Below are 241,061 nucleotides of genomic sequence, written 5' to 3' on the forward strand. Positions count from 1 at the left end.
GAAAACATGAAATAGACATATATGTAATCTCCCTGAATTTATTATAATGGTACCCCAAAATTGGCCCTCGTGGACATCAGCTCATTCATTCTGAAAATTTTAAATAACAAGAAAGCATCAGGCATCCTCCTGCTCTTCCTGAATGAACTGTATTTCAGAGTCCCAAAATAGTAGGGGAGGGAAACTTTCTTTTAGCACAGTCCAGCTAATACATGAGGATGAATGAGAGAATCCGAAAATTATTTGGCACCCCTCAATGGAATGATAGATTCACGCGACGATCATCAGAAATGGGTAAAACCAAGAGGCGAGGGTTTGGCGGGGAACTTGAAAATGGAGGGGCCAAGCCGCGAAGTCCCGGCCCCGCCAATCGATCTTAGTGCCAGGAAGTACCAGCGCCACCTGCGATGGATTCTTGCCAAGACAAGTTGAGCATGAACCTGATGGGGCCTCTAAATCAAACCTACAGTTTACAGGAAATATGGCAGATAAGGAAAACTTAGAAGCAGCAGAAGCAACCAACCAACTCCAGCATGTGGGGCATTCTACGAGACAAACGACCCAGTTCGTTCAATAAATAAGCGGTATAAAAGGTGAGCGGAGAGGAGGGTAATTGGTTTTAAAGACTTAAGAGCCATAATAACCCATGCAACGCAAGGACCCTGTTTGCATCCTAAATCAAACAAATCAAGTCTAACCAACTTTCTTTTTAGACAACCAAGAAAATAAAACTCAATTTTTGCCAATCCAAAGAATAAAAAATGCTCTTATTTTTGAATTTACATTTTCTGGATTCCTAGTAAGGTTTTCATAGATTTATTGGCCATTTGAATTACTTCTCTTTGAATTACGTATTCATATCCTTTGCAAATTTTTTCTGTGTTGTTTATCTTTTTAAAAACTTTTTTGTAGGCCGGGTGCGGTGGTTAACGTCTGTAATTCCGGCAGTTTGGGAGGCTGAGGCGGGCGACCTGAGGTCGGGAGTTCGAGACCAGCTTGACCAACATGGAGAAACCCCTGTCTCCACTAAAAATACAAAATGAGGCCAGGCGTGGTGGCTCACACTTGTAATCCCAGCACTTTGGGAGGCCGAGGCGGGTGGATCACAAGGTCAGGAGATCGAGACCATCCTGGCTAATATGCTGAAACCACGTCTCTACTAAAAATACAAAAAATTAGCCGGGCGTGGTGGCAGGCGCCTGTAGTCCTAGCTACTCAGGATGCTGAGGCAGGAGAATGGCGTGAACCAGGAAGGCAGAGGTTGCAGTGAGCCGAGATCGTGCCACTGCACTCCAGCCTGGGCAACAGAGTGAGACTCTGTCTCAAAACAAAATAAAACAAATATATATATATATAAAATGAGCCAGGTATGGTGGCGCCTGCTTGTAATCCCAGCTACTCGGGAGGCTGAGGCAGGAGAATCGCCTGAACCTGGGAGATGGAGGTTGCAGTGAGCCGAGACTGAGCCACTGCACTCCAGCCTGGGCGACAAGAGTGAAACTCTATCTCAAAAACAAAACAAAAAAAACAACTTTTTTTACGCCGGGTGTAGTGGCGCGTGCCTGTTTTGGGAGGCCAAGGCAGGAGGATTGCTTGAACACAGGAGTTCGAGACCAGCCTGGCCAACATAGTGAGACCTATCTCTACAAAAAATAACAATAAACTTTTAAATTAAGGTATAATATACAGAAAAATACACAATCATATAAATTTTTATGAATTTTCACAAGCTGAATACACAAGGTAACCATCACCCAGATGGAGAAATGAAACATTACCAGTTTCCCCCAAAGCCTCCCTTTGTCCCCTCCCATTCACTAGGCTCTTCTTAAAATTTAGGGGATTCATGTGTTTGAAGTTTATGTAAGTGGAACCACACAGTACGACTCTGGGGGTTGGCTTCTTTTGTTCAACTTTATTTTTTATTTATTTTTTATTTTCTGAGACGGAGTCTTTATTGCCCAGCTGGAGTAGCAGTGGCATGATCTTGGCTTACTGCAACCTCTGCCTCCAGGTTCAAGCGATTCTCCTGCCTCAGACTTCCGTATAGCTGGGACTATAGGCATGTGCCACCACACCTGGCTAATGTTTGTATTTTTAGTGGAGACGGGTTTCGCCATGTTGGCTAGGCTGGTCTCAAACTTCTGACCTCAGGTGATCCGCCTGCCTTGGCCTCCCAAAGTGCTGGGATTACAGGCATGAGCCACCACGTCTGGCTTTTGTTCAACTTTATATTTGTGAGATCCATCCATTCTGTTATGTACCTGCCTTCTTCTTGCTGTCTAGGATGGTCTATACCATCTGGAAGGTAATTCATTGATATATTACATTTTAGAAGGAAATACAGGCAAGTGTACTAATACCTACTTAACATTTTTTAAACGTTTCCTAAACTTTTAATTTATTTAAATAAACACATTTAAAAAAGAAACTTTAGATCACTGTCATCCTAAGCAACAAAATCCATAAAAACACAGATTTGAGCCTGGGTGCGGTGGCTCAGGTCCGTAATCTCATCGTTTTGAGAGGCCAAGGTGGGGGGATCACTTGATGTCAGGAGTTTGAGACCATCCTGGCCAACATGGTGAAATCCCATCTCTACTAAAAATACAAAAATTAGATGGGCATGGTGGTGGGTGCCTGTAATCCCAGCTACTTGGAAGGCTGAGACAGGAGAATCGCTTGAACTCGAGAGGTGGAGGCTGCAGTGAGCCGAGATTGTTCCACTACACTCCAGCGTGGGCGTCAGAGGGAGACCTCTGTCTCAAAAGAACAAAAACAAGAAAACAAACCAAAAACCCCACAGATTTGATACACTAATTATGATTTTTTAAAATGTCGTTAAGGCCTTCATGGTGGCTTATGCCTGTAATTCCAGCACTTTGGGAGGACAAGTGGATCCCTGGAGCCCAGGATTTTGAGACCAGTCTAGGCAACATAGGAAGACACCATCTCTATAAAAAATAGAAAAATTAGCCGGTTGTGGTGGTGTATCCCTGTAGTCCTAACTACTCAGGAGGCTGAGGTGGGAGGAGAGGTCAAGGTTGCAGTGAGTAGTGCTTGTACCACTGCACTCTGGCCTGGGCCACAGGGCGAGATCTTATCTCTTAAAAAAAAAAAAGAGAGACCTTATCTCAAAAATAATAATAACAATAATGCATTGTTTCCCAGTGTGTTACAATATGATGTCTAATAGACAACTTTAATGTTTTGTTTTTTTTTTTGAGACAGAGTCTAGCTCTGTTGCCCAGTGCAATCTCGGCTCACTGCCAACCTCCACCTCCTGGGTTCAATCAGTTCTCTGCCTCAGCCTCCCAAGTAGCTGGGATTACAGACGCCTGCCACCACGCCTAGCTAATTTTTTTTTTTTTTTTTTGTATTTTTAGTAGAGACGGCCGGGGCGGGGGGGGGGGGGGGGGGGAGGTTCACCATCTTGGCCAGGCTGGTCTTGAACTCCTGACCTCGTGATCTATTCGCCTCGGCCTCCCAAAGTGCTGAGATTACAGGCGTGAGCCACCGCGCCCGTAGAGGCCTCCTTTTAGATCTTCCATCTGTCCCTGGGATGGAAATATTTGGTGCCTTTTTAAAACTACACGACTAATATGATTCTTGTAGGAATATCAGAAAATGCAGATGCGCAAACCAGGGTTGGGGGGAAGAAGTTTGGAGTATTGGGGGCGGGGTATATTTTAAAAAGTGGCAAAACACTTCCACTCCCAAGCAGCCAAATTAGTATCAGTAGATATAATTCATATTTCAATCCAGACTACCGCAAGTGAGAACAGCCCCGGACTTAAATTTGGGCCTGGGCGGGGACCTCAGGCCCCGCCCACTTCTCTAAATAGCCCCGCCCCATGCCCGGCCCGGCTCCGCCTCTTCTCTCGCATGATTTCCAACCCTGCCACTCATCGGCCAAGTCAGTTACAGCTCTCGCGATAACGTAACCCGGAAGTCTCACGGCCGGAGTTGGTGGTCCGGGAACCCACGTGGGCTGAGTTTCGGGTTGCTTTGGTGGTCCGGCCCGCTGGAGCGCTCACCCGGGCTTAGTCGCCATGGGGAAGCTGCGCCGGCGGTACAACATCAAGGGGCGCCAGCAGGCGGGTCCCGGCCCCTCGAAGGGCTCCCCCGAGCCGCCCCCCGTGCGGCTGGAACTAGAGGGTAAGACAACCCCGGACGGGGGCTGGATTTCGGGGATTTCCCAGGGCGGCCTGTGCCCTGCCTTCAGGACTCTGGGGTGGGGATCCCAGAGGGATCCCAGAGGGGTGGGATGGATCATCTGGAATGGGGGGAATGGGTCCCCCCATTCCAGATGATCCAAAGGAGAGGGGCTTAGTGACAGCCTAGTTTTAACAGTGTGTGGGGAATACCCGTGGTTTCTCTCGCCCTCAAATAGTAACATGGAGAATTTGGCAAAAAAAGTAAGAGTAGTTCCTTCGCTTCCCATGACTTCGATTATAATCTCTTTATAATCTTCAGCGACCCCCAAATGTGTATTTTCAGCCCAGTCTTGTCTGCTCAGCTCCTGGCTGGCTGACATTTCTCTCAGACCCCTTTTTAGTAGTAGCCCTTATTACATGCCAGGCACTATTCTCGGCACTAGAGACATAACAGAAAGGTCGATTTTTAGAAAATCCCTGAGTTTACCTGCTGTATAGGAGGAGACAGGCAAAGAATAAACAAATAGAAAATTCTGTGGATACCGTGAGCAGATTAAACAGAAGAGGTCATTGGGTGGGTTGCAGCATCCCATAGAGTTGCTGGAGAAGACATCACTCTGTTAGAGTCAAGATCTGAAGGAGGCCTGAGTGACTGCCTGGAGATGAGAGAAAAAACAGGGGGCCAGGGCAGGTCAGGCCTGGACTGGGGTCTTGGTGAGGACTGGGGCTTTTTCTCTGTGGGAGAGGGCAGCCATGAGGGCAGAGGAGGACAGATGAGGGCTTATGTTTTAATAGCATCACTTTGGCTGCTGTGTTGAGAAAAACCAGTAGAGGTCAAAGGTAGAACCAGGATGAGGAGGAGGTGGAGGTGATGCTTGGACCAGGGGGCAGCAGTAGGAAGGTGAGAAATGGGTGGATTCAAGATGTGTTTTTTTTTTTTTTTGAGACGGAGTCTCGCTCTGTCACCCAGGCTGGAGTGCAGTGGCCGGATCTCAGCTCACTGCAAGCTCCGCCTCCCGGGTTTACGCCATTCTCCTGCCTCAGCCTCCCGAGTAGCTGGGACTACAAGCGCCTGCCACCTCGCCCGGCTAGTTTTTTATATTTTTTAGTAGAGACGGGGTTTCACCGGGTTAGCCAGGATGATCTCGATCTCCTGACCTTGTGATCCGCCCGTCTCGGCCTCCCAAAGTGCTGGGATTACAGGCTTGAGCCACCGCGCCCGGCCTCAAGATGTGTTTTGAAGGCCAAGCAGGCAGTATCTGCTGGCTGACAGGGCTTGTGGACAAAAACAATGGCGGTGACAAAGAATGACTCCCAGGGGTTGAGTGGGTAGCTTGTGGGGAGGACCAAGAGCTCAGCTTTGGATGTGAGTAGTTTGGGGCCTGCTAGATATCCAGGCAGGGAGAGTAGGCGGGCAGCTGTTGACTCAGATACTCAAGAGATGCAAGTTCAGGTGGAGGTATCCATTTTGGAATCAGACGTGTATATAGATACTTATTTAGTCAGAAGACTGAGGGTATGAGTCCAGCCCTGGAGGAGAGGGAAATAAGGAGGCTGCAAGGGAGGTGGAGTGGCCCGGAAGGTGTGTGATGAGCTGCCAGAGTGTGATTGCCCTGGCACCAGGGAGGAGGACTCTCCCTGTGGATCAGGTGCTGCTTCGGAATCGGGGAAGGGCGGAAGAACCACTGGATTTAACACCGGAAGGGCATTGAACACCTCAGTAGGGGTGCTTTTGGAGGAGGCTTGTGGTGAAGCAATTGTGTGGGTTCAAGGATGTCCTGTAGGCCCCTGAAACTAAACATGTTCCAAAATTGAACTCATCCAGCCACTTGTGTTAAGACCCCAAGGGCCAGGCTGATTTGGCCATTAAGAAAGATTCTAGAAACAGAAGGAGGGGTCACCAGGGGTGCTGGAGGAGTCTGCTTCCTTCCACCACCAATCAGCATTCTCTTCCACACATTTGTTGGACCTGGAAGGCAGTGAGGGTATAGGGAAGAATGTCAGAGTGGGAATCTGATAGTCTGAGTTCAGTCCTTGGAAGTTGCACAGATAGGCCGGGCATGGTGGCTCACACCTATAATCCCAGCGTGTTGAGAGGCCAAGGCAGGCAGATCACTTGAGGTCAGGAGGTTGAGACCAACCTGACTGACAGTGAAATCCCGTCTCTACTAAAATACAAAAACTAGCCAGGCATGTTGGTGGGCACCCGTAGTCCCAGCTACTCGGGAGGCTGAGGCAGGAGAATGGCTTGAACCCAGAGACAGAGGTTGCAGTGAACCAAGATCGCGCCACTGTACTCTAGCCTGGGTGAGAGAGTGAGACTCCATCTCAAAAAAAACAGAAGTTCCACAGACAGGCTGGGAGTTGAGGCAGATCCCCTAACATCTCTGTGCCTTCGTTTTCACGTCTGCAGAATGGGACCAGTAGCACACGTTTAAGCATCCTTAATCCAAAATACTCCAGAATTCTAAAGTTTTTGAGTGTCAACATGACATTTAAAGGAAATGCTCATTGGAGCTTCCAGATTTCAAATTTTTAGATTAGGGATGCTCAACCAGTAAATAGAATACAGATATTCCTAAATCTAAAACACATCTGGTCCCTACATTTCTGGGAAGGGATATTTAACCTGTGGTAGCTGTCCTACCTCCTATCAGAGTTTTGGGGGTGGTAATTTGGGAAAATATGTTGGTGACCGAAACGAGAATGCTTTGAAAAGTAAAGAAAGGTTACAGAGGCGGGGTGTGTCCCGGGACAGGGGACAACTGTTATAATGGCAGTGACAATTCAGGATGGCACCTCAAAGACAGCTGTAGACACTGGACTGACACTTGGAACTGGACCATCTGAGCAGAGGGGCTGAGGTCTCAGACCCAGAGATTTGGGGAAAGTTGTTTCTCACATCAGAACAGGACATTTCCATGTATCCCTGCCTTTCTCAGGGCCTAGAGGAATCTCATAAGAACATGACTCAGATTGCCTTCTTTTATTTATTTATTTATTTATTATTTATTTATGATGGCGTCTTGCTCTCTCGCCAGGCTAGAGTGCAGTGGCGTAATCTCTTGACTTCAGGTGATCTGCCTGCCTCGGCCTCTCAAAGTGCTGGGATTACAGGCGTGAGCCACCGCACCCAGCCCACTGTACTTAATTAGGGTCACAAAACCTGTCCTCTTTGTAACATAAAGACATAGAAACCAAACAGTTAATCAAAGAATCAGATCCTCCCCACACAGGAACACCAGAGAGCAAACCCCAGCATCAGACGTCAGGCAGACACGGGTATTTGCTAAGTTTTGTCCTACCTAAGATTCTGCAATTGGTGGAGTTGAAGAGTGATATGATAACTGAATTTTTCTAAATTTGTCTAGATTGTATACGTTCAAACTATTATGTTTAGAAATAGATATGATGGAAACGTAGCCTAGTCCACTATACACTCTTTCTTTCTTTTTTTTTTTCTTTTGAAATAGAGCCTTATTCTGTCGCCCAGGCTGGAGTACAGTGGCGTGATCTCTGCCCACCGCAACCTCCACCTCCCGGGTTCAAGCAGTTCTCATGCCTCAGCCTCCCGTGTAGCTAGGATTATAGGTGCATGCTATCACACCTGTCTAGTTTTTGTATTTTTTGTAGAGACGGGGTTTTGCCATGTTGGCCAGGCTGGTCCCCAGCTCCTGGCCTCACTTCTCAAAGTGTTGGGATTGCAGGCGTGTGCCATCGTGCCCAGCCCCACTGTACACTCTTAAGAGAGTATCAGGCCGGGCATGATGGCTCACGCCTGTAATCCCAGCACTTTGGGAGGCTGAGGTGGGTGGATCACTTGAGGTCAGGAGTTCGAGACCGCCTGGCTAACATGGTAAAACCCAATCTCTACTAAAAATACAAAAATTAGCTGAGCGTGGTGGTACATGCCTGTAATCTCACCTGCTCAGGAGGCTGAGGCAAGAAAATTGCTGGAACCTGGGAGGCAGAGGTTGCAGTGAGCTGAGATCGCACCACTGCACCCTAGTCTGGGGCACAAAGCGAGACTCTTTCTCAAAAAACAAAAAGATAACATCATAGTATTGTTTTTCTTTTTTTTTTGGGAGAGCATTTTTTTTTTTTTTTTGAGACAGTCTTGCTCTGTCGTCCAGGCTGGAGTGCAGTGGTGTGATCTCGGCTCACTGCAACCTCCACCTCCCAGATTCAAGAGATTCTCCTGCCTCAGCCTCCCAAATAGCTGGGATTACAGGTGCCCACCACCACGCCTGGCTAATTTTATATTTTTAGTAGAGACAGGGTTTCGCCATGTAGGCCAGGCTGGTCTGGAACTCATGACCTCAAGTGAGCCACCTGCCTCAGCCTCCTGAAGTGCTGGGATTACAGGTATAAGCCCCTGCGCCCGGCCTTGAGAACATCATAGTATTGTTATGAAAATAGATTTGACCTCACAGACTCCCCTGTTCCTCTGTCCAGGCTCTGGAGGCCCCCATGCGGGTCAGGGGGACTGTGGGAGGCAGGACCAGAGCCACCTCAAGGAGAATGGGGCCTTAATAATTGTTTGCGCTCTTTCAGACAAGGACACTTTGAAGGGAGTTGATGCAAGCAACGCGCTCGTTCTACCGGGGAAGAAGAAAAGGAAGACCAAAGCCCCTCCGCTGTCGAAGAAGGAGAAGAAGCCTCTGACCAAGAAGGAAAGGAAAGTGCTGCAGAAAATCTTAGAACAGAAGGAGAAAAAGAGCCAGGTACGCCCCACTCAGACAGGGTCTGCACGTGGCTACCCAGAAGAGAGATGGGGGGTCTCTCTCCTCCTGAGGGGGTGTCTGTGGCGCAACTGATAGAACTTTCTGGAATGAGGAAAATTCCAGTGCATGGTCCAGTACAGTAGCCACTAACCACATATTGCTGTTGAGCACTTGAAATGCAGCTACTATGGCAGAGGAACTGAACTGGACTATTCTGGAGAATGTCCAACTGTTTTCCTTAATTGTTTTTTCTTCTTTTTTTAAAAATTTACATTTAATTTTTTTTCCTTTTTTGTTTTGTTCCCCCACCCCCCACACCTTTTCTGGCTCTACCAAACCTTAAATTTTTATTTTATTTTATTTTATTTTATTTTATTTTATTTTGAGATGGAGTCTTGGTCTGTTGCCCAGGCTGGAGTGCAGTGGTGCGATCTTGGCTCACTGCAAGCTCCGCCTCCTGGGTTCAAGCGATTCTCCTGTCTCAGCCTCCTGTGTAGCTGAGATTACAGGCGCATGCCACCATATCAGGCTTTTTTTTTTTTGTATTTTTAGTAGAGACGTGGTTTCAGCTTATTAGCCAGGATGGTCTGGATCTCCTGACCTCGTGATCCGCCGCCTTGGCCTCCCAAAGTGTTGGGATTACAGGCATGAGCCACCGCTCCCGGCCAACCTTAAATTTTTCATAGAGGAAAAAAGTTTGTCATGGGAAATTCAAACATATGCAAGAGTAAAGAGAACAGTATGATGAACTCCCATGTGCCCATCGCCAGCTCCAACATTGATCAGCCCCTGGTCAATCTTGGATTATCTCCACTGCTGGTCACTTTCCCACCCCTGGGTCATTTTGAAGCAAATCCCACGTACAATGAATCTGTGCTAGTTTCCTGGGGATGTCATACAAATGACCACAAACTGAGGGGCTTAGGACAGTATAAATTTGTTCCTTCCCAGCTCGGGAGGCCAAAAGTCCGAGATTAAGGCATCGTCAGGGCTGTGCTCCTCACTGGGCTCAGGGGAGGGTAGTTCCTGGCCTCTTCCCGCTCCTGGCAGCTCCAGGCATTCCCTTGGCTTGTGGCTGCGTCACTCCAATCTCTGCCTCCGTGTTCCCTCAGCCTTTCCTCCGTGTGTCTCTTCGAAGGGTGCTTCTCATTGGATTTAGGTCGCACTCAGATACTCAGGATCATCTCGTCTCGAGATCCTTCACGTAGTTAACGTAATTACATCTACAAAACCTTTTTTCCAAATAGGGTCATGTTCGCAAGTTCCAGGATACAAACGCATCTTTGAGGGAGGCCGCCATTTAACCCAGTATACATAGCATTTTATCCATAAATATTTCAATTTGTATCTCTATAAGTAGAGACTTTTAAAAATGACCAGAATACCATTAGCACTTCTAATCTTTTTTTTTTTTTTTTCTGAGATGGAGTCTCTCTCTCTGTCATCCAGGCTGGAGTATAGTGGCACAATCTCGGCTCACTGCAAGCTCCGCCTCCCGGGTTCACGCCATTCTCCTGCCTCAGCCTCCCGAGTAGCTGGGACTACAGGCGCCCGCCACCACACCCAGCTAATTTTTTGTATTTTTAGCAGAGACATGGTTTCACCGTGTTAGCCAGGATGGTCTCGATCTCCTGACCTCGTGATCCACCCTCCTTGGCCTCCCAAAGTGCTGGAATTACAGGCGTGAGCCACCGTGCCCGGCCAACCTAATTTTTTATTTTAATATCAAACATCTAGCAAATGGTTAAATTTCCTGTTGTTTCATGGATACTCCTCACCCATCTCTTGTTTTTTTTCCCATTATAGTTTATTTGTTGTTTGTCTTACGGAATTTCCTACCTTCTGGATTTTAAATATTTTATTTTATTTTATTATTATTTTTTAAGACAGAGTTTCACTCTTGTTGCCCAGGCTGCAGTGCAATGGCGCGATCTCGGCTCACCGCGACCTCCGCCTCCCAGGTTCAAGGGATTCTCCTACCTCAGCCTCCCGAGTAGCTGGGATTACAGACAAGCGCCACCATACCCAGCTAATTTTGTACTTTTAGTAGAGACGGGGTTTATCCACGTTGGTCAGGCTGGTCTTAAACTCCCAACCTCAAGTGATCCACCTGCCTCAGCCTCCCAGAGTGCTGGAATTATAGGTGTAAGCCACTACACCCAGCCTTAAAATTTTATTTTAAACATGCTCCTCTGCCGTCTGAGTTTTTTGTACGTTAGTATTTGGATCTGTAGCAGTGACTCTCATCTGGGACAGTTTAGCGCCCCCCACCAGCCCCGGGGACATTTGGCATTGTCTTGAGACATTTTGGGCTGTGACAACTTGGGAGTGCTGCTGGCATCTGGCAGGTGGAGCCATGGGGTGCTGTTAACAGCCTACAATGCACAGAAAAACAAAAACTTACTTGGCCTAACTGTCAATAGTGCTGAGATTGAGGAACCCTGACCTGGAGGCTTCATGAGAATCAAGTTTGACTTTTGGTGAGGCCACTGCACGCGGGAGCTGTGTCTTTGTATCAGGAGGCTTGAGGGTCTCTCTCCGGCAGCCGTGAATGGGCAGTCCCCGGAGCCTTAGTAGGGGGAAGACTCACTCACCTGTGAGCGTGTTCTTTTTTTTTTTTGGAGACAAGGTCTTGCTCTGTCGCCCAGGCTGGAGTGCAGTGGTATGATCTTAGCTCACTGCAACCTCTGCCTCCCAGGTTCAAGCGATTGTCCTGCCTCAGCCTCCCGGTTACCTAGTACCACAAGCATGCGCCATCACGCCTGGCTAATTTTTGTATTTTTTTTTTTTTTTTTTGAGACAGAGTCTCGCTCTGTCGCCCGGGCTGGAGTGCAGTGGCCGGATCTCAGCTCACTGCAAGCTCCGCCTCCCGGGTTTACGCCATTCTCCTGCCTCAGCCTCCGGAGTAGCTGGGACTACAGGCGCCCGCCACCTCGCCCGGCTAGATTTTTGTATTTTTTAATAGAGACGGGGTTTCACCGTGTTAGCCAGGATGGTCTCGATCTCCTGACCTCGTGATCCGCCCGTCTCGGCCTCCCAAAGTGCTGGGATTACAGGCTTGAGCCACTGCGCCCGGCCTAATTTTTGTATTTTTAGTAGAGTCATGGTTTCACCATGTTGGTCAGGTTGGTCTTGAACTCCTGACCTCAGGTGATCTGCCTGCCTCGGCCTCCTAAAGTGCTGAGTTTGCAGGCATGAGCCACTGTGCCTGGTCGGCATGTCCTTTTTAAATCCTATTTAGGATGCTTTCCCACTGTGCTATGCCTTGCTCTGTGTGTGTGTGGTGTGTGTGTGTGTAATACACACATAGAAGTGTGTATAAAACCTATATATACAATTACAAGAACAATAAAGGAAAAACTCATGAAACCCTCACCCAACTGAAAGAAGCCAACTGGGTACATCCCCTGCACACAGCATTGCTCAGGGTAGCTCAGGGACCAGTTCACATCAGACACACAAAGCCGCCTCCTTCCTCAGAGCTGCTAGGGAGCATTGCTGTACCTGACCGAGCTGTGCTTTATTCGTCTCCTGTTGATGGGCATCTGGTGGGCCATAATCTTCTACTGTGATACCCTGCTGCAAAGAACCTCATTTATACAACCCCAGATTCTGTAAAAGGGGTTAAAAAAGCCATGCCAAGCTTGCTGTGTCTGTTGATGGAAGAACACCATGCAGCAGTAGAATTACAATTTGACCTCTGATTTTGAAGACTCCAGTTGTTAATGATGCTGAAATTTTATTAGAGTCTCACCTCCCTTCTTAGGAGAGGGTCATGATGGCAAATACATAACCTACTCGTTTCCTTTCCCAGAGAGCAGAGATGCTACAGAAGCTGAGTGAAGTCCAGGCTTCGGAAGCCGAGATGAGACTCTTTTATACCACCTCCAAGCTGGGCACTGGGGACCGCATGTACCACACCAAACAGTGAGTTGGCCAGTCCTTTCCTAACCCTGCCCTCCCTCCAGGGCCCCCTAGGGAGGGTGCACAGGTGATGGGGTCCTCTGGGGGTGGAGCATTTGAGAAAATACCTTTATAGTGGCCTGAGTGGCTGATAATTGATTGTCATCCTAAATGCCTCTAGTGGGTAAAGGCCATAGATGCTGCTAAACCTTCTGCGACACACAGGACAGCAAAGTTTCTTGTTCCAGTGATGTCGGTGTTTTCCTGCAGTGTAGAGTTCCATGTTACAGCTCCTCCAGCTTTTGTACAGCTGATTAAGCCAGAAATTGCCATTAGGTGGTCGAGGGCTGGATTTGGCCCATCAGTGAGTTTTGTTCGGTTTGTATTGTGTGGTTTTTGTTTTTGTTTTTTGTTTTTTTTTTTTTTGAGACAGAGTTTCGCTCTTGTTGCCCAGGCTGGAGAGCAATGGCACGATCTCAGCTCACCGCAACCTCCGCCTCCCAGGTTCAAGCGATTCTTCTGCCTCAGCCTCCCGAATAGCTGGGATTACAGGCATGTGCCACCACACCCGGCTAATTTTGTATTTTTAGTAGAGACGGGGTTTCTCCATGTTGGCCAGGCTGGTCTCAAACTCCCAACCTCGGGTGATCTGCCCGCCTTGGCCTCCCAAAGTGCTGGGATTACAGGCGTGAGCCACCGTGCTGGCCGGTTTGTGTCGTGTTTTAAGGCATGAGTGCTGTTTGCCAATATGTTAGCTTCCCGGTGCTGCCATAACAAATTACTGCAAACAACGGTGGCTTAGAACAACCAAGCCGGAAGGGCGCCGTGGCTCACACCTGTAATCCTAGCACTTTGGGAGGCCAAGGCAGGCGGATCACCTGAGGTCAGGAGTTTGAGACCAGCATGGCCAACATGGTGAAACCCCGTCACCACTAAAAATACAAAAATTAGCTGGTCATGGTGGCTCATACCTGTGGTCCCAGCTACTCTGGCAGCTGAGGTGGGAGGATCACCTGAGCCTGGGAGGTGGAAGCGACAGCGAGCCGTGATTGCACCACTGCACTCTGTCCCGGGTGACAAGGCGAATTCATGTTCCCACCTGGTCTTGACTACTTGGACGATCCGGCCACACCAGCAGTGTCCCCACCAAGCTGCTGACCCTTAAATGGCCCGTGTGCCCCTCCCACCGAGTCCCACCAGGCTCTGCGGTCTCACTCAGCCTGTGCTGCTCGTTTACATGAGGCCTGGCCTGTGCCTGTGAGCACTGTTCAGTTAGTGACTGTTTATCGAGTGCAGACTGTCCCAGGCTCTCTGCTAGGCTCTGGGGATAGAGCAGTGCACAGAAATAAAGTCCTTTCTCTTAGGGAGCTTCCTAGTGTCATGGGGGGAGGTGTAATCGTGGGAAGTCATCAGGTGAGTGCATCTGTGTCCCATGCTGGGAAGCACTGAACAGAAAATAAAGCAGGGAAGAGCGAGGTGGAGGGAGAAGGGAGAGCTGTGGGGTCTATGTGTGGTCAGGGAGTCTCCCTGACAGCTGGCGCTTAAGCAGAGGCTTAAGTGGAGTGAGAGGAGCTATCTGTGGGAAGGGCATTTCAGGGAGTGGAACAGCAGGTGCAAAGGCCCTGAGGCAGAGAGGTGTGTGGCCCTGGAGTCCTGACCTCTGGGGATTGAGGTGGGGCCTCTGTGTCTGAAATCTTTGCTGTCTCAACAGGAAGCCTGACGAGGTGGTAGCCCCGGGCCAGGAGAAGATCAGCAGCCTCAGTGGTGCCCACCGGAAGCGTCGCCGCCAGCCCTCAGCTGAGGAGGAGGAGGAGGAAGAGGAGTCGGAGGAGTCGGAGCTGGAGGGGGAGTCAGAGCTGGATGAGGACCCGGCTGTTGAGCTGGCTGAGGCTGGTGCGGGGACCACCGTGGCACCTCTGCCGCCAACTCCAGCACCCAGCAGTCAGCCCGCGCCAGCTGGGATGCCTGTTCCTCCTCCAGCTGCAGTACCCCCACCCAGGGCCCTGGCCAAGCCTGCTGTCTTCATCCCTGTGAACCGCTCCCCGGAAATGCAGGTTTGCTACCCTGTGCAGAGGTTTGATCTCAGCTGACTACAACCTCCGCCTCCGAGGTTCAAGTGATCCTCCTGCCTCACCCTCCCAAGGAGCCTGGGACTATGGGCACGCGCTACTGTGCTTGGCTAACTTTGTATTTTTTTGTAGAGACAGGGTTTTGCCATGTTGCACAGGCTGGTCTTGAACTCCCATGCTCAGGCAGTCTGCCCACTTTGGCCTCCTAACGGGCTAGGATTACAGGCATGAGCACCACGCCCGACCTTCACCACTGTTTTAAACGTTCTTGTCCCTCTCCTATGAGCGCATGTGCAGAAGTTTCTCTTGAGCAGTATTTGCAGATGACGTCATAGCCATCTTTGGGTCATGAATTGAGTAGCTTTTAATCTTTTCTTTTCTTTTCTTTTTTTTTTTTTGAGACAGTGTCTTGTTCTGTCTGCCAGGCTGGAGTGCAGTGATGTGATCATAGTTCACTGCAGCCTCTACCTCGTGGGCTCAAGCAGTCCTCCCACCTCAGCCTCCTGAGTAGCTAGCACTACAGATATGTGCCATCATGCCTGGCTAACTTTTTTATTTTTATTTTTTTGTAGAGACAGAGTCTGGCTATGTTGCCCAGTCTGGTCTTGAATTTCTGGCCTCAAGCGATCCTCTGCCTTGGCCTCTCAAGTCGCTGGGATTACAGATGTGAGCCATCATGCCTGGCCTCATATTTAAAAAAAAAAAAAAACAAATGGAGGCCAGGCGCAATGGCCCACACCTGTAATCCCAGTACTTTGAGGCCGAGGCAGGTGGATCACCTAAGGTCAGGAGTTTGACACCAGCCTGGCCAACGTGGTGAAACCCTGTCTACTAAAAATACAAAAATTAGCCCGGCATGGTGGTGGATGCCTGTAATCCCAGCTACTCGGGAGGCTGAGGCAGGAGAATCACTTGAACCCGGGAGGTGGAGGTTGCAGTGAGCCAAGATCACACTATTGCACTCTACCCTGGGCAACAAGAGTGAAACTCCATCTCAAAAAGTAAATAAATACAACAAGTGGAATAGAATAGAATAGAAATAGAATAAAATTAAGAATATGAGCTTGTTGGCCAGGCATGGTGGCTCACACCTGTAATCCCAGCACTTTGGAAGGTGGAAGCGGGCAGATCACCTGAGGTCAGGAGTTCAAGACCAGCCTGGCCAACATGGTGAAACCCCATCTCTACTAAAACTACAAAAATTAGCCGGGCATGGTGGCATGTGCCTGTAATCCCAACTACTCAGGAGGCTGAGGCAGGAGAATCACTTGAACCTGGGAGGCAGAGGTTGCAGTGAGCTGAGATCGCGCCACTGCATACGCATTAGGGTGAGCCATATTTCACAGAACTGTTCCTTCCATATACGATACACATATGTGTCTGTTTGCATACTGAGTCATGATATAAAATGTATTTCTTTTCATGAGTCATAGGAAAAAATGTAGCAAGCACCTGATCTGGAATATGTGCCTAGGAGAGGAACTGCAGGGCCACACATCCTTGACTTTGAGAAAATTTGCACCAGATTGTTTATCAAAGTGACCGTGCCATTAATTGAGACTCCCGCCAGCGACAGCTGAGGGTTCCCATATCTCTGAGAGACTGCTCTGCCCCAACCAAGCTGTGTCTGGTTCACACCATTCTCCTGCCTCAGCCTCCCGAGTAGCTGGGATTACAGGCACCCACCACCATGCCCGGCAAATTTTTTTATATTTTTAGTAGAAACGGGGTTTCACCACGTTAGCCAGGATGGTTTCTATCTCCTGACCTCGTGATCTGCCCGCTTCAGCCTCCCAAAGTGCTGGGATTACAGGTGTGAGCCACCGCGCCCGGCCAGGAGACAGGGTTTCACCACGTTGGTCAGGCCAGTCTCGAAGGATATGATGATGTCAGGCCTGGTATCCCGAAGGATGCGGTCCCTGTCTCTGTCTCTGCTGGACCATGGCTCCTGGTCCCCTCCCCAGCTGTCAAGGCCTCCTTCCCCAGCAAGCACATCTGTTCAGCACCCACGTGTCAGCTGCCACCTTCCTGGAGGTCACATCAGTGTCTGTAGTCTTGCTGCTGCCTAAGTGCTGACTTGCTCTCCTTCCAGGAAGAACGGCTGAAGCTCCCAATTCTCTCTGAAGAACAAGTGATCATGGAGGCTGTGGCCGAGCACCCCATTGTCATCGTGTGTGGTGAGACTGGCAGCGGGAAGACCACACAGGTGCCTCAGTTTCTCTATGAAGCAGGCTACAGCAGGTAGGGGTTGGACACAGCGTTCTCTCTAGGTCCCTCAGTGACACTGAAGATGCCCCGAAAGGTTGATAAGAGCCTGGGCTCCCTGGGATCTGATCCTGGATCTGCCCTGTGCATGCTGTGTGATTTCAGACAAGCTACTTAACCTCTCTGGGCCCCAGCTGTGAGATGGGAATAATGGCACCTACTTCACAAGGTTGTCATGTGGATTAAGTGAGTGAACTTGCGTAGCACACTTCATCCCTGGCACATAGAGCTATGTGCTTACTATTTTCTTTTTTCCTTTTTTTTTTTGAGACAGTGTCTCACTGTGTCACCCAGGCTGGAGTACAGTGGCACGATCTCAGCTCACTGCAAGCTCCGCCTTCTGGGTTCACACCATTCTCCTGCCTCAGCCTCCCGAGTAGCTGTGATTACAGGTGCCCACCACCACGCCCGGCTAATTTTTTTGTATTTTTAGTAGAGATGGGGTTTCACCACGTTAGCCAGGATGGTCTCGATCTCCTGACCTCGTGATCCGCCCACGTCAGCCTCCCAAAGTGCTGGAATTACAGGCATGAACCACTGTGCCCGACCAAGAGACGGGGTTTCACCATGTTGGTCAGGCTGGTCTCGAACTCTTGACCTCAGGTGATCCACCCACCTTGGCCTCCGAAAGTGCTGAGATTACAGGCGTGAGCCACTGCGCCCGGCCTGTGCTTACTGTTTTCACTGTGTAGCCTCCTGTGGGCACTTTTGACCCATGTATGTTGGGGTCCCCAAGATCATGTGCACGTTCGATAATTGGGGACTTCTGGGACTCAGCTTGTTATCCTGTGCATGGCTATAGTATGTTACAGCAAAGGACGCGATTGGCAGAGGGCAGTGGCACCTGTGGTATTCGGGGGAAGCCCAGCTCCAGCTTCCAGAGTCCCCTCCCGGCGGACTCACACGGGATGCACTGAATTCTCCAGTAGCCACCTGTGGCCACACAGGAACTACCCTCCACCAGGGAGGCTTGTTAGAGATTCAAGGTTCACGGCTATTATTGGCCAGGCAGCCTAAGCCCGCCCTGCCTGGCAGGAACAAAATCCTAGATGCCTGGAAGGAAAGCAGGTGTCCGGCATAAACCACCCTGTTTGCACAAACAGCCTGGGCACGGTGGGCCCGCACTTACAGGGAATGGAGGGAGCTCTCCTGTTGTCCAGGTTCAGGCACCCAGCGAGGGCCAGCCCTGTCAGCAGCCTTTCAAGGGAGAGCAGCCCCAGGCCTGTGGCATTAACATTCCCACAGAGCTGGGACCAGCCACCCATCGGCTTGGCGGGTTCCTGTGTCTGGAGGAGCTTGTGCTTGACTGGGGCAAACAGAACTCCCAGCCTGGTTCCCCCAGGCCCCGTTCCTTCTAGCGGCTGCCTGGTGTCCACTGCACCGTGAATGCTGAACCGTTTTCTGTGTGTTGTTGGCATATGGGCTGTTCCCTTGGCTGTTAAAAGTAGTGCAACCTGGCCTTGTTTCCCATGGCCCCTGGGCGAGCGCCAGGTCAGTGTGGCGAATCTTGCTGTGGAACTGCATGAGGCTTTGGGATGAGCAGGTGGGGCCACGCACTGTTGATGGCCATGTTCTTCCTCCCCCAGTGAAGACAGCATCATCGGTGTCACAGAGCCCCGCCGAGTGGCCGCCGTGGCCATGTCCCAGCGAGTGGCCAAGGAGATGAATCTGTCCCAGCGGTGAGGGCTCTACTTCCTGGGGGGAGCTATGGGGTGGTCCAGACCTCCAGGGAAGCCCAGGAGGAGGTGAGCGGCGTCTGTGCTGAGGGTGCTGGGTGGAGTGTCACCTCTGCATGTAGCACTGGGAATCATTGTGGGAGACAGCTTTCCAGGACCTGCCTTCAAGCTAAGCAGGCAGCCTCCTGTGGGCACTTTTGACCCATGTATGTTGGGGTCCCCAAGATCATGTGCACGTTCGATAATTGGGGACTTCTGGGACTCAGCTTGTTATCCTGTGCATGGCTATAGTATGTTACAGCAAAGGACGCGATTGGCAGGCAGACCTAAGCAGGCAGCCTTCAAGCAGGCCCTTGGCTTACATCCTGCACAGTGTGCAGAGGGGACAGAGTGGCCCATCCAGGGGCTCGAGAACAGAGCAGGGGGCCAGATGCAGGCAGTCACGGAGCTAGTACCTAGCATTGCCGGGTTAATGTAAAACTCAAGGTTCTAAAGTACAAAATTTTGGCTGAGTACGGTGACTCACACCTGTAATCCCAGCACTTTGGGAGGCCGAGGCGGGCAGATCACCTGAGGTCGGGAGTTTGAGACCAGCCTGACCAACATGGAGAAACCCTGTCTCTACTGAAAATACAAAATGAGCCAGGCATGGTGGCACATGCCTGTAATCCCAGCTACTCGGGAGGTTGAGGCAGGAGAATGACTTGAACCTGGGAGGCAGAGGTTGCCGTGAGCCAAGATTGCATCATTGCACCCCAGCATGGGCGAAAAGAGTGAAATTTTATCTCAAAAAGAAAAGAAAAAAAAATCCGGCAGTAAGTCTATAGGACTTTCTTTGGAAAGCCACGTTGAACGGGCAGATACAGCACTTGCTTTGCAATGGCTGGGAGCATGTGTTTATAATGCAGATGCCCGTGTCTAACATGTCCAACATGGCCTAAAATCCAGAAGGCACAAAAGGGCACAGAGTGAGAGCCTGCCTCATCTGCCCTCATCAGATGTTACTAGGCAGCATCTAGTATGCCAGGCCTATCCTGAGCTCTCAGGATGTGGTGGTGGGCTGGACAGAGCCACGGCCCCCAGGTCAGCACGCTAGTCGGGGGTGGGCCGGACAGAGCCACCGGCCCCCAGGTCAGCACGCCAGTCGGGGGACTTGGTGTCTTTGTCGGTTAGGCTGGGAGGACACTAAGGCAGGCATGGAGTACTGGGGGCCCCTTCTCACCCAGTGCCCTGCCTCCTCCCCAGGAGCAGCCACCACTGCCCATCTCCTGCACATCCTCCTGGACAATTCTGTGCATAGTCAGCATGCGTCTAGAAAAAGCTGCCTCATCCTCTTTTTAACTTGTTAAATATTATGAAAATGTGAGAACTGGGCATGGTGGCTCATGCCTGTAATCCCAGGACTTTGGGAGGCCTTGGCGGGCAGATCACCAGAAGTTGGGAGTTCGTGGCTAGCCTGACAAACATGAAGAAAACCTGTCTCTACTAAAAATACAAAAAAATTAGCCAGATGTGGTGGCGCACACCAGTAATCCCAGCTATTCGGGAGGCTGAGGCAGAAGAATCGCTTGAACCTGGGAGGCAGAGGTTGCCGTGAGCCAAGATCACGCCATTGCACTCTAGCCTGGGCAACAAGAGTGAGACTCCATCTCAAAAAAAAAATTGGGGGCATATGCATAAGTAAAAAGGATAGTATAATAAGCCCCCAGGTACCCAAGACCTCGTTATAATAATTGTCAACTCCTGCCCTACCCTGTTGGGTCTGTACTCTCCTCCCGGCCCCCTCCCCACCACTGTTTAGAAGCAAATCATAGATACTTTATCCTCAATATTTTGCTGTACAGATCTGAGAGATAAGGACTAATTTTTTTTTTTTTTTTTTGAGATGGAGTCTCACTCTGTCACCTAGGCTAGAGTTCAGTGGTGTGATCTTGGCTCACTGCAACCTTTGCCTCCAGGGTTCAAACGATTCTCCTGCCTCAGCCTCGCGAATAGCTGGAATTGCAGGTGCCCAGCTAATTTTTGTGATTAGTAGAGACGGGGTTTCACCATATTGGCCAGGCTGGTCTTGAACTCCTGACCTCAGTTCATCCACCCATCTCGGCCTCCCAAAGTGCTGGGATTACAGGCGTGAGCCATCTTTTGTTTTTTTTTGAGATGGCTCTGTTGTCCAGGCTGCAGTGCAGTGGTGCCATCTTGGCTCACTGCAGCCTCAACCTCTTGGGCACAAGTAATTCTCCCACCTTAGCCTCCTGAGTAGCTGGGACTACAGGTGCATACCACCACACCAGGCTAATTTTTGAATTAAGACAAGGACTTTTTGTGAAACACACACAGCTACAGTACCCCTATGATAGCTGCCAAGTCTGTATAGTCTCCAGAACACACTCCAGCCCATGTGCAGGTCTCCCCGGCGTCTCCTGGTGTAGTCGCCATCCGAGGAGGGCTCTGGCCAAGGTGTTTGGGGCCTGGCTCCTCAGTTGCCCTCAACAGCTCCTTCCCTTCCCTTCAGAAACCAGGATTCTGGAGGGGGAGAGTGGACTGGGGAGATGTCTGGGTCTTGTTTCGGGTTGCTGGTGGGCCCTGCCCTCAAGCCGCCTGCCTGCTCCATGACCTGCCTTGTAGTGGCCCCGTGGTGACAGCCCCAGCCAGGCGTGGCTCTGCCCTAAACCGAACTCTGCCCACACAGGGTCGTCTCCTACCAGATCCGGTATGAAGGAAACGTGACAGAGGAGACCAGAATCAAGTTCATGACAGATGGTGTGCTGCTCAAAGAAATCCAGAAGGTTGGTTGCAGATCCTGGCTCACAGAGCAAGGCCAGTGGGCATGGGGGCGGGGTGCTAGGCATAGCACTCCCATGGTGCTGCTGTGTGACTTTGGGTGAAGTTACTGAACCTCTCCAAGCTCAGTTTCTTGATGAGGATGTTAGTGCATTCCTCAGAGAATCATTTTGAAGTGGAAGTTGTAGAGTGCATGCTAACAGCTTAGCACAGTGGCCCGTACCTAGAAGGTACTCATGAAATGTGAACTTGTATTTTTATTATAACTGACTCACAGAGTTCACACCTTGCCCAGGGTGTACTGAAAGCCTGTGGTGTGCAGGCTCTGCCCTGTGGTGGGCCCAGACACAGCCCCTTCTTGGGAGCTTCGAGTCCAGTTGCGTTTGGTGAGGGGCAGCACCAGACTCGGAGTGGGGTGCCAGCCTCAGGCTGGGGGACAGGGAGCCGTTGGGCCTTGCGCTTGAGAAGGGGTGCGTCTTCACGGTCCCTGGCCACAGAAGCTGCGTCCCAAGTTCTTTCCGTTTGTAAATCGGAACCCGAGCTGCTGCCTCCCATCAGCGCACTTGGGCCTTGGGGAAGGGCCCCACGCTTCCTAGGGAGCCGCCATTTGATCAAGCGGACGGCACGCACGTCTGGAGAGCCTGCAGGGCCCGGGTGGGGCGCTGCTGTGTGGGGAAGAAGCTGTGCTCCATGCTGGCTGTGACATCCCCTTGGGCAGGGCCAGTCTCTCGGGGATGGCAAAGGTGATTCCAGCCCTCCTGGCTTGGAGGCCACTGGGGTGTCAGTGGATGCAGTTTGGGTCTGGATGGCCCCTGTCTGTGTGGCACCTGCTGTCCAACTGCCCACGGCCCCACCCCCCATCTCATATCCATTTCCCACCTGCCCTCTCGCCCTGCGGGCATCTGAGTTGAGCAGCTCACCTCTGAAGAAGAGCAGCTGCCTTTCCTCTCACACTGTCTCTTCAAGTGGGAGTTCTGAGACGTGAAGCAGCCCTTGGGGCTCAGGCCAGGAGGGCGGGCCTCACCCCTGGACCTCCCCCCAGGACTTCCTGCTGCTGCGGTACAAGGTGGTGATCATCGACGAGGCCCACGAGAGGAGCGTGTACACGGATATCCTCATCGGCCTCCTGTCCCGCATTGTGACTCTCCGGGCCAAGGTAGCGCAGGAGGCGGGTGCTGGGGAGCCCCAAGCCCTGGGCCCCCCCAGCTCTGTCAGAGGCTTGGGCTCCCTTCACTTGTTCCCCGTTGTACCCTGGGCCACTGCCATGAGCAGGTGCCCCAAGGACAAGGTCCTCTTGGGCCTAGGTCTAGGCCCTGTGCCAGGGCCGTGAATCTTGGAACAGCCCCTGTATGATCCCTTCCCCACCGCCCCTGGCACCAGCCTCATAAACTGGTGTCCTTCTCCGCACCCAAAGCAAGAGGCTCAGGTGAAATGTTGATGCCTGGCCAGGTGCAATGGGGCCAGGTGATGAGGCCTCTGGGCCTCTGGGATCAGCAGAGCGGATGGGCCTGCCCGGCCAAGGGTCAGACTCCCGGAACTCTGAGAGGGGCTCCCCGGAGCCTCTTTCTCCATCTCCCTGCCCCAACCTGACATGGGCCTGCTGAGTGAAGGGTGCCACCCTGGGGCTGGGCTCCATGCAGTAGGCCTGTCCCACCCTCCCGGCCAGGAGAGAGGCTTGCTCTCCACATGTGCCACGAGCCTGGCCACGTTCAAGGCCCTGATAATCGACAGTGAACAAGATACCATCTTGTTCTAACAGTTCCTGCCCTCCTGGGGCTTCCACTCAGCAAGGGTGGCAGACAGGACGCAGACTCAGAGTATGTGAGCCAGTGACGGACAAAACCGGGGGCAGTGGAGGGAGGATGTGGGGCTAGTGAGGGTTTCACCCGAAAGGTGACCTCTGAGCTTGAGTGGAGAACTGAGTGAGGGAGGGAGCGAGCAGTGTGCGTCGCAGAGCGAGGAGAAGTCTGACTGGAGGAGAGCAGTGCAAAGGTCCTGAGGCGGGCATCTGTCTGGTGCCTTTTTTCTTTTGGTAACAAGCTTTTTTGGGCTGTGATTCACATTTCATATCATTCATCCATTCAAATGTACAATTCAATGGTTTTTAGTCCATTCACAGAGTGTGCAGCTATCACCACAGTTTTACGTTTCATCACTCATCAATCCCAAAAGAAGCCCTAGGCTGGGCGCGGTGGCTCACGCCTGTAATCCCAGCACTTTGGGAGGCTGAGGTGGGTGGATCACTTGAGGTCAGGCGTTTGAGATCAGCCTGGCAAACATGGTGAAACCCTGTCTCTACTAAAAACACAAAAATTAGGCCTGGTGGTGGGCGCCTGTAATCCCAGCTACTCGGGAGGCTGAGGCAGGAGAATCACTTAATCCTAGCGGGTAGAGCTTGCAGTGAGCCGAGATCGCGCCACTGCACTCCAGCCTGGGTGACAGAGCAAGACTTCATCTGAAAAACAGAAACAAAAAGAAACCCTGTGCCTTTTACGGTTTTTTGTGGTGGTGGTTTTTGTTTTGTTTTATTTTTTTGAGGCAGGGTCTCGTTGTCACCGAGGCTGGAGCGCAGTGGTGCAATCACAGCTCACTGCAACCCCGACCTTCTGGGCTTAAGGAATCCTTTTGCCCCAGCCTCCCAAGAAGCTGGACCATGGTCACTCTGTGTGTAACCATTTGCAAATGATTTCCCACAGTGGCTGCAGAGTTCCATGGTACTTCCCCACCAGCAGTGTCAGAGCTTCCAGCTTCTCCACATCCTGCCAACACTTGTCATTTTCCATTTTTATTATTCTAGACATCCCTGTGGGTGGAAAGTGATATCTCACTGTGGTCTTGGTTTGTGTCATTAGGGAGTCTAGAGCAGCCAAGCAGCAAGGGTGAGGTGGAGTCAGGAAGGCACGGGGGTAGGGCAGAGAGGAACGGTCACTGTGGGGCAAGAGAGGGGCCTGTGCTGGGTGCCATGCCTCCCACAGAGGTGCTCTGGCCACTCCTTAGCCTCTGGGTTTGGGGTTTCCTAGCAGCAAAGGCAGCAAGGGCTTGAAGCAGAGCTCACCATGAGGCCATCAGGCATTGCTGAGCGGCCTGGGGACCAGGGAGCTCCCTCCCACCCCCACAGACCTCCGAGAATCAGGCAGCTCCTCCCTGAGCCCCCAGAACAGACACCTGGTGAATCTTGGTGTCAGGTGGGAGCTGGGTTGGGTGGGCCCCAGTCTCAGCCCACTTGCCTCATATTCCACCATCAAAGCCTAACTCTGAAAGACACCCTGGAACAAGCCACCGCCCTGGGAGCAGCATGTCCCGCTACTGACTCACTTTCTCCAAGGAGCCTTTGGCATCCAGAAAGGGGCAGAGAGTGGGGGCTGGAAACGGGGGGGCAGCAGGGCACCCTCATGCCGATTTCCCAGGCTTCAGACCCACCTGTAGTCTTGGGGCCGCAGTCACCAAGCCTGTCCTCCCGCAGAGGAACCTGCCACTCAAGCTGCTCATCATGTCGGCCACGCTGCGTGTGGAGGACTTCACCCAGAACCCGCGGCTCTTCGCCAAGCCGCCCCCGGTCATCAAGGTAACACAGGGTCCCAGGTGCTCTGTGAGCTTGGACGGCACAAGGACGCCCTGGTGTCGGGAGCCTCCTGAGAGACCTCACTTGGTCACGTGGGGTATTGACAGCAGCTTGGAGGGGGTGTTGGAAACCTTGATTCAGAGTGATGGGGAAAGGGAAGGCAGCCCTGGGCCGAAGCTCGCCCCCACACCGCGCCTTCCTGGGCGCCCCACAGGTGGAATCCAGGCAGTTCCCAGTGACTGTGCATTTCAACAAGCGGACACCACTGGAAGACTACAGCGGCGAGTGCTTCCGGAAGATTTGCAAGATCCACCGGATGCTGCCCGCAGGTGAGGCCCTGGCCAGGTCAGGGGAAAGGAGCCGCCCTTCCTAAACCCTCGCTGAAGGGACAAGTGTGGGAGGGCCCATCTCTGAGTGGCTCAGAAAAGTCCCTTGTCCCTGCTAGGCCTCGGCTTCCTCACTTCCTCCAGAGTGTTCACAACACCTGTCCTGCCTTATTCCACTCAAAATACTATGAGGCTTCAGCAGCTGCCCGATGGTGGAGTTTGCCATCTGTCCCCATCTGATAAGCAGAAAAACCCACAGGGCCCAGGCTGGTGCTGGCAGGTGACCATAGACACTGCAGGGGAACAGGCACATCCCCTCGAGAGTCACGGATACCCTTCACAGTTCTGCCTTGTCCCCATCACACCCGCTCCGTTACTCACCTCATGTTACTGAAGTGGACGTGACCTTTCTGTGTGAATAGATTGTGATCACTTCTAGCCAGAGACTTTTTTTTGAGACAGAGTTTTACTTTTGTTGCCCAGGCGGGAGTGCAGTGGCAAATCTCGGCACACTGCAACCTCCGCCTCCTGGATTCAAGCGATTCTCCTGCCTCAGCCTCCCAAGTAGTTGGGATTACAGGTGCACACTGCCACGCCCGGCTAATTTTTTGTATTTTAGTAGAGATGGGGTTTCATCATGTTCACCAGGCTGGTCTCGAACTCCTGACCTCAGGTGATCTGCCTGCCTCAGCCTCCCAAAGTGCTGGAATTACAGGCGTGAGCCACCGCGCCCAGCCTAATCAGAGACTCTTGTGTGCCAAATTCGGGCTCAAGGCTGACTTTCTTCATGTTAGGGAGGCAAGGAGCCTGGGGGTGTTTCCCACCAAGCTTGAACTCCTCCTTCAAGGAAGCTGAGGTCACCGCTTCATGATACTCTGTCCTTGCTCTGCTTACAGCCTCTCGGGGCTCCCATCCATTCTCTGGGAGACTGGGGCTGGCGGGAGGCGAGGCGGAAGCTCGGGCAGTGAGCCTTCCTGCAGCCTTGGGTCTCAGGGCAGCCACGGCGCTGTCACAAGTGTGGTGTACAGGTTTTCACTTGAGCATGTGTCTCAGGGCTTTTGGGTCTGTGCCTGGGAGTGGCGCTGCTGGGCTGTGTGGTTGCTGTGTTTGTTGAACTCCCTGGCAACAGCTCTTTCAGTCTGGGGGTGCTGCCTCCTGCTCGTCTATGTCTGTGTACCCCTGTCCTCCCGCATTATCACTTGAGCCCTGCCTCTCAGAGCAGGGCCTGGCAGGTGCCCATTGCTAAGCAAATGTTTGTGAGTGACTGATGGATAACAGAGGGGCCCGTTCTTTCCGCAGGCGGCATCCTGGTGTTCCTGACAGGGCAGGCTGAGGTGCACGTGCTGTGCCGCAGGCTCAGGAAGGCTTTCCCACCCTCCAGAGCCCGGCCACAAGGTAAAGAGGACGCCCCAACCCGCGCTCTGCCCTGAGCAGCTGGGCTTGGCCTCACACTCCCTGGCTGGGGTGCAGCTCCCGCCTCTGAGCTTCCCTCTGGGAGCATCAGCACCTTTGCCGTCCCCCACCTCACCCCCGAATAAATGGCCATGCCTTGAACAACAAAGAGCAGTGTGCTAGCGACCATGCGGGCCACACACGCCTTTCTCTCCAACCTGCCCCTTTTCCAGAAAAGGATGATGATCAGAAAGACTCAGCGGAGGAAATGCGGAAGTTTAAGAAGTCGCGGGCCAGGGCCAAGAAGGCGCGGACCGAGGTACGTGGGGGGCTGGCAGGGACTCCTGGAGAGTAAGGCTGCGTTGTCCAGGATAGCAGCCACCAGCCCCATGTGGCTGCTTAGGTTTAAGTGTAAGTGGAATAAAATGAAATTAAAAATCCAGTTCCCGGTCAGGCACAGTGGCTCATGCCTGTAATTCCAGCACTTTGGGAGGCCAAGGTGGGAGGATCGTTTAAGGCCTAGAGTTTGAGACCAGCCTGGGCAACATGGTGAGACCCTGTCTCTACAAAAACATTTTTAAAATTAATCCAGTGTGGTGGCACATGCCTGTGGGCCCAGCTGCTCAGAGGCTGAGGCAGGAGAACCATCTGAGCCCAGGAGGTCAAGGCTGCAGTGAGCCGTGATGGCCCCACTGCACTCCAGCCTGGGCAACAGAGTGAGACTCTGTCTCTGAAAAGGAAAAGAAGGCCAGGCATGGTGGCTATGCCTGTAATCCCAGCACTTTGGGAGATTTCAGATCACCCGAGGTCAGGAGTTCAAGTCCAGCTCGACCAACATGGCAAAACCCCATCTCTACTAAAAATACAAAATTAGCCAGGCATGGTGGTATGCGCCTGTACTCCCAGCTACACTGGGATGGCTGGGCTGGGAGGTGCTTTCCTCTAGCCTCTGCATGAAGGCACCGTGAGTCTTGTGGTCCGTGACAGTAGCGTAAGCACTCAGCCGTCTCCAACTTGCCTGTTGCACTACTGATGTGTCAGGCAGTGATCCAAGTACTTCACATGTGTTCACACAACCCTCCCACCAGCCTGAGAGACAAGGTCTGTGATAGTCCCCATTGTTTAGGTGGGGAAACTCAGACAGGAAGAGATAGTTATGTGGCCTGCCCCGGGTCACACGACCCGTGGGTGTGAACCGGGTCTTCCACATGAGGGCATCTGTCTTCCTGCACATGCCTCATCCTCACACCCAGGGTCCCTGCAGCCCGGGTGTCTATGTGTTTGCCGTAGGTGCTGCCCCAGATCAACTTGGATCATTACTCGGTGTTGCCGGCAGGTGAAGGCGATGAGGACAGGGAGGCAGAAGTGGACGAGGAAGAGGGGGCCCTGGACTCCGACCTTGATCTGGACTTGGGGGATGGCGGGCAAGATGGAGGTGTGTTCCTAGCCCCGCTTCCTGCTCACGTTCATTAGCTCTGCCCTAAGGCTGTGCCCAGAGCCCTTGTGGGCCCCGTGGGGGCTGGGGTTCTAGCAGCTTTGTCCTCGATGCTTCCTGAGTTCTTTGAAACTGCCCGGCACGAGGAGGCCTGGAACATTTGTCATGCTGAATGTAGTGGGGCCTGCCAACCCCTTTGCTGACAGGTGCAGGTCTCCAGGGCCCCGGAGTGTTGCCCAGCTCCGTGTGCTCGCAGGGGCCCCTGAATGTAGATGGACCCAGTGCCCTGCTGTGCCCAGCCAGGGGCTGAGTGGGGCAGCAGAGGGTACCCCAGTACTGGCTCAGCCTGAGCCTATCACAGTGCTGCCAGGACACGAGGAGCAGAGTCAGGCCCCCAGGATCCATGCCAGGGGTTTGGAGGAGGAGACTGTGCAGCACAGCAGGGGTTCAGATCCGGCTCAGGGCTGTAGAGACTAGAGAGCCCCTGGGAACCTCTCAGCAGTCCCCCCAGGTTTGGCCTGGCTGGTCCCAAGGGGAGCCACCTCAGCAGGGCAAAGAAAGGAGCTCTGGTGGAGCAGCCTACGGGTGCAGGGCAGCTGTGGTTGGCTCCTGCCTGTGAGCATCTGTCCTGGCCCGGGTGCCAGTAACCTCTGCTTTCCCTCCAGGTGAGCAGCCGGACGCCTCCCTCCCACTCCACGTGCTCCCGCTGTACTCTCTGCTGGCCCCAGAAAAGCAAGCACAGGTAACCGTGCTGGGCCGGTGCCCAGCTTTTGGGGCACTTTTAAGGACATTGCAGTGAGGTTAGTCAAGCCCTTGGTCCTCTCCATCTGCTGTTTGACCAGCATCCCCAGAGTTTTGAGGAATATTGAGGTAGTTTTGGAGAACAGGGAACACTCCTGCAAGGCACTGGGTCCCAGATGGGATGGCTTGCCCTTGCTACCTCTCCAGCACACTAGCCTGGCTGGTTTTGTCCTTGGACCTCCATTCTATGATTTCTTTCCCGATTCTGGTGTTTTCCTGCCATCCCCTCCCTGAATCCTAGGTCTTTAAGCCTCCACCAGAGGGGTCTCGGTTGTGTGTTGTGGCCACCAACGTTGCCGAGACGTCTCTTACCATCCCTGGCATCAAGTACGTGGTGGACTGTGGGAAGGTCAAGAAGCGTTACTACGACCGCGTCACCGGCGTGTCCTCCTTCCGTGTCACCTGGGTCTCCCAGGCATCAGCTGACCAGCGAGCGGGCAGAGCGGGACGGACAGAGCCCGGCCACTGCTACAGGTGGGTTACCCAGGCTCCTCCTCAGGGACGTTGGTGCCGCCTTGCAATAGCCACTGAGGAACAAGGGAAGGACACTGACCCCACCTCCATCTGTAGCGCATCCCATGTCCTGCCGGGCCCCCGTGACTTTGGGGTGCTCCCCAGCCCTGTTGCTGGCTTTCAGATACTCACAGTATTTCTTTTTTTTTTTTTCTTTTTTTTGAGATGAAGTTTCACTCGTCACCCAGACTGGAGTGCAATGGCGCGATCGCGGCTCACTGCAACCTCCACCTCCTAGGTTCAAGCAATTCTCCTGCCTCAGCCTCCTGAGTAGCTGGGACTACAGGTGCCCACCACTCCCAGCTAATTTTTGTATTTTAATTTTATTTATTTATTTAAATTTTTGTATTTTTAGTAGAGACAAGGTTTCAGCATGTTGGCCAGACTGGTCTCGAACTCCTGACCTCAGGTGATCCACCCACCTCTGCCTCCCAAAGTGTTGGGATTACAGACGTGAGCCACCGCGCCCGGCCTACTTGCACTCTTTCTTTTTTTTTCTTTTTTTTATTTTTTCAAGACGGAGTCTCGCTCTGTCGCCCAGGCTGGAGTACAGTAGCGCAATCTCAGCTCACTGCAAGCTCCACCTCCCAGGTTCATGCCATTCTCCTGCCTCAGCCTCCCAAGTAGCTGGGACTACAGGCGCCCGCCACCACGCCCGGCTAATTTTTTATTTTAATTTTTTTTTTTGTATTTTTAGTAGAGATGGGGTTTCACTGTGTTAGCCAGGATGCTCTCGATCTCCTGACCTCGTGATCCGCCCATCTTGGCCTCCCAAAGTGCTGGGATTACAGGCGTGAGCCGCCATGCCCGGCCCACTGTTTCTTTATTCTGCTACTGTGGTCAGGGCCAGCTCTTGAGTGCTGTTTGTTTTGTTAACAGCTTGATCAGGATATAATTCACATACCATAAAGTGCATAATTTTATTTTATTTTATTTTATTTATTTTTTTTTTTTGAGACGGAGTCTTGCTCTGTCGCCCAGGCTGGAGTGCAGTGGCCGGATCTCAGCTCACTGCAACCTCCGCCTCCCGGGTTCACGCCATTCTCCCGCCTCAGCCTCCTGAGTAGCTGGGACCACAGGCGCCCGCCACCTCGCCCGGCTAATTTTTTGTATTTTTAGTAGAGACGGGGTTTCGCCGTGTTAGCCAGGATGGTCTCGATCTCCTGACCTCGTGATCCGCCCGTCTCGGCCTCCCAAAGTGCTGGGATTACAGGCTTGAGCCACCGCGCCCGGCCCAAAGTGCATAATTTTAAAGCGTACAATCCAGGAGTTTTTAGGACAGTCACAGAGTTCTGCCACCATCACCACAATCAATGTCAGAACTTCCCGTCAACCCAAAAAGAAACCCCGTGGCCATTGCGGTCACCCCCCATTCTTCCCCGCCCCAGCCTGTGGCAAGCACCAGTCCACTAGTTTGTGTCTCTAGGGATGTGCCTGTTGAGGACAGTTCAGATAAATGCAATAAAGTCATACAGGGTGTCGCCCCTCGTGTCTGGCCTCTGCCGCTCAGCACGGTAAGTTTTCGAGGCTCACCGCGGGTGGCCGGTGTCAGCACCCCGCTCCTGGCCATGGCTGAGTGATATCGCACCATACGGATGTGCCAAGCTTTGTTTGTCGGTTCATCAGCTGGTGGATGTTTGGTTGTTTTCACCTCGTGGCTATTGTGGATAGTGCTGCTCTGAACACTCAGGTACAAGGATGTGCCTGACTCCGTTTTCATTGCTCTTGCAGTGGAACCTAAGAGAACCGCTGTGCCGTACGGTAACTCTGGGTTTAACTTACCGAGGAACCACCAAACTGTTTTCCACAGCAGCTGCCCCATTTTACATGCCTACCAGCAGTGAATGAGGGTTTCAGTTTCTTCACATCCTCACCAACACTTTTTAATTTTTTTTTGAGATGGAGTCTTGCTCTGTCACCCAGGCTGGAGTGCAGTGGTGCAATCTCAGCTCACTGCCACCTCCGCCTCCCAGGTTCAAGCAGTTCTCCTGCCTCAGCCTCCCAAGTAGCTGGAGTGATAGGCATGCATCACCATTTCCATACAATTTTTTGGTTTGTTTGTTTTGTTTTTGAGACTGAGTCTCGCTGTTGTCAGCCTGGGCTAGAGTGCAATGGCTCAATCTCAGCTCACTGCAACCTCTGCCTCCAGGGTTCCAGCAATTCTCCTTCCCCAGCCTCCCAAGTAGCTGAGATTACAGGTACCTACCACCACGCCCAGCTAGTTTTTGTATTTTTAGTAGAGATGGGATTTTACCCTATTGGCCAGGCTGGTCTCGAACTCCTGACCTCAGGTGATCCACCTGCCTCAGCCTCCCAAAGTGCTGGGATTACAGGCATGAGCCATGGTGCCTGGCCAATTTTTTAGATTTTTGGTAGAGACAGGGTTTCACCATGTTGGCCAGGTTGGTCTCGAACACCTACCTCGGCCTCCCAAAGTGCTGGGATTATAGGCATGAACCACCGCACCTGGCCAGCACCAACACTTATTTTTAATATTTTTGTTTTGCTGGGGTTTTTTCTGAGAGACAAGGTCTCGCTCTGTTGCTCAAGCTGGAGTTCAGTGGCACAAGTATAGCTCACTGCAGTCTCTGCCTTCTGGACTCAAGCATTCTTCCCGCCTCAGCTTGCCACGTAGCTGGGAGTAGAGGCACGTGGCACTGTGCCTGGCTTCAGGTGTTTTGTTTTGTTTTGTTTTAATGTGTGACTATGTCACACAGCCCTGCCGAGGTCCTGAGAACATGTGCCCCGACCTCCCCCACCCCCACTTTTATTTATATGAAAGCTTCAGTATTTTTGAGCCTAGCTCTCCTAGTGGGTGTGAAGTGGTATCACAGTGTGGATTTGGTTTGTTTCCCTAATGGTGGCCTCTTTTCATATGCTTACCGGCCCGTCATGCATCTTCCTAGGGAACTGCCTATTCAGATCTTTCACTCGTTTTTTAATTAGGTTATTTGTCCTTTTGTTGTTGATCTGTAAGAGTTCTTTAGGTCAGGCCCTGTGGCTCCCAGCACTTTGGGAGGCCAAGACGGGCAGATCCCAAGGTCAGGAGTTCAAGACCACCCTGGCCAACGTAGTGAAACCCTGTCTCTACTAAAAATAAAAAAATTAGCTGGGCATGGTGGCATGCACTTGTAATCCCAGCTACTTGGGAGGCTGAGGCAAGAGAATCACTTGAACCTGGGAGGCAGAGGTTGCAGTGAGCCAAGATCACGCCCCTGCACTTCAGCTTGGGCGACAGAGCAAGACTTTGTCTCAAAAAAAAAAAAAAAAAAAAGGCCAGGCACGGTGGCTCAAGCCTGTCATCCCAGCACTTTGGGAGGCCAAGACGGGTGGATCACGAGGTCAGGAGATCGAGACCATCCTGGCTAACACGGTGAAACCCCGTCTCTACTAAAAAATACAAAAATCTAGCCGGGCGAGGTGGCGGGCGCCTGTAGTCCCAGCTACTCGGGAGGCTGAGGCAGGAGAATGACGTAAACCCGGGAGGCGGAGCTTGCAGTAAGCTGAGATCCGGCCACTGCACTCTAGCCTGGGCGACAGAGGGGGACTCCGTCTCAAAAAAAAAACACAGAAGTTCTTTGTATAACCTAGATATTAGATCCTAGTCAGATGTGTCATTGACAAATATTTTCTCCTAATCCATGTGCTGTAATTTGTGTGTGTGTGTGCACGCGCGCGTGTATGCACATGTATGTAATAAATAGCTTTATTGCTGTCCCTTTTGTCAGGGCTACATGTTAATTACAAAAGTAGAAAATTTAGAAAATTTACAAAGAAAACCAGTAAGAAGTAACTGTTGTTAAAGTGTAGAGTGCTATGCACCATCCCCTGTTTTAAGTACTCTACAAGGAAAAACACCTTTTCTTTTGGTTTTGAGATGGGGTCTTGCTCTATTGCCCAGGCTGGAGTACAGTGGTGCCATCTGGCTCACCGCAACCTTCGCCTCCTGGGTTCAAGTGATTCTCCTGCCTCAGCCTGCCGAGTAGCTGGGACTACAAGTGCATGCCACCATGCCTGGCTAATTTTTGTATTTTTAGTAGAGATGGGATTTCCCCATGTTGGCCAGGCTGGTCTCGAACTCCTAACCTCAAGTGATCCATCTGCCCCAGCCTTCCAAAGGGCTGGGATTGCAGGCGTGGGCCACTACACCCAGCCCGTGGAATAATATCTAATTAATTTTCACCAATTCCCTACGAGGCAGCAGCAATTTGAGCTGCATTTCACAGGTGAGGAGAACGAGGCAGGAAGAGGTAAAGCACTGTGCCTGGTGTCAGGTCGGGATCCAGTCTCAGTGGCCGTGGCTGAGTTTTGCGTTTGTTGTCCTGGTTTCTCTCTGCCCAGGCTGTATTCATCTGTGGTTTTTGGTGTGAGTTTTGTGTTTGTTTTCCCGGTTTCTCTCTGCTCAGGCTGTATTCATCTGCGGTTTTTGGTGATTTCGAGCAGTTTCCTCCTCCAGAAATCACCCGGAGGCCTGTTGAAGACTTAATCCTTCAAATGAAGGCTCTCAACATTGAAAAGGTCAGTTGCTGCCGCCAGTCCCGCTCTGAGCCACCCCATTGGGCCACCTCCCTTTCCCTGAGGCAGGGAGCCCAGAGCTGGGCCTGCTGGTGTCTGGCCTGTGGCAGCCGCTTACATGACAGTGCATCAGTAGGTGCTCCTAGGGCTTTTGGACTCCTGTCACCGTTGCCTCCCTAATGCTGTGTCCCCTGTGGGCACCCAGGGGATGGCTGCCTAGAGTAGAGGCAGCAGGGTCCCGCACGCTGTTCGTGGACCATCTGTCCGTGGGGTGTGCAGAACATGCTGCTGGCTCTTCCTGGCTGCAGCCTTCTCCGACCCAGTCCTCCAGTGGAGGGGGGATCCCTCTAGGGTCACCTCCCCTCTCCCTGCTCCAGGGCAGGCTGAGCCAGGCAGTGCCCCGTGCCACGCTGCTTGCTGTCCTGTGGGCATTCAGATCACCATTTAACTGATGAGGAAACAGAGGCAGGGAAGTGAAGGTTTTTGTCTAGGGACACACATCTAATAAGCAGTAGAACCCACATGGTCTTCTAGTGCCTTTTAAACATCTGTGCTCACTGATTTTTCTGGATGTTAATATGTTCAAAATTATAAAAAACTTTAGATACTTGAGATCATCAGGGAGAAGGTGAAGCCTGTCCCACTGTCCACCATTTGTGACCTGTGTCCCAGTTATGTTTCCAAACACATAACATCCTGTGCTTTATTATTGTGGTTGTCTGAATATTGTGTGATATTTTACAGGCTACTTTGGGCTTTTTTCACCTAATAAAAATCATGGGTATGGGTGCTGGCCGGGCATGGTGGCTCACACCGGTAATCCCAGCACTTTGGGAGGCCGAGGCAGGTGGATTACTTGAGGTCAGGAATTCGAGACCAGCCTGGCCAACATGGTGAAACCCCGTCTCTACTAAAAATAAAAAAATAAAAAATATTAGCCAGGGAGGCTGGGCACGGTGGCTCACGCCTGTAATCCCAGCACTTTGGAAGGCCGAGGCAGGTGGATCACGAAGTCAGGAGTTCAAGACCAACCTGGCCAACATGGTGAAACCCTGTCTGTAGTAAAGATATAAAAAATTAGCTGGGTGTGGTGGCACACACCTGTATTCCCAGCTACTCAGGAGGCTGAGGCAGGATAATCACTTGAACCCAGGAGGCAGAGGTTGCAGTGCGCTTAGATTGCACCACTGCACTCCAGCCTGGGCGACAGGGCAAGACTGCGTCTCAGAAAAAAAAAAAGGCCAGGCATGGTGACAGGCGCCTGTAATCCCAGCTACTTGGGAGGCTGAGGCAGGAGAATCACTTGAGCCTGGGAGGCAGAGGTTGCAATGAGCCAAGATCATGCCATTGCACTCCAGACTGGGAGACAGAGCAAGACTGTGTCTCCAAAAAAAAAGGGCTGGGTGCGGTAGCTCACAGCACTTTGGGAGGCCGAGGCGGGCAGATCACAACATCAGGAATTCCAGACCAGCCTGGCCAATATGGTGAAACCCCGTCTCTACTAAAAATACAAAAATTAGACACTACAGGTAGTGGGCACCTGTAGTCCCAGCTACTTGGGAGGCTGAGGCAGGAGAATTGCTTGAACCCGAGAGGCAGCGGTTGCAGTGAGCCGAGACCGTGCCATTGCACTCCAGCCTGGACGACATAGCAAGACTCCATCTCAAAAAAACAAGAATAAAAGAAAAAGAAAAACATCATGGATGCCAAGTATGTGCTGGGCGCTCTGTATGTGTGACCTCAGGTTATCCTCCCAGCCACTCTAGGAGGGAGTTGCTAGTGTTATCGCCCCATTTTCCAGATGAGGAGCCTGAGGCACGGAGACAGGCCTGATTGTGGGTCACAGGGATAAAACGTGTCAGGGCTGGGCTGGGAGCTCAGTGTGGCTGGGAGCACTGTCTGGAGTGCCTCCCACAATGACATCAAGTCCCCTCTGTAGGAACTGTGCAGTGGCTTCCCCTGGCTCTTGAGTCAGCTCCAGAGCAGGTCCCCACCTGCCTTCCCCCAGTCCTGGGTTCCTAGCGTTCCCGCCCTACCTGCGTGCCTGCTGTAGGCTCACCACCCCGCCTCTAGCTTTATTGAGATAGAGTTGGCGCACCACATAGTCTCCCGTTGAAAGTGTGCGGGTCAGTAGTTTCCAGTGTGTTCACAAAGTTGTGCAAACACCACCATGACCATTTTCATCACCCCAAAAAGAAAGCATGTCGCCTTCATCTGTCACCACCTCCCAGCTCCCTGGCCCCTGCGCCCACTCCTCTCTATGGATTTGCCAGTTTGGGACATTTCATGCAGATGGAATCCTGCAACATGTGGGCTTTGTGCCCGGCATCTTTCCCTGAGTGTGATGTTCTCAAGGTCCATCTGTGGTGTAGCGCGTGACACTGCTTCATTCCTTTTCGCGACTGAATCATAGTCCATTTTATGGATGGACCACGTTTTGTTCATCCACTCCTCCATTGAAAGACACGTGGGTTGCTTCCGTCTTTTGGCTATTGTGATAAATTTATTCACATTATTATTATTATTATTATTATTATTATTATTTTGAGATGGAGTCTCACTCTGTCACCCAGGCTGGAATACAGTGGCGTGATCTCAGCTCACTGAAACCCCCGCCTCTCAGGTTCAAGTGATTCTTCCGTCTCAGCCTCCCAAGTAGCTGGGACTACAGGCAAGCGCCACCACGCCCGGCTAATTTTTGTCTTTTTAGTAGAGATGGGGGTTTCACCATATTGGTCAGGCTGGTCTCGAACTCCTGACCTCAGGTGATCTGCCCGCCTCCCAAAGTGCTAGGATTACAGGCGTGAGCCACCGCACCTGGCCAATTTATTCATATTATGCCTCACTGACTACCTGTGGCCCCTCCTGGTCAAATGACGCTAAGTCCTCATGAGTGTAACAGCATGTTTAAAAACAAAAACCAAAAAAATCACCCAGTGGAGGCAAAGCACAGCCCTCAGTGCCTAGCCAGTGCTTAGGATGTGTTTTTGAGTGAATGGATGATGTGAGTGAGTGAAGGAGGCTTTGGGGTTCCATTGGGACCTGGCCTTTGAGGGTGCCCCCGCCTCCTGTGTCCCCACTGGCATGAGCTGAACCCGGAGAGAGTGGGTGGGGGGAGTGCCTGCTACAGATGGAGCAGGAGCACCGGACTTGCTTCTTGGCATTCACCGTGTCCCTGCTGTGTCTCCTCGTGTCTCGTGTCCCAGGTCATCAACTTCCCCTTTCCGACGCCCCCCTCCGTGGAGGCCCTTCTTGCTGCCGAGGAGCTGTTGATCGCACTGGGTGCCCTGCAACCGCCCCAGAAAGCAGAAAGGTAGGGCCAAGAGATGCAGGACCCAGTTCCTGTCCTGTTCGAGGCCCTCTCTCCCCTTTGCTGGGCCTGAGCTGCCTCAAGCGTGGGGCTTCCCAGCTCTGGCTCCAGAGCTCCTCTCAGAGCACCGCCACCACCACCTCCATCTCCAGGGTGAAGCAACTGCAGAAGAACCGGCTGAGCTGCCCCATCACTGCGCTGGGCCGGACCATGGCCACGTTCCCCGTGGCACCCCGCTACGCCAAGATGCTGGCGCTGAGCCGGCAACACGGCTGCCTGCCCTATGCCATCACCATCGTGGCCAGCATGACGGTGCGGGAGCTGTTTGAGGAGCTGGACAGGTGCGAGGTTAGCAGCTGGGTACTCAGGGCCAAGCTCAGTCCCGACAGGGGCTCCAATCTGAGAGCCGACCTGCACCCCGGCTTCCTAGGGAATCACCGGCTTGTTGGGTGGCCTCCTGCAAGACCCTCATTCTCTCTGAGCCCTTCTGTATTCTGATCTCTGCAGTGGCCGTGTTGGTCCCTGTCTGCTGCTCCTTATACATCGCATGAAATAGACTAGGAGGTGGGGGGTCCGCCCGATCATCAGAGGGTCATAGATTCCAGAAAAAGGACACTTTGAGTGAAACCATTTAAAACACAGACCAAAATAGGGAAAGGCAGTACCCTTGAAAAGTGCCACTAAGGCCAGGCGCGGTGGCTGACACCTGTAATCCCAGCACTTTGGGAGGCTGAGACTTGAGGTCAGGAGTTTGAGACTAGCCTGGACATGGTAAAAGCCCGTCTGTATAAAAAAATACAAAAATTAGCCAGGTGTGGTGGCGCATGCCTGTAATCCCAGCTACTCGGGAGGCTGAGGCATGAGAATCATTTGAACCCAGGAGGTAGAGGGTTGTGGTGAGCTGAGATCGTACCACTGTATTCCAGCCTGGGCAACAGTGAGACCCTTCTCTAAAAAAAGAAAAAGAAAAGTGACACTAAGACTGTGAAAGTATGTTGAAAGTATGTTTAGTGCATTGTATATTTAACAAAATTTACTTACAGATTATGACTACATGCTAATTCTTAGAATGAACAATTATTTAATGATTTCCTGGCATCCTGTGGCGTAGATCTGCCTTTGGCAGCTTGATGATAAAAGGGGTCATTTCTGCAGAAATTTCTGGAAGCAGCTTGAGTTTCTCAAGGGCTTCGTGAGTCTTCAGCGTTCACATCATTCCTCCTGAAACAGCCTTTCACGCCATCAGTTTTGACCATCTCTGCCTCAGTTGTGAGCCAGGCTTCTGCTGCCACCATGTCTCGTCGACTGTGAATGGTGCAGCCAGGCCCACGATGTCACTTCATTGACTCTGTGAGCATCTGCATCTTGTGCAAAGCCTGCTGCTTGCTTCCCTTAGGGTCAGTCTGCCTGTGTTTGGACCATCTTGTCAGATAACAGAGCAGACACTAGTTGGGAAGGCAGTTAGGTGGACACTGGGGAATCTTTTGAGATTTGGATGGTTTTTCTTTGTTTATCCTCCTCCACCTCCCCTCCCCAGTCTCACCCACCCTAACCAGGAACTTTGCTTTAGGCCACGTCACTGCATGGGCCATTCCATACCGCAGCCACCAACCGCACGTGGTCTGAGCCTGTGAAATGTGGCAATTACGGCAACAAACTGACTTAAAACCTTACTTATTTTTAATAGTTTAAATTTAAACAGCCACATGTGGCTAGTGGCCACCATATTGGTCAGTGCAGTTCCAGACCTTTCCCTGTGCTCTGCACGGACAGAGATTTACTTCCAGGAAATGAGACCAGCCTCAACACGGTGAAACCCCGTCTCTACCAAAAATAAAAAACCAGGCGTGGTGGTGGATACCTGTAATCCCAGCTATTCATCAGAATCCCTTGCGGGGAATAATAGGGTTCTCTGGAGAAACAGAAAGTAGTGTCCGCTTCAGTCGGGGTCTGAAGGCATAAGAACCAGGAGCGTCAAGGGCAGGGAAGACCCAGCTCACGCAGTCAGCAGAGCCCGAAGTCACACCTCCTCTGCCTACTTGGGCCCTCAGTGGATCGGATGGGGCCCACACCCACACTGGGGAGGGCAGTAGCTTTACGCTGGTCACCAATTCAAAGACACACCCAGAAATAAAGCTTAACCAGCTATCTGGGCATCCCTTTGCCCAGTTAAGTGGACACAAAATTAACTGTCACATGTAAGGTCTTGAAAACCGAGGTGTCTTGGCCTCTGCGCAGATCCCCTGATCAGCATCTCCTGGTCCCAGCATCTCTAAGACTGCCTGCCCAATGCTCGTGTCAAGGCTCTATAGCATGGTGACTGAGAGCTCAGGTCTGGTTCAAATCTCCCTCTGCCATTCTGAGCTGTGTGGCCTTAGGCAAGTGACTGTACCACTCTGAGCTTCGTTTTCTCCATCTGGAAAATGGGGATGATGATGATGATGATGATGATAATTGGATTGTTGGTAGAATTAAATGAGTTAACACAAGCAAAGCTCTTTGAGCCGTGCCTGACACATATGTAAGTATTAGTATTATTTTCAAGTTTGGAAGCCACTGACATCATTCATTTATCCAGTCCACCTTGGTGGCTATTTAAGCAGTTAGCAGAGCTTTTTTTTTTTACTTAAAAATGGTGCAGTGGCCGGGCGCGATGGCTCACGCCTGTAATTCCAGCACTCTGGGAAGCCGACATGGGTGGATCATGAGGTCGGGAGATTGAGACCATCCTGGCTAACACGGTGAAACCCTGTCTGTACTAAAAAAAATACAAAAAATTAGTCGGGCGTGGTGGTGGGCACCTGTAGTCCCTGCTACTTGGGAGGCTGAGGCAGGAGAATGGTGTGAACCTGGAAGGCAGAACTTGCAGTGAGACGAGATCGGGCCACTGCACTCCAGCCTGGGCGACAGAGCGAGACTCTGTCTCAAAAAAAAAGAAAAAAAGCAACGGTGCAGTGGTGGTGAATTTTGAGCTGGACCTTAAAACCTTAATTACATTCATTGGTGACCCCACAAGGCCTCTGAGCCTGTCCTGATGAATAAAAGAGTTCCCCCCGCTGAGGCCCTGAGTGCAGCTGGGACCCCAGCCCGGACAGTATGTGTGTGTTTGCAGACCAGCAGCCAGTGATGAGGAGCTCGCCAGGCTGAAGAGCAAGCGGGCCCGGGTGGCCCAGATGAAGAGGACCTGGGCAGGGCAGGGGGCTTCTCTGAAGCTCGGCGACCTCATGGTGCTGCTGGGTTAGTGCCCTGCCTGGTGGAGGGTGGCGGGGGGTCACCCAGGCATGGGATGGATCAGAGAGAGAGCATGCCCCCTCTTCGTCCCCTAGGTGCTGTGGGAGCCTGTGAGTATGCCGGCTGTACGCCCCAGTTTTGCGAAGCCAACGGGCTGCGGTACAAAGCCATGATGGAGATCCGGCGCCTGCGGGGCCAGCTGACCAGCGCAGGTACGGCCCCGTGCTGGCATATGCTGCTGCACCCGGCAGGCACCCTGACCTGGGCACTTGAAATGTTTAAAAAAGTGATCCATAGAGTCCATGTTTGCACACTTGCTATGCACCAAAATGTTTTTATAACCCTAAATCAATACTTGGGGAGCTTTTCCAGGCACGAGGAAATGTGCACACGAGCAGGGCACTAACAGATTCCAGCTGCCAGCCTGCGCCTTCCCCCACCAGGTCGCCTCTCAGTTTCACCTTTTCCCTGGTGAACTCCTGCCATTTTCCATCACTGCTCTGGCCTGGACTCTCTTCCCTCCCACATGTCCCCCAGACCCTTCTCATGCAGAAGGATGAGGCCTTGCCCTGGACTCCACCTCAGCTCAGCAGCACAAATACTTCCTGCCACCAACACCCAGGGAAGCTTGAGAGGAAGGAAATGTCCTCCAACATATGGCAAGAGGACCGTGCATAGAGAGGGCAGCCTGGACACTAGGTCTCTTCTGGGCAGGCCACATTCTTTTATCCAAGGCTAGTGGGGAATTTGCCTTCCATTCAAGGAGATCCCAGGGTTTGATGCCAGAATTGATGGCTCTCTTCCAGCCGATCCTTCTCCCAGCGCCAGGTGCATGGTGGTGGCCCTGTCACTGTGCTCTGTGTCCCTCTGGCTGTGGCTTTCCAGAACAGCCCCATTCCAGGTGCAGCAGCTCAGAATTGCAGTCAGCCTCCAGATAGCGCTGGTTACAGTGGCTTGGTGACATTAGACCTTTATTGTTGCAAGGAAGAGAAGCCACTGAGTCAGCAGCCCAGGGTGTTTCTCTGCTGCTATCCTCCTGCCATTCGCTGTGCCTTCCATCGTAAGGTCACCTCATGGGCTGAGGAGGTAGTTGGAGGCTTAGTCGCCTCTGCCTTCCAGGCAGGAGAAGGAAAGGACGAGGCCGGGGCACCCACCGGCTGTCCTTTTCCTGTGTTGAACGTTCCCAGGAATTCCAGCCACAACTTCCTTCTTCACATCATGGACCAGAACTGAGTCTGAGGCCACGTGGGTGTCGGGGGAGGGCCGTCTCCTAGCAGAATGCTCTGCTGACCAGGCAGGATATGGGGCTTTGTTCCAAGGGAGAAGGAGGGGATGGGGGACGGCTGCAATCCTGCCTGCTGGAGGCTTTGGGTCCTGCTGGTGGCCTCTGGGGAGTGGCTGAGGCTAGAGCACTGAGCATGGTTGGGACTTTCTAGGAGGTCAAGGCAGAGCTGGCCCCAGGCCTCACCACCACCATCCTCACTCTTGGTTCTCCCCTCAGTCAATGCTGTGTGCCCAGAGGCTGAGCTCTTCGTGGATCCCAAGATGCGGCCGCCCACCGAGAGCCAGGTGACCTACCTGCGACAGATCATGACGGCCGGACTGGGGGACCATCTGGCCCGCAGGGTCCAGAGCGAGGAGCTGCTGGAGGACAAGTGGAGGAACGCCTACAAGGTGGGGCCCCCACCGTCTCCCTGCCCGGGTAGCTTTGGGCACGGTCGGGGCACCTGGCGAGGGGCAGGCAGGCTGGGCCCTTGGGGTCTTGGGGAGGCCTGCCCCCTCAGTTGTGGGTCCCCACTGAGGAAAAGTGGGGCTTGCAGTAGAATCACATCTTCCTTGGTTAGTTTCTCCCAGCTTTTTTTTTTAGTAACAGTTTAATGGAGATAGAATTCACACAGCATTTAAACTCTTTTTGGGTTTTCTGTTTTTCTTAGAAACAGGGTCTCGCTCTGTTGCCCAGGATAGAGTGCAGTGGCACAATCATAGCTCACTGGAGCCTCAAACTCCCAGGCGCAAATAACGTTCTTGCCTCAGCCTCCTGAGTAGTTGGGACTAATTTTGTTGTTGTTGTTTTGTTTTTTGAGACAGAGCCTCACTCTGTTGCCCAGATTAGAGTGTAGTGGCGCAAACTCAGCTCACTGCAACCTCCACCTCCTGGGTTCCAGCCATTTTCCTGCCTCAGCCTCCCAAGTAGCTGGGATTACAGGCATGTGCCACCATGGCCAGCTAATTTTTGTGTTTTTACTAGAGAAGGGGTTTCATCATTTTGGCCAGGCTGGTCTCAAACTCTTGGCCTCAAATGATCTGCCTGCCTCAGCCTCCCAAAACGCTGGGCTTACAGGCAGTGTTACCCAGGCTGGTCTTGAACTCCTGGCCTCTAGCAATCCTTCCACCTTGTCCTGCCAAAGTGTTGGGATTACAGGTGTGACCCACTGCATCTGGCCTGCATTTAAACCCATTTAAAGTGTTCAATTCAGTGGTTTTTAGTATTTTCACAGAGTTTTGCAACCATTAGCATAGTTAACTTTAGAACATTTTTATTACCCAACAAAGAAACCCCATACCTGTAAGCTGTGAGTCCCCAGTTCCCCTTCACCGCCATTTTCATGATCCTGCTTTCCGTCGGTGGATCTGCCTGTACTGGACATTTGGCATGAGTGGAATCTTAACATACATGGCTTTTCGTGTCTGGTCTCTTTCACTTAGTTTGATGCTTTCAAGCTCCATCCATGCCATGGCGGGCGTGGGTGCTTCCTTTTTTGGGGGGGGATGGAGTTTTGCTCTTGTTGCCCAAGCCAGAGTGCAATGGCATGATCTCGGCTCACTGCAACCTCCACCTCCCAGGTTCAAGCAGTTCTCCTGCCTCAGCCTCCCGAGTAGCTGGGATTACAGCTGTGCACCACCACGCCCAGCTAATTTTTTGTATTTTTAATAGAAATGGGGTTTCACCAACATGGTGAAACCAGCCAGGCTGGTCTCGAACTCTTGACCTCAGATGATCCACCCACCTTGGCCTCCCAAAGTGTTGGATTATAGGCATGAGCCACTGCACCCGGCACTTCCTTCCTTTTCATGGCTAGATCAGACTCCGGTGTGTAGATGGGCCGCGTTTCCTGGCGGATGGAACACTCTCCCACTTTTGTGGCTGGAGTGGATATTCAGTCTCCTGGGTTGAGAGTATGCAGAGACCCTGGGCTTGGGTTCCTTCCTGACCACATCACTCTCCATTCTCTGCAGACCCCTCTCCTCGACGACCCTGTCTTCATCCACCCCAGCTCCGTCCTTTTCAAAGAGCTCCCCGAGTTTGTGGTCTACCAGGAAATCGTGGAGACCACCAAGATGTACATGAAAGGTGCTGAGGCCTGGGGACAGCCCCTTGTCCCCCGGTGGTGGCTCTGATGGGGGTGTGGCTGGGACCCTGGGGCAGAGACATGGGAGCCCCTCCCACGGAGGGTGCCGCTGTAACCCCAGCTTCCTCCCCCGGCCCCCAGGCGTCTCTAGCGTGGAGGTCCAGTGGATCCCGGCCCTGCTGCCCTCTTACTGCCAGTTTGACAAGCCCCTGGAGAAGCCAGCCCCTACCTACTGCCCCGAGCGGGGGCGGGTGCTGTGTCACCGAGCCAGCGTGTTCTGTGAGTTGGGGCGGTGTCCCAGGCAACTTGAGCCTCCCGCAGCCCTGGGCTTCTCGGACGCGTGGCCCTGTCCCCTGCCCCGGACGTGTGTGTCTTGGGTGGGGCAGGGATGGGACTCAGCGGTCAGCTACAAGAGGGTCCCTGGCGCACTGACTCCTGTCCTCCAGATCGCGTGGGCTGGCCGCTCCCCGCCATCGAGGTGAATTTTCCAGAGGGCATTGACTGCTACAAGCACTTTGCCCGGTTCCTGCTGGAAGGACAGGTAGGTGGCACAGCGGCTCCAGGCCCTCATCTCAGGTACCGTGGGCGGCAGCAGCCCGGGCCTCACCCCTTCCTCTGGTCTCTCATCAGGTCTTCCGCAAGCTGGCCTCATACCAGAGCTGTCTGCTGTCCAGCCCCAGCACCATGCTGAAGACGTGGGCCAGGTACTGCCTTCAGTGGGAGCCTTGCAGTGGGCAGGAGGGGTCAGAGGCCTGAATGACCTCCCCAGGGCTGCCGGGACAGAGCACCACACACGGGGAGGCTTAAAAGATCCGAAGCGTGTGCTCAGCTGTGAAGGCTGCAGGGCCACGCTCTGTGCAGTGGCTTTCGGGGAGGGTCCCTCTTACCTCTGCCGGCCTCCTGGGCTTGTGGCCACATCACTGCAGTCTCTGCCTCCATCTTCATGTGGCCTCTCTCTGTGTGTCTCTAGTCTCCCTCCCTGTGCTCTCTCCTTATAAGGAACCAGTCATCGGATTCAGGGTCCACCCTACTCCAGGGTGACCTCTCCTTAACTTAAAAGGTCATTTGCAATGACCCTCTTTCCATATAAGGTCACACGCTGATGTTCTTGGTGGGCATGAATCTGGGGTAGGGGAGACACTAGGCAGCTCCCCGAGAGCTGCCAGGTTTCAGTGGGAGGCATCCTGGCCCTGGGGACTTCCTCCCAGCAGAGCAGATCCCTGCCCCATCCCGCCCACCACCTCTGCTTCAGGGCTTACCCTTGCCCTCCACCTCCTCCTTCTGCTCTCCTCCTGCCTGTGGTCCAGACCCACAGACACCTCCCCCTTCCTGGGACTGGCGGAGCCTATGGTGCAGGGGTTTGGAGCACTGGAGGCAGATCTGAAGGTGCAGGCAGGTGCCAGGGACTCAAGATGGGGTGTGGGGCACAGCACCTGCTGCTGGGCTGTCAGGAGCAGCGTCAGTCACCCAGCTCACATTTTCCAGTGTGGCCCTGTCCCAGGCATGTTCTCGGGGCTGGGATACAGACACGGTCTCTGTCCCACAGTGGCGTCGCTCGGCCCCAGAGGGACAGAGCAGGACATGAGTGAGGCCTCGATGGGCTTGGGGTGGAGTGTGACTGGGCTGGTCGGGGAGAGCCTCACTGGGCAGATTCAGAGGAGGCAGGGCTGGAGCTGGGCACAAATCTGGAGGAAGGTTCTAGATGAGACAAGTTGCATGCACAGAGCAGCCTTGGTGGGCAAGGAATGTGGACCAGAGGCAGCCAGGGTGGATGGGAGGAGTTGGGATCTAGAGCCTTCTGTCCCAGGATGATTAGGGGAAGGGGACCCTTTGCCTTCTCTTTTATTTTATTATTATTATTTATTTTTTAGAAGGCCTGTCTAGAGAATTTGGGTTTTTTTGCTTTTGAGTTTTGTTTGTTTGCTTGTTTGTTTGAGACAGAGTTTTATTCTTGTTGCCCAGGTTAGAGTGCAATGGCGCAATCTCTGCTCACTGCAGCCTCTACCTCCCGAGTTCAAGTGATTCTCCTGCCTCAGCCTCCTGAGTAGCTGGGATTACGGGCACACGCCACCATGCCCGGCAAATATTTTTGGATTTTTAGTAGAGATAGGGTTTCACCATGTTAGCCAAGCTGGTCTCGAACTCCTGGCCTCAGGTGATCCACCTGCCTCAGCCTCCCAAAGTGCTGGGATTACAGGCGTGAGCCACCACGCCCAGCCAATTTGTTTGTTTTTGAGACAAGGTCTTGCCCTGTCACCCAGGCTGGAGTGCAGTGGTATAATCATGGCTCACTACAGCCCCCAACTCCCGGGCTCAAGGGATCCTCCTACTTCAGCCTCCTGAGTAACTGGGGCTACAGGTGCATGTCACCATGCCCAGCCAGCTCTTCACCCTCCGGGGTGGGGCTGGTGGGGTGGTGATGCCTGCCCTGTTTTCAGGCCCCCAGCAGCAGCCAGTCTGTGCCCTGGCTGCCTGCCACCAACCTGCATCCCTGCCCCACAGGCTGCAGCCCCGGACGGAGAGCCTCCTGCGAGCCCTGGTTGCAGAGAAGGCTGACTGCCGTGAAGCCTTGCTGGCCACTTGGAAGAAAAACCCCAAATGTGAGTTTGACCAGGGCCAAGGGGTGGAAGTGGACGGGATGGGGTCACCGAAGCAGAGGCTTTGTGCTTTGTGCACAGTCAACTCTGGCTTGGCAGAGGGATCTGGCCCCATGGCTGCTGCCAGCTTCCTGCCATCCCAGGAGAGTCCCTGGGCCCAGGGTCACCCTGACGCTATCCTCCTTCCCTCCCCTGCAGACCTGCTGGCAGAGTACTGTGAGTGGCTTCCACAGGCCATGCACCCTGATATCGAGAAAGCCTGGCCCCCCACCACTGACCACTGACCGGACACCTGGCTGGAGGGCCGAGGACTGGAGAGCTGGCAGCAGCCTGTCACCCTGCGACCGTCACCGCCTGGCGTGGGCTTCATGGCCTGCTCTCAGGAAGCAGGTCAAACCCTGGGAACCCTCGTCCATGAGAACTCGATCCTGTATGAAGCGTGCTGCTGCCCGTGCCATCCGGCCTGGGGGTGACTTTTTCAACTGTTTATTACATGGTGGATGATGATTTCATCTCACATGCTGGACGCTGTTCTGTTCAGTGTGCTCTTTGGACTACATTAGTCCCCTGTGGAGCAGCAGGGCCGGAGGTCTCTGCAGTCCCTTCCCCGCCCGCCCTACCAGAAGGCCAAGGAGGCACGTGGAAGGCTTATCCTTCCTGCAATTCTTCCCTCTAGAGTCAAGGAGGGCCGCCCAGCCCTGGCCTCACAACCATCCCAGATGTTAGGTGAGCCACTGAGCTCTGCCTTGACCTTGAGGGGCCCGGCTCGGGGCCCCCAGGCTCCATGCCTTCTTGGGAGGGTGGACACCAGCACCTTTCCTGTGTTACGGCTGCAGGGAGTGGGCATCTCGTCTGCCTGTGGTCAGCTCTCAGATGGCAGGGAGCGGAGCTGACCTTGGCCGTGCTTGGTCACCACTGCCATGCCGCAGAGGATGGGCCTAGCTAGGCTGGGGCCACAGGACTATTCTGTTGGCCTTGAATGGGGACTGCAGAACCCTCAGTTTGTCTCCCTTGTTCCTCTGTGGCCGAGGTGGGAGGGGAAGGGTGGGGTAGGTCCCCCAGCAAGAGAGACAGGAGCACCCCAGACAGGACCAAGGAGTCGGGAGGCCCCTGCCCTTCTGTCCTCCATGGTGAGGGCGCAGACGTCTCCCCAGAGCCCAGCGCTCGCAGGATGGATTCCGCTCCTGGCTTTGCTTCTGCGGCTTTGGTGGAGACCGTTATGGAATAAAATGTTCCTTGCACCCAGATTATTTTGTGGAATGCGCTTGGGGAAGGACACCCAGGTGGCGAGTGTGCTGTCGTGGGACGTGGCCTGGTGGCCGACCTGCCTTCCCAGTACTGCCATCTGCTCTAAGGAGGCCTCTCCTCGCTGGGTTTACTTACCTCCCTGGCTGCTCTCGAAGCCCGAGCAGCTCCCTCTCCCCACCTGCCCCATAGCCAAGATGGCAGCCCGGCACTTCTCACTCCAGGTTCCTCCCCAGGAGCCCAAGGCAGGGCCGTGAGCCAGGGCCCTGCAGACACGTTTGCTTAACCCACCCAGTGATTAAGGAAGACTTGAAATCCTCACTAACATGTAGAATTGAGCTGTTTCCCACTCAAAAGTACTGACCTCCAGCTTTCCTGAAATCCCACCGCACATGGGCTGGCAATTCTGAGATGAAAGCGGAAGCCATCGTTCCCACCGCGGTCTCAGGCACCGGGGCAGCCTCCTCAGGGACGTCCCTGCCTCCTCATCGCGCTCCACAGCCACAGCAAAGCGTCCACAGTTGTAATTAGGCGATGCTTTTTTAAAAAATGTTACGTAATTAACATACCATAAAATTCACCTTTTTAAGGTATACAGTTGCTTTTAGTATATCACAGTTGTGCAACCATTACCATGACCTGATTCCAGAGCATTTTTATAGCCCTAAAAAGATACCCCGTACCCATCAGCAGTCTGCCCCATTTCTCCCAGTTTCCCCAGCTCCAGGCCCCACGAATCTACTTTCTGTCTCTGGATTTGCGCTTTCTGGACATTGATCTCTTTTGTTGCTTTTATGTATTTATTTTTGTTGTGGGTTTTTTGTTTGTTTGTTTTAGAAATGTACCATTTTATTACAAAGAGGCTCACAAAACTGAAAATAGTATCTCAAAAAGGAAACTAGACTAGCAACCTCCACCTGCAGAATTAGGAGAAGACGGGGGCAGGCAGTGTTTCTTGGCTCACTTGAGGCCAGTGGGAAGGTATGAGAACAGGCTGATGTTACATTAGGAGCCTGAAAAGAACAGGAAATCCTTGAAGACCCAGCTACCCCTTCTAGAATGTTCAATAATGGCACCTTTCCAAAGCTATTAAGCAGGCACTTGGCATTTCAGGATTTTGTCTTATGGTTGCATAAAAGTATCCCTTTCACCCAGACCTGGCACCCTTTATGGTTCAAAGTTAAGAACTGGGAAGAATGGGTGGCACGGCAGCCCCTGGAAGAGCTCACCCAGCACAGCTGCCCTGGGCTCAGGGCCTTGGTTTCTGTCCCTGGGGATATTTATATTTAATAGATTTTTATATAAATACATAGAGAAATAGAAAATATAAAATCTGAGGGGTTGGGGGAGAAAGGTGAGGGACTCAGCAGGAAGCCAGAACTTGACAGGTCTGTTCAGGCCAACTTGACCTCCTCCTTGACCCCTTTGGCTTCTGGCTTCTCCCCCTTGGTTTTCTCCTCTTCTGTGACTTCTTTCTTCTCCTCTGGGTCTTTCTCTCTTTCATCCTCCGTTTTGACTCTCTTGGCTTTTTTGAAGTTGGAAGAGCTCTTGCGGCCCCCCTCTCCCTCCTCCTCAGAATCGGAGAACTCTTCCTCACAGGCAGTTCGTTTGTCAGAGGAGCAGATTGAGATGCGCTTGTCAGGGTCGTCTTCGTCCTCATCGCCACTCTCCTCAGGGATGGCGTCCTCAGGAATCGCCTGCATTTGGACCCCAGGTGCATGCGGCAGCATTCTAAGGTTCTCAAACAGTCGCTGATTGATCTTCTCCGGGTGCTCATTGGTGCTCTGGTTAGTCATATTGGAAGGACTGATGTGGAGCTTGAAATCTGGTCCAAAGTATTCAAAGTAGTCGTTGTATGGAAGCTCATTAGGGATCTCCATATCCAGGGCCACAGCTGTCTCGTATGTCCAGCACTGGGCAACATTACAAATGGTGTAACCACCACCTCCCAGCATCAGCATAGGCAGGTTAAAGCTCTTGACAAGTTCCACACACTTGGCGTGCCCTTTGATGGTTAGACTGAAGCAACCTAACCGATCCCCAGATAGGGAGTCTGAGCCACACTGTAAGGCCACCGCACTAGGCTGGAACATCTCCATTACTTTGGACATGACTGGCTTGAAAATGGCCTCATAGGACTCGTCATCAATCCTGTCTCGGAGCGGGTAGTTAACAGCATAATACTTGCCTTTGCCAGCCCCGATATCCCGTAGGTCCCCAGTTCCTGGGAAGTACTCTCCATACTTATGAAAGGACACAGTCATGACCCGGTCTGTGGTATAGAAGGCCTCTTCCACACTGTCGCCATGGTGAATATCAGTGTCAATATACAGCACCCTCTGGTGATACTTTAGCAGTTCCAGGATGGCCAAGACGACGTCATTGACGTAACAGAAGCCAGATGCCTCAGACTTCCTTGCATGGTGCAGGCCCCCAGCCCAATTCACAGCGATGTCCGTCTGCTGCTTATTAAGTTTCACAGCACTTGCCACAGAACCACCAGTAGACAACTGACAGAATTCAAACAGGCCATCGAATACCGGACAGTCCTCACCAATGTTGAATCTCTGCATCTGCTTGCTGTACTCCGACATGTTATCTGGACGGATGGAGTGCAAGAATTTAATGTAGTCATCGCTGTGATGACTGCACACAGCGATGTCATCTCCTCAGCATTGGCTTTGTAAGCGTGATGGATTTCCATTTTTCGGTAGAGACCATAGTTGGGCAGCAAATGATGAGTCATGCGGATTCGGTGAGGCTTCACTGGGTGGCTTGTCCGTAGTAGTAATTTCCAGCATCCCCGTCATAATAGTAACAGACTTTCCTCCGGGTGCCCTGCTTCTGCGCCATCTTGCTCGCCTGCCATCCCTACCGTCAGTCCTCCCGCCCGCTGCTCCGCTCCTTGTTTGTTTTTTGTTTGTTTTTTTGAGACAGAGTCTCGCTCTGTTACCAAGCTGGACTGCATTGGGACAACCTCGGCTCACTGCAACCTCCGCCTCCCGGGTTCAAGCGATTCTCTTGCTTCAGCCTCCCGAGTAGCCGGGACTACAGGCACGTGCCACCACACCCAACTAATTTTTATATTTTAAGTAGAGACGGGGTTTCACCATGTTGGCCAGGATGGTCTTGATCTCTTGACCTCGTGATCCACCCGCCTCCGCCTCCCAAAGTGCTGGGATTACAGGGGTGAGCCACCGCGCCTGGTTTGTTGGTTGTTTTTTTGAAAGGATCTTACTCTGTCATTCAGGCTGGAGTGCAGTGGTGCGATCCTAGTTCACTGCAGCCTCCATCTCCTGGGTTCAAGTGATCCTTCTACCTCCCAAATAGCTGGGACTACAGGCACACTCCACCATACTGGGCTACAATTTTCAGTAGAGGCAGCTCTTGCTATGTTGCCCAGGCTGGTCTTGAGCTCCTGAAGTACTTAATTCCTTCCTATGGCTGGATAATACCCCAGTGTATGGATAGACCACATTTTTATTTGTTTCCATCTTTTGGCTATTGTGAATAGAGCTGCTGTGAATATTTATGTACAGGTTTTTGTGTGGATGTATATTTTCCATTCTCTTGGGTATATACCTAGGAGTAAAAAAAAAAAAAAAAAAAAAAAAAAAAAAAAAAAAAAAAAAAAAAACAAGAGCACCATTGCCTGGCCAATGTCATTTAGCTTTTATTTATTTATTTTTTTTGAGACAAAGTCTCACTCTGTCACCAAGGCTGGAGTGGATTGATGCGATCTCAGCTTACTGCAACCTCCGCCTCCAGGGTTCAAGCGATTCTCCTGCCTCAGCCTCCTGAGTTACTGGGATTAAAGGCACGTGCCACCATGCCCAGCTAATTTTTGTAGAGACTATGTTTTTAGAGACAGGGTTTCGCCATGTTGGCCAGGCTGGTCTTGAATGCCTGACATCAGGTGATCCGTCCACCTCTGCCTCCCAAAGTGCTGGGATTACAGGCATGAGCCACTGTGCACAGCTATAGTTTTAGCTTTTACATTTAGATCTTATGCTGGGTATGGTGGCTCATGCCTGTAATCCCAACACTTCAGTATGCCAAGGGTGCAGATCATCTGAGGTCAGGAGTTCGAGACCAGCCTGGCCAACATGGTGAAACCCTGTCTCCACTAAAAACACAAAAACTAGCCGGGCAAGGTGGCAGGTGCCTGTAATCCCAGCTACTTGGGAGGCTGAGGCAGGAAGAGGAGATTGCAATGAGCCGAGATCATGCCATTGCACTCCAGCCTGGGCAACGAGAGCAAAACTTCGTCTCAAAAAATAAAAATAAAAAATGGCCAGGCGTGGTGGCTAACCCCTGTGATCCCAGCACTTTGGGGGACCAAGGCAGGTGGATCATTTGAGGTCAGGAGTTCGAGATTAGCTTGACCTACATAGTGAAACCCCATCGCTACTGAAATACAAAAACTAGCCAGGCGTGGTGGTGAGCGCCTGTAATCCCAGCTTCTTGGGAGGCTGAGGCAGGGGGAGGAGGTTGCAGTAAGTTGAGATCGTGCCATTGCACTCCAGCCTGGGTGATGAGGGCAAAACTGCATCTCAAAAGAAACAAAAACAACAAAAAAAAACTTTCATCCAATTTGAATTAATTTCTGTGTATATGGTGTAAGTTAGGTGGTCAACATTCTTTTGCATGTGGCTCTCCAGTAGTCCCATCGCCATTTGTCAAAGAGGCAGTTCCTTCCCCCACTGAATGGTCTTGTGACCTAAAAGACCCTACTGTCTCTAAAATAGAGAGTATCTGTCACCCAGGCTGGAGTGCAGTGGCACAATCACTGCAACCTCGACCACCCGGGATCAAGCAATCCTCCCACCTCAGCTGGGACTGAGCTGAGGAGCTGGGACTACAAGCACATGCCATCACACTGAGCTAATTTTAAAATCTGTGGTAGAAAGGGTTTCACTATATTGCCCAGCGCTGGTCTTTTTTGGAGATGAAATCTCACTCTGTTGCCCAGGCTGGAGTGCAGTGGCACTATCTCGGCTCCCAGGTTCAAGTGATTCTCCTGCCTCAGCCTCCCGAGTAGCTGGGACTACAGGCGCCCACCCCCATGCCCGGCTAATTTTTGGTGGAGGTGGGGTTTCACCATGTTGCCCAGGGTGGTCTCAAACTCCTGGGCTCAGGCAATCCACCTGCCTCAGCCTTCCAAAGTGCTAGGATTACAGGTGTGAGCCATTGGGCCCAGCCCCTGGATGGTCTTGAACTCCTTGGTTCAAGCAATCCTCCTGCGTTGGTCTCCCAAAGTGCGGAACACTGCACCTGGCCTGTCCCATTCTTTTTATCAGCTGCAGAACATTCCACAGTATGTAGCACTACCATTGTTTTTAAAATCAGTCCCAGCAATGAGTACTTCCTAACCTGCTACAATGAGCAAAGCTGTGTTGAGCTTCTTCATAGATGTGTCATTTCATACCTGGATATATATCTACAAGACAAATGCCAAGAAGTGGGATTGCCAGGTTGAGAGGCTTGGGGATTCTTCCTTTTGAAAAATGGTTAGGTCGCCGGGGCATGGTGGCTTACACCTGTAATGCCAGCATTTTGGGAGGCCCAGGTGGGCGGATCATTTGAGGTCAGGGGTTTGAGCCCAGCCTGACCAACATGGTGAAACCCCATCTCTATTAAAAATGCAAAAATTAGCCAGGCATGGTGGCAGTTGCCTGTAATCCCAGCTACTCAGGAGGCTGAGGCAGATCCAGCCTGGCGACAGAGTGAGACTCCATCTCAAAAAAAAAAAGAAATGGATGAACACTTCGGCATGCGAGCACCGCCTTTTTCTTGCTTTCCTGGACAACAAGAGTGAAACTCCATCTGAAAGAAAAAAAGAAAAAAGAAAAATGGTTAGGTTGTCCTCCTTGGAATTTGTGTCCCAGATCAGATCACGTCACCACCCTGCTTTATTTTTTGGTTTTTTGCTTTCTTTTTCTTTTTTTTTTTTTTTTGAGACAGAGTTTTGCTCTTGTTGCCCAAGCAGGAGTGCAATGACATGATCTCAGCTCACTGCAACCTCCACCTCCCGGGTTCAAGTGATTCTTCTGTCTCAGCCTCCCAAGTAGCTGGGATTACAGGTGAGCACCACCACGCCTGGCTAATTTTTTGTATTTTAGTAGAAACAGGGTTTCGCCATGTTAGTCAGGCTGGTCTCGAACTCCTGAACTCAGGTGATATGCCCACCTAGGCCTCCTAAAGTGCTGGGATTACAGGCATGAGCTACCATGCCCGGCCACCATCCTGCTTTAAAGCCCTATAAAGAGTCTCCATTACCCAAGGGATCAAGGCCAACTCGAACGTGGCCTCCAAGACTGGATATGCACAAGCACTCCACTCACACCACACCCAAGGGCCAACCTGCCCTCCTTCCACCTTCCCCGAAGCAGCCCCGTTGGCCTTCGCAGGTGCCGTTCCCTCTCCCAGGGTGCTCTGAGCCTAACTCCTGCTCCCTCCGGCTTCTCACCTTCAGAGGCAAGCCCATCTGGACGCCTCCCCAGGGAGGGTGGCCTGCCTGCCACCCACTCTGGACAGCAAGCCCAGTGATAGCAGATCTTCTGTCTTGCTTACCATCCTGGGTACCCAAAACATGGGAGGGGAAATATTAAAAAGTAAATTGCAATGAATATTTATAAGAACACTGGAAAAAGCTTTCAAAATTAAACAAGGCCAGGCATGGTGGCTCATGCCTATAATCCCAGCACTTTGGGAGGCTGAGGCAGGTGGATCACTTGAAGCCAGGAGTTCAAGACCAGCCTGGCCAACATAGTGAAACCCTGTCTCTACTAAAAATACAAAAATTAGCCAGTGTGATGGCAGGCGCCTGTAATCCCAGCTACTTGGGAGGCTGAGGCAGGAGAATCACTTGAACCTGGGAGACAGAAGTTGCAGTGAGCCAAGATCAAGCCACTGCTCTCCAGCCTGGGCGACAGAGTGAGATCCTGTCTCAAAAAACAAAGCAAAACAAACAAAAATAAAGTTAAACAAACATCCCAGAAACTATAAAGGAAAGGGAAGACATTTTACCTTATTGAAATCTTACATTGACTTAGTAAATTGTATAAACAAAGTTAGAAGATGAAAGAATAGATGAAAAATACTGCAAAACATGATAAACAGCATCATGCTATTGGATGAGCTATTACAATTTGGTGAGAAAAACACAATGGGGAAAGGCCATGACGAAATTAGTTGCTACATCTAGGCCGGGTGCGGTGGCTCATTCCTGTAATCCCAGCACTTTGGGAGGCCGAGGCGGGAGGATCACAAGGTCAGACGAGGTCAGAAGTTTGAGACCAGCCAGGCCAACATGGTGAAACCCCATCTCTACTAAAAATGCAAAAATTAGCTGGGCGTGGTGGTGGGCGCCTGCAATCCCAGCTACTTGGGAGGCTGAGGCAGGAAAATCACTTGAAACCAGAAGGCAGAAGTTGCAGTGAGCTGAGATTGTGCCACTGCACTCTAGTCTGGGCAACAAGAGCAAAACTCCATCTCAAAAAAAGCAAAAAACAAAACAAAAACTATATCTAAGGTCGAGTGCAGTGGCTCATACCTGTCATCCCAGCACTTTGGGAGGCCGAGGCAAATAAATCACCTGAGGCCAGGAGTTCGAGACCAACGTGGCCAACATGGCGAAACACCATCTCGAATAAAAAAATACAAAAATTAGCCAGGCATAGTGGCACACACTGGTAATACCAGCTACTCGAGGGCCTGAGGGATGAGAATCATTTAAACCCAGGAAGTGGAGGTTGTGGAGATTTGAGATCGTGCCACTGCACTCCAGCCTGGATGACAGAGTGAGATTCCCATCTGGAAAACAAAAACAAAAAACAAAACAAAAAACTGCATCTGCATGGCTGGTAGATACCTGAAAACATGTACACCCTAGAAAGTGGGCAGGAGAAAAGCAAAGAAATAATTCAGTTCTACTTCCTACCCAACAGATTTGGAAAAATTAGGAATCGTGGCCACACCCAATGCTGAAATTATAAGGAAAAGAGCACCTTCACACATTGTTAGAGAATATGTAAGTTGCCACAGCCCTTAGAAAAAATCCAGCAATATTTATTTTTTTTTTTTAATGTATTTTTTCTGAGACAGAGTCTTGCTCTGTTGCCCAGGCTGGAGTGTAGTGGCGCGATCTCTGCTCACTGCAACCTCTGCCTCCCGAGTTCAAGTGATTCTCCTGCCTCAGCCTCCCAAGTAGCTGGGACTACAAGTGTGTGCCACCACACCCAGCTAATTTTTTGTATTTTTAGTAGAGATGAAGTTTCACCATGTTGGCTAGGCTGGTCTCAAACTCCTGACCTCAGGTGATCTGCCCACCTGGCCCTTCCAAAGTGCTGGGATTACAGGCATAAGCCACCACGCCTGGCCGAAAATCTAGCAGTATTTAAAATAAACCAGGCATGGTGGTTTACGCCTGTAATCCCAGCACTTTGAAAGGCTGAGGTGAGAGAATCACTTAAGGTCAGGATTTCCAGACCAGCCTGGACAATATAGCGACACCCCTGTCTCTATGAAAAAGAAAAAAAAAGAAAGAAAGAAAATAAAAATGTTTGCTGGAGGTGGTGAAGTATACCTGTAGTCTCAGCTGCTGGGAGGCTGAGGTGGGAGGATCGCTTGAGCCCAGGATTTGGAGGCTGCAGTGAGCTATGATCGCACCACTGCATTCCAGCCTGGGCGACAGAGAAGTACGTTTTGAAAAGTGTCCATGCCCTTTGACCCTGCATTGCTCCCTGTGGAAATCTGTCCCATGGAGATACCGGCGCCAGAAGGCAAGGAAAGTGCATGTACCAGATGACTGACTACAACACTTCAGTGAGAGGAAACAAAATTACCCGAATCGCTAGGAGGAAGGGTAATAAAGCATGCTACCCCTGCGTTAGGAAATACTATGCAACCACGTCCAGAATTTGTCCTGAACTCCACCATGCTCGCACCTCCTCTGCCGCACCTCTGGAGGAAGTCTCCATCAGCTCTCTGGGCGGTGGCTGCACCTCCTTCCCTGTCTCCCCACATCCACCCACGCCCAGGGTGTATTCTCCGCACGGCAGCCAGAGGGAGCCTTTTCAAACCTGAATCTGGTCCGGTTCCCCTGCGTCAGGCCTTCCAGTGTCTTCGAAGGTAAAGTTCATCCTCATTCACTAAGCTCCGGGGCAGGGCTTTCTTCCTGCCCCTTCAACACAGAGCGCCCTTTCTCCAGCCTCAGGGCCTTGGCACCTGCTGTTTCCTCCGCTCCACGCATTGTTTCTGCAGGGGCCTCCCCTGGCAGCTAATCTAAAGCAGCCTCCACTCATGCACCCCTGAGTTTCCATCTCATCGCTATTCTTGTCTTCATAAAACGTATCGCTACTTGCTTATTGTTAAGTCTCCGGGACTAGACTATAAAGTCCAAGAAGGCTGAGAAAGCTTGCCTGGCCTATCTTATCCAGGGATACCAGGGAACGTACACTTTACCCGGCACACAGTAGGTGTCAACGCGTGCACAGAACCTGACATGAGGCCCCCAGGAGTTAATGAATGGTCAATTGCAGAACCTTTCTAAGGAATCCAGTGTTTTTCTATCTGTTTGATGAAACAAATAACTGTGAGTGTTCGTTTCAAATGGCATATTGCCGGCCCCGTGGCTGACCTACTGAACGCGGATATCTGGTGGAGGGGCCCAAGGGATTTGTCATTGGGGCAGGGATGTACGCTGGCGCAGGCCCTTCCAAGGGGGCTTTCTTCGCAGGCAGGTTGATGGGGGCTCCCGGGGTGCTCTTCCCAATTTTCCTTTCTGTGTGACTGTAATTTGCAGGAAAAAGGCAGAAAGAAAATCCTGGAGATGCCGGGGATTGAACCCGGGGCCTCATACATGCAAAGCATGCGCTCTACCACTGAGCTACATCCCCTTGCCCTGCGTGTTTTATTTCTGGGAATGGTGATACAGAGAGTGCCCTTCGCTCTGCTAGTTCAGGTGTCTTAGTTTCCGAACGTGCAGTGCCTCCAGCCACTCAAAGGGGCCTCTGCCCGCCCTGGGAAAGCTCGGAGGCCGGGGACCCGGCAGGAAGCCCGGATGACCCGCAAAGGGTAGGAAGGACAGCCGGAGAACGCTACGGTCTTAGAGACTGAGCTGCAATAAAACCAGCTGTGGCTTGTCCTCGTTAGTATAGTGGTGAGTATCCCCGCCTGTCACGCGGGAGACCGGGGTTCGATTCCCCGACGGGGAGGCTAACTGAACTGACGTTTTGAAATACAGAAGGGGAAACCTTGTTGGCCATGCTTTACATTGTTCCAAAATATACTGAGTAGGTATACGAGGATGTGCATGTCCCAGGTGTGCCCGCAACACTGTGAATTAGGGCCCTTTCGAGGATTCATTGCCCTCCAAGGAGAGCTGGGGGGAAGAAAAAAGAGGGTGCTCAGCAGTGTGCATAATAGGTTCATTTTTATGTCAAAAAATTATAGATATGCACACAAATATGTGAGTATTTTCATGTTTCTGATTAGCATCATGGTAACAACAGCAGCAGCAGCCACCAACAATATACAGTTCTTAACATGTGCGGGGCAGTATTGGTAAACGCTTTAGTGTTCACGCATTACATCCTCAAGCATCCTACCAACGTGTCGTTTTCTCCACATCAGACCGAGGAAATACAAGCACAGATAGAGGCTCCGTGGCCCGCCCAAGGGCTCATCAGTCACAATCAACTGTAGACCTAGGGGGCCTTTGGGGAGAAGGACTTGGGTGGTGGATGGGAGTAACTCTTTGACTTTCCATTTCTGTACCTTTCTGGACTTTTGGAATTCTATTTTTCTCCCTTTTTTTTTCTTATTCGATTTTTTTCAGAATGATACGTAGAATTTTTAAAAGTCAGATATAACTACTTTTGAAAATAAATGCTTATTCCCCGATGTCTCAGAGAAGAATTACCAATTAGACAAAAAGTTTCCTCAGCAAGGCGACTTTTACTTTCTGCAGAAAGGGTGGTGCCCGTCAACAATTCTGCCACGAGCATACACAAAGTAAAAGAGACATAAGAATATTTATTCCTTATGCATGAGGTCCCTATTTGCTGTGTTTTGACTTCACTGACTGGAGCCAGACCTCACAATTTAAACTAAAACCCAATTAGCTAACAGTTCAAAACTTTTTAAAATACGTAAAGGCAGTGAGGAACAAAGGAAAAAAGGATGTTGCTTAGAAAGGACTTAGAAAAGTAATAATATTCCTAAATAAGGGAGGAGTGTAGGCTGCAAGCTGGGACATGCCTGGGTACGTCCAGCACGAATATTTTGACAAAGGTACAAGGACATAGAATATACTACGTGCCTGTGAGCATGTTTAACATAGATACTAAAGTCAGAGTGTCTTTATTCTGTTACATTTGCTACCTAAGGCACCAAGCCCGGCCGTTTCCTTGACTTTTCAAATAAAAATTAAGTTGATGTCGTGGAACATGGACAATGGCTATTTCTTCCGGTAACTGAAGATTATTAAGAACATCAACAACTAGTGTTTCATGAGCAAGTTCCTTACCTTTACTATTAATTAGTTCTCGCTCAGCCTAAAATTTTCCAAATGTATGAGACACCCTGAAGGCATATTTAGAGTCAGTATAGATGGTTCCTACCTGGTTCTGTAAATATTTTAGGGCCTAACTACGTGCGAATAACTTGCAAGCTTGAGCAGACCAACTATTTGGTAATCTTCCTGATTTTACTTTTTTTAATGTCTCTGTATCAATTACAGTATATCCATTATGTTGTGTCCTTTCTATCATCTAGGAGGAGCCAGGGTGGTCTTAAACTCCTGAGCTCAAGCAATCCCTCCGCCTTAGCCTCCCAAAGTGCTAGGATTACAGGTGTGAGCCACCACCTCGCCCAGCCTAATATCTTTATTATAGAAATAATTTTTTTAATCACTAAGAAAAATTCAAAAATATCAATAGATCACAATCAACAGGTAATGAATTTACAGAAGAGGAAAAACGATTCATTAATAAAACTTACAGAAAAGGTTGGCCCTTAGAAGTATTTAAATAGGCCGGGCGCGGTGGCTCAAGCCTGTAATCCCAGCACTTTGGGAGGCCGAGACGGGCGGATCACGAGGTCAGGAGATCGAGACCATCCTGGCTAACACAGTGAAACCCCCGTCTCTACTAAAAATACAAAAAACTAGCCGGGCGAGGTGGCGGGCGCCTGTAGTCCCAGCTACTCGGAGGCTGAGGCAGGAGAATGGCGTGAACCCGGGAGGCGGAGCTTGCAGTGAGCTGAGATCCGGCCACTGCACCCCAGTCCGGGCGACAGAGCGAGACTCCGCCTCAAAAAAAAAAAAAAGTATTTAAATAAACGGAAGTAAAACACAAGTTACTACTTTCAACCCATGATGTTGTGAAAGTTGTCAGAATCAAAATGAAGTCATGGATTTTAAGTAAATAAATAAAGGCCGGGCCCGGTGGCTCACACCTGTAATCCCAGCACTTTGGGAGGTCGAGGCGGGCAGATCACGAGGTCAGGAGATCGAGACCATCCTGGCTAACACGGTGAAACCCCCGTCTCTACTAAAAATACAAAAAATAGGCCGGGCGCGGTGGCTCAAGCCTGTAATCCCAGCACTTTGGGAGGCCGAGGCGGGCGGATCACGAGGTCAGGAGATCGAGACCATCCTGGCTAACATGGTGAAACCCCGTCTCTACTAAAAAAAATACAAAAAACTAGCCGGGCGAGGTGGCGGGCGCCTATAGTCCCAGCTACTCGGGAGGCTGAGGCAGGAGAATGGCGTGAACCCGGGAGGCGGAGCTTGCAGTGAGCTGAGATCCGGCCACTGCACTCCAGCCTGGGCGACAGAGCAAGACTCCGTCTCAAAAAAAAAAAAAAAAAAAAAAAAAAAATTAGCCAGGCGTGGTGGCGGGCGCCTGTAGTCCCAGCTACTCGGGAGACTGAGGCAGGAGAATGGCGTGAACCTGGGAGGCGGAGCTTGCAGTGAGCTGCTGTCCGGCCGACGCGTCCTCCCGCAGGCCCTGGCGGGGTCAACATTACTGCCACGCCTCGCGCTGCTCAGTTGCGCCCAGGGGATGACCTTTTTCCTTTGCGCAGAGAAGGGAGCTTGAGAAACCCGAGCTCTGAGCCGGGTGGGATTCATTCATTCATGCATGCATGCATTCATTCATTCAGTCAGTCAGTCAATCAGTCAACAAATATTCGTCAAGCCCCTACAACATGCTAGGTAGGCACTCTTCTAGGTACTGAGGGACAGAGCGGTGCCCGAGGTAGACGAGGTTCCTGCTCCTCTTGCGTTTGTCGTGCTAGCTGGGGAGACAGACAAGGAAAATGATAACGTTAACAATAAATAGTAAGTCCTGGGCCATGTCGGGAAATATGATCAGAGAAGGCTTCTCGGAGGTCGTGGCCTTGCCAGACGAGAAGGCCACCGCAAGCGGTCCCTATTGAACCTGCCTTCTCAGCGTCGGTGCCAAAGACCCGGGGCGGCAAAACGATCAGGAGGATAAAAGAAGGCCCCTACACGCAACGGCTGCCGAAATAGCTCAGTTGGGAGAGCGTTAGACTGAAGATCTAAAGGTCCCTGGTTCGATCCCGGGTTTCGGCAATTTCGCTTTTCCTTCCGGGGGGGGGGGGGGGGGGGGGGGGAAGCAGGTGCATAGACGGAGCCGATTCTTTACAATTAATTAAACGCTTTTGGAGCCGATTCTTTACAATTAATTAAACGCTTTTACTTTCTACATTTAAGAAAGCCCCGAGCAGTGTCCACGAGGAGCCGGAGGGGAAGGGAACTCCCCCGCCACTCACCGTTTGGTTAAATCAAATAAGGTCAAGTTTTTCCCGTCTCCACCTTCTTCATGTCTCAAATGCATTTGCTGATGCGTGTTTGTTCATTTTTGCTTTCTGTTTTTAATATCTGCTTTCTGAACTCTCCTGGCAAAATCAAAGACTGAGCAGGAAACGATCGCCTGAAAATGGCATGAAGTCAAGTCGGACCTGTTGTTTTATGGGAAACACAAGATATTTAATTCTTTGGAACCTGTTTAGGGAAAGCTACATTTACTTTAAGACAGTGACCTGAAATCAGGCCCTCATGGGCGGTCCTCGTTAGTATAGTGGTGAGTATCCCCGCCTGTCACGCGGGAGACCGGGGTTCGATTCCCCGACGGGGAGGCTTTAAATGTTTTTACCGTGCCTCTGTATTTTTCCTCACTCTTCCTAAGAATAATAAACCCTGCAGGTTAACGGAAATCTGGTTCAGTGGTTGTCTGTGACCTTGCTGCGTGTCACACTGTTACAGAAAAGCAAGAAAAAGGCAATGTTCGCATGCGGAAGTGTTCATCAATTTCTTTCTTTCTTTTTTTTCCGAGATGGAGTCTCGCTGTGCCCCCAGGCTGGCGTGCAGTGGCGCAGTCTCCTCCTCCTCCGTCTCCTGGGTTCAAGCGATTCTCCTTCCTCAGCCTCCCAAGTAGCTGGGACTACAGGCGCGCGCCACCAGGCCCGGCTAATTTTTGTATATTTAGTAGAGATGGGGTTTCACCGCTTTGAAACAGGGGTTTCACGCCTGTAATCCCAGAACTTTGGGAGGCCGAGGTGGGCGGATCAACTGAGGTCGGGAGTTCGAGACAAGACTGACCCACACGGAGAAACCCCATCTCGACTAAAAATACAAAATTAGCTGGGCTTGGTGGCGTGTGCCTATAATCCCAGCTACTGGGGAGGCTGAGGCAGGAGAATCGCTTGCACCTGGGAGGTGGAGGTTGCGGTGAGCCAAGATCACGCCATTGCACTCCAGCCTGGGCAACAAGAGCAAAACTCCGTCTCAAAAAAAAAAAAAAAAAAAAAAAAGGAAGAGGAATTGGCGGCGGGGCACCGTGGCTCACGCCTGTAATCCCAGCACTTTGAGACGCCGAGGCGGGTGGATCACCTGAGGTCGGGAGTTTGAGAACAGCCTGACCAACATGGAGAAACCCCGTCTCTACCAAAAATTACAAAATTAGCTGTATACAAAATTAGCTGGGCGTGGTGGCGCATGCCTGTAATCCCAGCTATTCGGGAGGATGAGGCAGGAGAATCGCTTGAACCTGGCAGGCAGAGGTTGCAGTGAGCCGAGATCGCGCCATTGCACTCCAGCCTGGGCAACAAGAGCGACGCTCCGCCTCTAAAAATAAAGAAGAATTAGAAGACCTAAATAGCATTCTAGGCAGAGGAAACAGCAAGTGCAAAGGCCCTGAGCTGGGAAGAAACAGTGAGGAGACTGGTGTGGCAGGAAGAGGAGAGGGAGGAGAGGGCAGCAGGAGGTGAAGTCAGAGCGGCCCTCAGAGGATGGATTACATCGTACCTTGAAGGGATACAGAGGGCAGGAGGCATGGGTTTGATTCTGAGAGTTTCATGCAGAGAGAAATATTCGTTTGTTCTGAGCAGTGCCCTCTGGCAGCCAGGTGGGTGGGCACAAGAGGAAGCAGGGGCACCTGCGGACTGAATACAACCTGTGGGCTGGCTCCTCAACCACGTCCAAAATGATGCCCCCTATGGCGCCATCCTGCTCTTCTGCTGCCAGGGTCTCTCCCCTGTGGCTCCCACTTAGGCTGGGGGAATGAGGTCAGAGGATGGTTTGCACAGTGGTCCCCATTCCTCACCTCTCCACTGCCCTCTTGCTCTCCCCCATCTCCCCAAAACGGGTCAGCAAAGCACCACACCGGGCTGAACAGAAGAGGCAACTGCCCTCCAGTAGAGTTCTATGATAATAACACGTTTATAACAGCCAGACCCACATTTCACAGTCCCTGCTTTCTATTTACTTATTTATTTATTTGAGATGGAGTTTTGCTCTTGTTGCCCAGGCTGGAGTGCAGGAGTGCGACCTCGGCTCACTGTAACCTCCACCTCCTGTGTTCAAGTGATTCTCCTGCCTCAATCTCCTGAGTAGCTGGGATTACAGGCGCGCGCCACCATGCCCCGCTAATTTTTTGTTTTTAATAGAGACGGGGGTTTCCTCATGTTGGCCAGGCTGGTCTCGAACTTCTGATCTCAGGTGATCCACCCACCTCGGCCTCCCAAAGTGCGGGGATTACAGTTGTGAGCCACTGCGCCTGGCCTTATTTATTTATTTAATTTTGAGACAGGGTCTTGCTCTGTCGCCCAGGCTGGAGAGCAGTGGCACAATCTCAGCTCACTTTAGTCTTGACCTCCCAGACTCAAGAGATCCTCCTGCCTCAGTCTCCTGAGTGGTGGTGGGGTGGGGTGTCTCACTTTGTTTCCCTGGCAGGTCTTGAACGCCTGGGCTGAGGCAATCCTCCCACCTTGGCTTCCTAAAGCACTGGGATTACAGACCTGAGCCACTGCACACGGCCCAGAGCCTGTGCTTTCTACCAGGCACTATTATACATGTTTTTTTTTTTTTTTTTTGAGACGGAGTCTCGCTCTGTCGCCCAGGCTGGAGTGCAGTGGCCGGATCTCAGCTCACTACAAGCTCCGCCTCCCGGGTTCACGCCATTCTCCTGCCTCAGCCTCCCGAGTAGCTGGGACTACAGGCGCCCGCCATCTCGCCCGGCTAATTTTTTGTATTTTTTAGTAGAGACGGGGTTTCACCGTGTTAGCCAGGATGGTCTCGATCTCCTGACCTCGTGATCCGCCCGTCTCGGCCTCCCAAAGTGCTGGGATTACAGGCTTGAGCCACCGCGCCCGGCCTATTATACATGTTTTATGTGTAACTCACTAAATTGTCACAACAACCAGATGAGGTAGGTACATTCAAATCTCTATTTCACACGTGAGGCCCAGAGGTTAGGTGATGCAATCACAGCTGATGTGTCCAGCACTTCCTTCCCCAAGTCTACTAACTTTTCTGACAATTCTGCATGGCCTTTGGCTAGGAAGAGTCGCAGGTGCCAGCAACGGTCAGGGAACTGTGGAGAACGAGGTGGCAGGACATTTTTGACGCAAGTTTTCCGTATCACAGTGTCTATTTCCAGCCAAGAAATGTCAAGGCTGATGGAAAGAGGTATAGCCTTCAGTTTTCTTCCCTCTCCTAGCTTTTCACCAGCTCTTTCCCCAAGGAACGGCTTTGTGATGACCTGAAGGACCCTAAACATTGTGGCTTCTCTCCCCTGGTGTGCTTAAGAAACTCTCTGGAAGGGAGAGATGCGAATTCACAGTTAAAGAATGGATCTTAGGGCCGGGCACGGTGGCTCACCCCTGTAATCCCAGGACTTTGGGAGGCTGGGGGGGGGGCGCGGGTCACGAGGTCAGGTGTTCAAGACCAGCCTGACCAACATGGTGAAACCCCATCTCTACTAAAAATGCAAAAATTAGCTGGGCATGGTGGTGCACTCCTGTAATCCCAGCTACTCAGGAGCCTGAGGCAGGAGAATTGCTTGAACCCGGGAGGTGGTGGCTGGCTGCAGTGAGCCAAGATTCTACCATTGCACTCCAGCCTGAGCAACAGACTTAGTCTCAAAAAAAAAAAAAAAAAAAAAAAAAATGTCTCTTTTCGGTGGGCAATTGTAAAGAGACTCCTTCCTCCGAGCCGAAGCCCTCGTTCCGGGAAGTGGATCTGTTTCATTTCAGTTTGCTCATTTTTATATTCAGAACGGTCTGTCTCCCAGGCTGGAGTGCTGTGGGGTGATCTTGACTTACTGCAACCACTGCTTCCTGGGCTCCAAAAATCCTCTCACCTTAACCTCCCGAGTAGCTGGGACAACAAGCGCTCGCCACCACATCTGGCTAATTTTTTGTATTTTTGATAGAGACGGGGTTCGCGCCATGTTGGCCAGGCTGGTCTCAAACTCCTGACCTCAAGTGATCCGCCAACCTCAACCTCTCAAAGTGCTGGGATTACAGGCATGAGCCATAATAGTGGGATTACAGGCACGGCCATAATAGTTCTTTTGGGAGGAAAAAAAAGTCTTCCAGCTGATATGCAAACCTCAAAGTCACTGAAGGTTGGTATGATTTTAAAGGATGAGAAATCAGAGGTTTCTGGGTGAAGGTACAATCAAGCCAATGCCCTTATTTATTGGAAAGAAATTCAATTTTCCTTCTCTTCTCTTCTCTTCTGTCTGTGAAGAGGAACATTTAAGAACGGGTCAGTTTTCATTTGTTCCTTGGTTCCGGTATCTGCTAGAATTGTATTTGCGAGGTTATGAAGAGCTGACCTACTTGGGAAACATAAAACAATTTTGTTGTTGTTGTTGTGGTTTTGCTAAACTCTTAACACTCAGTTAAACACACACAAGTTTAATTTAGAAAATAACCTTGGCTGGGCTCAGTGGCTCACACCTGTAATCCCAGCACTTTAGGAGGCCGAGGCAAGTGGATCACCTGAGGTCAGGAGTTCGAGACCAGCCCGGCCAACATGCGGAAACCCCCATCTCTACTAAAAACACAGAAATTAGCAGGTGTGGTGGTGCACATCTGTAGGCCCAGCTACTCGGGAGGCCAAGGCACGAGAATCGCTTGGACCCACGAGGTGGAGGTTGCAGTGAGCCAAGATCAGGCCACTGCACTCCAGCCTGGGCGACAGAGTGAAACTCTGTCTCAAAACAAACAAACCAACCAAAAACTAAAAGCCTCTCGCACTCCCATGTGTATTGCAGCTTTATTCACAAGTGCCTAGATGTGGAATCCACCCAAGTGTCCATCAACAGACACATGGATAGAGAAAATGTGGTGTACATACACAGTAGAATACTATTCAACCTTAAAAAAGCACAAAACAAAATGAAATCCTGGCATTTTTCCTCTACAAAACAAAAACAAAAACATGGTTAAGTTTGGGGGACATTACATAAAGTGAAATAAGCCAAGCACAGAAAGATAAATACCGCATGATCTCACTCCTATGCGGAAGCTGAAATAGTTGGTCTCACAAATAGAGAGTAGAATAGTGGTTACCGCAGGTGGTGAAGGTGGGGGAGGTGGGAATAGCCAAAGGTGGGTTACTGGATACAAAAGTACAGCTAAATAGGAGAATAAGTTCCAGTGTCCCTATAGGGTGAATACAACAACTTATTGTATGTTTTCAAATAGATGGAAGCATAGATTTTTAATGTCTCCCAACTCAAAGAAATGATATATGTTTGAAGGGATGGATGTGGTCATTGTCCTGACGTGAACATTACAAATTGTGTACATAGATCACAACATCACACCACACTTCATAAATGTGCACAATTGTTATGTGTCAATTAAAACAGTAATAAAAGTCAAAAATAAAAATGAAACGCGTGGAAACAGGAAAAAAAAAAAAATATGCCTTTAAGAACAGAGTATAGCAAGGACTTCCAAAAGCAAGTACAGAAAGGGGAGGGGGATGTAGCTCAGTGGTAGAGCGCATGCTTTGCATGCATGAGGCCCCGGGTTCGATCCCCGGCATCTCCATTGTAGTTTTGCTGATTTCTCTATTCATTTTGGTCCATAGCTCCTTATCATTAAACTGCCATGGATGTGATCATTATATGTATTATGATTCCAGGCACTACTTGGAGCTCAGATTTTCACACCAGGCGTGGTCTTCCCATTCTGAAATCTCTAATGTTTCAAATGCACATGAGTTAGAAGAGGCTGATGGGAGTAATCAGCAGAAAAGTGTTAAGGCAAAACCTGACTCGATGATTGAAACCACAGCAAACGTGAGCAGGAAGATCATCTGGGGAGTGTACACCACATCTCGTGCCACTGTGATTGCACTGCACTGGTCTCGAGGGCTGTTGACACATTCCTGGCCATCCGGGGGGGCAAGTGTGTAAGTTGCTGGAAGGTCTGGGCCCCCCGTTTGCCATCTCACTCCTCTGCACTGCCACTAACCACCTCTTTTGCATGGGAGGAACCCAAAGGCAAACTCGTATCCCACCAGGGCTTTGCTCTCTGCTTCCTCAGCAACACTTCTCCATGGCTGTAATGCACATGCAATTTACATTTATATTCATACACTGTGTTCCGTGGTGAGCAGACCTGCAAACCTACCCCAAAGGTCAAGGGAGCTGAGAGGCCAAAGAAAGGGGCTGACAAACCCGGTTTCTCAGGCAAAAACATTTATTAGGGACTTACCAACAGAAGCCATAGTCTCAGGGTGATCATCAGAGGATATAAAGTTCACTGTGCCATAACCCCCAACCCAGGGCTTCTATACCATGGGGAAGGAATATTTAGGACAATTGAAGTCGACCCCTCAAGCAAAGGCAAGAATGTTATATGAATCTACATAAGGGCAGGATTTATGATTTAGGTTGTTCTGATCTAAGGGCAGAATTTATGGTAACAGTAAAGTAGAAATCTTAGAGGCCTTCCTGGAAGAGGCATTAATCAGAAGTTACCTTGGCAGATTAGCATCCAAGATGGAGTTGCTTTCACCTCCACTGTGTTTCTGTATCTTACCATTGAAAGCAAAAGATGGTGGCTCAGGCCTGTAATCCCAGCACTTTGGGAGGCGTGAGGCAGGAGTATTGCTTGAGCCCAGGAGTTTGAAAGCAGGCTGCACAACAAAGGGAGATCTGTCTCAATAAAGAAAAGAAAAGGAAAGAAACAAAGGAAGAAAGAAGGAAAGAAAGACAGAAAAAAAAGAAAGATAGATTTACTTGCATGCATGATCTTTAGGCAAAAATAAATACATAAAAATAAATAAATAATATTTTAAAAATTTAACCAGGTCCCATCTCTCTAAATAATAATAAGAATGAAATCGGGGATTCTGCTGCATTCTGTGGTACAGTTCTTTGCAATTATAATGAATTCCTCACCTGTTAGCCCCGTTCTTTCATTTGACTTGACTTCATGTTTTAAATGGTAAAAGCATCTAATCTTAGATCCAGAGCTCTCATTTTTGAGATGAGGAAACTGAAACTAGTGAACTGACTCACCAGTTAGGTGGTGACGCATTGGTGACAGCTTGTTTCTTTTTTTTTTTTTTTTTTTTTTTTTTTTTGAGAAGGAGTCTCGCTCTGTCACCCAGGCTGGAGTGCAGTGGCCAGATCTCAGCTCACTGCAAACTCCGCCTCCCGGGTTTACGCCATTCTCCTGCCTCAGCCTCCCGAGTAGCTGGGACTACAGGCGCCCGCCACCTCGCCCGGCTAGTTTTTTGTATTTTTTTAGTAGAGACGGGGTTTCACCGTGTTAGCCAGGATGGTCTCGATCTCCTGACCTCGTGATCCGCCCGCCTCGGCCTCCCAAAGTGCTGGGATTACAGGCTTGAGCCACCGCGCCCGGCCTGTGACAGCTTGTTTCTAATGAGCTTCAGGAAAGGTTATTTCTCCCTGAAAGTCAACAAGGTTTTTTTTTTTTTTTTTTTTTTTTTTTTTTTTTTTTTTTTTTTTTTTTTTTTTTGAGACGGAGTCTTGCTCTGTCGCCCGGTCTGGAGTGCAGTGGCGGATCTCAGCTCACTGCAAGCTCGCCCCCCGGGTTTACGCCATTCTCCTGCCTCAGCCTCCCCAGTAGTGGGCCTACAGGCGCCTGCCACCTCGCCCGGCTAGTTTTTTTTTTTTTTTGCATTTAGTAGAGACGGGGTTTCACCGTGTTAGCCAGGATGGTCTCGATCTCCTGACCTCGTGATCCGCCCGTCTCGGCCTCCCAAAGTGCTGGGATTACAGGCTTGAGCCACCGCGCCCGGCCAACAAGGTTTTAAGGGAAAAAACGTTGAAGATCATTTCTGAAGTCATCAGGACTAACACAAAACTTACATCTTCTGTAACTGCCCGAAGGTTTCTCCTTGCCCGCTGCCTAGACAAAGCCCACTTACTAAGACAGGGAAATTATGATCTGCCTACCTCAGCCTCCCAAAGTGCTGGGATTACAGGCGTGAGCCACCTTACCCTGGCGTAATAGAGAACGTTTAATTCACACACAGCTGGCAGTGTGGGAGACGGGAGTTTTACTATTACTCAAATCAGTCTCCCTGAAAACTCAGGGATTGGAGTTTTGAAGGATAATTTGGTGGGTAGCGAGGTCGGGAAATCGGGAGTACTGATGGGTTGGGTTGGAGATGAAATCACAGAGTCGAAGCTGTCCTTTTGCCCTGAGTCAGTTCCTAGGTGGGGGCCACAAGACCAGATGAGCCAGTTTATCAATCTGGGCGGTGTCAGTTGGCCCAATGAGTGCAGAGTATGCAAAATATCTTAAGCACTGGTCTTAGGTTTTACAATAGTGATGTTTTTTTTTTTTTTTTTTGAGACGGAGTCTCGCTCTGTCGCCCAGGCTGGAGTGCAGTGGCCGGATCTCAGCTCACTGCAAGCTCCGCCTCCCGGGTTCACGCCATTCTCCTGCCTCAGCCTCCCGAGTAGCTGGGACTACAGGCGCCCGCCAGGTCGCCCGGCTAGGGTTTTGTATTTTTGGTAGAGACGGGGTTTCACCATGTTAACCAGGATGGTCTTGATCTCCTGACCTCGTGATCCGCCCGTCTCGGCCTCCCAAAGTGCTGGGATACAATAGTGATGTTTTATCCTCAGGAGCAATTTGGGCATGGACAGAATCTTGCAGTCTCCAGCTGCGTGACTCCTAAACCATAATTTCTAATCTTGTGACCAATTTGTTAGTCCTGCAAAGCAGTCTCGTGCCCAGGCAGGAAGGGGGCTTGTTTTGGAAAAAGGCTGTTATCATCTTTGTTTCAAAATTAAACTATAAACTAAGTTCCTCCAAAGTCAGTTCAGCCTACACCTAGGGATGAGCAAAGATGGTGGAGGTTAGGCGCAAGATGGCGTCAGTGAGGTCCGATCTCTTTCATTGTAATAATTTTCTGTTATGACTTTGGTAAACGCAGTTTCACTGCTGTTTCGTTTCTTCTTTTGTTTATTTATTTATTTATTTTTCTTGAGACAGGGTCTGTTTCTGTTGCCCAGGCTGAGTGCTATAGTGCAATCACAGCTCACTGCAGCCTCAAACTCCTGGGCTCAAGCGATGCTCCCACATAATCCTCCCGAGCAGCTGGAACTACAGGCATGCACCACCTCCTGGCTAATTTTTGTTTTGATAGAGACAGGGTTTCACCATGTAGCTCAGGCTGGTCTTTAACTCCTGGGCTGAAATGACCCTCTCATGCTGGCCTCCCAAAATGCTGGGATTACACGTGCAAGCCACCATGCCTGGCTATTTTTTTCAATTTTTTTATTTTTATTTTTTATTTCTTACTATGACCCCCACTTATATGACATTACTTCGTACCTTATAATTAAATATTTCAGCCAGGCACATTGGCTCACGTCTGTATTCCCAGCCCTGTGGGAGGTCAGGGCAGGAGGATCACTCGAGCCCAGGAGTTCAAGACCAGCCTGGGCAACATGGTGAAACCTCCGTCTCTTATTTTATTTTTTGGAGACAGAGTCTCACTGTCACCTAGGCTGGGGTGCAGTCACACGATCTCGACTCACTGCAACCTCTGCCTCTAGGGCTCAAGTGATTCTCCTGCCTCAGCCTCTAGGGTAGCTGGGACTACAGGCGTGAGCTACCGTGCCTGATAATGTTTGTATTTTTAGTAGAGATGGAGTTTCAGCACGTTGGCCAGGTTGGTCTCCAACTCCTGACCTCAGGTATCCACCTACCTCAGCCTCCCAAAGTGCAAAACCCTCCTCTCTACAAAAAAAAGCAAAAATTAGGTGTGGTGGCACATACCTGTGGTTCTACCTACCCAGGAGGCTGAGGTGGGAGGATCACCAGAGCCTGAATGTCCAGGCTGCAGAGTGATCCGTGATGATACCACTGCATGACAGAGCGAGATACTGTTTCAAAAAACAAAGAAAGCCAAATCTTTCTGCTAGTGCACGACAAGGAAAAAAAATACCTCAAGGAGTTGTTATTGTTAAAGGCTAGTGTTAGGAACTGGAGCTTCCTGGAAATACTCTTTGAAAAAAGTGCTTTTTCAACTATTAAATTTTATTTTACACTTAAAGCTTATTATATGAGGTCACATAAGTAGTCAAATTCATAGAGACACAAAGTAGAATGGTGGATGCCAGGGGCTGGTGGGAGGAGAAATGGGGAGTTAGTTTTTCATGGGGACACAGTTTATTTTGCAAGATGAAAAGAGTTCCAGAAATGGATGGTGGTGATGGCTGATGCACAACACTGAATGTACTTCATGCTACAAAAAATGTACACTTAAGAATGGTAAATTTTATGTGTATTTTACAATTTTAAGACAAAACCAAAACGACAAAAACAAAGCCCAATAGGTTAAATAACTTCCTAATGTTCCTAAATTAGGTAAATTTAGAGACTAGCTCTTAAGTCCGGTTTTGACTGCTGAGATGAATGGGCTATTTTTAAGCTGCAGCAGTTTGTGTTCCACCACACAGTTATACAACACAAGTAAAAACAGGAAGAACACATTCCCTAAGGTTTTTTTTTTCTTCCTGTTTGCCAGGCCTTAACCTGCAGGCGTCCTTGACAACCTTTTCTGGTTATATAAGCGATGACAAAGCAAGGCAAACCCTTCCCACCACCTCTCTGACTCCACCCTTTTTCTTGGGGGAAACAAGTTTGTTGACCCTCACTCATGCTCTCAGACAGTTTCACGGGGCTGGATTAAATCGCATACAAGGTGGTGACTTTCAGAAGGGGGAACTGAATCCTTAGGGGGAGGGGAGAAAGGAAGGCGGAAGAGCAGGCACTGATCCACCCCCGCACCGCCCAGCTGCAGCCCAGCACCCGGGCCCTTTGTGAGCTCAGCCCGTCACATGCTCCCTTCCGCCTGCCAATCCCGCCCTGTTGCTGGGCGTCTGTCCCTTCTCCATTGGTGCCAGCTCTGAAGCAATCTTTTCTGGGGCGCCTGCAAAGGACGGATCTGTGGGTGGAACGAACTGAAAACGGATCCAGTGACTCATCCCGATTCTCGCACATTCTAGCACATCACATTCTAGGTCAGCAGGGTTTAGGTTTTAAGAGCGTGACTTGATACCTGACTCCTGAGTCCAAGTGGGACATTTAGACTTTGGGAACCCTTTGGGAAAATAGAAAAGCCGTCGTTGCAACAACAAAAATCCTTTGTAGGACACAGTTTCTCAATTTCAGCACTATTAACATTTTGGGTAGGATAATTCTTTATTGTGGGGGGCTGTCCCTCATAGAATGTTTGGCAGCATCCCTGGGGTCTACTAAAAGTACTAGTATTAGTAGCAGCACCCCCTAACCTCCCCTGAGTTGTGACAACCAAGAATATCTGCAGATATTGCCAAATCTCCCCTGTAGGGCAAATCACTCCTTGTTGAGAACCATTGTTCTAGAGAACCATTGTGTTTTGGGAGGCCATTTTCTTTTCCTTTCTCTGTCACCTCAGTGACCTTGGGAAAGGTATACTTCTGTTTGCTTCAATAACCATTTAAGTCAGGGAATGCTGGGGTGTTTTCAATAATTTTTTTCTGCTAGAGACAACATTGGTTTCTCTTTGTAGCTAACCTTTGGCACATTACCCACCCTACCCTTATCCCCTCTTCTTCCTTTTTCCTCCTCCTGTCCTCCTCTCCCTCCCATCCCTCTGCAGTAAGGGCTGTTTTTTCTCTGTACCTTTTGGACTCTGAAAAAAGCTATGTCACAAAGCTGGTGACTCAGCCTTTAAACAACATGAATCACAAGGCTTGCAGCAGAGTAACAGCCAAAAGCAACCAGGGCGTGGTTGAAAGCCAGGCCTCGTCACCTCACAAAGAATCTCAGCTTTTTATTCCTTTCAAAACTCCTTCCCAAAATCTAGGGGAAAAACAAAAAACAAAAACTTTGCAGAAATGTGTATTGGAACTCACTGGGGTTTCCTGCCAATCCTGGAAGATGACACTTATTATTCCTTTTAATTTCCCACTAACACATGAATTCATTCTCTTAAAAATGTTAAAAATTAGAGATGTCAAAGTCTATTTTGAATATTGCACAGATCTTGGATTTTCATAAATACACACAAACATGGGTTACCATAGAGAATACGTAGCAGGTTCATTTTGCTTTGATGCAGATTTTAAGTGTACCGTTTAAATAATGTAATGTTCATAACTTAAAACAAGAATGTAGTCTTTTCCTAATGGCAAATATTTTTCAGTTGCTAGCCCCTTTTTCTCTCTTTTTGAAGCTTTCAAGGGTAGAAATCAAAATACTCTCCCTACCTCCAATACATTTGTAGAAACAGGGACTATTTCTAGAAGACTCCAGAAGGAACAGTGACTGGGAAATTGAGGGCATGAAGGAGACTCTTCACTGTACACTTTAAAAAGACACATTTAAAAAATCTCACCATGTTCGTATATGTTAAAACATTTTAAAAATATAGTGAAGAAATGACACATAGGGATCATAAAATAGGTTGTGGTAAAAATTTAAAAACCTGGCTGGTGATGCTTTTCTCCCCACTTCTTTTATCAAAATAGAATTGCCCTGTAGAATTACATTTCATATTTGACACCCCACCCTGCCCTGAAATAGGACTGGGATTCTATTCCTGTCTTTTAAAACCTCCGGTTTAAATGGGTCCGATTATTGAATGGATCCTGATTACAATAATCGTACCCATTGAAACCAGAGAAATTTCCCAGGCCTCCCTGTTGGAACCAACTAGGACCTTTCCATACCCGGTCCTCAGAATAGACAGGAAGGTGAAAGAACAGTCTAGAAGGATGTCGTTCCCTCAGCCTTGGGTTCCAGCTAAAAAAAAACTGTGTGGGGTTTCCGCCTCCCTTTTCCAAATTTAACCTGGACACCAGCTCCTCTGCAATGTCTCCCCTCGAAAGTTCTCGAGCGTTCCCCAGCTTTAGGGCCGCGCCTGGCCTGAGATCTGCTGAGTCATTGTCCTTGACCCGCGGCCCGCAGCGCGGGAGGGGCGCGGCACCGGGGAGCCCCCGCGACCGCCCTGGGAAGCTCAGGAAGCCTGAGGGGGGCTGAGCAAAGGAAACCCCGTTATTATCTCAAATGTGACTCAAAAATAAAGACCCGTCCATCTCGCGGGGTGGGCCAGGGCGGGTCGCGAGGGAGGAGAGGGAGACCCCGACTCTGCGGGAGGCGCTCGGTCCGCGCCGCACGTCCGCCGAACACGGGGTTCGCGACCCGAGGGGACCGCGGGGGCTGAGGGGAGGGGCCGCGGGGCCGCGGCTGAGGAACGCGGGCCACCCACCCGCTCCGGGCGCCGCGGACTCCGCACCGGGTTTTGGCGCCTCCCGCGGACGCCCCCCTCCTCTCGGCGAGCGCCTCCACGTCATGGTCGCAGCGCGCAGCGAGCGCCCTGATTCTTCCGCTTGGACGCTCAGGACGGCAACCCGCTGCCCACCAGACTCGGTCCCAGAACCCCAGTCTCAGCAGGAGGACATTTTGGGACGGGACTTGGGTGACTCTAGGGCACTGGTTTTCTTTCCAGAGACCGGAACGGGCGAGCAAAAGTAGTCCCTTCTCGGCGATTCTGCGGAGGGATTTCCTTGGGGCGGTGAACGCCGATGACTATATAAGGACGCGCCGGGCGTGGCGCAGCTAGTTCCGTCGCAGCCTGGGAGTTGGAGCGGAGTTCTTGTTTGTGCGTCGGTGTCATCTCCACTTGGTGAGCAGCGGGCTGCTGGGCCGGCCAGGGCTTTCGTGGCTGCTGGGCCGCTCAGTGGAATGGTGGGGGGCCGACGCCGCGGGTCGAGAGACCACCGAAGGCTGTAGTCTGGGTCCGCGAGCAAAGTGGCCTTGAGCGGGGGTGGGAGGGGAGCGCAGCAAAATGGCGGCTGTTGAATGGAAGACGCTTGTGAGGCGGGCTGTGAGGTCGTTGAAACAAGGTGGGGGGCATGGTGGGCGGCAAGAACCCAAGGCTTTGAGGTTTTCGCTAGTGCGGGAACGCTTTTATTCTGGTGAGGTGGGCTGGGGCACCATTTGGGGACCTTGATGTGAAGTCTGTCACTGACTGGAGAACTCGGTTCGTCGTCTGTTGCGGGGCCGGCAGTTACTGGCGGTGCCACTTGTCAGTGCACCCGTAGCTTGAGGAGCGCGCGCCCTCGCCGTGTCGTGACGTCATCCGTTCTGTTGGCTCATAATGTAGGGTGGGGCCACCTGCCAGTAGGTGTGCAGTAGGTTTTTTTCCGTCGCAGGACGCAGCGTTGGGGCCTAGGGTAGGCCCTCCTGAGTCGACAGGGGCCTGACCTCTGGTGAGGGGAGGGTTAAGTGAGGCGTCAGTTTCTTTGGTCAGTTCTATGTACCTATTAAGTAGCTGAAGTCTGGGTTTTAAACTATGCGTTCGGGGTCGGCGAGTGTAATTTTGTGAAGTTTCTTAGGTACCTTTTAAATAGTAACCATTTAGGTGAATATAACATATAGTTTAAGTATTAGGAAGATTAGTACACTGCTAAATCCTGGTGGTTTTTGGCTTTTTTGTTAGACAATGCAGATCTTCGTGAAGACTCTGACTGGCAAGACCATCACCCTTGAGGTTGAGCCCAGTGACACCATTGAGAATGTCAAGGCAAAGATCCAAGATAAGGAGGGCATCCCTCCTGACCAGCAGAGGCTGATCTTTGCCGGAAAGCAGCTGGAAGATGGACGCACCCTGTCTGACTACAACATCCAGAAAGAGTCCACCTTGCACCTGGTGCTCCGTCTCAGAGGTGGGATGCAGATCTTCGTGAAGACCCTGACTGGCAAGACCATCACCCTCGAGGTCGAGCCCAGTGACACCATCGAGAATGTCAAGGCAAAGATCCAGGATAAGGAAGGCATTCCTCCTGACCAGCAGAGGTTGATCTTTGCTGGAAAGCAGCTGGAAGATGGGCGCACCCTGTCTGACTACAACATCCAGAAAGAGTCCACCCTGCACCTGGTGCTCCGCCTCAGAGGTGGGATGCAGATCTTCGTGAAGACCCTGACTGGCAAGACCATCACCCTCGAGGTCGAGCCCAGTGACACCATTGAGAATGTCAAGGCAAAGATCCAGGACAAGGAAGGCATTCCTCCTGACCAGCAGAGGTTGATCTTTGCTGGAAAGCAGCTGGAAGATGGGCGCACCCTGTCTGACTACAACATCCAGAAGGAGTCCACCCTGCACCTGGTGCTCCGTCTCAGAGGTGGGATGCAGATCTTCGTGAAGACCCTGACTGGCAAGACCATCACCCTCGAGGTCGAGCCCAGTGACACCATTGAGAATGTCAAGGCAAAGATCCAGGACAAGGAAGGCATCCCTCCTGACCAGCAGAGGTTGATCTTTGCTGGGAAACAGCTGGAGGATGGACGCACCCTGTCTGACTACAACATCCAGAAAGAGTCCACCTTGCACCTGGTGCTCCGCCTCAGAGGTGGGATGCAGATCTTCGTGAAGACCCTGACTGGCAAGACCATCACCCTCGAGGTCGAGCCCAGCGACACCATTGAGAATGTCAAGGCAAAGATCCAGGACAAGGAGGGCATCCCTCCTGACCAGCAGAGGTTGATCTTTGCTGGAAAGCAGCTGGAAGATGGGCGCACCCTGTCTGACTACAACATCCAGAAAGAGTCCACCCTGCACCTGGTGCTCCGCCTCAGAGGTGGGATGCAGATCTTCGTGAAGACCCTGACTGGCAAGACCATCACCCTCGAGGTCGAGCCCAGTGACACCATTGAGAATGTCAAGGCAAAGATCCAAGACAAGGAGGGCATCCCTCCTGACCAGCAGAGGTTGATCTTTGCTGGAAAGCAGCTGGAAGATGGGCGCACCCTGTCTGACTACAACATCCAGAAAGAGTCCACCCTGCACCTGGTGCTCCGTCTCAGAGGTGGGATGCAGATCTTCGTGAAGACCCTGACTGGCAAGACCATCACCCTCGAGGTCGAGCCCAGCGACACCATTGAGAATGTCAAGGCAAAGATCCAGGACAAGGAGGGCATCCCTCCTGACCAGCAGAGGTTGATCTTTGCTGGAAAGCAGCTGGAAGATGGGCGCACCCTGTCTGACTACAACATCCAGAAAGAGTCCACCCTGCACCTGGTGCTCCGTCTCAGAGGTGGGATGCAGATCTTCGTGAAGACCCTGACTGGCAAGACCATCACCCTCGAGGTCGAGCCCAGCGACACCATTGAGAATGTCAAGGCAAAGATCCAAGATAAGGAAGGCATCCCTCCTGACCAGCAGAGGTTGATCTTTGCTGGGAAACAGCTGGAAGATGGACGCACCCTGTCTGACTACAACATCCAGAAAGAGTCCACTCTGCACTTGGTCCTGCGCTTGAGGGGGGGTGTCTAAGTTTCCCCTTTTAAGGTTTCAACAAATTTCATTGCACTTTTCTTTCAATAAAGTTGTTGCATTCCCAACTGGTGTGGTTTTTTAAAAGTTAAGGTTATTTTGCATTAGACTGGGGGAAGGGGATCAAGGTAGGTTTTCAGTCTACAAATGTTGCTGTGGTAACTGAAATGTCAGTGAAGGGGTTGACCTTAATACAGTATGAACTGTAGAAGGTGGGTGCAAATAAAAGCCAGCTTCAAGACCAGCTTGGCCAACGTGGTGAAACCCTATGTCTACTGAAAATACAAAAAGGCAGGTGTGGTGAGTGCCTGTGATTCCAGCTACATGGGAGGGTGAGGCAGGAGAACCCTTGAACCAATGAAGCGGAGGTTGCAGTGATCTGAGTGCCAGTGTACTGCTGGGGGAACAGCAAGACAAAAGAGTTGGGAGATGGAAGTATTTTACATAGCAGATTTAAGTTAACTTTAAAAATACTGGTTTGTGGGTGATGTGTGAGGTAAGAGAATGGGAGAATTACCGGAACACCAGGAAGGAGGAAGGAATTTTAAAAGGTGGGAGTGATGGGAGGGTAACTATGAAAGGATGCTTTAAGTACATGGGTCTATATAAATGCACATTGAGCTGCGTAGACAGTCATGGGATCAAATTTTAAGAGGATGTGGCGGGTAAAGCATTAAAAGGCATAGCCACCAAGGTGTAGAAGAGGAATTACTGGTTAGAGAATGAGCTATTCCTTGAAACAATTCTTGCTGATAAAATGGCGCATTTTATGTGACTATAGATGGAGGATTGGCACATAACCAGTGGGGGAAACAATTGACCTTTGGATTTGTCCCAAGTGTATAGTAGCATTTGCCCAATCGAAGGGTCCTGGTAAGGTGTTGACTAGAACCAAAGGTGGAAGTTGGAGGGACACTGATTTAATACAAGAGGTGGACACCAGGCAGTCATCCAGAGGCCCTTCCCTTAAAGGTCTTGGAAGGTTTTTCCCAAGGAGAATCACTCCATCCCTTCTTCCCTAAAGTTTTAAGGGGATTCATGAACAAACTCTGCTGTAGAAGAATCTCACGTTCGCCTGCAATTGTAAAGCAGCTAAGGGTGGCTTAAACCAGTTTTAGCTTTAGGGTTAGGGTTACTGGACTAAAATTTGAGAAATTTGTAAATCTTAAGGAAATGCTTTGCGAGTTTTCATTATGAGTGCATCTAATGTATAATAATTTCCATGACCCTCCCATGCAAGTGAGTACATGAATCAGGAAACGTTACAAGAACCCAACAAACTCAACCACTACTGGGCAGGCGATCACTTCCAGTTAGTATGCAAATTTGTGTGTAATTTTAGTGCCCATTAAAATCTGGGTGACCTTAGTATAAGGAAGAAATACCTTGAATAGTGTCTTAAAGATGTACACTTGGTGTCAGGCATTGCAACATTGATAAATCAGTGTCAAGTGCTCTTTGAAAGCTTCCAAGCTGCATCAAGTCAAGTGCAAGGAAGGCCGTGGCTGCTAAAGCTGTTGAAGATGTGGGATGTGGGAACTGGGTCATATTGGTGTTACAGCATTGTGCAGAGCCGGCAGGATCTTGGCATGAGCGAACATTAGTCTGTTTTAAGCTGTGCAAGTGTTGTAGAGGTGAGGATGCTAACTTGAAAACTCACTGAAGAACACTTGGCTCCTTGAACTAAAGTGCTTCTATCAAGTTCAATGAGAAATTCCGAAATTACAAGCATAGGTACTAGAAAAGTTTTGAAAAGCATTATAGAGCAACATAAGCACATTCATAAAATTAGTGATGTAGAAGGTGAAATTTCCATGTATTGTCACTCCCAGAGGAAAAAAAAACACATTTATTTACCCTTTTTAAAAATAGGGGATTTCAGGCCAGGTGCGGTGGCTCACGCCTGTAAGCCACTTTGGGAGGTTGAGGCGGGCGGATCACCTGAGGTCAGGAGTTCGAGATCATCCTGGCCAACAAGGCAAAACCCCATCTCTACTAAATATACAAAATATACAAAAAATAGCTGAGTGTGTTGGCAGGTGCCTGTAATCTCAGCTACTCGGGAGGCTGAGGCAGGAGAATCGTTTGAACCCACGGTGTGGAGGTTGCAGTGAGCCGAGATTGTGTCACTGCATTCCAGCCTGGGCGACAGAGCCAGACTCAGTCTCAAAAAAAAAAAAAAAAAAAAAAAACAAAACAAAACAAGGGGATTTCACTTGTTGCCTAGGTTGGTCTCAAACTCCTGCCTCAAGTGATTCTCCTGCCTCTGCCTCCCAAAGCGCTGAGATTACAGGTGTGAGGCACCACGCCAGGTCTTTAATTTAATTAGTTTGTAATTAAATACATACACATTTTGTGTGTGTGTGTGCAGGTTATAAAGTCAAAGGTGATAATAACCCATTTAAATTCCCTACTCAATTTTACTTTCCAGGGATACTTTTCTTTTTTTGAGACAGAGTCTCGCTTTGTCCAGGCTGGAGTGCAGTGGCGCGATCTTGGCTCACTGCAAGCTCCGCCTCCCGGGTTCACGCCATTCTCCTGCCTCAGCCTCCCGAGTAGCTGGGACTACAGGCGCCTGCCACCAGGCCCAGCTAATTTTTTCTGTTTTTAGTAGAGATGGGGTTTCACCGTGTTAGCCAGGATGGTCTCGAGCTCCTGACCTTGTGATCCACCCGCCTTGGCCTCCCAAAGTGCTGGGATTACAGGCATGAGCCACCATGCCCAGCCAGCACTTATTTTTGTAATTATTCATGATTACTGTATTACTGTCCTGTGATATTTCTCAATTTTTAAATTTTTCCAAAAAATCCTTAATGTGCATATTTTTGAATCAATGTGACTTTTTGAGGTGATGTCTTCATGTGTTTCAACTACTTAAAAACTTTTAAACAGTATATAACAAAAAATCTTCCAGGCCGCTCACTGCTCACACCTGTAATCCTAGCACTTTGGGAGACCGAGGTGGGCAGATCACCTGAGGTCAGGAGTTCGAGACCAGCCTGGCCAATATATATATATTGGCAAAACCTCATCTCTAATAAACATACAAAAATTAGCTGGGCGTGGTGACGCACACCTGTAGTCCCAGCTACTTAGGAGGCTGAGGTGGGAGAATCACTTGAACCTGGGAGGTGGAGGTTGCAGTGAGCCAAGATCGTGCCACCACACTCCAGCCTGACTGACAGAGTGAGACACGGTCTCCAAAAACAAACAAACGAACAAAAAAAATCTTCCATCCTTGTCTCCCATCCACCCCTTCCCCCCAGCATGTACTTTCAGACTTTATGCATATATAGCGAGTACTGTATATACATAAATAATAAAAAAATTTATATATAATATATGTAATTCCCCTTTATACGAAAGGTAGCACACTGGACTGTACAGTCTGTTCTGCACTGTGCTATTTCACTTTATATTTTTATAGTTTGACAGAGTTCTAACATTTCTTTTTTTTTTTTTTAACAGAGTCTTGTTCCTGATTGTTAAATTTTAAAGCATCCCTAAGTTTGGTTTCACACTTGAATGAATACCATATAAGGATTCACTTACATAGATGTGGTTGCATGAATCTTAAGAACAAAATAACATTGTTTGTATTTATTTAAATTAGTGTTCCTTTTATAGTTTGTCTGAAGGCACAACAAAACCCTCACCAAGATATTACAATTGTGACTCCCATACAGGTATACTGTTTAGAGATTGGCAAGCGCCTTTTAATTTAAAGGAGTCAGCCAGCTTAGTGTGCAGTGTTTATTTCTGCCGGAAGAGGGAGCTTCAGGGACAGACTTTGGTTTAGTCAGGAAGCCTGCAGCACTCCCAAGCGGTTGTGGTTGACCAAGCAATTTATGCTTTTACCTTTCTACTTCCAGAGGCTTGTTTACTTATCAGTAAGCATTAATTTACTATTCCCTCAGATGCCTTTTACTTTCTTCTTTTCTGCCTAGAATAAGCTGCTCTTCCAATTTTGCAGCTATATGTTTCCACCCCAGCTGGAATTTCTCCGTAACATCCATTGTAGCCATTCTTCAATCTAGAGCCTCTATTTCCTGTTATAGCTGGTCAGGTCTAACCCCTCAAAATACTCTGCACCCTGCTTCCCTTATCTGCTGGCTACTTTTTTCCCCCACATACACACTGCCATTTCCCACCCTTCACTCAGTTGTTCCCTGCCACCTCGACAAATTTAAGTCAATAAAATAAAGTGTTCCTGATTGTTAAATTGTAAAGCATCCCAAAGTGTGGTTTTACACTCGAATGAACACTATGTAAGGATTCCCTTACATACATGAGGTTGCATGAGTCTAAAAAAAAATAACATTATTTGTATTTATTTAAAGTACTGTCAAAATATAATGTCAAGATCTAATTCAAATATTCCATAAAGCCTTCTTTGACTGCCCCAACTGAAGATTATCCATTTTCCCTGAAATCCCATCAACTTTTCTATTTTGTACAGAGGCTCATGAGACTTTCTAAAAAAAAAAAAAAAAAAAAAGAAACAATCAAATGGCTTGCTTCTGTTTGATTTGCTAGTAAGCAAAAATTACACATGGTGACAGGAGTTATATGAGGCTGTCAGGTTGACTGGGAGGGGTTTGGGATCCTACTTGCGGATGGTCAGGAGAGGCTTTCGGGAAAGACACTATTTATATGAGACCTGGAAGATGGGCCTTAGCTTTGCAGAAGGTACAGAGTCAGGAAATAGCACGGGGGCCCTGGGGCTGGAAGACTTGGGCATATTTGAAGAACAGAAAGGAGACCAGCGTAACTGAGGTGGGAAAAGCAAGTGAAGAGATGGGGCTGGAGGGCTTTCAACAAATACCAAATGCTTGGTCTGGAGTGGGGCCCAGGCATCAGCATTTAAAAAAACTCTCCTAGTGAAACTAATGGCCCTGGGAACCACTGGCTTCAAATGTTGCTATCAGTAAATGGATGAAATACCTTTGAAATACTTTTTTTTTTTTTTTTTTTTAAAGAGTCTCACTCTGTTGCCCAGGCTGGAGTACAGTGGCATGATCTTGGCCCACTTCAACCTCTGCCTCCCAGGTTCACACGATTCTCTTGCTTCAGCCTCCCCAGTAGCTGGGATTACAGGTGCCTGTCACCACGCTTAGCTAATTTTTTTTTTTTTTTTTTTTTTTGTATTTTTAGTAGAGACAGGGTTACACCATATTGGCCAGGCTGGTCTCGAACTCCCGACCTCAGGTGATCCACCCACCTCGGCCTCCCAAAGTGCTGCGATTACAGGTGTGAGCCACTGTGACCAGCTGAGTAAATGGGTTAAATATCTTTTAACTGAATTAATACAAGGTAATTGTATTGAGGAAGAGTGAGCTTCAGATACATTAATAAAATAAAAAATACAAAAATTAACTGGGAGTGGTGGTGTACACCTGTAGTCCCAGCTACTCAGGAGGCTGAGGTGGGAGGACTGTTTGAGCCTGGGAGGTGGAGGCTGTAGTGAACCATGCTCACGCCACTACACTCCAGCCTGGGTGACACAGCAAGCCCCTGTCTCAAAAAAGAAAAAAGTTTCATCACTACTAGTTACTATTTGAGATCTTTTTTTTTTTTTTTTCTGAGATGGAGTTGTGCTCTTGTTGCCCAGGCTGGAGTGCAATGGTGCAATCTTGGCTTACCACAACCTTTGCCTCCCAGGTTCAAGTGATTCGCCTGCCTCAGGCTCCGAGTAGTTGGGATAACAGGCATGCACCAACACGCCTAGCTAATTTTTTTTGGATTTTTAATAGAGACAGGGTTTCTTCATGATGGTCAGGCTGGTCTCAAACTCCTGACCTCAGGTGATCCGCCTGCCTCGGCCTCCCGAAGTGCTAGGATTACACGTGTGAACCACCACACCCGGCTTGAGATCTTATTTTTAACAAATGTAGGTATCCACTTATGTATTTCTTTATTCATATTTTAGAGATAGTGTCTTGCTCTGTCACTCAGGCTAGAGTGCAGTGGTGCAACCATAGCTCGCTGTAGCCTTGAATTCCTGGGCTCAAGCCATTCTCCCACCTCAGCCTCCCAAGCGGGGAGGACTACAGGTGTGCACCACCATGCCTAGCTAATTTTTTGATTTTTTTTTTTTTTTTTTTGTAGAGGACAGAGGTAACCTATATGCACAGTTGGTCTGAACTCCTGGGCTCAAAGGCATCCCGTGCCTCAGCCTCCCAAAGTACTGGGATTATAGGCATGAGCCACTGTGCCCAGCCCCTAGTTATTTATTTAATAAAAACTTTATTGAGACTCTACTGTATTAGGATACTTCCAGTGGAAGAAAATTCAACCCAATTGGCCTAAACAATAAGGAATTATATTGGCCGGGCGCGGTGGCTCAAGCCTGTAATCCCAGCACTTTGGGAGGCCGAGACGGCGGATCACGATGGTCAGGAGATCGAGACACATCCTGGCTAACATGGTGAAACTCCGTCTTCTACTAAAAAATACAAAAAAAAAAAAAACTAGCCGGGCGAGGGTGGCGGGCGCCTGTAGTCCCAGCTACTCGGAGGGCTGAGGCAGGAGAGAATGGCGGAAATCCCCGAAAGGCGGAGCTTGCAGTGAGCCGAGATCCGGCCACTGCACTCCAGCCTGGGCGACAGAGCGAGACTCCGTCTAAAAAAAAAAAAAAAGGAAATATATTGATATTATCTTCAGAGTAAGACATTCAGAGCTAGGGCTCTGGCCTCCTCTCTGTGTGGTCTTTTTTTCTCAGGTTGTCAGCAAGATGGCTGAGCAGTTCCCGACATCACATGTAGACAATGCCCAGAGGAAGGGAAGGTGACATCTCTTTCCTGTGATTCCTGTTAGGAGCAAGAAAATCTTTCCCAGAAGTCCTCTTAGCGGACTTGCCAGCATTAGCCAGAATTGGATTACACGTTCATTGGGTTTTGTTTTGTTTTTGCTTTTTTTTTTTTTTGAGGTAAGATCTGGCTCTATTGCCCAGGCTGGAGTGCAGTGGTACTATCTTGGCTCACTGCAACTTCTGCGCTCAAGCAATTCTCCCACCTCAGCCTCCCAAATAGCTGAAACTATAAGCGTTCACCATCATGTCTAATTTTTTGTATTTTTTGTAGAGTTGGGATTTCCCCATGTTGGCCAGGCTGGTCTTGAACTCCTGAGCTCAAGTGAACCTCCCGCCTTAGCCTCCTAAGTAATTAGGAAAATAGATGTGTGCCACCACACTTGGCTAATTTTTGTATTTTTTGTAGAGATGGGGGTTTCACCATGTTGCCCAGGCTGGTCTCGAACTTCTGGTCTCAAGTGATCTGTCCAACTCAGTCCCCCAAAGTGCTGGGATTACAGGTGTGGGCCACCGTACTTGGCCCACGATCATTCTTTTCAAATTTAAATTTTTTTTTTTTTTTTTTTTTTTTTTTTTTTTTTTTTTGAGACGGAGTCTTGCTCTGTCGCCCGGGCTGGAGTGCAGTGGCCGGATCTCAGCTCACTGCAAGCTCCGCCTCCTGGGTTTACGCCATTCTCCTGCCTCAGCCTCCCGAGTAGCTGGGACTACAGGCGCCCGCCACCTCGCCCGGCTAGTTTTTTGTATTTTTTAGTAGAGACGGGGTTTCACCATGTTAGCCAGGATGGTCTCGAGCTCCTGACCTCGTGATCCGCCCGTCTCGGCCTCCCAAAGTGCTGGGATTACAGGCTTGAGCCACCGTGCCCGGCCAATTTTTTTTTTTTTTAACACCTGGTGCAGTGGCTCACGCCTGTAATCCCGGCACTTTGGGAGGCCGAGGTGGGTGGATCACCTGAGGTCAGTAGTTGGAGATCTCAGCTGGCCAACGGTGAAATCCTGTCTCTACTAAAAATAGAAAAATTAGCCAGGTGTGGTGGTATGCACCTGTAATCCCAGCTACTTGGGAGGTTGAGGGAGGAGAATCGCTTGAATTCAGGAGGCGGAGGTTACAGTGAGCTGAGATTATGCCACTGCACTCCAGCCTGGGCGACAAAGTGAGACTCCATCTCAAAAACAAAATTTTTTTTTTTTTTTTTTTACAAATGGTGTCTCCCTCTGTCGCCTAGGCTGGAGTGCAGTGTCATGATCACAGCTCACTGCAGCCTAAACCTCCCTAGCTCAAGCCATCCTCTTGCCTCAGCCTCCCAAGTAGCTGGGATTACAGGTGCGCACCTCTAGGCTTGGCTCTTATTCTTTTTAATGTTTTTGAAACTACAAAACCTATTTTTAAAAAATGTTTTGGTTGTTTTTATTGCTGCTTTTCCTTTTAGGGTTAGAACACAAGTTTGGATGGGAAACAGGTTAGGACACCTTCGTCTCTTCCATAGCGATGGTCATAGAGAAACAGGACATATTTATAAACTCTTAAGTGATCTTAAAATGTGCAAAAGCTGCCGACCTCCCGGGAGTGAAGGGCAAAGCTCGTTAGCATCAACTGTGGCTGGGGAGCGACCGTAGGCAAGAGGGAGGGGCAAGTGTGACTCCGTGCTGTGTGGGCCAGTGTTTAGGGGCCAGTGTGTCCCTGCAAGCGCATGGGACAGTGGTCTGTTCTGCACTGTGCGTGAGTCCTCGAGGAAGTCCACTTACCAGTTTCCCCTCGCTGGTATTTTTGGGAGTTTCTGAAGAATGCTTGTACTCTCCACAAATCTGTGATTGTCGTCATTTGTCACTCAGCCAGCTGGCTGCCTTGAGAGATTCTGCCCATGACCTCTTGACACCTTCGACTTGGCTTCTCTGGGCTGCGTCAGGTATCTGGCTCTTTCCTTAGGACAGCTAGACATGGGGGCAGTAAAAGGAAACGGCAACGCGGAGAAATCACAATTGTGTGCTGCAGATATTAATGCTCCAGGGTTCTGCTCCTTCCCTGGGGGATCTGATAGCTCACTCCTGTCCTTGGCCTAGACTTGACATCCTTCCTTAGCTATGTCCCCCAAAGCTGCAGCCAAACCTCACCCCCTTCTGTGGGGCCCAGTGTAAGGAGAAAAAAAATTTACCAGCTGGCCGGGCGCGGTGGCTCACGCCTGTAATCCCAGCACTTTGGGAGGCCGAGGCGGGCGGAACATGAGGTCAAGAGATCGAGACCATCCTGGCCAATCAACCCCGTCTCTACTAAAAATACAAAAATTAGCTGGGCGTAGTGGCGCATGCCTGTAGTCCCAGCTACTCGGGAGGCTGAGGCAGGAGAATCCCTTGAACCTGGGAGGAGGAGGTTGTAGTGAGCCGAGATCGCGCCACTGCACTCCAGCTTGGGTGACAGAGCGAGACTCCGTCTAAAAAAAAAAAAAATTTACCTGCTACCCAGATGAGATCATCATAACCTCCAGATGATGTTATTGCCATTCTGCCCACAATGAAGACAAAGCTAACGTTAGTTTGCAGGAATTTCAGCATATATATATATGCTGAATTTATATGTATATAAATAAAACAGAGTTTCGTTCTTGTTGCCCAGGCTGGAGTGTAGCAGTGAGATCTCAGCTCACCGCAACCTCTGCCTCCCAGGTTCAAGCGATTCTCATGCTTCAACCTCCCGAGTAGCTGGGATTACAGGTGTGTGCCACCATACCCAGCCAATTTTTGTATTTTTAGTACTGACGAGGTTTCACCATGTTGGCCACACTGGTATTATTATCATTATTTTTTGAGACAGGGTCTCACTCTGTTGCCCAGGCCAGAGTGCAATGGTGAGATCATGGCTCCCTGCAGCCTTGACTTCCCCAGGCCCAAGTGATCCCCCCACCTCAGCCCCCCAAGTCGCTGGGACTAATAGGTGTGCACCACCATGCCCAGCCAATTTTTGTGTTTTTTTGTAGAGACAGGGTTTCACCATGTTGCCTAGGCTGGTCCCAAAGTCCTGGGCTAAAGTGATCCACCTGCCTCAGCCCCACAAAGTGCTGGGATTACAGGTGTCAGCCGCTGCGCCTGGCCCTAACTTTTTTTTCTTTTGAGACGAAGTCTTGCTCTGTTGCCCAGGCTGGAGTGCAGTGGCACGATTTCAGCTCACTGCAAGCTCTACCTCCTGGGTTTACACCATTCTCCTGCCTCAGCCTCCCAACACAGTGAAACTCCTTCTCTACTAAAAATACAAAAAAATTAGCCGGGTGTGGTGGCGGGTGCCTGTAGTCCTAGCTATTGTATTTTTTGTAGAGATGGGGGTTTCACCATGTTGCCCAGGCTGGTCTGGAACTCCAGGTCTCAAGTGATCTGTCCAACTCAGTCCCCCAAAGTGCTGGGATGACAGGTGTGAGCCACCGTACTTGGCCCATGATCATTCTTTTTAATTTTTTTATTTTTTTTTTTTTTTTTAAGAGACGGAGTCTCGCTTTGTCGCCCAAACTGGAGTGCAGTGGCCGGATCTCGGCTCACTGCAAGCTCCGCCTTTTGGGTTTACGCCATTCTCCTGCCTCAGCCTCCCGAGTAGCTGGGACTACAGGCGCCTGCCACCTCGCCCGGCTACTTTTTGTATTTTTTAGTAGAGATGGGGTTTCACCTGGTTAGCCAGGATGGTCTTGATCTCCTGACCTTGTGATCCGCCCGTCTCGGCCTCCCAAAGTGCTGGGATTACAGGTTTGAGCCACCGCGCCCGGCCTCTTTTTAAATTTTTAATAATTTTTTTTTTTAACACCAGGTGCAGTGGCTCACACCTGTAATCCCAGTGCTTTGGGAGGTCGAGGTGAGAAGATCACTTGAGGCCAGGAGTTTAAGACCATACCTGGCAACATAACAAGACCCCTGTCTCTACAAAAGACAAAAACTTAGCTGGGTTAATTTAAAAATGGATTCTATAGTTTCAATACTAATAAAAAGAATGAGAGCCAGGCCTAGAGGTGCAAGCCTATAGTCCCAGCTACTTGGGAGGCTGAGGCAGCAGGGTTGCCTGGGAGGTCAAAGCTGCAGTGAGTTATAATTGCATCACTGCACTCCAGTCTGGGAGACAGAGTAAGGTTCTGTCTCCAAAAAAAAAAGAAAGAAAAAAAGGAAGAAGATGATGTCTGGATATAAGGGACTCTGATGTCAGGGTGTGAGTCTGTTGTTCTTTCTCTCATAGTTGCAAGATTATTGCCACAACTCCAGACATCACATCTGTATTCAAAGGAAGAGGCAGGGAGGATTGGGGTCAGCCACATGGGTTTCTTTTATGAAGAAAAGCGTTCTTTGACTTCCTTCAGGTCTCATTGGTCAGAACTGGGTCCAGTGGCCTTCAATAGCTGCAGAGTAGGCTGCGAAGTAGGGAGTAGGGTTTTTATGTTTGGTTTAGACCAAGGTTTCTCTAATTCAGCACTATGGACAGACGTATTGGCGTGGATAATTCTTTGCTCAGGGTTGTCCTGTGCATTGTAGGATGTTTAGCAGCATCCCTGGCCTCTACCCTGTGGACCCCAGTCATCCTTAGCTGTGATAACCCAGAAAGTCTCCAGACATTTTCTTTTTTTTTTTTTTTTTTTTTTTTTGAGACGGAGTCTTGCTCTGTCGCCCGGGCTGGAGTGCAGTGGCCGGATCTCAGCTCACTGCAAGCTCCGCCTCCCGGGTTTATGCCATTCTCCTGCCTCAGCCTCCGGAGTAGCTGGGACTACAGGCGCCCGCCAGCTCGCCCGGCTATTTTTTTGTATTTTTAGTAGAGACGGGGTTTCACCGTGTTAGCCAGGATGGTCTCGATCTCCTGACCTCGTGATCCGCCCGTCTCGGCCTCCCAAAGTGCTGGGATTACAGGCTTGAGCCACCGCGCCCGGCCAGTCTCCAGACATTTTCTAAGTTCCCTGGGAGGCAAAATTTTCCCTCCTCGTAAACCACTGGTTTAGACCAATTATAATCTATTAGTTGAAGCTGAATGTGTCGTCACCCTGAAAAAAAAATCAGAATGCCATAAAGGTCATGGATTTGAGGGTAGGCAGTCAAAAGCAGCTGTCTTCTGGATAAACTCAACGTACACATCCTTTTTTTTTTTTTGAGATGGAGTCTCACTCTGTTGCCCGTGCGATCTCGACTCACTGCAAGCTCTGCCTCCCAGGTTCGTGCCATTCTCCTGCCTCAGCTTCCTGAGGTACCCGCCACCATGCCCAGCTAATTTTTTGTATTTTTAGTAGAGATAGCGTTTCACTGTGTTAGCCAGGATGGTCTCGATCTCCTGACCTTGTGATCCTCCCGCCTCAGCCTCCCAAAGTACTGGCATTACAAGCGTGAGCCACCACGCCCAGCCTTTTTTTTTTCTTTTCTTTTTGATATGGAGTCTCGCTCTGTAACCCAGGCTGGAGTGCAATAGTGCGATCTCAGCTCACTGCAACCTCCACCTCCCAGGTTCAAGCAATTCTCCTGCCTCAGTCTCCCAAGTAGCTGGGATTACAGGCACCTGCCATCATGCTTGGCTAATTTTTATATTTTTGTAGAGATGGGGTTTTGCCACGTTGGCCAGACTGGTCTTAAACTCCTGACCTCAGGTGATCCACCCGCCTTGGCCTCCCAAAGTGCCAGGATTACAGGCGTGAGCCACCTCACCTAGCCAATGTACACATCTGTAGGCCAGTGATTCATAAAGTAAAGTGTGCATGACGCCACTGCGGGACTTGTTAAAGATACAAATGCAACCAGATGCTGTGGTTTACACCTGTAATCCCAGCACTTTGGGAGGCTGAGCTGGGAGGATCACTTGAGGCCAGGAGTTTGAGACCAGTCCAGGCAACATAACAAGATGCTGTCTGTACAAAAAATTAAAATGAAAATGTCTCAGCCCTTCCGCCAGGGTCTGACTTAGCAAGGCCTGGGTAGGGTCAAGAATCTGCATTTTTAATCAGACCCCATGGGATTCTCGATGTGGCTAAAGAAACATGGCCGCACACAGCCTTTGTGCTGTGGGTTCCTCCCACTTTTCATTGTGTCACTTCCAAAAACCTCTTCCTCACTGGGTGCTCTTCCAAAAATTGGGCCAAATTGTCTACACTGCAGGATAATTCAGGTTCTTGTGCCCTGGTATGTACTGGAATCTCCTCAGGTAGTGCCCAGGTGCCCAGCAGGGACCAGCAAAGCAGAGGTGCTAAGCAACTACGTGCAGCCCAAACGTTCAGAAAAACTGTTACGGGCCGGGCATGGTGGCTCATGCCTGTAATCCCAGCACTCTGGGAGGCCGAGGCAGATCACTTGAGATCGGGAGTTTGAGACCAGCCTGACCAACATAGAGAAACCCCGTCTCTACTAAAAATACAAAATTAGCAGGGCCTGATGGCGCATGCCTGTAATCCCAGCTACTCAGGAGGCTGAGGCAGGAGAATCGCTTGAACTCAGGAGGCGGAGGTTGCAGTGAGAAAGAAAAGTTGTTACACATTGCTATATATCAAATGAACCAGTTTTTTCAATACCCCTCAAACTTTTTATTATAAAAATGTTTCAAGCATACCAAAAAGTTGAAAGAAAAATAGGGGCCGGGCACGGTGGCTCAAGCCTGTAATCTCAGCACTTTGGGAGGCTGAGACGGGCGGTTCACAAGGTCAGGAGATCGAGACCATCCTGGCTAACACGGTGAAACCGCGTCTCTACTAAAAAATACAAAAAACTAACTGGACAAGGTGGCGGGTGTCTGTAGTCCCAGCTACTCGGGAGGCTGAGGCAGGAGAATGGCGTAAACCCGGGAGGCGGAGCTTGCAGTGAGCTGAGATCCGGCCACTGCACCCCAGCCTGGGCTACAGAGTGAGACTCCGTCTCAAAAAAAAAAAAAAGAAAGAAAAATAGACTAGCATAATGAATCTTCCTCTTAGATTCAATAGTTAACATTTTGTTGTATTTACTCTATCCATCTACCATCCATTCATCCATCCATCATCTAGCTATCCAGCTGTCTAGCTATCTAGCTAGCTATCCTCTATCTAATCTATTCATCCATCCATGTGTCTATCTATCCTCTGTCTGTTCATTCATCTGTCTGCCTATCTATGTATCTATCCATCTATCTATCATCTATCTATCTTACATATATATATTTTTTGAGACAGAGTCTCACTCTGTCACCCAGGCTGGAGTGCAGTAGGGGGAATCTCAGTTCACTTCAACCTCCACCTCCTGAGTTCAAGGGATTCTTCTGCCTCAGCCTCCCAAGTAGCTGGGATTAGAGGCATATGCCACCACACCCAGCTAATTAAAAAAATTTTTTTTTGTATTTGTAGTAGAGACAGAGTTTCACTATATTGGCCAGGCTGGTCTCGAACTCCTGACCTCAAATGATCCACCCATCTTGGCCTCCTAAAGTGCTGGGATGACAGGCATGAGCCACAGTGCCCAGCCTTATCTATCTATCTATCTATCTATCTATCTATCTATCTATCTATCTATCTATCTATCTATCATCTATCTATCTATGTATCTATATCTATGTGTCTATACATCTATCTATCAATCATCTATCTGTCTATCTATTCATCTATCTATCTATCTATCCATCCATCCCCCCTTCCCTCCCTCCATTTGTCCATCCATCCATCCATCCTTCCATCCATTCATCTATTTATTTATCTATCTAATATGTTGATCATCTATCCTATCTATCTATCATCTGTCCCTCCATCTATGTATCCATCTTTCTTTCTATCTATCCAGCTATCAATCTTTCTGTCCATCTATCCGAATCATTGGAAAAGAGGTTACAAACATCACATTTTTACCCCTAAATACTGCACTTCAGCTTGCCTCTCCTGAGGGCAACTGTGATACTATTATCACATCTAATAAATGAATCCCATAATTTTATCTATTATTCAGTCTATATTCAAATTTTCCTGACCATCCCAGGAATATCTGTAAGCGTTGATTATTTTTTGAACCAGGATCCGACAAATGATTTTCATGTTTTGCTTTGGTTATGACATCACCTTCTTCTCTTAATCTAGAACAATCACCTGCTTTTTTCCTTTGTAGGACATTGACGTTTGGGGAATCCAGGCTAGCTGACTTAGAAATGTCCCATACTCTGGAGGTGTCTCATGATTTCTTCATGAATGTATATTGTTTTGAAAAATATAGTACAGAATAGAAAGCATTTCTGATCTCTCCATTTGCAGCTCTTCCTCACCGGTCCCTCCCACTTTCTCTCTTACTCAATAGCTGCACCATGTCTTCGTGTCCAAGCAAAAACCTTTCTCTCTCTCTTCCTCTTACTCCTCCAGCCTAACTCATCAGCAAAGCCCACCCGCTCAGCCTCCAACACACACCTAGGCTCTTTCAGCCCTGTCCGTTCACCGACAGCCGTGTGTCCAAGCCACCATCTCCTCTCCTCTTCCCTTCCGACTCGTCTCTGCTCCCACTGGGCCTTGGACAATTCATTCTCCTCTCAGCAGTCTAGGAGTGCACAGATCTCCAGAAAGATGATGGCTGAAGCCACATCCCTCGTTCCTCATTTTCAACGCTCTCTTTGAGCAAATACAACAGTGGGGAGAGGAAAGTACTCGGGGTCTGAAGGGAGGAAGTGAGGGGGAGCCCAGGGTCCCTGAGAGGTAACCATATGCTGGCACCCTCCTCACTGGCCTCACGTCTGCCTCTTCCCACTCCCTGGTTTGCCAGTCCCAGTGAGTTACTGGAACAAAGAACCCTTCCTGGCTTAAAACTTTCCCAGGGCCACCCAGGCTATTTACTTATGTATTTATTTATTTTGAGACGGAGTCTTGTTCTGTTGCCCAGGCTGGAGTGAAATGGTGCTATCTCGGCTCACTGTAACCTCCGCCTGCCAGGTTCAAGTGATTCTCCTGCCTCAGCCTTCTAAGTAGCTGGGATTACAGGCATGCACCACCACACCTGGCTAATTTTTGTATTTTTAGTAGAGACGGGGTTTTGCCATGTTGGTCAGGCTGGTGTTGAACGCCTGACCTCAGGTGATCCACCACCTCGGCCTCCCAAAGTGCTGGGATTACAGGTGTGAGCCACTGTGCCCATCTCGCCCAGGACATTTGGAGCACAATCCCAGCTCTTGGCTTTGGACAACCAGGCTTACCTCTGGCCATTTTGCTCCCACTCAGTGGTCTCCCTTAGTCACTTTTATTTTTTTTTGAGACAGGGTCTCATTTTGTCATCCCGGCTGGAGTGCAGTGGCATAGACAAAGCTCACTGCAGCCTTGACCTCCTGGGCTCAAGCAATCCTCCCGCATCAGCCCCTCAAGTAGCTGGGACTACAGGCATGCACCACCGCACCTGGCTAATTTTTGTATTTTTTGTAGGGAGGGGATCTCGCTATACTGCACAGGCTAGTCTCAAACTCCTGTGTTCAAACGATCCTTCTGGCTCAGCCTCCCAAAGTGCTGGGATTGCAGGTATGAGCTACTACTGCGTCCGGCCCCGTAGCCACCGTGACATTCTTCACAATGCCTGTCACTATCTGGAATTTTCTCACTAGTGGTGTATGTGTACACACACAGGATTATGTGGCAGTTCCCCACCCCATTAGAATAATAACTGACCAGGCGTGGTGGCTCACGCCTGTAATCCCAGCACTTTGGGAGATCAAGGTGAGCGGATCACTTGAGATCAGGAGTTCAAGACCAGCCTGGCTAACATGGCGAAACCGCGTCTCTACTAAAATACAAGAATTAGCTGGGCGTGGTGGCATGTGTCTGTAGCAGGAGAATTGCTTGAACCTGGGAGGCAGAGGTTGCAGTGAGCCAAGATTGCGCCACTGCACTCCAGCCTGGGCAACAAGAGTGAGACTCCGTCTCAAAAAAAAAAAAAAGAAAGAAAGAAAAGTGAAAGACAAGGCCATGCAACTCGACTCTAAGAAGCTAACCACGTGTGACTTTTAAATTTAAATGAATTAAAATTTAAAAACTGTGCTCCTTAATTGCGCCAGCCACATTTGAAGTGCTTGATGGAAACAGGTGTCTGGAGTCACCATACTGAACAGAGCAGTTATAGAATGTTCCCATGACTGTAGAAAGGGGATAGTTTCCCTTTCTCAAAGTTCAATCATTCAGCTCACAGCAGGGTATTCATTTATTTATTTATTGTCCTCCAGGCTGGAGTGCAGTGGTGTGATCTCGGCTCACTTGTAGCCTCCACCTCTGGGACTTGAGCGATCCTTCCACCTCAGCCTCCCTAGTAGCTGGATCCACAAGTGCAGGCCACTACGCTTCTTGGCTAATTTATTTTGTCTTCTTTTTTTGTTTTGTTTTGTTTTGTTTTTTGAGATGGAGCCTGTCGCTGTCCCCCAAGCTGGAGCGCAGTGGCACGATCTTGGCTCACTGTAACCTCTGCCTTTCGGGGTTCAAGCGATTCTCCTGCTTCAGCCTCCCAAGTAGCTTTGACTACAGGCTCGAGCCAAAATTCCTGGGTAATTTTTGTATTTTTAGTAGAGACAGGATTTTGCCATGTTGGCCAGGCTGGCCTTGAACTACTGACCTCACGTGATCTGCCTGCCTTGGCCTCCCAGAGTGCTGGGATTACAGGTGTGAGCCAGAACATCCGGCCCCCTTCCTCCCTTCCTTCCTTCTTTCCTTCCTTCCTTTCCAGACGGGGTCTCATTATGTTGCCCAGACTGGGAGAATAATTTTTTTTATTGGTCCGTATAGATCTGTCTTATTCTTGTTTCCAGCTACAAAATAGTCTATCGTGTAGATCTGTACTGTTTGAGATGGTAATCACTAATCACACATGGCTATTTAAATTTATCTTCTTCATTTTTATTTTTCAGAGATGAGGTCTTGCTATGTTGCTCAGGCTGGACTGCAGTGGCACAATCATAGCGCACTGCAGCCTCAACCTCCCAGCCTCAAGCGATCCTCCCACCTCAGCCTCCCAAGTTGCTGGGACTATAGGTGTGCAGCACCACAGCCAGCTAAATTTAAATTAATTAAAATTAAATAAAGTTAGTCCCTCAGGTGTACTGGCCACATTTCAAGTGCTCAGTGGAAACACATGACTGGAGCCACTGTACTGGGTGGCGACACAGGCCACTTCCATCACTGCAGAAAGCTCTATCGGATGGTGCCAGTGTAGATGGACCACACTTCAGCTAGCAATCCCTTCCTGTTGGATATTCAGCTTGCTTCCAGTATGGTGCTACTAAAACCAGTGCAATGAAAGCTATTCTTTTTCTTTTTCTTTTTCATTCTTTTTGAGATTGGGTCTCACTCTGTCTCCCAAGGTGGAGTGCGGTGCTGTGATCTTGGCTCACTGCAACATCCACCTCCTGGGTTCAAGCGATCCTCCCACTTCTTTCCACTTCTTTCTCCCAAGTAGCTGGGACTACAGACATGCACCACCATGCCCAGCTAACTTTTGTATTTTGTGTAGAGATGAGGCTTCACCATGTTGCTCAGGCTGATCTCAAATGCCTGCCTGCCTCGGCCTCCCTAAGTGCTGGGATAATAGGCGTGAACCACATCACTCAGTCAAGGCTATTTCTTTTTTTAAAATTTAAACAGGGGCCATGCTAAACTACTCTGTATCATTCCAGTTTTAGCATATGTGCTGCCAAAGTGAGCACAAGTATTTTATTTGTTATTGTTATTATTATTTTTTGAGAAAAAGTCTTGCTCTGTCGCCCAGGCTGGAGAGCTGTGGCATGATCACAGCTCACTGTAGCCTCGACCTCCCGGGCTCAAGTGCTCCTCCTGCCTTAGCCTTCCAAGTAGATGGGACTATAGGCATGCACCACAATGCCTGGCTAAATTTTTGTATTTTTCATAGAGATGGAGTAGCACTAGGTTGCCCAGGCTGGTCTCAAACTCCAGAGCTCAAGTGATTGGCGCACCTCAGCCTCCCAAAGTGCTGGGATTATAGATGTGAGCCACTGCATCCGGCTGGCTATATTTATCCATAGATTTTTGCCTTTGTGTGCATATATATCTGAAAGATAACTTCTCAAAGCAAACTTGCTGGGTCAAAGGCCATATGCATTTTAAATTTAGACAGGCTTTGTCAAATTCCCCTCCAAAGAGGTTACACAAATTTACCCTTCTACCAACAGCAGTCAGCAGTGCCTGCTTCCCCACACCCTAATAACACAAGGAGCTTCTCACACTCTGATCTTTGCCTATTTATCTGCTAGGTGAATTAAAGTATCTCACGATAGTTGTTTTTTTTTTTTTTTTTTGGGGATGGAGTTTCACTCTTGTTGCCCAGGCTGGAGTGCAATGGCATGATTTCGGCTCACTGCAACCTCTGCCTCCCAGATTCAAGTGATTCTCCTGCCTCAGCCTCCGGAGTAGCTGGGATTACAGGCGCCCACCATCATGCCCAACTAATTTTGTATTTTTAGAAGAGATGGGTCTTCTCCTTGTTGGTCAGGCTGGTCTTGAACTCCTAACCTCAGGTGATCCACCCGACTCGGCCTCCCAAAGTGCTAGGATTACAGGTATGAGCCATCATGCCCGGTGATAGTTTTACCTTAAAAATTTTTCTGTGTTCCCTCACACAATAAGGACCTCATTGATTATTTCACTTGACAAAGTCACTTTCCACGTGGAAAACACTTCTTGAAGCCCTTGGGATCTCAGCTGGGGACGTGGGGACTTTGCCCTCCAGGAGGGCATCTAATGTTTGTAATGATTGCCTCATCTGTCGTTTGCACTGAGTTCGTGTTGCTAATTATTAGCTATGGTGGATGCAGAGAGAAAGACGGAATTGGATGTGGAACGGCAGAAGCTATGACAAGCTGCAAGAGGGCCTGGCTATCACTGTTTACAAAATTATAATGTTTCTCAAAGGTAATTTTGTTATAAAGTAATTGTGCAGTTTGTTCATTTAACTGTGCAGTTAGTTTATTTGTTCATTTAACAAATAATGGACTGTAGAGATGGGGTCTTGCTATGTTGCCTGGGCTGATCTGGAACTCCCAGGCTCAAGTGATCCTCCTGTCTCAGCCTCCCAAAGTGCTGGGATGACAGGTGTGAGCTACTGCACCCGGCTGGCAGGGCTGTCCTTTTTCACTCGCCCAACCTCAGTGGCTGATGTACTGATTTGCTCCTGGAATCTAAGATTCATGCAGCCACAGAGGGACAACCCTGGCGACTTAGCTGAAGTGTGTAACATTGAAAAGAATTATACCCGGGTGCAGTGGCTCACACCTGTAATCCCAGAACTTTGGGAGGCCGAGGTGGGCTGATCACAAGGTCAGGAGTTTGAGACCAACCTGCCCAACATGGTGAAACCTGGTCTCTACTAAAAATACAAAAATTAGCTGGGCATGATGGCGGGCACCTGTAATCCCAGCTACTTAGGAGGCTGAGGCAGGAGAATTGCTTGAATCCGGGAGGCGGGGGTTGCAGTGAGTTGAGATCGCACCACTGCACTCCAGTCTGAGAGACAGAGCATGACTCCATCTCCAAAAAAAAAAAAAAAAAAGAAAAAGAAAGACTTATGGTGTGCCCATGCTCACAGCCGAAATCAGAAAACAACTCTAAAAACAACCCTAAAAGTCCACCAGTGTAGGCCAGGCACAGTGGCTCACGCCTATAATCCCAGCACTTCGTTCTGCTACGCAGGCTGGAGTTCAGCGGCACAGTCTCAGCTCACTGCAACCTCCACCTCCCGGGTTCAAGCAATTCTCCTGCCTTAGCCTCCCGAGTTGCTGGGATTACAGGTGCCTGCCACCACACCTGGCTAATTTTTGTATATTGAGTAGAGACGGGGTTTCACCATATTGGTCAGGCTGGTCTTGAACTCCTGACCTCAATCTATCCACCGGTCTCGGGCTCCCAAGGTGCTGGGATTACAAGTGTGAGCCACTGCACCCAACCAAGAACACTTTTTATATTTTATTTTCACATTGAAAATCAGTCACATTTGCTTCAGCCTCAAAGAGTGTGTTTATGTGAAATTAAATGAGTGGTGATAGCAAACTGCACTTTTTTCTAAACAGGAAATTTGTTAATGGGTATGGAGTTGTAGTTTTGCAAGATGAAAATGGGGACCGAGTTTCAGTTTGGGAAGATGAAACCGTTCTGGAGATGAATGGCGGCAATGGTTGCACAGCAATGTGAATGCCCTTAGTGTCACACATACAAATGGACAGAATGGTTAAAAACTATGGGCATGTTGGTAAGACATGGAAAAGTATTTAGAAAGCAGGCAGAAATAGGAAGCAATTGTTGAGTCTTCCATTTGGGGGGCTTCTAAAATGTTCCCAGAAGGTGGAGCAGTGCCCCCTCCCAGCGTGGGGAGGTTTCTGTGCGTGCTCACTACGCTGAATTAGGGGCTGGCAAGGGCCCTGGTGAAATGTTACTGAACCTAAATTGAGAGTCCATGGCCCAGAAGCCAGAGCATCTCTCAAGCATATGCAGGCTGTCTTGGCACCCCAGTTCTCTCCAAGGCCGCCACAAAAAACACAAGGCAGCCACAAGGGGGAGTGGGGAGGTGACTCACTCCTAGCCGGGTGCTGGCATCACCTAAGGGAAGTGGGCATGGAGTGTGGTACCTGCAGGCGGCACCACCGTTCCCCACTCCCTCCCTGCACCCCTCCATCTCATCTGTCCTTTAAAAATTGTGATAAAATACCCATAACATAGAACTCATCATTAAAAAAAAATCACCATTTTAACTATTTTGAAGGGTACAGTTCAGTCGCATTTAGGACAATGTTATGCAACCACCTCCTCCATCTAGTTCCAGAACATTCCTTCATCCCCAAAGGAAACCCCTGCACCCGTTAGGAGTCGTCTCCTATTTCCCCCTCTCCCCAGTCCCTGGCAAATACCAATCTGTTTTCTGTCTCTTTTTCTTTTGTTTTTTAGACAGGGTCTTGATCTGTCATCTGGGCTGGAGTGTAGTGGTGCAATCATAGCTCACTGCAGCCTCAAATCCCTGGCCTCGAACAATCCTCCTGCCTCAGCCTCCCAAAGTGCAGAGATAACAGGCATGAGCCCCTCTGTGTTCTGTCTATGGATGTGCTTACTCTGGAGATTTCCTATCAATGGAATCTTGCGCTGTGTGGCGTTTTGTTTCTGGCTCCTCTCACTTTTTTTTTTCTTTTTTTTTTTGAGACAGAGTCTTGCTCTGTCACCCAGGCTGGAGTGCAGTGGTGTGATCTCAGCTCACTGCAGCCTCCGCCTCCTGGGTTCAAGTGATTCTCCTGCCTCAGCCACCCGAGTAGCTGGGACTGCAGGCGCCTGCCACCATGCCTGGTTAATTTTTTTTGTATTTTTAGTAGAGATGGGGTTTCGCCACGTTGGTCAGGATAGTCTCGAACTCCTGATCTCAGGTGATCTGCCCACCTCAGCCTCCCAAAGTGCTGGGATTACAGGCATGAGCCATTGTACCTGGCCCTGACTTCTCTCACTCAGCATCATATTTTCAAGGTCCATCCATGGTGTAGTATGTATCAGTGTTTTAAAAAAAATTTTTTTAAGAGGGGGTCTCTCTATGTTGGCCAGGCTGGTCTTGAACTCCGGACCTCAAGTGATCCTCCTGCTTCAGCCTCCCAAAGTGCTGAGATTAGAGGTGTGAGCCACCATGGCCAGCCAGTATTTCATTTCTTTTTCTGGCTGAATCACATTCCATGGTACGGACAGACCACATTTTCTCATCCATTCATGGGTATTTGACTTGTCTCCCAAATCGTTTTGTAAATGGTGAAAAATGAATGAGTATGATGTGATGTGTCTTTTTGCTTTTTGCTGTTATGAATACTGCTGCTATGAACAGGCACAGATAGGTATTTGGGTGCCTGTTTTCAGCTCTCTTGGATGTATACCTAGGAGTGGAATTGCTGGGTCATATGGTGATGCTATATATAACTTGATTCTTTTTTTTGGTTTCAATCAAGCAGACCGTGAACCAGAATAGGTTCAGAGAGACTCCCTGTACGTTAAACTTGTTGATGAACTGCCAAACTGTTTTCTTCCCCTTCCTTTCTGATTTTGATGAGCAAAACTTCTCAATATAGAGACTTTCAGCTCATCCTTGAATCTCTGCCACTCTCTGCAAAGCAGCCAGGGATTCCCTTAAAGCTTGCACACGACTCTTGCCCCATCCCTGCTTAAACCCCATTAACTGCTTCTTCCCAACGCACACACAAAAAATGCAACTTCCTCTGTGAAGGCTACAAGGCCCTACAGGACCAGGGCCTCCCCATCCTTGCCCCCCGACCACTCAGGTCTGAAGTCAAAGTCATTTCCTTGGAGAGACTCCAAGACTGTCCTATCTGTTGTTCCTCCCACACCGTCTCTGTCTTCTACATGACTCTGATTTTGTTTTTCATCACACTCATCACAGCCGGAGCAGAAGGAAAGATGATACCTCACTGCAGACCACAAGGTCTAGCTGCCCTGGGCCCGTCCCTGGTGCCACCGTCTGTCTCACGGTCTGTGCTCCAACTGCCAAACCAGCTCCTACCACAGGCCTTTTGCACTTGCTGCCCACCCCTACCCAGAGTGCTCTGCTCTCATGGGTGACTTTTTCTCAGTTATTTGGTTTTGACTCAGATTTTACCCATCAAAGAGGCCCTCTGTGGTAGGCTGAACAATGGCCCCTCCAAAGATGTCTGCATCCTAATTTTCTGGGACCTGTGACTGTGTTGCTTTGGGATTAAATCAAAGGTGCTGAGATTGGGAGATGACCTGGGGCTTACCTGGTGGGTTGATGTAACTACAAGAGTCCTTATGAGAGGGACACAGGAGTCAGTCTTGGGGAAGAAGGTGACATGGAGACAGAGGCAGCAGCTGGAGTGATGCGCTTTGTGGGTGGAGGAGGGAGCCATGAGCCAAGGAGTGCAGGCGACCTCTAGAAGCTGAAAAAGGTGAAGAAACGGATTGTCCCCTAGAGCTTCCAGAAGGGATGCAGCCCTGCAGACTCCTTGACTTTAGCCTGGTGGAACCGTTTTGGACTTCTGACCTCCAGAAACGAAAGATAATGAGAAGATAATCAATATGTGTTGTTTTAAGTCACAAGGTTCACGATTTGTTATAGTAGCTAAGAGAAAGCTCCTTGACCAACCCAGGCCCCACCCCAGACAGTCTAAGCTGCTCCTTTCTTAGCCGTTCCCTTATTGTCCTCATTTCATTGTCGCTTGAGTATCCTACAAATGGAAGCTCAGAGCTAGTTCAGAGCATGTGTGTGTGTGTGTGTGTGTGTGTGTGTATATATATATATATATATATTTTTTTTTTTTTGAGATAGGGTCCCATTCTGTCCCCCAAGCTGGAGTACAGTGGTGCAAGATAGGGTCCCACTCTGTCCCCCAAGCTGGAGTGCAGTGGTGCAATCACAGCTCACTGCAGCCTCAGCTGCCCTGGGCTCAAGTGACTCTCCAGCCTCAGCCTCCCCAGTGGCTGGGACCACAAGCACGTACCATCACACCTGGCTAATTTTTAACCATTTTGTAGAGATGAGGGTCTCACCATGTTGTCCAGGCTGGTCTCAAACTCCTGGGCTCAAGCAATCTACCCACACATCAGCCTCCCAAAGTGTTGGGATTATATAGAACCACCACACCCAGCAGTTTGCAAATTTTAAAACTTTCTGACTGTTGCCAATCTGTCCTCCAGAAACATATTGCCAATTCCCAGCTTTACCCACACCAAGGGAGAGGTCGCTTCCCTCTACTGTTGGCATCGTGGCTACAGAAAACACTGCTGTCCTCCCTGAGGGCACCGTTCCCTCCCTCCCCTTCCCTTGACCACCAGTTAAAGGATATGCAGCCTCAGTCTCCCAGGCTCTTGATATTTTCACGTACTGTTCCCTCTGCCTGCAAATCTTTTCCCAGTTTTGAGTGGCAGGCCTATTTTGTCATTCCAGGTTAGTTTAACTCAGAGAGGCCTTCCCTGGCCTCCCAACCTAAGGTTGCCATCAGGTCCTGCCTGATCCTACTATCTGTTTTACTTCTTTACTTAGCCCTTTTGGCTCCCTGGTATTTACTTAAGTCTCCAGCATTCTCCACAAGCAGGGGCCTTGTCTGTTTCACTGCTGTATCCCAGTGCCCAGAACAGTGCTTGACGATAGTAGGTGCTCAATAAATACATGTAGACTAAATAATGAATGAATAATAATATATCTTTTTCTATCTTGGTGAGCTATTTCTGTTACAGTTTTGAGTCTTGTTAACTTCCCAAAGCATCCTTCCTAACTTCAAACAATTCTTAATTAGTTCTCAAGATGGAGTAATAGGAATGGTAGTTGGGTAGGAACATAAACAAGTTTTCAAATGTCAACAATAGTTAATTTTTTAAATACAAGAAGAGACAAAAAGGTGACATATTGTATGACTTCATTTATGGGAAGTATCCAGAACAGGCAGACGCACAGAGACAGAAAGCAGACGAGTGGCTGCCAGAGGCTGAAGGAGGGGGAATGAGGAGGGAGTGTTTAATGGGTACAGGGTTTTTATTTTGGGGTGATAAAAATGTCTGGAACTAGGTAGAGGTGGTGGTTATACAACACTGTGAATATACTAAATGCCACTTTTTAATTAATTTTTTTTTTCTTGAGGCAGGGTCTTGCTCTGTTGCCCAGGCTGGAGTGCAGTGCCATGATCTGGGCTCACTGAAGCCTCTGCCTCCCAGATTCAAGTGATTCTCCTGCCTCAGCCCCCCGAGTAGCTGGGACTATAGGCACCCACCATCATACCCAGCTAACTTTTGTATTTTTAGTAGAGACAGGTTTCACCACGTTGGCCAGGCTGGTGTTGAACCCCTAGGCTCGAGTGATCCTCCCACTTTGGCTTCCCAAAGTGCTAGGATTGTAGGTTTGAGCCATTGCGTTCGGCCACTTTTTAATTTAATTTAATTTAATTTAATTTTTTTTCTTGAGGCAGGGTCTTGCTCTGTTGCACAGGCTGGAGTGCAGTGATGCCATCTCGGTTCACTGCAGCTTCAACCTCCCGGGCTCAAGTGATCCTCCTGCCTCAGCCTCAAGAGAAGTTGAGACTACAGGTGCATGCCACCATGCCTGGCTGATTTTTATATTTTTTTGGTACAGACGGCATCTTGCCATGTTGCCCAGGCTGGTCTCAAACTCTTGGCCTCGAGTGATCCTCCACCTTAGCCTCCCAAAGTGCTGGGATTACAGGCATGAGCCACTGCACTCGGCCTACTTTTTGTTTTTTGGAAGTAGCCCTCTGGACGGGTGTGAGATGGTATTTTACTGTGGTTTCAATTTGTATTTTTCTGGTTATGAGTGATGTTCATCTTTTCATTTGCTTATTGGCCATTTGTATATCATCTTTGGAGATATGACTATTCAAGTCTTTTGCCCCCTCCTGCTTTTTCTTTCTTTTCTTTTTTTTTTTTGTGAGTCAGATTCTCTCGCTCTGTCGCCCAGGCTAGAGTACAGTGGTGTGATCTTGGCTCACTGCAACCTCCACCTCAGCCTCCTGGGCAGCTGGGACCACAGGCACACGCCACCACACCCAGCTAATTTTCTTTGTATTTTTATAGAGATGGGGCTTTCACTATGTTGGCCAGGCTAGTCTCAAACTCCTGAGCTCAAGCGATCCTCCCACCTCAGCCTCCCAGAGTGTTGGGATGAGAGGCATGAGCCACCACACCTGCCCCCGCCATGTTGCTTTTTTTTTTTTTTTGAGATAGGGCCTTGCTTTGTCATCCAGGCTGGGGTGCAGTGGCTGCTCACGGCTCACTACAGCTTCAGTCTCCCAGGCTCAAGTGATCCTCCTGCCTCAGCCTGTACTGGGACTACAGCACTCACCACCACACCTGGCTAATTTTTTCATTTTTTGGAAAGATGGATTCTTGCTATGTTGCCCAGGCTGGTCTCGAACTCCTATCAAGTGCTATATCTACCTTGGCCTCCCAAAGTGCTGGGATTGTAGGCATGAGCCATCATGATAAACTTTTTGCCATTTTAAAAATTGGGTTATTTGTTGATGAGTTTTAGCATATTCATCCTTTGTTAGATATACGATTTGCAAATGATTTCTCCCATTCCGTGGAAGGAATTCTGTTGATTGTGTCCTTTGATGCATAGTAGGCTCTGCCTTTTTATGGAGAAATGTTAAAGAATTCACCAGTGTTTTTTTTTTTTTTTGAAACGGAGTCTTGCTCTGTTGCCCAGACTGGAGGGCAGTGGTGTGATCTCGGCTCACTGCAGCCTCCACCTCCCAGGTTTAAGCAATTCTCCTGCCTCAGCCTCCCAAGTAACTGAGACTACAGGTGTGTGCCACTACCCCCGGCTGATTTTTTGTAGTTTTGGTAGAGACAGGGTTTCGCCATGTTGGCCAGGCTGGTCTCGAACTCCTGACCTCAGTGATCCACCCACCTCAGTTTCCCAAAGTGCTGGGATTACAGAATTCATAAATGCTTTAAAACCATCCCTGACTAGGCACGGTGGCTAATGCCTGTAATCAAAGGCATTAGCCTGTGGCAAATGCCTGTAATCAGAGGCCAAAGCAGGAGGATCACTTGAGTCCAGGAGTTTGAATCTAGTCTGGGCAACATGGCAAGACCCTGTCTCTACAAAGGCCGGGCGCGGTGGCTCAAGCCTGTAATCCCAGCACTTTGGGAGGCCGAGACGGGCGGATCACGAGGTCAGGAGATCGAGACCATCCTGGCTAACACGGTGAAACCCCGTCTCTACTAAAAAATACAAAAACTAGCCGGGCGAGGTGGCGGGCGCCTGTAGTCCCAGCTACTTGGGAGGCTGAGGCAGGAGAATGGCGTGGACCCGGGAGGCGGAGCTTGCAGTGAGCTGAGATCCGGCCACTGCACTCCAGCCTGGGCGACAGAGCGAGACTCCGTCTCAAAAAAAAAAAAAAAAAAAAAAAAAAAAAAATTTTTTTAAATATTAGCCAGATGTGGTGGTGAATACCTGTTGTCCTAGCTACCTGGGAGGCTGAGGTAGATCTCTTGAACCCGGGAAGCAGAGGTTGCATTGACACCCAAGATCACACCACTGCACTCCAGCCTGTGCGACAGAGCCAGACCCTATCTCAAGAGAGGGAGAGACGGCCGGGCGCGGTGGCTCACGCCTGTAATCTCAGCACTTTGGGAGGCTGAGGTGGGTCTTCCAGAGGAAGAGTCTTACTATGTTGCCCAGGCTGGTCTCGAACTCATATCAAGTGCTACATCTACCTTGGCCTCCCAAAATGCTGGGATTGTAGGCATGAGCCATCATGATAAACTTCTTGCCATTTTAAATGGCACGAGGTCAGGAGTTTGAGACCAGCCTGGCCAACATAGTGAAACCCCGTCTCTACTAAAAATACAAAAAATTAGCCAGGCATGGTGGCACACGCCTGTAGTCTCAGCTACTCAGGAGGATGAGGCAGGAGAATTGTTTGAACCCGGGAGGCAGAGGTTGTAGTGAGCTGAGATCGCGCCACTATACACCAGCCCAGGTGACAGTGCGAGACTCCATCTCAGAAAAAAAAAATAATAGGCCGGGCGCGGTGGCTCAAGCCTGTAATCCCAGCACTTTGGGAGGCCGAGACGGGTGGATCACGAGGTCAGGAGATCGAGACCATCCTGGTCTACACGGTGAAACCCCGTCTCTACTAAAAAATACAAAAAACTAGCCGGGCGACTAGGCGGGCGCCTGTAGTCCCAGCTACTGGGAAGGCTGAGGCAGGAGAATGGCGTAAACCCAGGAGGCGGAGCTTGCAGTGAGCCGAGATCGCGCCACTGCACTCCAGCCTGGGCGACAGAGCTAGACTCCGTCTCAAAAAAAAAAAAAAAAAAAAGAAAAAAAAATAATAATAAAATAAAAGTAAAAATAAAAAGAGGGAGAGAGAGAGAGAAAGAGAGAGAGAGACAGAGAGAGAAAAGAAAGCCATCACTGTATATAAAAGGGGTTTTGGCAAAAAGTAAGTCTTGTCCTACCTTGACTTCCCTCCCCAGAGACAACCTCTATTACCAGTTTGCTGTATAGCTTTCTGGTGATTTTCTTTGAGTTTTCTAATGTAACATTTCCACAGACAATTGTGCAATTTGTTTTTATGCAAAATGAACCTTGGCTATGAGTGGTCTCTGGGGGCCTCAGTGTCCCCATTGGTAAGACAAGGGAGTTGGAGTGGATAATTCCTAAAGACTGCTGGGAGGAACACAGCCCACATGCTGGGAAAGATCCCAGCCATGCTCCTCGGCCCTCCTTTCATGAAGGTTTATGAAGTCTCTGTCTTGAATTTTTTTTTTTTAAGACGGAGTTTCACTCTTTATTGCCCAGGCTGGAGTGCAATGGCACGATCTCAGCTCACCGCAACCTCTGCCTCCCGGGTTCAGGTGATTCTCCTGCCTCAGCCTCCTGAGTACTGGGATTACAGGCATGCACCACCATGCCTGGCTAATTTTGTATTTTTAGTAGAGATGGGGTTTCACCATGTTGGCCAGGCTGGTCTCAAATTCCCGACCTCAGGTAATCCTCCTGCCTTGGCCTCCCGAAGTGCTGGGATTACAGGTGTGAGCCACTGCGCCCAGCCAGCTCTGTCTTGATTTGAGAGGTTATTTCTTTTTTTTGTTGTTGTTCTTTTCATAGAGCGTCTTGCTCTGTCGCCCAGGCTGGATTGCAGTGGTGTGATCATAGCTCGCTGCAACCTCTACCTCCCAGGCTCAAGTGATCCTCCCACCTGAGCCTCCTGAGTAGCTGGGACCACAGGCATGCACCACCACACCCGGCTTATTTTTGTATTTTGTATTTTTTGTAGAGAAGGGGTCTCGCTGTGTTGCCCAGGGTGGTCTCAAACTCCTGGGCTCAAGTGATTCTCCCGTCTCAACCTCCCAAAGTGCTGGGATTACAGGCATGTGCCACCATAACCTGGCCCCAAAGAGGTTATTTTTTAAAGGAGAAAGCCATTTTCTCTGAACAGCATTAGCGTCTGTTCTGTGGGAATACAAGAGTTCTTGCTTTGTTCCACTTAATAAGAACTCAGTTCCTCCTGTCAGCTCGATGCTAGGAAAAACTCTAATTTCAGTTCTTTATTTTTCAGAAACTCCAAAGAACATGGAAATGAGACCACAGGAAGAATCTAGAACTGCTGCCCATCATAAAATTTCTATCTGCAATTTGTGTCTACGGTGTGCCAGTTATTGATGAGGGTAAGGCCAAAAGTGGGACAGTGTGGGGAAGATTTTTTAATTGCTCCCCAATTACCATATTCCTTTTTTCTTTTTTTTTTTTTTGAGACAGAGTCTCACTCTGTTGCCCAGGCTAGAGTGCAGCGGCGTGATCTTGGCTCACTGCAACCTCCGCCTCCCGGGTTCAAGCAATTTTCTGCCCCAGCCTCCCGAGTAGCTGGGATTACAGGCACCCGCCACTATGCCCGGCTAATTTTTGTAATTTTAGTAGAAACGGGGTTTCACCATCTTGGCCAGGCTGATCTCGAACTCCTGACCTCGTGATCCACCTGCCTCGGCCTCCCAAAGTGCTGGGATTACAGGCATGACACCTGGCTCATATTCCTCTTTTCTTTTTAGTTTTAGAGTCCCTAAAGTTCCAGAGGGGCATATGTCACCCAGCTAGAGGTGATGTTTTCCAGCTTCCACTGAAGCTAGGTGTGACCTCGAGATTATGTTCTGGCCTATAAGATACAGGTAGATGATATGATGGGAATACTTCCAGGCCACATGGTTAGAAGGGAAGCTCCTAACCTTCTAACCTTTCCCACTCTCTTTGAGCTGGAACATGGACAGGGTTCGAGAAGCCAGCTCTGACCCTGGGGATGGTGGAGCAGCTGGATGCTGGGTCCCTGGGTCCCTGGGTGACCACATGGAGATGAATCTCCTGCCTTCTTAGACTAGTAGCCACCTCTGCAATGTTAAGGGAGAGAGGAATACGTTTCTAATTTGTTAGAGCCACTGTATTTTGGGGTCTCTTAGCAGCTTAACGTATACCCTAACACAGGTGGCTTTCACTTTTTTTTTTTTTTTTTTTTTTGAGACGGAGTCTGGCTCTGTCACCTAGGCTGGAGTGCAGTGGCCGGATCTCAGCTCACTGCAAGCTCCGCCTCCTGGGTTTACGCCATTCTCCTGCCTCAGCCTTCCGAGTAGCTGGGACTACAGGCGCCCACCACCTCGCCCAGCTAGTTTTTGTTTTGTATTTTTTAGTAGAGACGGGGTTTCACCGTGTTAGCCAGGATGGTCTCGATCTCCTGACCTAGTGATCCGCCCGTCTCAGCCTCCCAAAGTGCTGGGATTACAGGCTTGAGCCACCACGCCCGGCCAGCTTTCACCTTTTTACACAACTTTTTTTTTTTTTTTTTTTTTTTGAGACAGAGTCTTGCTCTGTCACCCAGGTAGAGTATAGTGGCATGATCTTGGTTCACTGCAACCTCCGCCTCCCAGGTTCAAGTGATTCTTCTGTCTCAGCCTCCCAAGTAGCTGGGACTACAGGTGCCCGCCACCATGCCCAGCTAATTTTTGTATTTTTAGTAGAGACAGGGTTTCACCATGTTGGCCAGGCTGGTCTCGAACTCCTGATCTCAGGTGATTTGCCCACCTCGGCCTCTTGAAGTGCTGGGATTACAGGCGTGAGCCACTGCACCTGGCCCTTTTTATACAACTTTGATTTTTACTTTTTTTTTTTTTTTTTTTGAGACTGAGTCTTGCTCTGTTGCCCAGGCTGCAGTGCAGGGGCACAATCTTGGCTCACTGCAACCTCTGCCTCCTGGGTTCAAGTGATTCTCCTGTCTCAGCCTCCCAAGTAGCTGGGATTACAGGTGTGCAGCACTGCACCCGGCTAATTTTTGTATTTTTAGTAGAGACGGGGTTTTGCCGTATTGGCCAGGATGGTCTTGATCTCTTGACCTTATGATCCGCTTGCCTCAGCCTCCCAAAGTGCTAGGATTACAGGCGTGAGCCACCGCGCCCAGCCACTTTACTTCTAATGAAAGAAAAGATCTTGTTGACAATAGCAACTGTAATGATAAAATATTTAACAACAAACTTCCCAAGGAATATGGAGGATACAAACATAAAAACCTTTAAAAAATTTATACTATTGTTGAAATATAAAAAGAGCCATTCATGGGAAGACAATCTTTCTTCTTAGAGAGGAAGAATCAGCTTTGGAAAGATGCCAAGAGCTTGCTAAATTTAACTAGAAATCCATGCAATCCCAATTAAAATACCAACACAAAATTTTGGGAGGTTTGAGAAAATGGTGCCCAAGTTCACCAAAAGATGTGAATAAAGGAAAATGGCCAGGAAAATTCTAGAAATAAAAAATAACGAGGGGGCCAGGCACTGTGGCTCACACCAGTAATCCCAGCACTTTGGCAGGCTGAGGTGGGAGGATTGCTTGAGGCCAGGAATTCGAGACCACCCTGGTAAACACAGCAAGACCCCATCTCAACAACAACAACAACAACAACAACAACAACAACAACAAAATCAGACCAGGCATGATAGCTCATGCCTGTAATCTCAGCGCTTTGGGAGGCCAAGGTAGGTAGATCCCTTGAGGCCAGGAGTTTGAGACCAGCCTGGCCAACATGGCAAAACCCTGTCTCTACTAAAAATATAAAGAAATATCAGCCAGTGTGGTAGCAGGCGCCTACAATCCCAGCTACTTGGGAGATTGAGGCACAAGGATCACTTGAACCCAGGAGGTGGAGGTTGTAGTGAACAGAGATCGCTCCACTGCATTCCAGCCTGGGTAACAGAGCAAGACTCTGTCTTAAAAAAAAAAAAAAAAAAATATCAGCCAGGACATGGAGGCATGCACCTGTAGTCCCGTCCTAGCTACTCTGAGGGCTGAACTGAGAGGATCGCTTGAACCCAGGATGTAGAGGCTGTAGTGAGCTATGATCGCATCATTGCACTCCAGCCTGGGTGACAGAGCGAGGCCCCATCTCTAAAAATAATTATAGATATCTATATAATTATATATTGTGTGTATATATACATACACACACACATACTGTATATATATATTTCAATGTTTTACCTGGTTTTGTTTATGTATTTATTTTGAGACAGAGTCTCACTCTGTTGCCCAGGCTGGAGTGCAGTGGCATGATCTCAGCTTACTGTCATCTCTGCCTCCTGGGTTCAAGCTATTCTCCTGCCTCAACCTCCTGAGTAGCTGGGATTATAGGCATGTGTCACTAAGCCCAGCTAATTTTTGTATTTTTAGTAGAGACAGGGTTTTGCTATGTTGGCCAAACTGCTCTTGAACTCCTGGCCTCAAGTGATCTGCCTGCCTCGGCCTCCCAAAGTGTTGGGATTACAGGCGTGAGCTACTGCGCATGGCCTATTTTATTATTAGTTATTGTTGTTAATCTCTTACTGTGCCTAAATGATAAATTAAATTTTATCATGGGGAAAAACAGTCTATACCGGGTTCAGTGCTATCTCAGGTTTCAGGCGTCCGCTAGGGATCTTGGAACGTATCCCCTGAAGATAAGGAAGGACCCCACCGCTCCGCTGGAATTCAAAATAACCCGCCCACTCCACAGTGAGGTGAGTAAAAGCCAGTCTGACAGTGCTTTGATGATTTCGTACTCTCTACTCTTTGCTTTTGCAGAACATTAATTACCACGTTTCCCAAATTTTGCAAGAGGAAAACAGGTGTCGGGGGTGAGGGAGAGCCTCGCTTTCATCTAATAGGCCTTTCTGTTCTTTCTGTTTCTCTTGGATTTTGTGAAGCTCAGACTCCAGCATCTAACAACTCAGGTTCAAATTCGGGCCTGGTTACTCCCTCGCTGTGTCCCTGTGTGACCTTGAACAAGTTACTTTATTTCTCTGTGCCTCAGTTTCCTCATCTGAAAAGTAGACATAATATTGGTTCTAACTCCAGAGGTGAATGTGGGGATTCAGTGAGTTAAAATGTAAAACAGTTAGAACACTGCCATGCATGAAGTTCCGTCTTAATGAATATTAGCTATTATTATGATCAATATCTGCCATGGGGCCAGGTGCAGTGGCACATACCTATAATCCCAGCATTTTGGGAGGCAGAGGTGGGAGGCTCACTTGAGCCCAGGAGCTGGAGACCAGCCTGGGCAACATAGGGAGACCCTGTCTCTACAAACAATAATAAAAAAAATAGGCCAGGCACAGTGGTTCATGTAATCCCAGCACTTTGGGAGACCGAGGCGGGCAGATCACCTGAGGTCAGGAGTTTGAGACCAGCCTGGCCGACAGGGTGAAACCCCGTCTCTACTAAAAATGCCAAAAATTAGCCGGGTGTAGTGGTGGGTGCCTGTAATCCCAGCTACTTGGGAGGCTGAGGCAGGAGAATCACTTGAACCCAGGAGGCGGAGGTTGCAGTGAGCTGAGATGGCGCCACTGCACTCCAGCCTGGGCAGCAAGAGTGAAACTCTATCTAAAAACAAAAAACAAAAAACAAAAAAGCTGGGCATGGTGCGCATCCCTGTGGTCCCAGCTACTCGGGAGGCTGAGGCGGGAGGATTGCTGGAGCCCAGGAGGTTAAGGCTGCAGTGAGCTGCGACTGTGCCACTGCACTCCAGCCTGGGCGACAGAACCAGACCTTGTCTCAAAAGAAAAATAAAATCTGTCATGGGTTGAATTGTGTTCCCAAAAAGATAGGCTGAAGCCCTGTCCTCTGACACCTCAGAACATGACTTCATTTGGAAGCAGGGTCATTGCAGATGAGTTAAGATAACATCCTGCTGGAGCAGCTTGGGCCCCTAATCCAACAGGACTGGTGTCCTTGTAAGAGCAGAGCTATCTTGTGAACACAGATGTACACGGGAAAGATGGTGTCAGACTCAGGAATGATGGCCCCATGACCTCAGAGGCATCTGCAAGCCCAGGAGCCCCAAGGATTGCCAGTCAGCCCCCTGGAAGCTGGAAGAGCGAGGAAGGAGCCTCAGAGCCTTCAGAGGGAGCGTGGCCCCTGCAGACATCCCCGTCTCAGACTTCCAGCCTCCAGACTTCCAGAGAGTAAACTTTCTGTTTATTTATATATCTTTAGTTTTTTGAGACAGGGTCTCACTCTGTCACCCAGGCTGGAATGCAGTGGCACAATCTCGGCTCACTGCAGCCTCAACTTCCCTGGGTTCAGGTAATCCTCCCACCTCAGCCTCCCAAGTAGCTGGAGTACAGCCATGCACCACCACACCTGGGTAATTTTTGTATTTTTTGTAGAGATGGGGTTTCGCCATGTTGCCCAGGCTGCTCTTGAACTCCTGGACTCAAGTGATCCTCCCACCTTGGCCTCCCCAAGACCTGGGATTGCAGGTATGAGCTACTGTGCTCGGCTTTCTGTTGCTTTAAGCTGCCCAGTTTGTGGTGCTTTGTATGGCAGCCCTAGCAAACTAACACTATATCTATTCACAATTATTTGATAAATTAAAACAAAAACGATTCTTGAAAGCATCTCTTTCTCCCTCCTTCCTGTGCCTGGGGGTGGGTGGGGAGTCTGTGTTGAGCATCTCAGCTGAGATCAGGCAACTGCAGTGGCCTTCGAAGGTGTTTGGACTTTGTCCTGCAGACCGTGAGAGGCCCCTGGAGGTTCTACACTGGGGAGTGACTATTTCCTAGGTGTTTTAGAAAGCTCAGCCTGCCTGCCGGTGGAGGGGGAAGGGAGGAGGGGAGAGGGTTCTGGCCAGTTAGGGGACTGGAGCTGTCATCCAGGCAGGAGATGGTGTGATCTGGATCAGCAGTTCTCAAAGTGTGGTCCGCAGACCAGCAGCACCAGCAAGTTCAGGAAACTTGCTGAAAATGCAGTTACCAGGCCCACCCAGACCTCCTGAATCAGGCACTCCAGGAGTGGGGCCAGCCCTCTGGGTTTCACTAAACCTCCAGGTGGCTCTGCTGTTTGCCCAAGCGCAAGAACTCTCGCTGGGCTAAAGGAAGAGGGTGGAGAGGGTACGTCAGTCCTGTGGGGCTGCGGGACAAAGTGCCGCCAACTGGGTGGCTTAGAACAACAGAAATGTATTTCTTACCTTTCTGGAGGGCAGAAATCAGAAATGAAGGTGTCAGCAGAGCCCTCCAAAGCCTGGGGTGGGGAGGAAACTTCATTGCCTCCTTCGACCTCTGAGGGCCAGCAGCCCTCGGCATTTCTTGGCTTGCAGATACAGCACTGCAATCTCTGCCTTGATGGCACATGACATTTTGTATGTGCCTCTGTGACAAGATCTTCTTCTTCTTCTTCTTTTTTTTTTCTTGAGAAGCAGTCTCACTCTTGTTGCCCAGGCTGGAGTGCAGTGGCGCGATCTTGGCTCACTGCAACCTCCGCCTCCCGGGTTCTAATGATTCTCCTGCCTCAGCCTCCTGAGTAGCTGCGATTACAGGTACCTGCCACCACGCCCAGCTAATTTGTTGTATTTTTAGTAGAGACGGGGTTTCGCCATGTTCAGCAGGCTGGTCTCGAACTCCTGACCTCAGGTGATCCGCCTGACTCAGCCTCTCAAAGTGTGGGATTACAGGCGTGAGCCACCGCGTCCAGCCCGATGTCCCTCTTCTTATAATGACCCCTTTCCTATTGGATCAGGGCCCGCCCGAATCCTGCAGGCCCTCCTCTTGATTTAATTGCATCTGCAAAGACCCTATTTCCAAATAAGGCTGCAATCACAGGGACCAGGGGCCTAGGACTTGGGCATATCTTTTTTTGGAGGGACACAATTCTACCCACCCAGATAGGGAGAATGAAAGGATGCAAAAAACATCAAAACAAGAGAAATGTTAGTGATTACAAAGGTTAGTGTGGGGAGTGGAAGTAGGATGAAAAGAGAAAGAACTCAAATGTCCTGCTATTGTTACATAAATAACAAAGCTGGGTAACTGCGGTGTTCTTGTTCTCTTTTTCTCGAAGAGGGACATCCTCTGGCTAGTATTTCAGAAACTTTATCCTCAGTTCTTGGGACCTATAAATACACTGTTGAAACAAACTCCTACTCACCTGACAACCTCTCTCTCTTCCCCGTGGGGCAGAGTTGGGGAGGAAGGAGCGAGCAAGGCCCCCTGTCCACCCACTCACGGAGCCAGGGTACAACTGCGTTAACTCTCGCTGAGGGCGACACTTTAGAGCCAAGTTCGAGTTGAAGTTCAAGGTCCTAGGATCTGGAGGCATCTGAAGCTGCTCTAGCTCTCAGCTGCCTCAAGGGAAAGATAGTCTCACAGACAGTCTAGGACCTGTCTTGGTGAGGAGCCAGGCAGCCCGTAAGTGTGGGAGCTCCTGCCTCTGACACCAGGCATGGCTGAAAGCATTCGTCCTTCTGGAAGATTCTGTTCCATCCATCATTCCAGAGTGAGTCCCAAGCCCCTGAAGAGTTTGTGAAAATGCAGATTCCTGGGCCTTACTCCCCAGTGTCTGAGTCACAGGTCTGGGGTGAGGACTCAGAATCTGCTTGCCTGACTGACTGACTTCCTTCCTTCCTTCCTTCCTTCCTTGCTTCCTGGAAGGGAGGAAAAAGCTCCGGGGCGGTGGAGGGGGGGGGGAGAAGGGGAGGGGGGGGTGGGGCTTTCTTTCTTCCTTTTTTTTCTCCCTCCCTTTCTCCACTTTCTTCGAAAAGGAAGGAAGGACGTCCCCGTTCCTCCTCCCTCCCATCCCCCCTCACCTCTTCCTTCCCCCTTCCTTCCCCTTCCGTACCTTCCTCCTCCCTCCCACTCCCCTCCGAAGCCGCCTCCCTTCCTTCCTTCGCAGGAAAGAAAGACGAAAGAACCAGCAAAAAGAAGTTCCCTCACCCCCCCCTCTCCTTCACTTCCTTCCGTTCCTTCCTTCCTCCTCTCCTCTCCTCCCTCCACTTCCCTCCCTCCCTTCCTTCCTCCCTCCCTCCCTTCCTTCCTTCCTTCCTTTCTCTTTCTCTTTCTTTCTTTCTTCCTTTCTTTTTTTTTTTTTTTTGAGACAGGCTATTGCTCTATTGCTCAGGCTGGAGTGCAGTGGTGTGGACATGGCTCACTGCAGCCTCGACCTCCCAGGCTCAAGAGATCCTCCCATCTCAGCCTCCTGAGTAGCCGGGGCTACAGGCACTTGCCACCATGACTGGCTAATTAAAACAATTTTTTTTTGAAGAGATGGTATCTCACTATGTTGCCCAGGCTGGTCTCAAACTCCTGGGCTCAAGTTATCCTCCAGCCTTGGCCTCCCAAAGTGCTGGGATTACAGGCGTGAGCCACCACACCTGGCCTGAAAACCTGCATTTCTATCACATTCCCAGGTGGCCTGGTGCTGCTGCCCTGGAGAACACCTGGAGGAGAACCAAGACCCCTGATGAACGGCTCTCAGCCTAGTGTGCATATGAGAATCACACAGGGAGTTTCAACACACACCAACGCCTGTGCCCGACCCAGACCCTGGGAGACCACTGAGTGCAGGCCACAAGCGCTGGCCCCCAGGGAGTTCTAATCATTGGCCAAAGTCGGGGTGAACAGCCGAACTCCTTCTCACCCATCAATGCCACTTCAGATACCACTTCTTCAGCAAGCCTTTCCTGACTTCCTCCAGTGGGGTTAGGTCCCTCATTCATTCATTCATTCATTCATTCATTCATTCCACAAACCATCATGCCCCTTGCGTGCACCGGGCCCTGTGCTGGTGCTGGGGATTCAGCTGTGAGGCCAGGTAAGGTTTTTACCCTCATGGTGTTTCTCTGCAGAAACATGGAGGAAACAAGTGGTGAAAAGTCAGGACAGATGATGTCAGAGTGTGATGAAAATAAAACAGGATGATGATGAAAATAAAACAGGACTAAAGAGCATTAATTAATTAGAGACAGGGTCTCTAATTAATTAACAGGACCACTCTGTTGGCCAGACTGGAGTACAGTGGCACAATCATGGTTCACTGCAGCCTTGAACTCCCAGGCTCAAGCAATCCTCCCGCCTCAGCCTCCAGAGCAGCTGGAACTACAGACACACCTATTAATTAACACCCTATTAATGCAGTTAATTCTTTCTTTCTTTCTTTTTTTTTTTTGAGAGAGAGTCCCACTCTGTCGCCCAGGCTGGAGTGCAGTGGTGCGACCTCGCCTCACTGCAACCTCTGCCTCCTGGGTTCAAGTAATTCTCCTGCCTCAGCCTCCTGAGTAGCTGGGATTACAGGTGCACACTGCACCTGGCTAAGTTTTGCATTTGTAGTAGAGATGGAGTTTCATCATATTGGCAAGGCGGGTCTCGAACTCCTGAACTTAAGTGATCTGCCCGCCTCAGCCTCCCAAAGTGCTGGGATTACAGGTGTGAGCCACTGCGCCAGAGAAGAGTGTTACTTTAGAAGGGCTGGTTGAGGAAGGCCTCTATGAGGAGATGAGGCTGGAGCTGCCTCTAGAAAAAGCTTCCATGGCGCCCTTTTAAACAACAAGAGCGTTTGAAGCGGGGCTCAGAGCCTGTGCTGGGTCCTGCGGTGGGCACGGGCTGACCCCATAGGAAGAACTGAAGGAAGCGAGGGTGGCTGCATTCCAGAGAGTGGAGAGGGAGGCAGAGGAAGGCGGCCTGGGGAGGACCTGGAGTTTATGCAACAGGAAACCAACAGAGTTCAAGCAGGAAGTAACACAATCCACTCGCTTTGAAAAAGGTCCGCTCTGTGCCCCTGGAATGCGCCCTCACCGAGGCGGATTCCTCTCCCTGGGAGCGTTTTCTCAGGTGTCACGGCAGACTCATTGATGTGAGAGGAATCTCTTTGTCCCACTGGTGTGTGATCTTTATGAGAAGGTGATTAACGTGCCCCCTTGCCCATAAGAAGTGCTCAGTTACAGTCTGACAGAACCAGGTGTGGTGGCGGGTACCTGTTGTCACAGCTACTAGGGAGGATTACCTGAGCCCAGGAGTTTGAGGCTGCATCTTAAAAAAAAAAAGGAGGCAAGAAATTAGGATTGTGGACCTTTTGTGTGTTTTTAGATACTTTCTTGAAAGCTGCTGCCACAATCGTGATGCTCTTACATTCCATGGTTCAGTTCCTCCGATGCACAAAGTTCACTCCTACCTCAGGGCCTTTGCGCGTGCTATGCCCTCCGCCTGGAATACTCTCTCTGGGTCTTCCCATGGTTGGGTCTTCATCTAGTTCTCCGTTAAACGTCACCTTCCCAGAGAACCCAAACCCTCACTCGCTCTCTCTCAAACTGCTGGGTTTTGTTTCTTGCCAGCATTGAACATTATCTGAAGCTGTTTTGGTGGCTTATTCCTGGACTTGCTTTGGTGTCTGTCTGCAGCCCCTGGAGTGTGCCTCTAGGAAAGAAACCCCTTTTCATGAGCTGCAGTCCCCGGTCCCGGCGCACTGGGGGCAGTCTGTGAACACTCACTGAAGGGCAAAGTCAGTAAAGCTGTTGATTGTGGCTGCCAGCTATTTTTCCGCTGGGTTTATATCTGTAGCCATTGAGACTGCTTTTGGCTGAAAGTCCTAGAAAGCACCCAAGTGGTTTAACAATAAAGATATTTATTATTTCCATATAAGGGGAAGTCCTGAGGCAGGGCAGCTTTGGGGTTCTTGGTTTCATTTTTTTTTTTTTTTTTTGAGACAGGGTCTCACTTTGTTGCCCAGGCTGCAGTGCAATGGCGTGATCTTGGCTCAATACAACCTCCACCTCCCTGGTTCAAGTGATTCTCCTGTCTCAGCCTCCTGAGTAGCTGGGATTACAGGCATGTGCCACCATGCCTGGCTAATTTTTGTATTTTTAGTAGAGATGGGGTTTAGCCATGTTGGCTAGACTGGTCTCGAACTCCTGACCTCACCTGTCTTGGCCTCCCGAAATGCTAGGATTACAGGCATGAGACACTGTGCCCAACCTTTTTAGTTTTAAAATAGAGACAGGGTCTCACTATATTGGCCAGACTGGATTTGAACTACTGGCCTCAAGTAATACTTCCACCTTGGCCTCCCAAAGTGCTGGGATTACTTGTATGAGCCACTGGGCCTGGCGTTCTCAATTTCTTTTTAAATTTTATTTATTTATATTTTTATTTTTAAAATACAGAGTCTCACTATGTTGGCCAGGTTGGTCTTGAACTACTGGCCTCAAGCAATCCTTCCGCCATGGCCTCCCAAAGCGCTGGGATTACATGCGTGAGCCACCACGCCCGGCCGGCTCTCAGTTTCAGTAGTCAAGGGGATCCCAGAAGAGCCAGGTTCTCTGCATCTCTCTGCTCTGGCATTTTCTGCAGGGCACAGTGGCTGCCTCTGTCTGGGCATCTCATCCAACAGGACACGTGCAGGAAGCATCTCTTCCTTGGTCCATTTTTATAAACAATGAAACCTTTCCAAGAATTCCCCTAGCTCACCCCCGCTTGTGTTTTTTATTTTTATTTTTTGAGATGGAGTCTTGCTCTGTTGCCCAGGCTGGAGTGCAGTGGCTGGATCTCAGCTCACTGCAAGCTCTGCCTCCCGGGTTTACGCTATTCTCCTGCCTCAGCCTCCTGAGTAGCTGCAACTACAGGCGCCCGCCACCTCGCCCAGCTAGTTTTTTGTATTTTTTGGTAGAGACGGGGTTTCAACGGGTTAGCCAGGATGGTCTCGATCTCCTGACCTCGTGATCCACCCGTCTCGGCCTCCCAAAGTGCTGGGATCGCTTGTGTTTTTGACCAGCATTTGCTCACATGTCCACCCCTAAGCCAGTCATAGTGAGAGGAACTGTATTGCCAAGATGGCTGAGAATGATCAGGATTTCCTCCGCATGGGGGAACGAGGTCCCCCTCTTTGAGCATCTGTGGCCGCTGGGAAGCAGACAGACCCTCTGCCTTCAAGAAAGAAGGGGTGAGAAAAGTGAATTTCGGAAAGGCAACCAATGGTATCTATCATCACCCTTGCTTAATTTCATCCTCACAAAAACCCTCCGAGATATTACTTGTCTCCATCGGCATGTATCTCATATTTGACCTCTGAATGGGTCATCTTTTTAATTTTTAAAATTTTTGTGGGTACATAGTAGGTGTATCTATCTATTTATGGGGTACATGTTTTGATATGGGCAAGCAAAGTGCAATAATCATGTCATGGAGAATGCGGTGTCCATTCCCTCAAGCATTCATCCTTTGTGTTACAAACAATCCAATTATGCTCTCTTTTTTTGAGATGGAGTTTCGCTCTGTCACCCAGGCTGGAGTGCAGTGGGGTGATCTCGGCTCACTGCAACCTCTGCCGCCCAGGTTCAAGTGATTCTCCTGCCTCAGCCTCCCTAGTAGCTAGGATTACAGGCGCCCACCACCATACCTGGCTAATTTTTGTATTTTTAGTAGAGACGGGGTTTCACCGTGTTGGCAAGGCTGGTCTTGAACTCCTGACCTTGTGATCCACCCGCCTCGGCCTCCCAAAGTGCTGGGATTACAGGCGTGAGCTACCGTGCCCGGCCTCCAATTCTACTCTTTTAGTTATTTTACTATGTACAATTAAGTTATTATTATTATTATTATTATTATTATTTTTTTTTTTGAGGCGGAGTCTCGCTCTGTCGCCCGGACTGGAGTGCGGTGGCCAGATCTCAGCTCACTGCAAGCTCCGCCTCCCGGGTTTACGCCATTCTCCTGCCTCAGCCTCCCGAGTAGCTGGGACTACAGGCGCCCGCCACCTCGCCCAGCTAGTTTTTGTATTTTTAGTAGAGACGGGGTTTCACCGTGTTAGCCAGGATGGTCTCGATCTCCTGACCTCGTGATTCGCCCGTCTCGGCCTCCCAAAGTGCTGGGATTACAGGCTTGAGCCACCGCGCCCGGCCAATTAAGTTATTATTGACTCTGGTCACCCTGTTGTGCAAACAGTAGGTTTTAGTCATTCTTTTAAATGATTATTATTATTATTATTTTTGAGACGAGTCTCACTCTGTCGCCCAGGTCAGAGTGCAGTGGCGTGATCTCCTGATCACTGCAAGCTCCGCCTCCCGGGTTCACATCATTCTTCTGCCTCAGCCTCCCAAGTAGCTGGGACTACAGGCGCCTGCCACCACGCCTGGCTAATTTTTTGTATTTTTTAGTAGAGACGGGGTTTCACTGTGTTTGCCCGGATGGTCCTCGATCTCCTGACCTCATGATCCACCTGCCTCAGCCTCCCAAAGTGCTGGGATTACAGGCGTGAGCCACCGCGCCAGGCCTTAAATGATTATTTTTGTATCCATGAACCACCCCCCACTTCTCCTTTCTTTTAAATTAGAAAAAATTATTTTTGAGACAGTGTCTCACTGTGTTGCCAGGGTTGGTCTTAAACTCCTGGGCTCAAGTCATCCTCCTGCCTCAGCCTCCCAAAGTGCTGAGATTAAAGGCATGAGCCACTGTGACCAGCCTAATATAATATTTATTCTTATATCCCTGCTGTGTAGAAATAAAGAAAAAAAGAGATAGTTATTCAAGTTCAGTAAAATACTGTGTGTCTGTGTGTGTGTTTGTGTCTCTGCATATGTTTGTGTGTCTGTGTGTCAATGTGTGTGTCTGTGTGTGTGTTTGCATGTGTCAGTGTGTCTGTGTCAATGTGTGTGTTTGTGTGTCTGTGTGTGTCAATGTGTGTGTCTGTGTGTTGTCTGTGTGTGTCAATGTGTGTGTCTGTGTGTGTAGGGGCACATGGAGTTCTCTGAACTCAACTCCATGAGGAATACAATATTTATTAAAAGGAAAGTAAGACGATTGTGCTAATCTGAAACTCACATATGTATTATTAAAACTCAACCACAGCAATTGTTTAGTCCAAAGATTGGCAAACTCTTTCTGTAAAGCGACAGATAATAACTATTTTAACTTTCTGCACTACAGGGCCTCTGTTAAAATTACTCAACTCTGCCATTGTAGCCTGGACGCAGCCATAAACTATATGATTAGGTGTCTCTGGGTTCCAGTAAAACTTTATTTACAAAAACAGACTGGGGATCAGGTTTGGCCTTCGGGCTGTAGTTTGCCAACTCCCGGTTCAGACTTAGACCAATAAAAGATTGTTTCAGGAGGAATGTTTTATCGTTGACATTTTTTAGAGTTACTGGTGCGCAGTGATAAGAAATAGCGAACTGAGTTTGAATAGACTGGGGGCTGTATCCACTGTTCCACCCTTGGTACACCTCTCTTTCCCACTGTACAGAGGGGGCCCAGGGCTCAGAGAGACACCCAAGGCTCAGAGGGGATACCGTGGGCTGAGAGGAGCAGCTGGGGCTCAGAGGGGACACCTGGGGCTCAGAGGGGCACCCATGGCCTGGAGGAGTTGAGCAACTTGTCTAGAAATCCAGGCTCTGTCGCCCCGATTGTGAATCTCCCAAATACCCTCTTGGGTGGCTCTGATCCCTCCTCCCTGTGTGGTGGGGACTCCTTTCTGAGACAGACCCTGGGTCTGCGTCTGTGTTGCTCAGGGAAGCTGACACGGGCTCCTGTCACACTTGCCAGCATTTTTCTCTCTGGTTCAGGACAGGGTGGAGAAGTTACGAAGTCCCCAGGAGTGGGCTTGGCGACAGTTTGGGGGCCCTGGGTCCCCTCATTCCCTGTCTGGAGGCTCAGAGAACACTCCAGAGGGCCTGGTGGACCTGCTGTCCTCCCTGAGCCTGCCCCACTCACACTCACATCTTATCTCTGCCTCCCTGATCAAAGACAGATCAAAGTTGCTCCGCATTGCTCAGGTCCCCTCAAGCCTCCTAACAGATTTCTTGACCCCAAACTTGCACTTTGTGGGAGGCTCCTATCCTCTCTCTGGCTCAGCCTTTTGTTGTGTGGTTTGTTGGTTTTTACCATCTTAACCATTTCTAAGTGTACATTTCAGTGGCATTAAGGACATCCACACTGTTGTGTAACCATCACCACCATCCCTCCTGGCACTCTTTCATCTTGCAAAATGGAAACTGCATATGCATTGATCAGTAATACCCCACCCCCTCTCCCCCAGCCCCTGGCACCCACCATTCTCTGTTCTGTCTCTGTGAATCTGGCTACTCTAGGGAGCGCATGCAAATAGAATCGTACGGTATTTGTCCTGTTGTGGCTGGTTTATTTCACTCGCGTAACTTCCTCAAGGCCCGTGCATGTTGCAATGTGTGTCAGAATGTCCTTCCTTTTCCAGGCTGAATCCTATTCCAACGTGTGGGTGGGCCCCAGCTTATTACCCACCAACCATCAGGGGACACTCGGGTTGCTCCCACCGGTGGGCCATCGTGAACAGCGCTGCAATGAACGCAGGTGTTCAGATTCCTCTTCAAGTCCCTGGTTTCATTTCTTTTATACCCAGAAGTGAGATTGATGCATCACATGGTAATTCTATGTTAATTTTTTTGTTGTTGTTTTTCGTTTTTTGAGACAGAGTCTTGCTGTCACCCAGGCTGGAGCGCAGTGCCATGATCTCGGCTCGCTGCAGTCTCTACCTCCCAGGTTCAAGCAATTCACTTATTCAGCACCTCTGAGGTGGGTCTTATTAGTCCCATTTTACAGATGGGACAATCGAGGCCCAGGTAGTTAAGTAACGTGTCCATAGGAGAGCAGGGCTTTGAACCTGGACTGTCTAGCTTCAGACTTGCTGTTTTTAACTATTAGTCAACTTTCTTCTTTTTTTTTTCTAAAGACAGCCTACTTTTTTTTTCTTTATTTTTGAGTCAGGGTTTCACTCTTGTTGCCCAGGCTGGAGTGCAGTGGCACAATCATGTCTCACTGCAGCCTCTACTTTCTAGGCTCAAGCGATTCTCCTGCCTCAGCCTCCCGAGTAGCTGGGATTACAGGCACATGCCACCAAGCCCGGCTAATTTTGTATATTTTTAGTAGAGAGGGGATTTCACCATGTTGCTCAGGCTGGTCTTGAACTCCTGGCCTCAAGCCATCCTCCCGCCTTGGCCTCCCAAAGTGCTGGGATTACACGCATGAGCCACTGTGCCAGCTGTTACCTCCAGGCTTCTACCCCAACAGTTGGACGCTGCCTCTAAGCCTCTCTTTCTCTCCTCTGATTCCTTTCCCACCACAGAATCAGTTCCTGCAGTGGTCTGAGCAGGAAGTGGAGAGAACACTCAAAATTGGAGACTTCGAGGATATATACAAAGCTGCAGGGAAAACAAAACGAAGAGTGAAGCTGCTCCCACCCCTGGGGCTGAGGGTAGGAGGGCAGGGAGTGTCGCGTGGAACCCGGGAGGAGAGAGGAGTCGAGAGAGGGCTGCCTTCCAGGGACCGTGACCTTTGCTCGAGAGCTGCAGCCAGCCTGTGTGTTTCAGTTCAGTGCAGTTGGGGTGTCACAGGCCACCCCAACATGCAGTGACTTGGAGGTGCTGTTAATGATACTACTGGGGCAAGAGGTATAAACTGGGGTGACTGCACCGTCTAAGGCGCAGTGGTCCCTGATTATCTGTTTCCTGGGCAGAGTGAGCACTTCCCTGACACAGGGCCTTTGCACTTGCCGGTTCATTTGCCAGAAATGTCCTCCCCAGCTCTCACCCTTCCGGTCTCCCCTCTCCAGCCTCCATCTCCCTGTGGCATTACCTTTTTATTTCTCTCATTAGCACTTAGCACCATCTATAATCATTATCTATTTATTTCCTTTAAATATGCTTATCAATATATTTATAAATCTCTCTCTCTCTCTCCCTTACTGAAAAGGCCTGGGCAGACCAGACGTGGTGGTTCACACCTATAATCCCAGCACTTTGGGAGGTCGAGGAGGGAGGATCACCTGAGTTCAGAAGTTCGAAACCAGCCTGGACAACATAGTGGGACCCCCCCCCCATTCTCTATTAAAAAAGATAAAAATTAAAAACATATTAGCTTGGCTGGGTGTGGTGGCTCATACCTGTAATCCCAGCACTTTGGGAGGCCAAGGTGGGTGGATCATTTGAGGTCAGGAGTTTGAGATCAGCCTGGCCAACATGGTGAAACCCCATTTCTACTAAAAAATACAAAAATTAGCTGGGAGTGGTGGCAGGTGCCTATAGTCCCAGCTACTTGGGAGGGAGGCTGAGGCAAGAGAATCGCTTGAACCCAGGAGGCGGAGGTTGCAGTGAGCTGAGATCACGCCACTGCATTCCAGCCTGGGCAACACAGCAAGACTCTTGTCTTAAAATAAATAAATAAATAAATAAGCAGGTGTAGTGGCACATGCCTGTAGGAGGTTGAGGGTAGGGGGATGGCTTGAGCCCAGGGGATAGAGGCTGCAGTGAGCTTTGCACTCCAGCTTGGGTGTCAGAACCAGACCCTGTCTCAAAAAAAGTAAGGCCAGGGCAGAGAGGACCTGCCTGCCTTCTTCCCCATCTCCCCCCAGGCCCTAGCACACAGTAGGCCTGATGCATAGTGAGTGCTCAGCAAGTATTTGCCACATGAATGAATGAATGATTGAGCATGTCCACCCCTTCTCTGGTAGTTAGGATAGGACCAGGTGGTCTCAGAAGAACCTTCTGGGTCCTGGGATAGGAGTCATCCTCCTTTCTCCAGCTGCTGTTGAGAGTGGGAGCTGATAGAAACTTCTCTTCTCTGGTGACCTGGCCCATGGAGCGGCCCATTAGCTCACGGCTGCCAGCTGGGTCCTCCCCACACACTTGCACCTTTGTCCTGGAAAGCACGTCTGTGTTGGAGGGTTAGTCCTTTTCAGAGAGGACATATCAGAGTCCCCAAGGGCCAGGGACAAAGGTGAGGATTGATTGCTATCCCTGAGTCAGGAAGGAAAGGCTCCTGAAGGGAAGTCAGTGGTCGGCGACTCAGAAACGTGTGATTTTGAAGGAAGACAGGATTTACAGGGCCTCTCTCAGTCTGTTCAGGCTTCTAAAACAGAGTACCATAGACTGGGGAAGCTCACAGACAATGGACACCTATTTCTCACAGTTCTGGAGGCTGGGAAGTCCAAGATCAAGGTGCTAGCAGATTTGGTGGCGGTGAGGTCCTGTGTCCTGGTTCACGGATGGCAACTTCTCTCTGCCTCCTTGCCTGGTGGAAGGGGAGAGGCAGCTCTCTGGAGCCTTGTGTGTAAGGGCTCTAATCCCATCAATGAGGCCTCTTTCCCCATGACCTCATCACTTCCCCAAAGCCCCACCTCCTAATACCATCACATGGTAATTCCGTTTCAACGTACAAATTTCAGGGGACACATTCAGACTCTAGCACAAGGGCTAAAGTCCAGGAGCGGAGGCTGAGTTTCTGGAGGGGGCTGTTTGGGGGCTCTGGAGACCTTCTCTGGTATTCACAATATTGCAGGGTGCATTTTGACTTACTGAAGAGAAACAGTTCCTAAAAACTCACTTGCAGCAGCATGAGAGATTCGCATTCTGATGAAAATCTATGCAGGCACCTCCGGCCTCAGAGCTGTTGCCCTGGCTGTTCCCTCTGCCTGGAATGGTCTTCCCTGGATCTCGACATGTTCCTGCACTTCCTGCAGGTCTTTGCCCAAATGTCACCTTCTCATTGAGGCTGTCTCCAAACACCCCATTTAAATAGCAACCCCTCTCCCCCAGTAGCATTTACACTATTGAGTTTCTCCCCCTAAAGCATGCATTGTCCTCTAACTGCCTGTCCCATGGAAACGCAGCATGCACAAACCACACACACAATTTGAAACATTTTATGACAGAGGACCCTGTTCTGAAAGAAGAAAAAAAGATAAAAGAATTTTAGGGGTCACATTTTAAAAAGTAAAAAGAAACAGGTGAAATTAATTTAACTTGTATATATTATTCAACCCTTGATATTCAGATAGTGTCATTTCAATGTGTGATCAATATAAGAATGTTGAGACATTTTATGCTGTTTTCATACAAAGCCTTTGAAATCTGGGATGTATATGACACGGCATATCTCATGTCAGACTAGCCCCATGTCAAGTGGCCCATAGCTACATAAGGCCGGTGGCTACTGTATTGGATTACACAGCTCTAATATCGTTTTGCTTTGTTTTTTGAGATGGGGTCTTGCTCTGTCGTCCAGGCTGGAGTGCAGTGGTGACATCTTGGATCACTGCAACCCCTGCCTCCTGAGCTTAAGTGATCCTCCCACCTCAGCCTCCTGAGTGTCTGGGACCACAGGTGTGTGCCACCATGCCCAGTTACTTTTTTTTTTTTTTTTTTTGGATTTATTGTAGTGACAGGGTTTTGCTATGTTGGCCAGGCTGGCCTCGAACTCCTGAGCTCAAGCAAAGCACCTGCCTCGGCCTCTTAAAGTGCTGGGATTACAGGTATGAGCCACCATGCTGGGCCCACAGCGCTAATGTTTTATAAAATCACCAATGATGATGTTTATCACGCATTGTTATTGCTTGTCTATTAACATGCAGGACTTGCGAGGCCAGGGGCTTGCTTATGGTCCCTGCTGGGTCCCCAAGCCCCCAACACAGTGCCCAGCACAGAGTAGGAGCTCAATCTGAACTGAATGAATCCAGCAGGCACACGTGAGCTCTCTTTCCTCCCTCACCAGCAGCGATCCAGGTGGCAAATGTGGCTAAAATGCTTTCCTGGCCAGGTGTGGTGGCTCACGCCTGTAATCCCAAGCACTTTGGAAGGCTGTGGCAGGTGGATCACTTGAGCCCAGGAGTTTGAGACCAGCCTGGCCAACACAGTAAAACTGAATCTCCATTAAAAATACAAAAATTGGCTGGGTGCAGTGGCTCACACCTGTAATCACAGAATCCCAGAACTCTGGGGGGCCGAGGTGAGCAGACCACCTGAGGTCAGGAGTTCAAGACCAGCCTGGCCAACACGGTGAAATCGCGTCTCCACAAAAATACAAAAATTATCCAGGCATGATGGCAGGTGCCTGTAATCCCAGCTACTTGGGAGGCTGAGGCGGGAGAATCGCTTGAACCTGGAAGGAGAAGATTGCAGTGAGCCAAGATCACACCATTGCACTCTCTGGGGAACAGAGTAAGACTCCTCCTCAGAAAAAAAAAAAAAAAATTAGCCGGGCGTGTGGCATGTACCTGTAATCCCATCTTCTCGGGAGGCTGAGACAGGGAGAATTATTGCTTGAATTCGGGAGGCAGAGGTTTCAGTGAGCCGAGATCACACCACTGCATTCCAGCCGGGGCCACAGAGCGAGTCTCCATCTCAAAAGAAAAAAAAATAAGGTTTCCTCTTCCTTTGCTTTTTACTTTGTCCTTTCTCACCCCCGTCTCTTCACTTTCCTTCACTTTCTTCCTCTTTTTCCTTTCCCTCAGCAAACAGCGTAGTGGTAATGTTCGTGCCAAGTCACTGGTTCACATCTCCGCTCTCTGCTCCACCAGGAGCCAGCTGTGCCTCCTTTAAGGAAGCCCTTCAACTTCCATGCAGCGTGTTCTGTTGCCCCTGGGGACGAGAGTGATTCTTCCCAGGCTGGGGTGGGGCACAGGGCATGCGGCTGCCTGCAGGGGGTGTTGGCTCCACCTCACACAGTCACCTCGGGAAGCATATGACCAGGATGAGCCCATAGAATTCTCATGACCACCCGAGGGTGCAGGCATGACTCAGACCATTCCCGAGCCACTGATAAGGGAGCCGGGGCACAGAGAGGCTGAGCAATTGCCCCAGGCCACCATGCCAGGCAGCAGCATGGCCCGGCAGCAGAGGCAAGCTTTTACCTTGGACTCTGGTAGATGTGGTTCATCCACACACACTGACCAGGGGCCTACTGTGGGCCACGTGATGTTCAGGAGCTGGGGGCACAGCAATGGACGAAACAGGCAGATTCCTGCCCAATGGAGCTTTTTTCATCCTAGAAGGGGAAGGAAGCCAATCAAACAAGCAAACGCCTGCCCTGGAGGGCGGTCGTTGCGCAGAGAGAAATGAAGCAGCCAAGGGGGATGGGGAGGGTCATGTGGGTGGTTTATAACTTTCCAAGGGTGGGCAGGAAGGCAGTCATTGCTGAGAAGATGACATTGGAGCATGGACCTGAAGGAAGGGAGGGTAAGCCTCCTGGGTGTTAGGGAGAGGAGCATTCCAGGAGGGGACCAGGGAGTGCAAAGGTTCTGGGGCCCGGGCAGCAGGTGGAGGAGCTCCAGGGAGGGGGGTGTGGCTGGAGCAGAGTGGGCAAGGGGAGGGAGGGGGATGAGGTCAGGGAGATGTGCCGATCTGGGTGTGTTTTGACTTTGTCTCTCTAGTATGAGATATGGTGATCTTGTGGGCCATGGTGAGGGCTTTGACTTTTACGGTGAATGAGGTGGGAGCCATGAAAAGGTTTCTTTCTTTTTGTTTTCTCGAGAGACAGGGTCTCACTGTGTTGCCCAGGCTAAAATGCAGTGGCACAATCATAACTCACTCACCGCAGCCTCGACTTCCTGGGCTCACATGACTCTCCCACCTCAGCCTCCTCAGTAGCTGAAACTAGAGGTGCGTGCCACCTTACCTGGCTAATTTTTTATTTTTTTATATAGCTGGGGTCTGGCTATGTTGCCCAGGCTAGTCTCGAACTCCTGGCTTCAAGGGATCCTCCTGCCTCAGCCTCCAAAAGCACTGGGATTATAGGCATGAGCCACCATGCTTGGCCATTTCTTTAAAATAACAGTTTTTATTGAGATATAATTTGCATATCATACATTCACCCATTTAGAGTATATAATTTGGCCAGGCATGATGGCTCACACTTGTAATCCCAGCACTTTGGGAGGCCAGGGTGGGAGGATGACCAGGATTTTGAGAGCAGCCTGGGCAACAAAGCGAGACCCTGTCCCAACAAAAATGAAAACAGGTGTGCATGGTGGCATATACTTGTCATCCAAGCTAGTCAGGAGGCTGAGGCGGGAGGATGGTTTGAACCCAGGACTTCAAGGCTTTAGGGAGATTACACCACTGCACTCCAGCCTGGGTGACAGAGCGAGACCCTGTCTCTTAAAAAATAAAAGTAAATAAAGCGTGCAATTTGATGGCTTTTTGTATATTCACAGAGTTGTGCAACCATCATTACCACCACTTTTACCATCACTTTTGGAACATTTTCACCACTCCGAAATGAAACCCAAACCTGTAACAGTCACTCCTCATTTTCCCCAGCCCCTGGCAACCACTGGTCTACTTTTTGTCTGCACAGATCTACCTACTGTGGACATTTTTATATAAGCGGAATCATATATGTGGCCTTTGTGTCTGGCTTCTTTCACTTATCAGTGTTTTCAAGGTTCATTCATGGTGTAGCATGCGTCAGCACTTCATTCCCTTTCATGCTGAGTCATATTCCAGTGTGTGGTTATGCCACATTTTATTTGCCTGTTCACCAGCTGATGGGGGTGGGGGTTGTTTTCACTGCTTGGCTGCTGTGAACATTTGCATCCAGTCTTCCATGTGGACACGTGCTTTCCTTTCTCCTGGGCACACACCCAGGAGTGGAACTGCTGGGTCTTAGGGGACCCCTATGTTTACCTTTTGAGGCTGCACCATTTTACAATCCCACAAGCACCTCATGAGGCTTCCAACCCCTCCAGGTCTTTGCCTGCACTCATTCTCCATCTTTGATCATGAGAGGACGCTGAGCAGAGGAGGAAAAGCATCTGACTTGATTTTCCAGGAGCCCCGTGACACCATGTTGATCATGTTTTGTTATCAGTACTCTTTCTTTTCTTCTGTATCTTTGACTTTCCCCAGGGCAAGACCTCTCCCTCAAACATGACGAAGTCTTTTTTTCCCTCCTTAAGCTGCCCTCTCTGCCACCGGAAGTGGCTCCCCTCAGCAAGGCCAAGGTGGCTCACGTGCCCTAGCACCCTGTCATCTCTGCCCTTCTCTCTCGTTGAGTGACAGCATGGCGTGACATGAGGGCTCTCCAACCATGGCCTTGCAGCCTTCTTGGGTAAGCACCACGTACATTTGGACCTTGAAGACTTGGTCATGAATCAGAGTTAGACTGAGTGAGATGGTCAAGGCAGGTCAGTATCAAGGAAGTGGGGGAGGGTGTCAGGGCCAGGCAGACCACAGACTTTAGTTAACTGGCTAATTTCTGAGAACTACAAAAGTCATTTAAGAAAAGGCAACTGCACAGCTGAAGGGTGTTGAAGGCCTTAAGGAATTCAATGAAGTGATATTAATTAATCAATTGATCAGTTACTTGATTAATACATGAGTTAATTAGCTGATTGAGTGAAGTATTTATTAAGTACCTGCTATGTGCCAGGCATTTTTCCAGGTGCCGGAGCTACATCGATAAGCGAAACAGGGTCAGCTTCTGTCTCTTGGGAGTTGGAGGAGATGAACAAGTAAACAGATGAGACCATTTCACACAAAACAAGGTGGCCTCACAGAGTGGGCTAGGACTCCTGTTCTCGACAGATGCAACCGCAAAGGCTTCTCTGAGGAGTAGGTTTCAGCTGAGCCCGGAAGAGGAGAGTGGGGAGCCATGGACGGATTTAGGGGAAGTGTATCCTAGACAGAGGAACTGTAAGTGCAAAGGTCCTGACACAAGAAAAAGCTGGGGACGCTCAATGAACAGAAACAATGGGGGAGACGGCAGGAGATGGAGGCAGGGAGATGGAGGCAGAGATATGGGCAGGAGCCAGGTCATGTAGGTCCTGGAAATAATGACAGCCCCCAGCTCAGTTGCACTGACACATTCCAGGCACTGTTCTAAGCACTGGCACGGTTTTTGACTTGTTTAATCCTCACGGTAGCCCTTGGAAAGTGGCTCTTCTAATCCCTGTTTCATAGATGAGGAGACTGAGGCACAGAAAGGTCCACACCACTTGCCCTAGGACTCCAATGTGGGAAACCCCTGGGCCACCATAGCCTCACCCTAGCCACTCTGACCTCCCTCAGGAGTTGGGCCCTGCCCCTTGGGGCACTGGACCATATGCGGCCTCCTTAGAGGAAGGCAGTGCCAGGCAAAGCTGTCTAACCAGAACATAGCAGATGCTCCGTAAATATTGCTTCAGGCCAAGACATGTTGCTTAAGGATGGCCCTGGGAGAAGGCTGCTTTCTTCTGGGGTTAAGTAAGAGGTTTAGAAAGTCTCCCTCAGAGCATTCAAGGACTGAGCCTGCCTTACCCAGGTGCTGGGTACACCACCCTCCTGTCCCTGTGTAACCCAGAAGTCTCTTGTCCTCTCAATAACTTCATTCAGAAAATGAGGGGACTGGCCTACGTGAGGGGCCCAAAACTCAAGGTGGGGCCAGTGTTGCAGGACCAGAAGGCAGGCCAGGTGGGGTGTGGGGGAGGACTTCAGGGGGGTGTGGAGGGCTTCAGGGACACACTCACCCATCTAAGGGCAACTGCCACTTAGTGCCAGCCTGCTGCTGTGCACCCTCTTCTGTTTTCTTTTCCTCCCTCTCTCTCCTTTCTTTTTTTCTTTTCTTTTTCCCAGGGTCTTCTTGTCACCCAGGCTGGAGTGTGGTGGTAAGATCAGGGCTCACTGCAGCCTTGAACTCCGGGACTCAAGGCATCCTTCTGCCTCAGCCCCCTGAGTAGCTGGGACCACAGGCGCATGCCACTATGCCTGGCTAATCTTTTAATTTTCTGTAGAGACTGGTCTCACTATGTTGCCCAGGCTGGTCTCCAACTAGTGGCCTCAAGCGATCCCTCACCTGGACCTTCCGAAGTGCTGGGATTACAGTTGTGGGCCACCATGCACCGGGCCTGTTCTGTTTTCTTGGAGCACTTGCCTGCAATTATCCTTCACTCATTTGCTCACGTGCTTATCATTGATTTCCCTCTGCTTTAGAAACCGGGAACTCGGTTTGGGTTAACTAAGCTTCCCTGTGCGTCAGTTTTCTTTTCTTTCTTTCTTTTTTTTTTTGAGGTGGAGTTTCGCTCTTGTTGCCCAGGCTGGAGTGCAATGGTGCTATCTTGGCTCACCGCAACCTCCGCCTCCCGGGTTCAAGCAATTCTCCTGCCTCAGCCTCCCAAATAGCTGGGATTACAGGCATGCGTCACTATGCCTGGCTAATTTTGTATTTTTAGTAGAGACGGGGTTTCTTCATGTTGGTCAGGCTAGTCTCCAACTCCCAACCTCAGGTGATCCACCTGCCTCAGCCTCCCAAAATGCTGGGATTACAGGTGTGAGCCACCACCCAGTTTTCTTATCTGTAAAATGGAGCCATTGTGTGCAAAGCACTAAGGACAGGGGCCGGCACCTAGAAGACTCCTCAGTCATTCATTCCAGAATATTTACTGTGAGCAGGCATTCCCTGCCAGGCCACGTTCTAGAGTTGAGGACGAGTGGGGGGCCCCGCCTCAGGGGCTGGCATCCCAGTTGGAGCACATGGTCAGAATGCAAGGATGCAAATGAATGTGAACCTGCCAGGGGGTGCTCAGTCATAGGGTGATGGTGGCACCAACGTTATGAAGGATAGAGCCAGGTGGATACCTGGGAGAACAGAATTGCCTGTGCAGGGTGTACGAAGGCCCTGCGGTTGAAGCCTGCGGGGCTTCTTCCAGGGACAGTGAGGCTGGAGATGGACTGGGGAGATGAGGGTCCATGGGGTGGTGGCGGGGCATGTGGATCGTTGTAAGGGCTTTGGAGTTCCTGGGTGGGCTGGCGAAGTCCTAATCACTGTGACCAACCTTGATGATGGTCCCGATACAGGAGGGGGAGGAGGAGGGAAAGGGTGAGAGGCTCAGAGGGGAGAGCTGGGAGGAGGGGAGACATAGGTGGGGGAAGGGGAGGAGGAAGGGGAAGGGAGCAAGAGGGTGATGGACTCAGGCCCCATAGACATTTTGGCACAGCAACCACGAGGCCTCCTCCGCTCCCGCCCCAAAACGGAAGCGAGGCCGTGGTGTCAGCTGCAGCATAGCGGGGCGTGTCTTGGCGGCCATGGCCCCGCCCCCTGCCCGTCCGATCAGCGCCCCGCCCCGTCCCCGCCCCGGCTCCGCCTCTCCCCCGCCCCCGGACCGCTCAGGCCCCGCCCCTGCCGCCGGAATTCTGGAGCCCAAGGAGGCCCGGGGGCGGTCTGGCGGCGCCGGCTATGGGGCATAAAACCACTGGCCACCTGCTGGGCTGCTCCTGCGTGCGCTGCCGTCCCGGATCCACCGTGCCTCTGCGGCCCGAGTGCCCGGAGTCCCCGCCTGTGTCGTTTCTGTCGCCGTCCCCGTCTCCTGCCAGGCGCGGAGCCCTGCGAACCGCTGGTGGGCCACAGGCGCGCAGACATGGGCGGCCCGGCCAAAGCGCGCTGGGCTGCCGCGGCGCTGGGCGTCGCGGGGTTGCTGTGCGCGGTGCTGGGCGCTGTCATGATCGTGATGGTGCCCTCGCTCATCAAGCAGCAGGTCCTCAAGGTGGGTGAGGGAGCCCCCGGCGTTGTCCGCGCACGGACCCGAGCTGTTGAGCTCTGGGCGCCGAGGAGGACCCGCGCTTTGCGGCCAAGTGCCTTAGCATGGAAGAAGAGAGCCTGTGTTCAGGGGACAGGGCGGGAGAGACACGCGCATAAGCATTGCGGTGGGTGGGCGACCGCAGCGGGATCGGCGCCCGGGCCGCAGAGCACGAGGGAAGCCAGGTGCATCGGGAGGGGGCCGCTGACCGCCTCTCCACCACCCTCACCTCCCAAGACTGAGGCTGGGGGGCAAAAGGGGAACCCAGGGGCTTTGTTGGAGGCGCAGGCCAGGGTTGGGGAGCCCTGGATGGGAGCCCACCCGGAGGCCTGACCCCCCCCAAAGGGTCTGGGCGCCCACGACAAATCAAGAGTGTGGACGGGTTGCTTCCGTGGTGCCGCCCGAAGGAGCCCCGGAGTGCGACGCCTGCTTTCACAGAAGCCGGTAGCAGGGTCCGGTAAAATTAGAGCTGCACTTGTATCCTGTGAGCCCGGGAGGACAGGAACCTTCTGTGAGGCCCACGTGGGTGCCCAGCTCACATGGTAGGTGCTCAGCTGAGCATCCTCCGCTGCCCAGAATCCCCCCATAAGAACCCTTTCCAGGAGGTAGAATGCGCGACCCTGTTCTCCCTGCTCACTGCCTTCATGATTCAGTCTGGAAACTATAAGCCGCTTTTCTCCCCAGATTCATGCAGAGACAGGCACCAGCCCAAGGTCCTCTGAGTGCACGCAGCCTGAGGTCTTTCCTCTGATCCACACTATTGCCCTTTCAACCAGGGAGACAGATTAGGCGGTCAGCTGGTCTGCAGATGGACAGACTCTGCCCTGGGTGCCAATGTTTGAATGAGCCTGGAGTTAGGGAGGGACTTGGAGATTGCAGAGTATCACATTTGAGCTAAAAGTCATTTAGAGTTGTGAAGCCCTGGAGCCAGCACCTGCAGTGGAGGGAAGGGGAAACTGGGGCTCACTGTTATCAAAGTTCCAGCCAGATGCTGAGCTGGGGTGAAGATGTGGACATTGTCACGCTAATGGACATCTTTTCCCCCTTGGCCTGCCTCTGTAGACTGAGTTTCTTAAGAACGGCTCCTTGTCCACATTTCATGTCTGTTCCCTCATTTAAGAGTGAATGAATGAGTGAATGAATGAAGCATACGTCTGCTTAGATCTGGCTGCCACTTCTTGGCACCCAGCTAGCTGGCTTTAAATATGGAGCAACATGTGGCCCTCTCAAGGTCTCTGGGTGAGCAGTTGTCTAGGGCATCTTGGCCATGTTGTGTCTATTTTTGATTTTTCAAATCTTATCCTGTCAAAGTCTGTAGTCTGATTGCAAAGAGGTCCCGGTGGAGGGTGACACTGTCTCTGGGGATGGCAGGAAAAGCAACAGAATGGCCTCTTCCTCCCCATGACAGCTCAGAGTCTTTCTCTGTTACACTTTGGGAGTTTTATTTCTGTGGCCTACTCATACTGAAACGTGTGTGTCAGTGACAGCCTTGTGGCTGCTACAGTGCCAGGACCCCACAGTGTGTATGCAGGGTCCCTAGAGGGACTGTCACTCAGGCAGTGTGAGCATGTGACCCTGTGCTGTGAGTGAGCACCTAGTCTTTTGCTTTGGGAGTGTGGGGGTGGTGGGATTTATGCCAGGTAAAGAGTCTCGCCAACTCAGTTATTTGGGGGCTTATTTCAAGGTGTTTTCTTTCTCAGGATGTCATCAGGTTAAGGATGTCAGTAGGATGTGTGTGTGTGCGTGTGCGTGTACCACACATGCATGCACCACCAAATTTCCCCACTCCTCTCCCGGGCTTCTAAAGAGGAAAACCACATTGTCCTCAATTGTCCTGGAGCTAGGAGCATCTGGCTTAAAGTTGAGCAGGAGCCTCCCAGCATCCTTCTGTGGATATCCCAAAGGCTATTGGTCTGGGGCCGAGTGGCGTGAAGGCAGGAAGACACGCCCAGCCCAAGACGGCCACTTCTGGAACCACCCAGGCTGGAGCAGCGGCCAAGTGCCTTAGCGTGGAAGAAGAGAGCCTGTGTTCAGGGGACAGGGTGGGAGAGACACGCACATAAGCAGGGACTGCCCGCTGGTGTTTTCTTTGGCTGCATGAGTCTGTGTGCAACTTGAATGGGAGGCCTTGTGCTTTGATTTTTTTAAATATGCTTTTTGGTTAGTGACAGGAGTCCCTGCAGTTGGCCCTCTGTGTCTGCAGGTTCTGCATCCATGGATTCAATCAACTGCAGATTGAAAGTATTCAGAAAAAATCCCCCCAAAATAACAACAACAACAAAAAAGACATAAAAACAATACTGTATAACAACTATTGACATAGCATTTACATCGTATTAGCTATTATAAGTAACCTAGAGATGATTTAAAGAATACGGGAGGATGTGCATAGGTGATATGCAAATATCACAGCATTTTATGTCGGGGACTTGAGCATCTGCAGGTCTCGGTATCTGGGGGTCCTGGAACCAATTCCCCTCTGACACTGAGGGACGACTTTATATAAAATATATGAATACTTGCTCGTAAAAAAAGTTCAAATGGAGGAAAAAGAGAAAGTTTCCCCCATTTTATTCTCCTCCTCAGCTACTATCACCATCATTGGTGTGGATCTTTCTAGACCCTTTTCTGTGTACCAAGAGCCTGTATGTATACATATCAATACATATATTTTACATAACTTGAACTAAGTGCAAATGAACTTGAACATGTGTAATTATCTTGCAATTTGCTTTTCAATTCAAAGATATTATCTGAAAAATTTTCCATGTCTCAGCAATAAATGTACCCCGTGTTTTCCTTCATCACTGCTGGTATTCCTTTGAATGGTTATAGACTTGTTTACCTGTTTCTCCGACTGATCATTTTCTCTGTCACAAATGACAGCGATATCCCGACACATCCCTCTTCATGTGGTTCATGAACATTTCCATAGGGTGGATTTCTAGAAGTGGGGCCTTGGGAGCAGGTGTGCTCAGTTTGAGTTTTGAAGATTATGGCCAAATTGCCCTCTGCGCAGCTCTGTTGCTACATCCACTCACAAGGTATGGGACTATGCTACTTCCCCTATCTCTGCCATCACTGGTGATTACTGATTTATCATTACCATTTTTTGGTAGCCAAGTTCCTGTGTGTCTTTGGTCCTCCAAGGAAGGCCTAGCTGGTGGACATGGGGAGAGGCCCCTCACTGGGTTGCAAAAAAGGGATGGTCATCTTCCAAGGCCTCCATCTTCAATGATGAGCTGGAGTGAAGATGTGGATATTGTCACACTAGTTGACATCTTTTCCCCCTTGGCCTGCTTCTTTAGACTGAATTTCTTAAGAATGACTTCTGTCCACATTTCATGTCTTTGTCCTTGTCACAGAACCTGGATGTGTGCCCCCAGGAACCATGTCTTCGTTATTCACCAGATCACCAGAGGTCAGGAGTTTGAGACCAGCCTGGCCAACATGGCTAAACCGCGTCTCTACTAAAAAATACAAAAATTAGCTGGACATGGTAGTGCATGCCTATAATCCCAGCTACTCGGGAGGCTGAAGCAGGAGAATAGCTTGAACCTGGGAGGCTGAGGTTGCAGTGAACCAAGATCGCACCACTGCCTTCCAGTCTGGGTGATGGAGTGAGACTCCGTCTCAAAAAAAAAAAAAAAAAAAAAGAAGAAACTTAGATATATGTCTCAGCATGGGTAGGCCATAATTGAAAAAAGCTAATTACTAATCAAAAAAAGTAATTACTTTTTTACTACTTACTAAATGAAAAAAGCTCTGGTACTATTTATGTTAAAAAAAAAAAAACCCACCAAACAATATTCTATATTTTCTTTCAGTTTTTATTTTTATTTTTGTAGAGACAAGGTCTCACTGTGTTACCCAGGCTGGTCTCGTACTCCTGGCCTTAAGTGATCCTCCTGCCTTGGCCTTCCAAAGCACTGGGATTGTAGGTGTGAGCCACCGTGCCCTGCCATTATTTTCTTTTTTTCTTTTTTTTTTTTTTGAGATGGGGTCTCGCTCTGTCACCCAAGCTGGAGTGCACTGGCCAGATCTCAGCTCACTGCAAGCTCCGCCTCCCGGGTTCACGCCATTCTCCTGCCTCAGCCTCCCGACTAGCTGGGACTACAGGCGCCCGCCACCTCGCCCGGCTAGTTTTTTTTGTATTTTTTAGTAGAGACGGGGTTTCACCGTGTTAGCCAGGATGGTCTCGATCTCCTGACCTTGTGATCCGCCCGCCTCGGCCTCCCAAAGTGCTGGGATTACAGGCTTGAGCCACTGCGCCCGGCCACCTGCCATTATTTTCAATGGCTTAATGTTAGAATACGTAAATGTTGAAGTTTGGGAAAGGTGAGACTAACCAAAGTGGATACTCTCATGAGAGAAGGCAGGACACTGGGGGTGTGGACAAAGGAAACTTAATACTTTATCTGTAATGCTCCTATTTTTTGTTTTAACAAAGAAAATGTATCCACATGCTACGTGTTTGATTAAAAATTACAAGGCCAAGCATGGTGGCTCACGCTTGCAATCCCAGCACTTTACAGGGCTGAGGTGGGAGGGTCACTTGAACCCATGAGTTCAAGACTATCCTGGGCAACATAGTGAGACCCCATCTCTACAAAAATAATAATAATAAAAAAACTAAGCTGGCACATGGTGGCATGCACCTATAGTCCTAGCTACTCAAGAGGCTGAGGTGGGAGGATCTCTTGAGCCCAGGAGCTCGAGGCTGCAGTGAGCTGTGTTTGTGCCACTGTACTCCAACCTGGGCAACAGAGTGAAATCCCATCTCTTAAAAAAGAAATTACAAATGAATAGATACATAGCTTTCCCCAAAGACTGGCCGGATGAATGCGCCACACAGACTGAGGAGGCACACTGCAAAGGGGCCCCGTGGTCGAGGTTGCTTGGAGAGGCTTTGGGGAAGTGCGACCCATTTCTTCTCCCTTCCACTAGTGGGGAGGATTGGAGACAGGTGTTTGGACGGACACACTGAGGGCCGCGATTGTGAACTTCACGGCATCCACTCACGGGCGGCTTACTGTGCACCAGGCAGGGTGCAAAGCACCTTTGTGAAAATCGTCTCGTTTAGCCCCTGCAGCGGGCCGTGACATACGACTTGTTGTCATCAGTGTCCGTTAAGGAGAGAAGATGAAGAGAGTAATTTGCCCCAAGTGACCTCACTGGTGCGTGTGTGTGTGTGTGTGCATGCGTGCACGTGTGTGTGTGTGTGTATGAAGGTGTCTGTCTGTCCCAGAGGCAGATGTCGTGAGAACAGGGACTCTTGCTCCCATTCCCTGGATCTGAGCCTGGCGTGCAGCTGTGCTCAAGTATGTGGGTGAGTAACGAAGGCCCAGTTCAGGTCCTGGGGGGCACACATCCAAGTTCCCGTGTGTCTCTGGTCCTCCAAGGAAGGCCTAGCTGGTGGACGTGGGGAGAGGCCCCTCACTGCAGCTGGGCTGCAGGGAAGGGGCCATTTTCCAAGGCCGCCATCTTCAATGATAGGCCTCATGGCCTTCTTCCATGTCCAGGAGAGAACCTGGGTCCCCTCTGCTGTCTTTAAGCTGGTTTTCTAGTTGGACTCAACCTCGGCTGCCTTGTCCTGCTGCTGGGCTGCCCCCGCCTATGGTCCCTGTCTCAATAAACGGCACCGCCATTTGTTTCCCCAGGGGTAGAGGCAAAAACCTTAGGTCATCTTTGCCTGCATGCTTTTTTCCTGATACCCCTGTGTCTGCTGAGGCAGGGGCTTTCCCATCACTGTCACTGCAGCGTCCCTGAGGGCCACAGCAGCACCTGAGCTCCTTGCCAACGCTTCACCAGTCAGGTTACAGAATGAATGAGGCGTGTGTGACCCCCAGCCCTGGCCTCAGGCTCTTTGTCTCACCCCTGCCTCCCTCAGCCAGAGCCACACAGTGAGCCTCAGGGAGCCCAGGCACCAGGGCCAGCCAGGGACGGCACCGACTGTCCCTGAGTTTGTGCCTTTTGGGAAATCTTTGTCAATCAGTTAAAAGGTGGGGGTTCATGAGAGATAACAGTCAATGGGCACTCGTTGTGGCTGGACACTGTTCTAAGTGTTTAAGTGCATTATTTCTTTTAGTATCTAAAATAGGTACTATTGTGTCTTGTTTTATTGAGGGAAATGGATGCAAAGAGCCGGAAAGTAACTTGCGCCGTGTCACACAGCTCCAAGTGGTTGAATCAGGATTTCAAGTTGGGGGGGCTCAACTCCACAGCCGGTCCCGGCGGCCTCTGCAGATTGCGTCCTCCCAGTTCTCCAGGTGTCTGAGCAGGTGGACTGCATGCTTAAGGTGGGCGGTGGGGGGGCCCTTCTTATAATGTCTTCCTGGGCTGCCCCTTCCTTTTCTGTGTATCGCCAGGGAACAGCAGGGTCCCTTCGAGGCCTTTGTCCTGATAATCACCCCGCCAAACATTGCTGGTGCAGAGTGCACCCTGGCCTCTCCTTTCTGGGGGGAGTCTGAGACCAGGGACGTGTTCTTCAATCACAGGCACCAAGTGAGGCTCCCGGGGAGGCCATCTCTTCCTAGCCCAGGGCTCCCAGTGAGGGAGGTCCAGTGTCTCTAGCTACCGGGCGTTTCCTGTAGGACCCCCATGTCTGGACGCGTGGGACAAAGCCCTCGAACTGATCACTGGTCACGGGTGGGGAGGTGGCTCCTCAGAGGAGAGCTCGGATCACAGGTGTGTGCCAGTTCTGTTTTGTTTTTCTTCCTCTTTCCTGCCATTGAACTTCCTACTCCTTCTGGCATGGGAGAGACAACTTCGACTTACTCCCTGGCGACGGCTGAAAAACAGGGGCTATTTTTAGTTTGCCTGAGTCTAGTTTATTTGCTCCTGGTAGATTTGCCTCTCCCTGTCTTCATGAGTGTGTGTTTGCACACATGTGTGTTGGTGCGTGTACATACGTGTTGATGGTGAAAACAGTGACACACACCTGTGTAGGCATGCACACGCCTGCCTTGATGTGTGACCACATGATGATGATGTGTGTGCAGACACCTTTGTTGGTATGTGCCCACATCTGTTGACGCAGGCGCACATGGCGTGTCTGTACACGCACACGGACACACATGAACATGCGTGTTTATGCACGTCCGTGTGTGTTGGTGTCTGCACATACAGGTTGATGTGTCCCGCTGTTGTCTGGCCTTTCCAGGGCCAGGCCCGGCACCCGGGGTTTCCAGGAAATATTCCCTGTCCCTTCCTGGAATGGCCAGTACTTGCTGTACCTCCACCAGGAGATGCACCCTGATCAATCAGAACGTGCTGGAATCGTCTTACCCTGGCTTTCGGTTTCTAGCAAATGCGATGGAAGTGAGTCCCCCCGCCCCGCCCCGTGGAGGGCTTGCTCCATGAAGGTGTTTTTCCTGGATGAGTCTTGGTCCCAGTGGCGATTTGCTGCAGGCTTGTTGGCACTGTCATCCCTGGGTCCTGCATGGAGGTTCCTTAGTGTCCAGAGGGTGATTCCATGTCTGTGGTCAGCAAAAGAGAGGCCCCTGAGGCCATAAGCCACTCCCCGCGAGGCTGAGCCCAGAGAGTTTGTGGTTTACGTCTTGGGCCTGGAGGAGTGTGTGGAGGAGTGTTCCGTGCAGGCCTTCTGCTCCGGGAGGTGCTAGCAGCTCTGATACCACAAACACAGTAATTGTGCGGAGAATTCAACACTAGGGCTTGGTCAAAAATCAAAAACACAAAACAAAAACAATCCCTTTTATTCACCTCGTCTGCCTCCCCCTGTTTGAATGTGACTTTGGGCTCCGCTGGCCCCCTTAAACGGCCCAGGGGCTGGCTCCCTGCAGGTGTCCGGCGCGTTTCCCCCCAAAGCCTGGGTGAGAGATGGAGCCACTCCGCCTGCTCAGAAGCTCCCCAGGCCCAGGGTTCCAGGAAGCCTCGCGGCCCAAGGCATGGCTGTCTTAATTTTCTTGTTTTCTTTCCCTCCACTCCATTGTTTCTTCCTGTTCACTGATTGCCTGTGCTGGGGAGGGGGAAGGAACAGGAGGGGCCTGACCTTGTTCGCTTCCTGACATTTTGCGTGAAGTTCCTTCCACCTTCTCTGGAACCTTCTAGAAGGACCCTTGAGGCTCTTTAAATCTCCATTATCTGGGTTTTCCTCCTGCCTTCCTGGCTGCTCTCATCTTGCCTGCTGATGCCTCCTCATTTCCTTGGCCTCCTGCCTCCTACTGGTGGAGCCCTGGGCATCCTTTCTGTGTGTCCTCATCCCTCATCCCTGGGGTGAGCTCCTCCAGCCTCGCATCTGAATGGCATCTCTGTCCTGACTACTCCCAAATTGGTATCCCTGGGCCCAGACCTTTCCCCTGAATCCCACCCCTGAGCATCCAATGGCATCCATATCTCAACTCGGGGTCAAAGGCAGCTCACGCTTGTCCCGGCTGGCTCCTCATGACCCCTGGCCACACCTGTGGCTCCCACTAGCTTCCCACTCCATCAGGAGCCCCCCCCCCATCTTCCAGTTGCCTGGGCCAACATCTTGCACTCAGCCTTGACTGTTCTCTCCACTTCCTTCAACGAACGTGTCAGAAAGTTTTATGGCTTCATCTAAATATACCCAGGTTCCAACTGCTTCTTACCACGCCCGAGGCGCCATCACCTCTGGTCCAAGGCACCATCACCTTTCCCCTGGATTCCTGCATCCGCCTCCTCACTGGCCTCTCTGTGTTCACCGTTGCTCCCCAGTGGGGTTTCTCAATAAACAGCCACAGGAGCCCATCAAAACTGCACTTAGCTCACCTCCTCCGCTCAAAGCCCTGACATGGCCAGACCCATCCCCTAGGAGTCACAGCCAGGTCCTAACCCAGCCCAGGACCTGTGCAATCCACCCCTGCCACTTTTCTGGCGACGTCCCCGTTCCCTTTTCCCTTGCGCAATGGCCTCCTGGCCATTCCTCGGCCCCACAGGCCCAATTGCCTTAGCTCTCTCGTGACACAAGCCCTCTCATCTCCTGTAGGTCTCTGTTCAGCTCTGACTTGCTCACGGAGACCCCCCAACTCTCTTTGTGCATCATGCAGATTCCCCCTCATCCCCCTGTGCTCCCAGCCCTTCTTACCCACTCTGCTTCTCTGTGTATCATGTTGATTGTTTATTGTCTATTTCTCCCCATGAGAATGTCGGAGCATGACAGCAGGGACCTTTGTGTTGTTTGTTGCCATGACTGAAGCCCTTGGAACGATGCCTAGCACATAATCTCAGGTTCTCAAATATTTATTGAAAGGATGTTTAAAAGACAAGGGTTGTTTCAAAGGATGGTTCGTGACCACTCGCAGGTTGTGGTCCTATGCAGGGGGATGGGACCTACTCCTCCACCTGCCACAGCCATCGCCCCAGACCGAGCTGCCACCGTTGTTTCCCAGTGGGTGCTGGAGGGTCCTCATGGGGCTGTTTGCTCTGCTGATTCATACCACACTGTTGTCACTTCTCCCCATCAAAGCCAGGATGCTCTTTAAAACATGCAAATTGGGCTGGGCGCAGTGGCTCATGCCTGTAATCCCAGCACTTAGGCAGGCCGAAGTGGGTGGATCACCTGAGGTCAGGAGTTCAAGACCAGCCTGGCCAACATGGTGAAACCTCGTCTCTACTAAAAATATAAAAATTAGCCAGGCATGGTGGCATGTGCCTGTAATTCCAGCTACACGGAGGTTGCAGTGAGCCAAGATTGCACCATTGCACTCCAGCCTGGGAGACAGAGCAAGACTCCATCTCAAAACAAAACAAAACAACCCTATGCAAATCGGATCATTTCACGAAGCTGAATAAAATCTTCCTGCATTTGGTATCAAAGCTGTAGGCCTCATTTTCACGGGCTCTGCCCATCTCAACTCAGCATTCTCACCCCACTGCAACCTCACAGGCCTTCCTTTTCCTCCAACACGTCACGCGCTGTCCTGGCTCAGGGCTTTTGGACTTGCTTTTCCTTCTGCCTGGACCGTCTTTTTGTCCCCCTGGCTCTTATGCTTGGTTCCTCTTTTATGTTTAAATGTAAACTTTTGAAGCTTAAATGTAACCTTTTGAGGAAGACACCCCCTGACTGCCCACCACACTCAATGGACAGTTGCCCCCCACATCCACTGTCTGTGCCATCTGTGTGGTTTTTAGGCTGGAGGGCAATGGCCCCATCTTGGCTCACTGCAACCTCCTCCTCCCTGGTTCAAGCAACTCTCCAGCTTTGCCTCTTGAGTAGCTGGGATTACAGGCATGCGCCACCATGCCCAGCTAATTTTGTATTTTTAGTAGAGATGGGGTCTCACCGTGTTAGTCAAGCTGGTCTCGAACTCCTGACCTCAGGTGATCCATCTGTCTCAGCTTCCCAAAGTGCTGGGATTACAGGCGTGAGCCACCATGTCTGGCTTGTGCCATCTGTGTTATAACCACTCCATGCTATTCCCTTCTGAGCCCTTAACAGTCTCTGAAATTATCTCATCCACTTGTGTGGGTTCCATGAGGACAGAGACTATATCTGTCTCGTTCATGGCTGCATTCCATAGTTGGAGACCTTTGTCCATGTCAGAGGACCGCTTAGGGTAGGACCTTGGGCTGAGGGAGAGAGAGGCCCCAGTGGGGGTCCTCCACAGCGTGGACTTTGGAGCCAGGTTCCCTGAGTTTAGCAGTGGCTCTTGCACTGCCTATCTCTGTGGCTGTGGGTGAGTTGCATAACCCTGCCGGGTTTGTTTCCCTGGGCCTCCCTCCTCGGGCTGTAGCGAGGGGTAAGCGAGGTCATATGCCCTGGGGAGCATCCCGAAGCCTGGATCCCTGGAATGCCTCCACAGATTGTAGGCCTGAGTCTTAACACACTCCATCTGGATTTCGGTGACTTCTGCCTGGTTCCGGTGCTGGGGTGTTTCCCTGTCTGAGCTTTGGTGGCTTCTGATTGACCCCTTTCCTGCCCCAGCATGAAGGTGGAGTGGCCAGAAGGAAGGGACATGGGGGTATAAAGATGTCATCAAGGCTGTCTGTGGATGGTGGATAAAGAGACAGCACCCGTCCTGGTGGAGGGGCCACAGGAAGCGTGGAGGCTGTTTCTGGGGCCACCTCCTGCCTCCAGGAGGAAGCAGGGATCCTCCTGTGGGCATCTTGGTCCCATCAGGTCTCTTGGATGGGGCTGGGGTTGGGAGTGTTTCTCTCCCTGAGCATTTAAACCGAGGTTCATTATTTAGAATGGAACCATTTATGGGCCAGGCGCGGTGTCCTGCCTGTAATCCCAGCACTCTAGGAGGCTGAGGTGGGTGGATCACTTGAGGTCAGGAGTTCGAGACCAGCCTGGCCAACATGGTGAAACCTCATCTCTACTAAAAACACAAAAATTAGCTGGGCATGGTGGCACACACCTGTAGTCCCAGCTACTTGGGAGGCTGAGGCGGAGGACTGCTTGAACTCGGGAGGTGGAGGTTGCAGTGAGCTGAGATTACGCCACTGCACTCCAGCCTGGGTGACAGCGAGATTCCATCTCAAAAAAAAAAAAAAGGAATGGAGTCCTTTATGTTTCACTTTGTTCTCGTTAGCAGGACTGTGCGAGGCCGAGTCAGGAGACTGAGGTCCATTCTGTTCTCGTTAGCAGGACTGTGCGAGGCCGAGTCAGGAGACTGAGGTCCATTCTGTTCTCGTTAGCAGGACTGTGCGAGGCCGAGTCAGGAGACTGAGGTCCATTCTGCTGGTGATTTTGCTCTGTGCAGGAATGTGGAGGTGTGGCCCATAAGCATGTCATTTATGCAAAATCATCTACATGCACTCAATTAAAAAAAGGAAAACAGCAGTGACCCTTGTAAGTAGACTTGGTTAGTGTCAATGTAGGGAGTGAGTTTCTTGTGACCCTGCTGTTCCTCCTGAGTCCCGTGACAGGGCATCCGGACAGGCTGAATGCGATTCTAGAATTAGATTCCTATGTTTTTGTATGTACGTCTCAGTCTCACTTGCCAGTGGCTTCCTCTGATGCTTAGAAAATAAATGGCATCTGCACCACGTCAGGGAGAAAGTGACTACTTTGGAATTCCCAGAAGCTCCTGGAAGGGAATCTTCCTGAGGGATATTGAAGGAGAATTAAATAATTTTCTCAGTGACTGGGACAGGTTACAGAGTCAATGCTCATTGGCTGTGATTGGCTGGGCTGGGATCACGTGTGCATCCTTGCACCAATTGCTGTGGCTCGAGTAATGGACTGCTGTGATTGGTCAGCCTTGGGTCGCCTGGCCATTTGGAGCCAGGGAGGGAAGTTGTTCTTGCCCATACAGACTCATGTAGGAGTGGGGTGGTTCCCTAAAGGTAAAAAGGAGGGGCTGTTGGCAGGGAGATGTGAGGGCCATAGGCAGCAAAAATGGGGCTGGGCTCCTTTGCCACCAAGTAGCTTCCCACTTCATCCCCGCCTTGCCTTTCACTGTCTTTGGCTGTTACAGTATTAGAGATGATTTTGTTTGGCTGATTATTTTGTTTACCAAGGCCTCTTGAGGAGGTAGTAGCTTACTAGCTATTTATTATTTATTTATTTGTTTATTTTGAGACGGAGTTTCTCTCTTGTTGCCCAGGCTGGAGTGCAATGGTGCGATCTCAGCTCACTGCAACCTTTGCCTCCCAGGTTCAAGCAATTCTCCTGCCTCAGCCTCCCAAGTAGCTGGGATTACAGGCATGCACCACTATGCCCAACTAATTTTGTATTTTTAGTAGAGACGGGGTTTCTCCATGTTGGCCAGGCTGGTCTCGAACTTCTGACCTCAGGTGATCCACCCGCCTTGACTTCCCAAAGTGCTGGGATCACAGGTGTGAGCCACCACGCCCGGCCTACTTATTTATTTTTTTAAGACATGGTCTTGGTCTGTCATCCGGGCTGGAGTGTAGTGGCATGATCTTGGTTCACAGCAACCTCCACTTCCCGGGTTCAAGAGATTCTCCTGCCTCATCCTCCTGAGTAGTTGGGATTACAGGTGCCCGCCACCACGCCTGGCTAATTTTTGTATTTTTAGTAGAGGCGGGGTTTCGCCAGGTTGGCCAGGCTAGTCTGGAACTCCTGACCTCAAATGATCCACCCACCTCGGCCTACCAAAGTGCTGGGATTATAGGCATATGCCACAGTACCCGACCTTTATTATTTATTTATTTAGATTTTTTGAGACAGGGTCTCACTGTGTCACCCAAGCTGGAATGCAGTGATATGATTATGGCTCATTGCAGCTTCAACCACTCAGGCTCAATTGATCCTCCTACGTTGGCCTCCTGAATAACTGGGACTACAGGTGTGCACCATGCCCATCTAATTTTTAAATTTTTTGTAGAGACAGGGGTCTTGCTATGTTGCCCAGGCTGGCCTTGAACTCCTGGCCTTAAGCAGTCCTCCCACCTCGGCCTTACAAAGTGCCGGGATTATACTCATGAGTCACTGTACCTGGCCTAATCCCTTTAACGGGGAAAGTTTCATCAGCTGTCAGATTATTAGATCTGGACTGACTTGGGTTCCGAAGCTCAGTTCCATCTTTTATTTTTCTTTTGGGAACCAAATTCTGTAGGATACTCAAGGCCACGGAGATAGTTAGCAGCGAGTGCTGGGTGGGGCTGACTGTCCCAGGCTAGCTGGATGGAGGCCAGGGGGGCCCAGGCAGCAGGGGTGGAAGGGGCCTGGGTGGGTGCAGGAGGAAGTCATTAACAAATGTCCTTCAGACAGGAAGTTCCCAAGGTGCCATTGATACCCCTGCCTGTTCACATCCTGGCGGCAGGACTGGGACGAGCCATTTTTTAAAAAGTGGGAGAGATGTCAGGGCTGGTGTGCAAAGTTCAGGCTTTGTCCACCCGAGGTGAGAGGCTGCAGGGGTGTGCTGTGGGCAGAGAGAGGATGAGGTAGGGGTGGGAGGGATGAGCTGCCCAGATGCAGCCGTGGAGGAGTGGATCTGGAATCCTAGCCACCGGGTGTACCCTGCAGTGTATCCCAGCATCAGTCCCAGGCTTCTCTCCAGCCTTTGGCAGGGTTTCAGTTTCCAGCAGCTCAGGTGGACCCCAGTGTACGGACTTTGGAGGCAGGCAGCCCAGGTTCAAATCCTGGCTTGGCCACTTCCCAGTTGGGTGCCTCAGGCACGTGACTCACCCTCTCTGTACCTTTTTTACTTTTCTGTAAAATGAAGTTAATAAAAGCATGTCCTACATAAGGCTTTTAAGGTGGCAGAATTGGCTCATGTCAGACACTTCGAATAGCAACTTGGCAAGTGTCACATAAGGGCTTGCTGTTTCCAACATCTTAACCTGATAGACACAGACATAGAGAGGGATCCATCTGTCAGCAGTTTGCTGAAATGGGACCATACTATGCACGCTTTGCTGTGCCGTGGGTTTCTCACGCTGTCATCGCTTGTCCATGTTTTCCTCAGTCAACCGGGATTTTCTGGTGATGATCACGCTCTGATTCTCTAGATGCCTGGAAACGTTCCACAGTGTGGATGTACCACGGCTTGTTCTGCCGTTCTCATGAGGGAGGCACCAGCTTTTAAAATAAAGCAGCCCAGCGTGTTCTTCCACCACCCCATCACCCAAGGTTCTATTTTCAAAAATTTTATTTTGTAAAAATGGCAAGAAAAGTACAAGTTGCTGCATGTACGTTCTCTCTCTCTCTCTCTCTCTCTCTCTCTCTCTCTCTCTCTCTCTCTCTTGTTTCTGAGCCTTTTGGGTGCATCCTGAGGACAAGGACTTCCTTCTCCATGACGGCAGACCATGACCCCACTGAGGAAGGCCACGAGGATCCACACCTTTAACCTGACACTCAGTCTGCATTCAGATGCCCTTACGGTCCCAATAACACTTTTTGTGGTACTTGTTCATTAAAAAATTTTGAATTGGCCGGGCATGGTGGCTCATGCCTGTAATCATAGCGCTTCGGAAGACCAAGGCGGGTGGATCACGAGGTCAAGAGATTGAGACCATCCTGGCCAACATGGTGAAACCCTGTCTCTACTAAAAATACAAAAATTAGCCAGGCATGGTGGTGCGCACCTGTAGTCCCAGCTACCTGGGAGGCTGAGGCAGGAGAATTGCTTGGACCCAGGAGGCGGGAGGTTACAGTGAGCCAAGATCGCGCCACTACTCCAGCCTAGGCGACAGAGCGAGTCTCCGTCTCAAAAAAAAAAAAAATTTTTTTTTGACTGCAAGGTTGCATCCTGCATCTGCTTGCCTTGTGTGTTTTTCCTCTTTGATCCAGGCCTGCTCTACAGCCCTTTTCCTTTTGCTCGGTCTTTCAGGACACTGGCATCTGTAAAGGGGCCAGGCGGGTGCTTTTGGCAGGACGGCCCTTGATTCGGATTTGTCTGATTGCTTTCTCAGGAGTGCACATGTTCTTCCCACAGTCTCCCACACAAAAGCCTCATTGTGTGAATCAGATTGCAGCAGAGTGTTTCTGATGAGCTGGGGTGGGTGCCTGGACCCTCCCCCAGCTCCCAGCCTGGCAGTTACAGTGCGAGTTTGAACCTCCTGGGTTGAAGAAGCCTGCGATTCCTCCCAGCCCCTTCCTCCACCTGCTTTCTAAAATTCCTGGCTCTGTTCCTTGCCTTTGAGCAGTGATGTGTCCATCCTTCAGCAGCCTGTGGCCAGCCTATGCCCACCCCGGGGCCATCACATGGGAAGGGATGGTGGATCTGATCCCTGCCTCGTCCCCTGGGCCAGAAAGATTGTGGAAACCCTGGGGTCTTAAGACTGGTCAGGTGGAAACGGGAGGCTGGATGGAGTGGCAGATGAGGGCTTTTCCTCTTTTGCCTCTCCCTGCCTAGGCCTCCCGGCAGCCACCAGCCCAGATGCCCAGGCCTCAGAGCCCGGTGGAAATTCTTGTGCCGGATCATCTTGGCCCTGTCTGGCCTTCTGGCAGGCAGGTGGAGGTCGTGCTGACCTTACTTGGCTGAGAGCCCATTGCAGCCAGGATCCCTTGGCAGCTCTGGGAACAGCCAAGTCTCCCCTGTCCTTGGGATTTCCTTCTAATGTCTGTTCCCAGGCTCCTGGACTCCACCTGCTGCAACCCCTCGCTTTGCACTTTCCACCCAGAGTCTTTGATTTCTGTTTTTTTTTTTGTGAAATATTGCTCACTTTGAGGAAAGTGTAAGACACATGCAATCAAATATGTAACTAAGATGAACATGCGTGCGATCACCCCACGTGAAAAAGAGTGAAAGCTCATCTGCCCCGAAGCCCCTGCAGAAGAAACTGTGTTTGGTCCCGGCTTGCTTTGCTTTTGATAGTGTCACTCCCTCATACCCAGCCCTAAACACCGGGATTAGTTTGGTCTGGTTTTGGACTTTACTTGAATGCAAGCATACTCTCTGTAGTTTTGTTTGATTTAGCCTTGCTGGTGTTACTTCATATTGTATTTGTGGGATCCATCCACATTGTTGTGATAAGCTGCACTCCATTTTCATGGCCATGTCATATCACAGTTCATGATGCTAATCAGAAGAAGCCAGTGTCACAGTTCATCTGTCTTTTTTTTTTTTTTTTTTGAGATGGAGTCTTGCTCTGGGGCCAGGCTGGAGTGCAGTGGCGTGATCTCTGCTCACTCCCACCTCTGCCTCCCGGGTTCAAGCAATTCTCCTGCCTCAGCCTCCCAAGTACCTAGGATTATAGGCATGCACCACCATGCCCAGCTAATTTTTGTATTTTTAGTAGAGATGGGGTGTCATATTGGCCAGGATGATCTCAACCTCTTGACCTCATGATCTGCCTGCCTCGGCCTCCCAAAGTGCTGGGATTACAGGCGTGAGCCACCGCGCCCGGCCAGTTCATCTGTTTTAACCCTGATGCCAGTGACTGTGTCCACTTCTAGGTTATGACACACTCGTGTCCCTGCCTGCAAGGGACATGTGCCTGAATCCCTCTAGGGCCCGACGTTCGGAGTAGGGGGGCTGGTCATGGCGTGCATGTCTTCACCTGCATGGAGAAGGGCCAAGCTGTTGTCCAAAGTGGTTGCAGCAGTTTCCAATCCCATCATTTGTTTTTCATTTAATAATTTATTGAGGTGAAATTCACATGACATATAATTAATCCTTATAAATTGAACAATTCAGTGAAACCACCACTTCTACCTAGTTTCAAAACATTTCCATCCCTCCCAAGTAGAATTGCCCATTCTCCGTTCCTTGCAGCTCCCCAGCCCCTGGCAACCACTCATTTTCTTTCTGTCTCTATAGATGCACCTGTTATGGATCTCTCTTTTCTCCTTCCTTCCTTCCTTCCTTCCTTCCTTCCTTCCTTCCTTCCTTCCTTCCTTCCTTCCTTCCTCCCTCCCTCCCTCCCTCCCTCCCTCCCTCCCTCCCTCCCTCCCTCTCTCTCTCTCTCTTCTCTCTTTCTCTCTTTATTTCTTTTGACAGAGTCCTGCTGTGTCGCCCAGGCTGGAGTGCAGTGGCACAATCTCAGCTCACTGCAACCTCCGGCCTCCTGGGTTCAAGTGATTCTCCTGCCTCAGCCTCCCGAGTAGCTGGGAATACAGGTGCCACCACACCCGGCTAATTTTTTTGTATTTTTAGTAGAGACAGGGGTTTTATCATGTTGGCCAGACTGGTCTCGAACTCCTGACCTCAGGTGATCTACCCGCCTCAGTCCCAAAGTGTTGGGATTACAGGCCTGAGCCACCGTGCCCAGCCCTGGACATTTATAAATGAAATCATGTGATGTGTGGCCTTAAGCACCCGGCTTCTTCTGCTTAGCGTCATGTTTTTGGGGTTCATCGTGGTGTGGCATGTGGAGTGCTGCGTTCCTTTTTGTGGCTGAGCAGGGCTCCATGGTGCGGACGGACTGCACGTTGCTTTTCTGCACCTCTGTGGGTGGGCGTTTGGGCTGGTGGCTGCTGGGAGCGGTACTGCTGGGAGCACACATGTTTGGGAACTTGCTTGGCCTCTGCTTTCAGTGGTCTACTTTTATCCCCTCCTTCCCCTCACCCCTCTCGCTCTTCAGTCCTCCTTGCCCCTGTGCCTGCCCTCTGTGTGGCTGCGTCTGTAAACCTGAGTGTGTCCTTGGACCTCGTGCCGTCCTGGGCGATAGCACAGATTCCAGAGCCTGCAGGGGTGGGTCCAGATCCCGGCCCTGCCTCCTGCTGCTGTGTGACCATGGACAGGCCTCTCGAGTCTCTGGTCTCTGGTGGGTGTCTGAGTCTGCATGGGAGGCGGAGGTTGCAGTGAGCTGAGATTGTGCCACTGCACTCCAGTCTGGGCGACAGAGTAGGACTCTGTTTCCAAAAAAAAAAGAAAGAAAGAAAAGGAAGAAAGGAGAGAAAGAAAGAAAAGAAAGAAAGAAAAGAAAAAGAGAGAGAAAGGAAGGAAGGAAAGGAAGGAAGGAAGGAAGGAAGGAAAAGGAAGAAAGGTCCATCACAGGTGCATGTGCGAAAGACCATGTATTCCTGTGCAGTTCTGGAGGCTGGAAGTCCAAGATCAGGATGTTGGTAGGGCTGGCTTCTCCGGAGACCCCTCTCCCAGCCTCATAGACGCCACCTTCTCCCTGTGTGTGCACATCCCTAGTGGCTCTCTGCGTGTCCTAATCTCCTCTTCTAAGGGCGTCAGTCAGATTGGATTAGGGCTCACCCCACTGGCCTCATTTTAACGTAATCACCGATTTAAAGGTCCTGCCCCCCCACAATACAGTCACATTCTGATGCACTGAGGGTTAGGGCTGTGACATGGGAATTTTGGGGGGACACAGTTCAGCTCATAATAGTAGGGTACCTATAAAATGGGCTAAAACCATGCCTTCCTATAGGATTCAGTGAGGACTGAGGGAGCTAAAGGTGGAAGTGCTTTGAGCTGGGGGTGGCACAGGGAGGCCCCCCTCACATGGCCGGTCACGTGCTGCCCTGTTTAAAATCTGTCCGTGTTCCTGTGCATGTATTGGGCTCATTGCTTCCCGCTGCTGTCTGGACCCCCTAATTGATATTCATCCCGTTGTGTTTATTCCCTTAGTAACGGGGGTACCTTGGTTACGTCTGACTCCTGCCTCCACAAACGGCAAATACGCTGGACCCTGCTGCCTTGTGCTTCTGCAGAACTTCCTGGGGATGCGCCGGAGTGGAACTGCTGTAGGGCAGAGGGGGAGAGAGTTTCACCCAACATGCCTTCCAGAATGACCACTGCTGTTCACCCTCCCAGCCCTCACATCCTCTCCAGCACCTGAGACGGTTCAGCCTTCGGGAATGTCTGGGGTCCCAGTGGGTGTACGTGGTGCAGCATTGTTCTCATGTGCTTTTTTTAGGTGCGAACTTGGGTCTTCTTCCTTTCGTAAGTCCTCAGGTGGAGGTCTGAGGCTCAGAGATTTGGAGGGCCTTGTTGGAGGGTCACAGAGCAAACTGGGGCTAGACCCCCCAGCTTGGGCTTGGAGGGTCTCCAGCGTGGATGTAGGGCCCTTCCTCAATCCAGGATGATCTCATCTTGCGATCCTTAACTTGGTAACATCTGCAGAGATCCTATTTTTACATAAGGCCACATTCTGAGGTTCTACGTGGGAATGAATTTCGGGGGGTACATGCTTCTGACCAGCACTGTGTGTGCGGGTGTGCAGTCCTCAGATCTGCAGAACTCTGGGCTTAAATCCAGGTCCCAATACTTGGGTCCTGTGGAAACTCACTTTTCTCCTGAAAGCCGATTTCCACCTCTGCACATGGGGCCAATTTCTTCCATCTCACAAACCAGAGGTCGAGGCCAGGTGCAGTAGGGGGCTCATGCCTGTAATCCCAGCACTCAGTGAGGCAGAGGTGGGAGGATCGCCTGAGGCCAGGAGTTCAAGACCCCCCCCATCTCCACAGAAAGTAAGACACAAAAAACAAAACAAACTGGAGGCCAGGGAGAGCAGCTGTGGATGGTCACGTTGCCTCTCACTGGGTGTGCCCAGCTCTTACCCAGAAAGCCCTGGCTGGCATTAAAAATAAGGAAGGTAAAATGGGGATATGATCAAACAAATTGAAAGTGTATGAAAAAGAGTCAGCCTTCTGGAAAGATCACAGCACGCCACTGCTCCCCTGGGCCCAGCTGGTCTTTGCTCCAGAGGTGACTTGGGTTAACAGTTCCTTGTTTTTCCTTCCTGCAATAAACGTGTTTGTGTCCACAGAGGGGGACCCACACCCGTATCCTTCCCGTCCCTGGCACACGCCCCACATGGGCGCACGATTCCCATGCTTTTCTGCTTCTTGGCTGGGGCACCTAGGTGGATCTTGGCATCTCTCGTTCCCACACAGAACCCATCCTCATCCCAGCCCTGGGCCTCTGTCTCCCAGCAGGCTTTGCAAATAGGACCCTGCAAAGGACAGCGCTGTGTTTCCCAAAGGCAGGAGCAGTGAAGAGGGGCACATGGGGTTGTGGGGCACACCTCTAGGACATTGGGGTCCGGGGGTCCTTTCCAGTAAGACATTGCTGTGCTGGAAACACCCTCATGTCTTTCAGGGCTTTCTCGGGGTGGATGAGCTTCCTGGGCTGCTGTAACAGGTGACCGCTGATGTGGTGGCTTCAGATATCAGGCATGGATTCTCCTGCAGTCCTGGAGGCCAGCAGTCTGGAATCAAGGCGTCACTGGGAACACGTTGCCTCCAGCGGGTGTAGGGGAGGCTCTCTCCTTGTCTCCTGCAGCTTCTGTGACTCTAGCTGTTTTGTGGTTTGTGGCTGTATCACTCCACATTCTGCCTCCATCATCACCTGGCCTTCTCCCCTGTGTCTTCTTTCTCTCTCTCTCTTTTGTTTTATATTTTTAGAGAGGGGAATCTCGCTCTGTTGCCCAGGCTGGAGTGCAGTGGCGTGATCACAGCTCACTGCAGCCTCGACCCCCTGGGCTCAAGTGATCCTCCGACTTCAGCCTCCTGAATAGCTGTGTGTCATCTCTTATAAAGACATTTTTGTCATTGGATTTAGGACCTACACTAATCCAGGACAGCCTGATCTCTAGACCTTTAACTTAATTATAACATCTGCAGAAAAGCCCCTTTTTTGGTTACATTCACAGATTCCGAGCGGCCATATCTTTGGGGACCACCATTCAACCCCTTACAGGAAGGATGGTGTTAACAATAGCTGGCATTGATCAAGTGCTCGCTGTGTGCCAGACACCACACGGGCTCGGAGAGGTTCAGATACCTGCCCGAGGTCACACAGCAGGTGATGGAGGGAAGCCATATCTCCATCAGAATCTGTGCTCCCTGCTACCATCCGGGCACTGTACCCTGGCTGCCCATGGGCCCAGGCCTGGCTGGCAATGTGTTTTGTTTGCCCCACGCTGCTGCTAAGAAAACCTAAATTGTTTGCCAGCATTAAAGATCGGCAGATTTTGGCCAAGCACAGTGGCTCACGCCTGTAATCCCAGCACTTTGGGAGGCTGAGGCGGGTGGATTACTTGAGGTCGGGAGTTTAAGACCAGCCTGGCCAACATGGTGAAACCCCATATCTCCTAAAAAATACAAAAATTAGCCGGGCATGGTGGCACGCACCTGTAATCGCAGCTACTCAGGAGACTGAGGCAGGAGAATTGCTTGAACCTGGTAGGTGGAGGTTACGGTGAGCCAAGATCATGCCACTGCACTCCAGCCTGGGCGACAAAAACAAAACAAACAAACAACCCCCCAAAAAACCAGAGGGGCGGATTTTACATCCAAATGTAGATGTTGAGGCTCTGGTGACGGTTGGGAGAGCTGTGTGGCAGCTGTCGGTGGTGCCGTCCCTGAGCTGAGCTCAGCCTCCTCCGCATGGTGCTCTCCAGCTGTGTGGTTGTGGTCAAGTGAGTGGGCTTCTCTGTGCCTTGGCTCCCTCCTTGTAAAATGGGGCTGGCGGTGGACCTTGCTTCAAGAGTTGCTGCTGCAGGGGCAGGTGGGTTGGTGGATGGGACGTGTGTCGATGCTGCCTGGGGCCGATTCAGCTGCCATCATGGGTGGTGAGGTGGCTGTGTTAGGGACATTGGTGACATTCATTGCCAGCCTTTGTGTGTGTGTAAATTTGGAGTAAGTTCCCAGAGGCCATCTGAGGTCCTGGGTGATGGAGGAGTTCACAGAGGGAATCTGGGCCATCCGGTGTCCCGTGGCGTTCAGAGGCCACTTAAGGCCTTAGGCCTGTTATAAACCTCTTGCTTTAGTTCCTCACCCGTCACAGCACTTGGGCTTTCTACCTTGTCAAGTGAGGTAATAATGACAAGAATGAAAAATACCACTTATTACTGTGATTATTATCTAAGTGTACACAGCAGTATAGAGTGGAGGCTAAGAAAATAGACCCGGTCTGGGTGCGGTGGCTCACACCTGTAATCCCAGTACTTTGGGAGGCTGAGACAGGTGGATTGCTTGAGGTCAGGAGTTTGAGACCAGCCTGGCCAACGTGGTGAAACCCTGTCTCGCTAAAAATACAAAAACCAGCTGGGCGATTACACGTGGCACTCACCTGTAATCCCAGCTACTTGGGAAGCTGAGGCAGTAGAATTGCTTGAACCTGAGAGGCAGAGGTTGTGAGCTGAGATTGGGCCACTGCACTCCAGCCTGGGTGACAGAGTGAGACTCTGTCTCAAAAAAAAAGAAAACAGGTCCAGATTCTAGCCATTGTCTCTGACAGTACCCTAACCACATTGAGCCTCAGTTTCCCCATCTGTAAGGTAGGATTAGTGTTCACAGATTTTCATGACCCCAGACAATAGCTTAACCCATTAAGCCATTGTGATGCTGGCCAGAGTTGATATCGAGGGACTGCTGGTGAGGAAACCCCTGTGGATAGGGTGGTCAGGAGGGCATCTTCGAGAGGTTCAGATTTCAAGAAATTGAGGCTCTTCTCTGAGCCTCAGTTTCTCCATCTGTAATGTTGTTGATGTTAGTGTCGACGTCCCAGATTGTTGTGGGTTCGGGCAGTACCCTAGCCTTCCCGAGCCTCAGTTTCCCCATCTGTAAGGTGGGATAGCATTCACATCTACTTCGCTGAGCTGTCATGAGGGTTCAGGGAGTGGTGCTGGTAGAGAGAGCTATGCGGCGTTTGTGGTGGTGATGATGGTGGTGTGTGGTATGCCAAGGGAGCCTTGAACCAGCGGGGATGATCCCATGCTGACCTGGGGAGGCAGGGGGCAGGAGGCGGCTGTGCTGGGACGGTCAGGCGATGCTGGTGGGAGCCGTGGCTGTGGGGCAGAGTCTGTCCTTGGGGCAGACAAGCCTCTCCCCCTTCTCCTGCAAGACACCAGAGTCAGGGTTGATGTGACTTCCACACTCCCTCTGGCCCTGACAGCTGTGATCTGTGGCCTGGGAGTGCAGATAAGTGTGATGGCGCTGCCAGCAGGCCTGGGCATCTGTGTCCTTGGTGGGGGCAGGGAGAAGAGACAGGGACTGGAATGCTGGGGCCAGGGACAGAGCCCCACTGAGATAGGAGGTCCCCTTCCACCCTGGAAGGCATATGGGGAAGAGCTTCCTTGAACCCCCTTAGCTGGGACAGATGCAAGAATGAGCAGCTTTGCATTTCCGGCAGCGTCTCCAGCTTTCCTGGGGCTTTCTCGGCTTGTGTTGATGATGAACCCCAGTGCATGAGGCCATTGGAGCCTTAGAGGCCTGTTTCCCCTGAACAGGTGACTGCCTGGGCCAGATGCAACACTGGCATGGTACCCTTTTGCTCCTGGCCGGGAGTGACACGGGGCATGGAGTGCTTTGCATTCATCCCTGGCTGTTTGGACACATTTACAACCCTCATTTTACAGATGGGACAAACCCCAGTGGAGAATCCACTCCGGGCAGCTGTTTATGAACCAGCTGAATGGGACACACAGGACTGCGGGAGGATGAGGAGGGACCCACAGGGCTGAAGTGGCAGGGAAGGGTACTCATCCTTTCAGCCCATGTTTACTGCTCGCGAATTGTAGGCCAGGCCTTGTGCCAAGTGTTGGAGCTACAGCCGTGGACAAAAGAGACCTGGTCCTGCTCGCAGCAGTGACGCTTTAGCAGGAGGGACGGGCCACGGAGAAGCGCATGGAAGGGCTAGGGTGGTGAGAAGAGCTAGGAAGGGGACAAGGCAGGTGAGCTGACATGGAGCAATGGCGGGGGAGGGGACTCCTTCTGATGTGGGGGTCAGGAGGGCCTCCCAGAGGAGGGGCTATATGAGCTGGAGAGCAGCCAGCAGAGAGCACAGCAGGTGTAAAGACCGGAAGTGGGAAGGAGCCCGCTGTGTTGGAGGAAGAGGGAGCAGGCCAGTGGGGCTGGGAGAAGTGAGTGGAGGGGGTGAGAGGGGACGGCATGTGGGGCCTTGCAGGACACCTGGAGGAGTTCAGATTTGGTTTTCAATTCTTTGGAGGGTTCTAAGCAGGGAAGAGCCAAGAGCCATGATCTGACTCAGTCCTTTTTTTTTTTTTGGAGACAGTCTTGCTGTGTCGCCCAAGCTGGAGTGTAGTGTCTCAGCTCACTGCAACTTCCACCTCCCAAGTTCAAGCAGTTCTCTTGCCTCAGTCTCCCGAGTAGTTGGGATTACAGGTGCGTGCCACCATACCCGGCTAATTTTTGTTTTTTTTTAGTAGAGATGGGGTTTCACCATGTTGGGCAGGCTGGTCTTGAACTCCTGACCCCAGGTGATGCACCTGCCCCAGCCTCCCAAAGGGCTGGGGTTACAGGTGTGAGCCACCACACCTGGCCTGACTCAGTCTTGAAGAGCCCTCTGGCTGCTCTCGGGAGAAGAGGGTGTTGGGGGCCAGGCTGGAAGTGGGGAGGCAGAGAGGATGGTGATTTGAGCCAGGGTGGGGGTAGTTTTCGAAATGGAAAGTAGGGAACAGATTTCAGTTTTTCTTTTTTTTTCAGGGAGAGTCAACAAGTTTGGTCAGTGGACTGGGGTGCGAGGGAAGGAGAGGAATCAAGGGTGGTTCTTAGACTTCCCTTTTGAGGAGCTTGGTAGATGGTGGAGCTGTTTTCCAAGATGAGAAGATCGGGGGAGGGAGGTTGAGAGCAGATGGAGTTTGGGCCTTAACTCTGGTCCTAAAATCATGCTAGGACAACTCAACAACAAAAGCCAGACAACCCCATTAAAACACTGGCCAAGCACTTGCAAAGAAGACATGCAGGCGGCTGGGCACGTAGCTCACACCTGTAATCCCAGCACTGTGGGAGGCCGAGGTGGGTGGATCACAAGGTCAGGAGTTCGAGACCAGCCTGACCAAGATGGTGAAACCCTGTTTCTACTAAAAATACAAAAATTAGCCAGGTGTGGTGGCAGACACCTGTAGTCCCAGCTACTCAGGAGGCTGAGGCAGGAGAATTGTTTGGACCCAGGAGGCAGAGGTTGCAGTGAGCCGAGATGGTGCCACTACACTCTAGCCTGGGGGAGAGAGCGAGACTCCGTCTCAAAAAAAAAAAAAAAAAAAAAAAAGACATGCATATAGCCAACGGGCACATGGAAGTGTGCTCAGCGGCACTCGCTCATCGTTGGGGAAATGAGAATCAGTGAGACACACTCATACCCGTTAGGATGGCCACTTGAGAAAACAGAAAATCTCGCGTATTGGTGAGGGTGCGGAGAAATCAGGGCCCATGTGTGCTGCTGGCGGGAATGTAGAATGGTGCAGCTGCTGTGTGGAGGCCCCCCAAAATTTAACATAGAATTACCATATGGTGGGGCAACCCTACTTCTGGGTATTAAAGAAATGGAAAGTGAGAACTTGAAGAGGAATCTGGCCACCGTGTTCATTGCAGCGCTGTTCATGATGACCAAATGGTGGGAGCAACCCGAGTGTCCACTGGTGGGTGGTGGGTAATGAGCTGGGGCCCATCCACACATTGGAATAGGATTCAGCCTGGAAAAGGAAGGATGTTCTGATGCATGCTGCAACATGCATGGGCCTTGAGGAAGTTATGCGAGTGAAATAAACCAGCCACGACAGGACAAATACCGTACGATTCCATTTGCATGAGCTCCCTAGAGTAGCCAGATTCACAGAGACAGGAAGGAGAATGGTGGGTGCCAGGGGCTGGGGGGAGAGGGGGTGGGGAGCTCTTATTCAGTGGGTACAGGGTTTCAGTTTTGCAAGTTGAAAGAGTTATTTGGATGGATGTTGTTGATGATTGCACAACATTGCAAATGTCCTTAATACCACTGAACTGTACACTTAAAAATGGCTAAGTTGGGCTGGGCGCGTGGTGGCTCAAGCCTGTAATCCCAGCACTTTTGGAGCCCGAGGTGGGTGTATCATGAGGTCAGGAGTTCAAGACCACCCTGGCCAAGATGGTGAAACCCCATCTGTACTAAAAATACAAAAATTAGCCTGGCATAGTGGTGGGCGCCTGTAATCCCAGCTACTCGGGGGGCTGAGGCAGAGAATTGCTTGAACCCGGGAGGCAGAGGTTGCAGTGAGCCGAGATCGCACCACCGCACTCCAGCCTGGGCGACAGAGCGAGACTCCATCTCAAAACACAAACAAACAAACAAAAAGGCTAAGTTGGCAAATTTTATGTTTACCCCAATTAAAATTAAAAAAGAACTGTGGCAAGGTTTAACCTGGAGGGAGAAATGGTACCGGCCCCTCCTGCTTGAATGGATCGGGCTGTTGGTTTATAGATGGTAGACCAGACGGCCCAGCTTGTTGGCCAGGGTCGAATTCCAGCATGCTGAGCCTGTTGCAAGAGACTTAGCCTTTGAAGCAGGCAGCTCTGAGATTCTGATTCCTCCAGGCCCAAACCACCGTTGCCCTATTTTACAAGACCTTGGCTGGCTTCATGATGTGTTCTTGAACTGGAGCCAGTGGTGAGCTCAGGGAGGCTCCTATAACAATAGTTCCCTGAGGCATGTTTACACCCGGGTGCCCTCTTTACAACAGACACATGTCCTAGGTCATCTCATTCTCTCTGCACTGCTACCGGGGAGGATGGGGAGGCACTCACGTCTCCGTGTGGCACATCAGGGGACCGGGTGGGAGGGGCTGACTGAGCGGAGGCCAGAACTAGGTCTGTAGCCCTGGCCCTCTCCCTGATGGCCAGATCCGGCTTCACCCGTGAAGCTGGCCTGGCAAGGGATGGCCCTCCCTGAATTTCTGTGTGGTCTAGGCTGGGGTTGGCGTGCTTTTCTGTACAGAGACAGATAGTCAATATGTTCAGCTCTGCAGGCTGCACGGGTTGTCTCTGAGCTACTCAGCTCTGCTGCTGTAATGCTGAGGCTGCCATTGATGATACAGATACAAGTCGAGGTGGCTGCTGTGGGCCAGTGCCACTGCGTTTATGAACACTGAAATGTGAATTTCATATAACTTTCACATGTCATGAAATGGCATTTTTCTTTCAGTTATTTATTTATTTATTTTTAATATATTTTTTGGAGACAGGGTCTCACTGTGTCACCCAGGCTGGGGTGCAAGGGCACCATCATGGCTCACTGCAGCCTAGACCTCCTGGGCTTGTTATCCTTCCACCTTACTCTCCTGAGTAGCTGGGTCAACAGGCATGTGCCACCATGCCTGGCTAATTTTTTTTTTTTTTTTTTAGATTGGTGGGCGGGTGTGGGGGGGCCCTCGCTATGTTGCCCAGGCTGGTCTTGAACTCCTGGCCTCAAGTGATCCTCCCACCTTGGTCTCCCAAAGTGCTGGGATTACAGGCGTGCAGCACTGCACCCGGCTGGTTGACTTTCTTTCTTTCTTTTCTTTCTTTCCTTTCTTTCCCTTCTTTCCATTTCAAAAGGTAAAACGATTGTTAGCTTGTGGGGTGAGTAGAAATAGACATCAGGCTGGATTTGGTCCACAGGCCGTAGCTTGTTGAAACCTTGCTAAGAATAGATAGGAATAATGCTTTTGCTTGAAAATAGCCAGCTTTATTGAGGTTGGGGTGTTTGAAAGAAGGTCTGACTTGTGTGGAAACAGTGGGGCTGGGATCAGCCCTGGTGGAAACTGTTCTTGTCCAAAAAAGCAAGTAGAGGTGGGCTGCCTGGAGTTCCCATCATGGAGATGCAACTGAGGAGCAGGATGAGGCCCTGATTTGGCGAGGAAGGAGAAGTTGTGCTTAATTCGTCTCTGCACCTGGGGACCAGGACTGTGTGTTCCTTCCAGCATTCTCTTCGCTGTTCCGAGCTCCTTACTTGCCATGCCTGTGCTGGGCCTTTACCAAGGCAGTGCCCAGGCTTTGGTGTCAGACCCGAGGTCGAGACTGTGTGCCACCATCGGGTTTGTGCTCCTGGGTAAGCAAGTGGTTTAATCTCCCTGTACTTCACCTTCTTCATCAGTAAAATGGAGAATAGCTACCTGCCTCACAGACGACTTGTTAGCTTTATTCTATTTTATTTTATTTCATTTTATTTTGAGACAGGGTCTTGCACTGTCACCCAGGCTGGAGTACAGTGGCACGATCATGGCTCACTGCGGCCTCGATCTCCTGGGCTCAAGGGATCCTCCTGCCTCAGCCTTCCACGTACCTGTGTCTACAGGCATACACTACCACACTTGGCAAATTTTTTTTTTGTTTGAGACAGAGTCTCACTCTGTCGCCCAGACTGGAGTGCAGTGGCATGATCTCGGCTCACTGCAAATTCCGCCACTCAGGTTCACGCCATTCTCCTGCCTTAGCCTCCTGAGTAACTGGAACTACAGGCGCCCGCCACCAAACCCAGCTAATTTTTTTTGTATTTTTAGTAGAGACGGGGTTTCACCGTGTTAGCCTGCATGGTCTTGATCTCCTGACCTTGTGATCTGCCCGCCTCGGCCTCCCAAAGTGCTGGGATTATAGGCATGAGCCACCACGCCAGGCCTACACTTGGCAAATTTTAAAAAATATTTTGTAGAGATGGAGCTCACTGTGTTGCGCAGGCTGGTCTCGACCTCCTGGGCTCAAGCGATCCTCCTGCCTTGGCCTTCCAAAGTCCTGGGATTATAGGTGTGAGCCACCACACCCGGCCTAATTGTTAGGTTTAAAGAAATGAAAGCATTGCTTTAGATGGGATGCTTTGAGCTAGAAACAGCATAAAACTTGCCTCCAGTGGCTTCTCTAATGCAGATGTTTACTGTTGTGCTTCCTGAGAGACGGGAGGTGGTGGTTTCCAGATGTGTTCAGCAGTTCAGAACATCGTGCTCTGCCTCAGTAGATTCTGCCCAGTGGCTCTCCGAGGCGGGTGTATTGACGGACACTCTGGCCAGTGACGCATGCGCGAGAACTCTGGTGCTTGCCAGTGTGTGCCAGTGAATATGTGTGATGTCCCTGAGCTCTTCCTACTGTGTACCTGAGTTACTTGTGAACTGCATGTCCTTTTCCCCGCTTGCTGCTCAGTCCACGAGGGCAGGAATCCTGTTGGATTAACTTTACCCCTGTAGCACTGATCGCCCGCTTTAGGTGCTCAGGGAGGATTGGAATGAATGAATGATTGAGTGAATGAATGAATGAATGCCGCATTCTCATCATGTGTTACTATAGGACAGGGATTGCAAACTCTGCAGGAACATACATGGGGGAAGGGCCCCTAGGGAGTGGTGGGGCCTGTTGCACGCTGGAGGGCACACCCCATCTGTGAAGCGGCTGCTGCTGTGGTCCAGCAGGCTGGGCCACGGGGCATGCAGGCCTGGAGCTGGACATCACGCAGGTTCCCAAAAGAAGCCAAAAGGCTGGAATTTACCTGCTGGTTTAAGATACTGTCGACAGATTCAAATATTTTGAAATATCATGTGATCCAAAACCCATCTGCTGGTCAAATCTGGCCCATGGGCCCAGTTTGTGGCATCTAGTTCAGGAAGAGATAAGACCTCTTGTCTGTGTTTTTTTTAGTGGGGGTGGGGAGGATGGGGTGTATAAGAAATTTTGAGTGAATTAAAAAAAACTTATGAAAAATTTCAAGGGCTGGGTACAGCGTCTCACGTTCGTAATCCCAGCTCTTTGGGAGGTTGAAGCAGGAGAATTGCTTGAGGCCAGGAGTTTCAGACCAGCCTGGGCAACATAGTGAGACCCCTACAAAAAATAAAATCCACAAAAAATAAAAAAATTAGCTGAGTATAGTGACAGAAGCTGCTGTGGTCCCAGCTACAAGGAGGCTGAGGCAGGAGGATGGTTTGAGCCCAGGAGTTCAAGGCTACAGTGAGCTAGGACTGCACCAGTGCACTCCAGCCAGGGTGACAGAGCGAGACTGTCTTTAAAAAAAAAAAATGAAAACATACATAAAAATAGACCGGTGTGATGGTCATGCGCCCTGTAACTTGCTGAGGAGATATCAAGTCCTGCCTTCTGCACGTGCCTCCATACAGTTCCCTCTTTTCCACATTGTTCCGGGGCTCACGTCAGACATTGCCTCATCTATCAGTGTCTCTAATACAACCATGGCTCTTCATGGTGCATTGGAGTCCGGACGCTGGAGGGCTCGCTAAAACACAGATCACCAGGCCCCAGCGCCTGAGTGTCTGAGTCGGCAGACCTGGCATGGAGCCTGGGAACCTGTTTTTTTATCGAGTTCCCAGGTGATGCTGATGCTGCTGGTTCAGGGACCACTTTTTTTTTTCTGGGGGGAATAGGGTCTTGCTCTGTTGTGCAGCCTGGAGTGTAGTGGTGTGATCACAGCTCACTGCAGCCTCGACCTCCTGGGCCCAAGCAATCCTCCTGCCTCAGCCTCCCAAGTAGCTGGGACTACAAGTACATGCCACCATGCCTGGCTATTGTAAAAAAAATTTGTTGTAGAGATGAGATCTTGCTATGTTGCCCAGGCTATTGAACTCCTGGGCTCAAGTGATCCTCCCATCTTGGCCTTCCAAAGTGCTGAGATTACAGGCGTGAGCCACCATGCTCAGCCAGGGACCACACTTCAAGAACCGCTGCCTGAATGGGTACCTGGTAAACACCACCACTATGATAAAGCAAAAGAAAATCTCTGAACATGACCACAGTACTGTGCTCACACCAGAAGTCATTCTGTAGGGCAGTAATGAGCTTTGAAAGGTGGACCTGCTCGAATGTTCAGAAATTGCCCAAGGCCTCATGCCTGGAACGGGAGGCTCTGCCCGGACCCTCAGCCCCTTGTTGGTTGGGCCCCTTTTGGGGCATCAGGGGGTGTGGCTCAGGGACCAGCAAAAGGGACCAGCACTGGTGACGTCTGTTTCTGGTTCCGTACCCGCCTGGAAGTGTCTGGGAACCTGAGGACCCTGGAGTGGCTCTGATCTCTGGCTGCCTCCCTGTCCCCCTGTGTGTCCCGTGGAAGCTCACTGGCTTTGGAGGCCTGCTTTTGACAAGCCCTCTGGCTCTGATGTAGCGCAGGGGAGGGGGCTCTGGCCTCTCAGGGCCCCTCAGGCCCCTGCTGGCTGTTGCCTGCATTCTTCCTCCCATGTGGCTGAGGATGAAGCTGGCTTCGCCCTTTTCAGGGCAAGCCTCAGTTCATGTTTGGGGACACCCTCGTGTCACTGGTAGGTGGTCTCAGGAGTCACGAGGAGGCAGTGCAGGCAGTGTGGGCATGTCCGCAGCCCCGAAGGGCTTGGTTTTCAGATCTCAGCTGCAAGAACAAAGCGCCCCCGTTAAGCTGCTTGAAAGCAGCCACAGGAGAGTGTCCTGCTCCACAGGTCATCCCTGGCCAGGGTTTCTCTTAGGACAGCTCAGGCCGAAACACAGCAGGGTTCAACAGCGGGGGGACGTGTGAGCATCCTGGGCGTGGAGCTTCCCATTAAAGAGGACACTGGGTTTCCTGCCGGGTCCACCTTGTCTGTAGAGAAACCTGCCTTCCGGCCAAGATAGGGCTGTGGGGGCGAGGAAAGGGTACACGGGGCAAATGTCACACTCCCTGGTGCAGGGGTGTTCCCTGTAGGTGTGGCTGTGTGGGAAGATGCTCTGGGGTCTCTGGGTGGGTGTGGCAGGCTGAACAATGTCCCCAAAAGATGCTGGCGTCCTAATCCCCAGGACCTGTGAATATGTGACCTTCCTCGGCAAAAGTGGCTTTGTAGGTGTGATTAAGTTGAGGATCTTACACCAGGCATGATGGCTCACACCTGTAATCCCAGCACTTTGGGAGGCCAAGGTGGGAGATTTCTTGAGCCCAGGAGTTTAAGACCAGCTCAGGCAACACAGTGAGACCCTATCTCTACAAAAAATTTAAAAATTAGCCAGGCGTGGTGGTGTGTGCCTGTGGTCCCAGTTATGTGGGAGGCTGAGGAAGGAGGACTGCTTGAGCCTGGGAGTTCGAGGCTGCAGTAAGCCGTGATTATGCCACTGCATTCCAGCCTGGGCAACAGAGTGAGACCCTGTCTCAAAAAAAAAAAAAAAGTTAAGGATCTTGGGATGGGAGATGAACCTGGATTGTCCAAGGGGCCACGATGCTTTCACAAGGATCTTTGTCAGAGGGAGGCAGGAGGGTCAGAGTAGGAGATGTGACTGTACAAGCAGGGGTTGGAGTGATGAGGGGACAGGAGACAAGGAATGTGGAGGCCTCTTAGAAGCTGGGAAAGAGAAGGAAATGGATTCCTCCCTGAGCCTCTGGAAGGAAGCACCCTGTCTGCACCGTGACTTTCATCCCATCTCAGGGGGAGTCCCAGTTTGGACTTCTCCCCCGCAAAACTGTAAGATAGTAAGATAATAACTTTGTATTGATCTGAGCCAGTGTCAACTGTCAATTCTTACAGCAGCAGTGGGAAGCTAATACAATGGAAATGCTTCCATTAAAGCCAGGTCATTAACATGATAGTATAGTCTGGTTTGGGTGGCTTAAATAAAATATTTAAACTTAAAATAATGTTGTAAGTTTTAATATATGGACTTTTGAAATTTTCAATGTTTTTTAAAAAAGACTTTAATGTACTGGAAAAATATAAATATGAAGTGCACATTTTTCCTTTTGCTTGAAGCTGTAATATGATTCGGTGAGGCACTGATTTGGCCCTCCCTGTATTGCTGCGACAGAGCCTGCTTGTTTTAAAATAACTTTATGTTTTATAACTTTTTTTTTTTTTGAGACCAAGTCCCACTCTGTCGCCCAGGTTGGAGTGTGGTGGCACAATCTCGGCTCACTACAACCTCTGCCTCCCAGGTTCAAGTGATTCTCCTTCCTCAGACTCCCAAGTAGCTGGGACCACAGGTGCCTGACACCACACCTGGCTAATTTTTGTATTTTTAGTATAGACGGGATTTCACTATGTTGGCCAGGCTGATCTCCAGCTCCTGACCTTAAGTGATCCACCTGCCTTGGCCTCCCAAAGTGCTGGGATTCCACATGGCGTGAGCCACTGCGCCCGGCCTAGAACAGTTTGACTTTCAGAAAAATTGGGAAGATAGTGCTGAGTTCCCACATATCCCACGGCCAGTGTCCCCTGCTATTGACATCTTAATGGAATGGGATACATTTATTGCTATGAATGAACCAGTGTTGATACATCAGTAATAACTAACATCCAGACAGGATTCGGGTTTCCTTTGTATCCTTTTCTGTCTCAGGACCCCACCCAGGGCCCCAAATCACGTTTGTCCCTCACATTGCCTTAGGCTCTTCTCTGTGGGTTCTCAGACTTTCCTGGCTTTGGATGGCCTGGATTGCGTTGATGAGCACCGGCTAGGGATTTGGCGGGACGCCCCCTGCCGGGATTTGTCTGTTGTTCTTCTATTGATTAGACCCTAGTTCCGGGTTTTGGAAGGAAGATCGCAGCGGCGAAGGGCCGTTCTCAGCACATTATGTCCACATGACCTGTCCCTGCTGCATGGGTCCTATTCTTTATTCCTTGTTACAGGTAAAGAAACTGAGGCACAGGAAGTTGTATCAGGCGCCTGCTGGTAGGTGGAGGATGGGCAGGGGGTTGAGGGGACAGGGAGTGGTCAGAGTCCCTTTGCTAGTGAGGAGGGGACCCCAGACCTCTCACGTCTCTCCAGGGCCCCGGCGGTCTCCTGGCTGGCCTTGCTGCTCTGCTTCAGAAATCAGACTTGACGGGGGACTGCGACCCTGATTGGGCCTTGGTGGCTGCAGGTGCTCTCTTATTAGAGACACCACTTGAGGGTGTATGGAACATCTGAAGAGTACCCATCTCTGGATCAAGAATTTTTTGCTTTAGGTCAGGCATGGTGGCTCACGCCTGTAATCCCAGCACTTTGGGAGGCCGAGGTGGGCCGATCACCTGAGGTCAGGAGTTGGAGATCTCAGCCCGGCCAGCATGGTAAAACCCCATCTCTGTCAAAAGTACAAAAATCAGGCCAGGCGCGGTGGCTCACGCCTGTAATCCCAGCACTTTGGGAGGCCGAGGTGGGTGGATCACCTGAGGTCAGGAGTTTGAGACCAGCCTGGCAGACATGGTGAAACTCCGTCTCTACTAAAAAAAAAATACAAAAATTAGCTGGGTGTGGTGGCAGGCACCTGTAATCCCAGCTACTTGGGAGGCTGGGGCAGGAAAATCGGTTGAACCCGGGAGGCGGAGGTTGCAGTGAGCCGAGATCGCACCACTGCACTCCAGCCTGGGCGACAGAGCAAAACTCCGTCTGAAAACAACAACAACAGCAACAACAACAACAAAAAATCAGCTGGGCGTGGTGGCACGTGCCTGTAGTCCCAGCTATTCGGGATGCTGAGGCAGGAGAATTACTTGAACCTGGCAGACAGAGGTTGCAGTGAGCTGAGATCACACCACTGCACTCCAGCCTGGGTGACAGAGTGAGACTGTCTGAAAAAAAAAAGTTTTTTTGGCTTTAATTTTTTTCCTTAAAAAATTGAAGTATCAAATACATAAGAAAAGTGCACAATTTTGGTTAGAGGTGCGGCTTCCCCGCACCCCTCCCTGTCAGTATCCACCCCTGAGGTCCTGCTGCCCTCACCTCTATCCCCAGTGGGTTGGTTTTGCTATCCCCTGGGACATCACATAGCTGGACTCATGCATGTGGCCCCTGTGTGGGATTTACCCTGTCATTGTGTGTCTCAGTTGGTCATTCCCTTTTGTCTCTGGGTAGCATTCCATGGTATGAGTGTGTCCCCATTTGTCATGCGTTCACTTGCTTGTAGACATTTGTGTTGTTTCCAGTTTGGGGCTGTTATGGGTACGGCTGCTATGAGCATTTGTGGATAATCTTTGTGTGGTTGCATGCTTTCATTTCTCTGCGATACATACTGGGGGTGGGATTGCTATATTGTAGGGTGAATATCCAGCTTGGGTAGAAAAAGTATATTCCACAGTGATTGCACCAATGCACGCTTCCACCAGCAATGTGTGAGCACTCTGGCTGCTCCACATCCTCGCCAACACTTGTTATTGTCAGTCTTTTTCATTTTAGCCATTCTGGTGTATGGCATGGGATGTCACTGTGAGTCCAGTGGACATTTCTCTGATGACTACGTCACCCAGGGCTGGTGTGTGGCTCCAGGAAATCACAGGGATCCTTTCTCCTATCTCCTATTCTGCTCCACCCTTCTTCATGTGTGGCTTCCATTCTTAAGGGGGTCTCACGATTCAAAATGGCTGCTCTAGCTCCCTCCATTGTGACTGAATTCCAGGCAGCAGGAAGGGGGACTTACCAACAAATACATAGGAATTTCAGATATTGATAATGTCAGGGAGATAAAAGAGGGTGGTGAATACAATGTGATGGGGGAAGGGCTGCTTTAGGAAGAATGGTCTTTTTGTCCATTTTGTTCACTATTGAAGTGCCCAGGCCTAGAGCAGAGCCTGCCATACAGTGGGGGCTCAAAAGAGATGGTTGAGGGATTGAAGAGTGCTCAGGGAAGGTCTCACTGAGAAGGTGACTTTAGTTTTTTTTTTTTTTTTTTTTTTTTTGAGACGGAGTCTCGCTCTGTCGCCCAGGCTGGAGTGCAGTGGCCGGATCTCAGCTCACTGCAAGCTCCACCTCCCGGGTTTAGGCCATTCTCCTGCCTCAGCCTCCCGAGTAGCTGGGACTACAGGCGCCCGCCACCTCACCCAGCTAGTTTTTTTGTATTTTTTTAGTAGAGACGGGGTTTCACCGTGTTAGCCAGGATGGTCTCGATCTCCTGACCTCGTGATCCGCCCGTCTCGGCCTCCCAAAGTGCTCGGATTACAGGCTTGAGCCACCACGCCCGGCCTTAAGAAGGTGACTTTAGACTTGAGAAGTGAGGGGCTCACTTTTGTGGGCATCAGGGGAAGGATTGGCCCTGGAGGAGCAAAGAGTCAGTGCAAAGGCCCTGTGGTGGCTTGAAACTTGCCTGGTGGCTCAGGAGCACAGCAAGGCCAGTGTGGCTGGAGCAGAGTGAGCGAGGCAGATAGGAACGGGGGAGGAGACTGGAGTGACTACAGGGAGGTGGGTTGTGCAAGACCTCATCGGTCACTGTCAGGAATTTAGATTCTCTTCTGAGATAAATAGGAAGGCACAGGGGAGGTTTGAGCAGAAGAATGACATGCTCTGACTTTAATCTTAAAAGGATAACTCAGATTCTGTGGGAAGAATGGGGCAGGGGGCAAGAGCAGAGGCAGGACAATAGTGAGGAGACTATGGCACCCGTCCACACAAGCCAGGATGGGGGCCAGGATGGTGCTGGAGAGAAGTGGATGGGTTTGAGGCATGCTTTAAAGCGAGAGCAGCCCAGCCTTGCTGATGGATGGGAGGAAAATGGAGGACTCAGGAATGACTCAACCTCTTTGCTTAAGCAACTCACACGCGTGGGTTTCTTGTAAAAACCTTTTATTTTAGTCTTCTTACCTTAGTCCTTTAAAAATCAAAAGAAGTTGGAACGTGAGCCAAGGGTGTGGTGTTCCCAAGTCCCAGATTGGATTAGCCTGTGTTGTCGTCATTCCTGCATTCATAGGCCCCGCGGGGCTGGGGATGGCTGGGGCCCCGGGATTCAGGGTGTAGTCAGCGACTGACTGGCTGGTCCAGAGTGGGCAGGGCCTGGCCTTGCCCTTGAACTAGACTTCGTCTGGGCAAATTGGCTTCTTGGCTCATTTGGTCAGAGGTGTCTTTCTTGGAAGCCTGTTTTCTCTTCTCACAGGAGGAATTAGGCCTTGCAATTCAGTGGCCAGGTCAAGTTAATGATTCATTTGTGAAGCTCCCGTGCAAGAAGCCCAGTGGGGATGGTGTAGGAGAGAGGTGTGAGGGCCCAGGCCTAGGCGTGGATATGGAGCCTGGGGCTCTGTCTGTCCCTGCTCCTGTGACCTTGGTCAGGCATTTGGCTTTGGAGCCTCAGTGTCTGCTTCTGTGAGATGAGTCATTGAGAATTTAAGGGGTGAAGTAGGTGGAAGTGTTTTGCTACCTGAACAGTGCTGGACAGATTGTCCATACAATTCTGCTCCCCTGGTGTCTCAGGGCAGGGGCGTCTCAGGGCAGGGGCCCCATCGTGTTCATCCTTGTGTCTTTAAATTCCTAGCATAGCATCTAGCACGGGCGGGTGATTGTGCAGGGGATGAACTGCAATCCCAGTGAGGTCAGAGCAGGCTCACTGTAGGCCGAGGTCATTCCAGCGGGCTTCATGGAGGAGGCGGCACCCGGGCGAGTGGGGTTTTAGGTTTGGAGGTCAGGGGCCTCTCCAGGTACAGGGGAAAGTGCTGTGGGTGGTGGGAAGAGAGAGCTAAAAATTAATGTCTATGAAATCTTCATCTCATTCATCACACATTTACCGAGCTGTTGCCTCGGCCTAAACAGGCGGTACTCTCTGTGTATTAAAAAAAAAAAAATCCCTTCTTAAGTTTAAAATACACAAAGGAGGACTAGCATTACCACCCGGTAGGCATTTCCACGTTGATTATATGGTTTCTGGTCTCACTTTTGCTCATTCACTCAGAAAATATTTACAGAGCTCCTGCAAGGTGCCAAGCACTGTCCCAGGCCCTGAGGACACATCACCAAACAAAGCAGCTGAGGATCTTGCCCTTGTGGGTTTATGGCCTGGCAGGGGAGACAGATAAACCAGATAAGCTAGTTGTACCACGCGCTTGATGGCCACACTCAGCATGGAAACAACACAGCAGGTCGGGAGATCAGGAGTTTTAGGGGCAGGTCGGATGAGCCTTTTGAGAAGGGGGCATGTGAATAGAGATTCGAAGGTGTGAGGGATTTGACCACGTGGTTAGGAGGGAGCAGCAGGTGCAGAGGCCCTGGGGCAGAAGCATGGCCGCTTAGACAGGACAGCAAGGAGCAGTGGGGCTGGGCTGAGTAGCAGACAGTGGCTGGATGTGGGGCCAGAGAGAACACAGGGGCCAGATCAGGTAGAGGGACTTGTAGGCCAATGTTCAGATGGTGGCTCGTATGTTATTTTCAAGAAATAACATGTTCGCAATGACAGGTAAAGCTTCCCACATCCCCAGCCCCCGGCCCTCTCCTGAGATTGTTTGCAGGTTCCATTTCTCTGAATGGTTTTCTACATTTCCACATGGGTTTGTCTTCAGGAAAAATGTATTATTTCGTGTGTTTGGAAAATTCACATCAAGAGGCCAATGTCAATTGTTTCTTTCTTTAGCCCTTTTCTTCACTCGATTTTTTTTTTCTTTTAAAATAAAAATTGAGGCCAGGTGCAGTGGCTGATGTCTGTAATCCCAGGACTTTGGGAGGCTGAAGCGAGTGGATTGCTTAAGCTCAGGAGTTCAAGACCAGCCTGGGCAACATAGTGAGACCTTGTCTCTACTAAAAGCAAAAAATAAAGAATAGAAAAAAATAGCCGGGTGTGGTGGTGCGTGCCTTGTAGTCCCAGCTACTCAGGAGGCTGAGGTGAGAGGACTGCTTGATCTGGGGCGATCAGGAGGTCAAGTCTCTCCAGCCTGGGCAACTGAGCAAGACTCTGTCTCAAAATAAATAAATAATAAAAATTATATCTATTTAAAGCATCCAACATGTTGTTTTGCTATATATACACACATAGTGAAATGATTACTACAGTTAAGCAGATTAACATATGTATCTCCTCATATAGTTACCTTTTTTTGTTTTTTTTTTTCTTTTTAGAGACAGGGTCTTGCTCTGTCACCCAGGCTGGAGTGCAGTGGGGTGATCACGGCTCACTGCAGCCTTGAACTCTCAGGCTCAAGTGATTCTCCCACTTCAGCCTCCTGAGTAGCTGGGACCACAGGTGCATGCCACTGTGCCTGGCTGGTTTTTGTATTTTTTATAGAGATGGGCTGCCTATGTTGCCCAGGTGGTTCTCAAACTCCTGACCTCAAGCCATCCTCCCACCTCGGCCTCCCAAAGTGCTGGGATTACAGGCATGAGGCCCAGCCACCTCTTTGTTTTTAGTGGTGAGAGCACCTGAAATCTACTTCCAGTATACAGTACAGTATTAATTACAGTCCTCGTGCTGTGCATCTGACCTCCAGACCACCCATCCCATGTGACTGCAGCTTTGTGCCCTGTGACCTGCATCTCCCCACCTTCCCCAGCCTCCGTGCCGGAAGCACCATTCAACTCTGTGTATTCAATGCCTTCAGATTCCTCATCTCTAAAAGACAAATCTAAAAGTATTTGTCCTGCAGTATTTGTCTTTCTGTCAAGATTCTGCCATTGAGATATCTCCAAGTCGATGACGTTTACTCACCATGCAGCCACCGTGTGTGCAGAAGCCCAGCTTATCTTTGACTGAGAACCTGGCTGGGCTCCCTGTTGTTTTTCAAGGCAGGATCTCGCTCTGTCACCCAGGCTGGAGTGCAATGGTGTGATCTCGGCTCACTGCAACCTCCGCCTCCTGGGCTCAAGCAATTCTCGCACCTCAGCCTCCTGAGTAGCTGGGACTACAGTTGCATGTCACTGTGCTTGTGTAATTTTTGTAGTTTTAGTAGAGACAGGGTTTCACCATGTTGGCCAGGCTGGTCTGGAACTCCTGACCTCAAGTGATCCACCCGCCTTGACCTCCCAAGGCCTGAGATCACAGGTGTGAGCCATGTGCCTGGCCCTTCGTTCTTTTTTTGAGGTCTGACAATTCTTCTGGCGCTCTCTTGCACACATATGAGAATCTTTCTAGGGCAGAGTTTTCAAACTGTCAGATGTGATCAGATTGTGGGTTGTGAAATAAGTGGAGTGGGTGGGGATCAGCTTTTTTTTTTTTTGAGACGGAATCTTGCTCTGTCTCTCCAGGCTGGAGTGCAGTGGCGCAATTTTGGCTCGCTGCAACCTCCGCCTCCTGGGTTCAAGCGATTCTCCTGCCTCAGCTGCCCAAGTAGCTGGGACTACAGGCACGTGCCACCATGCCCAGCTAATTTTTTGTGTTTTTAGTAGAGACAGGGTTTCACTGTGTTAGCCAGGATGGTCTCGATCTCCTGACCTCACAATTCGCCCTCCCCGGCCTCCCAAAGTTCTGGGATTACAGGCATGAGCCACCGCAACTGGCCTGGGATCAGCATTTTGAAAACAGAATGGAATAAGATAGAATATCAGAGGGGTGAATAATAGAGTCATAACGTAAGTTGCATCATGCTGGGAAGGTGAGTGTTCCTTCGCGAAGCTTCTGGTGGGTGTGCAGGTCGTGGCCCTAGCATGGCAGGAGCTGGGAAGCTGGTGCTCTGCACCGTGTCTGAACAGGGGACCCATAGACTATGGGACTGTGCTCACACCTGACCCGGTTAGAAGCTGTCCGCGACTCCCCGGTGGCCTGACCCCTGCGGTGCACAGTCGTCCTGTTTCCAAACAGCTTTGCCTGTCATTGTTTTCTTGGATGTCCTAATTTTTGCTCATCTGCTGGGAAATGATATCTCATTTTAATTTGGAGTTAATCTTTCTTTTTGAAGTTGTGATTAAGATCCAGCTAACATAAAATTCACCAAAACCATTTACAGATGTACAGTTTAGTGACATTTAGTGCATTTGCAAGGTTGCGCAGCCATGACCATGACCTAGTTCCAAAGAATTCTCATACCGCACACCCATTAAGCAGTCACCCGCCATTCCTTTCTCCCCCAGCCCCTGGCAACCACCAATCTGCTGTCTCTGGATTTGCCTATTCTGGGCATTTCACTAAGTGTGGTCAGATACTATGTGTGGCCTTTCGACTGGCTTCTTTCACTCTGTGTCATGTTTTTGAGGTTTGTCCATGTGGTGGCATGTGTCAGTGTCGCATTCCTTTCTTTTTTTTGAGATGGAGTCTCGGTCTGTTACCCAGGCTGGAGTGCAGTGGCGCGATCTTGGCTCTCACTGCAACCTCCGCCTCCCATGTTCAAGTGATTCTCCAGCCTCAGCCTCCCGAGTAGCTGGGATTATAGGTGGCTGCCACCATGCCCAGCTAATTTTTTTTTTTTTTTTTTAGTAGAGGTGGGGTTTCACCATGTTGGCCAGGCTAGTCTTGAACTCCTGACCTCAGCTGATCCACCTGCCTCAGCCTCCCAACGTGCTGGGATTACAGGCGTGAGCCACCACGCCTGGCCACATTCCTTTCTTTAAAATTATATTTTTGGCTCTTTAAATACATTTCTTTTTTACACAATAGTAAACAACCAACCCATGCATTCCCTTTTCTGAATGAGTCTGATGCTGTGGTCTGGACAGATCACCCTGTGTTCAGCCACTCATCTGTTGACGGACGCTTGGGTTGTTTTCACCCATTGCGAACAGTGCTGCTGTGTACATTCTTGTACGTGTTGTTGTTTGAACACCCATTTTCAGTTCTTTTTGGGTCTGTTCTGGGGAGTGGAGTTGCAGGGTCATACGGTAACTTGGTGTTTGACTGTTTGAGGAACAGTCAGACTGGTTTCCACAGTGGCTGTTCCACGTTACACTTCCGCCGGCAATGCACAAAGGTTTCGGTTCCCACACGCTTGCCAACACTTGTTATTTTCCATGAAAAAAAATTCTAGCCATCCTAGGGTGAGAAGTAGTGGCGCATTGTGACTTTGATTTGCATTTCCCTGATGATGTCAAGCACCTTTTCATGAGCTTGTTAGCCTTTTGTGTATTTTCTTCGGAGAAAGGTCTTTTCAAGTCCTTTGCCCATTTGCAGTTAACCTTTTATTTTTTTAATTTCACATTTTAGTTTCAAAAGGGTTTTAGTGAAGTGTAGCATACGTATAGAAAAGCCCACATATAAAGGGAACAACACCATACATTTTTCAGTAAACACAGTCGCGGGTAACCAGCAACCAGATCAGGAAACAGAATTTTCACCCCCTATCCCCCATCCTCCCAGGTGACCCCTGTTCTGGCTTCTATTGATACGTTAGTCTTGCCTGTTCTAGAATGTCACATAAATGGGATTATATGTGTATGCACATATCTGCCTTTTGATCAACATGATTGCATTATATTTTAAAGGTAGTAATAGTATTCATTTATTTATTTATTTTTACTTAAAATATACTGGAGGTTGTTCCATAGTGGTAAATATAGCATGTCATGGGTGTTCTTGTTGCTGTTGTTTTTTTTTTCAGACAGGGTCTTGCTTTGTGGCCCAGACTGGAGTGCAGTGGTGTGATCACAGCTCACTGTAGCCTTGAACTCCTGGGCTCAAGCGATCCTCCCAGCTCAGTCTCCTGAGTAGTTGGGACCACAGGTGTGCACCACCATGCCTGGCTAATATTTTTTGTATTTTTAGTAGAGACAGGGTTTCACCATGTTGCGCAGGTTGGTCTTGAACTGCTGGCCTCAAGAAATTCTCCTGGCTTGGCCTCCCAAAGTCCTCGGATTACAGGCGTGAGCCACCATGACTGGCCTAATTTGATGGCTTGTATTGGATATATATACTTCACCTACATGTCAACCAAAATCAAGATAGCTGGGCCAGGTCATATCAGTCCTCCATCCTGGTCCCCAGCAGCCACTGGTCTGGCTTCTGTCTCTAGAGTTTTCCCTTTCCCTGATATTGTGGAAATGGTGTTGTATAGTATGATTCTTCTTTTCTTTTTTTTACTTGGGGTAGTGCTTCTGAAGCTCACCCATTGTTGTGGCGTTTATCCATGGTCGGTTCTTTTTGATTGCCAAGTAGCATTCCATTGTGTGGATATGTGTGGCAATTCATTTGTGTGTTGATGAATATTTGAGTTTCTGTCTGTCAAATATGGACATATCATTCCATGTTTGTTTTTGGTGAACATTCAGGCAAGTCACCCTCTTAAAGGCTTCCCAGCCTTTGCACAGGCTGTGTCTTCTGCCAGGCACTCCTCCACCGTCTTCTTTTCCTAGCAAAGCCCAGCTCATTTTAAAATTCCCAGCTCAGATGTCCCCTCCTCCAGGCAGCCTTCCTGGGCTCAAAGGGTCTATTTCGCCAGATGGGAGGGAGTGGCGTCCAACAAAGGCTTACCTTGGCATTCTGTCCCAACTTTGTGTTCCAGGGCCATGGTCTTTGACCTTGGGGGTGGTGGGGACAGAATCACAGAATCAGCCATGTTAGGCAAAAGGCCACAGTGTCCCCACCACTGTTATCTAATCAGCTGCCTGGTCTAGTGTGGTGGAAAAAAGTCATCCTGCTGATCAAAAGCAGGGCAGAGTCCATCCCTTAACCCAGGTGGAGGTGGGGCAGAGAAGGAAGGGTCACTTAATGACTGCAGGGCTGACCCTCCAGTGCCCGGGGTCTTCAGACCTTGTTCTAAGCACTTTACCTCCATGGACTCATTCAAACCTCACAGCAGCCCATGAGGCGACACTCTCCTTATGCCCATTGTATGGTTGAGGAAACTGAGGCTGGGAGAAGGTCAGCGACCTACCCCTGGTCACCCAGTTGGACAGGGCTGCACTAGTTTCCGAAGATTCCCTTTGGGTAGTGTTGAATGAATGGACTGAAACCCAGGGCCCGAAAGCCTCTTCTGTTGGAGATAGAGAGAGAGAGAGAGACATGGACACGCGGCCGGATCCCAGGGCTTCTTGGTTTAGCCCTGATTCATCTTCAGAACCAGGCTGAGCAGGCCAGGGGAGGAGGAAAGCATGGTGAGATTCCAAAGGAGAAAGGCATCTCCAGCCCAGCAGACTCTGCTGAGAAACCGGGTGGGAGAGGAAGGCCGCAAAGGGAAATTGAGGCTGTGTGTGTGTGTGTGTGTGTGTGTGTGTGTGTGTGTGTGTGGTGGAGTCTTGCTCTGTCACCCAGGCTGGACTGCAGTGGTGTGATCACAGATCACTGCAAGCTCTGCTTCCTGGGCTCAAGTCATCCTCCCACCTCAGCCTCCCAAGCAACTGGGACTATAGGCACCTGCCATCATGGATGACTGATTTTTGTGTTTTTTGTGGAGATGGGGTCTGCATGCTCAGGCTGGTCTTGAACTCCTGGGCTCAAGTGATCTGCCTGCCTCGGCCCCTCGAAGTGCTGGGATTACAGGTGTGAGCCACCGCACTGGGCCTTGTTTTGCTTTTTTTAAAAAGCAGTTTTATTAAGGTGTGATTGATATAAAACAATGGTACATATTTCATGTATGCAGGTTGATGGGCTGGTGCGTGCACACCGGGAAACCCGCCCCTGAGATGCAGGTGCTGAACACACCTGTCATCACTACAGTTCCCTCCTGCCCCCCACTGTTTTCTGTGGTGAGAACATACAGTTCGCGCTTTACTACCTGAACACATTTTCCAGGGTTCTGAGTTTTGATGCTGGGTTTTCTATCGAGGGAGCACCAGCAGCTGGATGTGTCCCCCAGGCTGGAGAAGGGGCCTGGCCTGTGGTGAGCAGGGTCCCCAGGGCTGCAGGGTCTGTCCCAGACAGAGGGACCTGCAGTGCACGGGCTTGGAGGCTGGGTGAAGGCCAGGACTGAAGGAAGGGCTGGGCAATCGGGGCCTGAGAGTTGGGAGGGGCTGGAGCTGGTGCCCGTGAGCTGTGGTCGCATGGGGTGGCGGGAGCTGCCATGGGGTGGGGAGGTTGTTACTGAGGGGGCAGGACTGCTCTTTGAGCCAGCTTACATACCACTTCCTCCAGGAAGACCTCCCGGACTCCTCAGTGCCCTCCAACTATTGGTTGTATCTCTCTCCAGCCTTAGTTGTGCCTCAGTTTCCTAATCTGTAACATGGGAGTAATAATAGTGGAGGTGGCTGCCTCAAAGAGTCATGATGCTTGCTTCTGTTACCTCTTTAATATTGAGTTTATGCGCTTTCGTTTACACCTATGGGCTGCTCAGGTCATAAGATGCTCCTTCTGGTGCTCGCAGCTGGGTAGGAAGACGCGTTTATCAATAAACAGTTATGGCACTTGAAGGCAAGTCTCTGATCTCCTGGTTTTTCCAAGAGAACTCTGAAATCCAGATATTACATTACATCTTCCAGCTTCTTGACAATGAATTCAGCTTCTTCATTTACATGCCACGTAGGTCAAACTAGACACAGTGTCACCAGCTCCATCGTACAGATGAGAAACTTGAGGTTCACAGGGGCTGACTTGCCCAAGTGGCCCCATGGAGTGCGACGCAGGGCCTGGCTGCCTCCAAATCTGCTCCTTCCAGGGGACATGGGGCTGGCTTTGACTGGGCCAGCTCAGCTGTCTGCCTCCTATAGAGACTCCATGTTTTGGTTCTGGCTGTCTGGGGCAATGGGGGTGGCTGTCCTCGTCTTAGAAGGCCATGTTCAAAAGAGGGTGGAAGGTGATGCAGCCGCCTGGCTGCCTGGCTTTGCAACATCGGCTCTAATCTGATGGGCTGGGCAAAATTTGCCAAGTGTTCACTATTGAAGTGCCTCCTTGGCTCAAGTGACCCTCCCACCTCAGCCTCCCAAGTAGCTGGGACTACAGGTGTGCAGCACCACACCCAGCTAATTTTTAAAAAATTGTTTTTTATAGGCTGGGCAAGGTGGCTCATGCCTTTAATCCCAGCACTTTGAGAGGCTGAGGCAGGCAGATCACTTGAGGTCAGGAGACCATCCTGGCTAACATGGTGAAACCTCACCTCTACTAAAAAAAAAAAAAAAAAAAATAGCCAGGTGTGGTGGTGGGAACTTGTAGTCCCAGCTACTTGGGAGGCCAGGGGAGGAGAACTGCTTGAACCCGGGAGGTGAAGGTTTCAGTGAGCCGAGATTGCACCACTGCACTCCAACCTGGGCAACAGAGTGAGACTCCCTCTCAAAAAATAAAATAAAACAAAAACAAATAGAAATACAAAAATTAGCCAGGCGTGGTGGTGGGGACCTGTAGTCCCAGCTACCCAGGAGGCTGGAGCAGGAGAATCACTTGAACCCAGAGGCGGAGGTTGCAGTGAGCCAAGATCATGCCACTGCACTCCAGCCTGAGCAACAGAGTGAGACTCCATCTCAAAAAAAAAGAAATACAAATAAATAAATAAATAAAATTATTCTTTATAGAGATAGGGTCTTGCTATGTTGCCCAGGCTGGTCTCAAACTCCTGGGCTCCGGAGATCCTCCTACCTTGACCTTCCAAAGTTCTGGGATTACAGGCATGAGCCACGGCACCTGGCCTACATTTCACTTAGGTGATGACTCTGTCTCAAATCCCGACCTCTCCCCAGTCCCTGCTGTGTTTTCTCTGTGCTCTGTCACGTAGCATGCGTTTTACCTGAGTTGTTTAGTGCCTGCCTTTCCCCCGCTACGGTAAAGCCCCACAGAGCTGGGCTTTTGGTCTGTCCTGGTCGCTCTCCCATCCCCAGCTCTTAGAACCTGCCTGGCACGTGGTAGTGCTCAGTGCGTGCTTGTTGAATGAATGAATGATTCACCTGGCCACGTGGAGCCCATGTTCCTGCAGGGGACTCTCCCTGCCCTGAGACATCCGCTACCCTGAGCTCCGGCACCCCCTTTAGATGGTGCATAGGCCCCTGTTTACCACAGTCCCTTGACTGGTGTCACATATTGCTGTCAGGACGTATTTTAAGAAGCATTATGACAGCATGGATAGGTTGCCTGTTTAATTCCATAAGCTCCAGGCACAACAGCCTCATGTGCGAAGGGCTTTTCCACCACCTCCTACCCCGAGCGACCGCCGAGGAGCTCCTTCCCTGGCCGGGCTCAGGCAGCTGTTGCGGAGCCTGGTGGTAGGGCGTGGGGCCCTCGTCACTCTCCTCACAGGCATGCTTATCCCTTCCCCTGCAGAACGTGCGCATCGACCCCAGCAGCCTGTCCTTTAACATGTGGAAGGAGATCCCAGTCCCCTTCTATCTCTCCGTCTACTTCTTTGACGTCATGAACCCCAGCGAGATCCTGAAGGGCGAGAAGCCGCAGGTGCAGGAGCGCGGGCCCTACGTGTACAGGTGAGGCTGTGTCCAGGTGAGGGCGGAGGGGCCGGCTGAGGCTGGGCAGGGGAGGGGTCTCACAGTGGACGGGATGGGGAAGCTGCTGACTGAGCCTCAGAGATTTTTCCGGACACAGGCAAGGCATACTTGGGGGAAGTGCTAGTCCCAGAGAAGTGTTTGTTTTAGGTTTTTTTTTTTTTTTTTTTTTTTTTTTTTTTTTTTTTTTTGTAGAGATGGGATCTTGCTATGTTGCCTAGGGTGGTTTTAAGTCCTGGGCTCAAGCGATCCTCCGCCTCAGCCTCTCAAAGTGCTGGGATTACAGGTGTGAGTCCAGACCTTACCTAGAGAGGTTCTTTATGGAGCAGGGAGAGACCAATGGTGTGGGTCTGGGTGGAGGGTGCATATGTGAGAGACAGAGACACACACGCACACATACACACATACATACACACACATACATATACACACGTACATATGTACATACACATACACATACACACACACACACACGCACAACCAGGAGCACACCTACCCTCCGAACCCTGTCTGGGCCAGAGGACTGGGTGAGTCAGCACGGGAAGGGGTCAGCTGTTTGTGGAACATGCTGGCCCAGGGACCACAGAGTGGTGCCTTTGCTTTCTGCTTGCCCTGTCCCTGGCTGTGGCCTAGGGGAAGTGACTTCACCCCTCTGAACCTCAGCTTGCCCGTCTGCAGACTGGAGAGACACAAGAGCCCCTTCATGGGGTCATCGGGACACTCAGGATGCACGTGGAGCTCTGAGACGGCTGGGGGACGTGCCTGTTACAACGCCCTTACCTCCTGGACTCTTCACAGCACCTCCCCTCCTCCACACCCCCGCGTCCCCGTTCACAGGCGGAGGAGTAGGGGCTCCGAGAGGAGAGCTGACTTGCTCCCGGCACATGGTGTTCCAGGGATGGGGTGGGCAGAGGGTGTTCCCGCTGTTGGAGACCCACAGTTTGGTTCTGGGAAGGCCAAGATGAAAACCCAGCAAATGTGCCTGAGGTTTGGGAGTAGGAAACATGAGTCAGCTGCTGCATCCCATTCACTCATTCACTCATTCGCTCGTTCATTTAACAAATGTTTATTGAGCACCTACTAGGTGTTGGCTGCCATTCTAAGCACAGGGGACCCAGCCGCGGACAGAATGGGTAAAAATGCCAAAGCTCTCTATACTCCTTCATTCTGTGAGCACTGATTGAGCACCTCCTGTGTGCTGGGGGCGCAGGCAGACCAAGGCCCTGCCTCACCAAGCTGACATTCTGATGGGGAGAGAGTAAAGAAGTGGACAAATAAGGGGAAATCAGGCAGCCATCAGTGTTGTGCAGACAAAACAGTGTGAAGCCGGAGTGCAGGAGGGAGGGCGGCCATGGGGCTCGGTCTGACTGGAGGGTTGGGAGCACCTCTGCAAAGGGACATTCACTGGACCTGCATGGTGGGAAGAGGCCCTGGGGAGAGAGAGTCCCGGGCAGAGCATGTCCAAAGGTCTGAAGGCTGGTAACAGAGCCTGTGTGGCTGGGGTTACGAGGGAGGGAGACAGTGGAGAGACGAGGCTTGAGCCTTGCTGAGGTCCTCAGAGGTCACGTTAGGAGCCTGATTTTAACCTGCATGCAAAGTGGGGTTGTGGTCCAGAGCATGGCACGATCTGATTTCCACTTTTTTTGTTTTTGAGGCGGAGTCTCTCTCTCACCCAGGTTGGAGTGCAGTGGCGCGGTCTCGGCTCACTGCAACCTCCGCCCCCCAGGTTCAAGCGATTCTCCTGCCTCAGCCTCCCGAGTAACTGGGATTACAGGCATCTGCTACCATGCCCAGCTAATTTTTGTATTTTTTTTTTTTTTTTTTTTTTTTTGAGACAGAGTCTCGCTCTGTCGCCCAGGCTGGAGTGCAGTGGCTGGATCTCGGCTCGCTGCAAGCTCCGCCTCCCGGGTTTACACCATTCTCCTGCCTCAGCCTCCCGAGTAGCTGGGACTACAGGCGCCTGCCACCTCGCCCAGCTAGTTTTTTGTATTTTTTTTAGTAGAGACGGGGTTTCACCGTGTTAGCCAGGATGGTCTCGATCTCCTGACCTCGTGATCCGCCCGTCTCAGCCTCCCAAAGTGCTGGGATTACAGGCTTGAGCCACTGTGCCCAGCCATTTTTGTATTTTTAGTAGAGACGGGGTTTCACCATGTTGGCCAGGCTGGTCTTGAACTCCTGACATCCGGTGATCCGCCCACCTCGGCCTCCCAAAGTGCTGGGATTACAGGCATGAGCCACCACTCCCGACCTGATTTCAATTTTTCAAAGATTCTTCTGGATGGTGGAGATGGCTTGGAGAGATGAGAGATCATAATGACAGCAGTGGCAACAGTCACGGCAGTCAGTGTTTACCTCGTGCTTTCTCTGCACCCGGCGGCTGTGTTGATTGCTTTCCGGGTATCTGATTGCTTTACTGTGGGGAGTGTTTAATCCCCACAACTGCCCCCTGAAGTAGGGCTTGTGATTACTTCCTTCTGTAGATGGAGAGGCAATGGCCGTGTTGGGTGAGGGAGAGCAGAACGAGGCCGGCTGGGTGGCAACACCGTGTCCTGCAGTGGGCAGGCGCAGGGAGGGACAGATTTGGCGGAGGGGCCGAGCTCAGCTCTGGCTGTGGGGCCGGAGGTGTGCACAGACATCCAGGGCCCCTGCTTCCCAGGCAGGCACTGCAGGCGAGCACAAGGGAAACACCCCACACAGCAGGGCGAGGCGTCTGACCCACCGGTTTCCCCCACAGGGAGTTCAGGCACAAGACCAACATCACCTTCAACAACAACGACACCGTGTCCTTCCTCGAGTACCGCACGTTCCAGTTTGAGCCCTCTAAGTCCCACGGCTCGGAGAGTGACTACATCGTCATGCCCAACATCCTGGTCTTGGTGAGGCTGCCCTGTGGCCCGCGCCGCCTCACACCCTGGCCTCGTCCCCTGTCTCTCCTCCCGCCTGCCCCTTGTGCAGAGAGCAGTCTCTGAGGTGGTCGGAGTGTGAGGACTCACGCCTGGTGGGTGGCTCTCGGCCCTGTGCTGTCTCCACCACCCCTCGTGGGTTCTGAGTTTCCCAGGTGGGTCCACCTGTCTTGGTTTGGAAGTCCTGGCCAAACTATTTATTTTTCCTTTTCAATTTACATTTCTGAGATCTCCAAAAGGGGCTGTCTTGTTGGGGGCTCAGCCACAGGCCCACCTCTGGGACTGGGGCTGGAGTTCACTCAGCCTGAGTCCAGTGGGGTGCAAGGGGGAGAAGAGGTCCTTGGGAGCACATGTGGCCTTGGCACTGGAGGAGCAGAGGGTGGTTCTGGTGTCCCGGATGCCCCACGTGGCCACTCCAGCAGCCTCCTGCACCCCAGCATTTCCCTTCATGGGCTCTTTGCCGTGAGGCCCAGCTGGGGCCGAGGGAGGATGGGCCAGCCACCTCCAGCCTCTGACACTAGTGTCCCTTTGCCTTGCAGGGTGCGGCGGTGATGATGGAGAATAAGCCTATGACCCTGAAGCTCATCATGACCTTGGCGTTCACCACCCTCGGCGAACGTGCCTTCATGAACCGCACTGTGAGTGAGATCATGTGGGGCTACCAGGACCCCCTTGTGAACCTCATCAACAAGTACTTTCCAGGCATGTTCCCCTTCAAGGACAAGTTTGGATTATTTGCTGAGGTACGTGTGGCCTGGTGAGAAGCCAAAGATTCAGGCCTGTGTCCTATCTTCCCCTCACACAGCCTGGACACTGGTCACCAGCTTGCTTTGTAGCTGGCTGGGGGTCTAGTGGCTATGGGTTGTAAGTGGCTGAGAACCTGACTCAAACTGGCTTAAGTGAAATGGGGAATGTTGGGGCTCATGGAACTGAAAATGCTAGGATTGGATTCAGGTACAGCTTGATCCAGGCTCAAATGATGTGAGTGGGCCTTAGCTTAGCAAATTGGAGGCTTTGCCGGAAGAAGGGGGCGTGGCTGCTTGGGAGTAAGATCACAAGCTGACTCTTAATCTTGACTCCTGGCAACCTGGTAGGGTCACTGATTGGGCTTTGGAGCCAACATCTCGTCTGTGGAGGGTCTACCCTGACCTTGGCTCCCTCACTGCAGGTTTCAATGAGTTCTTGTGACTGCTCCAGCCTCAGCCATCTCTCTGGTCTCTGTTGATCAGGGTAGAGTGCTGGGGGGGTTATTGTGGTGCTGCATGTGATAGATAGTATGTTTTTGTCAAGGGTGACGGGCTCCTGTTGTGTGGGGAAATTAGCAAGTTTGGGCTAAGTGGCATGATTCTGTAAAAGCATCTTGTAAATCCTGAAGTGCTTTGCAAATGAAAGTTATTATAAAGTCCCTAGTTTAGTATAATCTACGTTTGACCACATATAATGAAAACCTCACAAGAACAGTCTAGCGGTAGGCTGTTCAGTGTCGGTGTGGTGACTTCATGGTCTTCAGTGATCTGGAAGCCTTCTACTACTCTGCTCTGCCATCCTTGGCATGTGGTTTTCATCCTCAAGATAACCTCATCGTCCAACTTGGCTGCTAGAGTGTCAGCGATCACATCACATTCCAGGTAGCACAGCAGGAAGGAAGAATTGGTGGGGCTTTGGGGAGCAGATGGAGGAATTGGGGGTAAAACAGCATGTCCCAGTTGCCTCCCTCTTAGGGAGGAAGAAAACCAATGTCCACTTGCTTTCTATTAGCCAGAACTGAGTCATGTGGCCACAGCTAGCTCCAGGGGAAGCTGGAAAGGCAGCCTTTTAGCTGGGTGTGCTGATACTCTGAGTACGGTTTGGGTTTTGTTCTGAAGGAGTAAGGACAGAGTGGGCTTTGGGTAGTAACTTGCAGTTTCTGATGCTCTCTGTCCATTATCATGATCATTTAGGGATCCTGTTGAGTGATGATTTATTAATAATAACAATAATAATGGAAATAAGGACCAGCATCTTGAGCTCTTACTGTGCCCAGGGCACCGTACCTGGCCCTTTTTGCATATGAGCCCCTTTAATTCTTCCCTTTGTAGTGGCTCTGGTTATTCTTGGCTCCACATGGGCAGGTGACAGACACACACGGGAGGCTGGGCCAGGGACTTGTGCTGGGTCCTGCCCTGGGGGTCTGTGGTGGGCGCAGCCACTTGGCCGGGCAACCTTGGAGCCTCTCAGTGGGCTTCACCCTGCAGAGCACTTCCAGATATTTCCTTTAGTCCCTCAGACCATTTTGTGCTTTGCATGCCTTTGGGATTAGAAACCAGCTTCTGGGAAATGCTCTCAGAGCACCAAAGCCTGGGCCCCCATCAAGAAATGCCCCACAAACCGTGACGGTCAGGACAGGCCAGGTTGTGCTGCTATGATAGGCAGCCCCAGAATCTCCATGACTTAGAACAACCAGAACTTACTCCTTTGCTTGCACTGCACGTCCAGTGTGGGTGACTGGGGCACCCTCGCTTGTGGTAGTCACTTGGGGACCCAGGCCGAGGGAGGCTGTCTTGACACACACCTCCTTGGCTGCTATAGCAGTGGCAGAGAGCCTGGTGAAAGGCGTGTGCACAGTCCTTAAAGCGTCCCCCCAAGTGACATGCCACTTCTCCTTTTTCATTGCTCAGGGAGCTGACCTGGCCACGTTTTATTTTATGCTGGAGTAGGGTATGGTGGGGGTGATCTGCCATTCACCTGGGAGGAAAGCTAGGCTCTCCCAGAGTTAGGAAGGGAGGGTGGAACACTGCAGCCATAGAACCCGAAACTGTTCCTCCTAGGAAGCTCCCAAGCCTCCTCTCAGTCCCCAGACACTGGGCATGTGGCAGTGAACCAGATGCCGGGGGCCCTTTCCTTCTGGTGGAGGGGGAGGAGGGCTCAGCCCAGAATGTTCAGACCAGGCGAGCTCAATGGTAGGCCTGAGCCTTAATGATGCTGTTCCCTGCTGTGTCTGCAGCTCAACAACTCTGACTCTGGGCTCTTCACGGTGTTCACGGGAGTCCAGAACATCAGCAGGATCCACTTGGTGGACAAGTGGAACGGGCTGAGCAAGGTGAGGGGTGAGAGGCGAGGGCCCCTGGAGAGGGGAGGGTGGGCCGGGCCGTGGCTGCTTGGGAATGGCAGGGACCACAGGGCTGCTTCTTCCTTTGTCATGAAGAGGGTGCTGGGAGGATGAACACTCTCAGAGTTGAAGAAGGGATTTTACCTCTGGTTAAATCTTGACCAGCCAGAGGGGCAGGAGGGGTTAGTGCTTCTTACTGAGCACCTGGCGTCGGCTGGGAATGGAGTGCTTTCTTCTTTTCGGTTCTTTACTTACAAAAATGTTTTGAAAGCCGGGCGCCATGGCTCATGCCTGTAATCCCAGCACTTTGGGAGGCCAAGGCAGGCAGATCACCTGAGGTCAGGAGTTCAAGACCAGCCTGACCAACATGACAAAACCCCGTCTCTACTAAAATACAAAAAATTAGCCGGGCTTGGTGGTGCATGACTGTAATCTCAGCTACTCATGAGCTGAGGCAGGAGAATCACTTGAACCCGGGAGGTGAAGGTTGCGGTGAGCTGAGATTGTGCCACTGCACTCCAGCCTTAGTGAGAAGAGTGAAACTCAGTCTCCAAAAAAAAAGAAAAGAGATTCACATTACAAAATAATACGAGAGAGAGACAAGTGCCCTCAGTATCACCTCCCACCCCTACCCCTCGCCCCAGAGGAAACCCACAGTTACCAGTTTGGGATATATTCTTCCCGTCTGTTTTTACCCATGTGCACGTCTGTATGTACACAGAGAAATATGGAATTGTTTCCTCTTTGAACATCATGAAATCATACTACGTGCATTGTTTTGCAACTTGCTTTTTTCACCTTCGTGACCTTTTCTCAATATGCGTGAAAATGATTGTGTGATTTCCCACTACCCGCTCCCCGTGGTAGTTACTGCAAAGCCCCTGAGGGCTGGGGACAAATCGTACCCCAACCAGTGCACAGAGTGGCCAGAATCACCATCTGCAACCGGCAGTAGCCATTCATGATAGATGGAGTTCACCTTCATTGTGGCTTGTATATTCCAATATACTGTACATGTGCACGTGATTTGAAACCTCCTCATCATGCAGAAGATTGGAAAGTGAGCAGTTGGATTTGTCGAGTCTGGGTCTCGCTCCCCAGAGGCAGTTAACCTGATGGGTTCTGTTTCGGGGTTGCCTGGTGGTGGCCACCATTATGATTTTAAGTAGTTTGCCTGTGTGCCGATTGTTTTTTTTAGGAGGTGCCTATTGACTTCCTCTCTGAGGGCTGAGCACAACCGCGCCCCACCTGTCACCCCAGCTGCTCACCGCACTTCTTTCCAGATTGAGGCTGGAGATGTGGGTGAGAGGCCTGTTTTGCAGATGAAAGAACTGAGTCCCCAGCAAAGTTACACATTCAGAGGTCTGGGAGTGGGAAGCTGTGGTAGGCATTCTCTCTGTCTGTCTACACAGCCTGCCAGCTTCCCACCGTGCCAGTATTGCGAATTGAGTGGCCATGTGTGCACCACGGTGAGTTAGGTGTGCGGCACCTGAGAGGCCTTTTTAAGGGGCCTTGGCCCCACTGAGGGGTCTGGTCTGGATGCTTCCCCTGCAGGTTGACTTCTGGCATTCCGATCAGTGCAACATGATCAATGGAACTTCTGGGCAAATGTGGCCGCCCTTCATGACTCCTGAGTCCTCGCTGGAGTTCTACAGCCCTGAGGCCTGCCGGTAATCACTGGGACGCGGGGCCGTCTGGGTTTCCTGGGCAGCTCATGGGCAAATTCTGTGGTGCTGGCTGTGCACTTGGAAAGCATTTGACTCATCGTAGATTTGACTCAGTAGCCCTTGGCACCAGCTTGAATTCTCTTTGGCCACACCACCAAGAGCCAAACTCCAGCTGCCAGTGCCTCTGCACGGCCCAAAGAGAGGCTGCTGCTGGTGGTTTGGAGCCAGGTGGTGCTGGACTGGGAGGAGGGGGCAGGACATGTCAAGGTCACAGGGGGCCATGAAATGGAGGCGAGAGGTGGGCTCCCCCTGGCGTCTGGCTGGTGGCCCCCGCGACCATCTGGGTGCTGAGACATAGCTGGCTCTGCTTGGCCCCTTCAGGCTTAGCTCTGTGTCCCATGGTCCCAGTTGTGAGGTAAGAGTAGACAGTGGGTGGCTCCTGCGGCCGTTTTCTGGAGGCCTTGTTGTGTCTTGTTCCATTCTGGTCACTCTGGAAAAGTCCTGTACTTGGGAATTCACTCATGTGGATCTTGACTTATCTGCCCTTGCAGCAAACCCTGCGTGCCGGGTGCCCGGCAGTGAGAGGGTGGGCCAAGTCTCTGTTCTCCAGGAGGTTGCGTCCTATCAGGGCAACTCAGGCAAATGCACAAACACTAGAGTGTCAGAGAGTGACAGTGCTTTTGCTCTGTGTGGCCACTTTTTACTGTTTTAAGTTATTACTTATTTATTTATTTATTTTATTTTTTAGAGATTGGGGGGGTCTCGCTATGTTGCCCAGGCTAGTCTTGAACTCCTGGCTTCAAGGGATCCTCCTGCTTCAGCCTCCCAAAGTCCTGGGATTGCAGGTGTGAGCCACCGGACCCAACTGACTTTTTAAAAGCTAAATTTTAAACTTAAAGAAAAGTTGCATGAGAAATACAAGTGGCCCCCGTGTCCCCTTCACCCAGGTTCACTAGCTGTGTCAAGCCCCCCATCCCCTCCTCTCGCTAGGTGTCGTTTTCCTGAACCATCTGAGAGTAGGTTGGAGGCTGTGTGCCCCCTTACATCCAAATACTTAGTGGGTGTTTTCCAGAAATGAGGACATTTTCTTACATAACCACAATGCTGTTATCGAAATGAGGAAATTTGACATTGACATAATACTGTGATCTAAGCTGGCATTTTCCTATAAATCAAAATATGCAAGGCACACATGCAATTTAAAATTTTTTAGTGGCTGCATTAATACAAGTAACAAGAAATTGGTGAAATTATTTTTAATAATGTATTTCATTTGACCTCATATATCAAAAATAGGATCATTTCAAGTGTTATTGATGAGTTTTTTTTTTTTTTTTTTTTTTTTTTTGAGATGGAGTCTTGCTCTGTCACCCGGGCTGGAGTGCAGTGGCCGGATCTCAGCTCACTGCAAGCTCCGCCTCCCGGGTTTACACCATTCTCCTGCCTCCGCCTCCCGAGTAGCTGGGACTACAGGCGCCCGCCACCTCGCCCGGCTAGTTTTTTGTATTTTTTTAGTAGAGACGGGGTTTCACCGTGTTAGCCAGAATGGTCTCGATCTCCTGACCTCGTGATCCGCCCGTCTCGGCCTCCCAAAGTGCTGGGATTACAGGCTTGAGCCATCGCGCCCGGCCAGAAATATGGAATGTATTTTACACTTGCATCCCAATTTGGACTTGCCCCATGTCAAGGGCAGGATGGACAGCCACGTGTGCTGAGTGGCTGTCGTGGACAGAGTGGGTAGCACAGTGCATGTTCAAGTTCAGAAGTGCTTTTGAGAAAGTGCAGGAGCATAAATGGATGGAGGGTGGATGGAGTGGGTGTGGGCGACGGTGCTGCCACCAGAGGAAGTGACAGCTGAACTGAGATCTGACTGAAGGGCTGAAGTCTGGTGGATGAAGATGCGAGAGAAGACTGGTCTTAGGCAGAGGGAGCAGCGATGCAGAGGGCCTGGGGCAGGAGTGAGTGTGCTTAGGAACTGCAGGGAGGCCCTGGGCACAGGAAGGTGAGGCAGGGCTGAGTAGAGTGGATGCAGGGGCTAGATAAGGACAATGAATCCTATTGGTAGGTTAGACTAGAAAGGGTCACAGATTTTCAGCAGGGGCATGATATATTCTGTTCTTTTTTTGATTTCATAACTTTCAGAAACAATTTTTGTGTTTTAGAGACTGGGTTTCACCATGTTCCCCAGGCTGGTCTCGAACTCCTGGGCTCAAGTGATCCTCCCACCTCGGCCTCCCAAAGTGCTGGGATTACAGGTGTCAGCCATAATGCCTGGCCTCTGTTCTTTTGTAAAACTCCATCTGGCTGTGGCTAATACATTGGTGTGGGTAGGGAGGCAGAGTCGGAGCAGAGAGGCCCGTTAGGAGGTCGCTGCAGCTACCTGGGTGAGAGATGGGGGTGGTTTCGACCCGGGAGGTGGTAGCGCCCGTGGGGAGAAATAACTGGATCTTGGTAGCCTTCGGCAGGGCCTGGCTCTGGCCGCCGGGTTTGGGTGTCCCCTCTCACCCTGTCTGTCCCCTGCAGGTCCATGAAGCTAATGTACAAGGAGCCAGGGGTGTTTGAAGGCATCCCTACCTATCGCTTCGTGGCTCCCAAAACCCTGTTTGCCAATGGGTCCATCTACCCACCCAACCAAGGCTTCTGCCCGTGCCTGGAGTCTGGAATTCAGAACGTCAGCACCTGCAGGTTCAGTACGTGCTGTCCCCTGTGCTGGGATGGCGGGAGGGTGCGAGGGTGGGGCCAGCTGAGGGTTTATCTGCCCCCTGCTGTCTGCTGAATCTCTGGCCTCTGTACTCTTGATAATCCCATTAGGCTGAAGATAACGAGGCTGCAGGAAGATGATTTGAAAAGGAAGAAATGCCAGGTCTATTAGTTGCTACCACAATAAATTGCCATGAACTTCATGGCTTAGAACAACACACACTGGTTATCTTGCAGTTCTGTAGTTCAGAAGTCCACGTGGCTCTCACTGCACTCAGATCAAGGAGGCTGTGTTCCTTCTGGAGGCTCTAGGAGAATCTTCATCAGCCTTTTCTGGCTTCTAGAGGCCTCTCTGTGTTTCTTGGCTCCTGGGCCCTTCTTCCACCTTTGAGGCCAGCAACACAGCATCCTTCTGATCCACTCTATCCTCAAATCTCTTCCTCTGCTCCCTCTTCTGCCCCCTCTTCCAGTTCTAAGGACCCTTAAGACCACACCGTGCTCTCCTGGATACCGCAGGACAATCTCCCCATCTTGTTTATGTATTTATTTTTTTTGAGACAGACTCTCACTCTGTCACCCAGGTTGGATGCAGTGGTGCCATTTCAGCTCACTGCAACCTCCTCCTCCCAGGCTCAAGTGATCCTCCCACCTCAGCCTCCCGAGTATCTGGGACCACAGGTGTGCGTCACCACAGCTGGCTAATTTTTTGTATTTTTGGTAGAAACGGGGTTTCACCATGTTGCCCAGGCTGGTCTTGAACTCCTGACCTCAAGTGATCCGCCTGCCTTGGCCTCCCAAAGTGCTGGGATTACAGGTGTGAGCCACTGCGCCTGGCCTATTTTTATTTTTTGAGACAAGGTATCACTCTGTAGCCTGGAGCTGGAGTACAGTGGTGCGATTATAGCTCACTGCGGCCTTGACCTCATGGGCTCAAGCAATCCTCCTGCCTCAGCCTCCCGAGTAACTGGGACCGCAGGGGTGGGCCACGATACCTAGCTCATTTTATTTTTGTAAACTCTTTGTAGCGATGTTGTCTCACCATGCTGCCCAGGCTGGTTTCAAACACCTGGCCTCAAGTGAGCCACCTGCCTCTGCCTGTTAAAGCAGTGGGATTACAGGTGTGAACTACTGTGTCTGGCCCAATTTCTGAACCTTCAAGGCAGCTGCTGAGCAGGCCCAGTGCCCCTTTGCCCTGTGACCTGGCATAGCCATGGGTTCTGGGGCTAGGGCATGGACGTGTCTAGGGGGCTGTTCCTCTGCCCTCCCACACCGTGATTTGGAACTTGAGAGTGAGGCTTGGTAGGAAGGACCCTTCACCCATTCTGAGATGAAAAGAGGCTGGCGAGGGTCTGTGTGTTACATAACATCCTCTTGTTCCGCGGTGTGGGCGGCTAGGCAGATGTGATGATTGCTGCTAGAGTCGTGTCCCCTGACATTGTTGTTGTGTCTCAATTGTGTGCCAGTCCCTGAGGCACCCCCGCCTCAAGTTGCTCAATTTGGACCCTCGGGTGTTAGTTTGATTCCCTGTCCTCACCCGGCTCTTCCAGTGTCAACAAGCCCAGATGGCTTTACCTCCAGGTTGAGTCCTCACTCCTTCCTCTCTCTCGCCACCCACCCCAACCCCCCGCCTCATTATCCAGCCCACGGACACGTCCTTCCTGGTGATCCAGTCCTTTCAGTAGCTCATCCCTCAACGCAGCATTGCCGCCATACCATCCCTCCCCTAGACCATCCAGTGTGGTCACTGCTGGCCTCTTGCGGCTGTTTAAATTGAAATTGATTTAAACAAAATCAAATTAAAAGGCAGTTCCTTGGTTGCAGTGGCCGGAAGTTAAATGCTCATATGCTATGTGTGTCTAGCAGCTAGTGTCTTGGATAGCACAGATAGAGAACATTTCCATCATCATAGGAAGTTCTGTAGCACTCCCAACAGCAGCCAAGTGATCTTTTAACAATGCCGGCCGGGTATGGTGGCTCACATCCGTAATCACAACCATGTGAGAGGCCAGGTGGGAGGATCACTTCAGGCCAAGAGTTCAAGACCAGCCTGGGCGATACAGCAAGACCTCTTTCTAAAAAAAAAAAAAAAAATTAGGCATAGTGGTGCATGCCTGTAGTCCTAGTTACGTGGAAGGCTGGGGTGGAAGGATGGCCTAAGCCCAAAGGTCGAGGCGGCAGTGAGCTGTGATCACCCCACTGCACTCCAGCCTGGGCAACAGAGCAAGACCCATCTCAAAAAAAAAAAAAAATGGAGATTGCCACTGTACTCTCAAAATGTCTGGCAGCTCTGTCTGTATTCATAGTGAAGTCCAAACTCCTCCCATGGCCCTGGGCCCTGCAGGATCCAGCCCCTACCGACCTCTCTGAAGCATCCAGCCCCCGCTGGCCTCTCTGACTTCATTTCTCCCGACACGTCCCCTGTTCATTATTCTCCAGCCCTGATGGCTTCACCCTTTTTCTAAAATATACCAAGGTCAGTGCTGCCTCAGGGCCTTTGTGTGGGCTGCCGCGCCTGCTTGGAGAGCTCTTTATCTGGACTTCTGAGTGGCTCATCCCTCCCCTTCTTTGGTCTGCATGCAAATGCCACCTCCTCCAGGAGGCCTCCTCTGATTTCCTGTTCTAAAGTTGCCCCCTCTCCTGCCTGCTGCTCCCTATGGCTTCCTCTTGTCTTCTTGGTGCTCATTGCTCCCTGAAATCATGGACTGTGGGTTTTATCTTCTTCTTCATTGCCCTTTCCATTCACTGTCATCCCTGGAGTCAGGGCCCCAAGCTCCTCTTCTTGGTTTTGTTCTTAGCTTCTAGAGCTGTGCCCCGCATGTAACGGATACTCATACAGTATTTGAATATAGGGATGGTGAGTGTGTTCTGTACTTAGGAAATCGAGGCCTGAGGCTGGATGCGACCAAGGTCACAGGGTTGGTAGGACCGGAAGCGGCCCCTCTATTTGACTGTGTCTTGCCTTCTGGGAGCCTTTTTGGTTGAAGCCCCGTCCTCTAGCTGGAGACAGCGACTCGAAAGGACTGGTCTGCAGCGGGAGTCAGGAGGAGGGACTGTGAACAGACTGGATGTTTCCCCCATTTCAGGCAGAATGGAGCAGCCTGTGAGCAGATGGTTTGGAGCTGGGGCCGGGGCCGCCCGCCGCTGCCTCCTGTCCTGTCTGGCCCGCCTGGGTAGTGGCCTCTGCTTGCTTCATTCTTTGCTGGTATCAGCGGGGATTTCTGCTAGTAAGGTTGAGGATGTTACACACCCAGTAGGTGTGCTACAGCAACTGTTGCAGTGGCAGATGCTGGACTCCACTTGATTTAGAACAAAAGGGTACTTCTTGGTTTGCGTAATGAAAAACTCCAGGGCAGATCCCTGTATTAGGCACAAATCCAGAACTTAGATGTTGCCTGGAAGCTACCTCTGCCAAGTCCCAGCTCAGTTTTCTGCTGGACTGGCTTTGCTGCCAAGCAGGCTTTCCCTCCTGGCTACCTGTGGAGGCTCCAGGCTCACCTCCGCCCAGCTCCAAGTCCTGCAGAAAGGGGGCCATCTGTGTTTCCTTCACTCCAGCAGAAGTTCCAGGTTTTGCTCTAATTGGTCTGCCTGGCACCCATGCCCAGCTGTAAACCAATCACGGTAGCTGAGGTGGACTATGCTGATTGGCCAGGCTTGTGTCACATGATCAGCTGGCTCCTGGGTGAGCTGGCCCCACTCGAAGCACAAGGCTGAAAGTAGGGAAGGTCTAAGTAGGGGTGTAGGTACCAGGAGAAGGGAGAGAAATGACATGTCATCCCCTCCAAGGGCTTGGGACGAGGTGTGCCCTGCCTTCTCTTTCAAAAGCACAAGGGAATTTTAAAATACTTAAGTAAAGTTTTTTCTTTTCTTTATTTATATTTTTGAGATAGGGTTTCACTCTGTTGCCCAGGCTCAAGTGCAGTAGTGCAATCACAGCTCACAGCAGCCTTGACCTCCTGGGCACAAATGATTCTCTGACCTCAGCCTCCCAGGTAGCTGGGAGCACAGGTGCACACCACCACACCTGGCTAATTTATCTTATCTTATTTTGAAATTGTTTTGTAGAGATGGGGTTGTGCCGTCTTGCCTGGGCTTCGTTTTTGCTTCTAAATAAAATATACATAGATACAAATAAGTTCCCAGGTGACTCATGCAGTTTTGGGGGTTTTTTGCTTTGTTTTTTTTTTGAGACAGGGTATCACTGTCGCCCAGGCTGGAGTGCAGTGGTGCCATCACGGCTCACAGCAGCCTGACCTCCGTCACTCAATTGATCCTCTTACTTCAGCCTCCCGCGTAGCTGGGACTACAGGTGGTTGCTACCATGCCCAGCTGATTTTTAAATTTTCTTTAGAGGCGGGGTCTCACCATATTGCCCAGGCTAGTCTTGAAGTCCTGGACTCAGGCGATCCTGCCACCCAAAGTGCTGAGATTACAGGCATGAACTGCTGCGCCTGGCTGGCGTGTGCAGTCTGAAACTTCCCAAAGCGAATGCACCACGTGGCCAGCACCCTGACCGAGAAACAGACATGACGCCCTGGATGCCCCTCGCGGTCCTCCCACCGCCCTGGCGTCCAGCCCCAGAGCTCAGCTGGTTTGCATCTTCCTGTGAATAGCCCATAAAACTAGATTCCTTTCCCTCCTTTTCTGGCCTGTGCACCCCTTAGCACCCTGGTGCGATTTGTCTGTGACGTTGTGGGTGGTTGCAGCTCCTCCTCTTCATTGCTGTGTGGTATTCCATCGTGGGCATTCGTGGTGCACACGTGTCATTTGGGGCACCTGTGTCTGTGTTTCTGTGGCATGTTATCTAAAGAGTAAAGGTACCCATACCTTTGCCTTTCTGGGCCTTGAAATCTGTTGGACTCAGGCAACTCCCTCATCTCAAACCTCCTTGTTGTGTGAGGGCGTCCGATTTGCCTCATAAGCCAACTAATTATCATCCGTGGCAATCCTGAGCAATTATGTCTGGCTAGGTATGCCATAAAGCTATAAATTAATTACCACTTATTGCTGGGAAGATCTCTCTCGGTGTGTTTGGTAATAAAATTGGAAGAAACACGTGCGTGGGTCCATGCAGGCTCAGCCTCTGAAATAAGGGCGGGGGCTGACAAGTTGCCTCATCCCACCTCAGTCTCCACCTGGGGCTGTGGGTAGGCCAGGGCTTGTTTGAGATTCCTCCAGAGTCTGGCTCCGTGGCTGCCTCCTCCACGGAGGAGGCATGAGAAGCGCGTTTTCCAAATTGTGGAAGACACTGTCCCTGCGGGTGCTTGGGATGGCTTCAGCAGGTCCAAGGAGGTGAGAGAGAGCTTCTGGGTCCATCCTCTTTTCCTCCTTGCCATCACGTGCAGGAGAAGGTCTCTGTTGATGCTGAGGACTTGAAGAGCCTTCTACACTCATCAATCTTTTTTATTTTTTCTTTTAACAGAAAAAGAGCAGGGCTCCCAGTTAAAGCCTCGTGCAGTAACAGGTTCTAGTTAGAACTTACAACATCATTATTTTTCACAGTGTTTATTCAAATATGTCCCTTTTTTCTTTTCTTTTTTTTTGAGACACAGTCTTGCTCTGTCGCTGAGGCTGGATTGCATTGGTGCGATCTTGGCTTACTGCAACCTCTGAAGACTATCGTCCAGGCTGGAGTGCAGTGATGCGATCTCAGCTCACTGCAGCCTCCACAACCTCTGCCTCCCGGGTTCAAGCAATTCTCCTGCCTCAGCCTCCCGAGTAGCTGGGATTACAGGCCCATACCATGCTCGGCTAATTTTTGTATTTTTAGTAGAGACAGGGGTCTCACCATGTTGCCCAGGCTGGTCTTGAACTTCTGACCTCAAGTGATCTGCCTGCCTCGGCCTCCCAAAGTGCTGGGATTACAGGTGTAAGCCACAGTGCCTGGCCCAAATATGTACTTTCTAATTGCGACAAGTGTTTGCACAGCTGTAAAGCTTCCCTTTAAAATACAGAGATTTGGCCGGGCGCGGTGGCTCAAGCCTGTAATCCCAGCACTTTGGGAGGCCGAGGAGGGCGGATCACGAGGTCAGGAGATCGAGACCATCCTGGCTAACACGGTGAAATCCCGTCTCTACTAAAAATACAAAAAACTAGCCAGGCGAGGTGGCGGCGCCTGTAGTCCCAGCTACTCGGGAGGCTGAGGCAGGAGAATGGCATAAACCCGGGAGGCGGAGCTTGCAGTGAGCTGAGATCCGGCCACTGCACTCCAGCCTGGGCAACAGAGCGAGACTCCGTCTCAAAAAACAAAACAAAACAAAACAGAGATTTAAGGAAGGTGCTGGCAGTTGTTTCAGAGCAGCACATTATATAACAGTGCAGGGGGCATTCAGATGTGATGAAATTGAAAGGTATTGGGATGAATGATGCTTGAGAAACCTTAAGGGCAGGGATGCACAAGGACTGAGAAAGAGGAAGCCTGACATCGATAATCCCAGCTTTTATTTCAAACCAGTGCCTGACTTTGCTAAGAAAAGCAGAGATAGTAGAGATGGGGTTTCACCATGTTGGCCAGGCTGGTCTCAAACTCCTGACCTCATGATCGGCCCGCCTCGGCCTCCCAAAGTGTTGGGATTACAGACATGAGCCACTGCACCTGGTCTTTTTTTTTTGGAATGAAGTTTTGCTCTTGTTGCCCAGGCTGGTGCGCAAGGCGCGATCTCGGCTCACTGCAACCTCTGCCTCCTGCGTTCAAGCGATTCTCCTGCCTCAGCCTCCCAAGTAGCTGAGATTTCAGGCGCCCACCACCACGCCTGGTTAATTTTTGTATATTTAGTAGAGATGGGGTTTCACCATGTTGACCAGGCTGGTCTTGAACTTCTGACCTCAGGTGATCCACCCACCTCGGCCTCCCAAAGTGCCGGGATTACAGGCGTGAGCCACCATGCCCGGCCTCTGATTCGGGTTTTTTTTTGTTTTGTTTTCCTTTCTTATTGAGGCAAAATTCTTGTAACATAAAATTAACTATTTTAAAGTGAACGATTCGGTGGCATTTAGCAGGGTCACAGGGTTGTGCAGCCATCACCTGTATCTCGTTCCAAAACATTTCTGTCACCCTAAAAGGTGACCCAGACTCCTCAGAAGTTACTCCCTGCCCCCTCCCCAGCCCCTGGTCACCACCCGTCGGCTCTGTCAGTGGATTAGCACCATCTGGATCCTCGCGAGCTTTTTAAAAATATATATATTTTTTCTTTTGAGACAGGATCTTGCTCTGTTGCCCAGGCTGGAGTGCAGTGGCACGGTCATGGCTCACTGGAGCCTCAACCTCCGAGGCAGAAGCGATTCTCCTGCCTCAGCCTCCTGAGTAGCTGGGACTACATGCATGTGCCACCATGCCCAGCTAATTTTTTTTTTTTTTTTGGTAGAGATGGGGTCTTGCCATATTGCCCAGGCTGGTCTTCAATTCCTGGGTAAAAGTGATCTGCCTGCTGAGGCCTCCCAAAGTGTTGGGATTACAGGCATAAGCCATGGCACCTGGCCCTTGTGAGCTTTTGAGAGAGGCCCGCTTGCTGTTCCTTGTTAACTTGTCCTTCAGGCCTGTTGTCCATTGTCCGGAGGGTGAGCTAGTGTTTGCCTGGTTTGGTTGGTCAGTGGTGAGGTTGAGCTCATGTTTGTAGCAGGTGTGTCTACAGGACACGCTCCTGTGGACGCAGGGAGACCTGACCACCTGAGCTCTGATTGTTGCTGTGTGGCCTGCAAGGGCCAGTGTGGGCTCCTTGACTTGTGCTCGAGACTCCCCTCCCCACACCCAAGTTCAAATCTGGCATTGCCTTGTCCATCCCTGCCTCCCTAACACCCTCGTGCACCATGCATTTCCCCCTCCCTGCACTTGCTTCTGCCTTCCCTTCCAGCTGGAATGTGCTTCCTGGGCCTCCTTCACCTGGCTCCTGTTAAGAGGCCTCTTCCTTCCTTTGGTCTCTCCTGTCAGAATCACTGGCTCCTACCTCACCCCTTCTCTGGCACAGAGCTTGTCCCTCATGGTAGGGCCTGGGGCTTTTTACAGAATGGAGGAAGGGATCCTCTCTGTCTGGTTATCTTGTCATTGCCACGGGGGTGCTCTGCAGACCACAGCTCTGTGCAGACCTATGGCCTGGCAGGACCTGCCAATGCACTGCCCTTGTCTGATGTCCCCTCCCCACCCCTCTGTCTTCTAGGTGCCCCCTTGTTTCTCTCCCATCCTCACTTCCTCAACGCCGACCCGGTCCTGGCAGAAGCGGTGACTGGCCTGCACCCTAACCAGGAGGCACACTCCTTGTTCCTGGACATCCACCCGGTGAGCCCCTGCCATCCTCTGTGGGGGGTGGGCAATTCCTGGTCGGAGCACACCTGGCTGCCTCCTCTCTTCCCAAGCACAGAGCTGCTGTGGGCTGGGGTGGTGGGAAGCCTGGCTTCTAGAATCTCGAGCCACCAAAGTTCCTTCCTTCACCCCGACTCCATAGTTCATGGGTTTTATGATCCCTGTACTGGGTTCTATAAATGGGTTCTATAAATGGGCCCTAAGACAGTAAATTAATTAGAACTTATCAGCTGGGGTGTCTCCTACATGTGAGCTGGAGGCAGCCCTCTGGATGTGTCAAGATACTGTAAAGATCTTCAGGTACCAAGAAGAGCCTGGAATATCTTGCAGATAAATCACACAGAGAATTTGTCCCGTGTGAAGTTCTGTCTACAAGCAGGGAGCTGGACATGTGGCCCTCCCGAGGACATGCCTTCAGCTCTGTAGCCTCTTCTCTTGGCGCCTCCGTTCTCTGTAAAATATGCCCAGTTGGGCTTGGTGGCTGCTACCATTGATTCAGAAATCTGTGGTTTTCTGTTTCCTGAGTGGGCACTTGAGGTCTCTCCCATGGGCCTTTAACAAAATTATTATTATTATTATTTTTGAGACAGGGTCTCACTCAATTGCCCAGGCTGGAGTGTAGTGGCATGATCATGGCTCACTGCAGCCTCAGCCTCCCTGGGTTCAGGTGATCCTCCCACCTCAGCCTCCCTAGTAGCCCGGACTACAGACGTGTGCCACCATACCTGGCTAATTTTTGTATTTTTTGTAGAGATGTGGTTTCGCCTTGTTGCCCAGTCTGGTCTTGAACTCTTGGGCTCAAGCAATCCTCCTGTCTCGGCCACCCAAAATACTGGGATTATAGGCATGAGCCACCGTACCCAGCCAAAATTAGTTTTCTAACTTGAAAAAGAAAAGCTGTCTATTTTTGAGGTGTACAACATGATGTTATGATATATGCATATAACTTGTGGAATGCCTAAAGCCAATTAACATATGTATTACCTCACATACTGATCATGTATTAGTGGTAAGAACATTTAAAATCTACGGTCAGCAACTTTCAAGTATACAAAACATTGCTATTCACTATAGTCACTGTGTTGTATTGTATAGTACAATACACTGACTGTTGCTGTATTGTCCAGCAGATCTCCTAAAGTTATTCCTCCTGTCTAACTGAAATTTTGTATCGTTTGACGGACTTCCCCCTCCCTGCCTTCCCAGCCCCTGCTAGCCAGTATTCTACCCTCTCTTCCATGAATTCAACTTTTTTTTTTTTGAGATGGAGTTTCACTCTGGTTACCCAGACTGGAGTGCAGTGGCACGATCTCAGCTCGCTGCATCCTCCGCCTTCCGGGTTCAAGCAATTCTCCTGCCTCAGCCTCCTGAGTAGCTGGGACTACAGACACACACCACCACACCTGGCTAATTTTTGTATTTTTAGTAGAGACAGGGTTTTGCCATGTTGGCCAGGCTGGTCTTGAACTCGTGACCTCAGGTGATCCACCCGCCTTGGACTCCCAGATTGCTGGGAATATAGGCGTGAGCCACTGCGCTTGGCCTGAGTTCAACTTTTTAAGATTCCACATACAAGTGAGATCATGCAGTATTTGCCTTTCTGTGCCTGGCCTATGTTACTTAGCATAGTGTCCCCCAAGTTCATCGTGTTGTCACAAATGACAGGATTTCCCTGTTTTTATTTATTTATTTATTTATTTTTTTGAGGCAGAGTCTTGCTCTGTCACCCAGGCTGGAGTGCAGTGGCAAGATCTTGGCTCCCTGCAACCTCCGCCTCCTGGGTTCAAGTGAGTCTCCTGCCTCAGCCTCCAGAGTAGCTGGTATTAAAGGCACGCACCACCATGCCTAGCTAATTTTTGTATTTTTAGTAGAGATGGGATTTCACCATCTTGGCCAAGCTGGTCTCGAACTCCTGGCCTCAAGTGATCCGCCCACCTCGGCCTCCCACAGTGCTGGGATTACAGGCGTGAGCCACTGCGCCCGGCCAGATTTCCCTCTTTTTAAACGCTGAATAGTATCCCACTGTGTGTGCACCACGTTTGCGGTGCCCATTCATTCACTGATGGACACTTCGCTTGATTCTGTATCTTGGCTGCAGTGTACACGGGAGTGCCCCTGTCTCTTTGACACACTGATTTCATTTCCTCTGGGCAGATGCTGGGCAGTGGATCACTGATCCGATGGTAGTTCAGGTTTTCATTGTCTGAGGAAGCTCCATGCGTTTGCCACAGTGCTGCTCACCTCAGGCCCTTCCCGAAGCTCTGCGGCAGATGCTGTTCTGCACCATTTTCCTTTGTCCTCCCAGGCCTCCTTAGCCACTGACTAGACCCTCTCGGCCCCGGCCGCAGGCCTGTCTCTGCCTTCCGTCTTTTAGTTAATTCCTCCTCCGGCCTCTCTTGCTCTGCTGGCTTCCGGAGAATTCCGCCATGCACACCATCTCCTGTGTACTCTCACTGGTCGCTTTCCTTTCAGGGCAGGGATTTTCTTTTCTCCCCCTCACATCAAGAAAGAGGGGGTTAAGTTTGGAAGCCCAGAGAGAGGTACAGAGCTGTTTTGCCGCAGCCACTTTAGCTGCTGCCTCCAACTCTACCTCCAGATCAGCTTGAGGCCGACAGGGAGAGGAAGTGGCCTTTATTTCTTTGTTTTTTGAGCTGGGCACATTGGGGAGGGGATCGTGAGATCAACTTGCTGCCTGTTGGCCATTAGCCTTGAAAACCAAATGCGTGTTGGAAGCTGCTTCCGTGTGGCCACTTTTCTGCTCCTAAAACTGGGGGAGGGCGTGGGGACAGGGGACGCAACAGGACGCTGCTATAGTGGTATCACAGCTAAGACTTATTATAACGACAGAATTCAAAGCAAAATTAGCAAAGGGAAAAAGCACCTTGGGTGAAGTCGGGGGAGGTCAGGCTGGGGCTTCCAGAGTCCTCTTCCAGGGGAGTCCTACAGGATGCACTTAATGTCTTCAGCAATGAGTTATGACAACATGTAGGAGATGTTGTCTAGCAGGGAAGCTCATTAGAAATTCAGTGCCCACAGTTTTTGCTAGGGGCCAATCACATGGGCACCTCTGCCTGGCAGGTACCAAAATTCTAGACTCTGGGAAGGAAAGCAGGTGCTGAGCAAGAACCATACTGTTTGTCCAGATAACTTCGGCCCAGTGAACTACTCTCATCAGTTAGGGGATGGTGGGAACCCTCCTGAAATCCGGGTTCCCAGATGCCAGCAGAGTCCCTCAGGAGAGCAGCTTCAGGCCTGCGGTGTGAACTCTGTTCTACTCATGGGTGAACTCACGCCCATCCCACCAGGCTCTCACTCTCAAGGGCAAGTGCTCCCCAGTTGTGGGCATAAGTGAGGCCTTTGTTGAGCTCTTCTTTACCACAGGGGCCTGGAAGGGCCTCAGCATCCTGGGCCATAATGAAGAGAACATCCTTTCCTTACAGTGTATGTGATAATAACCCAGGCATTTATGGCCCCGAGTGTGGCTATCTTGCATACCTTACTTTTGCTCTTGCAAATATTCTGTCAGGTGGGGAGAGTTCCCTCTGTTTTACAGATGAGGAAGCAACTCTCAGTTAAGAAGAACCAAATGCAGTTCTCTGACCTCAAATCTAGTTTTATTTCCACTATCATTTCCTGACTTCATTCTGGAACCACCTTCCTGCTGTTTTTGATGACATATGTGTGTCACTTCTGTTATTTGCTTAAAAAAAAAGTCTCATAAAAAAAGAGCTGAGTGTAGTGGCTCATGGCTGTAATTCCAGTGCTTTGGGAGGCGAAGCAGGAAGATCACTTAAGGCTAGTTTGAGACCAGCCTGGGCAACCTAGTAAAACTCTGTCTCTACAAAACTAATAATGATAAATAGGCTGGGCACTGTGGCTCACGCCTGTAATCCCGCCTTGGGAGGCCAAGGTGGGCAGATCGCTTGTGGCCAGGAGTTTGAGACCAGCCTGGTCAACATGGTGAAACCCTGTCTTTACTAAAAATACAAACATTAGCCGAGTGTGGTGGTGCACACCTGTAGTCCCAGCTACTGGGGAGGCTGAGGCAGGGCAATGGCTTGAACTCAGGAGGCAGAGGTTGCCTGCACTCCAGCCTAGATGACTGAGACTCTGTCTTAAAAACAAACAAAAATAAAAATAAATTTCTGCACAAGGGAAGGTTTTTATTGCTACCTCAAATAGGAAATTACAAAATTCTCCAAAGAAAGAACACAACTATAAAAATGAACAAGGAAAAAATATTAGGCTCTATGTAAAATATTGTTGTCTGCCAGCAGGGGTGAACCTGGGGCCACCTCTCAGCACCGTTGTTAAAAGTGGAGATTTTGTGTAGGTGTATTAGAGGGGCATTAAAGACCATGCGAACACCTGACTGAGACTACTCTTGGAAATGATCCAGAGGAGTTGGGAGTGAATTGAGAAGGGATTCTTGTCCATTTCATTGAATGTGGAGCTTGAGAGGGAGCCTGGACAAATTACCATTCTGCACTTTGGGAAACACCGTCTTAGCAGGACAGGTGAAAGTGATTAGGTTTTTTCCACCCTGGGACAGGCTTGCTTTATAGAAGGGACCTCTTGGGTTATGTCTTGAGGCTGTAGACATAACCGTGTGGGAAGCACTTGTTTCCCTATAAGGGGTTAGAACCAGGAGAGGAGATCCCAGTGCACCTGCCCAGCATTTCTAGAACCATGGATCCTCCCCCAGCCTTTGGCTTGTTTTAGGTCAGATACAAGCAAGCTCCACTGGGCAGTTAGTTGGGACGCCCACCCTCTTGACTGAGACCAGGGGGAGGAGGGCTTGGTGGTGTCCCTGGAGCTGGGGGTGGCCAGTCTCCTCACTGTGTTTGTTGCCGCAGGTCACAGGAATCCCCATGAACTGCTCTGTGAAACTGCAGCTGAGTCTCTACATGAAATCTATTGCAGGCATTGGGTGAGTGTGGACTGGGAGCTGGGGCTGCATTGCTCATTGAGAGATGAGGGGCTCAGTGCTCCAGTGGTCCCAGACTCCAGTGATGTACCCCAGGAACCAGGGCATGGGGAGGGGAGAGGGTCCTATTGAGGATGGAATCCACTCCCTGCTGATCTTCTCCCTGAGGGGTCTTGGTTTTGAGCCAGGTCCTGACCTGCATCCTGATATTCCTTCCCCAGAAGGCCACTTTTCTTTCCCTTTTTTGTTTTTTTTGTTTTTGTTTTTAGATGGAGTCTCGCTCTTGTTGCCCAGGCTGGAGTGCAAGGGTGGGATATTGGCTCACCACAACCTCCACCTCCCAGGTTCAAGCGATTCTCCTAACTCAGCCTCCTGAGTAGCTGGGATTACAGGCATGCGCCACCACGCCTGGCTAATTTTGTGTTTTTAGTAGAGACGAGGTTTCACCATGTTGGTCAGGCTGGTCTCAAACTCCCGGCCTCAAGTGATCCGCCCACCTGGGCCTCCCAAAGTGCTGCGATTACAGGCGTGAGCCACCGCGCCCAGCCTCCACTTTTCTTTCTTAACATTCACCCCCTCCCTGCCAATTAGCCAGAGCTTCAATACAAGCTGTTTCCTACATGACAGAGTGGCAAAAATTAAAGCCTGGCAAAACCAAATGTTTGAAAATGGAAACTTATCAAACAGCATTCTTTAGTTTCACTATTCATTTTACAAGAATTCTTCGACCACTGATTTCCTCTTTTTGATTTTTAAAATAAAACAACTTATGGAAATACAATTCACGTACCATAAAACTCACCCCTTTAAAATGCACAATTCAAAATAAAAAAATAAACAACAACAACTGCCCCTCAAATAAAATGCACAATTCAGTGACTTGTAGTGTATTCACAGAATTGTGCATCTATCACCACAATCAATTTTGGAACATTTTCATCACCCCCAAAAGAAACCCCACACTCATTAACACTCACTTCCCTGTCCGCTCAGCCCCAGGCAACCGCTCATCCTCTTCCTGTCTCTGTGGACTTGCCTATTCTGGGCATTTCATGTAAATGGAATCACACACGATGTGGTCTTTGGTCTTTTGCGACTGGCTTCTTTCATTTAGCATCATGTTTTCAAGGTTCATCCATGTCGTAGCATGGATCAGTATATTTTATGGCTGGGTAATATCCCATTGTCTGGATAGACCACATTTATTTATCGGTTGGTGGATGTCTGAGTTGTTTCCACACCTTGGCCATTATGCATAATGCAGCTGTAAATGTTCCTGTGTCAGTCCCAGTGTGGACATCTGTTCTCATTTTCCTTAGGTAGGTACCGAGGGGTGGAATCGCTGGGTCCTATGTTAGCTCTTTGTTTAACTGTTTGAGGAACTGTCAGACTTTTGCACAGCCTCTACCCTGTCCCCATTCTTAGCAGCAGCACAGCAGGGTTCCAGTTCCTCTCCACGCGCACCAGCACTTGCTGTAGCATTACACGTTGCTAGGACTTGGTGAGGGATTACACTGATTTGTTGCTATGTCAGTGTCTGTACTTCTTAGCATATCTGAAATAGTTTCGTTAAAAAAAAATTATCTTAGAAAAATCCCTGGGTTGTAGGAATGTAAGCATCTATTCAGCTTTGTCAAATGCCTCTCGGCTGGAAAGAATAACACTTTGTCAGAGCATAGCAGCCAGTAATAACTGTCAGCTCGCTTCCTTCACTGCCCCCCTTGCATTTTATTTTTATATTTTGAGGCCACTTAGGGAATTTGTTCTTGATGGATTTGTGGATGGGGAAACAGCACCAGGCACGGAAGAGGCTATTGCAGCCTAAGTCCTCCCTCTGGTTCCACCACATGGCACCTGGGCTGCTAACTGGGATGCAACTGGGGCCAAGTGGGTGACCCAGATAGAAGAGGAGGCCTGGGGCTGAGGATACAGCCCCTTCCCAGCACCAGCTAACTGTGGCCCCATGGAAATGTGGGCTCACTGTGGCCACATCCTCTGCATTTTTCAAAAGGACCTCCAAATCTGAATTTTAACAGATTCTGTTAAAATCTGTTAAAATTTTAACAGGAGCTCTGTCAATTTTTACTTCTTGGGAGGTAATTCACATTCTTTTTTTTTTTTTTTTTGATACAAAGTCTTGCTGTGTTGTCCAGACTAGAGTGCAACCTCTGCCTCCCAGGTTCCAGCGATTCTCCTGCCTCAGCCTCTCAAGTAGCTGGGATTACAGGCACTCACCACTACACCCAGCTAATTTTTGTATTTTTAGTGGAGACAGGATTTCACCATGTTGGCCAGGCTGTTCTCGAACTTGTGACCTCAGATGATCCGCCTCCCAGAGTGCTGGGATTACAGGCATGAGCCACCGCGCCGGGCCTAATTCACATTCTTGACAAACAGTTCACGCGGGCAGCTGGATTGTGCCTGCCAGTGACCTGTGGACCGGTTGCTGTGGGCCACTCACCCAACCTCTCTGGGCCGCACAGCTGCTGACCTCCCTGCAGACTGGGAACAAGGCACTCCAGGAAAGTGGTCTCAACAGCAGATATTGAGGGCCACGACGGATGGCGTGGGAAAAGTCTAGAGACACAGCTGCCGGAAGCAGAGCTGTCTTGTGACCTGTCGGGGGAGCTTCTGTGCTCCTTGCTCACTAGGTAAAGGCAGTGGGGTTGCATGTTACTTGCATACAGTTCCCACTGGTTCTTACAAAGTCTTTTGGAGAAAAGCAGCCAAAGTGAATGGTACCATCTGTTGTCTTTCATTGTGTTTTGTCCTCTGTAGGGTGATAGTGTGAGCCCATTTCACTGTGCAATACCGTATTTAAGTGGCCCGAGAGACCTCCAATAATTGTGATTGGGGGATTTGAGCCTTTTTTTTTTTTTTTTGAGATGGAGTCTCACTCTGTTGCCAGGCTGGAGTGCAGTGGTGCGATCTCCCCTCTGACTGCAACCTCCGCCTCCCTGGTTCAAGCGAGTCTCCTGCCTCAGCCTCCTGAGTAGCTGGGATTACAGGCATGTGCCACCACCCCTGGATAATTTTTATATTTTTAGTAGAGACAGGGTTTCACCATGTTGGCCAGGATGGCTTTGATTTCCTGACCTTGTGATCCGCCTGCCTCGGCCTCCCAAAGTGCTGGGATTACAGGCGTGAGCCACCACGTCCCAGACCCTCTTTTTAAAAATTAATTTTTCTGGCCGGGCACGGTGGCTCACGCCTGTAATCCCAGCACTTTGGGAGGCCGAGGCGGGCGGATCACAAGGTCAGGAGATCGAGACCATCCTGGCTAACACGGTGAAACCCCGTCTCTACTAAAAATACAAAAAAACTAGCCAGGCAAGGTGGCGGGCGCCTGTAGTCCCAGCTACTCAGGAGGCAGAGGCAGGAGAATGGCGTGAACCCGGGAGGCGGAGCTTGCAGTGAGCCGAGATGGCGCCACCACACTCCAGCCTGGGCGATAGAGCGAGACTCCTTCTCAAAAAAAAAAAATTGTTTTTTCTTTTTTTAGGTGTTTTACAATTTGTTTTTGTTTTTTCGTTTTTCTTTCTCTTGCCTGATCGCTCTGGCGAGGACTTCCCACTTCTCTCTTTAAGGACTTTTGTGATTCCCTGGGACCTACGTAGATATCAGGACAGTCTCCCCGTCTCAGAACCTTGGTGTACCCACATCTGCTTGGACCCACCTAGATACTCCAGGACACTCTCCCCATCTCAGAGCCTTGATGTAGTCACGTCTGCACGGTCCGCCTTTGTCGTGGCAGGTCACAGTTTCCCAGGTGTCGCATTGGTCTTCTGGTCTCTTTAGGCACCTCTTGGCTATGACAGTCTCTCATTTCTCCTTCATTTTGATGACAGTGACACTTTTGAGAAGCACTGGTCAGGTATTTTGTAGGATGCCCGTCTCCTGGGATTGGTCTGGTGCTTTTCTCATGATTAGACTGGGGTGATGGGTTTTGGGAGGAGGAAGACCACAGAGAGAAAGTTGCAGCTTCAGACCATCTAGGGTACATTCTGTCAACATACTGTATCACTGTGGATGTTGACCTTGATAGCCTGGACGAGGTCATGCCTGTCACGTTTCTCCAGCATCGAGTTAACTTTTATTCTCCCTTCGGATTTTATTATCTTTTTAACTTGGCGTGTAAGTTTTAATGTCACAGGTAATATGAACATATCTTCTTGAGGGGAAGAATAAAGAGAGTTTCCTGTGACTCCCCGCCATCCTTAGCCATACCCACCATCATTAATTTGCTGTGCTTCCTTCCAGGCCTTTTCCTACTTCCTTACATTCCTATATATGTCACCATAGAGAAGATACATGTTGTCATTTGTCTGTCTGTTTGTCTTTGCTAGTCCAAGCAACACTGAACATCTTTGTGCCTCTGTGTGCATGTGTGAGCATCTCTAGGGCAGTTTCTGAAGAGCGTAATTGCTGGGTCGTGAGGTATATTGGTGGAATTAAGTTTGGCAGTATAGATCAGAAAACTCAACAGTTGTTGCTCAAATGGGACAAAGGTATATTGTTATTTAAAAAATCTTCTTTTAGAGGATGTCTGGAGGCAGACAGTCAGAGTATGGCAAGAGACATTCATGGTCCAGGTTCCACTCATCTTTCTGTTCCATTTTCCCAACACATGGCTTCCATCCTCAAGGTCACCTCTGGTCCCACTGGCTGCAGAGCTCCAGCCCTTGCATCTGCGTTCCAGGCATCTGAAAGGGAGGAGGGAAAAAAGGTTCATGTCCCAGCTGTGAAAGCTTCTTTTTAAGCAGCCTTCCCGGCCATCCCACATAATGCTTCTGCAAACATCTCATTAACCAGAACTTGGTTACAGAGCCTCACTTGCCACAAGAGAGGCTGAGGTGGAGTCTTTAACTGGCTGCATTGCCATCCTGAGTAAAATTTGGGTTCTGTTTCTAAAAGGGACCAATGGATTTTGGCTAGGTCACTGGTGGGCTTTGCCCTGTAGGAGATGTGAGTTTTTAATTTAAAAAGATTATTGTCAAATTATCAAGCTCTTTGCCAGGGGAGATTCCTTCTAGCAGCACATCAAAACACCGGTTCCCTAAGCCTGCACCAGTCAAGTACCGTGGCCCCCTCATCCCCGGGGGTATATTCCAGGACCCCCAGTGGATGCCTGAAGCTGGGGATAGTACTGAACCCTGTATAGCATATACTCTGCTTCTTCCTATACACACACATCTATGATAAAGTTAATTTATAAATTACGCATAGCCGCACTTAACAATAGCTAAGAATAATTATAACAAATACTATAATAAAAGTTATGTGAATGTGGTCTCTCTCTCAAAATATCTTACTGTACTGTACTGAGGGTAAGAAATGGCAGAAATCAAAACCATGGCTAAGGAGGGAATGATTGAGACTGCAGAATCAAGTCTTTCCTGGCCCCAGAACTTATGATCACAGGTTCAAAGCTGTGTGATGACAAACAGCCCTTTGGGAAAACATCTCACCTTGTCAACTAAAGAAAACAAAACAAAACAAAAAACAACAACAAAAAAATGCCTTTTAAAGAATTAAAGTTGGGTGCAGCACACCAACATAGCACGTGTATACATATGTAACAAACCTGCACGTTGTGCACATGTACCCTAGAACATAAAGTATAATAAAATAAAAAATGAAAAGAATTAAAGTTAGTCTTATTTACAAGTATTATTGAGGGCTGTAGACTGAGACCTTTAGCCTGGGGACAGTTTTGTCACATGGCTCCTAATGTGTTTCAGCTCATTTTTTTTTTTTATTTTTTTTTTTAGAAGCAGTGTTTATTACAGCATTTTTTTGAAACTAAAAATTTAAAAACAATCTAGATGCTCATCAGTAGATGATCAGTAGATGATAGTTAAATAAATTATGATATATCCATAAGTACAGAATAGTACTTTTTTTTTTTTTATTATACTTTAAGTTCTAGGGTACATGTGCATAACGTGCAGGTTTGTTACATATGTATACTTATGCCATGTTGGTGTGCTGCACCCATCAACTCGTCAGCACCCATCAATTCATCATTTATATCATGTATAACTCCCCAAGGCAATCCCTCCCTCCTCCCCCCTCCCCATGATAGGCCCCAGTGTGTGATGTTCCCCTTCCCGAGTCCAAGTGATCTCATTGTTCAGTTCCCACCTATGAGTGAGAACATGCGGTGTTTGGTTTTCTGTTCTTGTGATAGTTTGCTAAGAATGATGGTTTCCAGCTGCATCCATGTCCCTACAAAGGACGCAAACTCATCCTTTTTTATGGCTGCATAGTATTCCATGGTGTATATGTGCCACATTTTCTTAATCCAGTCTGTCACAGATGGACATTTGGGTTGATTCCAAGTCTTTGCTATTGTGAATAGTGCCGCAATAAACATACGTGTGCATGTGTCTTTGTAGTAGAATAATTTATAATCCTTTGGGTATATACCCAGTAGTGGGATGGCTGGGTCATATGGTACATCTAGTTCTAGATCCTTGAGGAATTGCCATACTGTTTTCCATAATGGTTGAACTAGTTTACAATCCCACCAACAGTGTAAAAGTGTTCCTATTTCTCCACATCCTCTCCAACAACTGTTGTTTCCTGACTTCTTAATGATTGCCATTCTAACTGGTGTGAGATGGTATCTCATTGTGGTTTTGATTTGCATTTCCTTACCCCTTATACGAAGATTAATTCAAGATGGATTAGAGACTTAAATGTTAGACCTAATACCATAAAAAACCCTAGAAGAAAACCTAGGTAGTACCATTCAGGACATAGGCATGGGCAAGGACTTCATGTCTAAAACACCAAAAGCAACGGCAGCAAAAGCCAAAATTGACAAATGGTATCTAATTAAACTAAAGAGCTTTTGCACAGCAAAAGAAACTACCATCAGAGTGAACAGGCAACCTACAGAATGGGAGAAAATTTTTGCAACCTACTCATCTGACAAAGGGCTAATATCCAGAATCTACAAAGAACTCAAACAAATATACAAGAAAAAAGCAAACAACCCCATCAAAAAGTGGGCAAAGGATATGAACAGACATTTCTCAGAAGACATTCATACAGCCAACAGACACATGAAAAAATGCTCATCATCACTCGCCATCAGAGAAATGCAAATCAGCTCATTGTTTATATTTGGTGGTGAGGGTTTAGTGTGTGCAAAATTATACTAAATCCGTTTAGATGTTGTATTCAAGCAGAATTATATCAAGGTTTGGGTGTAAGACTTTGTTTCACACAGCTATATCTTGCTTATTTCCAGACAAACTGGGAAGATTGAGCCGGTGGTCCTGCCGCTGCTTTGGTTTGCAGAGGTAAGGGTGCATTGGGCACAGTATCAGGGGCTTTTGTTAAGAGCCAGTGTGGGCATTTGAGGCAGGGGGTGGGAAGCAGCTTGCAGAAAGGGAGAGGGCTGGGCCAGGGTAACCGGACTGTGACATGGACCAGTGTATCAGAAATTTCACACTGTCCAAGCACCCTATGTCAGTTATCCCACTGAGTTGAAAGGGATCCCTTGAGATGGGGAAGACAGAAGCTGCATGAAACGGTAAAGTCCCTGGCCCTGGGTGTAAAATGATTTTGTTGAGGCATATAACCTCTTCTCCTGAAAGTGGGGAAGTTGGTTTCCAAGATGTCAGCTTTCTACTTAAACTTACTTTTCTCGCATCCTTTTAGAATTCATTCTGGCCTATTTTATTTTATTATTATTATTTTTTTAATTTTATCTTATTTTTTAATTTTATTTATTTCTTGCCTACCTCGTTTTAAATCAGGGCTAGCTAATGGCCAGGACAAACAAGCCTCCGAATGTCAAGTTCACTTCCTGCTCATAGCCCAATCTGAAGTGGGTTGATGGGGAAGCAGAGCTCTGCTTCCTGCAGTAATTTAGGGTTCCAGGGCCCCGGTGGCCCCGCCCTCCTGTAGATCCTCCTTTCAGTGGCAGGGAAAGAGATGGGGAGTCACGTGAGGCCAGGCCCACCTCCCATTGGTCAGGACACGATCAAATGGCCCTGCCCAACTGCAAGGGAGTCTGGGAATTGTAGTCTCACCTGTGTCCTGGAGGGAGGAGGTCCCTGGCAGGCTCCAACACATGCTTTAGCTAGGGAGCTTGAGATGGGGAAAGGCTGAGGCGGGCACAGAGGAGGGTGTTGGGTGGCATCTGCGCTGTAGCCCACAGCCTGTGGCTCCAGCTCATGTGTTTGTCATTCTGCCTCCTCAGAGCGGGGCCATGGAGGGGGAGACGCTTCACACATTCTACACCCAGCTGGTGTTGATGCCCAAGGTGATGCACTATGCCCAGTACGTCATCCTGGCGCTGGGCTGTGTCCTGCTGCTGGTCCCTGTCATCTGCCAAATCCGGAGCAAAGTAGGTGCTGGCCAGAGTGTGGCCCGGGCTGACAGCTATTCGCTTGCCTGCTGGGGGAAGGGGGCCTCAGATCGGACCCTCTGGCCAACCACAGCCTGGAACCCACCTCCAGCAGCAGTCCTGCTTCTGTGCCGGAGTGGGAGTGGTCACTGCTGGGGGCTGCGCTGCAGGCTTGCATCTTTTGCATGCTGCGTTGCCACTATTCTGCCTGTTCTGGAAGGCCTGGGACCCTCCCTTGGAGGGGGTGCAGGTGGGCTTTGAGTAATGAGACCTGGTATTTGCATCGCTCATTCATCAAGTCAGCACCCGGGATGCCAGGTTCTGTTAGGGGCAGGGGACGCACAGCAGTGGAGGAGACAGCTGAGGAGCCTGCTCAGGGGGATTGAGGGGGGGCTGGCATTCCAGCCGGGGAGACAGATGAAAACCAAATAAATCAGCAGAAAAGATAATTACACTCATGATAGGAAATGTGAGGGGCTAGAGCCATGGTATCAAATAGAAATACTGCGTGAGCCACGTGTGAAGTTTTCAGATTAAATTTTCTAGTAGCCATTTAACAGTTAAAGGAAACAGGTGAAATTAATTTTAATTTTATTTAACCCAAATATATGCAAAATATTATCACTTCAACATGTAATCAGTATAAAGGATGTCAATATTTTTGCAGTTTTTTTCACGAAGTCTTTGAAATCCTGTGTGTGTGGTCCATGTGCAGCAGGTCTCAATTTGGACTGGCTCCATTTCAAGGGCTCACCAGCCAAATGCAGCTCCCAGACTGGACAGTGCATATCTGGGGCAAGTGGGGACAAGGACAGATGGAGCTCCAGAAAGGCCTCTCTGAAGAGGTAGATAGTGAGCTTTGAAGCGGAGGCCAGGGAGGCATTCAGTGCACAGCCACAGGAGGAATGCTGCCTGGAGCGGCCACTGTAAAGGCCCTGGGGCAGGGACAGGCAAGGCACATCGGAGGGTCAGGTAGGGCCAGGGTGGCCGGAGGGGAGAGAGGGCAGGGACATAAGTAGGGGGTGGTGTCTGAGAGTGGACAGGGCAGGCCACCCAGGGCCTTGTGGTGCAGAGTGAGCAGTCTGGAACTGATTCTGGGAGTGACAGAGCCATTGGAGGCTTTTAAAGAGGGGAATCACTAGGTCAGCTGCTGGCTGGCAAGTGGGCCCTGGGCTGGGAGGGGTGGAAGCCTGGGCCCAGCGGGGAGGCCCCAGTGGGTGAGGAAGTCAGTGGCTCGAACAGGATGGGGCAGCTGCTATCAGGAGGGGATGGAAGTGGGGGGAAGAGCTCCAGCCCTGGGCTTCAGACCTCCAGAAGCAGCAAGAAGAGGGGCGATAAAAGTGCCCCTCCTTGCTTCGGGGTCATTTATTTATTCATTCATGGCATTCACTGCAAGGTCCTTTGCACAGGTCAGGGGGTGCAAAAATGACCAGAACATGAGATCTGCAGCAAAGATGGGCAAGGCAGACCTTTAGGCAAGTTACTACAGTCACACGAAGGACAGGAGAGCTGTGATCACAGAGCTCAAGGGGCAGTGGAGATGGGCGAGCAGCTGCCATGGCTGGGGAGGGGATGCTACCCACTGGCAGGCATCAGGAAAGGCTGTTTTTGGATGCATGGAGCAGAAAGCCACTCTCTGAGGTGGCCCCCACCTGCATCATCCTAGGGCCACAGGCCGAGGCCTTCTGGGGGCCTTGGGGCCGCCCCGCTGCTCTGCTGGTCCTGAGTCCTCTGCAGTACCTGCTTCCTTTAGCACTGGTGAACGCTTCTTCCTCTTTCCCTCTCTCAGGGAAGGCTTGACTGCTTCCTTGCTTGCCTGCTGTGTGAGAATAAAGCATTCTTGGTTCTTCACCTTGGCTTTCAGACCTGAAACCCGACTTCCTTTCAAAATTCCTGTCCTCGGGGGGAAAAGGTTTCCACAATGTGAGGTGGTAGCCTGGACACCAGCTGTCATCATGTTGCTGCTGTAGCGTTTGAGCTCCCGATGATCAATGATCATTGGGTCCAACCAGCCCTTTTGGGAGCCCCCTTCTCTGTTACTGCCTTGGGGCAGCCAGGACCCAGCAGGGCTGTGACTCCAGTGAGCAAAAGGGAACTCCCTCCAGTTTCTAGACTGAATTATGTAGAGAAGAGAGAAGGAATCAGAACCCACGCTCCCAGACCGTGAATACCTCCCCGTGGCAGAGCATCACCATGGGTGTCCACAGGCGAGGACGCACAGCCATGTGAGGGGGTCCCTGAGGACTGGCTGAGGGGCTGGGCCAGAGGAGGCCGCGATAGCCTCATCCCTCTGTCTCCCTCTGTCTCTATCCAAATTGTCCATCAGAATGGGAACAGGGAAGGAGGGTCAGGAAGCACAGAATGTCTAGGCTCTGGCTAGGGTCCCCTTCCCTGCCGTAGCCCCCAAATCAGCATCCCACCCTCAAATCCAGTAAGAATGCTATGATCGGCAGTGTGGCTTCCCTCCCTGCAGGTTTCACTGGAGGCCACATAAGTGAAATCTATCCCATTATGTGTGTTTTGATTTAGCAGGGCCTTACCAGTTTTTTGTTTGTTTGTTTTGTTTTTTTTGGGTTTTTTTTTGAGATGGAGTCTCGCTCTGTTGCCCAGGCTGGAGTGCAGTGGTGCAATCTTGGCTCACTGCAACCTTCGCTTCCTGGGTTCAAGCGGGAGCCTCAGCCTCAGCCTCCCGAGTAGCTGGGATTACAGAAGCCCACCACCCTGGCCGGCTAATTTTTATATATTTAATAGATGCAGGGTTTCACCATGTTGGCCAGGCTGGTCTTGAACTCCTGACCTTGTGATCTGCCCGCCTCGACCTCCCAAAGTTCTGGGATTACAGGTGTGAGCCACTGTGCCTGACTGGCCTTATCAGTTTTTATGTAATTTGTCCTGATTGAAAAAAAAAAAAAATCACATGTGGGTAAACTCAACATATTTTAATTTCTCTTTAGAGAAATTTTTCTTCTTGAGCCAGGTGTGGTGGCTCTTGCCTGTAATCTGAGATACTCGGGGGGCTGAGGTGGGAGGATCACTTGAGCCCAGGAGTTGGAGGCTGCAGTGAGCCATGATTGCGCCATTGCACTCCAGCCTGGACAGCAGAGTGAGATCCTGTCTCAAAAATTTTAAAAAGCAGTAATTTTTTCTTCTCAAGTCATTCTTAAAAAAAAAAAAAAAAATCAAAAGTATTTTAACAGAACAATCTGTTCCTGGTTGATTTTCAGCAGCCCTGCAGCTAGTATACTGGTTGTCAGTCTCCATGGCCCACCTCCCCACCTTGTTTCCTCGCTGGTTTAAATTTTCAAGTGGACGAGCCCTTTTCGGCTTGACTTGTCCACCTCCCAGGTGTGTTTCCCGAAAATCCTTGTACTTCTGTCTAAGAGCAGCAGCTCCCCACATCTCAGCCATCTGCGGTTGTTGAGGGTTGTTGGACTGCAAACTTCTGTAGCTTTCCTATTTCCTCTTTGCCTTTTGCAAATCAAAGAACCGTGTAAAACCATTTTTATGTGGCTTCAACGTCAACTATAAATTAGCTTGGTTATCTTCTAGGAGAAATGCTATTTATTTTGGAGTAGTAGTAAAAAGGGCTCAAAGGATAAGGAGGCCATTCAGGCCTATTCTGAATCCCTGATGACATCAGCTCCCAAGGGCTCTGTGCTGCAGGAAGCAAAACTGTAGGTGGGTACCAGGTAACACCGTGCGCCTCCCTGCCCCTCCCATATCAAGCAGAATGCTGGCGGCTTAAAACATTTGGGGTCCGGCTCATTCCTTCAGCTCAACTTCACCTGGAGAGTCTACAGTCTGAAGATGCATATTTGTGTATTTTGCTTTTAGAGAAACTGCCCTTCCTATGATCTGAGTGAATAGCAGTTGTTTTGATCCCAGAGGGCAAATTGTGTTCTGTGGGCTGGTGCCTGTTTGCAAGTCACTTTAGAAAGGCAGGAGCAAGGCTTAGGCCTGCTGCTTTTGGAATCTCTTGTGCAATAGACTCCCCTGGGGAAATCTGCTAGAAATGCAGATCCCTGGGCAGCCTTCTAGCCTTCTGAAATAGAATCTTGGTGGGACCCAGGAATCTGTATTTTAATGGACCCTAATGAGATTCTGATGTAGAAACATGTTTGAGAAACATTGATCTAAATCTGGGATGACTGGCCAGGTGCAGTGGCTCACACCTGTAATCCAGCAGTTTGGGAGGCCGAAGTGGGTGGATCATTTCAGGTCAGGAGTTCGAGACCAGCCTGGCCAACATGGTGAAACCCTGTCTCTACTAAAAATACAAAAAAATTAGCTGGGCGTGGTGGCGCATGCCTGTAATCCCAGCTACTCAGGAGGCTGAGGCAGGAGAATCGCTTGAACCTGGGAGATGGAGGTTGCAGTGAGCCAAGATCATGCCACTGCACTCCAGCCTGGGTAACAGAGCAATACTCCGTCTCAAAAAAATAAAACTAAAATCAATCAATCAATCAATCAATCAATCAATCTGGGATGACTGACCAAGAACAAAGAATGTAGGCATCAATTGAACACCAACTGTATAGTATACCTAGGACTGGATCTGAGGGTAGGATTGCCAGATTGAGCACAAACGAACAAACGGAACACAAGAAACAACAGAAGGGTGCCTGTTAAATATGAATTTTTGGTACGCAATAAGTAATTTTTATTGTGTCCATGCAATGACAGGACACACGTATCCTGAAAACCTATCTGTTCTTCACCTGAAATTCACATTTAACTAGGTGTCCTGATTTTACGTTGCCACCCTATCTGCCGGGGAAGTAGGCTGATGCCCCTGGGGGTTCTCCGTTTCCTTGGCCAGGTTTCTGCAGGGCTGAAGTCGTGGGGGAGCCGTGGCCAGGGATGGTGTCCTTGCCAGGGGAGGAGACGGGCAGAGCTGCAGGCCCTACAACTTGGGGTTGGGCAGGGATGAATCGCTCTAAAGTGGTGCCTCTGATGATAGCTGTTATTTTAGTTTCTGAAACTGTGCTGCCCTCAAGAGCTTCTGAGGCTGGGCCTACTTGGGTGAAAATAGCTTTCCAGGCAGCCATACTGTGGGGACATGAAGCAGCAGCCCCACTCTTTGGGGCCACTTGGCTGTCTCTAGCTCCTCTCACTTGCCAGGGCTGGACAAGGAAACGAAAAAGAAAATGCCAAGGGGTGGGCAGGAGCCTGTTGGCGTTGGCAGGCGCTGCCAGCCCCGTGTCCCACTCAAGCTCTGGGGTGCCTTCCTGTCCATCTGGGAGTAGGGGGCAGGGTCTGACCGTGTTGGGATGGAGTGTTAATATTTGGAGAGGAACCTCCCTGGGACAGGGTCCCCAGGCTTTGCAGACAAGGCCTTCTAGCCGGGCCCCCCTTCCCTTCCTCTCTCCCAGGATTCCTCCAGGACACTGTTGTGCTGTGCACTGTTTCGCCCCCTCGGTGTCCCTGCTCCTTCCAGCCACTGCTCCCTTCTGCAGAAGCTTGCCTGGGATTCCCAGAGTACAGGGGTGGGGGCTGGTCAGGGCCTGGTCAGTGTAGAGCAGGGAGCTTTTCACTTTTAGCACAGATAGAGTGGCCAGGGCCCCATGGCTGCACCTCCCTGGACATAACCAGGATGTCCTGTCATCCGCCCCCCAAACAAAACTGGGGTCTCCCCTTTATTTTGCCAACAGAATCCAATTTTTAGGTGATGAGACAAGTGTTTGACTTAAAAAGACCCTCCTGCCCGGCGTTCTGGAAAGTCTCGAGCCCAGCCCAGCGCCCTGGATCCCCTCGGCATGTGAAACGGGGAACGCAGTGTCCTCCAGTGGCCAGCTTCAGCTTGGAGTGGGCACCTGGGTGGTGGCCAGTGGTTCCCCTGCAGGCCACTGCTGTCCCCTCTTGGGTCCTGTTCTGAGTCTCAGGCCTGAGTCCCCGGGGAAGGCCCCACACCTTGCCCTGTACCTGGGTATCGGGATGGCCCTGAGGGGCTGCCTTGCTTGGGAGAAGGGGGAAAAAGGATATTTTTATGTAAATAAAGAAAAGACAGCCCTGGGCAGATGAGGCCTGCTGTAGGCCAGGGGGCTTGGTAAACTGTGTCCACTGGTCTGCAACCCTTTAGCTGGATCCTTTTGTGCAGTGAACGGCCTGGACAACTGTCCGGGTGGCCCTTCAGGGATATGTTCCTGGACCTTTCTTAGCTTCTTACTGACTTTTCTCCCACTCCAAGTCTGTGTTCCTCAGTCAAACAAGTGTCAGGGAGGAGGAGGAGGAGAGGGAGGAGGAGGAACCTGCTTCACCCTCTGGCACCTGGGGGCTTTGTTCCACATGTCTTCCTTGGGAAAGACCAGGGGTTCTTTTACAGCCTGGGGGTGGTTTCCCCTTTCTACTTTTGAGTGAGACTCTCTCAAGTCACGGCTCTTTGGGCCCACATGGCTAAGGTCTAGCCACCTGTGGGTGTCCCATGCTGCCTCAGTGGGTGGCGTGGGGGGCGGGGCTGACCTCCCCCATGCCTGGCTCAGTACAGCACACCCTGGCCCTTGTGCCCGCTCTCTCTGAACAGGAGTTTTATTTTCCTACCCTTTGGTGAAGCAAGCACAGGTGTGCGGAGGTGGGCAGGGGTTTCCAGCCCCAGCTGCCGGGGTAGGGAGACCTCTGTTGCTCAGGGCAAGGGAGGTGGGGACTTAGCGGGACAAAGGCTCACCCCACACTCTTATCATTAGCATTATCTGTATTTTTAATTTTTAAGTTGAGAAATTTTCTACAACTGTCAAACTAGACAAATGACAGTAGCCAGTTCTCACCCAGACTCAGCCATTGCTAACAGCTGTCAGTGTTGAAGATGGTCAGCATCTTGTGCCTTTGGTTTCACTTGTTCCCTGTGTGGCCCTCGTCCCTCGCCCCATGTCCTGCGTGCCCTGAGTAGCCATTGCCAGGAACTTGGCCTGTGGGTTTGTTTACTCTGAATCTGCATGTGTGCAGCCATGAGCAACAGGTCACTTTTTGAATGTGACCGAAGCTGCATCCTGCTGCGTGTGTTGCTGTGTGGCCGGCTTTCCTCCCTGTCTTCTGTTCATGAGTGCTGTTCAAGCTGAATACCGTCCTGTGACGTTGGTTTAAAAATGCAGGCCAGGCGTGATGGCTCACGCCTGGAATCCCAGCACTTTGGGAGGCTGAGGTGAGAGGATCGCCTGAGCCCAGGAGTTTGAGACCAGCCTGGGCAACATAGTGAGACCTGGTCTCTACAAAAAATTAAAAAATGAGCCGGGCATGGTGGTGGCACATGTCATTGTCCCAGCCACTCGGGAGGCCAAAGTGGGAGGATCACTTGAGCCCAGGAATTGAAGGCTGTGGTGAGCCACGGTGGCACCACCGTACTCCAGCCTGGGCGACAGAGAGAGACCCTGTCTCTAAAAAATAAAAAATAAATCAACACGTAAACCTATGTTCTCTTCCTGAGGGACGGAGCTTGCCTCAGTTGTTCTGTGTTGACTGTGCTGCACACAGGCCCCCCAAGCTTGCTCTGTCCCTCACTGTATTAAGTCTCTTTGGGCCTCAGTTTCTCCATCCCTAAAGGAGGTCGAGGAGGCCAGGCAGGTGTTGAGTGAGCTGAAGAGGCCCTCTAGGAGACATTCCAGGAGTCTGTAGGCGACTCCAGCCTCTTCTCACCTCTGACAGCCTGCTGGCGGGGGTGGTGTCTGTGCTGGGGATGTGGGTACAGGGCCTGGGTGGGCGGGGATGAGGGTGGGGTTTGGTGACAGGGCGTGGGTGGTCACCCAGCTTTGCCTTTCTCCACAGGGTCCTGAGGACACCATGAGCCAGCCAGGCCCGGCCGCTGGGCCTGACCGGCCCCCCAGCCCCTACACCCCACTTCTCCCGGACTCCCCCAGCCCCACAGCCTGAACCTCCCAGCTGCCATGTGCCTGTGGCATACATGCATGCAGGCCTGTGCAGACACTCAGGGACAGAGCTGCTGCTGAAGGGACTTGCAGGGAGAGGCTCGTCGACAAGCACTGTTCTGGAACCTTCTCTCCATGTGGCCCACAGGCCTGACCACAGGGGCTGTGGGTACTGTGTCCCCTTCCTTGGGTGAGCCTGGCCTGTCCCGTTCAGCTGTTGGGCCCAGGCTTCCTCCCCTTCAGGGTGAAACACTGCAGGCCCGACGTAGTGACTCCCCAGGCGGGACTGGCCAGGCTGGGAACGTAGTGACTCCCCAGGCGGAACTGGCCAGGCTGGGAACGTAGTGACTCCCCAGGCGGGACTGGCCAGGCTGGGAGTGCCGGCTTCCTGTACCAAATAGCTGCCAGGCCAGGCAAAGCGCCTTTACACAGGCCTCAGAAAACAACAGGGTGAGCACGAGATGCCCCATGCAGCTGCCCAAGGCTCCCCGCCCACCCCGGCCGGACCTTGATCTCCCCGAAGTCTTCAAAGGCGCTACATCAGGGTGTCTGCTGCCTGTTTCCTCCAGCCTAAACTGACATCATCCTACGGACTGAGCCGGCCACTCCCTGGCCGAAGTGGCAGCAGGCTGTGCCCCCGAGGTGCCCCCGCCCCCTCACAGGGCCCCTCAGGTGCCCAGGCTGAGGCGAAGAGGCCTTGGGGCCCTGCCTTCTGGGCGCTCCTGGACCCTGGGACCAGCCTGTGACCCTTTTCTACTGGAAATGAGTTTTATCATCTTTGAAAAATAATTCACTATTGAAGTAATAAACCTTTAACAAAATTTGATGCTGGCCTCTGTGACAGCCTTGTTTGCTGGGGTTGGGGGAGCAGTGGGGGCCTCTGGGAAGTTCTGGACTCTTCTTCTCTTGGTCAATAGCTCCTTTCTGGTGGCTGCCAAGAGCGTCTCTCCCAGGGCTAGGCTTCTGGCTTACCTTCCTGTTGTTTTTAAATTTCAACCTTGTGCAATGTTGAGTTTCATAGAAATACTGCATGAGTACACCCTTGTTTAGAAGCAGCAGGGCCTGAGTCCCATCTCCCCCCCTCCCCCGGCCATGCCCACAGTCCCCAGTGCAGACGCCTTTGCCACTTCCGCGTGGGGCCCCTGGATGTGTTTCTGTGCATTTCTCTACAAATCCTGGTGCCTGTGGGACATGCCCCGTGTTGTTCTAGGCCTTTGCTTTTTGCTTGTTACATAAATGGTGAAGAAGAGAAGCGGGTAAGAGAACAGCTTGGAGCCATCTAAAAGTTTTCATTTTAAGTGTAGATCATTGCAAAGGATGGAATTTTCTCAGATTGTCATCATCGTTGATGTTTGAATATGAGACCATTTCATCAGTATTTAAGTGTGCCTTGGATCGAACTAGGACAGGAGAGGATATTCACTGCCAAACATTTCAAGGAATATACAAACAAGGTCTTTTATGATCAGAAATGTTATGCCCCTTTTCCCCTTAAACTTGTATTCCCTTTCTTCTTCCCTCCTAAAGTTTTATCTAAATGATATGTATATTAGATGCTTTTTTTTTTTTCTTGTGACCATCAAGGGTAAATTCTTTTAGGTCTGGGGCTGCCATAACAAAATACCATCAAGGCCGGGCATGGTGGCACACACCTGTAATCTCAGTGCTGTGGGAGGCCAAGACCGGAGGATTGCTTGAGGCCAGGAGTTCAAGACTAGTCTGGGTGAAATGGTGAGACCCTCATCTCTACAAAAACATAAAAAATTAGCCAGGCACGGTGGTGGGCGCCTGTGGTCCCAACTACTCAGGAGGCTGAGGTAGGAGGATTGCTAGAAGCCAAGAGGTTGAGGCTGCAGTGAGCTGTGATTATGCCACTGCACTCCAGCCTGCAAGACAGAGCAAGACACTGTCTCCAAAAGAAAAAATGCCATCAGTAGGTCGCTTAAACCGTTTATATTTCTCACAGCTCTGGAGGCTGGAAGTCTGAGATCAGGGTACCAGCAGGGTTGGGTTCTGGTGAGGCGTCTCTTCCCGGCTTGCAGAAGGCCGCCTTCTGTGTCCTCACACGGCCTTTCCTCGATATGAAGCGGGGAAGAGAGACGGACAGCAAGAGCTCTGTGGTGTCTTTTATAAGGACACTGATGCTATCGGATTAGGGCCTCAATTACTTTCTTAGAGGCCCCATCTCCAGACACAGCCACCCTGGGGGTTAGGGCTTCAACATAGGAATTCTGGGTCAACACAAACATTTAGCCTATGCCATCTGGATTGCCTTTCAACTCTCAGGACACAATTGGTCAAAACTGTATCACTATGTTTTATGTTACATATCAACGAAGCAAAATTTTATAGGAATGCATGTCCTTTTGGTATGCATTTTATATATATTTTTCATTTACAGATTAGAGTTGTGTGTGTGGGTACAATTCCATGAATTTTGACATGTGGATAGAGTTGAGTCATGACCCCTACAATCAAGACACAGAACAATTTCATTATCCCCCAAGATTTCCTCGTGCCTTCTCTTTTTTGTTTGTTTATTTGTGTTACAGTGGGCTCCCATAATTTTTTTTTTTTTTTTTTTTTTTTTTTTTTTTTTTTTTTTGAGACGGTTTTGCTCTGTTGCCCAGGCTGGAGTGCAATGGTTCAATCTTGACTCACTGCAGCCTACTCACTGCACCTCCCAGGCTCGAGAGAGCCTCCTGACTTAGCCTTCCAAGTGGCTGGGACCACAGACGTGTGCCACCACACCGGGCTAATTTTTTTTGTAGAGATGGGGGTCTGGCTGTGTCGCCCAGGCTGGTCTTGAACTTTTGGCTTCAAGCATTACTCCCACCTCAACCTACCAAAGTGCTGGGATTACAGGCGTGAGCCACTGCACCCAGCCTGTGTCCTGTGCTGCCTTCCTCCCACTTTGTAGGGAAGTCCCTTGCCCCCATGCTTAGCCCTTGGCCACTAGCTATTTTTACCTTTCCAGAATGTTCTAAATGGCATCTACAACCTGTAACCCTCTGAGCCTGGCTTCTTTCACTCAGCACTGTCTCTAGATGCATGCCTGTTGTTGTGTGTAGCAATAGTTCATTTCTTTTCGCTGATGAGCAGAACTCCATGGGGTGCACACACCAGTGATTTTCAGCCATTCACTTATTGAGGGACATGTAGGGTGGTTCCAGCCTTTGGCAATTGTAGTAGTCGGTTTTCACGCCGCTGATAAAGTCATACCCAAGACTGGGTAACTTTTAAAGAAAAAAGGTTTAATGAACTCACAGTTCACATGGCTGGGGAGGCCTCACAATCATGGTGGAAGGCAAAGGAGAAGCAAAGTCATGTCTTACATGGGACCAGACAAGAGAGAATGACAGCCAAGTGAAAGGGGAACCCCTGATCAGACCAGTGGATCTTGTGAGACTTACTCACTACCAGGAGCACAGTATGGGGGAACCACCCCTAACGATTCAATGATCTCCCACTGGATCCCTCCCACAACATGGGAATTATGGGAACTACAATTCGAGATGAGATGTGGGCGGGGACACAGCCAGACCATATCAGCAACTATGAACAAAGCTGCTGTGAACGTTCATGTACAGATCTGTGTGTGAAGGCATACGTTCACGTCCCGTGGGTGTACACCTCGGAGTGGGGCTGCCGAGTCAAACCGGAGCTCTGCGTTTCACTTTCGGGGGACTGCCAGTTTCACAGTCGCTGTACCAGCCTGCTTTCCCATCAGCTCTGCGTCCTCACCAGCATCTTGGTATTTTCAATTTTAAAAACCTTCAGCCCTTCCTAGTGGTTTCTCACTGTGGCTTTTATTTGCTTAGAAATACTTCTTGTCCTGAGATGAGTGGGACTTCCTCTCCACCCCCGATTAATCCATGTATCCGTGAATGACTGTCACGTATTGCTAGAATGAAACCAATTTTTACCATCAATTCTTCGTCGCTGCAAGTGCAGAGAAGGCTTGTTTTCATAAGGAAGTCGCCGGGAGTGGAATTCTTATACTCCTGGTTAGTATGCGAATGTCACGCAGCCATCTGTCATTGGAAGCGATTTTCACTGATCTCCCAGCTGACAGGTCCGTTTGATCTTTCTTCAGATTTGTAGAAAGCAGCAAAGTGGAAACCACCGGCTTGCAAAAGCGTTTCTTACCCAATCTTTAGATGGGTTCTCGAAACCCGTGTCCGGGAAGTTCCCTCTGACTGGGGCTGGAGGTCAGGGAGGCTTTGCCCGTTGGCTGTAGAGTGGAGGGGTTGGGGGTCTTGTGACTTGCCTGGGGGACTGGCAAGCAAGTGACAAGCTCAGGAGAGAGTCCAGGCCCCGAGGATGGTTCCCTTCAAACTCCCTGTGTCTGATCCTCTGGGAAGCTGAGCCCAGCTTTGGTTATTTGATAGCCACGATGAGGATTTTGACTTAACCTGCACATGCGACACATCACAGACACTTTTTTTTTTTTTTTTTTTTTTTTTTTTTTTTTTGAGGCGGAGTCTCGCTCTGTCGCCCGGACTGGAGTGCAGTGGCCAGATCTCAGCTCACTGCAAGCTCCGCCTCCCGAGTTTACGCCATTCTCCTGCCTCAGCCTCCCGAGTAGCTGGGACTACAGGCGCCCGCCACTTCGCCCGGCTAGTTTTTGTATTTTTAGTAGAGACGGGGTTTCACCGTGTTAGCCAGGATGGTCTCGATCTCCTGACCTCGTGATCCGCCCGTCTCGGCCTCCCAAAGTGCTGGGATTACAGGCTTGAGCCACCGCGCCCGGCCACAGACACTTTTAACTCTTGCATTCAGGTCTACCTGCTCATAAGCTCATAAAACAGAAAAAAAGACAGTCCCCAGAAGGCATTCTTTTTTTTTTTTGAGACAGGGTCTCACTTTGTCACCTAGGCTGGCGCAATCACTGCTCACTGCAGCCTCAAACTCCCAGGCTCAGGCGATCCTCTCACCTCAGCCTCCCAAGTAGCTGGGATTATAGGACTGTGCCACTACACCCGGCTAATATTTTGTATTTTTTTTGTAGAGATAGGGTTTCGCCATGTTGCCCAGGCTGATCTCCAACTCCCAGTCTCAAGTGATCCATCCACCTCGGCCTCCCAAAGTGCTGGGATAACAGGCATGAGCCACTGCCCTGGCCCTTAAGTCATTCTTGTGTGTGGTGTGTGGTGTGTGTGTGTGTGTGTGTGTGTGTGTGTGTGTTCCTGAGGGACTTAGCCTCCTTGTGTCTCACTGGGTGAACACCTTGCTTCTGAGTGAGGTTTGATTTTTTTTGTAGGGTGTATGTTTGGACACATCCTTGGTCTTAAGCCCAGCCAACGACCTTAGCCAGGGCTCAGGGAGGGGAAGCACTGCCTGCCCCACAGCGGGAGAGCTGTGCTTCCGGACACCCGGTCCAGCTTCAGTGTCTCTGACTCTGAGCATCTTTGACTCTGCGAGACTTTCTTTTCATGCTCTCACTTTAGGCCCCAGCCCCCGCCAGTGACGGGACTCTACTACTTACTATGTTGCTTGAATTTGGCTTACTTTTTTTCTTAAAGAATTTTATTTTAAAAGGAAGGCAGTTGTATCTGTGAAATTATGAGTCCTTTGGGCAAGTAATATTTTTCCAGTCTCCATTAAAATAGATACCTAACTACTAAGGATGTTTCTCCCTGTACCTCGAAGCGGTCTGCTACCTGCAATCTCGGCACCATCCCATGATTGTGTCCCATGCGCCCTTCGTCCTGCTCGGCCTGTGTCGCCCCTGCATGGCCTTTCCCCTCTTCTCTGCCTCGCTTAGTCTTCGCCATCATCCAAGGTGCAATTCCAGCCATACCCCCTCCTCCAGGAAGCACCCCTCCCCCATCACTCCTGCTTGCTCTTTTTCCCTGTCTCAGGACTCCTGGGGCACTTTGTATCTCAGTTGATACTAGAATGTTCTAGAATACAAGAAGTCCTCATTCCAGTTGCTGTAACCCCAAACCCCAAGGACCTGCAACATAACCCTGGTACCTGCCCTTGTGCTGGAAACGAATATTCTTAGCCAGGGTAGTTACTCGCATTCCTTAGCACTCCTTGGCTCACGCAGACACCCATTCTTTCAACACATATTTAGCCAGTGCCCACTACGTGCTAGGCGCGGGGCGTGCAATTGTAGACCAGGCAGAGGCGGCCCTTCCTCTCAAACAACTTGACAGTTCTGCCACTTACTAGCTGTGGAACCCTGGACAAGTCACACAGCCTGTCTAGAGACCCAGTGTTCTCTCCTTTAAAGCAGGTGACTCAGACCTGCTTTGCAGGGATGTGCCAGGAGAGATGGGTGAAGTGGATAGTGAATGGAGTGGGCTGGGGCAGTGGTCCTCAGCTGAAAACAATGCCTCTTGGGGTCAGTGTGGGGCTCGAGGTGGCGGCCCCGTGGGTGGGTCCAGGGCCAGGGACCCTGTGTCTGAGCCACTGCCCTGGAGCCACCCTGTCTCACCAGAAGGCTCTGCCAGTCTGGTCCACTGGCCTCCCGGCTCCCACGCGTGTCCTGAGCCGTCCATTCTCCAGGCGGCGACCCTGAAATATTAATCTGTCACAAAGGTCATATTTGCTTGAATCGTGGGAGACTTTTCCCCATCCTGGCGGTGAAGTCCCCCCGACTTGTCTCTCCATCCGCGATCCCCCGCAATCTGGCTGCCGCATGCGAGACTTCAGGACGATTCCGAGCTCGGCCACTGGGGGGGCGAGCTGTGCACACAGGTGGTCCAGAGGCTGCTGCCCAGGAGACGCTGCGGATCACCCGGTTCCTAGAACGGAGTGGATTGATTTTAAACCGCGAAGGCTGTGGTCCACAGCCTGGCGTCGGGAACGCGTGACCCCTAGATATTGTATTTTACGTGTGTGTCTGGGCGTTTTATTCTGGGAAGCGTTTCCGCAATAGTCTTCAGATTTTCAAAGGGATCTTAACCCTTTCTCTCTGGGGTCTTGGGAACAAGAGTGACACCCCTATAACAGAGTGACCAGGGTCACACGATGTCTGCTTCTCCTTAGCATGCTACTCCCTGCTTCCAGGCCCTGCGTGCTACTGCCTGCTCTACTCAAGTTGCTGGGTGGCCTTGAAGCAATTCATAACCTCTCTGAGCCTCCCATGAGATGGGAGTGAAGATTGCTGCTACACAAATCTCTGAGAACCCCTGTGAGGGTGGACTCGAAATGGACGTGTGAGGGCTGGGCGCGGTGGCTCTCGCCTATAATCCCAGTACTGTGGGAGGCCAGGAGTTCGAGACCAGCCTGGGCAGCATGGTGAAACACCATCTCTACTAAAAATACAAAAATTAGCTGGGTGTAGTGGCAGGCATCTGTAATCCCAGCTACGCGGGAGGGCGAGGCATGAGCATCGCTTGAACCCAGGAGGTGGAGGTTGTGGAGAGCCAAGATCATCCCACTGTACTCCAGCCTGGGTGACAGAGTGAGACTCCATCTCGGAAAAAAAAAAAAAAAAAAAAAAAAGGAAAAGAAATGGATGTGTGAGCATTCTGTACAGAGCCTGGGACGATTATGAAAGCTCTCAAATGCTGAGCCTCCAGCAAGCATTTATTAGACACCTACTGTGTGCAGAGCACTTGCTGGGCTCTGAGAGAGAGTCAAGCTCTGAGAAGTCTGTGTCGATTCATTCATTCCTTCATTCAGCGAATGTTGTTTGGGTGCTCGCTGCGCGCCACACACCCTCGTATGTATTGCGAATCAGCTTCAGTTACGTTCCCCAGAAGCAGATGCTGAGACCAAGATTCCTGGCCAGGGAGTGTCCCAGGAGGGCAAAGGGGACTCTAGCAGCCCAGGGTCATGGACAGCTCTCAAAGGCAGACCAACAGGTCTTGGGTTTTGGATGCAAAAATGCTCCAAAGTCAGGGGTGTGCAAATACAGTTAAAAGAATATTCATGTGAATCTGCTTAGAACACCAAGGGTATCCGCTTCAGAATTACAGAGGTGACAGGGCGCAGTGGCTCCCGCCTGTAATCCCAGCACTTTGGGAGGCCAAGGTGGGTGGATTGCCTGAGGTCAGGAGTTTGAGACCAGCCTGGGCAACATAGCGAAACCCCGTCTCTGCTGAAAATACAAAAATTAGCCAGGTGTGGTGGCGTGTGCCTGTCATCCCAGCTATGGGAGGCTGAGCCACAAGAATCGCTTGAACCTGGGAGGCGGAGGTTGCAGTGAGCCGAGATCTCACCAATGCACTCCAGCCTGGGCGACAGAGCGAGACTCCATCTCAAAAAAAAAAAAAAAAAAAAAAAGAAAGAAAAATAACAACAAAGTTGGACAAAGATAGAAAGCTCCTTGCCCTCACAAACTTACCTTCTAGTGGGAGAGACAGCTGGCAAGTAAATGCATGAGTAAGGTCACGTATGAGTAAGGTCACTCATGAGTAAGGTCACGCATGAGTAAGGTCACTCTGGGAAGCAACAATGCCAGGACAGAAAGAAAAGCAGGGGGTGCGCCGGAAAAGAGGTGCTGTGCAGGGGGCCTACTTAGATGAGAGCGCATTTCCAGAAGTTTCCTCTGAGAAGTGCCGACTCCTGAAGGCTTCATGGGAATCTGGAGAAGAGCACTCCAGGAACCGGGAAGTCCATGTGCAAAGGGCCTGGGGTAGCGACATGCAGAACAGAAACAGTGCGCTGTGGCCGGAGCCCAGAGGGTGGGCCTGGGTGAGAGAAATGCAAACTGCTTTTCCTCCTCTGTTTGCCGTGCAGCAATCAACACAGAAGAGTTCTGTGACCAAATATGGAGGACTCCCCCACCGCAGATCAAATGAACAACTAATTCTGTAGTGGACGCCAGCTGGGGGCCCTCTGATTCAACTCAATTCTGCCGCTGTCTACCTGGAGGCAGTGTCAGACCCCACAGGTCGAGGGTTCAGACCCCAGGGCGACCCCTCACTCCCGATGCCCCTCTCAAGCCCTGGGTTGCATCACCTGTGCTTCTGACAGACCAGCTGTAAATTGAGGCTCCCACGACCCTGTCTTTGAGTTCAATTAATTTGCTAGAGCAGCTCACAGGGTTCAGGGAAGCACTGAGCTTATTTATTATAAAGGATGTTACAAGGAGACAGATGAAGAGACGCTAGGGAGAGGCATGGGGGAGGGGTGTGGGAGAGAGGTGTGGGGGAGGGGCACGGGGGGACGCGGGGGAGGGGCACGGGGGAGGTGCACGGGGACAGCCACGAGGGGAGGGCACAGGGGAGAGGCACAGGGGGAGGGCACGGGGGAGGGGCACAGGGGAGGGGCATGGGGTGAGGCATGGGGAGGGGCGTGGAGCTGCTATGCTCTCCAGGGCACCACTCTCCAGGAGCCTTCCCATGCTCTAAAACTCTGTCCTCTTCAGTTTTTATGGAGGTTTCATTAGGTGGGCGTAATTTTTAAAATTATTTTAAATTTTTAAATTTTTAATTTTCGTGGGTTCATAGTGTTATACATTTGTGGAGTGCATGAGATGTGTTGACACTGGCATGCAATGTGACACAATCACATCATGCGAAGGGCACATCCACCCCTTCAAGCATTTAGCCTTTGTGTTACGAATAATCCAATTACACTCCTTCAGTTACTTAAAAATATGCAATCAAGTTTTTCTCAACTATAGTCACCCTGTTGTGTGATCAAATAGTAGGTCTTATTCATTCTTTCTCTCTGTATATGTTTTTTGTATACGTGGGTGTGATGGATTAAACCACAGGCCCTTCGTGATCAGTTTGACCTTCAGCCTCTCTCCCCTCACTGGAGGTTGGGGTGGGCCTGAAAGTCCAACCCCTCTAGCACTGACTTGGTTTTTTCTGAGACCAGTCTCCATCCTGAAGCTGCCTAGGGGTTGCCAGCCACCAGTGAGTCACTGGCAAACAAAAGGACATCACTTTGGAGATTCCAAGGATTTTAGGGGCAGAAGACCAAATAAATATTTTACACTATCACAGTGGGAGGGGTTGGAGGGAGATGGAGGTGGAGAGCTGGGGAGTCTTGCAATTAGGATTTTAAGTACAGTGGGAAACCACTGGAGATTTTTCGGTCGGGGAGGGCTGCGTTTGCTGTTTCTGCTGTGGGAGAGGCTGTGGGGGCAGGCGTGGACGCTGGAGGTCCGGCTGGAGGCAGTGGCCCTCCTCCTGGTGACAGGTGGTGGTGGTGGCCTGGGCCAGGGTGGGGCAGTGGATGAAGAGGGGACAGATGCGGGGTGTATTTTTAGGGGCTGGAGCTCATAGAACATGGTGCTAAACTGGATGTGGGAAGTGAGGGGCGAGGAGGTGTCCAGTGAGACTCTCCAGTGTCTGAGCCTGACAGCCAAGGGGAGGGAGGGGCCACTTTTTGTTTGTTAATTTTCATTTGTTTTTGTCTGTTTGTTGTTTGTTTTATTTTTTGAGACGGAGTCTTGCTCTGTCGCCCAGGCTGGAGTACAGTGGCGCGATCTCGGTTCACTGTAACCTCCGCCTCCCAGGTTCAAGGGATTCTCCTGCCTCAGCCTCCTGAGTAGCTGGGATCACAGGTGCCCACCACCCACGCCCAGCTAATTTTTGTATTTTTAGTTGAGATGGGGTTTCGCCTTGTTGGCCAGGCTGGTCTCAAACTCCTGACCTTGTGATCTGCCCGCCTCAGCCTCTCAAAGTGTTGGGATTACAGGCGTGAGCCAGCGTGCCCGGCTGTTTTCATTTGTTTTTGAGACAGGGTCTCTGTCACCCAGGCTGGAGTGCAGCGGTGTGATCATAGTTCACTGTAGCCTCGAACTCCTGGGCTCAAGTGATCCTCCTGCCTCAGCCTTCGGAGTAGCGGGGTCTACAGGCACATGCCAGGACACCTAGCTAATTTTTAAATTAATTAATTAATTAATTAATTTTTTTTTTTTTTAGAAAGAGGGTCCCACTGTGTTGCCCAGGCTGGTCTCGAACTCCTGGCCTCAAGCAATCGGCCCACCTTAGCCTCCCAAAGTGCTGAGATTACAGGTGTGAGCCAGAGGGAGGTGCCACTAACTGAGGAGCGAGGCAAGAAGGTGGGGCTGGGAACAAGTAGGGTCCCCATCCCCCAGTGCAGACCTGGGCTTAGCTCAGCATGGACTGAATGACTGTGAACTCCCTGTGGGGGCTGCAGAGGGAGGAGTCAGCACCCTGAGATTCTTGTGTCACCCACACCGGATTTGTCCTCTATCCCAATCCACCCACCCCCAGGGCATCTGGAATGTGAAAGGCCAGAGAGAGAAATCACCACCAGGAATCCCAACGTAGCAACAGCACCAATAACAGCAGGCCCCTTTGATGCTCAGGGGAGCACGTGTTTCATGGAGCTTCCAATGGCCTGTACAGCAGGGAGTCTTGAGGGGACCATTTCACAGATGGGAAGACGGAGGCTGAGGGGTGGGGCTGTATTTGCAAGGTGGATCTTTATTTGTGTGCGAACATTTGGTCGTGCTGTCTCCCTCTTTAGACTTTACGCTGCTGAAGGCAGCCACCGGAGTTATGTGGGCTTCATGGTTCATGGGGCATGCATGCAAATCAGTCTTTGCTGAGTTAAAGAATAAATGATCTGGGTTGTAGCGAGATTGGGGAGGTGGTTGCGGGAGGGGAGTTCTGCAGACCTGCGCAGGGCCGGCCAGAGGCAGCACATGCGGACTATGGCCGCCAGGGGGCGCTGTGGGTCCAGCCTTGCAGGGCGGCCCCGATCCAGGTGCAGAGGCCCCAGCAGTCCGGGTCTCTTTGGCGGTCCCAGGGGCTGGGAAACGTCTGTTGTTTCAGGCTCTGTACGTAGCAAAGATAAAAAATGACAAACTAATGAACTAGGGCTGCAAGAACTATGTTCTCTTGTATGTTTACATGTAAAAATTTAACAGCTTCCATACATGAAATAGTCCTGCAATATATTTTTGTTAAGTTATAGGGCTTGCAAAATTCTTAATGAACCATGTCCAGAGAGGGCAGGATTTAGAAAAGGGAAATTATCACAGTTCTTTTAATCTTGGCGGTGTGGGGCTTTAGGACAGTACATTCAAGATCTTCTCCAAAATCTGATTTGTGGTGTTCTTGTGAACGCAGTCCGGGCCAAATGGCTGATTGTGGTCTCCCAGGGATGGGCAATCCTGATCCAAACCTCAGATGCCCAGAAGATATAAAATCTCAACACGGGGCCAGGCGTGGTGGTGGCTCACACCCCTAATCCTGGCACTTTGGGAGGTGGAGGTGGGCGGATCATCTGAGGCCAGGAGTTCAAGACCAGCCTGGCCAACACGGTGAAACTTTGTCTCTACCTAGAATACAAAAATTAGCTGGGCATGGTGGTGAGCACCTGTAATTCCAGATACTGGGGAGGCTGAGGCAGGAGAATCACTGGAACCTGGGAGGTGGAGGTTGCAGTGAGCTGAGACTGTGCCACTATACTCCAGCCTGGACAACAGAGTAAGACTCTATCTCAAAAAAAAAAAAAAAAAAAAAAAAAGGAAAGAAAAAAAAAAAGAAAATCTCAATGCTGGCCACTCCCAGCCCAGTCAGGCAAGCTCAGCTCTGGCATCCTGGCTTGCTCTCCTGGAACAGACTGTTGCTAGCATTCATCGAACCTTTCTAAGTGCCATGCACTATTTTAAACCCTTGGCATATGCTCACTTAGTTTTCATCATAACCCAGGTGAGTGCTGTTATCATCATCATCTTCATTTTACAGATGAGGAAACTGAGGCACAAAGAGGCGAGGTCATTGTCCAAGGTCTTATGGCTGGAAAGGGTCAGAGTCTGGATATGAACATTGGCCACTGGTTGGGGCGTATGCATACCTATCAGCTACTTTGCATACCTCCTCATTGACCGGGAACCAGAGCTTGCTGTGGGTGCTGGCTGAGGCATCCCACTTTATCTTACCCCTTATTCCAAATGAAATTGAACTTGGGAACCCAGCTTCAAGAAACATCATCTCCAAACAATGGCAATGAATGCACACGGGTCCTGACTCTGGAGCTTCTGAGAAGCCTGGGAGAGGAAAGGAGGTTGCAAGGCTCATTTCCCCCAAATCTAATCCCAGCTCCATCTAGAAAAAGGTCCCACATACCAAGCATGTGTCCAATCACTCCAGAAAAGCCCCTGGCAGGGGAGCATCCAGGCTCATTCCAGAGAGGTCGAGAATGGGAGGGAAAGAAGAGGAGTAAGAATAAACATGTCTAAAAATAGTGCTTGGATCTCTGAAACCCACAACAAAACAGGAAAGAGAGGGCAGGAGAACTGGGAGGGAGAAGCCTGGAGGTTTGGCTGAGGGAAGAATAAGGTGCACTGCCCTGGTGGCGGTTGATTCTCTGATTTTCCTCTCTGAAGTCTTAGGAGCCAGGCTGGCTGGAGAGTCTGAGGGTGAAGGCCAAATATCTCTGGAGTCATGAGTATTTTCAGATTTCACAACACGTTTGCCATGAAGCCTTAGCCCTAGCAAACTTGATAGCATTTAGAAGTCCTCGACTGAGGCAGAGGGAGGCTTTTAAGAGGGAGCTTTTTTTTTTCTTCCCCTCTTTCAGGAACAGATGTTTAAGCAACACTGGCCATGATGCACATGTTTCTGCAAACCAGATCTCACTTACCTCCTCAGCTTCCATTGCAAAATGGGACTTCCACTCCCCTGGGAAAACATCTCTGCAGATGGATTGGAACAACTTGGCATGGAAGGCATTAAGCCTGAGGCTTGTGGTTGGATTTGCAGTGGTTTCTCAGAACTGTGCAACACCCTTCTGGTCTCTGGGATTTTCCCTCTGCTTCTATGACCAGCCTCATCTGTTCTTTTCTGGGCCACAGGAATTTCTTCCATTTCGGGGAACAGGGACTCTGAGATTAAACACTGGCATCTCTGGTCATGCAATGTGGTGTGCTTGGCCCTGTGGTCTCTCTGTCTGTGGCAGTAACAGCTGTTCGAGGGAAGGACATAGTTTCCTTCATGATGTCAGCCTTAGAGATTAGGCAGATGGCAGGGTTTGGAAGCTAGAGCTGTGTTCTGAAGAAGATTGGATTCACTGTGTCCCTCAGGGAAGTCACTTTGACCCCTCTGTGCCTGTGTCCACTTCTGTCCAACAGGAATTCTAATTTCTGCCCCATCAATTTCAGATTCTCATGAGGATCATTAAGAAAAACATTTTATGCACTTTCAGTTGAAAATAGTTTGGGAAGGTTTTCAAATGTGTCATAAAGTACTCTTTGAACAAACCCTAACCTCCATGACCCGGTTTAGTAAAGTATTTACAAGGTCTAGTGGAGCTGAGCTGTAATACCACACATCACCAGCAGGTGCCACTGTCAAACACATCATGAGCATTCTTGCACGTGGGAGTAGTGTGGTAATCTTACATTGTATAAAACTAGTTTTTGTAAATGGAGGGATGCATGTGGATCAGTGGAGGCAAGTTCAAATACAGAACCAGGCAGGCAGTGTAAATAGGCCCAACAGACCAGGTGCTTGTTCACTGAGTGCTAGGGTAGTTTGTGCGGCTGGCTAGAGGGTAAAAGCATGCCCTGTCCACAAGCGTGGCTAGAGATCAAGGGGCTGGGTGTAGGAACAGCTAATGCCTTATCTCCCCAAAGTGGCATCTGTTCATCACTTTTAAAGGTACACTGTTGGCACCATTATTATTATTATTATTTTGAGAAAGAGTCTCATTCTGTCACCCAGGCTGGAGTGCAGTGGTGCAATCTCGGCTTATTGCAACCTCTGCCTCCCAGGTTCAAGCTATTCTTCTTGTGCCTTAGCCTCCCGAGTAGCTAGGATTAATGGCGTGCACCACCACACGTGGCTAATTTTTTGTATTTTTAGTAGAGATGAGGTTTTACCATGTTGGCCAGGCTGGTCTTGAACTCCTGGCCTCAAGTAATCCACCCACCTTGGCCTCCCAAAGTGTTGGGATTACAGGTGTGAGCCACAGCACCCGGCCAACACCATTATTGTTAAGACCATGATGAAAAGTTAAACATGTTAAAGTGTGAAAGTGAGGCTGTTAGACCTGTGGTTAAAGAGAGTGGCATTTTGTGTGTTGGGTTCTGGGGTAATGACACCCTCTCCCTCTGCACTCCAGCCCAGGCTGCCTTCCTGTGATTGCAGAACTGATTACTGCCTCAATGGAATGCAGGCCAATGTTGCCAGATCGTCTATTTTTTTTTTTTTTTTATACAAGAGAATGTGGTTTTTTAAAATGTGAAATCTCCTGAGTTTTAATTATTGGCAACAAATTCCAATTATAATACTGTATGGGCCAGCCGAATGCAGTGGCTCATGCTTGTAATGCCAACACTTTGGGAAGGCTAAGGCAGGTGAATTTCTTGAGCCCAGGAGTTCAAGACTAGCCTGGGCAATATGGCAAACCCTATCTCTATAAAAAATACAAAAATTAGCAGGGCATGGTGGTATACACCTGTGGTCCCAGCTACTTGGGAGGCTGAGGTGGGAGGATGGCTTGAGTCCAGGAGGTCGAGGCTGCAGTGAGCTGAGATTGCACCAGTGCACTCCAGCCTGGGCAACAAAGCAAGACCATGTCTCAAGAAAAAAAAAATATATATATCGGTGCTGGGAAAATTGGCTAGCCATAAGTAGAAAGCTGAAACTGGATCCTTTCCTTACCCCTTATACGAAGATTAATTCAAGATGGATTAGAGACTTAAATGTTAGACCTAATACCATAAAAACCCTAGAAGAAAATCTAGGTAGTACCATTCAGGACATAGGCATGGGCAAGGACTTCATGTCTAAAACACCAAAAGCAACGGCAGCAAAAGCCAAAATTGACAAATGGGATCTAATTAAACTAAAGAGCTTTTGCACAGCAAAAGAAACTACCATCAGAGTGAACAGGCAACCTACAGAATGGGAGAAAATTTTTGCAACCTACTCATCTGACAAAGGGCTAATATCCAGAATCTACAAAGAACTCAAACAAATATACGAGAAAAAAACAAACAACCCCATCAAAAAGTGGGGAAAGGATATGAACAGACATTTCTCAAAAGAAGATATTCATACAGCCAACAGACACATGAAAAAATGCTCATCATCACTCGCCATCAGAGAAATGCAAATCAAAACCACAATGAGATACCATCTCACACCAGTTAGAATGGCAATCATTAAGAAGTCAGGAAACAACAGGTGTTGGAGAGGATGTGGAGAAATAGGAACACTTTTACACTGTTGGTGGGATTGTAAACTAGTTCAACCATTATGGAAAACAGTATGGCAATTCCTCAAGGATCTAGAGCTAGATGTACCATATGACCCAGCCATCCCACTACTGGGTATATACCCAAAGGATTATAAATTATTCTACTACAAAGACACATGCACATGTATGTTTATTGCGGCACTCTTCACAATAGCAAAGACTTGGAATCAACCCAAATGTCCATCTGTGACAGACTGGATTAAGAAAATGTGGCACATATACACCATGGAATACTATGCAGCCATAAAAAAGGATGAGTTTGCGTCCTTTGTAGGGACATGGATGCAGCTGGAAACCATCATTCTTAGCAAACTATCACAAGAACAGAAAACCAAACACCGCATGTTCTCACTCATAGGTGGGAACTGAACAATGAGATCACTTGGACTCGGGAAGGGGAACATCACGCACTGGGGCCTATTATGGGGAGGGGGGAGGAGGGAGGGATTGCCTTGGGGAGTTATACATGATATAAATGATGAATTGATGGGTGCTGACGAGTTGATGCACACCAACATGGCATAAGTATACATATGTAACAAACCTGCACGTTATGCACATGTACCCTAGAACTTAAAGTATAAAAAAAAAAAAAAAAATATCGTATGGGCCAAATGAAACATGTCTTGGCCAGGACTCAGTCTGTCAGTTGTGGGGTGATATTTGCCTCTGCCTTCCAGGTGTGTAACTTGAGTCCAAACGTCTGTGGCTATCCATCTCTTTCTGGAGGCGTGTGGGTGGCTATACCTCATCAGCCTGAGCCACTGAATGTGGTGTTTTTTTGCATGAGCAAGGCTAAACAGATCCTACTGAGGGGCTTCAAATGATAACAGCTGAGACACTAGCTTCTAGAGTCAGAGAGAACTGGGTTGGAATCCTGGGTCTATGATTAACTAGCTGTGTGACCTTGAGCAAGTCATGTAACCTCTCTGAGCCTCAACTTCCTCATCAGTAAAGATGAGGATAATAAAAGCAACACTGTGGTGGCCAGGAGTTCTAACTTTTACCTTCTGGGCACACGGGGAGATGGCACTTCCTGGCCTGCCTGTGGATGGGAGCACGGGGTGTGTGAGTCATTTTGGCTGATGAGCTGACAGTGAAGAATCACTCAGCTCACTTCTTGGGCTGCAGCATTTAGTTGCTGGTGCAAGAACCTTCGGAGTTCTTTCCTTCCACCATGGTGACAGGCAATGTCTGAGACATTGGTGGATGTATCGCCTTGAGTCCCAGAATGAGGGCTACATGGAGCAGAGCCCAAGCTGGCTTCTGCAGCATGAGGAAGAGACAGACTTTTGTTACTTCAAGCTATGGAGATCTAGGGGGTTATTTGTTCCTGCAGCATGACCTAGACCTCCCTGACTGACACACCTTCTGCATGGGCAGGGAGGAGTCGATGAAATGATGCATTGAATGGGCTTAGCACAGTGCCTGCCTCATACTAAGTACTCGGTAAATGGCAGCTTCCTCTTCATTCATTCAGCAGATATTTATGGAACACATGTTCCTGGCCAGGCTCGGTTCTAGGCACTGGGGATAGAGGATTGAACAAAACAGACCCAAATCTCTGCTGCCATAGAAATCCCTTCCAGCAACAGAGTAGCTATTCTCTGCCCTCAGCTGCGTGCCCAAGGAAAAAGGAACCATTCCCTTTGCTCTGGGGCCACAGTGCCTTGAAAGGCAGATCTGCAGATACCACTGGTGGCGGACAAACCAGGGTGTGGGGAGTCCCTCCCTTTGGACAAGGCAGCTGACGGACTGTGAGGACTATGGGGTTTCAGGCCAGGTCAACCCAGGCTGCCCACAGTGATGTCAGTGATGGCACCGGGCCAGCGTGGACTGCCTGCGGAGCGGGTTGAAAAGAGCTGGTACAAGACACACACGCACGAAGCTGGGGGAGGAAGTCGCCACACATCTCTGAACACCTAAAGGTGTAACATTTTCCAGCCAAGCTCTCCACTCTTTGATGCAACAGCCAGGGCTGTGGTTAAAAAAAACATTGGGAATTTCTAAAAGGGGGCTCACATTTTCCAAGTGCCTTTTATGTGCTTGGTGCTTGCCTTCTGTTGCGTCTTTCCCTCCACACACAAATTCTTGAAGGAGGCGTTCTCCCTGTGTCACAGATGAGGACACCAAGCCTCAGAGAGGCTGAATGAGTTGTTGAAAGCTGCACAGTGAGGTCATGAGGCTGCTTGGATCCCAACCCAGCTCTCCCCCCGAGCTTGTGAGTGTTTCCTTGGCTGAGCTCTCATGGCATTCCTGAGAACGAGAGGAAAATACACACGAAATACTGGAGGCGTCCTGAGCCCCCTTCCCTTCCAGAGACCATCCCCCAACCCCCACTGGAGCCATCTGTTATTCTTCTTTCTGGTTTGAATGCTTTTTTTTTTTTTTTTAATTTTTTTGAGATGGAGTCTTGCTCTGTCACCCAGGCTGGAGTACAGTGGTGCGATCTTGTCTTACTGTAACCTCCACCTCCCAGGTTCAAGTGATTATCCTGTCTCAGCCTCCCAAGAACTGGAATTATAGGCATGTGCCACCACGCCCAGCTAATTTTTGTATTTTTAGTAGAGACAGAGTTTCACCATATTGGCCAGAATGGTCTTGAACTCCTGATCTCAAGTGAAGGTTTGGATGATTTTTGCCTGGTTGAGGACCTACTGTGTGCTGGGCCCTGCTATGCATTCTACCTGCGTTCCCTCGTTTCACGCTCGCAGTGGCCCACACAGGTGATTGGCAGTCTTACCCCATAATACGGATGAGGCAGCCGACGCACAGAGAGGGTCAGCCACTTGCATGGGTCACAGAGCCAAGAGGGCTCGATGTGGACTTGAACCTGGAGAGCTGGACTTTGGTCTGTGCTCCGTTGCTCCTGCTGCTTCTTGCAACCATAGGCTGGCGCCCTTCCCCTTCCTGGCACCTGTGCGGTGCTTGTCCTGCTGCTGGTTATTCTCCCAGAGGCCCCTGCGGTGCCTGCTCCATACTCTCTAGGGAGAAGGGGACCCTGTGGATTCCATACGCCTCTGGCATCGGGCTGGGTGGGAAGTAGAGAGGCTGGAGTATTCAGCCCCTAGAGCCCTCCCTGCTTCCGGGGGTCTGGTTGTGGCTGGTGCGCAGTGACCATGACCATGGGGCCAGCTCTGTCCCCTTCCCACATCTCAGCTCCTGCTGGGAGGCCATTCCATGGCTCCCTCTCTCCCCTGCCTGCAGGTGAAATTCCTTTCCCCACCTCTTCCTGGCTGTGGGGGCAGCAGCTCCCCACTGTTCTGGCCCCTGAGTCCCAGCACCTCCCTGACCTTCCTGCCTGTCTGGTCGGTAGTTCCCCTCATGATAGCCTCGAACCATCTGACTTGTGTTCTCTCCATGCTGTGAGCCCAGCCCATCCCAGCAGCAGCCTCCAGGGTGGGCTTATCAGCCTCACTTACAGGTGAGGAAGCAAAGGCCCAGAGAAGTCAGGTTGTTCACCCAAGGTGACCAGCCTGTGAGCTCAGGCTGCCATCTGACTCCAAGGCTGAACCCCTCGGTTGCCCTCACCACCATGGCGACTGGGCACATGGTCCTCCCGGAGCCTTAGTTTCCTCATCTGTGAAATGAAGAAGAAGGAGAACCTCTTCAAAGCGCTCATGGGAAGACGTTTCCCCTTCTTGGCCTTTCAGCTGGTGTGAAACCAATGGAGCCGGGGCCGGCCTCCTCACTTCCTCCCCTCCCCTGCCCGTCTGGAAAGCATAGATTGTCTTCCATCCCTTTAGCAGCTATCCTCAGATGTTAAAGCCTCATATTTACACATCTTCTTCCAAAGCTGAGAGCTATCTGGTGTTTCTAGACTTTTCTCAACCACGCCAAGGCACCTAACATTCTCCAAATACCCACCAACCACTTCCCTGTGTGGCTGTTTGGACCAGGGTTACTTAGCCTCTGCTCTGCTGGCGCCAGGGCTGTGGGGCTGCCCTGTGTGCTCTAGGGTGTTTACCAGCATCCCTGGCCCACAAGGTGCCAAGGTCACCCCAACTCCCAGTTGTGACAACTGAAAGTGTCTACAGACATTGCCAGCTGTGCCCCAGAATTGCCCAGGGTTGAGAAGTCCTGGCCTGGAGGTTTTGTTTTTACTGGTCTGTGTTTGGAGTCATGATGATTTTTAAAGCACAAATTCACTTGCCCCTTGTTGTCCCCAGAAGTGCCGGTTCCCATAAGTGTTAGTGCTGACTTTCGTTTGTACTGTGGGTCTCTCGCTCGCTCGCTCTCTTTCTCTCTGTCTTTACATAGAGATGATAGAGTCTTACTATGTTGCCCAGGCTGGTCTTGAACTCCTGGCCTCAAGAGGTCCTCCCACCTTGGCCTTCCAAAGTGTTGGGATTATAGACGTGAGCCACCGTGCCTGTCCTCTGCTGAGTCTCTAAAAGCCA

General features: G+C 50.4%; 3 protein-coding genes, 5 non-coding genes and 2 pseudogenes across 15 annotated transcripts; 7 read left to right on the forward strand and 3 right to left on the reverse strand.

Annotated features, from left to right (window-relative positions):
• Positions 1–3,942: 3,942 nt before the first annotated feature.
• Positions 3,943–47,854, forward strand: DHX37 (DEAH-box helicase 37). 2 transcript variants are annotated; one of them, XM_010368422.2, is made up of 27 exons: positions 3,943–4,158; positions 8,712–8,881; positions 12,696–12,808; positions 14,496–14,838; positions 16,946–17,094; positions 18,705–18,797; positions 21,484–21,580; positions 22,618–22,731; positions 25,039–25,140; positions 25,352–25,466; positions 26,763–26,858; positions 27,089–27,174; positions 28,146–28,290; positions 28,956–29,032; positions 29,333–29,565; positions 34,011–34,122; positions 37,326–37,432; positions 37,582–37,770; positions 40,542–40,666; positions 40,756–40,872; positions 42,162–42,334; positions 43,898–44,012; positions 44,152–44,289; positions 44,457–44,551; positions 44,641–44,714; positions 46,513–46,610; positions 46,806–47,854. In XM_010368422.2, the coding sequence occupies exons 1-27, from the start codon at positions 4,053–4,055 to the stop codon at positions 46,889–46,891; spliced, it is 3,468 nt and encodes a 1,155-aa protein (XP_010366724.2). In that variant the 5' UTR covers positions 3,943–4,052; the 3' UTR covers positions 46,892–47,854. The 2 variants fall into 2 exon arrangements, 1 of the variants encoding a protein (XP_010366724.2); XR_004059681.1 differs by lacking the exons at positions 44,152–44,289; positions 44,457–44,551; positions 44,641–44,714; positions 46,513–46,610; positions 46,806–47,854 and adding an exon at positions 41,848–41,954 and having other exon boundaries at positions 3,953–4,158.
• A 1,248-nt stretch (positions 47,855–49,102) lies between these two features.
• On the reverse strand, positions 49,103–50,705 carry LOC104666338 (annotated as a pseudogene). The gene has a single exon (XR_004059616.1). The product of XR_004059616.1 is annotated as a histone deacetylase 1 pseudogene (transcript).
• A 6,974-nt stretch (positions 50,706–57,679) lies between these two features.
• TRNAA-UGC lies at positions 57,680–57,751 on the reverse strand. The gene has a single exon. It is a non-coding gene; the product is annotated as a tRNA-Ala (tRNA).
• Positions 57,752–57,997: 246 nt separating this feature from the next.
• On the forward strand, positions 57,998–58,069 carry TRNAD-GUC. Its single transcript has one exon. It is a non-coding gene; the product is annotated as a tRNA-Asp (tRNA).
• Positions 58,070–61,379: 3,310 nt separating this feature from the next.
• TRNAF-GAA lies at positions 61,380–61,452 on the forward strand. The gene has a single exon. It is a non-coding gene; the product is annotated as a tRNA-Phe (tRNA).
• A 494-nt stretch (positions 61,453–61,946) lies between these two features.
• On the forward strand, positions 61,947–62,018 carry TRNAD-GUC. Its single transcript has one exon. It is a non-coding gene; the product is annotated as a tRNA-Asp (tRNA).
• A 5,136-nt stretch (positions 62,019–67,154) lies between these two features.
• On the forward strand, positions 67,155–67,226 carry TRNAA-UGC. The gene has a single exon. It is a non-coding gene; the product is annotated as a tRNA-Ala (tRNA).
• A 7,660-nt stretch (positions 67,227–74,886) lies between these two features.
• On the forward strand, positions 74,887–78,056 carry UBC (ubiquitin C). Its single transcript, XM_010368421.2, has 2 exons — positions 74,887–75,339; positions 76,156–78,056. The coding sequence occupies exon 2, from the start codon at positions 76,159–76,161 to the stop codon at positions 77,986–77,988; it is 1,830 nt and encodes a 609-aa protein (XP_010366723.2). The 5' UTR covers positions 74,887–75,339; positions 76,156–76,158; the 3' UTR covers positions 77,989–78,056.
• An 18,251-nt stretch (positions 78,057–96,307) lies between these two features.
• LOC115900153 lies at positions 96,308–96,407 on the reverse strand (annotated as a pseudogene).
• An 11,384-nt stretch (positions 96,408–107,791) lies between these two features.
• On the forward strand, positions 107,792–221,331 carry SCARB1 (scavenger receptor class B member 1). Of its 6 annotated transcripts, XM_030938758.1 has the most exons (14): positions 107,798–107,901; positions 111,162–111,264; positions 180,538–180,695; positions 183,448–183,589; positions 184,156–184,359; positions 186,600–186,695; positions 188,259–188,374; positions 190,895–191,061; positions 199,222–199,340; positions 204,221–204,294; positions 211,550–211,601; positions 212,507–212,653; positions 216,203–216,331; positions 220,409–221,331. In XM_030938758.1, exons 3-13 carry the CDS (start codon positions 180,574–180,576, stop codon positions 216,329–216,331), a joined length of 1,368 nt encoding a protein of 455 aa, XP_030794618.1. In that variant the 5' UTR covers positions 107,798–107,901; positions 111,162–111,264; positions 180,538–180,573; the 3' UTR covers positions 220,409–221,331. The 6 variants fall into 6 exon arrangements, with proteins under 6 accessions (XP_010366722.2, XP_030794618.1, XP_010366720.1 ...); XM_010368418.2 differs by lacking the exons at positions 107,798–107,901; positions 111,162–111,264 and adding an exon at positions 133,399–133,771; XM_010368420.2 differs by lacking the exons at positions 216,203–216,331; positions 220,409–221,331 and having other exon boundaries at positions 107,792–107,901; positions 111,169–111,264; positions 212,507–212,914.
• The last annotated feature ends 19,730 nt before the right edge of the window (positions 221,332–241,061 follow it).

This window comes from Rhinopithecus roxellana, chromosome 10, assembly GCF_007565055.1.
Source record: "Rhinopithecus roxellana isolate Shanxi Qingling chromosome 10, ASM756505v1, whole genome shotgun sequence".
NCBI classification, from domain to species: Eukaryota; Metazoa; Chordata; class Mammalia; order Primates; family Cercopithecidae; genus Rhinopithecus; species Rhinopithecus roxellana.

Bases quoted from the DNA above. Each gene is read 5' to 3' on its own strand.
- DHX37 (XM_010368422.2), top strand. From the start codon at position 4,053: ATGGGGAAGCTGCGCCGGCGGTACAACATCAAGGGGCGCCAGCAGGCG. The intron at 25,467-26,762 runs GTGAGGCCCTGG...TTCTTTCCGCAG, and splicing joins CCACCGGATGCTGCCCGCAG to GCGGCATCCTGGTGTTCCTG. The intron at 37,771-40,541 runs GTGCGAGGTTAG...GTGTGTTTGCAG, and splicing joins CTGTTTGAGGAGCTGGACAG to ACCAGCAGCCAGTGATGAGG.
- UBC (XM_010368421.2), top strand. From the start codon at position 76,159: ATGCAGATCTTCGTGAAGACTCTGACTGGCAAGACCATCACCCTTGAG.
- SCARB1 (XM_010368416.2), top strand. From the start codon at position 133,646: ATGGGCGGCCCGGCCAAAGCGCGCTGGGCTGCCGCGGCGCTGGGCGTC. The intron at 186,696-188,258 runs GTGAGGGGTGAG...CTTCCCCTGCAG, and splicing joins AGTGGAACGGGCTGAGCAAG to GTTGACTTCTGGCATTCCGA. The intron at 211,602-212,506 runs GTAAGGGTGCAT...CTGCCTCCTCAG, and splicing joins CGCTGCTTTGGTTTGCAGAG to AGCGGGGCCATGGAGGGGGA.